General features: G+C 34.9%; 9 protein-coding genes, 1 non-coding gene and 1 pseudogene across 12 annotated transcripts; 5 read left to right on the top strand and 6 right to left on the bottom strand.

Moving 5' to 3' along the window:
- The first annotated feature begins 7,116 nt into the window (after positions 1-7,116).
- Positions 7,117-18,534, top strand: LOC129244338 (calbindin-32). Its single transcript, XM_054881958.1, has 4 exons — positions 7,117-7,125; positions 9,464-9,520; positions 18,052-18,123; positions 18,279-18,534. Exons 1-4 carry the CDS (start codon positions 7,117-7,119, stop codon positions 18,423-18,425), a joined length of 285 nt encoding a protein of 94 aa, XP_054737933.1. The 3' UTR covers positions 18,426-18,534.
- Positions 18,535-31,614: 13,080 nt separating this feature from the next.
- Positions 31,615-34,183, top strand: LOC129246112 (protein C1orf43 homolog). The gene is made up of 4 exons (XM_054884660.1): positions 31,615-31,970; positions 32,040-32,199; positions 32,270-32,492; positions 32,561-34,183. Exons 1-4 carry the CDS (start codon positions 31,815-31,817, stop codon positions 33,006-33,008), a joined length of 987 nt encoding a protein of 328 aa, XP_054740635.1. The 5' UTR covers positions 31,615-31,814; the 3' UTR covers positions 33,009-34,183.
- A 518-nt stretch (positions 34,184-34,701) lies between these two features.
- Positions 34,702-42,365, top strand: LOC129244337 (uncharacterized). Its single transcript, XM_054881957.1, has 4 exons — positions 34,702-34,783; positions 34,843-35,518; positions 41,101-41,269; positions 41,385-42,365. Exons 1-4 carry the CDS (start codon positions 34,702-34,704, stop codon positions 42,210-42,212), a joined length of 1,755 nt encoding a protein of 584 aa, XP_054737932.1. The 3' UTR covers positions 42,213-42,365.
- LOC129246529 (U2 spliceosomal RNA) lies at positions 39,510-39,703 on the bottom strand. The gene has a single exon (XR_008582473.1). It is a non-coding gene; the product is annotated as a U2 spliceosomal RNA (small nuclear RNA).
- LOC129246544 (U2 spliceosomal RNA) lies at positions 40,284-40,467 on the bottom strand (annotated as a pseudogene).
- Positions 42,366-43,336: 971 nt separating the features above from the next.
- On the bottom strand, positions 43,337-45,491 carry LOC129246111 (CAAX prenyl protease 1 homolog). The gene is made up of 3 exons (XM_054884659.1): positions 45,406-45,491; positions 45,166-45,278; positions 43,337-44,882 (listed from the first exon to the last, which is right to left on the bottom strand). Exons 2-3 carry the CDS (start codon positions 45,256-45,258, stop codon positions 43,608-43,610), a joined length of 1,368 nt encoding a protein of 455 aa, XP_054740634.1. The 5' UTR covers positions 45,259-45,278; positions 45,406-45,491; the 3' UTR covers positions 43,337-43,607.
- A 1,375-nt stretch (positions 45,492-46,866) lies between these two features.
- On the top strand, positions 46,867-55,015 carry LOC129245766 (uncharacterized). The gene is made up of 15 exons (XM_054884145.1): positions 46,867-47,122; positions 47,203-47,356; positions 47,427-47,711; positions 47,785-48,121; positions 48,183-48,254; positions 48,324-49,449; positions 49,508-49,534; positions 49,617-49,962; positions 50,020-50,148; positions 51,421-52,498; positions 52,555-52,688; positions 52,772-53,100; positions 53,173-53,332; positions 53,398-53,653; positions 53,718-55,015. Exons 1-15 carry the CDS (start codon positions 47,004-47,006, stop codon positions 54,938-54,940), a joined length of 5,775 nt encoding a protein of 1,924 aa, XP_054740120.1. The 5' UTR covers positions 46,867-47,003; the 3' UTR covers positions 54,941-55,015.
- Positions 50,297-50,996, bottom strand: LOC129245769 (ubiquitin-fold modifier 1). The gene has a single exon (XM_054884149.1). The coding sequence runs from the start codon at positions 50,683-50,685 to the stop codon at positions 50,422-50,424; it is 264 nt and encodes an 87-aa protein (XP_054740124.1). The 5' UTR covers positions 50,686-50,996; the 3' UTR covers positions 50,297-50,421.
- A 270-nt stretch (positions 55,016-55,285) lies between the features above and the next one.
- On the top strand, positions 55,286-56,681 carry LOC129245767 (glyceraldehyde-3-phosphate dehydrogenase 2). The gene has a single exon (XM_054884146.1). It carries the CDS (start codon positions 55,447-55,449, stop codon positions 56,488-56,490), a length of 1,044 nt encoding a protein of 347 aa, XP_054740121.1. The 5' UTR covers positions 55,286-55,446; the 3' UTR covers positions 56,491-56,681.
- Positions 56,682-57,354: 673 nt separating this feature from the next.
- On the bottom strand, positions 57,355-58,069 carry LOC129245768 (39S ribosomal protein L36, mitochondrial). The gene is made up of 2 exons (XM_054884147.1): positions 57,977-58,069; positions 57,355-57,917 (listed from the first exon to the last, which is right to left on the bottom strand). The coding sequence occupies exon 2, from the start codon at positions 57,915-57,917 to the stop codon at positions 57,471-57,473; it is 447 nt and encodes a 148-aa protein (XP_054740122.1). The 5' UTR covers positions 57,977-58,069; the 3' UTR covers positions 57,355-57,470.
- A 14,026-nt stretch (positions 58,070-72,095) lies between these two features.
- LOC129243956 (protein kinase C, brain isozyme) lies at positions 72,096-175,922 on the bottom strand. Of its 3 annotated transcripts, none has more exons than XM_054881448.1 (14): positions 175,901-175,922; positions 154,865-154,896; positions 154,329-154,408; positions 142,689-142,803; positions 89,355-89,483; positions 87,356-87,512; positions 86,669-86,786; positions 83,288-83,398; positions 83,059-83,187; positions 82,473-82,738; positions 82,000-82,201; positions 77,915-78,103; positions 73,461-73,601; positions 72,096-73,244 (listed from the first exon to the last, which is right to left on the bottom strand). In XM_054881448.1, coding segments are annotated over exons 1-14 (1,824 nt in total). In that variant the 5' UTR covers positions 175,903-175,922; the 3' UTR covers positions 72,096-73,091. The 3 variants fall into 3 exon arrangements, with proteins under 3 accessions (XP_054737423.1, XP_054737425.1, XP_054737424.1); XM_054881450.1 differs by lacking the exon at positions 142,689-142,803 and adding an exon at positions 101,572-101,702; XM_054881449.1 differs by lacking the exon at positions 142,689-142,803 and adding an exon at positions 101,572-101,683.
- Positions 175,923-250,228: the final 74,306 nt, after the last annotated feature.

The following is a 250,228-nucleotide window of genomic DNA, read 5'->3' as shown; positions in this document are numbered from 1 at the left end:
ACTCCTCTTAATTAATCACCCTATATAAAAATCACAGTTTTTTTTTTAAATGCTGAGGAAAATTTTTAAAATTTGATGAAAATTTGCCCAAATTTACATGTCTTTTTAGAACAGAATAAACTACCAATACAAAATTGCATTATAAATTTGGCGTCACCCTGTAAGCAAAAAATGTGCATTCGCTGTGCGGAAAAAATGTGTAACGCTGCTTAGGAAAAGTAATATTAAAAACCAGTGAGAATTTTGTGTCGCTTCAAAACTTGCACTTTAAAATTTAATTTCGTATAAAACTGCGAAAAGATAAAATTATCAAAAAATCAGCGAAGATTTTAAGCCACTTAGAACTTAAAATTTATTGTACTAAAGTATAATGCGCAATAAAACTGCGTACCTATTTTTTTCCTTTTTTTTAGTTTTGATTTGGATGAAAATTTGACGAAGTTTTATAAATTTTGCACAAAGTTCTAATGAATTGTGTTTTATAAAAAAATTATTACTCAAATTTAAAAATAAATAAATAATTAGTCAAATTATGTCAAAATCTGTTGCTTTCATAATTTCGCTTTTATTTTTACACCCTTAAAAGTGCTTTTTTCTATTCTTCTCGATCTGAGATTTCATAAATTTTTATACATTAATTTGTTTCACCTTCTGTCTTTAAATTTTATTTAACATTTTTCTCATTCTCTCACCAGTCATAAATTTAATACGCACTATAACATTTAATCCGCAGCAACAACAATAACAATTATTCTTCATTCACAAAGCCCAAATTCTCAAATTCAGTCACCTACATTTTTTCATACCCGAACATATTTTATTTATTTATATAATTTTTTTCTTTTCTCCACCTCCTGCTCTCACTCTCTTCGCTGACACTCACTTTCGTCCTTTCTTTTAATTAAAAGCAATTATTATTCGCCTCTTGTTTCACTGCGGACTTTCCTACGACTCAAGTCCAAGCATGTGACACACGATTATTTAGCGATTATCTATTTATGTGTGTGGTTGTGCCTGTGTGGGTACGTCTGTACAGCTGTGAAAATTTACAAATTCGCACACAAACAGCGGGGCAGCGGGTGAGAGCGGTTGACCGCCGCGACAGACCACAGCGATTTCATGTTGCGGCACAGCAGGACAAAGCAGAGATAACGGTCGACGTAAGGCCACCAAGGCTTACACACCGCACCAGAGTGATGTGAAAGGAAAAACCATCTAAAATACCAAAATAAGTAAGAGAAGTTGCGTTGGCCGCGCCAGCAGTGAGAATATAATGTAGGACACAAAATTGTTATCAAATTTCCAATTACAAGACCGACCATAGCGGCGCTGCAACAATTCAGAGCAAGCAACTATTTCCCCAGTTTTAATCTCCAGCACCGTCGCAGCCGCAAAGGGACCCATGTAACATACATTCATTTATTCGTAGTGGTTGGAAAGCGTGATGGTGAGATGTGGGCGTCACAGACAATAATGAAGAACATTAATTGTGGAGACATGCTGGTAGCGTTGCCCGGCCGCTTATCGATGCCTAACTCGCAGCTCTGCGTGCGTTCTTTCATTCTTACTTTGTTTGCTGTCACGAAAAACAATTGTTATTGCGTTTCAAAGCAGCAACCAAGCACGGAGGTGAACCTGTGTGGTCAAATGTGAAGTAAATTGATGCAAGTCGTATTTCTAAGTTCAGCCGACACCCTCCATTACCTCCTTCAAGATTTCTTTGCTGAAAAACTTCGTATCTCTATATTGCGCAGTAGGCACGGATGCAAGAGAAGTTTTCTACTGATTCGTATTGCCCACAGTAGCACCGTCAAATCAATGGAAATTTTCAGCAATGCATTCTGTGAAAGCCAGCAAAACAGCTTTGCAGCTTTGCTCTGCTGCCCGGTGGAGAGATAATCATAACTCAGTGCGAGCCAAATCAAGCTTAATCATATTCTTCTCTAGTCAAGATACCGCAACCCATTTTCCTCGATTTTTTTTCTTCTTGACGCTTCAACTAGGACCGTCTCATTCTCCTTACGAGCAAAGCCATGCCGATATTTGCTTTACTGAAAAAGTTTGGAAGTAGCTGATTGGGTTGAGATGGCCACTGATAATTTTACCAACCCACAAAAGACTGCAATTGAATATTTTGTGGTACCAAAAGAACCCAAAATTCTTACACTCCTTCAGTTAGTCTGAGCACTATTGTAAGGTTTAAAGCAAAAACGAGAAATCATGCCACCTTGTGGAATTGTTTCGCCAATCCAAGAAAAACTTTTCGTCTACTGATGTAATCCGTAGGTGCAGATTGCAGATCTGTGAGCATAATCGAGTCAATCTCCTTCAAAACGAAAAATATCGAGCATTCGCTGTTAGAAGTGACCTCTATAAAGCCATGCTCAACCATTTTTGGTTTCCCATTTGAGTGTGAATAAGGTTTGAGCTTGGTTCTTGGGTTCTTGGTATCAGAGAAATAATGGATTTATTAAGGGAAGTGTTCATTGGTAAAATTAACTGCAAGAATGGAACTGTATTCTTTATTTCTAGATCGTATGAGTTGACGTCTTTTGACTGTTTTCAAGAACTTAATAAAGTCGTTGGTATACCTGAACCAATCAGCCTTTATACAGCCTTGGAAATAAATAATGAGTGCCTTATTCGTAATACCTGGCGTCAAATGCGCGCCCAAGTATTCGAGAGTTGGTGCTGTATGATGATGACGCTTTCAGTGTTTTAAAATGTTTATCGTTTTCACATCAAAAATGACATAAAACTAATCAGCGGTTACAGGTGGCAGATATTTGAGAAATATATTGATTAAAAACCGGTAATACTGGTAAACTAATGGAGACTAACCACCAGTTACAGGTGGCAGTTATTGAGAAATATATTGATTAAAAACAGTGGAGATTTATCAACTACACAGGAGTGTTCAAGAGGAAGTAGTTAGAGAAATAATGGTGAACTAGCCACAGGTAGTGGATATTGAAAAATATATTGATAAAAATACTGATGAGATTTATCAGCCCCTCCAGTTGAAGACGTTGAAGTAGTTAGAGAAATAATGTTATCAAAACGTTCCTCCATTTTTGGCTTAAAGGGCCGCTTGTGTTAACGACAGCCACTTCAACGTAACCTAACCCTAACCACCGGTTAAAAAGCATCTCATCTCCTCAATATTTTTAGTTTTGTATTTTTCGTTTCAATTTATAATCCTGCAATTCATAAAAAATACCTTTCTTATCGGTGCATGTATTCACACATTTCTCTAGCCTTCCTGGAAATTTAATTAATTGCAGTAGCACACATTACAAGCTCTCCTATTTGAAGATTTCATAGATTGTATATGCAGCAAGTAGCTTTTTTGTGTAAAAAGGATTTATAAATTTGTCTAATAAGTTGAGTTTAATGATCCTAATTTGTATCGCCACAATCAACCCTCCCCTCCTAAGGCGTAAGCTCTATTAATAGTAACTCTATCTTTAAGGGCATATTTCTTGTCATTTTCAAGCAATACAGCTAACAGAGTTTCGTTACAATAACAATTTATTTTGCTGCAATAATTACATTAAATTAAACCGTATGGTCAAAAGTTCGTTCACACATACATATAGGCTCTCATATATACATACAACATACAAATGTAGCCACATACTTTCCAAAATATCGACTTATGTGCCGTTTTTGTTGTTACAAACTAGAAATCGTTTTTGGTAGTTTTGTTAGAGACTTTGCTGTCCCATTTATTTAATTGGCTGTAGAATTTATTACTTGGCCGCGGCTGAATTTCTGTCTTTGTTTTTTGATACGCAGTATCTTAAAATTTAATTTGTTGAAAGCTACAAGTGATAATATCACTTTGAGAAAGCTAAATAGAGGAGGTGTAAAATGGATAGAATTGATAGGCGAGATCTGGTTTAACAATGTCAAAGACACAAAAGATTAATTAGAGAATTTGCAAAGTGATTGAATGGGGGTATTCGTCTTCTGATGATGGGATTGATCTGAGATGTCTGATGGGATTGGGGAAAAGTTCAATATTGAATGATTTACTTTAACCCCTTGCCTTCGTATGTCTACTCTCAGTCACCATATCAAGGAACAATACTAATTTTATGCTGTATTTATTTATAGAATTAATAAATCTTGTTTATGCTTCATCATCTCACGTGTTATGTATCGCTGCTCTTTCAACGGAGGTTAATTCCGAACAGTACGGCAATCATTTCCAAATTTAATACGACCGCAAAGGGTTAAAATATAAATTCGTATAATTTGAAATAAGTTGATTTATTATTTTGTTTTACATTTTCGTATTTTCGCTAATAAATACTTGACAATTAAACTGTGTGACAAAAAACAAATTTTTAAATATACATACTTTTTCGAGGTGTGCACGTTTAAGCTTAGTCAAGTAGAAGAAAACTCATAAGACCTCATCCCACATCTCGACCAATTTGTTGATGCCTCTCTGCCAAAAATCGCCTACCCAGGAGTCAAAAAAGTTGTTGTGCCAGTTTTTAAGAACCTCTTTGCTATCGAAGGTAACACCCTTCATGTGGTTTGACAGGGAGCGGAAAAGATGGTAATCGGTCGGTGCAAGGTCCCGAAAATACGGCGGTTGTTTAAGGACCACCTAATCGAGCTCTTGGAGAGTGGCTTTGACGACTTGTGCGTTGGCGTGAAGCAGTATGGCTTAACCATGTCGATCAAGTATTTTCAGTCGAATAGCCTCTTTCACGCGGTGTAGCTGGGCAATGTAGAGCTCTTTGTTGACCGTGGCATTCGATTCGAGCATTTAGCTCGCATCAAACACATATCATCATCTTCTTTAGATGAAGATCCCGCTTTACTCTCGGCTTTTGCGTATCTCCTGGAGCCACCCACTTCTTTCTTTGCTTCATATAGACATAGGTATAGGCATCATTTCTCATCTCCCTTGACAATTCGGTAGAAAAAGCGCTGTTTATGACCGCGTGTTGCGCGATGGTGGGCGAAATGCTGCGAAGGGATTTGAAGGCGACTTTATTTGTTTTTTTCGTTGAGCTCATGAGGCACCCAGGCTCCCAATTTTTCAGTAAATCTCATTGAATGATGGTAATTGAGAATCGTTTTATGATCGCACTTCATTTTTTCCGCCAATTCTTGACCGATTTGGCGACCGTTCTCATTCAAAAGTGATTTGAGAATTTCTTCATCGAATTCAGAATTCTTTTCGCTGTGGGACATGTCATCGACGTCAAAGTCGTCATTTTTGAAACCATTTCCACTGCAAATCATTTCCGTGCTGTAGACTCACTTATGATACCTTCTCCATACACGTCGCAAATGTTCCGGGCTGCTTCGGCAGCTTTTTGACCTCGCAAAGAGAGCAGGTGTCAAGAGTGTTGATTTTAAGCTCCTAGATACTCCATTTCTAAGCTTCAAAACTAATAAAAATTAAATAACTCAAAAATTCAGTTAACATCGTTTTGGAGAGCAGAATGAGTTCTTACCCTTTGCCAAACAGCAAAGAAATCGTTGTTAAATAAAAGAAAATATAAAAACACTATGAATTTATTCCTCAAGCCAATATTCTGTTAGTACTGAGATGTTAAAAATTGGCCAAATCTTTTTTTTTTTGTTTTTTTTGTTTTTTTTTTTTTTGTTTTTTGTCCTTATTCACTCCACTCCGGAGCATATGGCCTCGACAAGACTCAGTCTTGCGTTGGTTTCGTTAATCTATTTTGCTTTCTGACAGGGTAGGTGATTAGCCTGCCGCTACCAGAGCTAAATCTTAGCGTTTCATAAATAGTTATTGCATAAATTTTTAGTTATTTAGTTATTTTATTTAGTATTTTCTCGAACAATTACTGTGTTTTCGACATGGAAATATCTCGAATAAGAGCCACCTACAGCTAGAACGTGGGTCACCAAAAATAAAAAAAGGAGTTCAAACGTAGATATTCCCAATTGAAAGCGCCACATAGTTATTATTACTTGAATACTAAACGATTGTCATCCTTTGAAATCGCTATACAATAAATAATATTTTCCAGGATTTCTACATAGTATAAAATTTAAATGACGGAAATTCTGCTATCGCATCAAATTAATTTCTCAATGCCATTAAGCAAAAAACCAATCTGCATTTCACTACATCAAACAATAATTCCATTAAAACTAATCCCGCATTCGCTCTGTTATTCCAAGTACAGCACTCTGGCAGTTAATCCACCACTATTAATTACGTATACGCCACGCATGACAAATTTAAATATGCATAGGGGACATGTAATTAAAAGCATAAGAAGAAAAAGAGCATCACTAAATGAGTATGATTTAGTTGTCATGAAATGCGGTAACGAATGAAAGCAATCGGGGTGGTTTGCTGGTTTTAATTTTTATGTGTAATTTTCGCCGCAACTTGACATGTTTTTGATTTAAAATGTAAATTTTTGTGTTTTCGAAGCAGCGAATTACAAGCACAAATGCATGCAAAGAGTGTGTAAATATGGAATCCACGCACACCCTTAGAAAGATTATGCATGGAAATTATAATAGCCTATGTATATGTATAAGTATATGTATTGCATTGTATATGTATGTATTTGAATGTGTAGCACAGAAACTAAAAAAATGAAATTATTTGTGAAAATGCGCAAAGTTTGTGGCTTATCTGTTGCTTACCCATAAACTTTGTGCCATGTTTTTGTGCATTTTCTTTATAAAATAAATATGTATTTTTAAATAAGTTATGCGACTTACATAATATTCGCATGTTAAACTAAGTTTTATGTGTTTGCTTTTATTAAATTCTTTTCAACATTTTATTCAAATAAAATACATAAAAGCTTAAAACCTTCATTGTTAATAAAAATAAATTTAAATAGAAATGTATGTGCCGTAAAAATGTCAGCAAAAAAAAAATATTTTCAACCGCTAAAGTTAAGGCAGATACGGCTACTCAAAGAAATCTTTTCATATTATTTCATATTTGTATTGTGCGCATTTATAGAGACATATATAAGAGTACAGTTAGATACAGCAAGTGAAATGAATCCTCTTTTGTCATTTCACCAGACAGTCACTAGATAGCAGATTTGTGAAAATGAATACAAAAAATACATACCTACACGAACATACCGTTACATGCTTAGGGTAATTTATGTACGTAGGGAATTTCCATATGTTGATAAATTTTAGATAACAAGAATTCAAATGATGAGGTTTATAAATTTAAAACATCCTAAGTTGAAAAAAGCTGCAAATTTTCATTTTCATCAGTGCGAACGTGCATAAATTCATAAAAGAATATAAAGTTCAGCACACGAAATTACAATAATGTAAATTTATAATTCAATAAAATCATAGTAAGTGACATTTTTCAAGGTACTTCGAATCAAACTGAATTTCTCAAACTTATTTTTATATTCAATATTTCAAATATCAGGTCAGTCCATAAGTTTGTGTGTTTTTTAAAGGTGGTTTTAAAATTAGTAAAAAATATATTTAAAGTATTTATTAATCAATAATATGTTTTGTACTTCATTATTTACAATGTCTTCTCAACGTTTAGGCAAATTTTTATTTCCCTTTATTTTTTGTCCCTGGAGCCAAAATACGCTTCGATATCCCTTTTCATAGCTTCTTTTGAGGAGTAGTTCTTGTTACTCATATGGGATTGAAGTCCACGGAAAAGGTGATAATCACAAGGTGCTATATCCGGAGAGTATGGTGCATGCGGCATTAGCTCCCATGCGAGCTCGTGCTCAGCTTGCCTAATGTTTGCTTTTGTGGTATGAGGTCTTGCGTTGTCGTGGTGAAACAAAACTTTGCGTCTATTCACTAAAGACGTTCGATTTTTGTTAAGTGCCTCATTCAGGTTTGATAGCTGATGGGAATAATAATCAGCAGTTATCATCTGGTTTGGTTCCAGAAGTTCATAATAAACAATACCGGCCATATCCCACCAAATAGACAGGAGAATCTTCTTGGGGTGAAGGCCATCTCTAGGGGTCGGTTCTGGTGTTTCATCTTTATCCAACCATTGGCGTTTGCGAACACGATTATTGTAAAGGACCCATTTTTCATCACCAGTAACGATACGGTTCAAAAAACTTTCATTTTCAAGCCGTTGCAGCAGCTGAAAACACACATTCACTCTCTGCTGAAGGTTGGCGACGGAAAGTCTATGCGGAACCCATTTTCCCAGGCTTGAAACCTTTCTCAACTGAACCAGGTGCCTGTGAACTGTTTCATGCGATGAATTTAACCTCTGAGCTATCATATCGACTGTCAAATTTGGCTCAGCTTCCACGAGTTCGAGCAAGGCGTCGGAGTTAAAGACTTATGGACCGCCAGCGCGCGGGGCATCCTCCACGTCGCAGTTACCACTTCGGAATTTTTAAAACCACTTTTGCGCAGTCCTTATACTCACGGTATTCTCTCCGTGAACAGTGTTTATTTCTGCAGCAGCAGTTGTTGCATTTTTACCACTTTTATAAAAAAAATACAAAATATGCCTTTTATACGCGTTCGACGATTCCATTTTATTTTTTAACAACACGTGCTTCTACTCGCGATTAAAATCACTTGTTGAATGCACAATTTACCAAAGAAAATATAAATAGTTCCGTTATATACAGCGAATAATTTTTTGTACGCAAAAATCGTACAAAAGTGAAATTATGGGTAAAATACACAGGAACCCGCGATTAAAATCACTTGTTGAATGCACAATTTACCAAAGAAAATATAAATAGTTCCGTTATATACAGCGAATAATTTTTTGTACGCAAAAATCGTACAAAAGTGAAATTATGGGTAAAATACACAGGAACTTATGGACTGACCTGATACTTCTTTGCCAGTTGATAACTTGATTTCTGCGCAGCTGTTTTTGACAAATGCAAGGTGGCGCAAAATTAAACACCCATAGCAAGATTTATAATTTTTGCAAATGGCGTCGTACATCAATCATATTTGATTGGTTTGTACACAAGACAGCTGCATTACATGAACAGACTAGCACTGAAGCGCTTTAAATAAAGATTTTCATCACTCAAAAGCATTTTTTTAATTAAAAAAAATTTACTAAAAAAATGTGGATGATTAATTTTGCGCCACCTTATACAAACATTCTTAGTTAGTAATAAGATTATATTTCACCTTTTTTCAATTTTTTAAATTTCTTAAATTTTTTTAAATTTTTGCTACATTTCCTCTCGTTAAAAATTTAAGCATTTCAACAATTCATAAAATAACAATTATAAATATAAAAATATAAATATAAATTTGAAACAAATACTTATTGCATACGTAACATCTTTCTTTTTATATGCCAACTCTCTGATGCGTTACTCTGTTGCGTCACCTGCTCTTTACTTCAACTTTACGCCGTTTTGGCCTTCACTCATTTTGCCCTGATACTCAACTCTATGCAAATTTCGACGCTGCCGCGCTTATGTTACCATCCCCGTACAATTGCACATAATAGGGCGCCGCCAAGCTAACAAAAGAGGACATCGAAAAAGTTTTCTCACTGTACGATCGGGTAAGTTGCATTGCATAACTTTGACGCAAAGTTTTGAAAGAAGAATTATGTACAAATAATATTTATTTAGCGTTAAGTTGGCAGCATTTCAAGTTGGTTGATGTTATTTTTTTTTTTCTTTTTAATTCTTTTTAATTCTGTTTATTTTGTTTTGCTTTTTATGCCACTTCATGTCTAACATTTTTTTTTTTTTTTGTTTTGTAGTTTCATTTCTAATGATTTGGTTTATTTCTCCCTCGAAGTTATTTTCTTTGTGCGTCGTCGTATTTATTTTTTATGCTTCACAGATCCAATTTGCTGTCCATATTCCAACTTCTGAACTATTGTTGAATGCAAGCAAATCCCTTTTGTCTACAAAACAATGTGGAATGCCCACGCTAACTTTCGCAAGTCTTGGGAGTATAACGCATGTGCTGAATCCCTTTTGTCCTTTCTCGTCGAGCGCCGACTGAAAGAGAAAAATATTTTTTATATCTTACAAATATTTGATATATATTTTGCCTGGTTCCCACTTACTTACACTCAATATGTACATTATTTCTGTGCCTTGCACAATTTCTGTTGCCAAGTCAAGCATGAAATGCATACTTAAATATTTGAGTCGTTCAATGGAGCCATTGCATTAGCCAACTTGTTGATACTGCAAAACAAAATTAAAAATTAATGAAAAATCGTTGAATTAATGATAATTAGAAGTGCAAATATTTATTTTAATTTTTTAACTGCGGTCAAATGAAACATTTTTGACAAATTTTTGTTGGAAGCTGCATTAATATTCCATTAGCGTTCCACACCACAGCTGATGAATTAGTGAATTAACGATTATAGAAAATAAGTTCACTAACTCGATAAATTCATTTGGTTAGTGGTGAATTTATTCGAATTAAGTAGGCAGACTTTTAACAACCGAAATAAAACAAAAATTTAGTGCTCATCTTCCCTTTATCCCGCAATATCTCCCGTATCCATTATCATTCTGCACGACTCAATGCGCCCATACTTGGATTGGCATACAAACAAGCTTTACTGCCAGCTGTATAACTTAATCGATTTGACATTTTCCAGCATATTATTTTTTAGCGCCCATTTGAATTGTAAATGAAATGAATTTTATGTGTAGCATAAATTTTTAAAAAAGAAAACACACTTTTCTAACACTCTCACTCACACTCTCGCACTCTGCCTACTACGGATTATTTTACATTTTCTCTACTAAATTCTTGTTATTGCATCTGCGCCGTCTAAACAATCACAGCACATTAATGAAATTTTGCACTTCACTGCAGCTTATTTCAGTAAGAGTCTCAAAAACCATAAATAAAATGAACTAAATGAATAAATAATGAATCGCATGAATAAAATCAAAGCCACAAGACCATTGTGGCAAGGACATAAATGTGCGGTTGTCAGCAGTTGTCGATAAATTTATAAAGCGTACATTTTCCGCTCTAGAAAAAATTGAGATGACTGAAAAAAAAAACAAAGAAATGCTGTCAATGACAGTTCAAATACTTATCTCTTCCTTCTGGTAGGCTTTTAATGGAAACGTCCATCGAAACAGGCAAGAATTCCAAATACACTTAGACGCAAAAATAAGATGAAGTAATGCTTCAGTGAAATACCAGCTGCGATTTCAAAATAGCGAACACTTGAAATATTCGCACAAATCAAAACATTCACTCCTAAAATTATATGAAAATATGGAAAAGTTTGAGTAGCAAGAAGTTAAAGCATTGACCAACCCAATGAACCAAACTAAAGACGACGACGACAAGCATGGCGGCGAGCAGCTAGTCAGCTTCATGCATGAGTTCCCATGCAAAATATAGTCTTATGCATGCCTGGCGATTGAAATTAAAAGGTGCTCTGTCCATTCCATAAGAAGAGTGTTCCAGCAATCTATGTCAGCTACCGCGAAATTGGTATTCTAAGTATCGGCTGCAAGGTTCCTTCGAGCGTATTGTGGGGAAAAATGAAGCTCACCATCCACGAACTCTTTACACCTTATCAGTGTGGCTTTCTTCTTCTTATTGATTAGCGCGATAACCTCTTACGGAATTTTGGTCGAGTTTAACAAAGCGCGCCAGTCGTTTCTTTCTCGTGCTGCTCGGCGCCAATTGGAAATACCACCTAATCTTTCCAACGTAGAGGAGGCCTTCCTCTTCCTCTGCTACCACCAGCATCGAATATTTCCAGAGCCGGAGCGTTTGGACGACATGACCCAGTCAACGTAGCCGCTGGATGTTTATTCGCTGCGGTATGTCTATGTCGTCGTAGAGCTCATATAGCTTCGTTCCATCGCCTGCCCTATTCGCCATTGCCAATGTGCAAAGGTTCAAAAATCTTGCGCAAAATCTTTCTCTCAAACGCTCCAAGCGTCGCTTCATCAGATATTGTCATCGTCCACGTTTATGTGCCATACGTTAGGACGGGCATGATGAGAGCCTTATAGAGTATTAGTTTTGTTCGTCGGGAAAAGACTTTACTGCTGAATTGCCTACTTAGTCCAAAGTATTACTTGTTTGCGAGAGAGATTCTCGGCTGGATTCCAATTAAGGCTGGTTCCTAAATAAACAAAGTTTGGCTTAAAACCTGAAAAAAACGGAATTGACCAGATTCTCACAGTACGTCAAGACTAGGAAAGGACACATGAAAAGATAATCGACGCACTCTATATTTTCCTTCATTTTAAGGTTGCATAACGTGACTTGGAAATATTGATTTTATCCGCAACTATTTCATAAACGCATATAAAACTGTGTGCTTATTGCTTTATACAATTTCTAATAAAACTTTGCACGGAATAAGGGCACATATTAAATACAGGGTGTATACGGTATTTGAGGACAACTAGAGAGTTAAACTAATTAGCTTTTATTTTGAACGAAATTTATTGAAAATTCGCGAATTTTTTGCACAACATTAAATTCTTTTATATCGATGAAGTTATTTAATAAAAAATTTCTATTAGTTGCAATACCTTCCTCAATCTGGGTCCGGAAACGATTGCATCCCCGAATCATAGGCTCCTTATTTACATATATTGACCATAACGGTATAAATGGCAGCCTTCAGCGAAGAAAAGGTATTATAAGATTGCTTATTGATTTCACGCTCAAGGAGCGCACCTTACGTGCTAATCCACGGAATTAAGGTCTGTGGAGTTAGATGACCATAAGTTCGGTGGTCCTTGATCTTTTTAGCCATCTAATCTTGTGTCACCATCACTTTGAGTGAAGAAGCAGAGTCTTGCTGAAAGATATATGGGCTTTCACCGCAGACACTATAAGTCCAGGGTTTCACCACGGTTTCTAGAATCTCGATATATGCAGCAGAATTCACTCAAAATTCTTGAGTAAAGAAGAGTGGTGTTATGACTTGCTCTTTTATTGCTCACAACACTTAAAACCATAACGCTGGCTGGAAACTTCATGTACATGACAACAGGAACCTCTCTAGAATTGGAATATAGCTATCTGTCATTTCGAAGGTTGGCCTTTTGGCTTTGGTCATATATATTTGTTCGTCATAAAAACATAACTTTTCCGTGCTTCAGGGGTTAAATTATATTTAGAAGGTCTTTTGATCCCATAAACTTCTGTCCTCGTGTTTGCTACGCCTTAAACTTTTTTTGTACGAATAACGTAGGATTTATACCGGAAATCTCAGAAACATAAGACTCTCTCGCAAGGGCTCTCAATGCTTTTGAAGGGTCCTCGTCATTCCTCGTCATTGATCACTTGTTGAATAAATTGTTGAATAATAAACGTTCCTCGTGTTTTTTGTGTTTTTCAACGGATTCTTCATCGCCATCTGGTGCCTTCAAATCACGGCAAACCTTATGAGCGAATGATCGAGCGCACTTAAGAATATTAGAGATTTCTAAATTGATATGATTTGGACAATATGGTGACGATAACTGTCTCTTCATTACTTGAGTTAAATAGTAATCCTTCATGTCGTAGGTATCTGAAACAGAGCAAAAAAGAAAAATAATGGTTTCGGGAAATTATAGCCACATACATGCATGTCCCCAACCAACTTCATACACCCGTTCACTTCATCGCTCCCAAAACTATCCTATAATATGACATTAGATTTACAACTCAGCGGGTATGTCACGACTTTTCAAAGTATACATAAATATGCTGAAAAGTTTTGGTATGATGAAAATGGTTGAACATAGCACTGGGCTTCCACGTTGCCACATTTTGTGGAATTCTTATCTGAGTTGTGTTTTCTAAAGTTTCTGATACAAAAATTTGACATTTGATGAACATTTGTTGAACTTTTTAAATTGGTGAAATTTGAATTTTTTTAATAAGTGTGAAACTAGAAATTATACAGTTTTTCTGTTGTATAAACTATATTTTTATAAAAAAATAAAAAAGAAATTAAATAAAAAATTAATAAATAGTTGAAACATTGGAATAAGTCGTGCTACTGTTAGTACAGATCCACGTAGCAGTCGATGCTGTAAATCTATCCGAAAAACTTAGAATTTTTTAATTCTTACAAATCGATTCATAGCCATTCACTTATTCTCAGTGCAACTTTTAACAATAATTTCGCTATTATTTCTTAATTTTTGTATATATTTTCCATTAGAAAAAACGTATTACAGGGTCCAGCTTTAAAAAGGTCACATTAAAACCAATTAAAAGGGTCATAAATTTAGTTTGGAAAATTACTTTTATTTAATTCAAAATAAAATATGTTTGAAAATAATACAAAATTAAGAATCAATTTACTTTTCCTCGATATGACCACCTTTTGCCTTGACTATGGCCTTGAGGCGGTCCAGAAATTAATCTAATTCGGACCTATCTCTCTAAAAGAGAAAATAATCCATCGGACTCGCGTCTGGTGAATTTGAGAGCCATTGTGTGGACGTTATGAAGTTCGGAACGTTGTTTTTTAGCCATTCTTGGTTCACTCGAGCTTTGTGAGGCACTCGGCACTTGTTGAAACGTCCATGGTCTGCCACCGAAATTTTTGTCTGCCACTGCTTCAAGGCAACCTCCAGAATACTTTTCCAACAATATTTCGCATTTCGCCCATCTGTGGTTACAGCAGCCCAAACCATTACCTATAGTGTGTGCTGCCTCCTAGTGGCCAATCGATGACTCAAATTCTCGTATGAACGGTCGGTCAAATTAAACCCTTTTTTCGTCAGAAAACACAATGTTCGGAAATTTACCGCTTTCGGCTAAGCGAAACCACTCCTTTACACTCTCATGTCTGACTTATTGCTGCTTTGGTGTGAGATCATGCACCTTTGGTTCTTGTAAGGCTTGACTTTGAGATCACTTTTCAGTATGCAGCGGATGCTACGGTCAGATATTTTCAGTTCTTTCGCCATCTGATTGACACTTCGTCGCTTCTTAACTTTTTGAAGCATTTCACGTGACGTTCTAGTCTTTTGATGACCACCTCCATGACATTTCGCGATGCTACCAATATCATTTTAACGAGTAATGGTGCGATGAACAAAAACTTTATTTACTTTAAGGTGCTCGAGCTCACGAACAATCGCTGCTTGTGATTTTCCAGCCAAAAATAATGCAAACACACTATTACGTTTGAAAGGTATTACTGATTTTCTTTTTCCGCGTTTACCCCCGGCAAAATGCTTCCGTGCGCTTGTAAACCATACTCAGGACTGTCGTTTAGCCAACTAACAGACCGCGCGAGCGGTCTGAAGTTGGTTACACTTCGAGTGCCAGACCCTGTACAGCTTACCTTTGCTATTAGAGATTAAGCATTTTGATACGATTTCCAAGTCTCACAAAAAATAATTTGTTTTTATGTATAAACTTTCCCCCAGAAAAATTACAATTAATGCCGTTTCTCTTGATACAACAGGCACTTTCCATAATACATAGCACAGCTGATTCAGTGGTGCATTCAGCAGCAAAGCAGCAAATGCTTTATGCTTTTGAAATTTGTACTACAAACTTTTGTCTTCATGTACAATGGCATTTTAATTTCCTATTTCGTAATTTCAATTTAAAATTTAAAACCACAGACTGCCACACTTCGCACTCAGGGTTAACTTCGCATACATATCTACATATATATGCACACACAAAAACACATCAAAATTTTTATTTTACGATTACACAAACACTTTGAAAAATAAAGTGCGAAAAAATAACAGCATTTTCGCAATTTGTGAACTAGTAGCACAAAACTTTTACACTACGCCCACAAACAATGGAAATTCTTCGCACATACATAAGTACATACATGACTCCCTACATAGAATTGTGTATTGTATGTGCTATGCCATGCTTTATTGTGTGATTTGGTTGTTGCTCCTGTTGCTGTGTTGTGTTGCTTTGTGTTGAGTTGAGTGCGGTCAATTGTTTTGCCATTCAAACAATCTGAGTGGTGCATTGAGCACCAGAGTCATCGCCACAACCACAGCAGGATTTAGTTGGTGTCGAAAGCTTTGCTGTATTGCCAAGAACGAAATAACTCCACACCCACACTCACTTTTATTGGATTAGGTAGTTGTTTTTTCCTTGAAATCTACTAGGCCACAACCCAGGCAATCACACTATCATTGCACTCACACTTGTACACACATAGCGAAATGCTCAACTTAGGGATTCTATTTGAAATCTATGCAGCGCTATAGAAAATTTGTTCTTTTTTGCTGTTGGTTTTATGGGCTTGCTACGAGGGTTGCCTATTATATTTGGCAACCAATAATGAAAACACAGTAAACTTAATATATAATGAAAAATGTTTTATTGCTTTTCAAAATATTATCCTTGGAAGTCAATACACTTCTGCATGCGGTTGAATCAATTTTCAAAACACTTTCGTCGCTCAGAAGTAGATACCTCCAAAATTAGCTGTTTAAAGGCTTCGATAGTTTCTTCAGGTGTTGAAAAGCGTTGATCTCGCATTTTATTTTTAATGTTCGGGAACAAAAAGAAATCATTAAGTAGCGGTGCAGTTGGAAAATTACCAGATTTTCCGAAACAACAAGAGGTGCTTTTTCCGCGAACAACTTTTGCTGGGCACGTCTTGCTGGTTGTTGTTTCCGTTTCAGGCTCATATACACAGATCCCAGATTCGTCACCTGTTACAAAGTCATAGACGTGCTTTGAACCACCGCAGCAAAGTTTTTTCAACATGTCTTTACAACAATTCTAAAATTATGCGGTATCCAACGTAACAAATCTTCTTGGCGACCTAAAATTTCCAAGTTCTAAGGATGTCTCTATCTCATACTATTCACATGACGATCTTGCATTATTAATTGACGCACTGCAACGAGTGTTTCTAGCACAGCAAACGTTTTTATAGAGCCCTCACGAAAGTCATCCTGTAAAGATCGATGGTCACATTGGAACTCGTTGTGCCAGCGTTTCACAATAGTCAAAGTTGAAGTAAGTTGCTCAATGCACTCCGGTCTCGATAGGCCACGTCTTTTGACCGAGATGAATTTTTCAACTCACTGTAAAAATAACAAAACAAATAAGCGCATAAGTGAAAATATTCTATGTAAATTTATACTAAAACATAACAAATTTTTTAATAAAAATATCGAATTGTAGGTCATCACACGTAGTATTGCAATGACGCAAAATATGAAAGACAACCCTCGTATAAGCAATCTTATTTACATTCTATCCAATCACTGCAATATCAATCAAACCACAGCAGTAACTTGGCTTATTGCAAAATATTTACATAGCGGAGGCGGTCTTGCGAAATGGTTGTTTTGAGTATTAAAAAATACTTGCAATAAAAAATCTAATTTTGTTTTTGTTCTATATATTCTTAACTAACCATGTTTTAGTGAATTTGTAGATGGACCTTTGCAAAGTTTAACTTTTGCCGATTTTCTTCAATACACAAGGGCCAGGTTTTTAGAAGGCACAGAAAAAAAATAGAGGAAAATAAGAAGAAGAATAAGCTAAATTAAGAAAAAAGTGGCTCTATTATCATTCCTGCTTGCTCAATTTAGCACTTCATTTTTTTTATTATTTTTTTATTTAAAAAAATATTAAATAAAATAAAACTAAACTCCGCTAGCTTCGGAGGATTTCGGCTGTATACTTCCTTTTTATTATTTTGTTTAATTTAATAGGTCAAAATAATCACTAATTAATTAACTAACACGCAAGCAACTTGCACATAAAGGTTTGTTCACTTTCTGTGCTTTCAAAGCTGTCAAATTCGCCAAGCACAAAGTAGCGCCACTGGTATGGCGCCACTTTTGTCTCTCTACACACTGCTAATTCAAACAAATTTCCAGTTTTCAAATAAACCAATAACAAATTTATTGTAAGCGTATCCATCTTTACTGGAGCTTACGTTGACATAAGCATCAGATTTCATTATGTTTACTCGCTTTATCTTTTTGTGCAATTTGGCATGCACTGTGTATCACATTTCATTTGTTGCAAAATTGTTGGGCAAGATTTATACGTGTCACAACATGTCGGCGCCATATAAATATGTATACAAAAACTTATATTTATACCGCTTTTTATCTTTTTCGATACTTGCAGGATAATAGTGGCTCAATAGAAAACGAAGAGCTTAAAGGATTTCTGAAGGATCTGCTTGAGTTGGTGAAGAAGGTATGTACGAGTATGTATGAATGCGAGAGCAAGCAAGTGAAAAAGTTGAAACTAGCGGGGAGGGGAGAGCGGGACTTTTCTCTTAGCTGTCAAAACCAATTGTTGCTTTAATGATAAGTTAATTTTATACTCTTTTTCTTTTCGCACAAACACAGGATGACTATGATGCTCAAGATTTGAAGGCCTTCGAGGAGACCATATTGCGTGGCGTAGGTTACGATAAAGATGGTAAAATCTCACGCAAAGAACTGACAATGATTCTGCTGACTTTAGCCAAAATGCCACCAGAGGATGAACAATAAATTTTTAGCGCACACAACACTAACAGCAACAACAACAACATAACAAATAAAAAGAATTTGTCAAATAAAAAAATTTGAATGTAGTGTGAAAATAAAATATAAAACTTAACTGATGTTAAAGTATTGAAGTCTTAGCAGTTGAAATGAAGGGAATAAAAGAAAGAATAGTAAAATCCATGAAGTATTAGGGAAAACGGTGAAGAATGAGCAGAAAGGGATAGAAGTCGGAAAATTGCGAAAAATCACACGCAGCCACATTTTTTGATAGCTTGTGGCATGCGATAAGGAAAAAATGGCTAAAAAACAATTATAATAAATTGAAAAAATATATATATATTTAATTGTATGAAAATGCAATTGTTGTATTGTTGTATTCAAACAAATGATTATTTGCAAAAACAAAAAAAAAAACAAAACCATTGAACAACTAAATTAATTAATTTAGAAAACAAATAAAATCATAACCTTTAGGTATGAAATTGAGAATTAATTGCACGTCGAGACGCAAAAATATTGAACGAAATCAAAATAAATTTCGTGCGACAAAGCAACACACACAAGAATACAACAATAAAACATTCATCGAGGGAAATTAATTACTTTAAAATGCTGCCGATGCAAAGCAGTCAATGGAATATATTTAGAATATTAAAAGCAAGTGATGCAAAAGAAATATGAAATAATAACATAAAGTGAATGTGTAATTTAAAGGCATTAAAATTTTAAACAATATCAAGTGTCAAATTTGGAGGCTAAGCGATAACATTGAAAAATATAAAAGCAAATAAATAAATGTATAAAATAGCAAACAAAATTTGAGTACATTGATTTGAAGCATTTTTCCGTCGTTTTAAACAGGGACTCAACCAGTCACCAATTTAGTAGTAGTAATGGATATTTCCGAGTTCGAATGGTGAATGGCAATTTTTTTGCAAATTATAAAATTATTAATTTTATTTATAAAGCAGCATTGACACACATTGAGAAGGTTACATTTTTATTAAATATATTTTTAATTAGTTCAAAATAATTAAAATTGTTTCTAAAATTCGATTTTAGTATGCCTATAAACCCAATTTTAAAACCATCCACATGCACTACATTTATAATTGCCAGGAACCTGCAAATGTGTGGCGCGCAGATAAAAAAAACAGCAAAAGAAATTTTGAATAAAATAACCAAACAAAAAACCAGCCAATAAATGTGTATGTCCTAGCGAAAAAATAAATAAACATCGATTTTATTAATTGTATTAAACAAATTAAAAACTTATATTGTATTTGCAACAATTTATATGTATGTACTTTAATGTGTATTAGTTTATACATAAATATTTTATAATTCATACAAATGATATTTATGAGTATTATAGCATGACATGTGGCATATGTATGAGTAACGAAATTTTTTAGATATGTATGTTAGTTTGTTGAAAGAAATAAAAATGGAAATAAAAATAAAAATAAAAATAAAAATAAAAATAAAAATAAAAGAAAATAATACAAAAAGTCAAAAATATATTTAAACAAAATTTTATTAATGTACCAACTTATCCTTATTTACTCTGCTAATGACATCCGACTTCGTAAAACGCAAAATGCGAAAAACTAAAATGAATTTAAAAACAAAATCTCATACACACACACACACACTACTTTCAGATTCAGCATAGTTGAAAAGCATTTGAAAATATTTTTTTTTTTTCATAAAAGTTTAAGTATTTTGATGTTCTATTGTGTACCTGTCATTGTAAGATACACTTGGCTAAAAAATGGATGCGAATATTCACACTTGAGTATCGCAAGCAGGCAAAAACGCTGACCGAAAGTGCGATCAGCATGAATTCTATAGAAAAATAAATTGGCAATGTTTCGAAACACAATTAGTAGATGATTTGAAATTGACTATATAAAAGAGAATATATTTGAATAAAATTGGAATGGAGCGTTAATATTTTTCCAAACATTTTCTGCTTTCCTGTAAACCATTGCCAGTTTGCAATCCACACAAGTGAGAAAAAACAAATGAGCTGATTGTGAAATTCAGCCACAACTGAGGTTAATTGATTTCTGAAGGCCGGTTTTCACGTGGCACAGTATTAAACATCAATAAAATTTAACAGAGTGGAAAATTCCAAAATTCGTAAGACACGAGATATTTGCAAGTCTTTGAAACCCATATTAATGTGAGCATGATTTAGTAACTGTCGCATTTACATGCCCAAGAGGAAAGTGGTAGAAGTTGAGTTACTTATAGACCTATACATGGATATGATATTTCAAATAAGTAACTAAAAATATGAAGTAATTTCCATAAAAACTACTACTTCTAATTGAGCTGGAATTTGAACACTTCACTTGCCCTTCAACACTACTTCAATGCAACAATTACGAGCTAAGGCATTCCAGTTAACGGTATTTACATTTTTCCTAAAATGCCTTGAGCTTGTTTAAAAGGTATTTTTCTTCGATTCAACATCTCTAAATATTTTTTAAACCTTTTTTGATTCAGAATGCGGGGTGCTCTTTATTGGGTAAGGGCATTTCAATTCTTCTCAGAATGCTTTGAGCTTGATTCTCTCTCTCTCTTAGCTTCACAGTCTGTGGTGGACCATAGCATCATCAACAATCCTAATCCAATTCAATCTCTATCTTGCCTCATTTCTCCAATTACGAACGTGCATCGCTTCTACGTCATCAAGCCATCTCTTTCCTGATCGGACTCTCTTTCTTCTTCCAATTGGACGCAAAGTAAACACCCTTTGTGGATTCTTTCGTTGAGCTTGATTAGAAAGTATTTTTCTACTATTCAACATATTTAAGTATTTTTTAATGCTTTTTGATTCACAATGGGAGTTATTCTTTATTTCAAAGATGATATTTCATGGCAAATGAAGCTGCAGCTTACTAGTTTAATGGTTGTGGATTGGTGCATAGAAAGGAAGGTATAATTAGTGCGGCATCTAAATTGCAAGCAAACAAATTTGTTTTTTAAATATATTAAAATTTTACAAATTCCTCAAAAGTTTTCTTCGAACACGCATAAAACAACAAATGTTCAAGCAATTAACTGACCCTTTTGCATTCAGCTTCAGTTAGTAGCAACTCAAACACTAAGTAAACTTCTTCAATTAAACTTTTGACTTGCAAAATTTAACAAAAGTAATTTTCCAAGCATCTTCAAATCCACTAAACAACAATATTGGCTAAGTTTTTGATGTCGCTCATCAAACTGAACCAATTTGTTAGACTCCCATCAAAAAATCTAACCCACAAAATGTAACAATTTGATTGAAGTTGATTTGCTTTTCGACATCCGGCACATGCTCGTATCCACTTAACAATAACTTTTAACATAAAAAAGTACCCAACTAGTAGACTGCGACACTGATTTGCCTCGTTACAAAGTGCCCGACAAGGAGATGAGATTGAGCAGAGAGCGCATGAACGAAAACAAGAAAGCGGTGATGAGTAGAGTACTTACGTACACTCAAGCAAACGAGCTAACGGCACTGATGTGATATTTCATTTAAGTGATGATGTTGCAATGATGAAGCTGATGATGTTGATGATGATGACATGAGCCATAAATGCAAATCAATACTAGAAGAAATTTAAAAACGATGTCAAAATCGACAACAAGGTTGGATAAATAGATTTTTAATGAGTCAGACAAAAGGATTGCGGATGCAGACAAAAAAACACAAACTCAAACAATAGAGCGACAAACGTAGATGCCAATAACGAAATGCATGCCATTTGTTGTTGTGGCAGATGGTGTACTTGCCGGTGACCTCATTACCGGACAAGTGTGCTGGCGGAGGAGAGCGTTACCGATACCGTTACAGGTGTGGTGTATTAACAGGCAATAACCAGCGCACTGCTGCCGGTGGCCACTCAATCATCATCAGCGCGCACACATTTTGTAGGAGCAAAAAAAAATTGAGTAAGTGGAGAATTTATGCAAATGCTGCCGGTTGGCTAAACAGTTAACTAGGTGCTTGATTGACATACGCCGCCGCTGATGCTATTGGCACGATAACCATGGCAACCTGAAAGCATAAATGCAATTGATGCGATATTGAAGAGTCCGTTATGCAGCCAACTGTTGTTGTGTAATGGTGTACTAACAGCGTTTAATTTCACTTCAAGTTTTATGGTATGGTAATGTGCGCGCAGCACTTGAGTCTGTAAGAATCATGCCTAAGTTGTTTTAGAGCTAAACACTTGAGAAAGGTAGAAAAATGTATAGTTATGAGTTAGAAAAATGTAAACGTAGAATGACAATTCAAAGTGAAGATCAACGCAGGTAATGCTAAGTACTTAATATTAATGCAATGCTTCCCTACACACAAATCACATTAATAACAAATACATAAGATTAATGCATAGTGACTTTAAATGACTCCAGCTGCTGGTTCTAGAAGACAACATAGCCATTTTATTACTACAAAAACTGGCACTCACATTTTATGCTACCATTTGCTAAGTAAAACTATTGAGCGAGAGAAAGCTACCTTAAAGTAATTTAAAACAAACAATACAATTTACAAAATTAGCGAAATTTAGCTATAGTTAAAACCAAAAAACGAAAAAACTAAAAACAAAACTCTTTGAATTTTTGTGCAAGTCTATACATGTTGATAGGTATACATTCATATATAAAAGATAAAAACAAAAAGGAATTCGAAAAACACTTAACTATAACTAAAATGTTGTTTAGTATTAAACAAAAACTAGTTAAATCTATGAAAATGGGCACTTTAAATAAAAATGTTTACAATATGAATTGCGTGACAAAAACAACAAGTACATATTCACAAAATAAATAGATAATGTTGAAAACAAACAACAACTTTCCAAAACTAAACTAATGCCCCCAAAATACAAAAATATAGAAAACTTGTAAAACGTATAAATGTTAATGCTAAACAAAACATGCTATTTTATCTAAAAAAACAGCTAATAATGACGCTATAAAATTAAAGAGTAAGATATAATATTTACATACTTATATATAACTATGAAAATAATTTGAACTAGGGCACTTAAGTAAAATTAACTGAAATAAGCAGCCATTTAAAAAGTTATCACTTCGTATTAAAAAAATTTAAATAATCTATAATTCCTCAGTTGTTATTTTTGTTCATAAAAAAAACCATAAAAATCACAATTAACAAGTTTTTACGCTACAGCTGTCAACAAGCTAATGAATAACAAAACTAACCTAACTTATATGTAAACTTAAATTGTAAAAGTAAATTGGAACTGTATCTCTAACGGTGCTATCTATCATCTTAACAGCAAAGATATGTTTCAAGCTATTAAACTCACACCGACATACGTCTGATTTCGCCTTAGCTTACTAACGCAAATGCAATAACTAAAATGACGGCATGCCGATGTCATGTCATGCAGCCTCATTGCATGTGCTGCCCCCACCCAGTGTGCGTTGAGCACTGCATGCGAACTTTGAAAGAGCTTGCGCATATTTTTAATTGATCCGAAACTAGTTTAAACTACAACAAATTGCAGCTAACCGCAATTGAAATTGTTCACAAACGATAGGAAGCGGAAATTAGGCGCAGCTTGCACTTAACTTTCTACAGCAGGCCGGCAGACAGGCAAATAGGGATGGCACGATGCGCGCGCAATCGATAATTTAGCTTTACGCTAAGTCAAATGAGAGCACAAAAACATGTATGCATGTCGTTATGCATTTGAAATTCGTAGTAGATATTTTATTTAACATTTTTTTATGTACTCTTCTAAGTCACACCATCAAATGCCACATTTTGCTAAACTTTACAAATAGATATTTCTTCATACTTTAAAAATATACTATCCGCTATTGAACTTTTTAATTGACGTAGTAAAACACCTTAGACTAAATTTTATTACAATTAAAAACAATTAACTTTGCACCGCTAAAATATAATATGCATATATACATTCAATTAATCTAAACGAAATCTCAAAAATTTTACCTGACATTGAAATGTTCTGAAATTGGTAAAAAATATGCCCTGATAAACTAATAAATTAAAATTATAACACGTGTGCATTGGAAAAACCACAAAAAGCCAAATAAGCGCTGCTAAAAAATATAAAATTCTGAAGTAAGAAAAAGTATGATTATATAAATAAATAAATGTATGTGCTACAAATAATAAATAACAAAACAAATGCTGAATTCGCTGATATGTTGTGAATGTACGAAAACACAATTATGCCACAACTAATAAATATATAAAACTAAATTTATGTAAACAATAAAACATAAAATTTAAATTTAAATAAACGAAACCAAAACTAAACAGTGAGTCGTATTATTTCACAGTTGATTTTTTACTGTACAGCTCGGACTTGGCGTAGTGTAGTATTAGAAAAGCAACACATGAAAAATATTCTAAATAAATAAAAAAGCACAAAAATTTCCACATAGCAAATACAAGATGAAGTGCAAAATAAACAAAACTGAGCTCAAATAGAAACGACAGAAGCTGTATTCTGATAACTTCGAATTTATTTATTCAAAGAAAGTCCCCTCTGGCCTCGATACCCTTTTTTGCGCGATCTAAAAGCTTTTCAAAAGAGTATTTCAGGTTATTGACCGGAATATCCTTCAGGATGTCGGTATAAGCCTCTTGGTTGGCCTCTATGGAGGCAAAACGTTTTTCTTCCATGGCCAAATGCAATTTGCCGAATAAGTAGACGTCACAGGGAGCCATATTAGGCGAATACGGTGAGTGATTGATGGTTAAAATGCGATTTCTAGTCAAAAATGGTGAGATGGTCCATTATCATGCAATATGCGCCAGCTTCCTTCTTCGCGGTATTCTGGTATTCAAAATGCCAAGATAGAAAACTGCATTGACGGTTTGGCCCGTTGGCACGAACTCTTTGTGGACAATTCCCTTGGAATCGTAAAAACAATTTTTTTTTTATTCCCCATTGATTTTATACATCTGTCCTTTGACATTAAGTATGTTGTTTAACAATTTGGTCAGGATTTATATACATCGCTTAATGGCCAGTGTCAAAAAGCGATAAAATTAAAATAAACGTAATAATAGCAATTAAATAATATCCAATAATACAATACAAGTTTCACTTTACATGATTACATTTTACAACTATTTTTAATAATTTTTTTTTTTTACATATTTATGGTTTTTTAGCATTTATCATACTAGGTCGCTTGGTCGGGTTCTCTTTAAACGCCTTTTCCCGTTTCTTTCCCTTTCAAGAAGTTTGTTGATTTCTGCATTACTGTGTGTGTGTATTTTTTCAAAGTGCCTTGTTGTTATCTTTTTGATTTCTTTGTCTACTCTTGCTATATTAAAAGTCCTGTGGATGTCATCATTTTTTGTGTACCTGTCAGACATGGTCAAAATTCGAAGAATCTTTGATTGCTGTCGTTGGATTTTTTGTATATGAGTTTTTTTAGCCGTTCCCCACACCTGTAATCCATATAGCCAGATTGGTTTAATCATAGTTTTGTAATATACACTAACAGCTTGTTCTGTATAGTGAGTCTGGATTTGGAGCAGACTAACCAATGAAGTTGTCGAAGTTTTTCTTTTATTTGTTTGACCTTTTGCTTTATGTGGTGACTCCAATTTAGTTTGGAGTCCAAGTGAATTCCCAGATAATTAAGCTTTTGTCTGATGCTAATAGTATTGTATCGTCTGCGAACGTAGCAATTGAAGAATTAGTTTCGTCAGGAGGTGGTATATCTGGGGTGAATAAAACATATAGTAGAGGGCCAAGAACGCTTCCTTGCGGAACTCCAGCAGTTATTTGATGAATATCTGAACATTGATTGTCATATTTAATGTAGAAGCTTCGGTCGGTTAGATAGCTTTTTATGATGAAATAGTAGTCAAAAGGTAGCATTCTTTTTATTTTGTGGAGTAAGCCTTCATGCCATACTTTGTCAAACGCTTTAGCTAGGTCCAAAAATACTGCGGCACAGTATCGATTGTTTTCAAGGTCTGATTGGATTTTATTTGTAATTCTATGGATCTGTTGAATAGTCGAATGTTTTTTTCTAAATCCAAATTGATGATCCAGTATTATACGTTTTTGGTCTAGAAGTAGGCTTATCCGATCATGCAATAATTTTTTACGAATTTTAGATATTGTCGGTAATAAGCTTATTGGTCTATATGATGACACGGTTGTTGGATCTTTACCCGGTTTTGGCAATGCAATAATCTCTGCCACTTTCCAGAGCTTCGGAAAATATTGCAAGCGAAACATGGCATTGAAAACGTTTCGCAAGTATACATATGCTTTGGTTGGTAGCTCCGCTAATGCTTTTCCTGTTATCATGTCATATCCGGGAGCTTTTTTATGTTTTATTCCTTTTTTGATGCAAGTTATTATTTCGTGTGTATTCGTCCTTTTTATTTTTGTAAAATCATAGTGGAAGTTGTTTTGGTTGTTGATTTTCTTTTCTTCGTCATTTGATAGAACTTTTTCGAAGTAATTTGCCAATGTTTTCGCTTTTTCCTCTTTTGTAACAACCCATGAATTGTCATCTTTTTTTAGTGGTGGTTGATGTTTTATTTGAGTTTTTAATTTTTTAGTACATTTCCATTTCCATAGGGAGTCAGATTCTTCAAATAGTTTTCGATTTCTTTGTTATTTCTCTTATTTAAGGTATCCTTAAGAATTTTTGTAGCTAAGTTTAGTTTTCTTTTGTCGTCAGGTAATCTAGTTTTTTGCCATCTTTTTCTTAACTTTCTTTTTTCTATAATTTGCTTTTTAATAGTAATGTCAGTTGTTGGTGTATTTGTTCTATTTGCTTGCTTTGGTGCCGATCTGATCCCTGCTTCTAGTACTACGTCATTAAAATGGATAATGGCATGTTCAATGTCAAGTTGCGTTTTTAATATCACATTTGGTATAAGTTGATCGTCAATATGGTGGCGGAATTTTTCCCAGTTGGTTCTGTCATTAAGTATGCGAAAAAATGTATCTATAGATTTTATATGACTTACATATTCAAGTAATATCGGCGAGTGGTCAGAAGAAAGTTCATAGCACGACTGAATTGTCAATTGGTTATGGCTTATGTTTTTGGTTATCCAGAAATCGATCAAGTCTGGAATTTTCTTTACTTCAGTTGGCCAATAGGTAGGTTCTCCGGTACTTATAAATCTGCAATTGTTTTTGTTAATTGCGTTAATAAGAATACGCCCCTTTTTGTTGGTGAGTCTTGAGCCCCAATCAATGTGTTTTGCATTGAGATCTCCAGCTGCAATAAATCTATTGTTAAGCGTCTTTATGTATTTGTCATATTGATCCGAGTTTATTATGTGTCTAGGTGGACAGTATATGGAGGAGATAGATACTGGTCCATTTTTGTCATAGATTTGTACTGTCGTGGATTGAAGATAAGGCGTCGAATATTGAAGTTGTTCATTGTGCGTTATGCTTGATTTAATAATTATAGCAGTCCCTCCGTGGGCTCTTCCATCAGGATGGTTTGTCACATACACTTTGTATTTAGGAAATTTCAGAAGACTTTTATCAGTGAAGTGTGTTTCTGCAATCAATGCTATGTCAATATAAAAACAAATGAGCATTGACTTCATTTTTGACTTGCCCAAATACGATTTTTTGGATGGTGGCTCGTCTGAGGCCTTCCATTCGGCACTTTGACGCTTAGTTTTAGGTTCATGTTGCAAACACCTCGTTTCATCACCAGTTCCAATTTTGTAAAGGAAGTTCTCGTGTTTTCTCGCCTCTTTAATGAAGTCTTTCGAATTGAATTGAATTCAGAGCAATTTTTGGTCCTCAGTTAAGGGGGTCTTCTACCGTCGCGCCTTAATCTCGGGCCTATTTTTGGGAATTAATTACAAAGCAACCACTTGAGATAATGAAATCAGATTTTTTTTATTTAATTTGCACAAGTTTGCACTATTTAAAAATATATTTTTCAAATCGAATTCTTTGGCCCTGTGTCCTTGAACCGTCCTCGAGGTTGCCCTTGTAAAAATGTCCTAGGCGACTTTGTGGCACGCGATCGACCATTTTACTTATCTGAAATCAAAAAAAATTTTTTTTTTATCATAAAGTGTAGCGTTGGCTATGTTTTCCCAGTGGCGATTTTAAATATTTTGAAATTTGTAAAAAATGCGTGATTTTAAAAAAAAAGTTTGAAAATTTCCTCTTTTTTTTACACTTTAGAGGCCCGCAAAATTAAACTAATCAAAAATTGAAAAAAGTGGTCTGGGAAAACATAGCGAGATGTTCACTGAATAACTGGAAAAGAGATGGAATGAATTCGACAAATATTTATAGTAGATGTGTGACCAGAAAGTTGAAAAAAGTCAACTTTCGGGAAAAGGCGTTTAAAGATAAAGTCACGCCACAGAAACGCTCGAAAATGCCACGCGCATGCATGTATTCTCCCCGAAATGCTCATGAAGGAACATGTTTTTCATAAAACCCTCTTTATAGCATACTCTTAACATTAGTAGCTTTTAAAAAATCTAAAAAAAAAAAACGAAAGTGTGTGGTAGTTCACGGAACCCGCACGATTGAAGTGAAACTTCTTTTATCAACAAATCAATAATTTAACTATTATTTCAATATAATGCATGCAGAAGTCATGGAAAGCATGGAATGGAATTTTATTAAACAGAATTATTTATTTATTTTAATATAAAAAGAAATGAATTTATTGTACTCAATTACATTTGGTTCTCGGCATTGTCATTATCATTATTGGATTCGTTTTACAAAATGAAACAAGGGCTTTATGGTAACTGAAATACGTAAAAAATGATCTACATTCTAATCTATCAAGGTATCGATGAAATACTGCATCAATGGTAGTTCCGCATCTTGTTGTTGGTACTACAAATTATCACTTATCGTACAACCGGAGGATTCACTGTCACGGTGTTCAACAGTAGCTCTTAATTTTTTACGCTCCAAATACTCACGTTGCCGTTCAGCACCTGTTTTCGGTTTCCGTTTTTGTTGATTTGATGCCATATTTAACAGAAATCAATCAACAAAACAAAATATGTTTGTAAGATTTGCTCAAAACTACACACACACTCTATGACGCGTCTCGCGTTACTAATATAATATTGTGTTTGGGATAACTGTCAACTGTTTCCACCGAAATGCGTTCGCAAAGTGTATGGTCTTTGGTATGGTAAACAGATTTATGATACATTATTTTGCGGCGACAGCACAGCGCGATAGCCCAGCGGCTAGCAATGTGGGCTTCCGATCCGAAATCCTTGGTTCGAATCACAAGAAAATTTTTTTTTTTTTTTTTTTTATGCATTTATTTCATTTTGTTTTATGATATGTTTATGAGCAGATTTTTTTCATGGCAGAAATACACTCGGAGGTTTGCCATTGCCTGCCGAGGGGCGACCGCTATTAGAAAAATGTTTTCATTAATTTTGCTTTCACCGAGATTCGAACCAACGACCTCTCTGTGAATTCCGAATGGTGATCACGCACCAACCCACTCGGCTACGGCGGCCGTCAATCAAATGTCATATTTACAAATTACATTCGATAAGAATGCAATAATAAACGACCGCATTACATTCACGACGACACGCCACGCCAGTCTTTTAACAGATGGCGCTGGCATAGCGTGAGTTTTACGTAGTTTAGCGTAGTTTTACTCCTCACAGCGTTTCATCCACGCCACGCTTTTAACAGATGGCGCTGGCGTAGCGTCACATATCGATGAAACGCTATGGTTTTACTCCTCACAGCGTTTCATCCTTCGAGACAAAAGAAGTTTCACTTCAAAAATCGATTTTTTCAAACCGTGACGGTAGAAGACCCCCTTAACTTGTGTGGGACTGAAACGTGCACAAGCCTTTCGTAAGCCCAAATGATCAGTTAAAATGCGATAAATCGATATTTTGGAGATATTCAACTCCGATTCCATGAATTTCAACAATGATTTCTGTTCATTTTTGATAAATTGACGAACCATTTCGATGGAGTTTTCGGTGTCCTCACAATCATCTCTGAAACGTATAAACCACTCATGAACTCTGGCACGAGATAGACAATCATCGTCATAAACTTTTTTCATCAATTCAAATGTTTCGGTAAACGTGTTACCGATTTAAAAAAAAAAATTATATTTGCTCGTGGTTCGAAACTCATACTGACACTTTAGACCAAGCTTTCACTGGAAGTCAGCTAGGGATGAACTTCCAACGCACTAACTCAAAAGATGGCGCCATCAAACACATTTTTATGGGGCTAGTTTTGTTTATTTTGGACTTCACCTTGTATAATGAATTTAGTCATGAAAGAAGTATTTACTTACTTCTTCATTGGACTTTATGGAATGTGCCCAGAGAGCATTTTCTTTAATTTTCCAATTTTTCTTATTGAATATTTAATTTTTAATGCAAAAAAACTACGCGAAACTTCCAAGTTTTACTGCCTTTCTGTTCGTTTACTATTTTCAATATTTTTTCTTTGGGGTGCTGGATGATATTTACTGGAAACTCCACTGAACAAGCTACAATAGTTTTCAAATAAATTTTATTTACAATTTTTCCATCATGTCTCATATTTCGAATTTCGAAATTTCATTTGAATCGAATAAGATACTTTACCAATATATAATACAAGCCTCCATTAGGTCTGAAATTGGATTGGACACCGGATAACGGGTTAACAGCTGATCCATTTATGTCGGAAAATTCAATCGGTTAAACACAATTGCGGTGGGGACGGAAAACACGATTGTCGGCTGTCATCTTGTAGTTATGATAAAATTAATTTTGTAGTGAAATCTTTTCGTTTGGTATATTTATGAAGCATTCGTTGAAGCTTATTGCTACAAAATCACAACTTTCTAATTACGGAAATTTTTTTTTTTTGTATAAATTAAATACTATTTGCTTGTTATTTCCCTGTTGTTGCTTAGAAACAAACAAATTGTCAGCAAGTGATCAGAAAAGCAACCCTGCATCTTGAACTCGGCGCAGAAAGTAAAATGAGTCTAAATAAATAATAATAAAAATAACCTCCGCAATTCTATGCAATTTCATGCTTTAGATGTGTTCTAATTTTGACAGCGGATACCCATCAACCCGTTACCTGCTGTCTGCTGCAATTCTGTTCAGGGTGTTAGTCAATTTCCATTCACAATAGACTCCATCTTCATTTGTTTGGTAATTAACAGCTGATTCACCGAAAACAAATCAATTGCTGATTAGAGAAAAGTATTGTACGATTGATTTTGAGTAAAGTAAACATAGTTGGCACTTAATTATTAAAATAAGAAGTTACTTAAACACAAACTAAACTCCAAATAACGTGGAACATACAGAAGGTCCTTATACGCCGTTTGCATTTCCGCATAGGTGCACGAAGCAAAATGGAGCAACTATCTGGTGTTATGATTATCATCATAATTGGTGGGGGTGTGCTGACTTTTGTGATGCTATTTATTTTTGCAAAACGCCAAATAATGCGATTTACCTTGCGAAGTCGACGCGGACCACATGTACCAATAGGCAATGATGCGAAGAAGGTTGGTATACATTCGGCAGGTTATTGGAAAAGAATGTGTGCTATGTTATCTACTTCTTGTACTTTATAGACGCTGCGAAGGGAGATCGAACGCCGTCTTGATTGTATACAAAAAATAACGCAAGAACCCAGACTGCTTTGGAATGATGACAAGTATATTTTGCGCACGGATCAACTTCTCCCACCCTACTATTATCGCATGAAAGCTGTTGATGATGTGAAAATATTAGGTATACGAGTACATAATGTAATTGCTATTTCTAAAAGATATTCACAAAAAACTTCTTTATTTTCATGCAGAAACCGAGATTATGCGCAGCGATGGTAGTATGCGGCATCCGTATGACAGTTTGCGTGCTTTTCTACTCACCACACTGGCCGCTACCACACTGAATGGCTCCGGACAGCAACGCATGATACATCAATTTTGCGATATGTACGAACATGCACGTCACGACCCTAATGAATTCGGTAGTGAGGAATATGAATCCTATCATCGTTTGTTACTAAAACTGATTGAAGCGTGAGTAATAAAAGACTTGGATGTCTGTTAACTTATAAATGAATAACGTGTGAATTTTCCATCACTAGCGCTAAGCAACTGAAGTCCTTGATCAGCTCGCGCAAAACTTCACCAGCACGAACGCCCAAAAAACAAACTAAAATGCATTCACTACTAGATCCGGCACGATTACGGCCACCTGCTACCACACCTAAGCTACCCACAAATGCTGGTTTACCTGTAGGACAACAATCTAAAGTGAATTTGACACTAGGACTACAGGGACGGGACATGGATGCTGTAGATATAGCCCCAAATCCTTTACATTTGCAACCAGCGGCCGAGCGGGATATCATAATTCGCAATCGCATTAAAACACCTACATTAGATGACGAGGAGGATGAGGAAATTGATAATTTAGGTAACAGCGAAAGCCGTGCTAGAGACTCTGTACGCATCGAAGATATTGACGGTGAAGACAATGAAGTAATGAGTATTTCATCGGTACAATTTCAAAGTAATTCAAATGTTGTTTGATTGCTTGAGTATGCGGCGCGTGCGCGTCACCTCACTAGCGCATTAAGGCGCCTGCTACCAAAATGAAAGGATGCGAGAAGGCAAAGTTGACACTTGAATGCATTAAAGAAGAAATACTCTGCAGAAGTATGATGAGAAACAAACGAAATATTATATGACATTCCTTATCAGCGCCAATCTCTTATTCCCGCTCAATGCCAAAATTATCAATCGTAGGAATTTAGGTATTAAATGGGAATTTAATACTTTTAAGACTAAGGTTTGCATTAAAAAATGTGCATAATGCAAGTATGCCAGTTTAATTTCAGAAATTAGTTGATAAACTAACGTTAGTTCTAGTAATATGCATATGTATATACATAAATACTGTTTAAATTAAGGGGTTATATACAGTTAGAATTTTCAAAAAATAGTTAATGTACATATATTTAAGAATACACACAGAAAATTTAAAATCGTTCCGGTGAATATTTTCGAAGTTACACGCAAATTAGAAAAGGCGCTTCAGAGTGCTTGAAAGTATAAGGCCGGCTTACTTGGAACTTTAAACGCGTTTTTCTCAAAATGGTATTTTGAAAGTCGGTGACCAACATTACTCGAAAACGGCTAAACCGATTAGTCTCAAATTTTAACACGAGCTTCTTAAATACATGTTTTAGTAGTTAATCGAAGATTTTTTTTCAGCAGTAAATATTTTTTTTATAAACAATGTAAGGCCAAATTTTTTTCAAAAATCGATTGTTTTTTTTTGAGAAACCGTCATTTTGTCAAAAAAAATTATTTTGCTTATTTGATCGATTAATTACTAAATTTAACATTACTATAACGAAATCTGTTTGGTTTTTTAATTTCAGATAATTCAGTTCAGAGATATAGTGATCACCGCAAAACGTCTTTTTTGAGAGGAGCTCCCAGAGATCAGCTGTAGCTCCTTTCCAAATAAATATTTTTACTAATACTGAGTCTTAAAATACAGTTAAAAGATAACATAATATGTGTACAAATTTTTAGATCAATAAATTTAAAAGTTTTCTCAGAAAAAATTCACTTTTTTTCGGCCTTCTAACTGTATAGGTATAACCCCTTAAATATATTGTCATTAGGTTACCGCTAAGCCACGCGAATATTAGCACTACTGCATACTGATATTAATTTAGTAAGAATAAATAAAATAATCAGCAATAAATGTTAATATTAAACAACCAAAAAAGCGTAACTTTTTTAAGTTTCAATATTTAAATGTCATGTGCATACAATTTGAATGCCAATATATTTGTTGTTGTTATTGCAGCAGCATAAACATTACTCTCCCATATATATTGGAAAGGCTACTGAAGTGACAGTCCTTGGTCGAATATAAATCCGGGTTGCTTCGGTTACGTAGAACCGACTGTCGTAGGAAAGCCAATATATTTGTAATTTCTCATGTTTGGCGTATACATACATAATTAGCTACTTAATGGTATGCTATCTCAACTAGAACGCGAAAACTATGCAAATAAAATTAATTGGAATAGTAGAACCGTCAACAAAATTTTCGCAGCATACTCACAGGCACATCGACCATCGGCCAACTACACTTATAACTTGTCATTATAATCAAATTAGCATATCAATAGGCGCTCGCCAGGTGCTCTACAAACCTTCTTATCTGCCAACCATATCAAGCAGATAACAGTACTACTCGAAAGTGATGGACATTCTCACTCATCGTCAACGCATTGGAAATCAGTTGATTGACAGAGCGCCCATAGTGTGCGAACGCGATACGGAAAGTAAATAAACAAATAGTGAAGATCGCCAAAATTAAATATACACACAATCACACATACAGCTTCGCCAAGGGTTGGAAAAGTGCTACCATATTGCACGGCACCGCAAAGTATGCAATGCATTGCGGGAATCGTCAATACCACCATATATGCAGAAGCAGTTATTTCGCTAGATTCCACTAAGCACACCATCCATGAGATATACATTTCGCCCGAAAATTGCGTTTGGAAACGCCTTAGACCGACAACTACATCGTATGTGATTTACACATTTATCGTGCCTGTGCTTTCGTGCTTCGGTTTATGTGCCAACTTTATCAACGCTATAGTGTTTATGCGTCCTAAAATGACACCATCTGCCTTCTCTTACCTTGCGGCACTTTCTTGCCTTGACTGCTTTTCCTGCTTACTCATCTTGTTCACCGCGCTGTCGCGTAGCATTTTCTTCTACAGCCCGTTCTGGACGAAGTATGATTTCCAGTGGCAGACACCGCTATTTGGCATTAGCACTGGTGCGGCGAACCTCCTGCTAGCCAGCGTCAGCTGTGACCGTTGGATTTACTTGAGGCATGGCATTGCAAATGGTAATGGCCCACCACGGTTTTGTCGACGCAAAGTGGCACGTCGTGTGATTGTAATGATCATTTCTGTTGCGGTGCTGCTGAATATTCCATATTTTTTTATTTTCGTCGTCAACGACGATGGCACAATTGTGGCACATGAACTGTACTACAGCACGTAAGTAACTTGAAAATTTGAACTAACTTTGGCGGGTCATCACATTTTTTGACAGCTGCTCATGTTTTTAGCGTTTCAATTGCAAATCCGCCTATTATTTTTAGGCCAGTCTTGATCCCTGTCATTCTGCACAGGCAATTATGGGATTAGGGGTAGTCAGAGGCCTGAAAAAAATGATGATTTTCAATAATTTTTTTTTGCTTTATTTTACAAAAAACAACTGCATCATGTTTCGACTTGACTTTAGAAAAATTCCAAAAAAAAAATGTATAATTGTAAAAGTTAATGCTGTTTGAGTGGAGCCCGTTTCTCCAGAAGCCCCTTGCGGTGATCATTACAAGTCCTTGAAGATTCATCTAAAATCAATCGGACAATACAGATTAGTTTTATTAATAGATAATCTTGTGCCTGATCCAAGATTTTTTGTTTTTTTAAGATTAACAATATGGCGGCCTCAGGAAATATTTTTCAGATTTTTGAGAAAAATTGTCGATTTTTTTATTTAATATTTAAAAAAAAATCGAAATTTTGAAAAAAAAAAAAATCTTTCGATCGGGCACGAGTTTTTTATGTTTTTCAAAAGCAATATGAATTATATTGAAATCTACCAAGCAGTTTTTAAGTTACAGTGATCTTCTTCTTCTTAATTGGCGCTATAACCGCTTACGCGATTTTGGCCGAGTTTAACAAAGCGCGCCAGTCCTTTCTTTCTCGTGCTAACCGGCGCCAGTTGGACACACCAAGTGAAGCCAAGTCCTTCTCCACCTGATCTTTCCAACGCAGAGGAGGCCGCCCTCTTCCTCTGCTACCACCAGCTGGTACCGCATCGAATACTTTCAGTTCCGGAGCGTTTGTATCCATTCGGACGATATGACCCAGCCAACGTAGCCGCTGGATCTTTATTCGCTGCGTTATGTCTATGTCATCGTAAAGCTAATACAGCTCATCGTTCCATCGCCTGCGATATTCGCCATTGCCAACCCGCAGAGGTCCAAAAATCTTACGCAGAATGTTTTTCTGAAGTACTCCAGGTGTCACTTCATCGTCCACGCTTCTGCGCCATACGTTAGGACGGGCATGATGAGAGCCTTGTAGAGTCTTAGTTTTGTTCGTCGAGAGAGGACTTTACTGCTCAGTGATCACCAGTTCAAAAAGAGGTTGTCTGTAAAGTCGGTTTACTGACGATAGTTTAACGTGATAACGTCATAAGAAAATACTGATTGAATGGTTGCATTTTTCAAAAGAAAATTTTAATTTTATTTGTTTGATAGATATTTTGTATGGATTTAGAGAATGAGTTAACATTAACATAACATAACATAATATAACATAACATAACATAACATAACATAACATAACATAACATAATATAACATAACATAACATAACATAACATAAGGTAACGACACATGAGCAAGATAACGACGCATTTTTTGGTGCGTGCAGCCGGCTACATAGAATTATAAGACGTTATCACGTCAAAAAATAATAATAACATTAAAACAACAGGTATTATTAACAAACTTGGTTTTATTTTAAATTCTTCAAGTAAATCAAATTCATAATAATCAATAAGAAGGCATATGCAAATACAAATACGTGAATTTATATGTGTACATATGCGCATATACATACACATATACGCTCACTTAAGTAGGAGAGAGCAAGATGTCGAACATTGCCGTTCGTTTGCTTTGTCGTTCGCTCCGCGCTTTCGCTTGCAATTCATTCAAGGTAACGGCAATGAGCAAGGTAACGACAAATGAGCAAGGTAACGGCAATGAGCAAGGTAACACTAATGAGCAAGGTAACGACACATTTTTTCGTGCGTGCAGCCTGTTAAATCGAATTATAAGACGTTATCAGGTCAAAAACATAGTTTTGAGAAAAACGCATTCAAAATTTTGCTACTTGCTCTCGAACACTCCGAGGCGCCCAAGTGCCCTTTGTTTATTGTTGAATAACTCGAAAAGTAGGTATTTGTAGAATTCACTTCAAATTTTCACACAACATCCAATTTTTTTAAATTCTGACTCCATAACCCCTTAAGGTATTATTTAATAGATGTTGATTTTGTTGTTTGGATTAAAGTTGAGTTATCATAAACTGTAATTAAATTAGACTCCTACAACAACAACCGGTTTTAAAAATATATATTTATATTTATAAATAATTACGATATGGCTACATTTTTCAAATAACAGCAGCTAATCACATCCAAATATTAAATATTAAAAACAAAGAGTTACTCGATGGCAAAAATACCGATTCGCAGGAATTAATGTTGCTTCATCTACGTAACGTTTGTTTAACGTTCTTTTTTTCTTTTTAAAAAAAGCATTCTTTAAAATTTTATATTATTACTAGCATTTCCCAGTGGGCTTCGCACCACCATACATAAAATGTTTTTTTTATATCGCAAGAAATTTTTCATATTAAGTTTTCTTTATAGAACTCGTAAAATGTTTAAACAGTTGAATTAGTTGATTTTTTTCATTCAACATACTTTCTAAAGATGTCACTTAGGTTAGGTTAGGTTATGGTGGTAGTCGGTCTGCACGACCAACTCACTTAGATGTCACTTACTTTTTTAAAATTTGATTGTGGTGGTCACCTATATACAGGTAAGGTGAAAGAGCCGATAAAAACTTGTAATTAAACTTTGATTCTTTAATTTCCATTTCAATTTTTTACGTTAAATAAATTATGCTAAAATAAATAGAGTTAAAAATGTTTTTCCAGTTCCTTGAATGATCCAGTTTTTATTATATTTTCGTCCAAAATTAATATTAACATAATACACTTACAACCACAACAGTACAACAGAAACGCTCATAAGCGGCTGTGTATTTGTTGTTGTTTTTCCCATACAGGCATTTCGTATGAGAGGAAACCATTACTCACATAAAATGTCATAACTCAGGAACGGCTGCACCGATTTCAATCAAACTTCACACAAACCACCTCCTCAAAGATAGAAAAGAACTCTAAAATTTTTGTGTCAATCGGTTTGGCGGTTCTTGAGTTATAAGATTACCAAGGAAATGTAACTTATTTTTATATATATAGATTACATTTTTTTATAATATTACAACAACACAGAAAAACTAATAATAATTTTAAAACGTTCAATGCAACTGGTAGCGTAGCCAAATCGATTAAGGGCCTTGCCTAGTTTTTACTCTACCCACACTCCCCAAGTTGTGAATAAAATAGTCGTTAATTTTTTATGGGGGAGCGGTTAACGACTATAAGCTGCAAGTAATAAAGACGTGAGAATATTGGGAGAGATAACCATTTACATTTTAACAAAAATTATTAATGTAATTGCCCTTATCGAACTTTAATCAACATGTGAGATTAATATGACTAATTCTAGTGCAGTGATGTCCAAAACATAGTTCGCGGACGGAAACACAGCCAAGGCAAAGACTTCCACTAATAGAGAGGTTTGCGCGTGTGATGCTACTAAGGGGCACACGAATCTCTAAATCAATTGATCCACAAAAATTAGATGTACTCAGTGTTTGGTATTTTGAATATTGATGAATTTGCCAGAATTCAAAATCTTTAACACCTTCTAGTAGGGGGAAGATTTTCTATTAAAAAAAAAAAAATACCAGTCTAACGGTTAGACTTGATAGAAGTGAAACCTTCCGTAAAACAAACTGAGAGAGAATAAGACGAAAGCAGCATTAGGAGCAAGATAATTATAGGTTCATTATAATATTGCTATAAAGTTCATATTTTATTTTCTTCATTTTATCATTATTCATCCTCAATGTTTTCAATTTCAACAAATGATACGAGTGGCTTATGATAGATAAAATATGATACAAATGCTTTGGTTTCGATGTTGTCAAAAAAAATACCCAAACGGACCGAAGAAACAGACTTACAAATTTCTTCCATTTTCGTCTACTTGTATTCATATAAAAATTTATGTCTCTTCCCACCAAAGCTAAATGTATTAGTATATTTCTTCTTGTATTTATTCAAGGCTGAAATCCCGGCGGTACTGCAATACCGGGCCAACCCGTGGCAGAGGTGGAGAGCAAGCCCCTAAAACACTCCGCCCATTTCCAAAAATTAGTTTAACATTTGTTGTCCTCCGATGGAGGATCTATCAGATGTTAAGCTGATAACCACACTACCTAGTCAATACATTTTAAATAACAAACCTAATAAACCTTTTGAGAATTACACGCTCACAAAAAAAAAATTAATGTACGAAATATTTATACCGATTCACTTAAACTGACTTTCAGTATCTAAACCAAAAATAGAAAAGCCAAAAAACTGTTTTCAATAAATAATCAGAAATGTCCTACAATGCAAATTTCAAAAAAAAAAAAAATTTTATTTCTTGTGATTCGAACCAAGAATTTTGGATCGGAAGCTCACATTGCTAGCCGCTCGGCTATCGCGCCATACTGTCGGTGCTGGCCTAAAAGTTATTTAGTTCTTCGCTACGTTTATATGTTGTAATTCGTTTCACTTTTTCCCAAATCACTCCCAACGATTCTAAAGAAGTTTTCACTTCAAAAATTAATGTACGAAATATTTATACCGATTCACTTAAACTGACTTTCAGTATCTAAACCAAAAATAGAAAAGCCAAAAAACTGTTTTCAATAAATAATCAGAAATGTCCTACAATGCAAATTTCAAAAAAAAAAATTCCATTTTCGTCTACATGTATTCATATAAAAATTTATGGCTCTTCCCACCAAAGCTAAATGTATTAGTATATTTTTTCTTGTATTTATTCAAAGCCGAAATCCCGGCGGTACTGCAATACCGGGTCAACCCGTGGCAGAGAAGGAGCAAGCCCCTAACACACTCCGCCCATTTCCAAAAATCAGTTTAACATTTGTTGTCCTCCGATGGAGGATCTATCAGATGTTAAGCTGATAACCACACTACCTAGTCAATACATTTTAAATAATAAACCTAATAAAACTTTTGAGAATTACACGCTCACAAAAATTATTTATATCAACATATAATATAACGCTTCGTAACTAAATAACTTTTAGGCCAGCGACGACAACATGGCGCGGTAGCCGAGCGACTAGCAATGTGAGCTTCCGATCCAAAATCCTTGGTTCGAATCACAAGAAAAAATGAAAGTTATTTTTATTTAGTTCGTCGCTACTTTTATATCAACATATAATATAACGCTTCGTAGCCAAGAAGGTCGCTTTTTCGTTTCACTTTTCCTCAAATCACTCCCAACGATTCTAAAGAAGTTTTCACTTCAAAAACTTTGTTTAAATTTGTTCTACATTCGAAGTTTTTTTTGTTTGCAGAATAGTGTAACTATAAACATAGTTAAAAAAAATTATATCGACTGACGTGATCGATTTTCAGTAGTTGTAATATCTGCCTTTTAATTAGTTTTCGGGAAGATGAATAGCAAAGGCACATGCATACATAACACATACATGCGTGCATATCAAAAATGTATACACATACATGTGTACATTTGTTACTTTTGCTGAACATGGCTTGTACGAAAATTATTGAAATATTTTCCCAAAAGCTTACTTTTGTCATCAGCATAATTTTTATATTTTCAGCTATTACAAAATCCATAATTGGGTCTCCTTCATATTGTTAACACTTCTGCCGGCTATATTTCTCGTAATCGGCAACATCGCTATAATTATAGCTTTTCGTCGTTGGACCAAGCAAAGCAAGAAATGCCATGGGAATGGCAACCCAAAAATAACGCAGAAACGTTATCATGTAAGTACAGAGTGATCCGAATTTAAATATTTTAAAACCATCGTCTTTATTATTAATCGATATTTCCGTTTCCCCTTACATTTTACATTTCAAACACTTCTGTTCTGGCGCACAGCACCAAATGAAGTTAACTGTCACCATCATCATTTTAATCATGCTTTATTTGATCGGCGAATTGCCGGCAGCGATGACTTCACGTAAAAGTGCCGTTAATCTACTTTTCGGCGGCGATATATCCCGTGTGGATTTCATTGTGATGGCGCGACTGGAAATGATATGCTTAATACTAAATTCACTTCAGCTTAGCATGAATATACTTGTGTATGCGTTCATAAATCCATCTTTTATGCCCGAACTCTTCGATTGCCTACGCGGTGCCTCCCATGCTTGCTGCAATATACTTTGCCTGGCGCCGTTAATTCGATGTATGCGCAGAAATTGCTGCAGCTCGGAACATGTTAACAAGCAAAGTGCGAATGATGAAGTGGATTGCCGGTGCGAACCAACACACTCGCGTAAGGAATGCGAGTGTGAATCACAACCGAGAGAATCGAGAAAGAGTGTACGCAAAAGGGTTGAACAATGCAGTGAATCCCCCAGCGATAGCGGTAATGGCAACTGGGATACTGAACCAGACGAAGCCGCCGGCGTGCTAAGCTTTAGCTTGTGTCGCTACTGGCAGAATAGTGTAACAACGCAACATATGCCGAATCATTCTGATTTTGGAAGTGAGCGTGGTTCGCATGAACAGTGCGAAGTGTGGACTACAGATGTGACCTGGAAGCGTTCCAGCTCGTTTGGGGAGTATGCATTTGATAACCTAGCACTGCAAGTTAGCGTTACAAGTGAAAGAAGAAAGGAAATCGGAGAGGAGGATGATAAGCATGGCGATGAAAGTACAGCAGCGCCACATCAAGCTAAGAGACATTCGTTGGCTATTTGAAACGATTTGCATGGGTAGCGTAAAGAGTAAAAAGAGCTATTAAATATGTAAACATGTAGGTGTTGCAGGTAGACCACTTTTAATATGCTACAAAAGTTAGAAAACTAAAAAACAATATATGTTTAAACATACATACATATGCATGTGTTTTTATAATTGAGATTGTTAAAGCAATGTCTTATTTTAGCCCACTATGTTGTTGTGCATCCTGATCATGCTCTAGTTTCGCCGCCACTGGTCGGCTCATTAGCTTTCCGGGAACATCTGTCACTGCAGTATTTATGTCGTTAGCCAAATTGTTTTCTTTGTCAGTTTTCGGTGATTTTGTCACGACTTCTGTTACTCCATCCTGCACCGGCACTGTTACAGTTACGACCTTAATATCAAGATCAAATGCAGGTATATACTCGCTGAACAACTTCCGCCACTGCTTGTAGGCAAATTCCCTTGCCAAATCCATGTCGTAATCGAAAATTTGCATGACTGGATCTTGACGTGTGAATTTAGCTATCTTTATGCCAATTACATCTTTGGGAATTTCTATTGCACCTACGTCATCCCCAAATTCTGCGCCTTCGACTTGTGCCGATAGTAGTTGAGTTTGCAGAGGAAGTAAATCCTCATTGACATTGTACTTCTCCATGGGTATAACCCAAGCATTACAATTGATTTTTAATAAAATAATTAAGTTGGAAATTAGTAAGAAAAATCGACGCGCACGCATTTTTAATTATTTCGGTGACACTACTTGAACGAACGACTGACCTAACTAAAACGTTTTCTGAACTTTACTCTGAATTTTTCTTCACTATGCTTAGCGTTAATGGGACAACTATGTTGACACACCAAAATTGATAGAAAAGCTAACACAAGTGTTTCTATGTAATAAATGTTTTCTGAATGTATGTATGTTTGTACGTATATGCATTTCTGTGTGCATGTGGTAAAATGTGTGTATCTCTTAAAAATTAAAATACATCTGTTATGCATTACACTTGCGCATCCAAATATTTTTAACACGAATATATCCAGGTCTACGACACATAAAAACGCTACATCAAAGCTGGTTCCACAGTCCAAACACTACTATTCCGCCTTCAAACTTTTATAAAAATATTTTGGAATACCTTTTTTTTACATATTTAAAAGCGTGTGCCTTTTCTGATTTATTTCTTATATGAAATAAAATTTGGCAAAATACAAATATACAATAAAAAAACGATATAAAGGATGCTTAATGATTATGTAATTGAAATCGGCGTGAGACTAGTTCAGCATAGATACTGTAACTGTTGATTGCAGCATTTTCTACCGAGTATAATGACGACAGCGTCTGCTCTTAAATCAAACGTCTTTATTTCGAAAAAAAACTCAGCTCGAATGCCATCTTCACGTTTACTTCTCCTTCTTTTCCTTTTTATCTTCTGTATCCAACTGTTTGAGACGATCCATACGTTGCAAGAGTGTTGGATGTGAATGGTTGCAGGCCGAGTATAACCAATCATAGACCGGGAAGCCCAAATTGTCCAAATTCAATTTGATTAAAGCACGACCCAATTGCTTCGAGAATCCTAGTCCATGTGCGAACTCATCGGCTTGGTATTCAAAGTAACGCGAAAGTGTGGTCATGGCGAAATTTACAATAGCATTATATGGTGCCATGACATATGTGAATACGACTAGCAAGCCGACAATGATGGGACGCGTGCCAGGTTGGAAGCCGACGGCTTCATAGAAGGGTCCATAAGTGAAACAATATCCAAAGACGACGAATAATAGCAGTAAATGTACTTGTGCAATGATTATATTCTTGGTTACGTGACCACACTTCCAATGGCCCAATTCATGGCCCAGAACGGCAAGTACTTCTTCATTAGTGCAGCCCTTGCCCTTGTCCTCCTCTTTCAGTTCAGAATCATCTGGTTTACCTTTGTTGAGTAGTAAGGTATCAAAGAGAACTATGCGTTTGGAATTCCATAGACCATAAAAGTAAGCGTTGCTGTGCGATGATCGCTTTGAACCCTCTACAACGTAGAGTTTGGTCAGTGGGAACTTTAGCGTAGCGGCTAGATCCTCAATTGATTTGCGTAGTGTACCTTGCTCGAGAGGAGTGTATTTATCGAAAAGTGGCGCAATAAATATTGGGTATATTGTGAGCAAAACCAATGATGTAACGCCTGTGAAGAGCCAAAGCCAGATAAAGAATTGATCGCCACCATTCTGTACAATCCAAACGGTCGCCGAGATAATAGGAACCATCAATACTTGGGTCACAATAAATCCCTTTATTTGATCCCAGACGAAAAAACCACCGGTTTGCTTATTAAAGCCGTGTTTTTCCTCCAGCACAAATGTAGAGTAAATTTTAAATGGCAAATCTTTAAAAGTCCCTATTACACTGGTGACCAATCCAAACAAGCAACTGATAATTATTTCATTTTCGCTGTTTAAATGCATAAGTTTCGCTAAGTCTATTGCCCAGGCCCATTGTACGGCAATAAAACCAGTATAGAGTTCGAAGCACATTAGGATTACATCTTTTATAATGGCACTAAAGACACCGAAATTGGCTCTATCCAGACCATATAGTCGCGCTTTTTGGAATGTTTCATCGCTCATGCAGTCTTTCAACTCCCTGGGTACTTTTAGAGCAGTTTTATAAACTTGTATCTGTAATTAAAAGAATACAACACGATATGAATCTTAATTGCGCACCAAATCTAACTCCAGTGAACCAGTTCGTCACGAGGCGAAAACAACGCTCACTAAATAATTATGGCATTTGGTTACAAATAATAGATCTAGTAAAGTAGTGTTAACTTATACAATAATTTATATGCATGTTGTTAGAAAAGTCACTAGTGACGCATCACCGAAATATTGTCACCCCCAGCCGAGCTTAGCTTTCGTTCTGATTAATGCGGAAACGTTTCTTGCAAATAAGTGTTATTACCTGACGAAAAGTGATGTATATATCAAATATATTTTCTAACAAGATCACTCCAAGTACGCTATATAACACCACGTCTGCCGCTGGTAAGTCCATTGTCAAACTTTTAACGTTTTCTGCAAATAAACGAAAGCGGGTAAAATTCTATTGATTTCTGAAAACTGACAAGATATTCGAATTTTATTAATATCTATTTACATATGTATACACATACTTAATGTAATAATAGTGATAAAAACTTACAAATTTTCGGCAATTACCAAATATAAAAGATAAGCGACGCCGCAAATGTGAGCAGCTGCTGGCAGCTGTCAACAGAAATCTGAGATGCCACGTTTTGAATCATGGCAAAAATTAATTATAAAATTAATGCTTATTGAAGGGAAAGAGCGATTTATACAACTTTTCGTTGTAGTTGTTGTTGTAGCAGTAGTGTTAGATAAGTGTGTTCGAAGGCGCTCGTGAAAAGGGTGTTGGTAGTGCGGGCCGCCTTCACATTGTGGGCATATGTTTGGTATGTCGGGGTCAATTCTGGATAGGTAGGAGTTTAACCTGCTACAATATCTAGAACGTAATTGTGCTAAGGTTACGCGGGTATCTCGGGGCAGCTGGAGCTCTTTATCTGCTGTGGGTGGTGGTTATACTCCGACTTAGGAAGGTGGTAAGTGTCTCCTGATGAATGTCGTTTATTACCTGTCTAAACCTGTCCGGTCCAGTAGATGTCGATTTGTTGTGGTAGTCGTAGACTGTGGTCATTTCTTTTTATAAAAAATATAATGGTGCATTTGAATTGACTCACTTAATTTTAATTCCATTTATTTCCTGCATTTAATTTGGTATAATAAAAAACACTACCCATAAAAATTTTCGCTATATAAAATTATTCTTCTTTAAACAGCTGCTGTTGTTGTAGGAGCATAAAAATTCCTCATACATCTACGGGGAATGCTGCTGAAGTGGCAGTCCTTGGCCGTGTATAAATCCGCGTCGTTTCGGTTACGTAATACCGACAGTCGTGGGAACAGTTGACATACGGCAAAAGTACACAATTGCCAGCTTTTGTGCATTCCGGCATGGCTCCCGGCACGTAAGTTGCGCTTTTAACTCAAATACACATGTTGTTGTTGTTGTAGCAGCATAATCATTTCCTATGCATATATGAGGAATGCTGCTGAAGTGACAGTCCTTGGCCGGATATAAATCCGGGTCGTTCCGGTAACGTAGAACCGACTGTCGTGGGAACGCTCAAATACACATAATATATTTTGCTGTCAGTCAAATTCGTTACCGCAACAGACGGAACGGACCCATTGTGACGGACCTATACATAAGAGATTACGCCTTCCGAATTCGCTATGACGCAAGGCTCCTTTTCATTAGTTCGTTTAGTTTAAATGAATTTTCACAAACATTTGATTTCTTCTCCTTTTGTATGTAATGTATTAATAATGTACCTGACGTCACACTTGTCAAAATCAAAAAAAAAAAATTAAGTAACTGCTTTTCGAAGACCCCACATACTGTATTACATTCGTCTGGGTTAAATATAACCAAATTTAATAACAAATTTTTAATCTACATAACACTTAGTTTTTCCAACAAATAGATGTCGATAAACAAAGCATTTACTAAATAATAATTAAAGTTCATTTTGTGAATGATCCCTTTGATTGCTGTGCGATACATTGTTTACTACTGGTTTATTTATTTTATTGTGAACTGTTGCCGCTAAGAGAATTTGTTGCGCATAGATAGACAGTTCGTCGCATTTCTTATTCGAAAATAATATGTTTTAAGAAGTTTTTGTGTAATAAAAAGTTGTTTTAGTTTAGAAAAGAAATATGCCAGGTGGGAGTGTAAAAAAACAAAGTGGAGGCATCGATTTAGCGCAGAAGAATAGCAGTAATAATTCTGGGCGAAGTATAAGCAATTCATCGGGGAGTAGCAGGGCGCGCAAAAGGTTTGTTTGGAACTCAAAATCAAACAGGGTGATCTGTTATGTTTATACTAAAACTCAATTCATATTCATAATTTGAAAAGAAAGCGTTGTGAAATCAGGAGGTTTAGCGGGAGTGATTTAGAGTCGGAATTAGAGGACTGCAATTTTGAAGATGCTATTGCTCTTGAAAAGAAACTACGTAAAGTGGCAAAAGATAATGATTTAAATGATGAGGAGATGCGACGTTTGTTGCAGGTAAATTTGTAGCTATACTAAAAATTACATATAAATTAATTGTTTCATTATACCTAATATACATTCTTAGAAATTTGTAAAAAACGAACACATTTTGGCGTTGGTCACTCTTCAAGCTGAAGACGAAGTAGCACGTGAACGAGAAGAGACTGAACAGCCAGCCATTATAATCACCGATACACCATCTGTACCAAAGTTGACGCGCGCAAAAGCCCGGGAGCTAAATAAAACTCCTGGAATTACATTGTCCACGTCACACGAAAGTAAAGAGCCGGAGATCTCAGCGCTTATACAAGATGAGCTGCATTCTGACGAAGATGATGAGGAGTATGTATTTAAGGAAGAGGATTTCGTTGTAAGCAAACATTAATTTCATATATTTCATTGAAATTATTGAAGTATGTTACTTATATGTTTCCAATTTACAGTCCGATGACGATCCAAACACTACTGCCTCAGATCTAGATTCCAATCCACGCACACCACAAACACCGCTATCGCAGGCAGAGGCTGAGGATTCACCCGTAAAGCTTACAGCTGATGGCTGTTTTAAAATACCTTTAGAAAAACCTAAAGATACGCGTGAGGATGTACGTATCGCGGCACGCACACGCTCCAAGTTATGCCTGGAACAAAAGGCAATCGAAGATATCGAATCGGAGTTCGTGCCGCCCGATGTGGAACAGATCGACTTAAAAGATCTAGATATGACCGGGAATGATGAAGATTGGATGCAGTTTTTGAACGATTTTACAAAGCCACTAAGTAAAGATTTTTAAACAAAGATTATAAAATAAAAGGTAAAACAAGCACACATCATTTGCAGATTCAAGTTTCATAACAGACGACGACGACCCCATCAATGACCCCGAATATGTAGCAGCGGAGAAAATACCAGGTGTGTTAACTTAAATAATAAAAAGGGGTTCCTATAGATATATTTTATAAAACGTGTGCATATTTGCAGAGGATGCGGAAGAGCTACGCGACATTGATATACCCAGAAAGGAGCTTACTGAGTTGGTTGCGGAACTCTTCGAAGGTCTAATGAATGAAGGTGTATCGCTTGAAAGTGTCGAATTGGATACTCCACAAAAGTTTTTGCAAACTAACTTGCAGGAGCCAACCATTACTGATGGAAAAGATCGTAGCGCTGATGTTGACAAATTACCTCCGTCGACCGTTGGTAACGCTGAATGTGAAGAGCGCAGTCAGGTAACGCGACAACTCAATTTTGACATGCCAATACAGCAGGTCGATTACAATCCGCTGCAACTGCAGCAAGGATACCCATCCGACGTACCTCCCTTAGATACATTAAGTAACGTAGTAAATGTGACTCAAAATGATTGCACCTTTCATCCGGAAGTTATGTCCACTCCATGCCCCGCCAACCGCATAGACAACAGATCAACACAGCTACAAGTACCAGTGGCGTACAAAGATACTCCCAATGAAGGTGCAAGTCATGTTGTAACGCTGCCCCTTTCTAACTTAAATTTGAATCCTGAATGGATAGCTGTTAAAATTCCAGGCCAAAATAATTCCTATCAATTGGCACGAGTTGTACCATCTGCCAACATGCTTGAACCAGCGCCGCTAGTTAAAATACAGCCACAAATAGCACCAGAACCTCTCCAGCAGCAACCGCCAACTCCACCGCCTCCTGCGGATACACGTTACAGTGTGCCTTATGACACAAATTTCACGGTGGAATATATTTCTATAAGGAAGCATGTCTATACTGAATATATATCGAAATTTGAGAATCTTCGTAATTTGCCCAGCAAGCCAACCCAAGTAGAGGAGCTGCCAAGCAACGCAGTGGGCTTCACAAAATTCCAACATAATATATTGCAGCAGCAGTTGCGCATACATGTACAAATGCTAACGCAAACATTCATACAAAGCTACTCCCATCCGAACTATTGGAAGCTTGCACCGAAAGCGAGAGGAATGTTGGAGGAGATGGAACAAAAAGCACTAGATGATGCATCGTTCCGAGCGTGGAATCTTAAACCCGCCTTGAAACTTATAAGACAGTGGGAGGAGGAATTAAATAAAGATACTTTGGAAAATAAAGAGATGATGGAGTAAGTCTTTGCTTATTTTAGAATCGATGTAATACTACTGGATTGTACTTCATTTCAGATTTATACACACCGAAATCGACCACACGTAAGTGCCGCTTAAGCATTTTACAAATATAGAACTTTTCTTTTGCCCTTTGACTCACGAAAATCTTACTTTACCGTTGCAGCAAGAGCAATTGCCGCCAAATTCCACGTTTTCCGCCTCGTATTATGGATCTAATACTAAATAGCAAGGTCTTCATGTATCCACAATACTTGCCCCGAATACCTTTCACAACTAGTCATTGTTCCTATGAAGTTTTTTCACCTGCTGAAATGCAACTTATTGCTATGGGACTGGAAAAGCACATACGACGTATACGCGAAACGGGTGAGCGTGTATCGAAGAAAACCACAGAACTAAAGACTGCTGTGTTGCGTTTAGCTAAGGACACAGTGTTTGGTAAATCAGCAAGACGTATATGGTCTCGTGTAAAAGCTTTGAGAAACACCGATTATTATAATCCCGTAAAGGTAAGTTGCCTTAGATTAGAAAGAGAGGGAGCGTCCTAATTTTGTTTAATATTTTAGTATTACTTTGATCACAAACGTGCTCCGCCCGTGGAACACAAGCTTATTACTTTTGAAAACAATAAAGTGCTGCCGCCTAAGAATCGATACGAAGAGCTGCCGTTGGCCTGGCAAACGCACTTGGATGAAGTAAGTAGATATTAATTTTTATTTCGCATTTCAATACTTTGGGCGTAGTTTATTTGCATGACATCCCTTGGTCGAATATATAAAAACCAATCAGTGCGGATTTAATGCCAATAGTCATTACCTTCCTCCATAAAATAACTATCAAACGAAACCTTTTGAAGAAGTTCTATTTTATACATTTTCAAAGATTCAAGACTTTTTCTGAAACATATTTTAAATTGCTTAGTATCATATAAGTTATAAAAAAAAATCTATTGCTCTAGCCAATAACATTCAGTATCTGCTTCCCACACGATCCCTGGGTATCAATCTCAACTCAGATCCATGCTTCAAGAAGACATTGCCTGCCGTCTGTTGTGGGCTAATACCAATGCCATCGTCTGTTATAATAGCACTAGTTGCAGCTGGCACTTTAAATTCCTCAGCGGCAAATTTTAGTACAGCTGTAAATGGCGTGCCTTCTGGTACGCTGAGTACTTTAAATGGTAGCTTGGGATCCGATGTTAATGTAATTTTGAAGGTTACTTTCGAACTCATGGCTTATGATGGTAGTTTTACAGGTTTCACTACTATGCAGCTGCTGATTAACGTTCAATGCGGTGGCACGCCTCCGTTTAGGCGTTGTGACGTGGTCAGTTTTTATAACTTGATATCACAGCTAATAATACGCAGTATCTGAGAACGACCCTTATTATGGGAGACTTGTTTAATCAAAACATTAGATAGCGGAATGTTCTAAATAAGTTTGACGCCTATTTTTGCTTACAAAAACTTTCGTATTTACTTTGTTGAGTTCCGTCTGCTTAGAAATTCGCTTTCTACTTGACTAGTTTGAACTCTGCAAACACTTCATGGTACTATCGATAATTCAAAATTACACATACCATCGATAGTTTGGGGTTTGTAAATATTTTTAATATATAAAAATTTCATCTGCTAGCTAATCCGTATATCTCAGAATATTCCTATTAATACTAGGATTAATGGCATTATTTAACCAAAGTTTATTGAAATTCACTAAATCATATATATCAAAATATATCCAATAAGAATTGGTCTTTTATCGATAGTAAATTTACACTTTGCATTCGACAACTCGCGTATCATTCACAATAGCGAAGTAGTTTCCAATTCGTGTGGTTTATTCACAAAAGATTTGTTGTTAATTTTTGACAGCTGTGTAGGTAATTAGAATACGACTAAAAATACTTCAATTTTTTGTTTATTTGTGTAAATATTGTTTCATCACTTGCAATAATTTTTATTTAATAGAAACGCACTAAAAATAGAAAGAAAGGAGTAAAAGCATCCGCAGCAGCTGGCGCTTCATATTTGCAGTTCGTACGCGAGGCTTTAGGTGAAGATATAGAGCTACCTGGTAGCGCAGCTCCGGCTGCAACACCAGACGACAAGGTAGCGAACCCTTCGTTGTTTGCGCCAAAAGAAACTAATATCTTATATAAAAGGCGTTCGAAAAGAAATTTTGCCAATAGTGTGACGATAAATGTGAATTACCACTTCAGTGGCGTCATATCGCCTAATACTACATCTACACCTGCACTACCGGGAACTTCTCCTACCAATCAAAACACATTAAATACCACTGAGTTAGGTTGCACGGCATTGGCAAGTACGCCTCCCGCAGCAAATTCAACTTCAATATCATTTAATTACGACTGGAATACGAAAACTTTGGAACCTATAATTGAACCGAAAAGAAATGCCAAATTTGAAAATCCTGCAAATCTCCAAATTATACCAGAGCAGCGAGAAATAAAGGACGTACGATTGCGGCGCAAATTACGTTTTCCTGGTCTATACTCACGAAGCCACTTGAGCACCTATCGTTACTGTTCAAGAAGACGGAAAACTAGCACGTATCATAGACGCAGAAGTAGAAGGCACCTGCAGAAACGTTGTATCAATCTATTGAGCACGTATAGTGCTAATTTAAAACAAAAAGAACTTTTCTACAAACGTGCGCCAGTTGTGCTACAAGTTTATCGATATTTTAGGGCTTTAGAATTATATACCGATTTATTAGATCAACTTAAAATGGCTTGTCGTAATGCTCCGACAGACGGTGCTGGCTGTGGTCCTACTGCCAATGAGCAAGCAGTAGCAAACAGTGCTGGCAATTCATTGCACCATTCACCAACGTCGAAACAACTTGTGCATTGTCCTCAGCATTATTTTGGAAAACGCACTCGCGCTCAGCTCGCGCAGCAGCAAGCACTCGAAGATGAGTCGAGTGTGTGCTCACGCAGCAAAAAAGCCAGTCGACAAGAGGAAAACTTTAAGCACATGCTTTTGCCGGATAGCGCTGAGGATGCAAATCGTAAAGATGCTAGTGAGTATGATTTGGTGAAACAGTTGAAAAAAGTATTTATTGTTCTTTGTACGCAGTCTACGCTTTTAACTTTTACGAGAAAGTGGAAGAAACATTCAAGGCTTCTAACCGTCCGGAAGATTGTAAAAAATTCAACTACATTCTTAAAACGTTCGATCCGCGAAGAGACAAGGTTTCGGATTTGTATTATGTGAGTGCGTGACGATTTCAAAAGCTTAATTCTGAGTAGAAGTTGTATTATATTCTATTTAAATTATTTTAATTTTCGCACAGAAATTAGAAGGTCTCTTTCTACCTGAGTACCCTGAACTAGCACAGGTATTTCTCACATTTTTGCTACCGTCTGAAGCAGCGGATATCGGAAAATTCTTCGAGCATTTCATGATTAACAACATGACAACATTCATCAATAAATTGAATATATATTTCAATAAACAACCTGCGCAAATACGAAAAATCTATAATTGTCTTACGGAACTGGCGGAGGATCCGGAGGTTACTATAAAAAAGGTGGAATCGAAAATATTACCACTACTCAAAGGTAACCAATTTCTCATCGATTGGTTTTTGCAACAGTTTTCTGAAGCTCAACCGCCAGAGAGGTAAGGAGAAGATAAGTGTATTTCCTTTAAAAATTACAGATATATATAATTTTTTGTTTTTGTTTTGAATAGAATATTCTCCCCACCAGAACAAATAAATTTGAAAGAAATTGAAATCAGACCTAATTTGTATGAGTCTCTAAACGATCCTCCTGATGCTGCAACGCCGTGCTGTGAACTGCAACAGCAGCACCAACAACAACAAAATCAAGCACAAAACTGCCAGCTGAGGGTGAGTACTTAAACAGCTTGCGTGTAAAAACAACAACAAATGAATTTATATATTTCGGTTCATAGTACATAAACGGTCGTATCTTCTACGGCAATAAAATGACACTGCCGGCTAAACTCTCCTTTATGGCCAGCAATTATCAGCAGGATAGTATTAATGAATGTGATGCCGAAGAGATGGCCGACCAACCAATGCCTGAGTGCGTGCATGGCATACGTGAGCATGGCGAGAAGCGACTGGCAGCAGCTGTGGACAAAGCTGCCGCAGCAGATGCTAACAGTGATGACAATGAGAAATCTGAAGAAGAAGAGGTTTCTAAAGGTACATCCTATTTTTTTTTTGTTTTTCTAACATTTTTCAAATTGTTTTGCGCATTCTTTTATAGCACTTATCATAGATACTGCCAATGAGGAGGACAGCAGTTCATCCGTGGAAACCTGCGACGACGCCGCGTTACGCGCGCATGCTATGCGCCTCAATCCCTCCTATTATAGCAGCACATGCTTTACATCCATTACCAGCACACCCAACGCCAACAGCTATCATGCACCCCACCATCCCAACGCAAAGAAATCAATGTTGAATTTCACCGACGATGGCAAAGTGATATCACCGCGCAAGCATCCAACACCGGGTGCTACATGTGTCGCCGCCGCAAACCCCGCCAGTTTGACACCCACACAATGTCTTTCGCCTAATACTGTTGCAGGATTTAGCAGCGCGTTAACAGCTCCATCCGCTGATAATGCGACGGGTGGTATCGAGGGCAATGCGAATTCACAAATATTAACATTACAGCAATTACGCGATCGGCGCAAATCACCTACCAAAAAGAGCAGATCGCCTGTGGGCGTAACGCGTGCGCGCGCAAGCGGCCAAATGCAACCAATGGTTGTTGTGTACGAACAAAATTCAGCAATCGCTTGCGCCAAGAAACTGCAATCATTGATTGATGAGAGTGAAATTGATAATAAAGATCGCCTTTCAATAGTTGCTTGCTCCAAGAACGCCAGCAATGCTAGCATGGAGTTACAGAATGCGGATGGGAGCATTGTAATGCAAGCACTCGAGCAGAGGTCAGCATCGCCGCATACGCCACCATTGCTCACAGTTACTAAAGTTGAGCATGCTGATAATTCAGATGATATGGAATTTATACCAGAAAATTCAGAAGTAACGCATACGTTTTCGCAAACTTGTTTCGATGCGCTGGAACAACCAGAAGTTGTTGAAGATGCAAATAGGAGTAATACTACAGCTGCTACGACAACAATAATAACGCCGACGCCTAGTGTGTCGGATAAAGCCACTCCAAGTGAACCCTATACTGAGGACTGTAAGTTGGATGTTGTTGCTACACTTTCCGCCTCAACGACGGACACTACTGCCTCAACGTCCAATATAACTCATACGCCGCGGCAAACGTCTATCCCTTGGCGGCGCGAAGAGGATAAACTCATACTAATCGAAATGAAATTGAGTGCGGGCACAGCGCAGGAGCGGCTCTTCGAATGTATACGCGCCAAACTGCCGGAGCGTTCTGTGAACGAAATAGAAGAGCGTTTTCACTTTCTAATGGACTTTTTGTCAAAATTGCAAGGCAAATAAACTATCGGCATTTTACTTTACTCAATATTTCCTTTTTCAATAAAATTTCAATATTGTTTTGAATCCTAAATGAAACGCGCTACTTTGGACTGATATTGATTGTTGTTCTTGTGACAGTATAGAATGTTGCCCAGTCATTTTTGGGTCAAGTCGATGAAGCGATGGTCGTTAACTCGATAGAAATCCGAGTTGTTCTGTAATAAACGACGCGGATAAAATTTGCGGATAGAGGCGGCTTTCTTTCGCATCCATGCAAAGGTATTGGCATTGCGCTTGTTTGGAATTACTTAGCGTTATTATTATCAGACGGTTTTGTCCAGGCTGTGAGTTTGTCCACTTTACTTTATTCCTGCCATATCTTTCTCGAACGCAATGAAATGCTTTTCAAAATAAATTGTCAATAAATATACATTTTTTTCGTTGGGAAAGCGCTTCGAAATTTGCAGCATTTAAGTCGTTTGGTTAGTTAAAAATTCGTAGTGCAAAAAAATTTAAAAGCATTTCCTATGACAGAACTTGGCATTAATGGTTTTGGCCGCATTGGCCGTTTAGTATTGCGCGAGGCAATACGTCGGAAGGCCCAGGTCGTGGCAATCAATGAACCTTTTATCGACATCAAACACATGGCCTACATGCTCAAGTACGATTCAACACATGGCCGTTTCAAAGGCAAAATTGGCATGGACGGTAAAAAATTGCAGATTAATGATCAAAGTATCCAAGTTATGGCTGAAATGGATCCCTCCAAAATCAAGTGGGGCGATGCGGGCGTCAAATATGTGCTTGAATGCACTGGAAAATTTAATTCGACGGAGAAAGCAAGTGCACATTTAAAAGGTGGCGCCAAGAAGGTGATAGTTTCAGCACCCGTTGATGATGCGCCCATGTTTGTTGTGGGCGTCAATTTGGATTGTTACAAACCCGATATGAAAGTTATTTCGAACGCATCCTGTACGACAAATTGCTTGGCACCTTTGGCTAAAGTTATACATGATAATTTTGAGATATGCAGCGGTCTGATGACCACTGTACATGCGGTAACTTCGTCGCAGAAATGTGTTGACGCACCGTCGAAGAAGTGGCGTAGCGGTCGTGGTGCACTGCAAAACATTATACCTGCATCTACAGGTGCTGCTAAAGCTGTGGGTAAAGTGATACCCGCCTTGAATGGCAAATTGACGGGTATGGCATTTCGTGTGCCAACTCCAGATGTTTCAGTGGTCGATCTAACGGTCAGCTTAGGCAATCCAACTTCGCTTGATTGTATCAAAGAGAAAATTAAAGCTGCTGCTGAAAAAGGACCGATGAAGGGCGTACTAGGCTATACAGAAGATGAGATTGTTTCCTCTGACCTTACCACCGACACGCGCTCCTCCGTTTTCGATGCGAAGGCTAGCATAGCATTGACAGAAAAATTTTACAAGTTGATCTCTTGGTATGACAATGAGTATGCCTATTCATCGCGCATGATTTGCTTGGTGAAGCATGTGCAAAAGGCGGACAAGAAGGCAGAAGAAAAGAAAGGAGATAAAGGAGGAAAAAAATGCTAAGAAAAAATAAAATGAAAATATAAACATAAAAGCGCTTATAACTAGGCAATATTTTAAAATTTTGGTGAACATTTTGTAGATATTTGGTATTCTCTGAGAAATAATAAATTTTTTTTTAACCAGTGAAAGAAAAAAAAGCTGGCTATGTAACTACTTTAGCGACGTTGTAAATAATTGCATTTTCATTCAAACACTCGTATTTATTTAATATCACCCTAAATATACCACCTTGATATATACAGGCTGTGGGATCGATCGAAATAGGCACCAACTCGCGATCGAGCGAAGCTATAAATTGGGCAATAAAGATTCGTCGCAAGTGGGAAAGTTGTGCTGCAAATCGTGATATTGTTGTTGTAGCAGTAACTGCTGGTCGGATATATAGTCCGTGTTGTTCCGGTAACGTAGAACCCATTGTCGTGTGATCGCAATTGTTCGCTTGCAAACCTATAAGGTTCGATGAGAATCTCCGATTGTTCGCAACAGTGCTGGACGCACTCGTATGCCAGTCCCTTCAGGACGTGTGCCACCTTCTTTCACTTTGACGACTTAAAATTTGCTCCGCTCAAGGCAGAATTTAGCTTAGGAACAGACATATATACATATCTATTTTATCATTCTTGGCACTTAACCTCTGCACATATTTTACGCGAAATAAAAAAAACGAGATAAACGAAGTGATTTGCTTGCGGGAGCAATAAAGAGAAGGCTTCCCGCTGAATAGCAAACGGTACCTGCTGTTATGCGCATATGCACCTCCCTCATAGCAGCATCAGTTTCGTTATTTAATAGCCACACCTTGCATAGTGGGAGTGACCACTTTTTGTTGCGGCTGTTATATTGTTTAATCAACAATTGTCGGCATAGTATTGCTAAAAATTATGTTTTTATTATTGATTTTTCGTTTTTGCACAACATTATAACAATCCACCTTAATGCACATTCTTCAGGAAATCGCTTCTGTAACTCCACCATCTTAGTTAGTATGGCCTAATCTTCGACTGTGTGGCATGCGTTAGCAGCCATGTATTCTTTTCACGCTTCTTCATGGCCATTTGTTTATGACGTGGATGCGTTGGACAAATCACATAGGCACGCTGTTGTCGTATAACAAAATAGCAATCTTGGCAACGACGCTTCAAACGGCCCTTAACCTTAAAACCAGCCACTTGCGTTACGAGTGAAGTTAATGGTGTGAGCAGACGCTGCATGCCGCCTTCAATTATTGCGGGTGCTGCAACAGAGTTTGTACCACTGCTGATGGTATTAAGTGGCCCACTTGCTCCGAGCGGAGTACAGCAGTTGGTCATTATGTGATATGTGCGATTGCTTGCAATGGCCGCTGGTGTTTGCACGGTGCGTGCGGCGTTCAACAAGCCCAAGCTGCTTTTGTATACATGAGCACCGAATTTCGTGATAAACGACATCTGAGAGAAGGAATTTAGTTTAACTTTTTATTGAAATTTGGAATTTTTATTTGCAATACCTTTGAGATAACGTCTTCGAAGTTTTTGCTTACTAATTTTGCAGCTGGTAGCGAAATGGACGATCAGCTGTTTTGTTAGGCGATATGAAATGTTTACAGCGCCATCCTATGGCTTGCTTTTATACAAAAGCTTCCGCAGTTGAAAGTTAGATTTAAAATTTCAACTTTTATTCTGGTTGCGTGTGTTCTCATTAAAAGTTTCGTATTTGAGCCACTGATTTTGAGGTGGTGCGTGGCATTTAAAACCCGCCCCATTACAAAGTGGATAGTTCGAACTTTAAGAAAAGCCCCCCTTCACATTTAATTCCTCTACAGACCCGTGGGGAGTCATTTTAAAATGGTGTGGGATACATTTTGACCAAATAAAATGTGTAGTTACTTAGTGCAAGAAACCCAACGCTTATTGGGTTTTTACTCTTTTTTGTTTTATATCTTATTCTCCGTATATACATATTTCTTTTGTTTACTTAATATTTCAAAAGTTGGATGAAAACTGGGAAATAAATATTTTATTCGCTGTAATAAAATGTCGATGAATAAAATTTCCCTTTTCAAAGGAACAAAGAAATAAACACTCACAGCTCTCAATTTGTCCCGCTATGGAGATGAGTGTGTAGACATCGCACCCGCTCGACTTCATTTTTGACAGTTCCCGCTATTCGTAGGCCATGAGACTTCTCTATAGTCTCTTACAAGACTGCCACCCTGAGTTCTCAAAGATTATTTAATAGATCTTGAGAAAAACAAAGCGAATAGAAGGAAATAAAATTATTGTAATTATATGTATGTATATAAACACAAAAAAAAAAATGTTTACAAAAATCTATAATTACGGCAGTTCAACAGTTGATTCTGCCAAATTCACTGACAGATGAGTAGCGGTACTGCGATATGCGCAGAATTACCCTTGAGATTGCAATTTGAATAGGTCGAGCCAAGGAGCACCAAGAGATTTGGTGGCTCCTAAACACTCAGACTAAAAAGCCCGTTGCATTTAGAGCTCTGGGAAAAGGGTAGATAGTCAAGGAGGAAAGGAGAAAAGTATCAGAGAAAGAGATAGGAAAGAATAGAGACAGAGGCAAAGGTAGTTAGTCCTGTGAGAATTTTCCATATTTTGGCAAACCTGTTAATATCTTCCAGTTTTAGAGAACGAATATTACTCATTCTCTCACGTGGAAACCCAAAATTCGTAGCCTTGCACTAGTAAAGGCAGGTCACTCACAACAGAGAAAATGCTCAGTGCTATCCGTCTCCTCCAAGCAAGGCAGGCACATTGGGTCCTCAATGATTCCAATGGTGGTCATATGCTGAACCCATGGGTTGTGTTCTGTAATAATACCGACCATCAACCGAACGTCTTTCCTTCGAAATTTTAGTAGAAAGTTTGACAGTTTTCTGTTCGGATTGTCACAAAACACTTTACCGTTCTGCAGCATTCTAGACTGGGCCATCGCTCTTTATGCATGTAAATTGCATACATAATCGCTGACCCAATTCATGATTCCTGCGGAACTTATTCCGATTATTGGCTCTGGCCCTTGTGGGGGAACCGTTGATTCACGGTTGGCCAATTCATCGGCAATTTCGTTTCCTCGAACACCAGAGTGCCCTGGAATCCATATAAGTATAAACCTGTTCTGTCTTGCGACAGAATTAAGCTTCTTCTTACATTCTTGAACAATCTTTGAAGTTTGCTTCGTGTTCTCCAGGGCCTTCAGTGCAGCTTGACTGTCACTGAAAACTGCAATTTGTTTAATTACCCTTTAAGTTCTGTTTAATTACGCTTAATCACTTCTTTTTGAAGTGAAAACTTCTTTAGAATCGTTGGGAGTGATTTGAGAAAAAGTGAAACGAAAAAGCGACACCAAAAAGAAGAAGAAAAAGATATACGTATATGTATATATATATATATATATATGTATGTATAGAAAATACTTCATTACCAAGCACACAGAAGGATGGCATAAGCAAATTTAAATTTGTGAATTTATATATGTATGTGTATATGCGGATATATGTATATATGTTGTGTGTATGTACATACATATGTGCCTCGCCACAGCAAAACATACGGTAAAATTTCTCAAGAAATCCAGCGCGCATTCATAGGCACAGCATTGCATGTACAGTAGGGCGGGTCGATTTAAAAATCGCTCATTGCTCTATGAAAATCGTATTCTAGGGATCAAAATAAGAAACTTTGCCGAAGGAACCATACCTCTAAAACGAATTCTGATGTCCCTAATTCCAAAATATCACCATTTTTGGCCTTTACATGAAAAAATCAGCTAAATGGCTATGTTTTTTCTTTATTTTTATTTATTTATAATATTATCTATTTTTTTTCTTAAGAAATTTATTTAGTCAGAACATATGTAAATGAATGAATGTGAGTTATAGAAAAGAAACTAAAAAGTTCGACCCATATTGGGGGACATCAGGAATCGTTTTAGAGGTATGGTTCCTTCGTCAAAATTTCTTATTCTGATCCCTAGAATATGATTTTCACAGAGCAATGGGCGATTTTTTTGCCTTCCCACAAATCGACCCGGCCTAATGTACAGTAACCTTGAACAGGCAGCTGCGATTGTCGAGCATTTAGAAACATATATTTACATACATATATGGGTGCAAACATATTTACGGAGCCGCGGGCACTCGACTTGACAAAAATTGAATATTGGCAAATAATTCTACGCGAAATATTCCAATATTGACTATTTTCGAATTGTCGAGAAAATTAGCATATGGGCGGCTCGTTTTATGAATGAAAGTACTTGCTCTTAGAACTATGAGCTCGAGTTTATAAATCAATTTTTTGATGATGAGTTTTTGTTGCACAGTACAATAGTTGAAACTGTTCGGCGCCGCCGCGACTGTTCAGCGCTATGGCAACTAGGATGATGGCCGCTACGCCTGCGCCTATTAATGCATTTTGTTCTTGTAGTCGCTAGGCATAGAATTTTAGCTTTGGACGACATACGCATTTACAGGAATAAAGTGAGTGGCCTGTGTGTGCGGTTGCATATGTGTATATTAATAAGCAATGTTTTGCTGGAAGTTCAGAACACAAATATGTATGTACGTACATAGGCTAGGCCATAGTATAGCATACATACATATGTATAAAAAATTCAAACCAAGCGTCCTACGAATGTTTGTGTGTATGTTAGTACGTCTGTGTATTATACGCGTTACGACGCTCATAATAGCAACCGCGTGTGCTGTATTGCGTCCGTATTTTTATATTCGTAAATATTTTCATTTTTAAATGTTTACCGCAATTATGCCGAAAAATAATGCAGAAAAGTGTCGTGAATATCGACAGAAAAAAACAACAATGAGACGGTATTTCAAAAATATGTTGACAACATCGAAACCAAAGCATTTGTATCATATTTTAGCTATCATAAGCCACTCATATCATTTGTTGAAATTGAAAACATTGAGGATGAATAAAATATGAACTTTATAGCAATATTATAATGAACCTATAATTATCCCGCTCCTAATGCTGCCTTCGTCTCATTCTCTCTCAGTTTGTTTTACGGAAGGTTTCACTTCTATCGCGTCTAACCGTTAGACTGGTATTTTTTTTTTATTTATTTTTATTCAACCCTCCTACCTCATTAATGGCTACCTAGGAATTGTACAGCTTTATTGCTTTCACCCTCTTAGAATTCATTAAAACCACTTGTCAATATTTTTTTTGTAGAGTTCATTTTATTATTACTGGAATAAATTTTGTTCTTAGTTTGAGTTTTATTCTATTAAATTTCTTATAATGAAAAATGTATGCGTGTATAAAGTATTCTGAGATATACATACATCAGCTTAACTTAATTTGCAGAAACAAAACACTGCTAGTTCTTTTTTATACTTTAATTTCTTAGTATGAATGTTGTATGTATGTGTGCATAAGAGTTTTTTCTTTAATATGGGATCAATAACTTTTGAGATTTTGAGTTTTTTATTTATTTGAAGCCAATGCGTTTTATTTTTCACACATTTTATGGGATCTCATGAGAGCTTTTTCATGAAAGAGCTATTTTTTAATGAATTCGAGGTTTAGTCGTAAAACGATAGTTTTAGTTGTGAGACTCACTACTGTAGTTGATTTCGATTTTATCGAGAACCAAAGTGTATATTGATGATATACGATATTAAGTTTTTTGCTTTTGTAGAATTTGTAGAGATTTATTTACGTTTACACTCACTGCGATTTGATCATTACTATACTATATTTATATTTTCGAGCATATGATAGTTATTTTAAATGTTAATATGTTGCACACTGATTAAGTTAAATTTCTGTTGTTACTATGTTTTAATTCTCTATTTGGACCGTTTACATTTTGTATATTTTTTTAATATTTCAAATACTGTATTTCAATAGTGGATTTTTTACACAATTCGGTATAGTTGTTTAGCTCAAAATTTAGTTTAAACTTTTTTTCTGATTTTTTGTTTTGAAATATGTTTTGTTTTAAATGTATAAACTAATAAATCTTTGTTTTTACGTTTTTATTTGACATATTTTTATGTATACAAAAAATTCTCTAATATGTAAAGTAAATATTTCTATAAACCTTATTATCAATACAATGAAGTTATGACATTTTCTTTTTAATGAAAAATTCTATAATTCAAAATGTCCATACTAAAACCATGTCTTAATATTAAATGTATGCTTCTTCGCTTTTAATTTGAATAAGAAAGGAACTCGTCTAAGCTATTTTTATTTAAATAAATACATAATGGTTTACTTATTTATAGCAAATACCGTTAGTGGTTCAGAGCTTACCATATAACTTTGTTTAATTACTTTAAAGTAGTTTCTTTTCTTAAATATTTTATATTTAATATTTTTTTCTAGATGCACATATGTATGTCAAGTTTTCGAGACAGTTTTACTTAGATTTTTGTTTTTGATTTCTTTTAAATTTGTTTGCAATTATATTATTTTTAGATTTTCACATGATTTTCTAAACATAATATTCTTCCGTTACTCGTATATAGAGACTTCAATGAAAGTAATAACATCCAATGGTGCATTTACGCTATCTTTAATTTTTATTGGGCAACCAAACCTCAGCGTTCTATAAACATCAACTCAATAGCGCTTAAGCAAGTAAGTTTTTAGCCTCAACTGTTTTCTCTTTTTATATATAACGGTAATATTTAAAAAAACAATTTATATCAATAGTGTTGTCTTAGTATTCACAGGGCTGCAGTACTGTTTTTGAAACAATATTGCGATTCTGCATAAAATACGACGGCCTACCACAATTTGCAACCCTGTGTGTTTTTATGCGACAAACGCTTGAAAATGTATGTTTTTATTTTTCTTGTTTTAAAGTAATAGTAGCACATTTGTTTACCTTTTTTATATTTTTTAACTCTTTTTAATTTATATATTTTTTAAACGCCATTTTCATTTTGAGTTTCAAGTAAATGCTTCAAATGCTTTCTGTGAAATATGTTTTATTCAACTGTTTAGGTACTAATTCTCTGCTCAGATATAGTTATACATACATATATATATATATATTATTTAATATTCATTTATATATATTTGTAGTTATCGTTTTTTATTTCTGCTACGCTTAATTTAAATTTTAGCTTTGCTACAGCCTATAGAAAAAATATTTAAATAGAGTTTGTTTATGTTTAAGAAATATGCACGAATATACTTATATGTAAAGAATTGTATATGCATATGAATTTATGTTTTTTTTTGTTAATTTCTAAGTGTATATTTCTTTTAACTGTTATCTTTTTTAACTTTAGTTCAGTAAAGTATTTTTGAAATTTAGTTTTTAGACTAAAAACTGGAAGGCTAACTACATATTTTTGCGGTAGTCTTTTACATTAAGTAGATATTTGGAAATGCGATAATAATAAATATATTTTTATGACAAATTTTTACTTGGTATATAAGTACCATTCATAAATAAAAAAATAAGCTTTAGAAATGCAAAAAGTGTAGTGTAAACTAATTATCATGAATGCATCTTTTTGTAATATTAAAAAAAAAACAAAATTTTTTTATTTAAATAAAATTTCGTAGAAAAAATTATAATTTTAATGATTTAAAAGTATGATCATCTGCTTGATATTTTGAAACAAAATAATCACTTTACGAAAATAGTAGTATAAAAATACTACCAATTCATGAGCTTGGCAAAAAATGTGCTGAACTAAAAATTAAAACAAACAAAAAAAATGGTTTGGCTAATCAACACTTAACCTTGAGAAGAAAAATTCCGTAGAAACAATTTTTTCATGAATTCATTTTTAATTAATAATAACATTGCTATGAAATGTTTCCAAGTAATTTTAGTTAGCAAAAAAAGTGCAAAATCCAAACCAAATTCCAAATTTTCAAAATGACATCTCCATCTAAAGCAAATACCCAACTCTTTATGTAAGTACTTTTGCTCATCTCTAACAAGTTAGCACTACATACTTAAGGTCCAGTTACACTGTCGTGCTACTTACACTGCAATGAATTTTTTAGCTAATCTTAATCCCACAAATTTCAGCTTTTAAACTTGCTTTAGCTAGAAAGAAGAGTTTTTGAATTGTAGTTTTTTAGTAGTGAATTTGTTGTGGAAATACATTTTTAGATTTCATAGTTGGAAAAAGTATGTAGTGCTAAGATGATATTGATAGTTCCCCGACGTAAATAGAAATACGAAAATACATACTAAAGCGGTATTAATTCTAATTTTTTATCCAGAAATTAATGAGAGAAAAAGTCTTTTTATTAAAAAAAAAACAAAAAAAAAAAAACAAACGGCAAGCACCACAGAATGGACTGACACTACCTATACACTATACACTGCAAAGAATCGCTTCCAAGGGCCAGAAGAAGAATCGCTCCTATGTACCTGTTCGTGGCGAGGTGAGTGCCTTGTTGAACCTTTTTATGGTATTGATGCCGACAAGGTTATATCACATCGTGGCTAAATGTAGAGGCAAGATCTGTAAAAGATGTATCAGTAGAGATAAACCGTCATGTGTTGTTCTCACTCGACTATAGCTGATCATTTTTTGGTTAATTTTTAGTGCTCTTACTTGGAAGCACTGCGTGGCGTATAGAGACTGGAGCTACCGCCAGTTAAGTTATTTGCTGATGATGAGTGGTAGCAAGAAGGAAAATTTCGATGAGGAAAAATCCCTCGCCAACTTTCTGTAAGTTACAAATTTAGCGCTCTTGACCAATGTAATGCTTTCAGCCAGAGAATGCATCCAGGTCAAGGATGATAGATCACCAGGTTTGGTGACAATCGGTTACCCACAACAGTCGGTTCTAAGTTATCGTATCGACCCGGATGTAACTATGGCCAAAGAATGCCAGCCAGAGAATGCATCCAGGTCAAGGATGATAGATCACCAGGTTTGGTGACAATCGGTTACCAACAACAGTCGGTTCTAAGTTACCGGATCGACTCGGTGGCCAAAGAATGTCGCTTCAGCAGCATTCCTCGTGAATTTATGTATGAGGAATACACAATTTGTGCTGCTACAACAACAATTACAACCAGGTTTGTCCTTCAGCTATGGTCAAAAACGAAATCGAGCGAGTAATTTCGGCTTACACGTCACCCAGAATTTTTTCCGCTCATTTCACACCTATTCAAGCATGCACCCAAGCAGTCGCTTTTCCAACGGCAACGAAGCAAGTCGAGTCTTCACTTATTGTATTGATTTTTTTTGTATACCACCTACCCAATCTCAAGTTTTTCCTAACCAATCAAACAGCTGATTCTTTCAAATTCGCTGAGAGCCGACTAAGAGTCTGCTTTTGGCTAGGTCTCTAAAATTTTTTCACCTTGCATCCCGGCGATGAGTACTTCAGCATTGTGAGTTCCCTAATCTGGCATTCAAGCAGCGATAAATGTGTTTCTGAGTGTTTGTCATTCTTTGTTGGTTACTCTATTTTGGAATACTTTTGTGTCAAAGTGCCTTGGCTTCCAGTGCTGAGAAGTTCCCGGAAATTATTTCTTAAAAAAGTACCTTGTAAAGTAAGTAAAAAAGTAGTGCTAATAAAGGTACTTCATAAATTTAGGTTCGTAATTTTTAAGTACAAATTTTTGTTGACAGTAAATTCTAAATTCACATATGATTTCCTTAAAATGTTTCGCCTCACTAACTACAACATAAATGTGGCATAATAGTTCTGCTTGAGGCTTTAATGTGATAAAAAGATTGTCATTATTATTTTTTGTTGTTGTTTTTTTGGGTTTTCTAGTTTTTTATCTGTTATTCGAGTATTTTTTTTTTTTTGGAATTTCAATACGTATGACACCTATACTTTCGTATGATATTTGTTTATAATATTTATAGTTTGTGTATTTTGTTCTATATTTATTTTTCTTTAATAATTTTAATATACACACATTTTAATACTTTTAAATGATTTCAATTCTATTAATGCGTTGGTTTTTTCATATCACATAAAACTGAAATTATATCTATCGACAAAAGTAATCTTCTTTCATATATTTGTATTTTTCATCGCAAAATATGACACTTAGATTTGTATCTTAAATAAAATACAAATACAATTAAATGTAGCTCACTTATTACATGTGTGCACAGTGTGAACCCACCATAAGATATGAAGAGCGGCAGAGAAGACTTACGAGTGACCGGGAGAGAGCAAAATCCACATATAATAAAGAAACAAAAAGTTGGAGTGATAGAAGAGGAATTAAGGCGAGTGCCTGACAATTTTAATCCTGTTCTTTAACATTATTTTTGAACTTTATTTCAAACCTTTAAAACGTGAAGAAATGCCAAGAAATTTAAGAAGTCAGTCACGTTACAGATGGTTTTGATAAATTTGTTAAGGCCTTTAGACTGGTTATCAGACTTTGGTGAGCACGCCGATTAATGGTTTTATTTAGAAATGAAATCGCTGCAATTTATTATTCAACGTTACATTGTAAGATTACTACATTTACATCTACTAATCGAATATCTTCGTGCGTATTTACGAATTATCAAAATATTGTTATAATTTTGAAGTAACCTTCTGACGATTTTGTTAACTTATTTGCTTACGCAAAAAAAATTAGGTGTATAATGTGATTGTATGAAAAAAATATGCTCTATGAATATATTTTAGGATAACTTTCGTTTTTTACATTTATATAATATTCATTTATTTTTAAATTTTTTCTCTTAAGGAAATAATTTTTACTTTCATGCAATTTTTATTTAGTTTTTCTAATTTTTTTTTTAAACTTCTGTGTTTTTTAAACCCAATCTGAAACTATTATCATCGCTACTGCTCATCGACTAATCGATACACTTTAAAACGTTTGCACCGATTGTTTAATGCAGGGGCAAACATTACAATCGTCAAACGTTTATAGACACATTTCTTAAAGTACTTGGTTAGAAATTCTGCTTTGATGTTTTATGTGAAAATCTTTCTTTTAAAATATTTTCCTGTCTTTCAAGTGGTTTCATGTTGCTATATTTACTACTTACACTTACTTCTGCTCTCACAAATTTATAATTTTTAATTTTATAATTATTATTCAATATTGGAACGTGATATATTTACCTTTATTTTATTTTATTTTTTTTGTAATTTTTTTTTTATTTTTTATGCTACATTTTCTAGTATATATGTTTTTTTTTTGCTTCGAGAAAATTCGGAGATGATCACAATAATATTCGAAATGTAGTGCAGGAAAAAGTGAGCAGGAGGGAGGAAATCGGTAGCTTGAGGAAGACCAAAATAGTTAATATAGATGGAACAATGAAGAAAAAAGTTTGTTTTCTATGCAGCAAAAAATATTTAAGTCCTGGGTAAGACTCCGTCAGAAAATATGAGATTTGCAAGTGGTCTTTCGATTTCTTTGAAACTTTGGGAAATATTAGTTCTAGGTAAGATACATTCAAGCCTAAAAGGATTTTGAAAAATTTTCAAAATTGAGTCATCTACGCCATGTTGAATATCGGGACCGTGTTTTTTCAAAAATCAATATTTCTTGAACCGGTGGATGGATTTCAATGCAATTTACAGACAATATAGAAACAAATAAGTAGTTTAAATTAGTATTATGTAAAAAAAAAATTTCGAAATTTTGACCAAAAAAAAGTCAAAAAATTTTTTTGAATCAATTTTTAGTTGATTTGGCCACTTTTTTAGATTTTCTGTTATACACGTAACGATTCCTTATGATTTAACCTTTATTTTGAAAAAAAAAATTTTATGGTGTCTATAATAGTTCTCGAGATATTGCGATTTTAGTGGAAGCGCGCACGCACTTTCGCGTACGCACGCACGGTTCGCGCTGCGTTATGTGTTCCTGTATGAAGTGACTGGAGCAGACTGCTGCAGGTCTGTGCGCGTTTTTCTACTCCTGCGCTGCGTAACCGCGAAATTCACGGTGTTCGCTTCCACTAAAATCGCAATATCTCGAGAACTATTATAGACACCATAAAATTTTTTTTTTCAAAATAAAGGTTAAATCATAAGGAATCGTTACGTGTATAACAGAAAATCTAAAAAAGTGGCCAAATCAACTAAAAATTGATTCAAAAAAATTTTTTGACTTTTTTTTGGTCAAAATTTCGAAATTTTTTTTTTACATAATACTAATTTAAACTACTTATTTGTTTCTATATTGTCTGTAAATTGCATTGAAATCCATCCACCGGTTCAAGAAATATTGATTTTTGAAAAAACACGGTCCCGATATTCAACATGGCGTAGATGACTCAATTTTGAAAATTTTTCAAAATCCTTTTAGGCTTGAATGTATCTTACCTAGAACTAATATTTCCCAAAGTTTCAAAGAAATCGAAAGACCACTTGCAAATCTCATATTTTCTGACGGAGTCTTACCCTCCTATAAACAAAATTACTACTAGAAGTAGATCCACTTATTGCTGCTTTAACAGATGTTATTGCTTTTGAATTAAAAAACAAGTTTACAAAAATATTTTCGAAAATAATAAAAACCCATATAAATTTTAAAGCATGAATCATAGAAGGAGTAAGGTCACGTTTACACGTAGAGGCATGATCAGTTTAAATCTTATGTTGTTATTGCTTTCAATGCAAAGTGACAAATTTGAGAGCGAGAGTGGAATTGGGTTTTTAGTGAATGTCCAAGTCAAAAATTATTTCTGTTATTAAAGTAAGAAAAATGCAACTCTTCACCAAAAATTGTTTAACCGTTGCTTTAAATAGTTATGCTCAAAGAGCGACAGTGAGATGAGCATAAAAAGTTTAATATAAAAGTGAGCGGATATCATAATGAGGCTTCTGTAAACCCGTACAACATTCGATTTAATTACAATTGATAAAAAGTAATAGTGTGAACTAATAAGCACTGAAGAGTTATTAAGAGTGTCACTTAAACTGACTGAACGAGTTGATTAATTTGACCAAGAAAAAAATCTTAAGTCAAGTAGTAACTGGTCACAATTCTCTTTAAAGACATAACAACAGATTTCTTCACCTAGAATATATTTTGAAGATATGTAAATTGAGCAATGCTTTAGCTTAAAATGTATTGCTTTATAGTACTTTTTTTTCAGAAAAAATTTCCATGCCTATCAATTGAATTTTTGTTGAAAATTTAAGAAACATTCACATCACTATGTAGTTTCCGAAGGTATTTCCGTTAACGACCAAAAATTTAATGAGAAATTGTAATGGCAATTCGATAACTCGATAACTTGATTTTCGATAAGTGTTATTTCGAAACTCCAAACCATTATTCCTGCTAATTAGCTGTGAGTGCCGAGAATAAGTCTTCAAATTATAGTTTATCGCTACAAAAAAGCATGCAGTTCTAAAAGTTTTATAGTAAAGCAGCATAGATTTCGACATTTGAATATTTAAAGTATAGTTTGTAAAATTTGTCAGTGCACTCATAAATAAATTTAAAAACATAAAAAGATTTGTTTCAAAATATTAAGAAATCCATGTTTTAGTACGATAGTTTTGGATTATCGATCAACGATAATGAAATTTGTTTGTATGTTTTCTTTAATTTTCGATGAAAATATGCTGAAAATTTAAAATTTGAGTTTCCAATCTTTCTTCTTCATAAATAGACAAATGTTTTGAAAATGCTTAAAAATTAGCGGTCTGATACATTGAAATTGTAATGATAAATATTAATATTATTGAAAAACGTTTTTTTGAGCTTTTAAAAAAATTGTTATCTAATAAAAATTTATTGCATATCATTTTTTTATTTATTTTTTTTATCTAGTGTCTTTTCTCTGGAAATACATTTTTTTAAATTATTTTTGTATCAAAAAATATAATTATGTTGTACAAAATTTTTCATAAAAACAAACAAATTTATATTTCAATGAAAAAAATGTATTTGAAAAATTAAAATTTGTACTCTGAGCATTTCAAAAATATTAAAGGTCCACTATAAATTTAAAAACTCCATCTTAATTCATGTAATTATATTCATGTTAGTATTGAAAAACATTTTTTGAGCTTTTAAAAAAATTATTATCTAATAAAAATTTATTGCATCTATTTTTTATTTATTTAGTGCCTTTTCTTTAGAAATAATTTTTTAAAATTATTTTTGCGTTAAAAAAACTATTTATGTTGTAAAAAAATTTTTCATGAAAACAAAATTTATATATCAATAAAAAAAATTTTTTGAAAATAACATTATTATTTTAAATGAATATATAATATTCTGTGTATTTGTAAAAATATTAAATGTACATTAAAAATTTAGAAATTCCGTATAAATTCTTGACATTGTATTAGATTTCTGAAAACCGAGCAAGTAAGAGCCCGCATTTGTCTAAAGAATCAAATAGTAGACGCCCCAGTAGGGCGTGCATAAAAAACTGCCTGCTCCAGAATAAGTAACGTAAATCAGCAATTCTACATTTTTATTATGAGATGGATACTGAAGCTATTAAATTTAGTTCTTTACTTTGTTCCATAACTTTAGGCTGCTAAAATACCACTTCAAAGTATTAGCAATAAATGTTTGCAAAGTAATGCAGATAATTTTTTGGAGAAGTCAGGAAATTTGAATTCGTGATTAACGACTTAATGTGGAATTATCTGAGGATAATTAGCTTAATTCACTTAATTTAAGCGGATTAGGGATATTTTCGATGGCAACGTTGTCGAAAAATGACTATTAATGTCTATGGTGAATGAAACATAATGCGAAGAGAGAAGAAAGAAAGACTGGATGCAATGCTAGTTTGCCCTGACACGTTCGAAATTACTTTAATTGTTTTTATATTTCGGAGTAGTTTGAGAAATTGAAATTAAATTTTTTTAAATATAATAAATAATTATTTTTCAGTATCAGGGCAATTAATACCCGTATTTGTTACCTGCGGTTCATCACTCACTGATAAAAGTATGCAATAAACAAATCAGCTGTTCCCTAATCCGCGTAGCAACCGTCTGTCACACTACAATTTTAATCAGATTTAACTGCGCCGGTAAACCCGATTAACCCGGCCGTCTTCCTGGGCTAAATATAAGGCTATTAATTCAGTTTTATGTGGCGTCCTAGAAGTATGCAGTATGTTATGTTTAGTTTAATTCAGGCGCATACTTTTAGGGCTTTCAGGAAAAGTTTAGTATCGTCATGGTTTTGTTCCTTTTAATATTTTTTTTTTCTTTTGAGCACACTGTAGTATGCACCAGTAGTACAACAGGTCCAGCGAAAAGCTTTTTATGGCTTAAAACTCTTTTATAATTTTTTTTTTCTACTTAGTATGGGTGTGAGCACCTTCAAAGTTATCTTCCTAGGTGTTATAAAAAAATAGTTTAAAATAAAAAAAAACAAAAAAAAAAACTAAAAAAATTTAATGTATAGCAAAAATTATATAATTTTTTTCGGAAAAAATAAATAAAAAATTAAAAGCAAAAATTTTTTAATTTTTTCTTTTGAATTAAAAACAAAAAATTCTTAATTTTTTCTTTTGAATTAAAAACAAAAATTTCTTAATTTTTTCTTTATATTAAAAACAAAAATTTCTCAATTTTTTCTTTTGAATTGTTTTGAACTTTTTTTTATTTTATTAATTATTATTTTTTTGAACTCATACGAAAGAAAACAAATTATTTTTACATGCTGTGTCTTAAATAATATTTTTATTGCATAATTTCCATTATTTAAAAGTGGTTTAGTCAATTATTTAAATAGCCTAGCATAAAACACCTTTGTTATTGTACTAAAACAAATACACTCGATTTTCTTAATACAAATATTACGACTAAGCGAATGTACGCAATTTTACTTATAAGCAAAGTGGAATTTTTTAAAATTTATTTAATAACTATTTTCGGTTTTTTTAATAATAGATTACTAAACTTAACTACAACGAATACAAGTCAACAACAAATAATAATAATAATATTACGCAGGTATAATACATTTACTTTCAAAACGACAGTATTGCTTTCCATAAAGTTTTTCTTTGAATGATAAATTAAAAAACAGTAAGTTTTGTAAACGCACAATAACTTTCAATAAAAAATAGTTAATAGAGTTTGAACAAAACGATTTTTAAAGTATATATATTTTACTTGTCTTTCTTTCAATCTTTCTATGTAGCATTTTTTTCAACCTTAAAGCAGAAAAACAGAAAAAAATGACTAAAAACGTTTGAAAAAAATTTGCATTTCACATTTTTTTCTCAAATTTTCCATTTGCAGTATGGATTTCCAAATTTCCTGCAATGACGCTTTAAATTGCGCAAAAATTTATAAACTACTCAATATTCACACAAACGCACACACACGCCTGCAAGTATGCGTCTCTCCTGAGAGTATGTGCGCGTGTGTGTGGTTCTTCGCTTTTTTTGGGAAATTCTTCTGAAAATGTTTATAATGGCACGCTGTTCACACGTTCGCACAGTGCGGTTGAAAAAAAAACCATCTATACCAACACTCACACATCCAACAACATCGCAGCAAGTAGACGCTTCATTTCCTGCTTCCCTTTTTTGCTTCTTTCTTGCGGCGTTCCGTACCTCTCTTTCTCTCTTGTACCCTTCATCTATCAGTTCCTGTGCCACTCCCACGCTGCTGCGCTTACCAAATGCTGGCATGTATGTTTGTTTATTTTAACTGTACTTAAACAGGCACTGCATAGTCCGGATTCACGTAGGAGAAGCCAACAAATTCCGTTTGATCCAAATTCATCATGAATACTTTATCCGTTGGTGTCAGATCCGTTTTCTCCGACGTGAATTGCTTATCGAAGTTCGAGACATCCTTACGATGTTTCTGTACGCATGTAAGTGTATGTGTTCATGTGCGTGAGAATTTTAATTACGCATACATTAAAAGTATTTGCATATTAATTTGACACAAGTGTGCAGCAGCAGTTGATGAGAGTATATGAAAGAAAAAAGTTGAGGGAAATAAATAAAAAATCATAATAATAAAATATGTATATTTTAAAAAAATTTCATTTATATGCTTTTGGTTGAGTTTACTCACAATCTTCGGCTTAAATGGTGGCTGCACTTCACGATTCTCAATTTTCTCCCAATCGATTCGTCGGAAGAATGGATGAATGCGCACATCCGCTTCACCGGTGGGCCCACAGCCAAGCCGTTTGGTAGGCTGTTTGGTGAGGAACTGCAAGGAGAAAATGGTAAAAAAGTGAATTATTGAATATATAAAAAGGCATAAAGCGCAGCTAGGTAGGTGTAGTTGCCAGCACTTTTTGAGGCGCATAAAGTAATAAGGAATCAGGTATAAGCTGAGTATAATGCAAGTCCCTGCAGATTAGAGGTTTGACCGCAACAAACACGCAGGTAATATGGGCCTTCAGATGTGGCCCCAGAGTCTGCATAGTTTTGCCTAGTAATATGAGTTTCATATGTCTTTCAGAGTTTCTATCTGGAAACCTAGTAGAGTTTCAAGTACCGATTAGTATCAGAAGCTCTCTTCGAAATGTTGCGGTGGCATCAGGGTATGAAAAAACCTTTATATAACCACAGGAAATACTTAGAGGAAGGAGCTAGTAAGAAATTTGAAAGTATCCTATAAACCGTCTATCATAAGGTAATATGATTTGGTAAAGTAATACGAAATAAGGATCCTCTGAAATTAAAAAACCGACAAATTTCGTTAAAGTAATGTTAAATATAGTAATTAATCGAAGGAATAAGCAAAATACATTTTTTTGACAAAATGGCGGTTTCTCAAAAAAAAAAAAAAATCGATTTTTGGTCAAAATTTCGGCCTTAAATTGTTTGCAAAAAAAAATATTTATCGGTGAGAAAAATCTTCGATTGATTACTAAAAAATATATTTAAGAAGTTCGAGTTAAAATCTTAGACTAATCGGTTAAGCCGTTTTCGAGAAATGTTGGTCACCGACTTTCAAAATACCATTTTGAGAAAAATGCGTTTAAAGTTCCAAGTAAGCGCTGCCCCTCGGGCCTTGTACTTGCAAGCACTCTGAAACGCCTTTTCAAATTTGCGTGTAACTTAGAAAATATTCACCGGAAAAATATTCAATTTTCTGTGTGTATTCTTAAATGTATGGGCATTAAAAAAAAATTGATTTTTTGAAAATTCTAACCCCTTAGTATAACCCCTTAATCAGAATTTGCGAAAATTTTCAAGTGTGCAGTTTAACAGTTTTGGTATACTAGAGAGTGCCAGTTGACAGTTTAAAGTGGCTCAAAATTTGCGTTGATTTTTGATACTTTTTGTTTATAAAAGCATTTTCATCTAACTCAAATTCATTGCGAGCCTTAATAATCTTTCATCGTTTATTATAACAAAATATCTTTCAATATCTCGAAAACTAAACTTTTTATTAGGCCTTCAGACATTAGATATTCATAAATTGCATTCGATTTGATCCGTGGTGCTGTTGACTGCCCCGTACTTTTTGAGAGTATTTTATTTAATATTTCAGGAAAAACTCTTCCTAGTTCAGAGCTTTTCTATGTTGGTCTCTCAAAATCTCTTTATGCTCGAAATGCTCCTAGTACTAGAGTCCGTATTGAGTTTAATAAAATTATAGATTTTACTGCTTAATTGCTTTCACAAACCATCAGCACGCATGTTTTAGCGCGATTTAAAGTAAGGGATATGTGCACCGTTTCTGGGCACCTTGCTTCCATTTGTATGATTTAGGAATTCCCAAATGAACACCACGGTGGATATTTAGCACACTAAGCAAGCATGGATTGAAATTTACAACCACTTAATTTTGCTCATCGCATTTGAAATAATAAAGGATTGTGATGGATAAATAAATGCCGGTAAAATATTTAACTTTTACTCGAATTTTTATCCAGTGATTTTGCGATTTCGGTACAAAGCGGATATAATTTTTTTTTTTCACTTACGTGCGGCGTTTTAGTTATTAACATTTTAGCGAACATCTGCTTTTGTGTGACTATACATATGAGATTTACAACTCATAGGGAGACTCAGAAGCTCAATATTTTTTAAAGATATTTTTATGAACTTACGATTGTATGACACCTTGTGAACTATTTAAATATTTTATTTTATTTATATTATTGTAATATACTATTTTATTATTTTTTATTTTATTTTTTCTTAGTTTTTAGAACCATTCACTAAAATATAAACCAAGGTAAAAAGTATACCCAAAGTGTGTTTGTGTTTTATATAATATCCATATAAAGGGTAAAATTCAGAAAAATTCATGAAATTTTTATTTAAATCGATAGTACAGTCCATATAATTTAATGTTTGAAGAATATTTCATGCAAATGTTGACCGCGACTGCGCTTCAAATGGTCCATCCGCTTAGTCCAATTTTGGCATACTCTTTCCAATGTTTCGGCCGGCTATAAATGCTTTAATGTTGTCTTCCAATGCGTTAATTGAAGCAGGCTTGTCTGAATAGACATGAGCTTTAACATAGCCCCACAAAAAATAATCTAAAGGCGTTATATCGCACGATCTGAGTGGCCAATTGACAGGTCCCGAACGTGAAATAAAATGTGCACCGAACTCGCCTCTCAACAATTCCACCGTTACGCGTGCTGTGTGGCATGTGGCACCGTCCTGCTGAAACCATATGTCATGCAAGTCAAGCTCTTGCATTTTGGGCAAAAAAAAGTTGGATATCATTTCACGGTAGCGCTCACCATTCACAGTTACTTTACGATTCGCAGCATCTTTGAAGAAGTACGGTCCAATGATAACTCCAGCCCATAAACCGCACTGTGACCAAACTGTGACCTTTTCTGGATACATTGGTAGCTCTTGCAATTCTTCTGGCTGATCTTCACTCCAAACTCGACGATTCTGCTTATTTACGTACCCATTGATCCAAAAATGAGCTTCGTCGCTGAACACAATTTTTCAAAAAAAAAGCGGATCTTCCGGCCAACTTTCCAAGAGCCCATTCACCAAAAATTCTGCGTTGCGGTAGGTCGTTCGGCTTCAATTCTTGCACCAGCTGTATTTTGAAAGGCTTCACATCTAAATCCTTTCGCAAAATTTTCCACGTTGTTGAGTAATATAGGCCCAATTGCTGCGAACGACGACGAATCGATAATTGATGGTCATCATTAACACTGGCCGATACAGCTGCGATATTTTCTTCAGTTCGCACTCTACGTAAGCGTGTTGGTGGTTTGATGTCCAATAATGTAAATTTGGTTCTAAATTTAGTCACAATAGTTCGATTAGTCGCTTCAGTGGGTCGATTAAACTGACCATAAAATGGAAGAAGCGCGCGATAAACTTTCTTAACATAACACGCATTTTTATAATAAAATTCAATGATTTGCAAGCGTTGTTCGTTTGTAAGACGATTCATGGTTAAATTGTTAATCAAACTGAAGATGTTTGATAGTGAAACAAAACACGAAACGTGCGTCAACTGATTAAACCAACTGTTTAAAAAGATAATAGCTAAAAAATCACCCGTTATATATGTGTGCTAGAGCCTTCACAGGGTTAAGCTATCTACTCTCTAAACTTTGTGTTTATAATTATGGAATTTTAGGAGTTATTAAGCCTATTTATTTTAAAATATTTAGTGTTTTTCAAAAAAATTTGCTATTTAAAAATATTATTTCTTTCACTGCAAACAAAATTATTTGCAAATAAATAAATGACCGCGATTAGTATACATTTTACTATTTTGCATTTTTCTCGAGTGAGTTATTATTATCGTAATGCCGAAGAAATGCTTTTTGTTTTCAAATTGCGGCCGCAAAATTTTATTAAAATTAATGTAATTTGATTGTTTAAATTTTCAGTTTCGTTCTGAAAAAAAATTGTATACAAAAAAACTAATACAGTTAGAAATTCTCTGGATTATGGTCATTCTCTTTTCATACAGTAAGCCGCTTAATCTATGACCAAGCGACGCGTGAATTATTTCGAAACTAAATTTTGCATTAGCATTAAATTTGTGGCCAATAATTTCTTAATCTACATACATACTCTTATAACGAAAAAAAAACAAAAACAAAAACAAAAAAACACACACACAAATACTATACTTAACAACTAGTAAACCTACGCTTAACCTTGCAAATTCTCTATATCCATAACAAGCAAATTTGGGACTTAAATTTTAGTGAACTGAAAAGTATACAAAGAGTATATAAAAAAAAAGAGCAATGAATATCTGGTACACACTTCCCATGTGTAAATTTTATATTGTGTCTGTATAATGCATTATTTATTTACGCCTGTGTGTGTGCGTAACTTTGCAGGACATTTAAAATTAATTTATGCCCAACAACACATGTGTGCATAATTAAGGATGCCCAGCTTCAGCAACATACTTCAGAACAAAAAAATGAATGCAAAAAAAAAAAAAATGCATAGAAGAGCATTTGACAGCTTAAGGCCGTACATTTGCGTGTGCCAGTTTCTTCTTGCACAAAATAAAGGCTGGTGTTAATTCAGAAAATTTAATTTTAAATAAATTCAACTCACCCCTTTGCACGCCTCCTTTGCCTCCTTGCTCAGACTCTTCGGATAGGAGACATTGTGATCGGTGATGGCAGCAAACAATTCCTCTTCATCTTCACCATCGAAAGGCGGCTGACCGACGAGCATTTCGTAAAGTAAAACGCCATAGGCCCACCAATCAACCGATTTACCATAGGGCTGATACAGGATGATCTGTTGAGGGGCGATGAAAATATACAAATTATTATATTAAAGAGAGTAAGTAAAGAAAAACGAGTAAACTTTTGTATTGAATTTTAGTCACGAAGAAGGGAGTAGAAATTTAGAAAAATATGTATGAGTGAGTGGTGTTAAATAAGCAGCAATTCGGGCTTGCTCAAACACTTGCAATTTCATTTGGCGAGCACAAGTCTGGACTTCTCAAAAGGCTTATGAAACGGTAAATTGCAAGCGTAAACTGCGTACGCACGCCATTTTGTCTTGTATGAATTTGAGAATTGGAATCGAGGGACCTACAATTCTATGATTTTTCAGGATATATATATATATATAATATACTAGGAGGTTTGCTATTGCATTCTTAGACCGCTGCTAGAAAAAACTTTTCGAATCACTTCGTGTTTCATGCCTACAGTGGGCCTCGAACCGGAACGCTACCGAATGGTAGCCACTCGCTAATCTCTCGGCTATGGCGGCCGCCAGTGAGTCCAATATTCAGCTGCAGATCTTGGTGAGAAAAAATATCGCTATTCGAATATTTCTTGCCATTCCTAAAACTCTTTATGTCTAACCGTCAGCTGAACTTTTCCTTGAAGCAGAGTCAAAAAAGTTCTAAATTTCACTTCTTTTAAATATCCGAGACTAGCTCTGCGACAAACTAATCTAATACTGAAACAGAAAGTAATCTAGGTTTTCCTATTGTTATCCAGAGGCTAGCTTATACTGGCCGGCTTGAAGCCACAAATAGACTTTTTGACACCAAGTGGCATACATGGATTAGTAGTTATTTTTATTTGTTAGTTAGGAGTTTTGTATAACTCGCTCTTATCTGTTTGGTTAACTACTTTCAGCTCGCAACAAATGACAGCACATCAATATTTTGCTACATTTTCACAATTTTTCTTTTTTTAACCTTCATTACTTTTGCAACTTTAAAATATATTTCTTTATTTCACAGAAATATATGAGAAAACAACCCTCGATTGTTTGTTTTTTAGTTTTTTTTAAAAAGGTATTAATTTTTTTATATAGAAAGGATGCACAACGTAGCCTAGAAAAAAAATATATAAAAAATCAACGGGAATTTTTATCAACTACAAGCTTGCGCTTTATTGTATTAAAATTTAATAAGCTTTAAAGTTGCTTACCAAAAAACATATCTAGAAATTTTAATTAAAAATGATTTTTATATGGAGAAAATGCGCAACATCGCAAAACGGAGAAATTATAAAAAAAAAGAAAGTGTGTGGTAGTTCACGGAACCCGCACGATTGAAGTGAAACTTCTTTTATCAACAAATCAATAATTTAACTATTATTTCAATATAATGCATGCAGAAGTCATGGAAAGCATGGAATGGAATTTTATTAAACAGAATTATTTATTTATTTTAATATAAAAAGAAATGAATTTATTGTACTCAATTACATTTGGTTCTCGGCATTGTCATTATCATTATTGGATTCGTTTTCCAAAAATGAAACAAGGGCTTTATGGTAACTGAAATACGTAAAAAATGATCTACATTCTAATCTATCAAGGTATCGATGAAATACTGCATCAATGGTAGTTCCGCATCTTGTTGTTGGTACTACAAATTATCACTTATCGTACAACCGGAGGATTCACTGTCACGGTGTTCAACAGTAGCTCTTAATTTTTTACGCTCCAAATACTCACGTTGCCGTTCAGCACCTGTTTTCGGTTTCCGTTTTTGTTGATTTGATGCCATATTTAACAGAAATCAATCAACAAAACAAAATATGTTTGTAAGATTTGCTCAAAACTACACACACACTCTATGACGCGTCTCGCGTTACTAATATAATATTGTGTTTGGGATAACTGTCAACTGTTTCCACCGAAATGCGTTCGCAAAGTGTATGGTCTTTGGTATGGTAAACAGATTTATGATACATTATTTTGCGGCGACAGCACAGCGCGATAGCCCAGCGGCTAGCAATGTGGGCTTCCGATCCGAAATCCTTGGTTCGAATCACAAGAAAATTTTTTTTTTTTTTTTTTTATGCATTTATTTCATTTTGTTTTATGATATGTTTATGAGCAGATTTTTTTCATGGCAGAAATACACTCGGAGGTTTGCCATTGCCTGCCGAGGGGCGACCGCTATTAGAAAAATGTTTTCATTAATTTTGCTTTCACCGAGATTCGAACCAACGACCTCTCTGTGAATTCCGAATGGTGATCACGCACCAACCCACTCGGCTACGGCGGCCGTCAATCAAATGTCATATTTACAAATTACATTCGATAAAAATGCAATAATAAACGACCGCATTACATTCACGACGACACGCCACGCCAGTCTTTTAACAGATGGCGCTGGCATAGCGTGAGTTTTACGTAGTTTAGCGTAGTTTTACTCCTCACAGCGTTTCATCCACGCCACGCTTTTAACAGATGGCGCTGGCGTAGCGTCACATATCGATGAAACGCTATGGTTTTACTCCTCACAGCGTTTCATCCTTCGAGACAAAAGAAGTTTCACTTCAAAAAAAATATCAGTAAATTTTAAGGGGTTGGGGTAGTCAGAATTTTCAAAAAATTGATTTTTTTTTTAATTTTCTTAAAGTATAATACCCTAAAAAAATTGTGAGAAAATTTAAAGTGAATCCGACAAATACTTTTCGAGTTATTCAACAATTAACAAAGGGCGCTCGGGCTCTACATAAATCGTTAGCAAAACTTTAAAGGCGTCTTTCTCAAATCTATGTTTTTTGAACTGGTGATCACTGTAACTTAAAAACCGCTTGGTAGATTTCAATAAAATTTATACTGCTTCTGGAAAACATAAAAAACTCGTGCCTGATCGAAGGGTTTTTTTCAAAAATTTTGATTTTTTTTAACAATTAATTATCGGTTTTTTCTTGAAATTCTGAAAAATATTTCCTGAGATCGCCATATTGTTAATTAAAAACAAAACATCGATCAGGCACAAAGTTATCTATTAATAAAACTGATTTCCCTTGTCCGATTGATTTTAGATGAATCTCCAAGGACTTGTAATGATCACTGTAAGTGGCTGCTGGAGAAACGGGCTCCACCTAAAAAGCGATAACTTTTACTATTGTTTTTTTTAATTTAAATTTTGCTAAAGTCATGTTTTATTCTTATTTTATTCTGTGCAGACAACCACTTGGAGACGGTGAAAGGAAAAAATAAGGCAGCTGATTTGCCGATAGCACCTTTAATAGATTCACCTTGGCTTTTATTATACAAAAATATAATAATTCAAAAAAGAAGAAGAAAAGTGGTGAAAACTGTTGAATATATTGACGTTCTATCGTTTTGTCGCCGGGGGTACATCAAATCTATAATAAACCGGTTAAGAATTACAGGCAAACTCTGAATGATGAATGAAATCAAGTTCTTGTGAAGCAGTTTATTTTGAAACACGTGGCATATTCTACCCTAAAAGTAATAACAGAATACTCTAACCCTTACCAAATTGGAATTTAGATAAGAATTTTACTTAATCACAAAATCCTTTGCAAACCTACTATCATTTTAAATTATACTTCCACACAAATGGCCCTAGTATCACCCACCTTGTGTGCATTTAGGTCACATTTTTCAACTAAATTGTTTTGCAGATTAAATACAAATACGGCCTGCCTTTAGTCATTCACTCGCACCTCGCACAAATCCACATATTGCCAACCATGGGTCGGTCGGAACTAATTAGTGTCACCAGAGCAACACACTCTGATATTTTCTTTCAAGCACACTTAGGGTAAATTTTGTTTATCTTTGAATTGAAATCGAAATTTGCTACCCATTTCGGTAGCTGCAAGTCACAATACAACAAACGCCTATAAACTTTCGTTCTGCACGCTAAGTATTTATACGAGTATATCGAGTTTACTCACCTCGGGTGCTATGTAGTCGGGTGTGCCGCAAAATGTCTTTGTTGTCTTATCGCCAATAATATTCTCCTTGCACATGCCAAAGTCGGCAATTTTAACATGACCATCCGCATCCAATAGGACATTGTCCAATTTCAAATCACGATACAAAATGCCTTTGCTGTGTAGAAAAAAGAGGCCGGCGGCAATTTCAGCGGCGTAGAAGCTAATAGGAAAGTAGATAAGAAAAAGTAAATATAAATTCGAGAAAAAAAACTGGTTAAATTAAAAGTATGTGAGTACCAAAAAATGAGTGTAAATAATAGACTGCTGAGATTGGCCACTTCAAAAAAGCTAATTCATACGCACAAAAGTCGCTTAACAGAGGTCAGTAAATACACAGAAATGGTCAGCTGTGATTGTATGTGAGTGTTTGCGTGTGCGTGTGCTTGGAAAATTAAGTATTTCCTTTTGCTATTTGCTTTCTCAATACTTACACAGCGACTGGCTCCTTGAATTTTCCGAATTGTTGTATTTGAAACATCAAATCACCACCATTGACGTACTCCATGACAAAGAAGAGGCGGTCTAACGTTTGGAAGCACGAGTGCAACTGCACTAGGAATGGTGGCTTCTCGCCCAACGCCAGCACGCGCTTCTCAATCATTGTACACTCGACATCATCATCCTGTATGATGACATCCTTTTTGAGTATTTTGATGGCGTAGAGATCTTCGGTGCCTTTGCGTTCGGCCAACATGACCTGAGGGTAGAAATAAAAAAAAAACCCAAAAAAAAAACGAAAAAGGTAGTATTGTTGCAAAAAACTAGATTGAATTATATACTTGTATGTGTTTACATACATACATACACACATACATATATGAATTAAAAAAAATTGATTTAAAATTAAGGAATTGTTGATAGAAAATAAATAATAAATATATACTATAGAGTATATATGAGCCCTCCACACATGCACATACAGCATTTCGACACCGACATTTCCTTTTATATCCAACAATAACAATATCAAGAAATGTATTCCATTCTACTATTATCCCCATTCTTCTCTCCTCCTACCTTTCCAAATGAACCTTTGCCCAGCACTTTGATAAAATTAAAATCTGTAGCACGTATCATATCCTTTTTGGATTGTGTCTGTGTATTTGTATCGCTGCGCATCACCAGCGGTTTCTTCTGCGATGATTTCTATGAAATGCGATATAATACAAAAAATATAAATGTAAGCAATAATATATCAATTTTTCTTCTTCGAATTGGCTGCTTGTTTATTTTTCTTGCAATTTACCCGCATTTGACTTTTGAGTTTAAGCAGATCCTGCGTGGCATCAGCGCATGGCACGTTGTAGTATTCACCCTCCTCTTGTGTGAGTAATTTGAACCAACCATTGGCGGGATTCTGGAAAGATTTTAAGTGTTGTTTGAGAAAGTAAAAGAAAAAAAAAACGAAAATTCTATACAGCAAGAAGGGACTAAAGCTAAATATTGTATTCGACTTAGTTGTAGGCTTAGAACACCGCACGGAAATATGGGTTGGGTACGTAATGCTGTATGATACAATATTCTGTTTACAAAATGCTGTTTACGAAATTCTGTATTTCAAAATTGTGTAAAAAATATTCTGTATTGACGTAACGCTGTAAATAAATGATAAGAAATTCAACAAATTTTAGAAAAAAAGTGCGCTATTTTTTTCTTCAGTTTCGATAGAATCCACCGTATTTTTGCGTAGAACTCTTTTTGGCGTGGGCGGCCTTCGGCCGCGCTTCGAAAAAATAACCCTCATCAGTCCGACTCCGGCTACGCAATCCACCGTATTTTTGCGTATAACTCCTTTTCGCGTGGGCGGCCTTCGCCCGCGCTTCGAAAAAATAACCCTCATCAGTCCGACTCCGGCTACGCAATCTACCGTATTTTTGCGTAGAACTCCTTTTCGCGTGGGCGGCCTTCGCCCGCGCTTCGAAAAAATAACCCTCATCAGTCCGACTCGGGCTACGCAATCTACCGTATTTTTGCGTAGAACTCCTTTTTTCGTTGACTTTTGTCAACACACAATTTTTTCAATACAGAATTCTGTTAATACAGAATTTCGTCAGTACAGAATTTCGTCAGTACAGAATTTCATCAATACAAAATTTTGTCAATACAGAATTTTTTTAAGACAGTACAGAATTTTGTTTTTACAGAATTTTGTAAATACAGAATTCTGTAAATACAGAATTTTGTCACTGCAGAATTTTGTTACGTTAATTTACAGTATTTCGTACGAAAAGAATTTTGATATACAGCATTTTGTAGGGATCCCCGGAAATATCTATTAGCCGATTCTGCTTTCCAATTTGGGTTGAAAAGCTTGCTCCTTACCAAGTTCGAATGGATTTACTTTATTCCGGTGATTTAAGGCAATTATTTTGAACCCAAAAAGTGTATTCAGTACCTACTTAATCAAAACCGAAATAGTACTTTTTACGAGGAAGAATAAGCTTGCTACTTTCCAGTCACTCTCTTCAAATGTAGTTCAGCTCAAACGTGACATTACGAAGCAAAATAGAAAGGCGAAACGGGGTGCCCCTGGGTGCCCCTGGTTTGACAAGCCACAGGGTAACTGCAACGTAACTAGGTTAGGTTAGTCAGGCTGCTTGTCTAAGACCACTGCATATCATTTCCATCCGCTAACTAACCTTAACCACTAACTAAGCTTAAGCCATTTATATCTTTTTAAAAAGGTAGCTGCTATTCCTTTCAGTGAGGCGTTTTTGAATTATTAAGAAAAAAAAAAAAAATAAACGCCAAGATATTAGGCACGGTTTCTTTGAAGTACAGGACATTCCCAAAGGAAGCGTTGTACCGATTCAATTTCTTCTTCATCTCCATAGCTCCTGCAGAAGTCATTGTGAAGTACACCCATTCTACTGGCACTGGCTCGTTATAACACCTGTGAGGACGCTGGTAGTTAATGCAATCAGCCAGTTTGTCCTTTTCAGATTCAGTTTTGGCCAGAGCGCTTTGGAGACCCTGCAGTTAGTAGTCATAGACTACCTTCTTTTGGTTTCCGCGATTACGCTTGTGTAATCGCAAACGCAGTGTATAGTTCGTTTAAGGGAATGCTTATGTCCTCTACCACTCGCTAAAGGTCAAGCTGAGAGCCTTTTCTTTTACACTCATCCGTTCTTCCATTTCAAACGCAACCAGATTGAACGCAACTTCCGAGTGGAGGGAGTTTTTTTACGTTTTTATACGTCAAAGCTCGTAAGCATATACGCTATGCCGCTTGACTTAGGTGAGCTGGCCTATCGAAATTTTTTCTCGAATATGTTCTCCACAAGAATTTCTGAATTAAAGGTTTCTACCACAATCTACACTTGTCGCGAAGGCAGACAAAATGGTTGGAAGAGGAATTTAGTCAAAAGAGCTCTCTCTGAGCTGCAGCCTACGGATCCCCGATCATTGTAGACTCCTTTAGGCTGAGCAGGGAGAAAGTTCTCATAATTTAATTTAACAACCGGACTGAAATTAAATCTATGCTTTGCCATACTATTTTAAGATAACTTTTGAGTGCAAGAGGGTCCTTAAGTGCGCTTCCTGTGAATTATGCTACGAATGTGGCACAGGCCGGGAATTATGACGCGGACGCAGGTGTAAGGAATGGAATCAAACAAATAAGTAGTAAGAAACTCTGCTTATAATTCGGCCGTTCTTTTTTTCGTGTAAGCTCCTGCTTGGGCCAGCTTCCTAGGCCATTCAAACACAGGCAAATAGCAGACATGCTGTGGAATTCATGGGCTGGGTAATAAGATTTATCTAATCTAGGTTCGATGGCAGATGACCAAAAGTGGAAATCTCCCTTGATCGTTCCTCAATCCATGCTGTGTTCACTACTAATACTGGACAAACCATTTGAAACCCACATCAAGCGAATGGGCTTCCCCACAAATGAATTTTGTCGCAGCAATAGCAATTAGAGGAAAGTGGAAAGCATTGGAAACTATCTTTCCCACTGTCTTACTCTAGCAAAAATATGTAATTTCCATATTAGCAGGTATTTCTTTGAATGCTTATCAGACTTGTATCAAAGAGACATTCGGAGTCTCCAAAATGTTTGAAAAGAAACTCAGCGGTTACATAACAAGGGAAATTAAAGGATTTTAATTAAAAACCGCTTGCCTGTTAGCACGTTTCCACACAGAAATGGTTGGTCTAAGTGTGCTTATCTGCATTCTGAGGAAAGTGCCAGCCAAAAAGGCCAAACCTAGCCCTACTAAAGAACTGGCATAGAGAACAAAAAATAAAGCGGAAACATAGCGCGAAGCAGACGTTCATTATTTTCAGCTCAGTTTTAAAGCTACATCATCATTTTTATCTGAACCTGCCTATAAATTATTACTAATCAAGCCGAAAATAAGTTAAAAGAGTTTTGGATAAAAATTTAAAGAATGAAAGCAATAAAAATTCTATAAAATCTCATTTAAAGCTATAGGCCACTGTAAACGTAAGCAACAATGCAAAAGTTTGAGGTCGAACAAACATCAGAACCTTGAGAAAATTTCGCAATAAATTCATAAAGATTCCATATCATCTCAAGCAAAACTACTAACTCCAACTCGAAAAAAAAGAAAATATTGCAATAAAAGACCCAATAAAGAAATTCCTGCCTTATTTGTTTACTCACCTTAATAATTTCGGATATGCCAAAGGATAACGCGCCCATAAAATCATTGCGCGATGTACGATCCCAATCCCACACCTCGATCAGTACACGACGATCTTTGTCTTCTGGTTTGAGATCACTAAAATTACAAAAATAAAAAATGTATATTGTAAAAAAAATATGAATAGAAAAGAACAAGTAGTACGAGAGCAAAGTAGAGATAAAAATAAACTAAGAAAGCCCCACAGCAGCTGAGAAAGCTTTTATTTTAAAACAAACTAAATATTAATTTAACTTTTTCTCTTAGATTGCGTATGAAGACTTCTTTTAGAAATCGTATGTAAATCGCATAACTTCTTAAAAGTCTCATTTCACTTGAACTTTTGAAAGATGGAGTTTAAACAGGTAGTGTTTATATACTTTCATTTGCTCTCAAAGCATTAATAAACGTAATTTTCAGCAAAATTTTTAAACTTCAAATAATAGAGTTATAAATGAGAGTTTTACATTATTGTCCTACCAAAAAGCTTGTTTTCATTTTCAAAAGTTTTCGCTTCAAGAAAAACAGCTTTCTCATTGGCAGCGTAAGCTTTCAGGGTTTCAAATAATTATTTGATAATAATTTATAACATAATTCAAAGGTAGTGCATAATTTTAAAAAAATTTCCATATTTAAAAAATAGTTATTATTATTAAATAATTACTCACTATTTGATGGTCTCGTTCCACACAGGATTCAGACATGCCTTAATGGTGCGCGTCTTTTTCTTTGACTTTTCGTGCTCATCTGGAATTAGTTTGACTTTGACATATGGATCGCTGAGACCATTTGGATCCATTGGAATGAGATTGCGGCCTTCTTTGACTGAAGTTAAAAAAAATAATATTTTTTTTTGTGCAAAAATATATTTTATGCGATGAATAATTGAAATTAGACTACGATTAGAAAGAGAAATAAAATTTAATTCTCCCAAAATTAATTAAAATATATTTTTTGATTGAAAAACCATATAATAAATTGAGGTGAATCAATATTGGTATACAAAAAATTTTTGAACAAATAGTTTCAGTAACTTCCATAGATTCCAAATTTATTGTAAACATTTATTTGACATTTAAAATGGTAACATTTGCAGAATGAAAATTAAAAAATTTTTCAATTAGAATTTATATATATATATAATTGGTACGTACACCCTTTTTGGGTGTTTGGCCGAGCTCCTCCTCCTTTTTGTGGTGTGCGTCTTGATGTTGTTCCACAAATGGAGGGAAAATATTTTTATGAGGAGATTTTTCATGGCAGAAATACACTCGGAGGCTTGCCATTGCCTGCCGAGGGGCGACCGCTATTAGACATTTTTTTTCTTATTTTTGGTCTTTCACCGTGATTCGATCCTACGTTCTCTCTGTGAATTCCGAATGGTAGTCAAACACCAACCCATTCGGGTATGGCGGCCGAAATTAGAAATTACGCGGTATTTAAAAGAAATTCAGATAATTGTAGTCTGGGTTTTTAAGAAAACTTAAAAATATTTTTTTTTAATAAAACATTTTAGTAATTTAAAAAGCTACTGATTTTTGCAGTCTGAGCTTTTTACAAAACTTGAATTTGATAATTTTTTATATGAATAAATTTAGTAATGCCAAAGAAACCTAAGCAAATAGTAATGAAACTGAGCATTTTAAAATTAAAATTTTTATTCAGAAATGCCAAACAAAATGAAACGGAATTCTTTTTCGATAAACAAGAATAGAATAGAATAGAAAAATAAACTTTTTTTTCCCAGAAAAAGCCTGAAGCTTAGAAGCGCAAAGCTTAAAGCTTTAAGGTGCTTGTGAGCAAGGGAAAATATTTGCGGAGGAAATTTTAATAAAACTTGTAAAAGGAATATTTTATTCACTACAAAATTTAGAGCTTGCAAAAATTGTCAATTGCATTGATAGGAAGTGCTTTAAAGGCTGAAAAGAAAGCCTCAACTCAAGAAAATTAAAAGCTCATTCAAATATTTACAAAAGGGGGCTATTTGAAGTTTTTAGCTTTTGTACAAAAGTTGAATTAAATAATAATAAACCAATTTTTTTTTCAAAATTTCGAAAACTAAAAATTAAATTTGTATACACATTTGAAAAAACAAAAAAAAAAAATAATGAAATTAAAATGAAAATACTTTATTTTTAGAAGTTTTGAAAATTAAAAGCGAAATTTGTATTCTCATTTAAACAAATTCAGAAACACCTAAAAATGTGTACCGCATTTAAATAATTAAACTAGCGCACTTTTGAAGCGTTTTATATATATTTATTTTTTCTTACTTAATTATTTATTATTTCATTTAAATTTTTATCCACTTTTGAAGCGTTTTAATTTTTATTTTTATTTAATTGAAACATTAAAACGCTTCAAAAGTGGGATCAAATTTAAATAAATTTAATTAAAAAATTGTTGTAATTTAACTGAAAATTAAAACTAAATTTTTTTAAAAGACTGAAATGAATTAGCTCTATTTTTTCAAATAAAAAATTTTCAGACAATCCAACAAAACCAAAATGAACCAATAACCAGTGTGGTAACCAATACCCAATTCCGCTGAGGAACATAATTTTTGCTAATATTTTGCACAAAACTTCAACACACTTCTGCCATTATCCGAGCAGAAATAGTAACATATTTTCTAGCATACTATAAGTTTTTATGTAATTTACTTACTTTGCACCGTCAACAAATTCTCCTTCACATTCAACTCCAAATTGATGCGCCCTCGTCGTTCGGTATGATCGCAACCGCATAAGCTCGGCACATTCTCCTTGCACCGGGCATGAACATTCATGTCGCATGCTGCAGCATAGATGCGTAGGTGTGTAAAAGTTGTAAAAAAAATTATTGAAAAAAATAGTAATTAAAAATACTATAATATTACTGTGCTTGACATGGAGACTACAAACTTTTTTGTTTGCAACTTGTAGCTGCAATGAAATTAAACTTCATTCGGACAAAGCAGAGCGCCAAGAAAAGTGTAAAAGTATTACCAGAAAAGAACATAGAAACAAACATCCGCACGCACACAATAACGCAAGTACACAATATGTACACAATAAAGAAAAAGACGCACACCTACACGAACAGAGAAAATGCAATACTTGGAAACATTGCAATTCTAGGGTGATTCTTGAACACTCACGCGTAGGTTGAATAATAAAATGTTTTGATGCAAAGGTCTTAAGTTTTATTAGTCTTACCTGTGAATTTTCATTCAAGCTGCTGGGAGTTCGTTGTTTCTTTTGGGAAAACAATATGAACTATAGTTACTCGTACAGTTATTTACTGAAATATGGATTCAAAAGTTCATACTACCTTCCAAGTGAATTTTAAAGTGACACCTTTAACACCTTTTCGTCAATTTTTTTAATCACGTTAACTTTTTTAACGCTCTAGTCAGCGCACTAAACGTTCCTCATTCTGAGAAAGGAGCAAACAGGTCACAGCTTTATAGTTTTTTAAGATAGTCAATTCACTTTAAGGTAAGATTTCTGCGAATATCTTTTTTGTTTCTTGTGTTTTTTTTTGTCAAATAGCTTAGCTTGCTCGTATAATCTAGATTCATAGGTATAGGTACAGCAGATGATTTGGTATAGCATGCAGTGCTGTTTTCTTTAGTTTGATGGGTTTTTTGAAAGCGTTTTCCTAGTGAAACTCTGGTGGCTTCAGAATTCTCGAAAAAATAGCGAAAATACTTCTCTCAACCACAGATTCTGCTCTTTATTAGAGGCAGAAAGGTAGAAAAGACATTAATTGCAAAAAAACCTGAGTTTAAGGTCATTTAATTTCCCCTGATAATTTTTCCATGTCGAATTCCCAGCTTGACATGATTACCAATCAATTTTCAATCGGCAAACTCTCCAATAATTTTCACTCAACGCGGAAATTAAACCGAAATGCAGTAAATTAGGCTGACGATTGCACCGCGCTTCTGTATTTAACACTCAACCAGCTGGTTTATGCCATCATAAATATATTATAAATCAATAGCAAATAAACTCCATTAAATGCTCAGCAGAGGAATTTCATTTAAATGGCAAACGGAAATTATAATTCTAGTCAAGTTGGTTGGTTGGTGAGGAAATGCCGATACTATAAGTGAAATTTGTTTGCTGCAAAGATATTGCTGTTATTGTGCTATGTATTTGTGGCATTATTGCAATAGTATTTATTTCAGTCCACAAGTGGGGTTGTTGCTATCGTTGCAACCGACATGAGCAGCAACAATTCTTTGGACATGCAACACGCTTTTGCCATCCGCTAAGGCAAGCCAAACAAAGCCAAACCGAAACGAGCTTTTGCTCAGGCTCGTTGCCTTGCAATTCAATTGTCTTCATTGCGATTTGATTAGTTGCCGTGCAATGAATTGGAATTTCGTGCGGAAATTGAAAACTCAATGAAAGCACACGCTATGCGTACTAAGCGAACATGAATGTGTTAGTAGTAGCTCTGCTTGGCAAAGTCATATGTGTGCGGAGGATTTGCAACAGGTCGCGCACGTATTCAGACTACATAAAAATCAGTTTTACCTTGTTTTAAATGCCTTGCACTACAGCTGTGCATTCATGTATTGTCATCCGACTTTTTATTATCAACCAAACAGAAGAAAAGAAATAAAATTAAATGTATAGAAAAATATATTTTCTTTCAGTAGCTTTTAGCTGAAGTTATTAGAGCGTGTCTAATGCGCATTCAATGCCGCTCGAGCCACATCACTGGCAACTATGAAAAACACTTTGTGTATAGTTATTATCAGAATGCAAACTTTCCAGAATGACCGCTATTGCGTTGAGAGGAAGAGTGCAAGAGAAAATTCTGTCACAAAAGGCACAAAGTAGTGGCAGCATAAATAGTTGCTAAATAGCGTGCACATAATGGACTGCGTTGAGATGCTACGTAAAGTCCATCAAACGAATGGCTTTTCACGCGACTAAGCAGAATACCGTCGGACGCATAATGCAAGGAAGTAGTCATAAAAAAATGTGGTATAATAAGAGTAAATAGTAATACAAAATTAGTTGTTGGAGAGTGGATCAAAGACGTGTATAGTGCGAAATTTAAGCAAAGTGTTAGACTGTTGGGTTTAATAGAGGCACGAGTTTAAAAGAAATAATAATAAATTTTCAAACTGAGAAATTCCTATTCTTATTATGTATGCATAAATAATTGGCAGGTACACCCTTAGCTAGGTGTTAGCTAGAGCTCATCCTACAATTAGTGGTGCTGGTCTGAATGCTGTTCCTTAAACTAAAGAATCTGCTGTTGTATCCCTACCAAATGCTGGTTACTCACAAACTCATTCAGCTACGGCGACCGCCAAAGATAATTATATATATTTGATTCCATTGTTTTTTGAATGCAATAGTTGAAAGCTCAACAACGATTATTGAATTTATACTCTTTTAACGTACACCACAAAAAGAAGGAGGCGCTCGGCCAAATTTCTAACAGAAGTGTACGCGCCAATTATTTATTCATTTTTATTCAATTTCACAAAAAACAAAAAAAAAAAGAACGTAGTTCTGCATTATTCTAATTTACTTCATACTCCTTTAAAAAATTATGAAAAATTGAGTAATAAATTGTTTAATTCATTTTTATACCAGTTTTCCTGCAAAATTTATACCAGTTTTATATCAGTGCAAGCGCGGAAATTTAGTTCAACATTTTTGGTTGAACTATTATGATTTATTAAAAATTATACCGATTTTATACCAGTTTATTTTTTTAAATTTCTGATAAAATTTTGATGAAAAAAACGCACTATTTATTAAGCTCACACCAGTTTTCCATAACTTTGCATACAGCTTTGGCACTTGTAATATACATATTTAATTACATAATTAGGTATATTCATGTAAAAACACCGACTAGTTTTTACACAATTTAAGAGATTTAAAAAAAGACTTTTATTCAATGCTTACTATCTTATATCTTTGGTGTTTTGCAGTAAATAAAATTATAAGTTTTAGACTAGTTTTCTGAAAGATTTTTGATTACAAAATTTCAATTATTTACCCATTTAGGAAATAATTCAGTGACTTGAGGAAAGACGCATTTCTGGGTAATTAAAGAGAGGGTTTACTTTAGGTGCAGGCATATTTATATATCAGATTTTACAATCGTTATTAAAATTATAAAGTTACAAACGCAGGTGCATAATTGGTTTATACCAAATTTTGATTTTTATACCAGTTTCAAAAAACACATACACCAGCCTTCATGCTGCATTTACATACTTTTTAAATACAATTACATATTTTCTGCTGATGCTCGATATTTTATACCAGTTTTAAGACAAAACTATCAGTTTTAGTGTCGGTTTGAAGTAAATTAAATAATTTCCAAGTCAAATTGCTTTCTCCAGATTTGTAATTTTATACCAATGTACCGGTTTTAAAATAAAAAATATCAGTTTTAGTACCGGTTTTAAGTAAATGAAATCATCAAGTTGCTGTATACCAGATTTGTAATTTTATACCAATCCCAAATCTGTATATCAAATCACAAATAACATAGTTTTCAAGTACAGTTACATTTTTTCTATGATGTTTGATATTTATACCAGTTCTAAAATGAAACATTTACCAGCGTTTATGCCATTTTAAAATAAATTAAATAATTTTCAAGTCAAGCTGCTTTACACCGGATTCTGAATTTTATTCCAGCTGACAAATCAAACTTATACCACTTTTCACGCTGATTAAAACTACATTACATAATTTTTAAGTGAAGTTGGATATATTTTTATACCAAATTTTCACGTTCGTGCCAGTTTAAAATTAAATATATACCAGTTTTAAAGTCACCCAAAAACTAATTAAACTTTGAAGTAAAGTTGCTAAATTCCCTTATACCAGTTGCGGATTAAAGCCTATTCAAGTTTTATACCAGTTTGAATGCGGGTTTTATGCCAATATCAAAAATACAACATTTACAAGTTTTCATGGTGGCTTATATACTTTTTTCCCCCTTCCATCCATTAGAATTTCTAAAAAATTTTGCATAACATTTTATGGTTTTTATATCAGTTTTTTATATTTTTAAGTAAAAAAACGAATACTACATATATATAGGCAACAAGCATTACATTATGGTTTCATACATTCTAAATGCGCGTTCTGAGAAAAACTCCTCCTAAATTATAAATAGAAGAAGCCCTAACCACTGAACTTGAAATTGTTGCGAATCTGAAGAGTTTAGTAAAGATTTACAACGGCTGAATATTACATACATATAATTTGAATTTACTCGTACTTCAAACCACATCTCTTGGCCTTTATTACCATAAACTTAATATTAAATATTTATGAGTATATAAATATTTATAAATAAAACCAATACTTAAGTAAATATTCACTTATGCCTGTATCAACATACCTATGACCAGCATGCAAATCGAAGGACCCCACTTTGATATTGACTTAACTCAATAGAAAAACCAATCAAATCAACGTACCATCATCGCCCCTACTCTCTTACTTTCCCACTGAACCTACTTATGTATCATACAACTGTATATCTATTTTTGCCCAAACTCACATCATTGCTCTATGGGTTTTTATGACTTTACTAAGTCTTTGTTGCCTTTTAGCCTGCTGGCTATATTTAAAATGAATCGTTACACACCCACACATCGACGTATGCGCATATTTGTTGGCATATAGGTCATATTAGCGAAATTTTCTAGCCATGCGCAAAATTAGGCTCGTCATATAATGCCACGACTTGTAACGATGATGAGGTTGTTTGTGAGTGAAGGGAAAGATCAGAATGAGCAACAGTGTTTCTTTATTTAACCCTGCTTTGTGTGAGGCAAACTGAAGCACCCGATGAACCATATATGTACACATGTAGTTAGGTAGGCAGGAGTTTGAGTGGCAAAGTGCAAAAATGAGCAGATCCCCTTGACCAAAATGCTTGGGGCAACTTACTAACCAACCAAACCAAGAGATGCCACCCGACGGGCATGCCACACAAACAAAGCAGCTAAATTGAAAGACTCTACCAACAAATAAACCCCTTAACTAACCGCCAACAACACAACATCGCTATGCTAACGGGTATGTCACCAAACCGAAATTTCAAACAACAAAGCACAGCGCCTGCTGTTGCTCGCCAACTAAACGAGGCTCATCAGTCGCTTGCATGTTTCGAAATCACCTCACCCTACAATGAAAGCAAATAGGCAATGCAAATATTAGTGCTGAGAAAGGACACGCAAGGAAGACAGGTTGGGTATTGTGGTTATCAGCGTGACAACTCACCAGTCAGCTAGGGGGAACTTGCCAGTGCAAGAAATTCCTCTTGTTTGTTGCCAGTTTTGCCTGGCATTCATGCCATTTGAAGCATTTCGCCATTTGTTGAGCTCTTAAGATTGTTGTGCGCAGTTTATAAATGTGTTGACAAAAGGCTTGAATTGTAAAAAGACGCTACTGTCAAGGTATCTATCAATACATACAAAATATCATACCTTGAACCAGTAGAATAGTTGGAAAAGAATAGTAAAAGGTTGGTGTACCAGTAAAAAGAAATTTGTATAACAATGGGAGCAAATCAGAAGTATTTTGCTGAAAAAATAATATAATAACTAAGGCGAAATTAGGTACATAACTATTTTTCGAACTGGTATAAACTCGTGCAAATCTAGTCTAAATTAGAGTAAGTATTTTTACCTGTGAATTGACCTTCAAGGAAAGAAATTTAGAAATAATAGGAGCTAATCAGATTGTATTTTGCTAAAAAAAATATAAAAACTAAGATGAAATTAGGTACATCATTATTTTTCAAACTGGTAGAAACTCGTATAAATCTGGTCTAAATTAGAGTAATTACTTTTACCTGTGAATTGTACTTCCAGGAAAGAAGTTTTTAACCATAGATGGTGGGTTTAGTAAAAAGTGATTGAGAATAAATAAAATTGGTATAAATGAATAAAAAACCTGGTCTAAATATGCATAATAATATAAGTGACACTGAAGCTTTGTAAAAATTAGACATCAGAAATTGTCGGTTTAAAGTAACTTTAAACTCTTTTAAGAACACAATAAAACTGGTATAAAAGCAGAGAAAGTAAAATTTGTAAAAACCGGTTTACTAATAGGAGCGATATTATACCATGAATTAGTGTTTCAGTTAATTATAAAATATTTTATATACTTATATGAATACTGGTATAAAATTGAAAATCGTATAAAATTGGCATAAAAAGTTATAATAACATAAACTTTCTAAAAGCTCAGTAAAAGGGAGAATTGTCATAACTTAACACAAAATTATATTAAATATTGAATTAAGCTGATATAAAATCTGGTATAAAAATTGGTAAATGGTGACTAATAAAAAAATTTGAAATTATTCCACTAAAATAAATGAAATTCATGAGACATTTGCAAATCTTTTCGTTAAAACTAAAAAAAAAGAATTGCCTAAAGCGCGACTAAATCCGATTGTTACATTCTTGTACTTGAGAATTTTCTCGCACTCATTTTCCTTCATATTTTCTTATTAATATTTCAACACATGCTACGGGTTTTTTGCTGGGTTCAGCAACGGAATTTGTATTGTCCTCAAAAGCGGAGAACAGCGAATGCCTGGAGGGTTCCAAATGTATTCCCATGCGTTTGAATCGAACCCCAATGAATACTCATACGTGACGGTATCTACTTGTACCTACAACTATAAGCCAATACAAATGCAAATGTATGCTTCCCTTTGTTTCTTCTTTCTGTACACACATTGACATACCTTTCAGTACTTGCTTAACGCATTACAGCTGTAAAATATACGTTTTTGTTATTCCCCTAGCCAACTTTCAGGACGGTGCTCAAATGTGCAGGCAAATTCTGAACGAACCCCTGTGCCTATTTTCAGCGTTTTTGTCATTACAAAAATATATTTAATATAGTTGTATAAAAATAAATAAAAAAATTATGCGAGTATGTATTTTTAGTGTCAGTTTTGCGCAATTTCTTCCTTGTAACGTTGACGATTTTCTCTCATGTTTGCCGATTTTTCTTTGCATTTACATGAAATATTATTTGCATGCAAAATTTGTAAGCAAATTGTGGTTATTCCACAAAAATTGAATGTGTGCTTGCTCACTTGGGTCAGCTGTTTCTAGTTTTCTTGCTTTTGTTTTTTGATTAATTTTGCAGTAATATGTGTTGAAAACGTTTTTTCAACTAACAAAAAAAGCTAAAAATGGCTTAGAATTGCCCTTGAGTAATCGATATATGGCAAGCAGTCCACATTTTTTGCATTTTTTCATTTCAATTGCTTCGTATGCTAAAATTGGTGATTTATCATACGCCGTGTGGCACCAGTTGGTTTCTATGTTTCGGGCAAATTGCAAGTTATTGCCTTTCAGTGTAGAATAAAATACATGTAATTTATTAAAAACAGCTCTAAGCTATTTTCTTAGTGAATTGGCGAATATTCGGTGACATGAAAAATTTATTTGATATACTTTCAGAAAGTTTGGAATAAATTCTTTTATAAAATTAATATTGCTACTCAATTGCGAGGAAAAGGAATTGATGGCGGCACATAATATTATATAAACAACTTGTTGGCGCAGGTTTGGCATAAACATAGAATTCTCTTCGTTACGTTTCTAAAGTTATTTGAAGGGTAAAATGTCACGTATACGCCCCCGGCTTGATAGGAGTACATACGGAGAAGTTCTTTAATGTAAACGCTTGCTGGCCTGTTGCACTGTTTTTTTTTTTTGAAGTTATAAAAGTGCGCACAAATTAAAATATTCCTAAGGGTGTGTTCGTGCGTACATATAATCAGAGGGAGCTGTGTAATAAATGAAAACGAAGGCTTTAAGGTGAAGGTTGTGAAAAACTACGTGCTAAGCTGCGTTTTTCTTTCTTTCAAAATACCTTTATTGCAATAATTTTAATAGAAGCACTATTACAGAGACTATTTCGTGAATATATCGTTATTGTTATTCAAATATTTTTTTCTTATTTAGGGATTTCCTTATATTTTTTGTACCGCGATTTCCTTTAGAGAACTTTATTTCAGCAAATATTAAAAGGACTTTATTTATTACTCGAAAAAAAGACTATACAATGCTTATAATATTACAACAAAATTCAATATAAAAAAAAAATAAAGAAATACGCCTCTGATTCACGGAATATGGTTAAGTGAAGCCAAGGAGAAAATCTGTCACACATCGTTTTTAAAGTTTACATGTGAGGTGCTTTTTAGTCAAGTCAGAATTTACTTCTTCTTGCGGTGAATCGGCATACACAATTAGAGGATTAGTGCAAAAATAGGAGAAGTACAAAATATATTGAAGAATTTTATGTGGAATAAAAAAAAATTATTAATTGGCGCGAACACTTCTGTTAGGTGTTTGGTTCAGCTCCTCTTCCTATTTGTGGCGCGCCTTTTGATGTTATTCCACAAATACGGGATTTACAATTTTAAGCCGACTTCGAATGGCAGATATTTTTGATGAGAAGCTTTTTCATAACAGAAATACACTTTGCAATTGCCGGCCGTTAAATATTAGAAAACAACTTTTTCATTTAGTTTCACGCACGGAGATTCGAAACTACGTTATCCGATTGGTAGTCACGCACCAACCCACATTGCGAGGATAATTTGTTGTTGACAAATAGTGGTAGCATAAGACATTTCTTTAAGATTTTGGAGGCAGGTCGTTCCGGTATCTTAGAACCGACAGTGGGACTTATTTGTTTCTCAAAAATCAAAAACTGCATAAAACTTTAAAATATGATAAAAAATGGTTAGGTGTGCAATTTAAGCACATAATTCTAACTCCACTCGACTACTCAAAGTGTGACTGAATCTGAAGTGAACAGTCAATTGAAATAAATATCTAAGCCAGTCGTACAGATTAAAATTTACTGAAAAAAGTTCTGAAAAGTACATACTATTTCACGCCGATAAGTGTAGGATTAATCAATTGCTTCAAATTATGAGTAGATTTTTCTGCAGAAAGCCTTTAAAAAGAATAGAGAGCTTTTAAAAAAAGAGTTGGAATTTTTTTGTTATATTTCTACTTTTATTTTCCACAAAAGTTTCTCTTCGCTTCTTTTGAAATGCTGCAATTTTATCAGTTAGTCGTAATGTATGACTTGGTTTTAGGAAATGATTTGTAGCAAAAATTATATTTCTAAGGAAATGTTTTTCTTAGCAGCTGCTAAAAACATTTTGGCTGTTGTAGGACTTTTTTGTACAATAACAAGTTTTGAATTTTCCTCTAAGCAGCTTTAGCAAATTTTTCACTTTCTAAATGGCAACACAATGCCTTTAGATACACATCATCATCATCATAGCATCCCAGTCTGGCGTAAACCATTGCTTCCATTACAATTCACCTCCACGTCACTCGATCGTTAGCTTTGTGTTTGATATCAGATATGTCTTGTATGCCATCTCTCCATCGTTTTCTCAGCAGGCCTCTTCATCTGTCGCCTTGTGGATTCGTTTCGAATATCTTTTTTAGAGTTCCATCGTTGCTCATTCCATTTGTGGAACAACATCGAGACGCACGCCACAAATAGGAGGAGGAGCAACGGCCATATATATACCCTATATATATAGCGTTGCTCATTCATAAAATGTGACCATACCCGTAAAATGTGATCATACCATCGAATCCTTTGCGCTTTGATGTATCTCATTACATTTGGACCCCTGAGAAATCTGTCTAACTCGTCCTTTTACCGAATGCGGTAAGTACCGTCTTCATCGTACAGGTCCATATATTTTTCTTAGAATCTTTCTTTCTTAGGTCTTATGACAGGTTTGAAAATTCGGAGTTTCTCAGTTCTAGAAAATAATCTCGACTTCATCAACTTTGTCTGCGCGAAGTAAGACTTATTTGTCGTTTGTATCCTGTCTTGTATGGCAATAGATGTATCTTTCTGTCCAAAATACTTAAAGTCATTGACCATTTCAAAGCTATAGCGGCCGATTTCTGAGTTATGTGTTACGTTGCGGTCTACACCTTCCATATATAGTACATATATAGTTTTTCCTTTTGCTGTTAAGTCCTTTAGATGCACAGTTCTAGAAAATTTTTTACACCAAAAACATTTTCTTTTATATAAATTTCGAAATTTTCTTATAACAACGGACGCAAATTTTCCGCTAATATATTTCTTCTTTTAGAACTGATTTCTATTATTCTTGATGAACGTGAAAACTGCTTAATATTTGCCAAACCGCATCACTCGTTTCTTTCTCGCTCTAACTTCGCTAGTTTTATTAATCATTCCCCTCTTCCTTTACTACCACCAGCTGACGAGGCGTTGATACTTTCAGAGCTGGAGCGCTTGTAACACTTTGGTCGACATAACCCAGCCAGCGGAGCTCATACAGTTCACGCAACTCACTATTCCAACATCCGCGATATTCCTTGTTGCCAACGAGCAAATTTCCAAAGAGATTTCCTTGCGCGTCGTAAATCTTTTCACTGTTCAAGTAGTCATACAAAAGGCGACCATGATAAGAGGCTTATAGAGTATTAGTTTTGTTCGTCGAGAGAGGATTTTACTACCACTATTAGAAAATATAGTTTTCCATTTATAATAAATCAAATTGTAAATATTAGCTTGGGGAAAAAGCAATCCATTATATTCACGTAAAGTTTTTGCGCAAATGATTTAAAATTATTTCATGGTCGTTTCTTAATTCCTGGGCGATGCTATGACTACTAACATGCCACTCAGCTTCGATGATTTCTGTGTTTTCATCGAAATTTTCGAAATTTTCTCTAACATCAAAAAAGTCTGAACGGAATCAAAATTTCACGCTATTAGCTGTTGCAGTATGGGTACCATAGCTCTGGGCTCCGAATAGCACTGAAAAAATTAGAGTTTCCACATATTTTGTCCTCAGCGCCACCTAGCGTATACATTTGCTGCAAATATTTTTCTTCTTCTGTAATAACTAACAAATATTCTCAGACCTGTTTTTGTGTTTTTTTTAAGTGTGCACTAAATTGGATCATAAATATGGGGATTTCGACACATCTTAACTCCAGCACCACCTAGCGGGTGTACTCTCCGCAAAAGCATTTCTTCATAACGAAACATTTCTAGTGAGAAGTAAGTCGGACTATAAATACGTTTTTTACAAACATTTCTACTACAGCACCACCTGACGGCGATTATTTGGTATCTTAAAGGGGTATGTGGCAAAAATAAAGTCCATCTGTTAATCCAATCAACCGTTTATTATTTATTTAGCGAAACTCAAATATTTGATTATCCGTCAGCTACAAACTAAATGCTTACCTGATCTGGAAATTACCAGCGCATCATTCCTAAAATAATGAAAATATAAATCGCTTAAACTAAGCTGTGAGCCGCTGTCAGTCTCACTAATTCATTGCATTGTGTTACTTTGAAAATTTCTTTAATTTTAAATGGACTTAACGACGATCGAATAATGTCTTGAGTACAAACGAAATGTGTGAATTACAATGCGTAAAAGTTTTAAGTAGAAACGGTGGCAGTGTGGGAAAGAGGAAAAAGTAGTAGACAAGACAGTAGTAAGTAGTTAAGTAGTCAATATAAGAACAGCAACCAAATAGAAAGTGATTGTGCGTAGGGAAAAATAAGTACATAGTAAAGAGTAATAGGAATAGTTTAAGTAGAGTAAGAAGAAGAAAGTTTTAACAAGAAATCATGAAATTGAAGAACAAGACAGCTATAAGAACAAAGTGCACGCAGAAAAGCATTACAAATGAATGGAAAAGAAGTTAAAATTAAGTAACTACCAAACGAAAGAAAACACAAAACAGTAAGTATTGTAGTAGGAAAAAAGCAGCGCCCGCCAGCTGCACACAAGTAATTCTATACATCGTGCATATTTGGCTGGGGCAGCCACACTTTACCTCGACACTTGAGCCCTTTGTGGGTGATGCCATGCAACAGCGAGCCGCAATGATCGCAAAACATCGGTGACAGGAAGGAGATGTGCTGCCATTTGTGCGGCATCTGATGGGCCTGGGAATAGGTGAGAAAACTGATGGAAAATTAACATAAAGCTTAGCGGAAGAAAACGAACAAAAAAATGTATTGGAAGGTACTTAATAGTCAGAAGGCAGGTGTTGTACTATAAGTAAATGGGGGAAAAGCAAAAAAAAAGTAATAATAATAGTAATAATAATAATTAAATGTATTTAGTTGGTATGGCATATAAAACAGGTGGAGGTGGAGGTGAAGGTTCAATGAGCGCTAAGAGAGCATGAATGAGAAAGTGAAGAAGGCACTACTTGAATGTGTAAAAATATATAAAAAATATTTCTTTGTAATTTTTAAGTTCAGGTATTCTTGAACCATATTTTTTTTTTTTGCTCATGACTACATATTTTTGCAGTTGTATTTTCTTAGTGTTTGCTTATCATCATCTAACGTGAAAACTAAGTGTGCCCTTTCACTAGTTTATGTTAACATTTAAGCTTTTTCCTGCCACGTTTTTTCAGCTCTTATTTTCTTTACATTTTTTCTTTGCATTTCCTTACTAAGCACTTAACTTCGAAAATACTAGAGTTTTTGGCACTTTTTTTACCTACAAGTAAGAAAAATTAAAAAAATTGAAAAAAATACATGCAGTTCGCATATTTTGCATGCATTCTTCTTATTTTTTACTTGCCTTTTACTTCTACCGTATTTTTCTACTTTTTTTCACTTCTTTTCTACGTTATTTTATGCCTTGGAAAACATGACAGCTGGTTGAATGGTTTTTATGTTTTAATGTAAACGTTTACTTTAACATTTAAAACACAGATGTAACGAATACTACGCGAAAATTAACGCCATTCACGCGCTTTGCACTAAGAGAAGCGAGCCAATGCGCACATATAGCTGCCAATACAGTTGCCCATATACATACAAATAGACATATATACAAACATATACATTCAGACATACGAATGGATGTTTGAAAAATGGCTGAATTGATGAAAATCTACAATGGTATTTGTTTTAATGGCGGGAAAAATGTAAGATTACATTTGTTCTAATGTTGCGTATACGCCACGGTGCCCACTGAGAGTTGATCTTGATGGAAATGGTAATTTGTGTGAAATACACTTAAAGTCGATTGTATTTGACTATTTTGATAAACATTTTTTTTGTATAAAAAATACTTCACTGTCAAGGCGGAAAATGAAGATTTTCTCAATTACTCCAACTTATTTTTTGAATAAATATTTTTAGAATAAAAGCTTTCACCCATATGCAGACGCTCCTGCAATTTTAGTGAAAAATAACGAGAAACATTTTTGTGAAACATTCCAATCCTCTAACTCTTCAATAGATAGGTTTTTTTTGTCTCTTTTGTAGTAAAGGGCAAAAAATACTTATAACTGAGGAATATAGCGGGTTAAAATATACAAGAAAAATATTTTCCATACAATATTGTTATAGGCCTCTTAACGCGCAAAAGTTCAAAATTCAACTTAAATACTAGAAATAAGTCAACACTTTTTTCCATTCCGAATCCAAAAATTTTGTTATTTTAAAAAGGATTGCTTTTGTCGTACAATGTAATAAATTACAGTTGGATCACTAAAAGTAAAACAAAAAAAAAATAAAAAACACACTAACTGAATTCCGTCAAGGGAGGAGTGGATGTTTACGTATGGCTCGAATTGGGACGGAAGAGTTGGTAGGAGAGTATTCTGTGAGCAGCTCCCCATCAAGCTGAAATTTAGGCTTCCGGACCACTATAGTGTTTTCCAAACCTAGGTAGCCGCAATTAATGAAGCAGTGGATTGGTTGCTCACTTCTGTAATTATTGTAAGGAATGTAAATATCTACTCCGACAGTCAAGTGGCAATTAGAGCTTTGGGCTCATTGTTTGTGCATTCGAAATTAATCGGGCCCCAGTCATAGCGGCATAGAGGAATGCTGGGATGATGAGCTCCCTAGACAGAGGGCCCTGGAGATAGTTTTATCGCAAAATGAGGAGATTAGATTAGACCTGTGGTCTGCTTCTGGAAAGGTGGACCTCGCGTTAACTCAGCGAGGGGCTAGTGCGTAAACGTGCAAAGTCGTGAGATCCTTCTGGCCACGGGTAGATCGGAGGTGTTTCTAAGGGAACTTCTAAGAGTAAAAAAGCTGCGTCTATCGAATTTGGTAAGCATCCCTACCAGTCATTGTTCGTTAGGTGTCCACGCGGTGAGACTTAGGATTGCTTTAAGTCCTTTCTACCGAAGCTGTTTGGAGGACGAAGTGGAATCATCTCAGCATCTTCTTCTCAGCTGCCTTGCTTTCATCGGGAAAGGTTTCAGACATCTGGGGTCACACTTGCGGATATTCCTGCTTTAAATTTTACACATCTGAGGAAATTCCTCAGTAGCTTGAAGCGGCTAATACGAACGTAAATAGCCCCTGTTGGTCGTCATCCTCTAATTCCAAAGCCCCTTCTTCTTTTTTTCGCCTGTCATTTCTTTCTCATTTTCCTTTAGAACGGATGAATTTTGAATATTTGTCCAAGGGCCTCTTGCAAGGGCCTCATCCTAATCCATATTTAGTGGTTTAATATCGTAAAATGACGAATTCGTTATTTCCAAGGAATTGTAATTTTAGTTTCAATAAGTTTACCAAAGATTGTACGATTTGATGTAGTCTAGTGTACATCATAAAAAAAAAACAGAGAAACAAAATTTATATTCACCAACTCTTAAAAAGCAAGAAGAATACGTTGCTACGAAACTTAAATGCCTTTTATAAAAAAGCGAAAGTGGAAGCACATTTTTCCCCTAAGAAGGCTTACATTGAAAAGTAAGGAAAGTAAAGAAAATGAATAACCACCTTCAGAACGAAAAAATACGAATTCACGCATTAATAATTAAAGCCAGACGTTTGTGGCATACACACACACATAAAGAGATTCCTGAAATCGTAAATACTATGCTTAGTGGAAGAATGATTGCAAAAATACTGAGCGAGCTGGTATGAAAATATGTAGTTAGCCGTCTGCCTGGCCGACGACACAAGCCTTAAGTACTATAAATAGTTTGTGTCGCCGGAAAACCAAAAAAAAAAATATCATAATAGGACTATGAATAAGTTCGTGCGGTTTTTTTTCGAAATTTGAAACTTTATTGACGTAAAATGGTTACAAATTTAATATTCAAAGTATTGTCCATCGCTTACTACTACTTTTTCCCATCTTTCTGACAATTCACGGATTCCCTTTGTGAAAAATTCGGTCGGTTTTGCCGCAATCCACGAATCGATCCATTTTTTGACTTCATCGTAATTACGGAAGTGCTGGTCAGCCAGGCCATGTTGCATCGATCGGAAGAGATAGTAATCGGATGGCGCAAGGTCTGGACTATACGGCGGGTGGGGTAGGACATCCCATTTGAGCGTTTCTAAGTATGTTTTGACCACTTGTGCAACATGTGGCCGAGCATTGTCATGTTGCAAAATAACTTTGTCGTGTCTATCGGCGTATTGCGGCCGTTTTTCTCGCAGTGCTCGGCTCAAACGCATCAATTGTCGTCGGTAGACATCCCCCGTAATCGTTTCATTCGGTTTCAGTAGCTCATAATACACAACACCCAGCTGGTCCCACCAGATACACAGCATAACCTTCAGGCCATGAATATTCTGCGCCGACGTCGATGTTGAAGCATGGCCAGGGTATCCATACGTTGCCCGACGTTTTGGATTGTCGTAATGGACCCACTTTTCATCGCCAGTCACAATTCGATGCAAAAAACCCTTTCTTTTGTGCCGTTGAAGCAATTGTTCGCATGCCATAAAACGGCGTTCAACGTCTCTTGGCTTCAATTCATACGGCACCCAATGGCCTACCTTTCGGATCATTCCCATGGCTTTTAAACGTTTGGAAATGGTTGATTGATCAACTCCCAAAGTTTTTGCAACCTCTTCTTGCGTTTGAGCCGGATCTTGATCGAGCAATTCCTCCAATTCGGTATCCATGAACTTTGGCGGCGCACCCTCGCGTTCTTCGTCTTCCAAGCCAAAATCACCACTTTTAAAGCGTGCAAACCACTTCTGGCACGTTCGCTCAGCTAGAGCATGCTCACCATAAACTTCCACCAAGATACGATGACTTTCGGCTGCTTTTTTCTTCATATTAAAATAATGAAGAAGAATTCCCCGCAAAAACACATTATTTGGCACGAAATTCGACATTTTCAAGTGTGGTAAAAATATTGTTGTTTACGCTTCAAATAAAAAACTTATACTGACGTTTGTGCCCTACGACAGTAGCTCTCCAATGAATGTTTGGAAATGTGGATCGATGGAATAATAATCAAGTTACGCCATCTGTTGTAAAACCGCACGAACTAATTAATAGACCTATTATAAATACAAAAATTCACATTCATAACATGCGCGCATACTGGCACATACCTACATAAATTAATGTGTGTTTGTGTATTAAAAATCGCGAACTATATGTTGCATGCACACACTCATGTACATATTCTGATATTTTGTCTGCCTGCCTGCGCTTTGACCTCATCGATATTGACATTGCCACACCGTTTCCAACGTTTTCAACGTCTGATGAGCTGACTTTCGCTAGTACGCCTACAATAACCGCTTCATTGCCTACTAATCTTCATATTGCAAATGTCCTCGCCGTCGAGGCGAAGGTAAAAGAAAAGGCACGGACAAAACGAAAGGAATAATAAATCCAAATGCTTACTTTCTTACAGACTTGCATGTGTGTGGGTGTGCCCGTTGAAGTGTTTGTCTGCCGCATTAGGCGCCATTGGAAGCATTTATGAATGAGCACTGACCCTTCAACTTAGTATAGGCCGAATATACTTCATATATTATTTTATTAATGTAGTACAGAATTACTTATGTAACAATGTGTTCAGTGCAATGAATGTGTATGGGTGTATACTTATGTATAATATATTAAATATATCAGTTGAAAGAAGTAGATGTAAATATTATATATAAGGTTGTCAAAAAAGTCTTGCGGTATTTTTATTGAATTTTCAATTGTTCATAAAATTGGTTATAATAATGCGATTTAAGTCAAATATGCGCCGTTTTGTTCCATAACGAGTTCCCAACGAGATGCCAACTTCATAATGCCCCTCTTATAGAAGCTCGCTTCCCTATTGTCAAAAATCTCGGAGAGCCAATTTTCACAGGACTCTCTTATGGACAACTTCCGACTACCAAGCCCGTTCGCCATGGACAGAAGTAGGTGGTAATCACTTGGTGCGAGATCCGGACTATACGGTGGATGCAAAAGAACCTCCCATCCGAGCTCCCTGAGCTTCTAGCGCGTCACCAAAGATGTGTGTGGCCTGGCGTTGTCCTGATGGAAGACAATTCGGCCTCTGTTGATCAAAGATGGCCTCTTCTGCGTGAGTACTGCATTCAGTTGTTGGCAGTACAGGTCCGAATTGAGCGTTTGACCATAGGGGAGCAGCTCATAGTGGATGATTCCCTGCCAATCCCACCAAACACACAGAAGAACCTTCCTGGCCGTCAATCCAGGCTTGGCCACCGTCTGGGCAGCTTCACCGCTTTTCGACCACGACCGTTTGCGCTTCACGTTGTCGTAAGTGACCCACTTTTCATCGTCAGTCACCATCCGCTTCAAAAACGGGTCGATTTTGTTGCGATTCAGAAGCGATTCGCATGCATCCATACGGGCAAAAATGTTTTTTTGCGTCAAGTCGTGTGGCACCCATACATCGAGCTTCTTCTTGAATCCAAGCTGCTTCAAATGGTTTATAACGGTTTGATGACTCATGCCCAGCTCTTGGCCGATGCTACGGCTGCTACTATGCCGGTCTCTTTCGATCAATTCAGCGATTTTATCGCAATTTTCGACGACAGGCCTTCCGGACCGTGGCGCATCTTCGATCACCTCTGCACCAGAACGAAAACGTTTAAACCATCGTTGTGCGCTGGAAATGGAAACTGTATCGGGTCCATAAACTGCACAAATTTTATTGGCAGCATGAGATGCATTTTTGCCTTTATCGTAGTAGTACTGTAAAATATGCCATATTTTCTCTTTATTTTGCTCCCTGTTTGGGACGTTATAACTCACGAACGACCAAAAGCAAACAACAATTAATCAAACACGTGTTAGCACGTGAAAAGAGCTTTCCAAAAAGCTCTAGCGTGAACCGATGCGACGAATACAACTAGAACTACGCGTTTGCAAAGACAAGCTTGCGGAAATACCAGTAACAGAAAGGCAACTTAAATGCCAACTGGAATTTGTACTTTTGCTGTACTTTGTCTGCGTAAATATATGTTTAGCGATATTTGAATTTAATAGGTAATCGAATTTTTGTTTGTTTGTTGTTTTTTGTCGGGACAACAAGCAGGTACAACTCTCAGACAACATTAAGTCCATTGTACTGCACCCGGGTTCCCTTCTCCCTATCTTTAAATCTACCCGGCCTCCGAAGAAATCTGAGTAGATATTTTGGTGTCAAGGACCCAAGATGGCCAGTGCCACAGACTTCAAGCCTGATTTGAGCGAAGGCCGAGTAGACGCAAAGAAAGTGGTCTGCCGTCTTAACCTCCTCCACACGTGCTGGGCAGAGTGCCTTGTCAGAGATGTCATCAGTTTAAATATGCTGTCGCTGCAGACATCCATACAGATCTGCCTCTCCACCTATTTTCTACAACAAAGTTCATTGAATAATAGATAATCTTGTTTTTGAATGACTTTTTAATAAATCAACAAAAAAAAAAGATTTTGAGTGATGCAATTTTTTTTATTAATTTTGAGCTCTATGTACTCCTTTGCTTTGTCTGTTTGAATACTGTAGCTTTCTGGTTCACAAGCGTCAAATATTATTGCAAAAATCATGAATCTTCCAGTTCGGTGATTAATTTTGCGCCATATCAGATTTGTAATCAGTGTTGCGGATTCCTTGTATTTTTATAGTAGATAATAATATTGAGAGAAGCATGTTGTTCCTATAATTGGCATGAATCAAGCTTTTTGAATAATGTCTTGAACTTACAAAAAATTTTTTTTTTTTTGTTTTTTTTTTTAAATTTCCAAAAAATTCCAAAGGATTTTTAATTTAAAATTTTTTGCTTTTTCGAAGAGTTTAAAACACTTTTAAAAAAATTCAAATGATTTTTAATTTACAATGTTTTTTCTTTAAAAAATAAAAAAAAATTTCCAAAAATTCAAAAGGATCTTTTTTTACAATAATTTGTGTTTTTTTTTCAAAAAGTTTAATAATAATTGCCAAAAAATTCAAAATGATCTTTACTTTACAAATTTTTTTTTTCAAAAAATTTAAAAAAAATTTCCAAAAATTCAAAATGATCTTTATTTACAATAATTTGTTTTTTTCAAAAAGTTTAAAATAATTTTCAAAAAATTCAAAATGATCTTTACTTTACAAACATTTTCTTTACAAAAAGTTAAAAAAAAAAATTCCAAAAAAATCAAAATGATTTTTAATTAAAATAATTTGTGTTTTCGAAAAGTTTAAAACAATTTCCAAAAAATTCAAAATGATCTTTACTTTACAAATATTTTTTTTCAAAAAATTAAAAAAAACTTTCCAAAAATTCAAAATGAACTTTATTTACAATAATTTATTTTTTTTTCGAAAAGTTTACAACAATTTTCAAAAAATTCAATTCATTTTGTTTACAAAAAATTTAACAAATTTTTTTTTAAATTCAAAATGGTCTATAATTTACAAAAATCGTTTTTTTCAAAAGTTTCAAACAATTTCCAAAAAGTTCAAAAACATCTTTAATTTAGAAAAACATTTTTTTTGTTTTCAAAAAGTTTAAAACAATTTCCCAAAGACTCAAAATGATCTTTAATTTACAAACTTTTTTTGAAAATATTTCCAAAAAATTCGAAATGATCCCTAATTTATTATAATTTTTTGTTTGGAAAAAGTTAAAAACAATTTCCAGAAAATTCAAAAATTCCTTAATTTACAAATCTTTTTTTTTTAATTTAGAAAAATTTTGAAAAAATTCAAGTGATGTTTAATTTACAATAAATTTTTTTTTAAAAGGTTAAAACAATTTCCAGGAAATTCAAAATGACCTTTTATTTACAACTTTGTTTTGCAAAAATTAAAAAAAAAATGCCAAAAAATTTAAATTTTGTATTTAATTTATAACACATACATTTTTTTTCAAAAAATTTTAAATTTCTTTTTTTAATTCAAGAAAACTTTGCGAAAAAATTTAAAAAAATATACTCGTTAAGTAGTCTTTAAAAAATTAAAAAAAATACGCTCTTAGCGTAGACATTTGCCTGAAGGTAATATTGTAGCGCACTTGGCAATGCCCATTTCTTTTATCTCAGTTAAAGCCTCTGCCTAAACTGCAGCAAAATTGCGTTTCATGAGCTTAGATCAATACCTGAAAAACTAGTCTTCCAACAAACAAAAGAACAAGAAAAATTTGATTGTAATAAATGCTCAGAAGTTAAGCTAAGAGCATCGAATAATCTTGATTTAAAGCTTCACAACAAACTCTGGCTGGTTAGCTGGAATCCGCACCGAGGGCATGAGGAATAGCCTACACTTTTCTTTTAGGGCATATGTAACGGTCATCCAAGTAGATAAGTATTCCGCAAACGCAAAAAGATTAAAAAAGCGACCATAAAATTAAAAAGTATATCAGTTAAAATATTCCACAAAATTCTTGTGAAATTCTTCGAATTTCAAAATAATAATTTTTTTTCTCTCCTCTTGCGCCTAAGTGGGATGAAAAAAGACAAGCAAAACAAATATAAAAAAGGACGACCTGTAAAATAATGGACTTCTCGCCGTTTTGTTCCTAGGTGTCACAATTTTTCGGCAGTGCATTGAAGTTATCCAAAATTGGTCTTGATTGGTCTGGTTGATTTAACTCATGTAAAAAAACGAGTATAAAATTTCATTCGTCATGGATATTGACTTAAAACGTCAATGATAAAATTTAATGGCGCATGTTTTTATGGAACTTTTTAACCCAATATCTCTTGCAAGTAAGTGTCATTTCGACCTTTATTTTTTAAAATCTGAAAAATATTAAGTGCTTTGGGTCGATGGAGGATTAAAATGTTCCATATAAATATTCCTTGGACAATTTTCATAGGGCTGTTCTCAGACGAACAAAAGAATACTAGTACGGGTTGGAGTTGTTCACTAGGGATATCACTTTGTTGACTTCTTCGCTGGTTAGTCAGCTCTATTTCTCGATCTGGTTGGGCGACCACTTTTGAGAATATCTAACGAGCTTGTCGTAGGTCCAAAATACGCCCATACGCACAATTTCACAACTACGCGCACATAACCTAATGAAATATCGCACAATGTGCAAAGCGAGCTAATAGTAATGATCCTGCCAAGTTGAGTACTTCTAACACGGGTAACTACTTCCTATACCTCCCTGCTATACAAGAAGAAAAAGAAAACAAAAATGGCTTATACTTCGAATTTTCCTTTACCAGACACTTGCCAACCACTTTTGTTGCGCTCCAACTCCACATAAATCATTGCGTTAACACATTAATAAAATATACAGTACGAATTTCAAGTTGCTCAGCACAGCTGCACCGAAATCCTTGAAACATTAGCCCCAGGCCAGTGGCTTTCAAACTTGAACAATACAATGACAGTATACAGGCAAATAAATATTTTGAAATATGTTCTAAAAGTAGTGAACAGACAGATTTTGACCGTGCTTTTATGCCTGTGTATACATACATATGTACGTGTATATGAATATTCTTGTTGCCAAAATTGCGACTTCAACGCACTTGTGGTCTTTGGTGGCTTTGTTGCTGCCTTTGCTTGTTGTACTACCTTTGCTGCTCCACTAAGGCTTGGTTGTTTGAAATACTTGGTTGGCATTGTGCCACCGGCATGTTGCACGAAACGGAAGCGCTCATGCTACCGCCAGTGGTACGCTTTTGTGTCTTATTTGAATGTTCGTTTTGTCACTGTTGTTTGGCCGCTTTGTTATTGAGTGCAAATTCAGTAGCGCAGAGTCGTTGTTGCTGCCTCCATTGTGTGGTTTGAAGTTACTCTTTCGAAGTTTTGTACTAAGTTTTATTGTTTGAATTTTATGTACATACATACACACAATACTTGCTGCTTTAATTTTTGTTGCGCGCATGGCTTTTACTTCCATGTGGATTTGGCATTTAATTGAGCGATTTTACTGTTGCTTTGTTTCAACATTTTGTTGCTGTTGCTGTTTCAGTTAACGCTCATACTCTTCTTCTGCTACACTTTTGAGTTAATATTGGAAAAGTTTTGTGCTGCATGTGCGATTTCAATGTACTTTGCTTTCTTCTTCTTTTTTCCATTTCAATATTTTTCTTCACCTTTTCCTTGCTTTTATTGCTATTTTGTTAAAGTTTCCTTTTTATTTGTTGTTATTGCCTTTCGTGCTCTTCCAATTTCCCCATTAACTCTGGCACATTTTTCTTTCGAAATTACAATCACAGTTCTTGTTATGTTTTTTTCACTTTTCGTTGTTCCTGCTGCTGCTCGCGGCTTTTCTATAAGCGTGAAAATTTCAATAACCATTAACTCAATTGAAATTTGATTTTTCATTCATACTTTTTCAATTGGCATTATGCTGCTTTTTGCTTCGATAATTTCTTTTCAAGTTTATTTGGACGAAATTGTTTGCAATTCGTTTGCAGTCTGATAAATTTCTGGTGGCGAATATTCGTCTTGAAAATTCAATAAATTCAGAGTAATCAAAAAAAAGAAAAAATCATATAATGTACAAATATTTTTTATAAACTTTTAATTTAATAACTTAGCGCAATTTACTCAGCTCACCAATGCACAGTGGGCGATTAGGCTGATCTAGCGTAACGAAATTAATTACTCAAAAAATAAAAACAATTTTGCAATAATGGTAATGTTTATATTATTTAGACCCTTCAAGGCACAATATTTAATAACCTTTTGCAACTTAAAAATTTTTGTTATGCTTTTTTTTTATTTTTATTTACATGTTTTTAACATTTTTATTGTCTGCATTTTTAACTATTATTAACTATTATTAACTATTATTTTAACTATTATTATTATTAATAATATTAGTTATACGATTCCGAATCGGAATTTTCTGAATCTGAAGGGTAATTTAATAGCAGACTTCGAACTTCCTTATCAAACACTATTTCTTTACTAGATTTATTTCGTTTGTTTTTGCACAAACTTGTTATAAGTGGGTCTGAAGCAACTAATAATGAATTCATTAAATCCTCCATTGTATTTACACGCGAGTTTTTTCGTGTATGCTTGAGCCGAAAATTTCGTAAATTTTTGTTATTTGCTTCCAAAGCTTCTTCCGACATCATGCCAATCGGAAGTGGTACACATTCGATAATTTCGGCTCCGTGAATTAATATTTTGTGCAATGAGCTGGGCATGTAAAACCAAGAATATTCTTGCACAAATATCTTCGCAGTTTCTATCGTATATTTTCTAAAGCTATCGGCATTTATTGCACAACCTGAAGACATGGAACGCAAAATAACACCAAGTCTTTTTATCAGGTCATGGTTTACTCCAGTAATTTGAGCGGACAGTTCTGACTTTTCAAAAAACCTTCGAGCTGTATTTCCACTATTCGTGTTGCCAGACCCTTGCATTGGAATATCTACCAATAAAGACATTTCGATTCTGAATCTTTCTTGGATGACTGTTTTTTGTTTATCGACTATGCTCTTGTCCGAAGCACGAACTTGCCACTTTTTAATTGGTAGACGATAGCCGATATGTAGCATACATTCAAAGCAGCGAATCCAACAATGCAAAGTCGATAATCCAAACTTCAGCAAGTCCTCATTTCTTGCCAAGTTGTTAATTGCATTTAAATCGTTCATAGCCTTGGGCGTTGCTTTACAAATACCACATGTTTGCGATCATGTTTCGGCAATCACGCTAAAAACTTTGCCATCGATCATGGTAAGTTGCAATTTGTGGTAAACTTGAAAGCTACTTAAGCGCGTAGGCACAATTTTCAATATCTGTGAATTCATTTTTTCAATTTCCGCTCTAACCAATTCTGTAGACTCTTTGGCAAACATTATTTTTAATGGTCTACAATACCGAGTCGATGCCGGGCGAGGATTTTGCCAAAGTACGCTGGTTTCCAATTGTAATTGTAGCGGCACTATGCATATGAAAAATATGTGCTCATCTGCCATCTTAAGCTCCGAATTGCTGAAGCGCTGCCGATATGTCGCGTGTCCCGAACTCCCATCGCAACCCCATTTAGAAATGAGGCTCAAAGACTTATATTTATCGCCATTATCCGAGAGTTGGCTAAAAACTTCGGGATGCGCACCAACAATTCTCGTAATGGTGTGGCCCAGCATTTCTTGTAAAGGAACTTCAGCCCAACTTTCTTCCGTTCTGATGCAATCCGGATAGCACATTTTTTTCGCCGATCGCAAAACATCATATGTTGGAAAAATATTAGCTTTTCGCGCTTTTGTGCCTGCTTGCAATAGCTTGTATGAGTTTTTCGTGTAATCGCCATCAATATAAAGCGCCAATGCTTCTTCTGGAGAATATTTAATGGGAAATTGTTGTTCTGCACCCAAACTTTTTTTTATTTTTTTAGATGCGTCGGGATCTGCTTGTACCATTGAAACAATGTCCGATGCACTCCGTTTACCACATTTATATAGGCTTATACGTGTTGCTCTCATAAGGTCATTGCAAGAATTGTTTTTCACAAGATGTGAGAATTTTGTGCACTGACGGTTGGGGTGGCAATTTTCAATATCTTTTGGTTTTCGCCCTGGAGCCAATTTTTCTGTTGTTGCTCTCCAATCGTTTCTTATCTCTGTTGCTTTTTTTCCACTTTTCAGACAATTTTTTGTGGAAAATTTTGAGTTTATCCATAATTGAATGGTAGTCCTGCTCACTACAGTCCGATTTCTTGAAAACATTAGAAAAAATGTAGTCGACAAGTGCGGAATACTTATTTAAAGCGCATTTTTCCTCATGCCATACTATAAAAAGTTGCCGCTTGCAGACCGACATGGTTTCTAAAAAAAGGTACTTTGTTAGAATGGGCAGCTCAGGGCAGCTAATGTTGGACAATTCACATAGTGGACGAACAATATAATATCACAAAAATAAAATTTTTACGGGCCAATACCGGCCTCTTAATTTTTTATTCTACAGAAGATGAAATTGGTTAACAATAGGGTATTAGAGAGACAGATGGTTAAAAGTACAATTAAACAACACAACATATATTCACAGGTCACAAAACATTTAGATTCTTAAAATACATACCTTCACTTTGTGAAATACAAAAAAACTGGATAAAAAATGAATAAAACAACGTTTTTTTCAACAATCTAAGATCTGTGTAAACACGTGGGTAAAGTTCAACGAACAGCTGTGTTTCGATATTTTGTGTTTGTGAGCTCAGGTCTGATTAACGATATACATATTATCGATATAAATGCTATCGATTTGCTAAATGAACATATTACTATCGGAGGGAAATCAAATGGCGCATAATTTTAAATGTTGAAAATTGGTATTTCGTTACGCTAGATCAGCCAAATCGCCCTCTGTGCAATGTAGTGGGCTCCACTAATCAAGTCGTTAAAGTATTTTTAACTTAAAGTGCGCCTTACGTCTGTTCGTTTTCTAATTTCCCTGCTTGCTGGCTCTAGAACTACAGCAGGTGTGTAAATTTTTGGTTTGTAATGCCGATTGCTGGAATTAGCGGTCTTTGGGTATTGAAATTAGCTGTCAAAGAGGTTTAAGTACTTAAATTTAATTTGACTCAAATTTACATTTCTTGTCGTGGAAAGATGCGTGTTAAATCGCTCCAGCGGCCGAATAAAGGCCGAACTTTATCGATTTTTTGGATTTCCCCTGAGTTTTTAAGTAATACAAATGCATCGTGAATAACTTTTTAGTTTTCGCAATACGGCGCTGTAATTAAATTTAGAATTAAACCTGTTGAAAATATTTTTCCACTATACTAAAATATAAAAAAAATTATTTTTTCACTTCATTGAAATATAAAAAAAAAATATATTTTTCCCTTTCAGTCCAGTTGGTCTTGGTTTTAATTATATTATTGCTTACTTTTGTTTAATTTTTTGATATTTAATTCTTAATTTGTAATGCCAAATTAATATTTTTGAAACATTTTTACAATTAATATGAATTCAAAATAATTTTTTAGTTCATAAGAGACAGTTTTTGTTTAATTTTAATCCAATTTCCAAGTAATGCTGAGTTGAGTAAATTCCTTTTATATGTATTGGGTAAGAAAAATATAAATCAGAAATTCATTATTTAAATTTTAATAATTTTTTTTAATTTTTAAATAAATTTCATAAGATAACTTTAATGTATTTTTAATTTTTAACTGTCCAACCTTCAAGTCATGGGTTTGATTGATTGGTTTTAGTGGGGATTCTTCCAGAACCCAAAAAGCGCTTCCGCACCACATCCTCGTGACCAGCTTGTTTACCAGTTATTTACAGAATGACTATATCCAGTCTGTGCGGTTCAGGAACCTTATCAGGCTGTTGACATCTAAACCAGACATCTGTTCAAGACTCTCGAACAGCGGTTTGCCCAGGGTTAACATTCTGTCCCTCCATAGAGCAGGACATTCGCAGAGAGAATATTGTTTCCTTTTTCTCGGGTTGTTTACAACTGTGACAGTATGTGTCGTGAGGGGCCCCATTTCTCAAGACATATTTCAAGTCATACTGCGTGAACAAAACTTTTTGTTTTTATGTCCTTTTTGTATGTATTTTAGATGACAAGAAGTGATGATTTTGATTTTCAAGTCAAACTGAGTCAAGCAAAAAATTGTTTTTGAGTTAAGTCCTTTTTGTGTGTATTTTTGATGGCAAGAAGTATATCAATAAGAAATATAAAAAAGATTTAAATATATATATATATATATATATATATTAATAGATATACATAATTTTATTTTAAAATTTCTTATTTTATATCTTTAACTCTCCAAACTTAGAGTCGTACTGAGCCAATTTTTTTTTTAGAGTTAAGTTCTTTCTAGACGTACTTCAGATGTCATAAATTATAAATATAATATAATCTATAATTTAAATACCAGCTATTTTTTTTTAAGTTTTACTGTTAAAAAAATTCTTTTTACTTGTGCATTTGATGACAGAAAGTAAATAAGCAAGATATTTAAAACTTTTTTTAATAAATTAATAAAAACAAATAAATAATTTTTTAAGCTCTCACCACCTGTTGGGCACAGTAAAAATTAAAGATTAATTTGTAATGCAGATGCCTTGGACATCTGCCGGTCATTGGCAACTCCTTAATTGTTGTTAAAGGGTATTGCACAACTTATTTCTCAGCAAAGCGCAGGAAAGATGAAGCTATTTTGAAAACTCAGCGGCCTCGGTAGACGAGACAATAGACGGATGACTCAGACGGTAAATCCACGCCGTTCAATTTGCATTCCATTCTCTGTGATTACCCGCAACTGCATGCTCGGCATACACGCGGAAAAGCCAGGTTTAGCATTTAACGCCCATTGCAGAAGCTGTGGTGACCTTTCAGAGAAGGAGACTATTGTGCACTTTCTCTGTAAATGTCCGGGTCTGGCAGTTAGACAATTCAGGTCACTGGGTGCTCCTTTCTTCGAAAGAAATCCCATCAATCTGCTCCATGGCATCAACAGCTCTGGCTGGCTGCAGATTTCTTCCCGTATTGTTTAAAATGGCACTTGAGGGAGTGCCAGAGTGGTACTTCAACTATTTCACCTACTTGACAAATTTAAAAATATTTTTTTTAATGTATAAAAATTTTGAAATTCAAATCAAAAAGTTAATTTGTGGTTTTTAATTTTTAATTAATAAATTTTATTTCTTAATGTATAAATAATTTTTTTTTAAATTGTGTAATATTAACATTTTTTTAATCTAAATCATTTTCAGATACAAATATCAATTTTAATTTTTTATTTTTAATTTTTAATTGCAAAATTATAAACTTGTATGATATTAAGTTTATTATATTAAGTTTATTAAAATTAATTTATTTTCATTTTTTTGTTTTTTTTTTTCAAATGTACATAATTCCAAATTTCATAATTTTATTTCAAATTTGGGAATTAATTTTATCATGCTGGCTATTGCTTTAGACATTAATTTAAAAACACAATTTTCAGTTTTAATGTTTACAAATTTTTAAATTAGAAGATTAATGTCATCTTTTTTTTTAATTTTAAAATTTTTTTAGTTCCAAGCTAAAAAGTTAAATATTTTTTTATTTATAAAAATTTAAAATACATAACCGTAATGCTTAAGTTTCTTAATTTTTAATATTTAATTTGCAAAGTTATGCCTGGAAATTTGTGCAATATTTTCAATTTTAAAATAATTCTTTTCTTAGAATTTTAAAATTTTGAAGTACTAATTTTTGATGCTCAACTTCTTTTGATTTTTAGTATTTAATTTGCATGATTGAAAATCTGTGTAATTTTTTAAAATTTTACATAAATTTTTTCGTAATTTTTTTCTACTTTAAAAAATAATGCTCATTTTTTTATTTTGGATATTTAACTTCAAAATTACAAAAAATTTAGTTTTCAGGCTCACAAAAAAATTTTTGATTTTTTAATAATAATAAAATAATAATCAAAACAAATATTCTTTCACCATAGACGGAGTTATAATACCGCTGAAATGTTCAAATTGAAACTGAGAAATTATTTTCCAAATTTTAAATATTTTCCTTTAAAAAAACCATTTGATATGAATCCATTATTAAATTATTAGGGCGATTCAGAATAAACTGAATATTCATTCAGAATAAACAAATTATCAACACCATCGGTTTCTGTTCCCCCCACTGGAGCATAGGCCACAGTAAAACACCTCTATCTGATTCTTGTTTTTGCAAGAATTCATTCCAAGTTTTTTCTGACGTTTCAATTTCCTTCTGGACAGTTCTCCTCCAAGATATTTTTGGACGGCCAACCGTGCGAGCACCTTGTAGATTCCAATCCAGTGCTTGACGACAGATTTCCTTTGCGTCGTTGCGAAGGGTATGCCTAATCCACCTCTACTTTCGCAGTGTTATCATGTGAGGTACGGACTGGATTTCACATCTCTCGAATAGAGCAAAATTATGATGGTCTTTTTTGCTCTGTTACCATCGTAATTTACAGGGTGAACGATATGAAGTGCTACCAACATCACACTGCTTGTATCTGTAAAACAGCTCCTGACATCAACGTCAAAATTGTTCTAATGACAGATCAATATATTGTTTATAAGCCATCAAAATCATTTGCGTCTCAGTTTTGTTGAATTTTTTTTTCTGTGATGGAATTCAAACGTAATAGTGTGATTGCGTTATATTTGGCTGGAAAATCACAACCAGCCATTGTTCGTGAGCTCAGTCACCTCAAAGTGAATAAAATGTTTGTGTATCGCACTATAAAACGTCACAATGATATTGGTAGCATTGCAAAACGCTATGGAGGTGGACCAAAAAAAACCGCAACATCGCCAGAATTGGTTCGGAAAGGGAAGGCTCGACTTGAACGAAATCTACGTCGAAGTGAAGACAGCACTCGACGCATATTAAAAAACGAGCTCAAGGTCAAGGCTTACAAGTTCCAAAAAGCACACGATCTTTCACCCCGGCAAAAAAAAGTTCCTGAGAATTTCCTAACATTGTGTTTTCTGATGAAAAAAATTTCAGAATTGAGCAGTTCATAAGCACTCAAAACGATCGTGTTTACTTGACCGAACACTCATACGAGACTTTGAGCCTACGTATGGCCACTCGAAGCAATTTCCCATCGCAAGTAATGGTTTGGGCCGCAGTGACCGCTGATGGACGCTCTCTAATCGTTTTTATCGAGCCTGGTGTCAAAGTGAATGCGTCTTACTATCGGGAAAATGTTTTAGAAGCTGCTTTAGAGACGTGGACACGCAAATATTTCGGTCGTAGACCATGGACGTTCCAACAGAACTCGGCACCGTCACATAAAGCTCGTGCGAACCAAGAATGGTTACAAAAACATGTTCCGCACTTTATTTTCTCCACACAACGGCTTTAGAATTCGCCAGATGCAAATCCGATGGACTATTCCATTTGGTCCATTTTGGGGAGCAAGGTGAGGACTAAAAAATATGCCAGTATGGATGCGCTGAAAAAGGCGATTATACGAGAATGGGCCAAAATACCTCAAGATCACATTCGTGCAGCATGCAACTCATTTTTTGACCGTTTGAAGGCTCTAGTCAAGGCAAAAGGTGGTCATATCGAGCTAAAGTGAATAAATGTTAAAATTGTAATCATTTTTGAACAATTTTGTCTTTGAAATCAATAAAAACTAATTTTACACAAAAGAGTTATGATGTTTTGAATAGGCAACACTTGATATCGTTCACCCTGTATATCTGCCAATATGCCAGGCTTTTTGCACTTAATGGTGAACTGCCCTATTGAAAATTTAGAATTCACATTTTTGGAGCATTACCATCTATTTATTTTCAATATTCTAAGCTTACATCTTTTTTAACACTCCAAATGTAAATTTCTAGAATTCTTCCCTCGCCACTCATTCTGTGTCTTTTGAGCGGCGTCTTTTCACATTTTCTTAAATGCCGCTTTATATCTTATCGATTGATTGCCATAATTTCATCTTCACCTCTGTTTTGATTACACTGGTTTACAGCCAAAATGCACCAGAGACGCCGTTATGAAATTCCTATGTAAAATCACCGTCTGATTCCGAAAATCAAGGTTATTTTTTATTCTATGGTAACGTTTTTGAGATATTTACGAATTACCGTTATTTCAAAAAAACAAAAAAATGGGCCCACTTAACCCTCCGATGATCATATGGGTCTGGCCAGACCCATTCGATCTTTAAATGTATGTAGATCTTTTATTTTTAATATCTGAGGCTTCTTAGTCCATGACTTCCTTAAATGTAGTGTGCTAAACACAATGAAGTAGCAAAATTAAGATTTTTGCTATATTTGTTGTAAAAATAATAACTTTAAACTAATTTCGTTAATAAAGCTCACATGGGTCTGTGCAGACCCATATAAGCTTCTCATGTAAATTGGTTAACCGTTAGGTGTAAACAACTAAACTGTTAGCGGAGGCAGCGGCAGAGATAATTTTTTAGTTGACATTTGAAAATTAAAGTGAATACGTGTTTTTTAATTAGTGGGACGTGTTTTTTTTAATAAAATGGAACAAGTAAATATGGATGAAGTTGATGTGATGACGCATTTGCTTCGTAAGCTAAGTGCAGCAAATATGAGTCCGGAAGAACGTCAGCGACTTTAGGCACAAATTGAAGAAATTATGGGACAGGAGTCCGATCCATTTGAAACAAGTGGCGACGTAGAAGATGATGAATATTTTCCAGATGAAGATGACTTCGGTGAAGCATCAGATATAGAACAGGAAATCGAGTTAGAGGCTGTTCTGGATGAAAACCATGATGGTATTGAGGATTTGTATAGAGAAGCTATCGCCCTTCAGGCTTCAACCACAATGCAATCATGCAGCACATCTATTACCCAGGGCCTTATATACAGGTCGAAAGATGGTAAGATGTGGAATTCAAATCCTCCACCACCTGGAAGGCCTCGTTGTCACAATGTTACAACTTTTACTCGTAAAGGGCCACTACGAGGAGCGTCACCGCGTCATAAAGCTCTTTTCAAGCTATTGCTGTCTCCTGAAATCGTAAGTATCATTGTGCGGGAAACCAACAGAAAAGCCGTTGAAGCGTTTCGTCTATGGAATGAAAATCATCCCAGTAATAACCAGCGTTCTTGGGTAATGGCTAACGAAGACGAAATGTATGCTTTTTTTGGGATGCTACTTATTGCTGGTGTATTCCACTCGAATTCTCAGCCAGCGAAAGAATTGTGGGCCAGTTACAATATGCCAATTTATAAGGCCACTATGTCATTGAATCGGTTCAAGAGCTTAACTACTTTCATCCGTTTCGATTACAGTGGCACTCGTGCTGAGAGGTTGAAGCAAAGCAAATCTGCTGCCCTGGACGATGTATGGCTCATGCTGATGGCCAATTTAGAGAAAGCATACACTCCGGATTGTCATGTAACCGTCGATGAACAGTTGTTTCCATATCGTGGGCGCACTCGATTCAGCCAATATATTCCGAGTAAGCCGGCAAAATATGGCATGAAGTGTGGTGGATTTGTGACTCTGTTTCAAACTACCCTTTGAAAGGTATAATTTATATCGGAAAACCACCAGGTGGCCAGCGAGAAACGAATCAAGGTGAACGGGTCGTCATGAAATTGATGGAAAATTATATGGGCAGCGGTAGGACTGTTTATGCTGACAATTTTTTTTCAACATACAACTTGGCAGAAATGTTGATGGATCGTAGAGTGACTTTCGTCGGTACCGTAAGAAAAAATAAGACCTTCATTCCGCATGAATTGCTTAACCCGAAGCGTGATGTTAAAAGCACTTTATTTTGTTATCACAATAATAATATCGCTCTGTGCTCGTATATGGCAAAGCCGAAAAAGCCAGTAATTATGTTATCCACTGCCCATTATCGTCAAAGCACCGATCCATTGAAAGGATTCAAGCCAGATCAAATTTAAAGCGGGGGTAGATACAATGGATCAAATGTTGACTGGCTATTCATGCAAACGCTCGACAAACCGTTGGCCACTGGGAATGTTTTATAATATGATATTGCCGGTTTGGCCTCATTCATCATCTATGACGAGCTGAATCCGGCAAAGCAGAGTGATAAGAGGCGCTCATTTATCATTGAATTGGCACGGCAGCTAGTTATCCCACATATGACGAAACGGGCGACTAACCCATTAGTAGGAGGTTTGCTCATATAAGACAAGCAATGAATCTTTTCAATATCAAGGTGAGTATGAATTATATACACACCTACATATATCTCCACGTATAAAGATATGTGTATGCATGTATTCATATTTACTAATTTAAAATAAATTATTTCGCTACTTTTAGGTACCGGAATCTTGTCCATCGACATCAGATGCAGCACAGCAACAATCATATGCTCAAGTTGCTTCAACACGGTCATCGTGCTACCATCGTGCTGCTTCTTCTTCTAAAAAGCGACGTAAAACTCGTTATAACTGCAGCAAATGTAATCGTCCCATATGTCTTAATGAACATTCCATGCAACTATATAGTTGTAAACCCAATTGCCCTTCGTAATTAATACTAATCCGTTCAAATAAATAAATAAAATTATTTTTAAAACCGTATTGCTTACATTATTTGTATGGGTCTGGCCAGACCCTTATGATGCACTTACCGCATCATAAGGCACCGAACATCGGAGGGTTAATCATATATATCTCGAAAACGAATTGAGCGATTCCAAAACCGTTTAAAGCTTTTAAAAGGTAATAAAATTTGCTATAAACTGTGTGTAAAACACTTTCTGCTAGGTCCTGCAGATTTAAAGATAACGAACTATCATAACGGATTTTTTAAATTTTTTTTGTAAAAATATAAAAAAATTTGTACTTTGAGAGAAAGGATCTCGAAAACTGTTTACTTTTTCGTGTATTTTTTGTTTTCACTCTAAGCTCTGTTTTATTACAAAAAAAATAAACTTTGATTAAACAAAATCGATGAACTAATACAAAAGTTACAAGCATTCAAGTAAATATATCCATATAGTAAAACTTAAGTACCCTACAAATAATAGCATATGTACATATGACTCTGTCTTAACTCTATGATCTTATTTTATAATTGAAAAAGTTATGTGTCTTGTTTTGACGCTTATTTATATAAGGATCGGTTTCTCTTATGAGAAACCAACAGTAGTCACCCATCATAGCGACATCCCAGAATCCTTGATACCGACTTTCAATCATTTTCATTTGCTGGTGAAACCTTTCGCCATGCTCGTCGCTTTCGTCGCTAAGATTTTTCGGGAAAAAATTTAAATGGGAGTGCAGAAAATGAATTTTGAAAGACATATTTACTCCTGAAAGAAAATTAAAAAGGGAATTAGATATATACATAAGTGACACATTAGCATATAATTTTCTTAAGCTGGGTTAATCTTCCAATTCAGAACAAATTTTGGTCGTTCTTGTTTGTTCGGAGCAGGGCAATAAATTCAGATTAAGGGCTATATATTCTCATGTAAATTTAAAAATTTGCTTTGAAGTTTTTTGTTTGGTTTTAAAGTTAACTGGGAAAACGGTCTTATATGTGTTTTTATTTACCCATTTCCGCATAGTTTTTGATTAAATCGTTCAGTATCAGCTCGAAGTTAGGACTTTTGTGTTTGCCTAAAAAAGAAGTAACGACCTTTTCAAAAGAGTCCCACGCTGCTGCCTCCGCTGGTGACAATAGTTCTTTGAAATGGGTATTGGCCATTATTTTCCTTATTCGCGGCCCCACAAAAATCCCTTCCTATATTTTTGCTTCTGAAATCTGTGGAAAGATTGTTTTCAAATAATGAAAAGCTTCGCCTTCTTTGTCCAAAGCCTTGACAAAGTTTTTGATAAGGCTGAGCTTGATGTGGAGTGGAGGTAGAATTATTTTTTCCTTTTTTATAAGTGGTGAGTATTTTATGTTATCCACCCCAACTTGAAACTCGATTCGTTCTGGCCAATCCTTTATGATGTAGTGGTCTTGACGTGCTCGGCTATCCCATTTGCATAGAAAGCAACAGTATTTTGTGTATCCAGATTGTAGACCACATAGCTTTCCAATCATGTTCTTCGTATTTAATTAATTTAAGCAATTTTTGCATTGTCTCATATGTTTCCTTCGTATTTACTGCATGCGCGATCGGGATAGATGGCTTTTGGTTGCCAATATGCAATAATACAGCCTTAATTGCCGTCTATGAACAATCGCCACTCTTTTGAATCATATGGTTTACCAAACTGTTTAAATAGACCAGCAATGTTTTTGCAATAACAAACACTGTCCTTCTTCGTATAGTGCTGGGAGAATTGTTCGTGACGAGTCCTATAATATGTTACCTTAACATCGGATGAAACAAATTTAAATTGTTGCATACGAGGGGCATGTAGTTCGGCCTTTTCTTTTGACAATTCCAAATCCCTTATCCAATCAGTGAGTTGTGCTTGTGACAAAGGGTTTCTTTCGTTTTCCGTTTGCAATTCAGTACAACATGATGCCGCGTAATCAGATACTGCTGTTGACAATGAAACTGGAGCCGAAACTAAAGTTAAATTTGATTCTGGCAATGTAGCTTCCGTTGAATTTAGTTCTGGTAATGACACTGTAGATATGCTCGCATAGGTTACTTTTCTAGACTTTCCTACCCCAAATACTTTTGTAGTACAAATATAGCAGTCCGTTGAATGGCAAGTTGGTTCCCTCCACTTCATTGGTGTAATAAATTTCATATGTCGCCTAAATAGATAGTTTAAGAATCATATGTACACATGCTATTATTTGTAGGGTACTTAAGTTTTACTATATGGATATATTTACTTGAATGCTTGTAACTTTTGTATTAGTTCATCGATTTTGTTTAATCAAAGTTTATTTTTTTTGTAATAAAACAGAGCTTAGAGTGAAAACAAAAAATACACGAAAAAGTAAACAGTTTTCGAGATCCTTTCTCTCAAAGTACAAATTTTTTTATATTTTTACAAAAAAAATTTAAAAAATCCGTTATGATAGTTCGTTATCTTTAAATCTGCAGGACCTAGCAGAAAGTGTTTTACACACAGTTTATAGCAAATTTTATTACCTTTTAAAAGCTTTAAACGGTTTTGGAATCGCTCAATTCGTTTTCGAGATATATATGATTAAGTGGGCCCAATTTTTTGTTTTTTTGAAATAACGGTAATTCATAAATATCTCAAAAACGTTACCATAGAATAAAAAATAACCTTGATTTTCGGAATCAGACGGTGATTTTACATAGGAATTTCATAACGGCGTCTCTGGTGCAGAAAAAAAGTTGAAATTTGTGATCCAGTGTTATTTGACAGTAATTGTACAATATTTGATTTCATTTATTCCATCAGCTTTTGTGCTCATGAACGAATGAATGCCTACTGCAGCCAGTCACTGAGAGTTTTTCGTCTGTTTGTTAAATTGATTCAAATTGTTGTTGATTTGCGTAGTAAAAATAACAGATTCAGATCAAATTTATGTGATTCGTCTGTCGTATTTCACTTTTGAACTTTTTAGGTGTAAGCAGTTGTAAAAAGTTACTATGGCAATCTGTTTAAATTGGAAAATGGCACAAAGAAAAACAACAACAATATTTATGTGGAGAAATTTAATACGGGAGTCAGCGCCCATCATCATTAAATTACCATCAAATGCAGACTACTTGGATGTGGGAGTGCATATAAATTCTGCTGAGAACATAAGAGGGCTTAACTGCAGTCAGGGGGCTTATCTGCAGTTATAGTGAGTTAATGAACTTAAAAAGTAAAATTGCATGCCATTTGCTGAAATTGTTGAGAAAAATATCTTTACAGCGGTCTGAAAAGCGAGATTCTCGAATTGATTTTTGAATTATAAAGTATTTTGAAAAAAAATGTAATAAAAAAATAATAATAAGGAAGTATATGGCTTGCAAAAACATTGGCAAAAAAAAAGTTTATTTATCCGGACGACATGCAAGCGGACAAGTCCGCAGTCGTCATTGCAAAATCTCAAAAAGGGTAGTCATTCAGCATTTGCTTAGATGTGGCAACAGCGGCATTTTTTCCATATTAAAGGCAGGCGTTCAGCGGTAGAAGATTTGGGTTAAATGAAGGTGCTGTGCATGAAGCAATTGTCTGTTTTGAAAAGCTTGAAGAAAGTTTGTTACTTGAAAATCATAAAAAATTTGGTTAATCGTTGAATAAAGTACAAAGTAAATATTTACTTCGGCAGCCAAACGGCAATAAGGGCCCTCAGGTCAGTGACGGTGCATTCGAAACTGGTCAGGGAAAGCCTGGCCTCACTTTCGACTGCTTCCGAATTCTTTGACATAAGCCTCATCTGGGTTCCTGGTCGTAGCGACATTGCGGGAAACTGTGAGGCGGTTGAGCTGGCCAGACAAGGGACATGTGAGGTGATTTCCCCGCAAAGGGAGAGAATTGGAGTCCCCCTGACTACCTGCGGTCTGCTCCTGGAAAGATGGACTTCGCACCAACTCAGCGAGCGTTGGGCAAGTACACAAACTTGTAAGGTTGCAAAATCCTTCTAGCCAAGCTCGCGTGAGCTTCTTAGGGTGACAAAATATCAGCTCTCGAATCTCGTGGGTTTTCTCACAGAACACTATGCTCGAGGAATGTATTCTGGGAGACTTGGAATTACCTCAAGTCTTTTTTGCATCGGTCGTATGGAGGATGAGGTGCAATCATCTCAGCACTTTCCCTTAGCTGTCCTGCTCTGGCGGGGTTAAGATGTAGGCATCTTGGCTCTTACTTCTTTGCTACGCCTGCTGATATAGCGTCGATAATAAAAATCTGGTGAATTTCATCAGCAGCACAAAGCGGTTGACGCAAACGCAGCACATTTATCATTCATAATCCTCACACTCTAAACCCATCCTCCCAACAATCCCACCACCACTTCTCCGCGCCCTCTCCTTTCATTCCATCGGTTTCCTCGTTCTCTCCACCTCCTTCACAATGGTATCACAAAGGAGGAATCTAACCTAACCTAACCTGGATTAACCTGGTCAAAAATTTAACTACTTTTTTTCTGCATAAAGTAGTACCTACTTCCAGTTGAATGACCCAGCCTCTTGTAAGGATTCTATTGCTCTTCTGTTTGAATTTGAGTCTTGCTCATCTTGCAGAAAATCTGAAGATTTCTAGCTCTGGCACCTGCTATGACTCGTTTTTTTTTTAATATAAGCCAAAGAAACTATAGTCGAGGTTTACTTTATAAAAGTCAGTAGTTTATTAATGTGTTTTACAGTTAACAGTGGTGCGGTCATTGAAATAAAAACAGCCCCCTTATTTTAATGCTTCTACATGGTAAATATTAAAAAAGAAAAAAAAAATATCTTATTTTATTTTACCAACCATTTCTTGCATTGATGTTAATTATCTCGGAAGGTGAGACTGCTGGTGCTATTGATTTGCTGGCCTTGAAAGTCAATGGCAACTCGACTAAAACTGCTAATACCAGAATTTAAGGATAAGTTCGACTGGTGGTTAATGAAAAAATACTTAACCTTGGATAGGCTGACTTAAATGCTTCGAAAATCTAGCGATGTTAATTAGTACTTCAGCATCTACAAGTGGGGTATGAACCCGAGAGAGATATCCATTTGATGCCCTGAACTGGTTTATTGAGCTCTAAGATACTTTTCTAATTTTTTGGGAATCGTAAACAAAAACACCAAAAAAATAAAAATTGTATATAAATACGTAAATAAAAATTGTGAAAGCATGACATGGAAAACCAAATGGAAATCAATGTATAAATATAAATAGGATTCCTTGTTTTTTCTGCTAAAATTTTCTTCCACTTGTTTCATTCCATTTATTGCAGTTGTATGCCACAAAAATGATTGCCAACTCAGCTTACAATAATTACATGGCAATTTTGAGTTTTGACATGTTCATTTGCCAATAAGCACCAGAAAAAAATACCAAATAATAAATAAGTTAACAGAAAAAGCAAAAAAAAGAAGCAAATTGCCATATTAACGTCGGTATAGTCAGTGAGTTTTACAATTTCGCTGTTGGTTACTCATACGCCACGTATGCGCATTTACTTGCCCTGTAGGTAAACCCGGAAGTCGTGAAAGGAGCTCCTGGTTCAGAACTGGTGCAATTTTTTCAAAAAACAATATTTATAAGACAAACATTTTTACATTTTCAATATTTTAAATATTAAATATAAATAATTATTTTTCAATATAAAATATTTAACATTAATATTTTTAAATATTAAATATTAAACATTAAATTTTTTTTTAATATTAAAACTAATATATGTTAATTTTAAAGACTAACATTTTTAAACATTAAAACCAGTTTTTTATATATATTGATTAAACAAAATTATATATTTTTTTGTGCTCCATGAATCGAGCGTTGGCACTGTTGCATGGTACGCCAGTACCCCACCGAGTGATTTATATTGATTTATGTATATATTCTTTCCTATTTTTAACTAATTGAGATGCTTCGCATAGTGTTGTTGCTCTTATCTGTCCTGTTTGGCACTAGTTTCGTACTAATGAAAAAGGGTGCATGAAGTGGAGCACAATTTTCACTCCAAAAATCACTCTCTCTCACATGGCGATGCAAAACTTAAGAGCTGCTTTAAGGAATATATAAGTTCTGCGAACCCAGCTCATGGTTTTAAATTCACCTGAATCGCACCAGTTTGGTACTAGCGCACTTTCCTGTACGGTTTGCACTATTTTACCAGCACACAAATACGTTGAATGTATACCTTTACATACATATATTCGTAAATTGAGCTTAATAAAGCGCACTCAACAATACAGTTTCATAAAAAATGCAAAACGCCAAAGGCAACTAGAAAAGCTAACTTTGAGTGGCAAACACACAGACAGTTAGTTGGTCGGCCCGACATCTTGTTTGCCTAGAAGGCTAATAGACAAGTCTTTATACGCTTTTTGCTTTTCTACCTGACTTCAATTGTTGCTTTTGGGTTTGTGATTTTGTGTTTTGCTGTTTAGTTTTATGTGCAACCAGTTGGAGAGCTGAGGACTTTGTTGACTGTCATTTTGTTATATTTCTTTTCCACACTTATATGCTTTTTTCTTATACTTGCATATACTTCTATAAAATTTTCATGCACTTAACAACAAAAATTTACATCCATAAATATTTGATGAGCATTTTGTACGCCATTTAGCTTTTGTCCATTTACTAGTTGTCGGTCTCACTGACATACCTAAGTATAAGTAAATTGAGTGGCCTATGGTAAAGGCAGCGAAGTTGGCTAAGTCGTTAAACTTGACAATTATTGTAAGTTAGCCAAACAGTTATGTGAGCTGATTACTGCCATTAAATGCATATATTTACTGGTTATTAAATATCGTCTGCTAAGTTGGTGAAAATATCTTCATGGGTATTAGAAATTTATTAAAAAAATCCATGATCCTCCAGTTGAATTATTTTTCCGTTTTTTTATTTGCGTTTACTTATCTGCTTTGCATATGCCTTAAATAAGGGCAAGACATTTAGTTATAAATAAATTTACTGATTTTTATCGAAGCTTGAGCTTATCTACTTAGGATTTAGTTAGCAACTTCATCAAATCATTAAAAAATTATGTTCTACTGCAATTGCCACGATTTGTGTCATCGTCTCTTAACTATCAAGGAATTTTGAATACAAATTATGTTTTATGGTAAACATAAGAAAATTATTCAACAGTCAGTTGAGCGTAACAAGAAAATTATATTAGAAATTTAATTAAATTTCACCTTAAGATTTGTGTTTTTTCTATATGATACGTTTTATTCAAGTGATGCAGATGTTTTTATTGAACCATAAATCACGATGGTGATGTAACCTTAGGTTATACCATATGCCAATTTAAAGGTGAAATTATGCCTCCGAAATGGTTCTTGGTATGCTTTGTATTTGGGGAAGTCAATTCTATATTATATCGCTTCTATTTGAAAATGTTATAAACTTTTTTAAAATTCTGCATTTCATACTTGAAAAATTTAATAAATTTTTGAAGTTAAAACTTCTTTAAAATTGTCGCAAATTTTTGCAGATTGTAAATCTATATGATCGTTGATAACAGACTGCTTTTATTAGCAGAGCATGTAACAGTAACTGTAGCTCTAGTAGTATAACAATGAGTAGAACGATTAGAACGAACAGAACCGACGACTAGGCAGCAACAACTGTGTTATTCACAGAATGCAATTTTTGTTAGTAGAGAATGTAACAGTAACAGTAATATCTCTGTTCATTAACAATGAATAGAACGTACAGAACCGCCAAGTATGTTACGCTCAGAGAACTTATAAAAATTGTATAGTTAACAGCATGACGTTGCAGAGCATGTAAAGTAACAGTAGCTGTACTGGTAAAACAATGAATATAACGAATGGAACGAACAGAATCGACGACTATTCAGAGAACTTAGAAAAATTGTGTTACTAACAGTATGCAATTTTTGTTAGTAGAAAATGTAATATTAACAGTAGCTTCTCTATTCGGCAACTATAACATAAATAATCGTAAAACGAAAAGAACCGATAAGTGTAGTATATCCAGAGTACTTATAAAAATTGTATTTGTATTCTGATTTACCGAAGTTGTGAGTGCGTGGCCATGTTAAATGTGTAAAAAGCGCAAGTGCGTAGGCATATCGGATATCTGCGACTGCGCTGACGAATAAAATTTGCTTCTGTAGGGAAATGAGTAAGCAAAGTGATTGGGAATTAGTTTGTTTTATGTGCTGTGATTTGGTTGTTACAAATATTTTATCTTTGTACATACATATATGTATGTACATATAAGTGCATGGCTTTGTATAGAGCTGCATGTCCAGTGTTGTTGATTACTCGTACATGCCTTAATTGTTAAAATTAAAAAAAAAAATAATTTAATTTTAAATTAATTTAATTAAAAAAATTGAAATTTTAAAACTATGATTTCAATCTTATTAAATTAATTGTTTTATATTTTATTTATTCAATTAAAAGTCTGAAAAATGCAATATTTCTTACAGACTAATGCTAAATAATTTAATCAAAGTAAAATGAATCTCATAACTAAATAGTTTAAATTGTAATGAGTTAAAGAAAAAAATAACATTTATTATAAGTTACAGAGAGAGATTATTAGATAATACTAAGGATTTAGTTGAACAATTCATTTAGTACCAGTTTGAAGTGGTTCTTTGTTGAAGAGACATCTAGGTCAGTATGATTTGAAAGCGAATTCAATTCTTCACACTTCTAGAAATCTGTGCATTGAAAGCATAATTAGTTCATACCATCCCTAACCAGAAAAAATCATGATTCCATAAGCTTCGCTGAGGAATATTGAAATTGATTTTCTCGAGTAGCAATGGGGAACCAATGACCCCACTTATCTATACGAAAAGGAAAGTGATGCAGAGAATAGTCCTACTAATATCTAGTGTTTTTAGCAAGCACCGACTTTTATAGGATCGAATTGGATCAGTGAGGTTTAAAGAACATACATCATAACGCACAATAGATTACTGGACACGTTCCAGCCTACTAATATGACAAGCATTTTAGAAAGTATTGTCTCATAAAAGTTAAAATTTGTTCAGATGTGTTTTAAATGCATAGAATTTATTGCTTTTGCTTACTTTATCTGTCTTTCTTCATATAACTCTGAAAATCTTACGAAATTCATTAAATGCAAGCGTGGCTTGAGCGCTTTCTGGTGCCACATGCACTTTTTTCTAATTTTTTATCATAAAATTAAAATTTTTTCTATGAAAATTAATACATAATTTAAGTTTTCAGCGTAGGTAAAGTTTTAATGGTATTTTAAGTTTTCCCTTCCAAACTCATGTCTCAGCATTCACTAATGTGTCCAATAAAGTTGTTGAGAAAGAGTTTTCTTACAATTTTTATCACGAAATAATATAAACATTTTCTTCTCATCTTCTTAGTGCATCTGTCGTCACCTGCAAAAATATATGCTCATAAATATTCATTAGGACTGACGAATGTCAGAATTTCAAAAGCAGCGTCAAATTAGGCAAAAACACGCAAATCGTTTGGTAAAAGGGTTGGCTGAAGTGACTGATAACCAAAGAGGAAAGGCAATTTCCATATAAAAAATTGTTGCTTTTCTGAAAAGAAGAGCATGAGTCAGCAAGCAATGTATGAATATCGTCAATCATATATGCACACATACGAACACTCATGCACACACGTTCACGTCGGCGAAGTGAAGAAGGAATACAAAAGAATTTTTTTTAATAGATAAAATATATGCACGGCTACCAAGCTATATCCAAGGTATACTTGCATATATATGTATATACATACACGTCTAATGCTTTGCGTACTACAATCTTCGCTCGCTGGATAAGTATTTGGCTCGTTTGTTAGCGCACATATCTCGCGCATTAAAATGCCAACAAGCGCCAAAAAGTGCTGACACGTGTACGTGTACAGCTATGTGCAGATATGTATCTGCAGCTGCAGGAGGAACATATGCGTATTTGCTTTTGTATGACAATATTTATGGCATAGCAATTTAGCATTTCAAAAGCCGCCTCAGCAGATAAGGTATGTTTTTTTTGTATAAGCGTTGAGAATTTAAAAGAAAGAAAAAATTCAAACGAAGAAAAAGGAACAACTGGAAGTCTAATGAAAAGTAGCAAATTTGGTTATGGAGAAAATTTGTGTGGCATACATTAAGGCTGCGCCTGCGGTGAGAATTCAATGAAGAGTTTTTAAGGTGTACTGGACGGCTTTAGTGAAATGTTTTACGGAATTGAGATTCAGGAAATATTTTTTTATAATTTTTGTTGAAATTAATTGAAAAATAAATTATACTTATTTCCTTTAGAATAAACAATAATTGGTAGAATGAAAATAAATAATAAAACGTAATGGCCAATTACTGAAATCACATTTGGCTTGAAATTGTGTTATATTTAAAATACAAAAAAAGTATGTCGCAAACAATAACAAAATTGTTTGTTTGTTCAGATGCTAGGCCACTATATGGACGAAAAATACGAGCATATTTTAGAACTTTTTTGTAAAACGTGACATTAAAATAAGTCAGACTTCTGAAAAAGGTCCTCTATTGAACTTTTTTTAAGCTGCATAAATGAATTTCGCCAGGTAATATCGGATGTTTCTTTAAGAGCCTGAGAACTTATCTAAAATGATAATATAAAACAGAAATATTGAAGACAGAATGGTTTTTTTTATTACAATCTGGTAGATAATTTCATGATATTTATTTTGCGAAAATGATTCTCGGCATATATCCGCCGTGGCTACGAACTATATGATTCAATCGATCAATCCAATTTTTACGTAACCGCATAAAAAGTTATACAGAGGCTTCTTTTTCTGGAAAGAAAGTTGTCACCAAACTGATTTTGCAATAAATGGATTGTTAAAAGGGATGTCTGACAAGTTGCGCCGTGTTGTTGGAGCCAAATGCCGTCGATGCTAAGCTTATTAATTTTTGGAAACAAAAATTCAGTCAGTCCTCATTTCGAAAGAAATCAGAACCGATGATTTCACCAGGTCTCTATGAACTTCGAGAACAGATTTCAAAGTAAATTTCCACAATTTGAAAGCAAGTAGTTGTTGTTCTGGCGGTAAACGATTCATGATGACTTGTAAAACCTTATTGAACAGAAAAGTCAATGCAGTTTGCCATTTTCAGCTATGAAGTGATGGTTATTGATATCGATATTTTTTATGCAGTTAAAAGAACACCCGATATCAAAGAAACTATCGGCAGTACGACTATTCTACAGACTTGTTTTGCAGGAACGGTTACAGGCCATTTTTGCAATTCTTAATTTACGATGCACAAAAAAAATTTTTCAAGCATAAATGCGAATACCTATAGAGTAAAGAAAACACCTTTAATTCATGGATTTTTGCGAAAACGATGCTTTTTTTCAAAAAAAAAAGGTCAAAAATTGTTAAAAAATTAAGGCAGAATATAAATAAATAGTTGTTTTTATAAAGTTAAGCTTTCGAATCAATAATTTTCAAACTTTTTTTAATTTTTCTCTTAAGGTTTTTAGAAAAACAAATTGTTTTTTAAGATTAAGATTTTTGAAATTTTTTTTTAATATTTTGTTTAAAAAGTTTTTTAAGATTTTTGAATAAAAAAGTATTTTTGTAAATATTTTCTTTAAGATTTTGATTTTTCGAGTTACTAATCCCGCCGACTAGAAAAATAGTTCAAAGTTTATGGCATGGCACACAGCAAACTGAGAGGGTCCGGGCAAAAATTCCAAATAGAAATATGTCGAACTGTTTCTCTTTTTAGTTATCTCAGTATGAAATTTTTCTAATATTAAGCATTTTTTGAGTTGTTGACTCTTACAATTTCTGCTACATCATTCAGTTCAAAAATTCACCCTGCAAAAAGCTCGTTAAACCTATGTAAACCTGCCTTTCAGTGGGTTAAATAATTATTTTTGTCCAGCCCAAAAACTTAGCATGCCACTAAAGGTATTAAACCAATTTCTGCTAAGCCCTTAAATTTCTACGCTTTAGTAGTCATAAAGTAACAAATGCACCATGCATTTAATTCCATTCTTGCTCTTTCACACCAACTTTTTCCACATATCCTATCCATGTATGTGTGTACATATGTTTGCATGTAACATGCCTAGTAAAAATTTTTCATTGCGGAATTTTCGCAGTCATTTGCATTCACAGCCGCAATTAAACTCAAATTAAATATGTAAAAAAATGTTGCCAAAGCAAAAGTAGCCGCGAATCATAGGTATTTAAGCGAGTAGGTAAGTAAGTAAAAGCCTCACTTCATGCACCTCTCTCTATGTAAATGCATGTGTAAGCAAGCGATTTCAATGTAGTCGTAAAATGTTGTTTCTGCTTTTATAGCACTGTGCGACAATTTTGGGGTCATCAAAATCAAATCGCACCGGCCTTTTTTTTGCTGAAAATATACCTATTCAATAGCAAAACCCTCGCTGGGTTTTTAAAAGTTAGCTCGACTTTTTTTTTTATTGCGTTTTGAAGTTTTCTATTTTCATGAGATTTTGGAGTTTTACCTGTACGCTAAATTTGACTTATAAATCAACCTTTGTTTGATTTAATCGATTTATTTTGTCATAGCTTGATGCAGAAATTTCGTACATGTACAAATAAACTTATTTTGAGAAGAACCTATATCTCAATACGCAATTTTGAATACCAAGGTACATTCAAAATAACTTCACGATCAAAATAAAGTCTGTATGCCACAGTAAAATCATCACTGATTGATCCATGCTTTTCACTCGCTGGTGTGAAACGTCCACAACAATAGCAGAAAACGTTAATATTTGCAGGACAATTGTACATTTTTTATTTTCTTAATTCATAAAAAATTAACGTAAATGAAATTAATAAATTCAAATATATATTTATTATTTTTACTGATTGTATAAAATATTTAAAAGAATTTAACTATGGAAAATATTTAGCGCGTCAAATGTGTTTTACGAGTTGTTATGCACGAACCTGATCTCCAAAGACTGCTGCGATCTTAGAACAGGTAAAAAAAATTATTTTCATAATTACAGTAAAAAATGGTAAAAACATACAATTTTTCGAAATTTTGGTATTCAAAATTGCGTATTGAGATATAGGTTCTTCTCAAAATAAGTTTATTTGTACATGTACGAAATTTCTGCATCAAGCTATGACAAAATAAATCGATTAAATCAAACAAAGGTCGATTTATAAGTCAAATTTAGCGTACAGGTAAAACTCCAAAATCTCATGAAAATAGAAAACTTCAAAACGCAATAAAAAAAAAGTCGAGCTAACTTTTAAAAACCCAGCGAGGGTTTTGCTATTGAATAGGTATATTTTCAGAAAAAAAAGGTCCGGTGCGGTTTGATTTTTGATGTCGCACTGTGTAGTACTTGTGTACGCATAAATTTGGCTTTAATTAACTGTGGATACCCTCCGGTGGTGGTACTGGCTGAGTGGATGGTTGGTAGTTTGGATGACTGCTTCAGTGGTTGGCTAACTGGCTGCATGGTCGACTGTTGCTTTTCATGTTTGTTGTTACTTACATATCTCTATGCATATGTATGTATGTACATGTCTTTACAAGAGTTGGTATGTTATTCATTTGCGCATAGATGCTCGACGCCGTTTTGTAGACCAAGCAGCTGGCGGCGTTCAGTAGGTAAGAAATAAAAAATGGAGAGGAAGTGGAGCGAGCGGCTATGTATACAAGCCAGACATTGTTTTAGCATTTATTGTATGCATATTTATGTCAGTCGTAGCATATCCTTGCGCAGACACAATGCCATGTGTCTAAACAAAGTCTCTCTTTCTCTCTCGCTCGCATTGCTTGTTTGCCTCGTTGCTGCTGACAATTTACAATTGTGAAACAAATGATTTTATTTGCCGTTTGCTGTTTGCTGTTTTTATTGCCTTATCTTCCAGTTGCTGTCTTGTGTACGCAACTGTTTAATCATGGGCTTTTATGCGAAAGTAAATATAATATAATAAAGAAAACGCAAAAAAACAAAAAAAAAGAGAAAAAAAGAAAAACAAAGCAAGGAAACATGAAAAGCATAAAATGGTTTAATCTTAAGATGCTAGGTTCCATCATTCACCAGAAATAATCGACATTAATACAATAAATATTATTTATTATTATTAGAAGGCCATTACGCACTGCGACCAGAGCTGATCTATTGTGAAAGGCCTATTTTGTAACCCTAGAGTTTTAGGTTTTTTTTTAATTTTAGCACAACTTTGGGTTTGTTGTTCCAAAGATTGCATGGATATACTACGATACCACCAAGGTGATGAAGTCGCTGTCTGCCCAACGCAGGACATTCACAAAGCACATGCTCTGAGCTTTCTATATCCATTTCGCAAAAGTGGCAGACATTGGTCTCAGATAGATCAATATTATTTAGATGATACCTCAGGCTGCAGTGACCTGTAAGATATCCTGTTAGAAGACGCAGATCTACTCTGTTTAGTGAGAGAAGTTTGTCAGATATTCCTTTGTTGGGACTTAGGAATAGTTTGGCTTGACGCTGACCGGCAGGACCAGTAAGTTGCATATTTGCTCCTTGTTTTGCTAGATCATCAGCCAATTTATTTCCCTCATGTCCTTCATGTCCTGGAATCCAGCATAGTGTTACTATGTCGAGGTTCCCTAACGTGTTGAGAAGGTTTAGGCAATCATTTACCAATTTAGAGGTGATAGTGGTTGATAGAAGGGCTTTTAAAGCCGCTTGGCTATCTGAAAGTATGTAGATGTGAGTACCTCTCATTTTCCTGCTCAGGCATTCTCTCACACATATTTCAATGACATGTATTTCTGCGTGGAATATTGTTGGGTAGAATCCCAACGGAATCGATTTTTGGAATTTAGGCCCATTGATTCCTGCCCCTGTTCTACCATTTTCCAATTTGGACCCATCAGTAAACCATAGCTGGGAGCCAGGTTTGAAAGTGATAGAGTTAGTTCTCCAGTCTGTTCGTTTATTGATTATAACTTGGAAGTTCCCGAAGAGTATTGGCTTGGGTGATAGTATATCATCCCTATGAAGAATGGGACTATGTAGGAAGTTTTCCAAGATCTTTAAATGTTTTTTCATATCCCCACTTTTAGGTTCAGATATACCTTTTATTCTTAAGGCACTCGAGCGAGCTTCCCTTTCAATTAGAATTGGAAGCGGTGGTATGTTCAGGAGCACACCCAATGCATCCGTGGGACATGTTTTCACAATACAATAAATAAATAACACTGTGCAACAAAATTCAACTTTTTAAAATTAACAAAATTTTCTCAACGGAATACATATGTTAGTAGGGTTTTAAGAAATAATCTAAATTTTTAAAATAAATTAATAACACTGTTCAACAAAACTCAACTTTGTTTTAAAAACAACAAAATTCTCAACGACTCATATTACAAGGGGTTTAAGCAATAATACAAATTAGTAAAATAATCTAATAACACTGTGCAACAAAACTCAACTTTTTTTAAAATAACAAAATTCTCAACGGCTTATGTTAAGAAAAGTTTGAGAAATAATATAAATTAGTTAACTAAATTAATAACACTGTGCAACAAAACTCAACTTTTTTTAAACAACAAAATTCTCAACGGCATATGTGTGCTAGAAGGGGCTAAACTTTCATCTTTTTATGTAATTTCTATATGTATGCTCTGAATATGAAGACAAATAATCAAAATACGATTTTTCGGAATATTTTAATCTCAGCGCCATCGAGAGGATACTTTTGCTTCCCAACTATTGTTTAGGTGGGTAAAACATATTCACAGCAAAACAATTGTGCAATAAATACGCCGGCAAATAGCAGCTCAATTTTCTGCAAACATATTTTTTATTACGCAATTAATATACATATATTCGGCCCAATCGGGTCAGAACTTTTCGCAACATTTTGCTCCACTGCCATCTAGTGAGCCTGACTGGGCCAAAAACATTTCCACTGGACCATGTCGTATTATAAATACGATATTTTTAGCATTTCGCACTCAGCGCCAACTATGGTTGAAAAGTGCATGTGCATGTGTATTCTGAAACCATAGACGTATACGATTTTTTTTGAACATTTCGAGATTAGCGTCAGCCTTCTAGCATTAGGATTATAAAAACATTGTTTTTTAAATAGTTAAGATAAATTATAGTCATGAGGCAGGTAAGGACTATAAACATAGTTTTTCTATAGCTTGACTCAAACTTAATAAGCAAAAAGATATCCAGGTGACTCTACAGTACCAAAAAAAAATCATCAAAATGGGGCAAACCTACGAATTCGCGAACACTGAGCTCAGCCCTACTTTGCGCACCTGGCTATCGCCGATAGGTGTATCCAAGTACAGACGAGTACGTGCGCACATACAAGCTGCCCTTTTTGTCTGTAATTTAATTTAAATGCTCCCCTTTCTGTCGCATAAAAAAGGAATTGTGCATAAAATCCTGCTAGCGCTAATATGCGTATGTGCGCGCGAATATGCATGTATGTGGGCGTAAGTCTAAGGTCACACGTGTTGTTAAGCGGCATTAAGGCACTTGGTGCAATTTTCACGCTTCGCTTTCCACTTCGTCGCCTTCACGCATTCTGCATTCGACAATGGAACACCTCTCAGCCATTGATGTTATACATACCAATCTTGTATATGAGATGCTTTCCATTTCAATTCAACCGGGCTATTCGGGTCATGTTCTTCGATTTCGATGAAACTTAAATATGTTGCTCTCTGGTCAAAATAATGAGACACGTATTTTTTTGTTCACCCGAAAAAAATTTTTTTCAAAAGTTATGGGCAATTTTGTTTTTCGGCTCAAACTCGATTTTTTTTAATTATATAAGAAAAAAATTTTTTTAAACGCCCATAACTTAGTCAAATATGAACCGATTTTAATAATTCTGGGTTCAAAATGATCGTAATTACTTACACAAGCGACTTCATGGAGAAACAATTGCAAAAAAGTAGTTGAAAATTTTTTATTTAGCAAAAAAGAAAAAAATTGATATTTTTTCGAAATTCGATATTTCAAAAAGTGTATTTTTGTTTTTTTTATAACTTTTTCCAAATCAAGAGAACACCTCAAACTTCAATTAAGCTGAATGCCCAGTAGCTAAAATGAGTTGTTATTGAGTAATGAATTTTTGAGTAAAAAACCTGTTTCGCACTTTTTGTTTTTTGCAAAATAAAAAAATTTCAAATACTTTTTTGCAACTGTTTCTACATGAAATCGCTCGTGTAAGTAATGATGATTATTTTGAACCCAAAATTATTAAAATCGGTTCATTTTTGACTAAGTTATGAGCATTTAAAAACAAAATTTTCTTATATTATTAAAAAAAAATCGATTTTAAGCCAAAAACAAAATTGCCGATAAAGCTTGAAAAAAATTTTTTTCGGGCGAACAAAAAAATACGTGTCTCATTATTTTGACCAGAGAGCAACATATAAGGTTGTCAAAAAAGTCTTGCGGTATTTTTATTGAATTTTCAATTGTTCATAAAATTGGTTATAATAATGCGATTTAAGTCAAATATGCGCCGTTTTGTTCGATGACGAGTTCCCAACGAGATGCCAACTTCATAATGCCTCTCTTATAGAAGCTCGCTTCTATATTGTCAAAAAACTTGGAGAGCCAATTTTCACAGGACTCTCTTGTGCACAACTTCCGACTACCAAGCTCGTTCGCCATGGACAGAAATAGGTGGTAATCACTTGGTGCGAGATCCGGACTATACGGTGGTTGCAAAAGAACCTCCCATCCGAGCTCCCGGATCTTCTGGCGCGTCACCAAAGATGTGTGTGGCCTGGCGTTGTCCTGATGGAAGACAATTCGGCCTCTGTTGATCAAAGATGGCCTCTTCTGCATGAGTGCTGCATTCAAGCGGTCCAGTTGTTGGCAGTACAGGTCCGAATTGAGCGTTTGGTCATAGGGGAGCAGCTCATAGTGGATGATTCCCTGCCAATCCCACCAAACACACAGAAGAACCTTCCTGGCCGTCAATCCAGACTTGGCCACCGTCTGGGCAGCTTCACCGCTTTTCGAACACGACCGTTTGCGCTTCACGTTGTCGTAAGTGACCCACTTTTCATCGCCAGTCACCATCCGCTTCAAAAACGGGTCGATTTTGTTGCGATTCAGAAGCGATTCGCATGCATCCATACGGGCAAAAATGTTTTTTTGCGTCAAGTCGTGTGGCACCCATACATCGAGCTTCTTTTTGAATCCAAGCTTCTTCAAATGGTTTATAACGGTTTGATGACTCATGCCCAGCTCTTGGCCGATGCTACGGCTGCTACTATGCCGGTCTCTTTCGATCAATTCAGCGATTTTATCGCAATTTTTGACGACAGGCCTTCTGGACCGTGGCGAATCTTCGATCACCTCTGCACCAGAACGAAAACGTTGAAACCATCGTTGTGCGGTGGAAATGGAAACTGTGTCGGGTCCATAAACTGCACAAATTTTATTGGCGGAATGAGATGAATTTTTGCCTTTATCGTAGTAGTACTGTAAAATATGCCGTATTTTCTCTTTATTTTGCTCCATGTTTGCGACGCTATAACTCACGAACGACTAAAAGCTAACAACAATTAATCAAATACGTGTAAGCACGTGAAAAGAGCTTTCCAAAAAGCTCTAGCGTGAACCGATGCGACGAATACAACTAGAATTACGCGCTTGCAAAGCCAAGCTTGCGGAAATACCGCAAGACTTTTTGGCCAACCTTATATTTAAGTTTCATCGAAATCGAAGAACATGACCCGAATAGCCCGGTTGAATTGAAATGGAAAGCATCATGAGTATGTAAAAAGTGCGGTTATCAAAACCATATTGGCACTTATTTGGTATGCTTGGTGGTAAACTAATTAATTGTGGTACTTAATTAAGCATAAGCATAATTAATCTACAGAAAAAGCGTAAGGTGTGAAAATATTATGGATTTATTTTTTCACCAACCTAATTTAATGATGCTTCTAGAAATATTGAGAAAAATGTTTCAAATTGAGAATAAGATATGTAATGTAGCTGTGCTCATTTCCATTTGGCATGTATGCAGGATTTTTTGCTCAAATTGTATGGTAGAATAATTTTGCATAGTAGGAATAGTTTTCGGTACACCATGTCGTATGAGTGATACGCGATATAACTTTGCTTTGCAACTATAGCACTAAGATATATTAAATTATATATATTTGACCTTTAGGATAACGGTAATATAACGCATACATAGTGGCAGTCACATTGAGGGCATTTCGACCTCGATGAATGAGCCCAGTTGAGCTCAAGTGGAAGTTTTCCGTTTCGTTATGTGAAGAAAATTTTTGTTACAGAAAAAATATTATCTGCTTTCAACGTAAATCTGTAAGTATTTTTTTGTTGTTTTGAAAAAAATTTTAAAATTCACAAAAGCTTATGCTAAAACATAAACGCTAATGCATTTGACGGCATACATTTGAATGGTTGCGGAAAAAATTGAGAAGAGTTCTTTTACACACTCCTCCTATGGTTTCCTATATATTTCTAGCCCCAGAAAAGTTGTTATTTGTAAAATTTAAATAGGTATATCACACAACGAGTATGCAATTTAACAGTTCAATGTATGAATATTTAGAGTTCTGCTGGGACTCTTGTATCTAAACGCCGATTAGAATATGCAAGCTGCCCTCTAAATTATGTCATTCATGCCCAAAATATTACCAAATATTTCCTATTTTTTAAATTAAATACTTCAACATTTTTTCCACTCTCGCTTGGCGCTCCTTAAATTTATTTTTTTTTCCTCATTCACACATTTCCAATTCGCGTGCGTTTACCTGAGCATTTGAGACCCTGATGATAGATGCCGTAGAGTAGCGAGCCACAGTGGTCGCAAAAAGTTGGCCCACCAAATGTGAATGGTTCGAAATGATGCACTGTTTGTGGTGAATCCTGTGATGTGCAAGTGAAAATCATAGTTTTTTTGTTTCATATTGAAATTTGACAATTGGATTTTGATTTTTTTTGTTTTTGTTTTTGAATGTGATGAATTTCATTTGAATTATTTTAAATAGATTGGAGATTTATTTTTGTGTAATTTTGTTTTGTTTAGAGTTTTAGTAAATCACAAGAATATTTTTGAATAATTTTTTTAAATTTTTTATAAATTTTTTTTGGAAATATAATTTTAAAAATGTTGTATATAAAGCGTTGTCATGAATTTTTTGTTTTGTTATTACACGAAGTGCAAATTAAGTAAAAATTTTTGAAATTTTTTTTTAAATAATAATTTAAAAAATTTTTTTAAATATTTATATTTTTTTTTTGCGGGTTTGCGTTTCGAAAATATTATTTGCAAATTTTTTATATAAAGCGTCATCATACATTTTTTTGGTTTTGGTGGTATTTCACGCAGTGCAAATTAAGTAAACATTTTCAAAAAATGTTAAAAATGTTTAAATATAAATTTTTCAAATTTTCAAAATTTTTTTTAAATAATAATTTTTTTAAATTATTAAAATATTTTTGTTTTTTTATATCAATTAAATTGAATTAAATTTTTTTTATTATGTTATCATGAAATGTTATCGTTGTTAATATGAAACATTGCATTTGTTGTAGTTTTTGTTGTGAAGATGGTGCATTGTTTGCAATTGCGTGGAGGTGGTTTCGACGTTGATTGTATTTTTATGCGCATGAATGATGACGAAATTTTTTTGAATGCCAAATATTTAGATTTGGGAGATTTTTTGGTGAATCGTAATTTAAGTTTCGTTTTTTGTAATATTTTTTAAATATTTTTTGGCGATCATTTGCGTATTAAATTTTACAATTTGAAGTTTGTTTTATAAATTTGAAATTCATTTTATTCATTCATTTTTATTTTTGAAATTCATTTTAGTTGATTGAAGTGACGTTTTTGCGCGGAGTTGTTGTAAATTAAATTGGCAATGCAATTTTGTTCATTTTTCGAGGCGATGTTGATGTTTGTGTTGATTTGAAATTTTTTGATGTTATCGTTGGTGAGTTGGTTGATGATTGGTGGTGATGTTGGACGCACAAGACGACACAAGACACGTAAGATATGTTGCAAGTTGCATGCAGCATGTTGTAGTTGATGATTTTGATGTTGAATTGTTGTTGTGAAAAAGTATGGAAAACGAATACAAAAAGAAGAAGAAGAAAAAACACATGAGTTTAAGAATTTCTTTTGAAATAATAAATACTTATAATTATAATAACAGAGACATTAAAAGCTAAAGATGAATGAGTGAGCGGCCAAGTATGAAATATTTTTGCTTTATATATCGGAGATATTCTTCAGTTTAATTCTAAAATTTCCGCTAGCGTATATAATTGTATGTTTGAAAAAAAACTATTAGAGGCTTATTCTATACCAGTTTTCAATTTTTAATGTGAACCTTTAAAATAAATTTTCAATGCTAATTGAGCGCTTGAGTGCTCTTTTGATTTTCTTTATTTCTGATAACATTTTTAAACTTTTCTAATACTTCACCAGTGCATTTTCATATGAAGGAGTGATCTTTCAAATGATATAAAATTATCATGAAAAAGAATTAAAAATTTATGTATTTCGATTTTTTTTATTTTTTTAATTTTTAAATTTTATTTTCATACATTTTTATTAGACTATTATTTTTCTTTACACCTATATTTCTCACTTATTAACCATTTATTATTACTATTATTATTTTACAAAGAAAATGCATACTAGAACATAAATTTAATTGAGTGCCACGTAATGCGACAAGTCAACTAAAAAGTTTAATTCCCCTTTGCATAGAAATAATGTTTAGGGTTTACCGGTAGCAGTGGATTAATATGGAATAAAACAAGCTGCGAGAGAGCTTTAAAAAAACTGTTTGTCAATGCCCATACAAGGGCATGCTCTTATAACGAATGGACGATGCCTTTTTTATATGGAAGAAAAGGCGCAGCAGCTCGCTAAAAAAATTTTGAAAAATCAACCCAAATTTTGATTGACTTTAAACTTCTACTTTATTATACTAAAATTAATTGGGCTATAAAACTGCATATTCAGAAATTCCCATAAAAAATTCGAAATATCTTAAATACGCTGGCTAAAAAATTCGAAATGGTGACTAAAATTTGCCGAATTTTCATAAAATAAGTGTTGTACAAACTTCAAGACTTTAAGCTATATGGTTTTTGTTGTAGTGTAGGTAGTAAACTTTCCACTTTTCAAGTCATCACTGTGCGCTCAAAGTAGAAAAAAGTGGGTGCTTGAGCTTAAAAGAAAAAAAAAATATGGGATTCCCTAAAATTTAATAATTCCAAAACATTTCTGCAATTGTGCAATAATTACTTAAATTTTATAGCATTATATATTAGCTGAAGTATTTACAATCAATAATCTTCTGAAAAACGAAAAAAAAGAAATTAAAGACGTTTAACTGACCACAAGCTCCTCTCATTTCTTGTTTATTTTGTCTGATGTGGCAGTTTGTAGGTTAGGTTAGGTTAACCCAGCTGGCATTAAGCCGCGCATCAACCTTTTGATTTCTAGCAAACCAAATATAAACTAAGTTGCGAGCTTTGTATAAAATTTCTGAAAATTCGGTAATTTTTCATCAAAATTTCAAACTTTTACTAAGACCTTCCGGCAAAATTTGGTAAATTTTAGTCAAAACTTATAGGAAAATTTCACCTATCCAGATTTATAGTTTAGTAGAATAAAGTACAAGTTGCAAGTAAAACGAAAATCACAGTGATTTTTGAGAGTTTTTTCGGTTGCGTTTTGTCCATTTTTTCCATTTGACGCCTACTCTGCATTTTTTTATAAGGAAGAAAACACCTAACACCGTCAATAAAAATTTTTTCAAAAATAAACGCGAATTTTGAGTCACTTGCACTTTATTGTTCCAAAATTCAATGGTCTATAAAATTGCATGCCCGAATATTTTCTTATAGTTCTTAATAAAATTCTGAGCAAAAAGTTTGAAGTTTTGATGAAAATAAGCCGAATTTTTTACAAAGCTCGAAGCTTTGCTGTATATGGTTTTTGTTGTATTATTTCCTATATTTTTATAACAGAAATAAACAGAAATTACAAAATAAATAAATAAATAGTCAAAACTTATCAGTATGTGATGCCCGCTTTCTTTTGACGCTCACAGTATGTAGAGTCTATATGGAAATTCATTTTTATTTCCAAAAAACTATTTCAATACTCAGTTAGCTGTTTAAATTAAGTGAGCTGTCTTGGATGTATTTACTTTAATTTAAAAGCGTATTTAAAATTCCTAAGCCTTAGCAAGTTCCAAATGAAACATAAAACGCTTTTAAAGGCTGCGAAAATACTTATGAGGGAGGTGTAAAATGCTTCGTTTTTTTCTCGCACATTTATGTATTCGAGTGTATATCAGTTAATGTATTCTTGCGCAAAAGTAGAAAGTTATGTATAGAAAATGTGCCACCAGTATTGTTAGTGAGCCACATACGAGTACACACAAATATATGTATTCCCTCAGGTAGTCCTCTGGTTAAATTTTTAGCGCAGAATTTGAGAGAAGACAAAAAGAGGCAACAAACTGCTGATGACAGGCGAATATCTTACTCTGTGCAAGTCACTTTATCCTTGATGTCGCCTTAAAAAAGCTTAAGTACAGAGTAAAATGACTTGCTCTATAGTTTTCTCTAAAATGGAAATAAAAATAAAAATTAAATAAAAGAAGTTACGTCAACCGTTCTTGACTCAACTTCCGCCTGCTTGCTTGCCGCTTCACATTTGACTTTGTTCGGCAACTGTTTGTGTCATGCAATTGAAAATTGCACGTGCGCGCCGCAGCGCCATCCAACACATCACTTGTGCATATGTATGTATGTGTCGGTGTCGGTGTGTGCATCACACATGCTAGACTGAACGCTGGCGCAACTTTTGTGGAAACAAAAGTCGTAAAAATAAAATTTAAAACAAAACAAAAAAAACCAAATGTGAACGAAATTTTCAACTTCTGTGTGGCATGCAACACGTTTTTGCACTGCACCTGCGTGTTTGGGTATGTGTGCGTGTGTGCGAATATATTTCACTACACATGCGCATTTTCCAAGCGACTGCGCGTTCAAGTAAGAAATAAAAAAAATAAATAAAAAAAGATTATGAACGAATTGAGGCGAAAGTGCGGCATTGAAAAGATAAAGTTGTACCTGGCAAGGTAAATATGGTTTTGTTTTTGCTATCATTTGCTTCCTAAAATAAAGCCATGCCATTTCCATTTTATAACTTCATTGCGTTTTGTTTTCTCTAGAAAGTTTGTGTCTTCTCCCTGCATCTTTTCGCGTCGACTCACATGCCGTTGCGCCTGTGGGTAGGCTATAAGCGTGCAAGAAACTTTCGCAATTCATGATGATGATTTAAATAAGTACTGCGTGGAAAAAGCAATACGGTTTAGAACAAAGTAAAACTTTTGCAAAAACAAAATCTCGTTTAAATATCGACATAAACACCAACAGTTATTGCGAATGTATAAGTGTGTATCATATTGACATATTTACACCCATAATCGAAATAATAGGCGCAATATTTTTAACAGTTTTGACTTCCTCTTTTTTGCTTTTGTAATTTTCAATAATGTTTTATAAAAATATAGTTCATTCTACAACAATTATAATGTAAAGATTTGTAAAAATTCGAAAAGGTTTCATAAAATTTTGAATTTTTTAATCAAAATTAAGGGGTTCCATAGGTCCAGAGTTTTCAAAAAATCGATTTTTTACAGATTACTATTATTTATAGTTTTAGGCGTATTTTTTTGCAAGTCGATTGCAAAAAGTGTAGACACAAAGTTATGGCAGAAAATGTAACTGCCCGACGAGAGCTTGATGCGCACAGGTACCTGTCCTTCGTCTGAGGCAGGTGGCCGTTTAAACTCGTTTTTCTCGAAACTACTTTTTCCGGCACGGTCTGCATGATAACTCATACAGGTTTTAATATTTTTTGATGCGGTTCTGAATACTCGTAAGCGTTTTTTCTATAATCTGTCAAGCCCGATTTTTGATATTTTTATAAAAAAAAATGTATACCTACACATAATTAAAGTGTGACATTTATGACGTAAAAGGCATATATTTATTAAAATACCGTAAATTGCAAAATTTTTTGAAATTCAAAAATCCGGCTCGTCAAACTAGAACTAAAACCTTATTTTACAAGAATTTTTTTACTTTTTACAGATCCATCAACATTTCAAAGAGAAATGATGCAGCCCGCGTAGCAACATTTTTTCCATTGTACTTTGGGCCACGAGATTTTTTATATACTCATTTTTGTAAAGATAAATTAAAATAAATTTTTTTGAAAAGTTTGAGTATTAATAAACAAGTGTATACATTTTTTTTATTTATTTCTATTGTTATCGTTTTTAAAAATAGCTTTTTAGCGCTTTTTTGAACGTATGTAACCCCTTAAAAAAATTTACTACCCAGTTCTATGGCTCGAAATTCCGGTTGATTTTTGATAATTTTTTCCCTTGACGGTGTTCCGCATTTTCTGCATATAACGAACACTCGCCATTTTTTAACTGGCCAAAATATTGGGTATATATTATTTTGATCAAAAATGCATTTGTGTACCCATGTGCGGTAAAGAAAAAAATGCACTGGCGAAGTTTTGCGTTTCCATTATCTATACTTTGCACGCAGCTGACGCTTTCTCATGCGCTGCACTCGACGAATTACTACATTTGTGTGTGTTGGTATTTATATTGTCTGCTGCATTCGTGCGTGTGTGTATTCTTACTTGTTGGTAGAGTGTAGTAGGCATTCAAGTGTCATTCTGTTTTTAAGGACTGCAAATGGAAAACTACAAAAATGCTATTTGTACAGGGTGAGTCAAATGCAGATATTGGTTTTGAGTGATGAATTCAATTTGAGAATGAGAACTTTTGCAGACTAAAAATCCTTATTGACAGCCAGTACTATGCCTCTGTGGACGAAATGAGTCACCCCAAATTTAAATTTCGACGAGAAAGAAATTTTCATCGAATGTCAGCTGTTGATTCATCAAGAGTATCACGAATAGTGTTCACAAATTCGTGGAAATTATTTACATCGATAAAAATGTGCTTTTGTGGTCACTACTGTACCCGCAGTCTAAGAATAGGGCTCAACCTTATTGATTCAGCATTTGATGAAAATCTTCCGCAAAGTTCTCGAATAATACATAAAAATAGTCCAACTGACTTAGAAATTGCGGGAAGTAAACCTTCATTTCGTTTTAGCCTGCGATTTTGTGTGTTAGAGCCGCTCAAAATGAACGTTAAATTTCGTCCGAAAAAAAAATTTCTGCCCGTTGTAATTTCTCTCACCATTCCTCTGGGTGGTTGTTCTAAATGATCTGTTGGAGGAGCTGGTGAAGGGAGGCTGCAGGGTAATTGCCTACGCAGATGACGTGGCACTAATTGTTAGAGGAAAATTTTTGGATACTCTGTACAACTTGATGCAGGGATATCTGAATGCAGTTGTTAGATGGGCAACGGATTGTGGCCTGTCGGTGAATCCTCTTAAGACGGAGCTCGTCCTATTTACGAGGAAATATAAAATACCCAGAGCTCAACTTCCCTCACTAGGGGGCGCTCCTCTGATGCTTTCTGACAAGGTGAAGTACCTAGGTATTATCCTTTACAGCAAGCTTACATGGAAGCCCAATATTGAGGAAAGGGTGAGGAAGGCAACAATCGCCTTGTATGGGTGCAAGGGCGTAATTGGCAAAAGATGGGGCCTCTCGCCTCGAGTTGTTTTCTGGCTGTATAATACTATTGTAAAGCCTATCTTGGTATATGGAGTCATAGTCTGGTGGAACTCACTAGAGAAGACGACATTGGTGAAGAAGCTGGAAAGAGTTCAGAGGTCGGCACTCATTGGAATCAGTGGGGCGCTTCGAACGACTCCTACTCTGGTGCTCAACGTAATGTTAAATGTGGTACCCGTAGATATCGCAGGCAGAACTGCCGCAACACGTACCGCAATCAGACTGAGGGGCTGGAGCTATAAGCTCAATCTCCCTTATGGGCATTCAAGCATCCTCAGAAACTTTGAGTTCATCCCTCTGTCAACAGACCAGTGTATACCCTCATTTAGTCCGACCGGAACATTCACCACTCACATCCCGTCAAGGGAAGAGTGGACGGGGGGCTACACTTGGGGGCAGGGCCTGGTGAACTTGTTCACGGATGGATCGAAGTTGGAAGGAAAGGTTGGCGGAGGAGTCTTTTGCGAAGGGCTCCCCATCAGACTTAAATTCAGGCTACCGGACCACTGCAGTGTGTTCCAGGCAGAGGCAGCCGCAATCAAGGAGGCAGCTGATTGGCTGCTCAAATGTGTACTAACAGTCAAGAAGGTAAATATTTACTCCGATAGCCAAGCGGCAATAAGGGCCCTCGGGTCTATCACGGTGCATTCGGAATTGGTCAAGGAATGCTTGACCTCACTTTCGACTGCGTCCGAATTCTTTGACATCAGCCTCATCTGGGTTCCCGGTCACAGCGACATTGCGGGAAACTGTGAGGCGGATGAGCTGGCTAGACAAGGGACATGTGAGGTGATTTCCCCGCGGAGGGAGAAAATTGGAATCCCCCTGACTACTTGCGGTCTGCTCCTGGAAAGATGGGCATCGCGTAAACTCAGCGAGCGCTGGGAAAATGCACAAACGTGCAAAGTTGCGAAATCCTTCTGGCCACGTGTGGACCGAAGGCGCTCGGGTGAGCTTCTGAGGCTGACAAAATATCAGCTCTCCAATCTAGTGGGTTCTCTCACAGGACACAATGCGCGAGGAATGCATGCTGTGAGACTTGGAATCATCTCGAGTCCTTTCTATGCTGGATGTATGGAGGATGAGGTGGAATCATCTCAGCACCTTCTCCTTAGCTGCCCTGCCCTGGCGGGGCTAAGATTCAGGCATCTTGGCTCTTACTTCTTTGCCACGCCTGCTGAGATAGCTGGCGCTGACATTAAAAATCTGATGAATTTCATCAGCAGCATTAAGCGGTTGACGCAAACATAGTCATCGTTCATAATCCGCACGCTCCTAACCTTCCCATCACCACCTCTCCCCGCCCTCTCCCTGCACCTCATCGGTCCTTCCCCTCTCCTCACTTCCTTGACAATGGTATCACAAAGGACGAATTTCTCTTCGTCCAAGTGTGCCCACTCCCTGGGCAACCATACTAACCTAACCTAACCTAATTTCTCTACAATAGCTCAACATCTATGCTAAAAACCTAAAGAGTGACAGGTTTGATTTTCGTCGTCTTTGTCGAAATACCATTTTGGGGAGTGGTGAAAAGATTAAGATACGAGTTCAAAAACGTTGAAAGAGGAAGAGGAATATGGTGTTACTTAGCAGAACTTTGCTCCCCTCAGAACTACAAACACTCGGTTACAGTAAAATCGATTGAATACCTTAGTTATGGAGCTGCATAAATAAGTCAATTAGGGAAACTATTTTAATTATGAAGAAATTTACTTATGCACCGTATTTAAATTTGTCACTCACACAAAAAGAGAAACCCCACAGATGCTTACGAAAGTAGTATATTTTGTTACTATGTACTTTTGGTCGGGAAATACAGTAATGTTTAAGTGCTGTAGTCTATTTTTTTTATTTTGCAAAGTTTTTTTAGTCTATTCAGTCAAAATACAGAGTTAGTGAAGACGCTCAGCGCTCAGGTCTGCTATTAAAAAAGTGTTCTCAAACATTGTCGTAGAAGGAAAAGGTTGTTGTGTGAAAGAAAGAAACGACAGAATTGGTTTAGACATCATTTATCGCCTTTTTGATTATCCCACTTGCCTTTATTGAGACTGAAAGAGATTTAGTAGAAGCCCTAAACATTGGGCAGTGTAAGCAATATTTTGATTGGATTTGGTTTTATTGGGTTTCAGAAAGCTGTGTGCACAATGGATGCCGCATTCGCTAATAAGGGAATAAAAGACCATTCGAAGGCTACTTTCTCAGCTACATTTTGTCCATCGATTCTATGATCCTAAGCCCAAACAAGAGGCTAAAGAGTGGTGTGAACCTGATACATCAGCTCCGAAACGCGTTCGTGTCCAGAAATCGGCCCAGAAGGTGTTGGCGTAAGTTTTTTGAGATGTGAAAGGAATTTTGTTTCGGGATTACTTGCAAACTGGTAACACAATAAATTCTGAATATTATTGCAACATTTAGTTCAACTGAAAGAAAAAATTTCTGAGAAAAAATAATCAGTTTGCAAAGGAAAAAAATTCAAAATTTTTTAATGCATCATCCCACAAGAGCATTTTGACAATGGCCATGAATTAAAGTTCGAATTGTTAAAGCATCCACTGTATTCACCAGACTTCGCGTTTAGTGACTTTCATATGTTTCCTGACTATTCCATAAATTAAAAACACAACTACCTAATGACTTTTACCTTTTGCTTAAGAGTTACATCCAAGACAGGAAATTCTATGTTAAATAGGACCAACATTGTATCTATTGTACACGGCTGATCTACCGGAACCGAAGTCAGAAAACAGCATGATTGCAACGTTTGCGGATGACACAGTCCTCATGGTATCTCATAAAGATACAAAAGTCGCAAAACAAAATTTACAAACCGAATTAAATGTGACATTAAACTGGTTCAAAAAATGGAACATCGAAATTAACGCTGACAAAACAATACAAGTAAACTACACAAACCGAAGGACAACCATTGAACCAGTTAGCGTTGGTAATTCTGCCGTGCATATTGACACCAAAGCGAAATACCTGGAGCATATAAAGAAAAAGCGAAATGAAGTTAAAAATCGTTTTTAAAAAATTGTACTGGCTACTTGGACCTCAGTCCAATCTATCATTGCAAAATAAAGTACTTATTTATCGAACGATAATTGCTCCGATCTGGAAATATGGAATTGAGATTTGGGGCACTGCTGCAAAAAGTTATATAAGTATACTTCAACGAGTCCAGTCTGAAATACTTAGGACCTTAACTAATGCACCTTGGTACATACCTAACGCAGATATTCATCGCGACCTTGATATTGATACTATTGATGAAACAATACAAAGCGCTAGCAGAAGACACATAAATAGATTATTAACGCACACAAATCCTATGATGAGAGGACTACCAAATAAAGAAAAATCTACCCAAAGTCGGCTTAACCGTCAAACACCAACAGATCTTGCAAAATCCATGTAATCAATTGTCAACTAATCGTATATATCATTGTCATTGTTTGTTAACCACTTGTTTTTAAATAATATGTATATTTCTTCTATATGAGCTTGGGGGCATTGGCCTTCAATATCACTCTCATTCCATCTTTTTGTAAATCAAATTACTTATTGTCTAACGACAGGTGTAATATTTTATGGAAGAAATAAAAAAAAAACTAAAAAAATCTATGCGTGGACAACATTTGTCAACAAATGCTGAGGTCATAACAGCTGCGGAAGCATATTTTGCAGTCCTTCTCAGGGATGGATTTGATAAATTGGAATCACATTGGAACAAGTCTATTGATGTTCAGGGAGACAATACTGAATAATAAAGTGCATTTCAAACCATAAGTTTGAGTTTTTCTTATCGAACCGCAAAATTTATTGAGCAGCCTAGTGTGTAATTCTGTCATAAATTTAATGGACTATACAATTGCATACCCAGGAAAATTAAAAAACAAAAATTCCCGAAATTCTTATTAAAAAGGTAAAATTTTTTATGGAAATTTGCCAAATATTTTTAAATTTTGTATAAAATTTGAACCTTTTTCATTATATTGCTTTTGTTGTGGTATGAAATATATTTCTATGTAAAAAAAGTGATAATAAAAAAATATGTAAATAAATTGTCAAAACTTGTTAATAAAGTATGTGGTGTACACTTTATTTTGACACTGGCGGTATGCATGTATTTATGTACATATGTTTGTGCTATGTATAAGTACTACAAGTATATGTTGTGAAGTTGCATGTATGCGTGCAAGTGTATAAATGTGTGTGTGGGACTTTCAAAAGCGGCGTGTGCTCGGCAGCACAAGAAGAGATTTTATTTTATATATGCCAACTTTTTTTTACAACTAATGCTGCTATATCAAATGACTACCTACAATATTTTTGCTCACAAAATGATTGCATAAATGGCGCTAAATCTTTAGTTATTACTTTTCCTCATAAAACTACAGCTTTTTAGTTAATGACTCTAAATGACTCTAAAAAATGCCTCTAATGAAATACGCATAAAATAAAATTGATTCTAAGTGATTAAAAATGCGCTCATGATTGCGAAAATATTTGCTTAATATTAAAAGAAATTATTATTAATAAAAGGTATGTATAGTAATAAAATTAGTATATTTAGTAATTTTTTAAATGCTTCTCAAAAAAAGTTAGAATAAATAAATTATATATATTTCAGTTTCTTCGTTTTCGTACTTTTCAATTTCTTTTCTTATTTTTTAGAAAAACTTACGGAATCGATTCCTTTATCCTTGCCCGGGCATATGAATGTGACGTACTCATGACAGCGCTTGTGCACAACATACGAGCAAACTGCAAAAATAGAAGAAGAAGAGGGAGAAACGACACAAAAAGTTAGTGATACATAAAAAGTTGAAAACGCTGCAGTGCCTGCTGTCCTTCGTCAATATTAAACTGTGGACAAAAGTTTTGCCGCAGGCGTTTCTAAAGTAAAGTCAGTTTGCTGTGACATGTCCTAAACTGTTGCGAGCAACTACTACATACAAATTTACACTATATATATATATCAGTCTAAGTAAGTTTGTGTGTAAATGCGTTTCGGATAGATCTCAATTCATAAGTCCATTATGGGCTATACTGTGCGTGTATTGCATTAGACTGTCAGCGATAGTTGGGTAAAAGTTTAAGTGATAGCTGCACATGCCTCTGCAAGGAAACTATTTCAATTGTGTGACTTTTTCGTTTGTTCGTAATCGCTTGTGTCTGTCATTCAAGTAGAACATTTTGCAATAAAGGTTTTGAACTCACCTTGACATTGAAATCCTTGTTTGCCAAAGCCCCTGAAAGTTTAAGAGCGAACGAGAAAGAGAGAAAGGCACAGAGAGATAGAAAAGAAATTATTAGTGAATTTATATTTTTATTCACAATTTAAATTTTGATTTTAATAACTATGACGTAAATATGCAAAAAAAAAGATTTTTATTTCAGTTTTTGAAAAATATTTGGAATATAAAGTTGGCAACGCAATTGTTGGTAATTTGTCGCAGTACGATATAACTTGAAATAAAATACTTATGCAATGAAGGCATTTTAGTTTTATATATAAAAATTGATAATACATAGTATGTAAAAAAGAAATCGATTATTTTTTCGGGAGATGGCTGTAGTAATGCCATCTAAAAACATGGAAATGCTAAGGCTGCAGCTCCCACTCATCCAGATACTCACCCAGAGATGATATCACTAAGGTGATCAAATTCGAAATTAAGTTCAGAATTGAATTGAACAATAAGTTAAGCTGAAGTAGATCTGCATTTGAAAAGAAACTCAAGCATCGTCGGCGATGTATGCCATTTGTCTATGTGCAGAGATAAACTTAGACAGAAATGTCCGAAATGAGCGAACTGCCATTCTGAGTGAAAGTCAGTCAAATGGTATTCATTCTCACTGGTACTTGAGTGTACCGAGAAACTTAATCTACTAAGAATGCACAATTGCAACCGGCTTATTTGAGTTCCATGACACAGGGAACTGACATAACTGGGAACGTAATAACAGACGCAATGGCAAGAGTGGCTACGGCCTCGCCTTTAATAGAACCCGAGCCCTTCCTTGTTATGGAACAACACACCATCAAGGAGAAGCTCAGAAGTGAAGAGCTAAGAGAGGTTTGCTGACACCAAACTATGGGGCTACGCTAGGCGAAATCCTTACTGGGAGGGTACAACCAAAAGAGAGTTCTCTCTTTTAGGTCCATACTTCCAGTGTAGCTCGTGAGCTTTTTAAAGTGACTTTTTATATTTCTTACGCCCAATTTTTCTCTCAAACACTCCAAGCGTCGCTTCATCGGATGTTGTCATCGTCCAAGCTTCTGCGCCATACGTTAGGACGGGCATGATGAGAGTCTTGTAGAGTCTTTGTTTCTCGAGAGAGGACTTTAGATAAACGAAGTTTTTTACAACCTCGAAATTATAACTGCCAACAGTGACGTGGGTGCCGATACGTGAGTGCGCCGACTGTTTGTTTGATGACAGGAAGTACTTCGTTTTGTCCTCGTTCACCACCAAACCCATTCGCTTTGCCTCTTTATCCAGTTTGAAGAAGGCAGAACTAACAGCGCGATTGTTAAGACCGCTGATATCGATATCATCGGCATACGCCAACAATTGTACGCTCTTATAAAATAGTGTGCCTGAGTGATTAAGTTCTGCGGCTCGTACGATGCTCCCCAACATCAGGTTAAAAAAGTCACGCGACAGCAGGTCATCCTGTCTGAAACCTCGTTTGGTGTCAAACGGCTCGGAGAGGTCCTTCCAAATTCTGACGGCGCTGCTGGTGTTCAGCAACATCATCTTGCAAAGCCGTATTAGTTTTGTGGGGTTACCAAATTCAGACATCGCGGCATACAAGTAACTTCGTGTGTGTCGATTCTCCTTTCATGGGTCTTTTCCAAAATTTGGTGTATTGTAAATATTTGGTCGATGGTAGACTTTCCAAGTCTAAAGCCACACTGATAAGGTCCAAACAGTTGGTTGACGGTGGGCTTCAGCCTTTCACACAATACGCTCGCTAGAACCTTATAGGCGGTAATTGGCACAGATTGCAGGATCCCCCTTCTTATGGATTGGGCAGAGCACACTTAAACTCCAATCGGCAGGCATGTTTTCATCCGACCATATTTTGCGTAGGAGCTGATGCATGCACTTTACCCTTTGAATAGCTCAGCCGGCAGTCCGTCGGCGCCTGCGGCTTTGTTGTTCTTTAGCCGCGTTATCGCTATTCTCACCTCGTCATGGTCGGGTAGCGGAACGACAATCCCGTCGTCAATGATTGGGGCATCGGGATCTTCACATTCTCTGTGACATGCGCAGCTGTCACTGTTTAACAGATTCGTTCCCTCCATAATTTAAGATTGCTCTGTACGTCAGTCACCAGTTCGCCGTCTTCTGTAAGCCGCCGAACTTTCTGGTACAATTTTCGGGCGTTGTTCCTGTTGGCCAGCATCTCAAGCTCTTCGCATTTCGGCCCCTCGTTTCTCCTTTCGGACAATACGCCTCTCTTCCTTTTTTAGCTCTCTGTAGCGATCCCACATTGCTCGCGTTGCGCCCGATCGCAGCGTGGCTCCTTTCTTTCAGCGGCAGCATGACATTCCTCGTCGTATGAACTGTTTTTTCGGGCTCGCCGGTATCCGATTTCTTCTTCGGCGGCGGTACGTAGGGAACGAGAAATGTTGCTCCATTACTCGTGCATGCCGGTTTGTTGGGCAGTGGTCTCTGAGAGCAGGAGTGAGAGTCGAGTGGCGAATCTTCTGGGTGTCTGTTATGATTGCAGCATTTCGAGGTTGAACATTTTTTGCGTAGGTAGATGTACGTTTTTTTGCTGCACAGAGGCGTGTGCGCAGTTTGGCTGCAACAAGGTAATGATCCGAGTCGATGTTGGGTCCTCGAATCGACGTACATCTAATACACTAGAAGCGTGTCTTCCATCTATCACAACATGATCGATCTGGCTTCACGTTTTTCGATCAGGAGACAGCCAGGTAAGTTGGTGTATCTTTTTATGCTGGAATCTTGGCGACGAAGTCTCTCTCCCACAACAAATCCGACACCGAATTTGCGCTCCTTTACATGGCAGCTTTAGTAGACGTCGCAAGGTCCTATGGTTTTCTTACCTTGCCCCGTCCATCGCATCTCTTGGAGGGCAGTGATGTCAGCCTTTACTCTCACGAGGACATCAACAAGCCGGGCAGAGGCACCTTCCCCATTAAGGGACCGGACATTCCAGGTGCATGCCCTCAAATTATATTCCTTATTTCTTTGCAGGGGTCGTCATCAGTAAAGGCAGTTCTCATCCGATGCTTTGCAGTTCTTTTCATTGGGAGGGATTTTTAAGTGGCGGGTCCCAAACCCAGCGCACAACCAACTATCCTGGAATGCTTCGCCTTCTCACGTTAGCTCACTCCCGAACGGGTGTTCCGAAGCTACCCAGAGGATACGTGGGCTAATCTCGGACGTTGTGACCTGCTTGAACCATATGTAGAAGAATCGTCCTCGCCACTCCCAAGTGAATGGCGATCAGTAACTTTCCCCACTTGCGTGGACTTCTACACATGGAACCATCCTCCTCCTGAAGTTTAGTTGGTCTGCAAAAAAAGCGAAACAAGGTTATTTTTCTACAGAACACCAGGCTTTTCTCGCATACCTCATTATCCACATCGCTCGCTCTTAGACCCGGCAGGCGTGGCGTTCTCCTTAAGGCCGTCGCCTCATTTGAAAAACAAAAATTTTCGAGGCAAAACAAAGCATGAATTGAGCTTTGAATCAAAATCTTTTAACGCGAAATCATGTTTTGCGTGTTGGCGCCACAGATATAGCCGGTTCTATGAAATTCGATGAAATAAAATTTAAATGGCGTATAATTGATGTCGGTATCGTGTGAACTACGACCATTTGGAAACAGAATGTTTTAGTATTTTTTTTAACCTTTAACCTTTTTAAAAAAAAGGATAAAAAAACGAGGTTTCATCTTTGAACGTCCGCCATTTTGTCAAAGTTTTTTTTAACATCGTAGTTCACAGGATAACGACATTCATACCGAATAAGAATCTTGTTGTTTTTTGATTTCAGACACCTTTGAATGCCAGAATCCGTGTCGCCAGCTACATACCATTTTTTAAAAGACAATTTTTTGAAGACAGAAAATTTTTTAAACAAACCTCGTATGACCACAAAATGTTTTTTATTTATAATGTTTATTAATAGATCAAGAAAAAAGAAGTAAGAAATACTCAAAACAAAAATAAAAATATATTTGCGTTTTCGTTTTACACGCTTTTAAAGAAACACCCAAAAAACACCATTTCAAATTAGTCGAGGACCTTAAATGATATTAACGTGGGCATCAGGTAGATACAACTTATCATATATTGCATCAAAACCATAGCCGACGTTGAGTTTAATACTCGAACCGTCTTCCGACGAAATATGTACTTGACGGTGCTAGGCTTTCGATGCTGCTTTCTCGTAAAAAAAGAAAAACCTGGGCCGCTCTGAAAATCTATTTCTAAAACCATTCTTATGTACTCCGTGCTCATATCTGAACTCGACTTGTGTGACATATCACATGATTTAGAGCTCAAGTAGTGCAAATAAAGCTAAAATATTAAGCGGACCATAAAAAAAGCGGGAGTCATTGAGCCTTCCCGACTCTGGTTGGAGTAATCTGGACTCTGACATTAGATAACCACCTATTCTCAAGAAAATCAGTATCATATTTGAAAAGTTTCGCAAGATCTGAAAGGCCGATCTCGTCAATCAATTCTGTAATACTCAATGCAGAATGACAGTTGATAATTTGCAGAGTCACAAGCAAAGCAAACTCAGGCCACCAACGCTTGTCGTACCTTAAAATTATCAACTGCATAAAATATTGCATTAATTTTACTGCCGATATATAGTAAGAGAGAATTGCGTAAGTAAAATTACATTTCTCAACCGCAAAGAACTACATCCACACTTAGTAGAAAATTCACAAAGCAAACAACGATAAGTGCCTCTCTGAAAGCCAAATAATAAGCATAATAATGACAGGATCAAGAAGGTGGCAAGGACGCAGCCAAGCAAGACTAAATGTGACCATTTATCTGACTCGCCTCATAATAAGAGAGCTACTAGGTGCTAGATGGCTAATAAATATAAATATTCTCAACTGAATGACCAAAAACTTTGTAGCCGTCACAGCGATGTTAAGCCAGCCATGCAGCAAAAGCGAATTCAAGGTCATAAGGCGAAATGATGGTTACCTAAAAGAATATTAAGCAAGAAAATTGCAAAGTGAAATATGCCAGAAAACTTGTTTCATGGCAACACTTTAAAGCCAAGTAATAGTTGCGTAAAGCTACACTTTAACGGTCATTGGCACTAAAAATTTAGTGCGTTAATTAACTTTGTGACTAGCCCAGCATATAAATGCGTTTTGCGGCAACAAAGTTTGTGCGCCTAATGCTTGTGCTTGATGTTCAATGAGGCGAAGCGGAAAAGAGAGGCAAATTGTCAGTGGAGACAAATTGTTGGTAGTTAGTTTGTTCGTCTTCGTGGTGGTGAGGTTGTGAACTTGGAGTAGGCAGGTCAAGTTCACGCGCCAAATTGGCGCCAAATCGGCAATGACCTTGATTCATGAACTCGCTGACGCGGAGTTGACTGCTAAAAATGTGCATAAAGTTTATTGGAACGCAAAATAAATATGTTTTTACTATGCAAATTTTTCGCATGCGCGTGAGTCAAGCGTTAGCGTTGAGCGATGAAATGTTAGCTGCTACTGAAATGGTAATTTATTTAATAATATTTCATAAAACTTTGTGCTACTTTGAATTTAGTTGGTATCATCCAATGCTGGAAATCGAGGTGGTATTGAAGATGGTAGTGGTAAATTGATGTGAGTGGTTCTAATCGAAATATTACATATAATTCCTTAAGATTAATGTGCGCGTACATTCTGTTATTACGGATTGGCTGTTTGTGCACTGCGACCTGAAGAGATCTATTGTGCAGATGAACAGATTTTATGAGACAATCTTGTTCAAAGTAAGATGGCTTCCCAAGACTTCTAACCTAACTCATTTCACTTATGCTTATACTTATACTTATACTTATACTTATACTTATACTTATACTTATACTTATACTTATACTTATACTTATACTTATACTTATACTTATACTTATACTTATACTTATACTTATACTTATACTTATACTTATACTTATACTTATACTTATACTTATACTTATACTTATACTTATACTTATACTTATACTTATACTTATACTTATACTTATACTTATACTTATACTTATACTTATACTTATACTTATACTTATACTTATACTTATACTTATACTTATACTTATACTTATACTTATACTTATACTTATACTTATACTTATACTTATACTTATACTTATACTTATACTTATACTTATACTTATACTTATACTTATACTTATACTTATACTTATACTTATACTTATACTTATACTTATACTTATACTTATACTTATACTTATACTTATACTTATACTTATACTTATACTTATACTTATACTTATACTTATACTTATACTTATACTTATACTTATACTTATACTTATACTTATACTTATACTTATACTTATACTTATACTTATACTTATACTTATACTTATACTTATACTTATACTTATACTTATACTTATACTTATACTTATACTTATACTTATACTTATACTTATACTTATACTTATACTTATACTTATACTTATACTTTCGGACAGAGAGCCGCTACACAAATTTTTAAAAATTTTAATATATAGAAATTTTTCACCTTAGTCCTCTAAGTGTGTCATGTTTAGAGTATCAGCGCATGTCTTAAGCAAAAAGCAGAAAAATCGATCTTTGAGCCCCTTAAGGGGCTCGCTTTATGTCTCAACCATTTCGATAAAATGTATATTTAGCTCAACAATACAATTTAATTTTAATTCAATTTTGTACTGTTTTTAAATTATTTTGTAATTTTTTTAGCTTAATTTGTGAGAATTTTATTTTTAATTTGCATTTCATTACTTCATTTCATTAATTCGTTTCTTATTTCATTTTATCCTATTTTTTGGCTATTTTTCTATTTTATATTTTATGTTTTATTTTCTTAAATTCTTATTTCCTTATTATTTTATTTTATTTCTATTTTTATATATTTTTTTTTCTACTTTTTTAATTTTTTTCTCTTTAACTAATTTCTGTGCGCTTTAGTAGTGTAGTGGCCTATGTCTGTGTATTAAGTTTTTTGCATCTCTTCCAAGTATGGCACTTAAAATCTTATCATTTGGCTTTTTATCACCACCAACAAAAGCGAGCGACACCTGCATTGTGTGCGCCCTCATTTCATTTCCGTTCTTTCTACATTAAATGCTGTCCGCCACGTGTACCTGAGTTACTTACGGATGCAGCAACAATGTCAGGCCCGTGAACATGGCACGCTCATTCATACGTGTAGAAGTACAAGTGCTGACATTTTCTCTCTTTAATTGCACCCTACAGTGTTTATGTTTATGATGTGTACACTCACATGCACATTGTTTTATTTTCTCATACGTATTGAGCTCACAGAAGCACCTTTTTGGTTTTACAAAAATTGTGTGTTTTTGTTGTTTTCCTGGCCGATGGCTCAGTTCTTAAATGAGCGCACCACTATAGGTAATCATGTAGGGCGTACACCGTGAAATAACAAGTTATATGTATATAGAAACTTGTGTAATGTCTACCATCGCTGAAGTGGCTGGGTATGCTTGTGCAGGATAAACTAGTAGTATTTTCAGAGTTTTATCCCCACTGTGAATATAAAATATCAAAAAGTTTTTCTTAACAGCCTAAACGTTTCTTAAAAAACAAACACCCAGCTGAAGTCTAAATACGCGGATGTAGATTAGCCAATGATTTTGAAAAATGATAGTTGTCTTCTTTAAATATTTGTGCTCTGAAATGTGATGTAATATTTTTCGTTAAGGCACTTTTTATTGCTAAAAACAAATAAAAAGAAAATATAAAAATTTGAAGAAACTTAAAAAATGTTGCCGTATTTCAGAGCACTCATCGGCGACACTTGACCGGAAAAAAACTGTAAGAAAAATTAAATTATTTCACATCTCGGCTTCAAGGAATATAATTTTTAGCCAATTCAAATTCGGTGGCTGATACTGACTTAAAGCCAGTGACTGGATTTGTCAGGGCCGCTGGATGATTTAAGGAAAATACCTGTCGAAATGTTTTTAAAATCGCATTTAAGGTCCGATTAAGCTCATATTCAGAATGGTTATTGGGTATATGAGAAGAATCAAAATACCCGCTAGGTGGCGCTGTGACGCAAATAATTTTAAAAATCGTAGTAAAAGATGGATTTAAATCACTATAAAGAGATACAGGTACTAGTTGCATGAGAAGTAAAAATATACTCGCTAGATGGCGCTGAGGCCCAAATAGTAGATTTAGCTCATACTCCATTTATTGCCAAATACATTTGGAAATAATAAAAAATCATAGAAATTGGCGGAAAGTAATTGGATTGAGTACCATATGGGCTGAAAAGTTCCGGACCTAACACAGAGATGTCACTAATTTTACTAGTTTTACTTTTTCAGTTAGTACTGAACTTAAAAAGACCGCTGTTAAAATTTCATGATATTCTTCTCAATAGTTCGTGAGTTATTGTGCTAAGAGTGACGCTACTTTTGTTATTTTGAAAACAATGGATCAAAAATAGTTTCGTGTTTTAATTTTACGTTGCTTCTTGATGAGAAAAAATACCGTTTAAGTGAAGCAATGGCTTAAAAAGTATTATACGAACTCCGCTGCATCAGAAACAGTACTAAAATGATGGTTTGCTGACTTCAAACGTGGTCGTAGAAACATCGATGATGAATAACGCAGTGGACGTCAAAATGAGGCGGTGCGCAAAAAAAAAAAAATCAAAATAACCCACAAAATCGTTTTGAGTGATCAAAAAGTGAAGTTGCGTGAGTTAGCTGACGTCGCAAATAGAACAAAAAGAACATCAACATGCTTTATATTGTATGAGCATTTGACTATGGGAAAGTTCTGTTCAAAGTGGGTGGCGCATTTGTTCACTGTTGACCAAAAACAAGTCAGTCAGAAGTCAATCAAAATAATGGCAAAACTATATGAATTGTACTTCAAATTGGTCCCTTAATCCACCGTATTCGCCAGTTTAGGCTCCCAGCGGCTACCAGAGATTTTCGCAGTCCTAACAAAAGCTCGAATGAAGAGGTTGTCGCTGAGTCCTATCTTGGGGTAAAAAATAAATCGTTCTACACAAGTGGTATTGAAATGTAAGAGCGACGGTGGAATGATTGCGTTGTTACGTTGATGAATAAAGCTAATTTTGAACAAAAAAGATAAGGAGGCTGGTTTTACCCTGCCATAAGGTTGGGTAATATCGAGGAACGCTGCTGTACAGTATTTTTTTTTTTTTCGAATGCATTGTGATTGTATTCAACAATTCGATGAACTTGTTGTATTGTGCTGTGTTCTCTGTGAAAACAAAACTGATGATTGGGTATTATTTTTCGTTCTTCGTTGATCGCAAACAGTCTCTTAAGAATAAGACATTCCATAAGTTTGGAAGTGATCGGTAGAAAGCTGATTGGACGTTACGATTCAACTGAATCTGGTTTTTTGCCAGGTTTGAGGACTATTTTAATTTGAGCCACTTTCCATTGAGCAGGAACATTTCCAGTTAATATATAATAATTGCATTAAATAAATACGTTAACAGAGTAACTCCTATTTGTGGGACCTCTTTGAGTACTTTGGCTGTAATAAGATCGTAACCGGGAGATTTATTTGTGTTTAGATTTTTAGTGCAGATTTCATTTCAAATTTAGAGCATTTATGTATGGGTGGGTGCATTCGATAGGTTTGTGTTAGTAAAGAATTTACGTCTTCTAACGTAACGGATGAAGAGGCCATTGTGTGTGGGGTAAATAATCTTTTTAAGCGCTGGCCAAATGTCGCTGCTCTTTCGGAGTCGCTTTTAGCACATTCATTATTTTCCATTCGAAGGGCAGGTAGCTGGGGTATAGGTCTTTTTATATTTCTAGCAGCCTTCCAGAGTGAATACTCGGAATCTGCTGTAGCGTTAAGACTACTGAGACAACAATTAAGTTGTGTGCTTCGTTCATCAACAAAAACTTCTTTGAGATGCCTTGTGAGTGTATATAAGTTTTTTTTATCTGCCGGATGTCTAGTTTACTGCCACTGTTTTCGTGCAATCCGTTTTTCTCGTAGTTACTTTTAATACTGAGGGAAATTTGTAGTGCCTTTTTTGGCAACGAGAAAGGCGGGTCGAATTCCGCGCTGCAGTTTAAATGTTCAACAGCTTCAGCAATATCATTTCCATTTTTAGTGGGAGTTTTAAATTTATCGTTGAAGATACTAAATATCGAAAGTGATTCCAGTCAGTTTTGCTATTATGGAGGTAACATTGAAAAAAATAACGATCAAATTCTAATCTACGAAATCAACAAATGGCTGCTTCTAATGGACGATAAGCCACTTTGCGGTCGCCATAATATTTATTAATGTGGAGATAATATTTTTCCAATGCACTTATTTTTGATGCTCATTCTTTTTACGCTAAGTCTAACACAGCACTGAATCGCATTAGATATTTACACATCTCAACTAAATAATAAAAAATAAAAGAATAGAATAAATAGAAAACAAAAATAACAGAAAAAAATAAAAAAATACAAAAGTATACCATTGACCTATTTACTCACCACCGACTCGTTTTTCCATTCACCCATAATCTCTCACTATACCTCCACAATGTATATAACTCATATAAAATATAAATTTTGCTCTCTTTTGTGCGCATTTAATTTATTAATCTCCTCTGTTACCACTTAAGCATGCCCACAAGTAGTCAAGCAAGAGCCATCAAGGGTCGTAAAAATGTCTTGAGACTGTGAACTGCAAAAGCAACGAAGCAAAAGTAGGCAATCGAAAGAAGAGAAAGCCATAACAAGCAGACATTTGCCACACATTCTTGGCCACACACGTGCCCAACATGCATACTTGGGTATTTACTTGCACTCAGGCAACTTCAAGAGAAGTTGGAGTTTGTCCGTTAGCCAGTTAGTTGTTCCAAACGCCAACGCAGCTCCTCTACCTACTACTCCAACTCCTACTACTACCACTACCACTCCGCCGTCTACCAATTCAATTCAATCCGTTTAAGCAGTTACGGGTTACCAACTTTAATAATGCTCGTAAAGGTTGCATACTTTGTGGCGTATAAGCACATATATTCACACACACATACGCATGCACATATAACAGCTATAAAAATCATTTTTAGTTTGATCCACATATTTTTTTTATGCTTACATGCGAATGTGTGTGCGGGTGCCTCCGCTTGTTTGCTGGCATTTGTGAGTGGTCGCCGCGGATTTGCCGCTTGCCGGTGGCTATTCGCCTGTAAATGTGCTTTTATTTTTATCGATACCTACACTCATTCGTTGGTGCGCCGATGTAGCTGGATGGCTGGTGCGGGGGCTGAACGGTAATGCGATAATAGCATTATGAAATGAAAGGTATAATGCATTGTAATGCCTGGAAGTATGCAACGTTGTGCAATTTTTTTTTAGTCTAAAGCGAATATTTCCGATGGAGCGTTTGTTGTCTGTTGTAGTTTTCCGCTGCGCTTGGAGACTGTGGAAATCAGTTTTTTGCAAAGAAAAATGTTTGCACTAAGCGTCATTTTTTATTTTTGTAATTAATTTGAATAGAAGTATGCGTTGGATCGCCGTGGCCGAATGGGTTGGTGCGTGACTACCATTTGGAATTCAAAGAGAGAACGTCGGTTCGAATCTCGGTGAAAGATGAAAAAATTAAGAAAAAAATGCAGCACAGCACTGATGAATGAGGACCTAAGGCTCTCGCCTCATTTTAAATTTTGTATTTTGGGTGTTTCTTTAAAAGTGTCTTAAAGGTGCACGAAAAAAGTTTTTTATTTTGGTTTTACACATTTTATTTTTTCATCTCTTGTTAAAAATAAAATTTTGTTTTTGGCCATACAAGGTTCGTTCAAAAGGTTGTTAGCCTTAAAAATGGTCTTATAAAAAATGGTATGCCGCTGGCGTCACGGATTCCGGCACTCACAGGTGTCTGAAATCAAAAATACAAAATAGTTCTTGTTCAGGTTGTTGTTGAGTGAACTTCGATCTTAAAAGCAAAGGAGAAATGGACAACGAATTGGGACTCAGCAACTCAGGAAATGTATACATGGAGTAATTTTTGAAATTTTTACGCTGAATATTCTTGATTTCTCCTTGAAAAAATTTAGTTTTTAAGTTTTTGGGTAGTTAGGGAATGATTTTACTTCTTAATGGAGCCTGGAAATTTGCGTACTTGCCGGAATGTATTACCGTTGAATAAATAACATTTTTTATTCATAAAGTTTTTCTGAATTTAGCACAAATATACTTCTATTCAAGTAATGTTTTGATATTATAAAAAAAATGAAAAAAATTGAGCGTAGACAATCTCTTCAAAAATCATTTACGAGCATTTTAAAAGAAACATTATTAAAACCGGTCAATAATTGCCTTATTGAGGATTTATGAATGAAATTAGTCGAAAGATCTCCATTATGTTTTGTATTATAGAATATTAGAATTTTACTCCAAAACATCAAAATTTGCCGAAAAATCTGCATTGTGTGATGTAGAATATTAGAATTCTATTCCAAAACTTGACAGTTCTTTGCAGTGCATTGAAATTTTCCTAATTTCGAACTTTTTGGAATTTTGTCTTTTATCGCACACTGCTTTCGGCTGAGAAACCACGTATTGAAATATTTCGAGAAAAGTTTTTGTCAAACATTTTAACCCTCCATCCACCATATAAATTTAATATTTTTCAATTAATATTTGAATAAATACAAAAATTATATAAATAAAAAGAAATAGAGGTTAGGTTAGGTTGACCTGGCTGGTTGAAAGCCATCACATAGACCTGTAGGTCCTTAGTGGTACCAGATGGAGCTTGACTCTTACTAGTAGGTTTCTTGTAAGTAAGCTCTGGAGCTCTAACCCCGAGAGACATTCTGACTTCTCATATTGTATTGTAGAGTTCCTAAACATTTCATTCGGGTTCTAGCTAATCCAGGGCTGGAACATAGAAGGTGTTCAAGAGTTTCCCTCTCTTCTAGTTCATTACAAAATCTGCTGCAATCATTGTTTGTAATTCCCAAAAAAAAAATATATATATTTATATAATTTTGAAATAAGCGTTAAAATGAGCCACACGTATCAGAAATATTGGTTTGAAATTTTCCACAAAAATATGCGCCATTCAATTTTATTTTATACTCTTTAAGACAATAACAATCACAAATGTAGTTTCGTATAATTTTTTGCAAATAATTCAGATCAACTTGCGCTCAAATTAGGAAAACTTCTTTACACTGTAAAATGAATATGAATATTCAGGTAAAAATCGGTAGGTGGCTCAATAGCCTGCAGCTCTTCCTCTTTCATAGTTATGATAGGGCATTCTTGTCTTTTTTTCGTCCCATTATGACGTACAGCTTTATTGTCTAGCTTCCCTTCTCCGTATGCGGCATTTTGCAAGCCAAGACCAGCATTAAATAAATTGCAAAGTAGGGAAGGGCTATTAATAATTTCGTAGATTTATATTTGCGCAGCATGTGACTCATAGTTATGACAGTTCTTATTAAAAATAAAAAATAAATTCCCAAATGTTTCCAATTTTTGCTGCTCAATAAAACACGTTCAAAATAAAAAAAAGGAAGAACATCGTTTAGCTTCAAATTTATGCACAATTTGTGCCATTCATTTCAAACACGTTCTTTTTAAATATTTCACAAGTAAATTACTGAGAAAACAGTTAAAATAATGCCAGAAGTTGCCAATACAGGCAGAGAAAGCAAAGAAATTCCGCAAATTTGCAAAAAAAAAAGAAAAACAAAGTGAAAAAAATTAAGGTACACTCAAATATGCCACACAATATTATTTCCCTTCGAAATTCTTGGAAATGAGAGAACATTTTATAACAGTAAAACAGAAAAAAAGCACGAAAGACATCACCGCCAAATGACAACGTGAGTAATTACCGTTAACAAGTAAATGAGCTTATTTTTTGCAGCAAATGCGCTAAACGTGACAAGCGCATCGAACACGAACATACACCTACAAGATACACCCACACACCTATTCACTCGCACACATGTGTGAACAGTACATATTAGCATAATCACTGAAAAGTACTCTACGTAAAGCAGCAGCGTCAAGCCGCAAGAGGTGTTAAAGAAGTTAGACGGATTTCACTGAGCACCGACAGGGGTAGCTGTGTCTGGAGTACAGGTGTAAATGTGGCTGAGGAGAAATTCTGAGAATTCATTGTAGCACGTATGAGTTGGACAAAATGCGGATTTTTAGTGAGAAGTAAAATGTATGAAGTTTTGAAAGGAAAATCTACAGCTGGAAGTAAAATTTAGGTACATTTGCGCCAAAGTTATTTAAGAAATATTTTTTTACTTTACTTTTGAGGTAAACTAGTTACAAGTTTGCTTTTATTTAATTTATTTTTTACGTTTTTTTTTATTTTGTGTACTCAAGACTGGTTTAAGGATAAATTAAAAATATTATTATTGCTTTATTCATTTGCGTGTATTTTTGTATTTCGATTTCACTGAGAAGTCAACTTCAAAAACTTTGGACTGTGCGTGATCGACTGGTTACAAAAACGAGGTATTTTGTAGCTATTCTAGCAGTTCAAATCATATTTATTTAATTTAATTTTACTTTTAAATTATTGTTTAAACATATTTTAAAATTAAGGCTGTCTTAAAGATATTTCTGTAAATTACATAGTTTATATAAAATTTAAACCACCCTAGGTTTCGAAAAATTCCTAAAACTTTAAATATTAAAAAAGAAAACGCTTCCTCACTCTTTCTTTTTTAGACGCTCTCTGAGTATTACAAACACGAGCGCTTCAAAGTAAACATTTTTTTCATCGACCATCTCTTCGCTTTACTTAAGGTCTTCGCCTCATTTGTGATGGTGTTTTTTGGGTGTTTCTTTAAATGCATATGCAACAGAAACGAAAGAAGAATTTAATTTTTATTTTCAGTATTTTATTTTCTGATCTATTCTTAAAAAATAAAAATAGTTTGATGGCTATCCGAGTTCGTTCAAAAAGTTGGCAGCCTTCACATGGACAATGGATACAATTTTTTTTAATATTTTGTTTGAACTTTTAAAGTCAAAAAAGGCCTAAAAGGGAATTTCCGCCATTTTGTCAATGTTTTTAAGGGGTTAAGGGTGGTCAGAGTTTTCAAAAAATAGGATTTTTTGTTTACATTTTCTTAAAGTATAATATTTGTAAAGGCGCAGCGTATGCGGTGGCTAGGTCACGTGCTCCGTATGCCTGCTGAATCCGCTGTAAGGAAAGCCATGACTGGAAAGATAATTGGTGCGAAGACGAAGGGAAGACCGAGAAACCGATGGATAGACGCAGTAGGAAGCGATCTCACAGCAATTCGCAACTACAAAGGAAAAGCAAGCGATAGAACACTTTTGAGGAGTTTTGTGAAGGAAGCTTTGACGCACCCCGCGTTGTAATGCTGTGAATGATGATGTTTATAATATCTTAAAAGTGTTGTGTGAAAATTTGAAGTGAATCCGACAAATAGTTTTCGAGTTATTCAACAATTAACAAAGGGCGCTTGGGCTCTACATAAATCGATAGCAAAACTTTAAATGCATTTTCCTCAAAACTATGTTTTTTGACCTGGTGATAACTGTAGCCTAAAAACCGTTTGGTGGATTTCAATAAAATCGAAGGATTTTTTTTCAAAAAATTTCGTTTTTTTTAAACAATCGAAAATGTGAAAAATATTTCCTGAGACCGCCATATTGTTAATTAAAAAGAAAATTAAAAAAAGCCTCGATCAGGCACACGATTATCTTTTAATAAAACTAATTTCTCTCGTCCGATTGATTTTAGATGAATCTCCAAGGACTTGTGATGATTACCGCAAGGGACTTCTGGAGAAACGGGCTCCTCACAAACAGCGATAAATTTTACAATTATTAACTTTTTTGTTAAAATTTTGCTAAAGTCAAGTGAAAACATAATGTATTAATGCCATGTTTTTATTTTTGTAAAATAAAGCAATTGACTAGCAAAAAAAATTATTGAACATCATCATTTTTTTAAGCATCTGACTACCCGTAACCCCATAAAGATCATAGTTCACACGATAAAGAAATTCATACTGGATAAGAACCTTTTTGTGTTTTTGATTTCAGACACCGGTGAGTCTCGGAGTCCGTGTCGCTAGCGACACACCTTTTTTCGGAAGATAATTTTTTGAAGGCTGACAACTTTTTGAACGAACCTTGTATGATCAAACACAAAATTTCATTTTTTATCAATGGATCAAGAAGCAAAATATTGAAAACAGAAATAAACATTTTTCTTTGTTTCCGTTTTACACGCTTTTAGAGAAACTCCCAAAAAACACCATTTGAAATGAGGAGAGAGTCTTAAATCTACGGAAAAAAACTAAAAAATTGTCGCAAAAGGTAGAGGGAGGGAGTAAATTTTAATCTTATTCAAGCAATATTGCCATTGCTACTGAAAATTTATTGCATAGGAGGGAGACAAAATAAAGCTCATTGAAGGAAACTGTTTCATTGTAACTGTCATTGAACTCCATTATTTAAAAGTTGCGAACTATAGCGAAAAAGAATCATTTTCAACTCTGTGTTAACTTTGCATAACTTAGTCTATTATAGCAGAGGTATATTGAACATTTCACGAAGAAATTATTTCGAAAAATTCCACATTTCTTTGATCTTATCAGGCGTTTGACCTGAGTGCACCGCATTTTTTATGGTGTGACTATTTGGAACAGACGGTTAAGAAGATTATAAGAAACGGAGTTTGAATAGCAAAATTTATTGGCCATTCTGTGGTACTGAGTATGAAACTGTAATATTCACTTTACCTAATCTAAGGCTTGACTGAATCTAAGAGGGTTTTGCGATCTTATCCAAAGTCGAAGCTTAATTTAGGTTTGCTGGCCTTACTCCCTTTCCACAAGCTCAAAATGCAGAACTGGTCTTTTTAAGGCGCTTTATATATTTTTACCACAGTATTATTAGTGTATACGCAAGCGCTTTAGCATAATTATTTTTAAGTACACGCAAACTTTCTTCCTTCTGCTCTGACTTAGTTCCGCCTGAGTATCTGCCTAACTTCCACATTTCCCTTCTTTGCTTTCATTGCTGTGCTTCCACAGTCTTATCCTTTACTTACTTATCTGCCACTAATTTTGTATGTTTGCACATAACTCAGTGACTTTGCATTTACTTAAGCAAACAATGGAAGCACAACTGCCGTTGTTTTAAGACCTCAATTAACTTTTGCTTGCCTGTGTATTAAATTATTGAGTCGTGGTTGAATGGCTTTTGGTAGGCAGCCACTTGTATGTCTCATATAAAGCTAGCTGTGTTGCCATGCTTTTACTAATATTTGTATATGTTGTTGAAAATAAAGGAATGCCAGCAAACTGACAACAATTTGTCATTCAATGCATGGGAGAGTGTGAAATATAAAGGTTGGTAAGTATAAAGAAATGAATTAATGCCTTCGCTGAAAGGAAGATTATTTTTATGAGAAACTTTTTCGATGTCAGAAATGTATTTGAAAATTGGTCTTCGCTTATTGAGAATTAGGGAAAAATCTATTACAAAAATCTGTTTATCATTTTGTTCCGTCATACTTGATGAGTTGGTGTGGAACTCTTCACCAAAGATATGAAAGTGGGCATAGAAATCAGTGATCTAAAATATGCTCAGGGTAGGGGGTGCGTTTCTAACAATTTATAAAAAATGAAACATACAAATTCTATGGTACTTAGATTTCTCTGATCTTATTTCGTATTGTGTTTTAATTCTTTTGACGTTGCTGGATTTTTCGAAAAAATTAAAAAAATATTTTACCGAGCTGTAGAATGCGTCGGACTGGCCAATAATTTTATAAAATTTTTATTAAATTTTTATTTATTTAAATTTATTAAATTATTATTTTTTGTTATTATAGTTGGTCTCAATCGACAGAAATTCAGTTTTCACTGCTGTGATCTCACTGTTTTGCAGCATAAAGCTGATCTTTTCTAAAGGGTGGAAGCCAATTGAAACCTATTTGTTTATGAATATATAATTTTGAGATGAAGAGTAGAAGTAAAATGAAAAAAAAAAAATTATATTATATATTAGGCATTGGGATGCGGATTCGACCAAAATCACTTAAAGTATTTTCCGAAATTCTGAAGTATTTTGGAAAATTTACGTGAAATTTTACTAAAGGGTGGGAGCGATCTTTTTGACTGAGATTATCCTTCGCTGTTGGGAGGGAGACATTAATATTTTTCCGATAGTCAAGCTGCGATCAAGGCACTGTCATCGTCGTATTGCAGCTCTCTTCTGGTGAACTCCTGTAAGGAGAAACTCAAACATCTCGATCGAGCAGGAAACATCTCCCTTATTTGGGTTTCTGGGCACAGGAATATAGAGGAAAATGAAGTTGCCGTTGAGCTTGCCAGGAAGGGGTCGACAGACCAGCTGTTGCTCTCGCCGGCACCGGTGTCCCTTTGTCCGTTGTTAAAGGGAAACTACACAATTTCTTTCTAAAAAAAGCGCAAGACAGATGGAGGTCTGTCTCATCGTGCGCTATTTCGAAAACACTATGGCCGCAATACGATAGAAACAGAACGCTTAAGGTGATGGGAATTCCCCGCCATTCAATTTCCGAACTCATTGCGGTGTTCACTGGTCACTGGGTGATTGGTACTCATGCGGAAAAGCTTGGTTTACATTATGGTATCAAAACGGCACGTAAGTGCTACTTGAAGTGTACCTGTGGCACTCTTGCCATTTTACGTACCTACCTTCGTTAAAAAACTAAAAAAATAAATAATTGGCGCGTACACTTCTATTAAGCATTTAACCGAGCTCCTCCTCCTATTTGTGGTGTGTGTCTTGATGTTGTTCCACAAATGGGGTGGCCTACAGTCTTAAGCTAACTCCGAACAGCAAATGTTTTCTATGAGGAGCTTTTTGATGGCAGGAATACATTTGGAGGTTCGCTATTGCCTGCGGAGGGCCGACCACTATTAGAAACACTTTTTTCCATCATTTGGGTGTTTAAAGTACGGAGATTCGAACCTACTTACTCCCGAATGGTAGTCACGCCTCAACCCATTCGGCTACGGTGGCCGGCACAACATGAAATATCTTTATCTAACAATGCCATAGATGGGGTTTTAAGCTCTTGTAGGCATTTCACGTTTACTCTTTTGAGCGACAGCTAAAAGTGCCCTCAGGCATAAGTTGAGGCAAACTATGTTTGCATCTTAAACAGTAGTGACACAAAAAGAGGAGCTGTGACCTTTAGATCAGAGTGATTGACTTTTATTACTACTTATGCATTCACTCTTGCGACAGATGTGACGGAGATTATTATATAATTCGAAAGCATGGAGACAAACTTTCTGAAGGATTAGATGGTTCAAAAATGAATAATGGAAGAGGATTTGGCGTTTTCCATAAGCAACTCTCATTGAGAGACGATTTCAAATTTCGAATCTGTATATTTCTGCAAATTTCTGATGTATATTCAAACCGAGCTTTAATGGTAGCTCAATCATATAGAGACTCGCGCTTTCAATACAAGGTTTCTTTCTAAACAGTCAGGCTGTGATTAAAATGCGTGGCAAAAGTCTGCGAAGAAAATGTCTAAGCCAAGACTTGGTGACTCAAGTCGCAGCAAACACGATTTTCTTGGAATTGTGTTGTCTCAAAGTAAAGAGAACTTTATAATAGCTACGTCAGGGTAAGCTTATCTTAATGTCTGCAGCGTGTTCACTTTGACCAACATTTTATGACTAGAACTGAGGCTTCCAAAAGCAGCATGCGGCTTTTTGCAATAATCTTAGGGGACCTTATGACTATCGAGTTTGGAGGGTTGGAGGTGAGTATATTACATTTTGAAGAAGCTACTGGAATGACAAAAAGCTAAAGTCCTTTCAGAACTTCCTCTGCAGAGGTCCTGCACTTTAAAGCACGCGTTTTAAATAACTGAGAGACTACTTCTTCGAGATCTAGACAGTTTAGGCACCTTATCGTTAGAAGAGCTGATTGGTCATAAAACCATACTGGAATATAATTAGGGATATCTCTCCATTGGGTGTATTCTTTTACTTCCATATAAACTTTTTCTGAATATCCTTGTCTAAATATATCCTTGCGAAAATTTTGCATTTGCATGACTTGACATGTAATTATGGATATCAAAGCATGCCTCTACTACTGCTGCTTTTTTATATTTGTATAAATTGTTAATATATTAATTTAATAATAAATACACTAACATCACTGACTAAGTTGGAGAGAAATCGCCTACACTTTAGTCTGCATAATATGTGAATTTACCTTTAATTCGATTTTCAATTACTCCATAATTTACTTAAAACTGAATTCCTTAGTTGACATTATGCGTATACAGCCTCTAGCCGGCATGCCTGACATGCTCATATGCACTGGGGCGTATACGCAACAAATCATCACTTGTCATTATGCCTATAAATTTATGCTAAAATGGGAAATTCCGGCGTGAACGCTTGATTAATTACAAATATTTATATACCTGCATGTTTAACGCAAAATTGGAGGTGTGCTTGGGTGTTGCTACTAAAAATGTTTACTGAAGCTTAGTTTGAAAATTTCAATAATTATTTGATATTACATATATAAATAGTTAAGTTTACAGTGTGCAGCAAATGTGGGTCAGCCCAGAGCTCAGGGACTTTAAACCCAAGTTAATTTAAGCCAATTTTCACAAAGTTTTTGGTGCAAAAAAAATCCGAAATATATTTTTTGAAAAAAAGCTTAAAAATTTGAAAAATAGTTTTAAAATTTATTAATTGCAAACTAAGAAGAAAAACCACAACATTAAAAAATGTTTTTATTTATCACTTATATTTTAATATCAGTTGCGCATACTTTTTCTTTTTGTTTTTATATAATTATATTTTTTATCAAAAGCAAGTAATTATAATTTATTTTAACTAAATAATAAAAATTAAAACAATTTAAACAAATAAAAAAAAAAAAAAAATAATTCTCGAAATAAGTATTGCTCATATTTATAGTATATAATATATAACATATATATATCTATAACACAAATACCTACATCCATCGATAGCCCACTTGATAACCACTGAAAATAAAAAAATTAAAAATAATTTTGTGAATACAAAATTTTGAAATTTAGTCCAAAAATTGTCCAAACTACAAACCATAGCTCTACCACCAAAAATTAGAGATGAGCGCTGAATACTACGTGGTATCTACTAGATGAAATTACAGAATTTTTTGAAAAGTTACTAAATGTGGACAAACTTTGGAGATGCAATGTGGCAATGTGGTAGCCGAGTGAGTTTGCGCATAAGCATCAGTAGCTAAAGCATGAAATAATCGAGGTGAGAAAGCTTTGCGTGAGAGCCGCCATTTTTTCAGTGATGGCATAAAATTCTGAAGCCAAAAAGATGCAAACCTCACATTGGAGTGAAACTTGATTGAAATATTTAAGAAAATTATGTAGGCCAATTGTGGGTATACAATTGGAATATTTTTACCCACTAGCGATCCGCTGATCAAAGTTCGTTAAGGTATTTTGGGCCATATATGAGTGAAGATTAAATCTTAGCTTTACTTTCAAATGTAGTCTAAATTTTTTTGGAAAAGACATGATGCTATAACAGTATTGTCGATGGAAGTTAACGATATCAAACTAAGCGAATAGTTTTATCAAGTATACGATTAACTTAGCTCATCGTACGATGGCGGTAAAAGCAGTAATCTCGTGTGGTTCCACACTAGAAGAATAATTTATGGTGAATCCGATAGATAACGCTCTAATACGTAACTCCGCTGAATAAACTAAGCTGAATTCGCTCCGATTAGCTGGTACTCCCATCAGAGAAATTTTTCTATCGCAAAGGGTTAAACATCTTTTAGAAAAATTCAGCCGAAGTAAGCTGAATGCAACATCGCTGATATGATTTTTTAGACGTTGTTTGGGAGCTATGAGCCCTTTATGAACAATTAAAAAAAAAAATGTTACTTCTGTTGTCACGTCAAAATAGTTATCTCTTTGTTGGTATACAAGCAGAATATTCATATTGGTATACAAGCAGAAAATTCATTCTATTAATCAGCGCTTTTTTCCTTTTTTATTTTTTCAGGTAAATAATTATTTATTAAAAATGAATGAAAATACTGAGCGAGCCCCAAGTATTGTCTGAGTTGTAGCTGCGTTTGTAAGAAATTTGATTTAACAGTGCGCAATTTGGCTAAAAATCTATACTTGTTTTTAACAAATCTTACTTATTTCATTTTCAAAGCACTAATTTGTTTGAAATTGTTATTCTATTAACATTTATAAGTTCTCTCTCGGAAAAGAAGTAACTGAATATTGTTGGTCTAACAGAAAATGTTATGTTAACAGCCACACCAGCGTTGGAAGTGTTAACATTTTTACAAGTTGCTTTCAGGCGCTGCCTGCCATACCAACAAAAGAGAAGTTTTTATTATAGGAAAAAATATGTTTTGTAATAAAGAGAGGAAGTATTTCTACAATTTAGAAATAGGAGGTCATAAAAAGAAAACGAAAAATATCGCACCTGCGAATTATGCTCTTTACATAAAAATGTAAACTGCTTACATCGCAATGTAAACTCTTTGCTTGACAATGTAAATCATTTACATGAATATGTAAAGAGCTCCGCTAGCCATCTGTAGTTAATAAACCTGAAATGTAAATAAAAATGCACTGTTGTAGTGAACTGTGAACGCTTGATGTTTATGAAATTTAACACTGCTCTTCATTATGGTTGAGTTGTTGGTAGAAAGAGGATATTATCGAAAAAAATACAAATATATGTGGAGCAAGTTTATAGGCATTTAATTAAAATAAGTAAAAGTAAATAAATAAATGGATAATTAAATAAATAAAAAATAAATAAATGAATAAATAAGAAAAAAATATATAAATAAGCTAATTAATAAATAAGTAAATAAATAAATATAAATTTAATAAATAAATAAATAAAAAGGAAGTAAATAAGTAAACAAATCAATAAATAAATGAATAAGTATAATAATTAAATAAATAAATAAATTAATAAATTAATACATAAATAAATTAATAAACTAATAAATAAAATAAATAGATAGATAAATAAATAAATAAACAAATAAATAAATGAGTAAATTAATAAATTAATTAATAAATAAATACACAAACCAGTTATCTTCACAAGCTTCTTTACATTAATACTACATAGAAACGTATTATCATATAAAGAAACAGTGCAGCATAAGCACCATTTTTTTTACTGAATTTTTCTGACCGCTACTCTTGTATGTAAGCTTAGAGTTCAAATTTTGTATAAAAAATTCGCTTTTATTCCACACTAAAACCAAAAATCACTTTCTCATCAACCAATATTAATATTTTCATTACAAAAATTGTTTTATTAAGATTGAGTAGCATGTAATGAAAACAGGAATTAATGTTTTGTAATACCAGTTATTTATTTATGAACTCTGCTTAAATATCGCGCCGTGGATTATGAAATATTTATATTGGTAAGTGGGATGATTTATGAAGTGTAAAATAAAAATGAAGCGTCAGTACATAATTGTAGTTGTAATCTATGCGGTTTTTATTACAGCTACACATATTAGAGGACACAAACAATGAACCGTATTTTTTCCCTTCCAGGAATTTTAGTTAGTAAATTAACTATTTAAATAAAGTTGCACGCATATTTACCCATAGTAGTAAAGCATCATTAATTTATTTATCAGCCATAATATTTGAATTTCCATAATTTTTTCATAATCATTTTCCATACATAATAAATGATCGTTAATAGTTAAACAAACACACACATTCACATGCATGCATATATTTATTAAGTACTTTGCAATTCATTCATTACAATAAAAATTCCAGTTAACTTTCTCTATAATTAAATTTCTCGCTGTCAATGTGAATGAAAATGATTTATGATTATTATACGTAGATTATATGCATACGCGGTTAAGTACACGTATACATGCCTGCACACATATGCATACACACACACTCATATGTCCCTAACACATGTAATCTCATTGCTAACTATTCTTCCCATTTCGTTCAGTCATTGTTATCTTTCTCCTCCACCATCAGCAGCACCACAGCTGTGCATGTAAAAATTAATAACGCAATTATCGATGAGCTTTTTGAACGCGCTTAAGCGTTGACATACGGTTTCATTGAAAGTGATAATGTAAATAATATTCATTCCCACACTTGCTCCGTACCACACTTACCCTCTTCTGATCAACGTATTTCGCCACTAGCAGAAGCTTTTATATGCCAAACAGTTATAGGCTCGTTTATCATTTATTGGTTTGCTGGTTAGTTTGATTGCTTTGTTGGAGGGTAAGTGCGTGCACTTGGTGCGCTGCTGTCAGAGAGAGAGCGTTAAATCGCATGTCACCAGAAAGTGTCAAATGTGATTAAGAATTCGCTCATACAGCTTGGTAAACAGATGAGCGTTCATACAAGCACACATACTCGTACATAGAGAAGTATAAATACATATGTATGTGTAAAGCTTACGTGCTAGAGAGGAAATGAGTTAATCTAATGTATTCTGAGTTGGAATATGATTTTAGTGGCGGTTATTCGTGATAAGTAGAAGGGGTATAGGAAATAGAGATAAGTCTATCTGTGCTTGGGTATCACAGGTGCCATGAGTAAGACATATGGTGATGCCCTTCATGCCATTCTGAACTTGCAACCTCTAGATCTTCAAATTGGAAAAGAAGCAATGAAGGCGGCGCACAGGCTCAAGTTAAACGGAGTCTGGGGAAATGAAGTAAGCACTGGTCACTGTCAGATATACCACCAGTTGTCGGAGCGGTGCACACTGTTCTCGATGGTAGTGGACAATCGGGTGCCTGTCGTTAGCTTCGGTAGGAAGTATGATGTTTTGATCGCAAATAGAGATCAATGGTTAAGTCCAGAGAACCCATTAACGGGATAACAGCACACTTTCTGCACCGACGGATCCAAAACCAGTGATGATAGTGGATCTGCAAGATACTTAGAGGAAGAAATTAAGTACTCCTATGCCACGGAAGTCTATGCCATCTTGAATTAGCCAGTACTAATTGAGAAAAAGTGGCGGGGTAGCAGTGTTGGAATTTGTAGTAACAGTCAAGCTGCTCTGAAAGCCCTTGCTAACCCATGCTGCTCTTCGAAGTTAGTCGGTGAATGTAAGACAAAACTGAACAGTGTTGGAAAACACAACAAAATAAGTCTTATTTGCGTGGCTGGACATTGTGGTACTACATGGAACGAGTTAGCTGATAAATTGGTAAATGAAGGCTCTTCAAGTATGCGAATAGTCCCTGAACCCTTTCTAGGTGTCAATTCCGCATCGATTTAACTATGGATTGACGACTTCGTGAGGTCTACCTATAGAGGACGTTGGTCTGGGCTGAACTCGTACAGAGTATCCAAGTGCTTTGTGAAAGAACCAAACAGGAAAACAGCGACCTTTCTCCTAAAACTCAGCAGAAAGGACCTGAGAGTGCTGGTGGGTGTAAGCACAGGGCACAGGGCCTGTGGTCAGCCTATGGCTGCAACGGGAGTCGTAGACAGCCCGATATGTCTATCCTGTATTGAGGTTGACGACACTGCACATATTTTCTCTGTAGCTGTCCGGCGTTTTCCAGAATCAGACTTAGGATAATGGGTTGCGATATACTGAGTATGGATAAAGTTCATACTCTTCCTCTTCATCATCAATGAATCCAAGAGATGTGTGGAAGAGTGACGTCAAACTAATTTATCCGTCTTATCATCCACTTTTTATCTTTCTTATCACTATTCTTTCTACTGAAATCCATCCGGGTGTAGTATTATGGTCTCCTGACTGAGTGCTGGACTAATACTACTTTATATGTATCTAAAATATTTCTTTATGGTTAATTAATGATGATTCATCATTTTTTTTTTTTTGGTTTTTGTGTTTTAGATAAATAGAAGAGCCTAATGGACAACACCGGCCATTTTTCAAAGTATTAAAATTAAAATTTTTTTTTTTCATTTTTGTATGTAAAAGATGTTTAAAAAAAGCCTAAAAAATTTAAATATCGTTTTTAATTTTTTTATTGTATATTAGAAAAAAATTCCTGATTTTAGAGCTCTAGACCATCCTATAGGGAAAATTTTTGTAACATCCATTCAGAATTAAAAAAACAAATAACTAAATACGCAGTTTTACAGCAATTTGAATTTTGCACATGAGGCTTAAATTTTAAGAGTCCAAAACTCTTCTTGATTTTTGACACTTTTTTATATGTACCAATGTGCGCACTTTCTATGATGCTCTATATCGACCCACAAAACCTAATATTTTTCGGATTTTTAAATTAAGCGTAAAAATTACCCATATGGATAAAAAATATTCGTCTAAGAAAACCAATGTCAGTGAGCAGAAAATATCCCGAGCGATGTACTCTTGTCCATTATTCCAAAATATTTTCATCTGAGAACTCCCCCTAAGAAATTTTTCGGGCAATATTTTCAGTCAACATTTTAATCCTCCATCGACCCCAAAAACTTAACATTTTTCAGATTTTAAAAAATAAGTGTGGGTCATTACACCGGAATAGTGGGTTAAAATGTTCTGACTGCCAAAGGAAAAATGATCGGAAAATCTAGTTTTACACGAATTTAGTTTAAATTGATTTAATCAAGTTGAGACTATTTAAGCTGCCAATTACTTTGAAAAAAATCAGAACGAAAAATAAAAAAACTTTTATGCAAATGTCTAACTAATTTTCTTATTACAGCATATTTTTGGGTTAAAGATATTAATTTTTGGTTAAATTTTTCTGCTGAAAATTTAGCAACAGCATAGGCTAGGTTAGGTTGGATGAAGCGGTTGCCCAAACTCAGGCTAAGAATCCCATCGTGATGTCACGCAGGGAACTCTTCCTAATATCTTTGAAAATCAGTGCGATTGCTGATTTTCACAGTATTGAGATCTTTCAACTTATTAAAAAGTTGTCTTCCTAAAAAGGTGAATCTAAGTTTTAATTGAGCAGGATAATATCACAAAAGGTGCGATATCGTCTCTTCCTCATTTTCTTCCTCATTCTCTTCCTCATTCTCTTCCTCACTTCGCTAGCTTCAGCAAAAGCCATGTGCTGACACACCCATCTCCGTTATAATGGAGCTCAGTGTGCTAAGACTGTGCTTATTTTGGCTTAGCAGAGCTTTTGTGAGTTAAGCATTGAGAGTCGGCAACAAATTTTATTACGTCGTCTTTCATTCCCTGCCCTTACAATTTCTTCAAAAACCAGTAGCTTACAATTCTTTAAGGGTATGCCTATGCCATTAGTCAACTTGCTGTTAAGTGTTCAGGCTTCAGTGGCCCTACCTGTCAGCCCATCGATGTCACAATGGCCAGAAGTCCATATTACCCTTAGGTGAAATGACTTATCTCGTCGTCTTAAAAGTCATACCTTTACGACCACCGCCTACTTCTTTGCGAGGGATTTTATCGCAGCCCTCATTTTAGTAAAAATGTAGATTCCATCTTCAGGTATCAAATCACACTGTACCAGTGTCACGGCTTTTATTATTGCCATCAGTATAGCCTGAAAGACATTGCAGTAGTCGAGAAGCCGAAAACTAAAGGAGTTTTTCAACTGTTCGGAACATACACCTCCGTTCACCTTGACTTCGAGCTTAGAGCCATCACCAGCAACAGCATAATTAAATGCATAGTTTAAAACAAGCGCGTGTTATTATTATTAGCTGTTCTTAATAGGTATAAAAAAAATCTGATTTAGGCACAAGAATCTTTTTGCCTTTATTTTCCTGCTATTCCTATACAGCGATCAAGTGTTGTTCACTATCCTATTAACTGCCAAAGTGCCCACACAAGCTGGCATTTGCCAAACGAACACCTCCCACACTTCCCCGTAGTTTGGCTAATGAAACCCTTAGAAGAAATTATTATTGCAACACACAAACTTTAATAAATTCGAGATTTAATGGTATTAAATTCTAATTTAGCAACGCGCAGCGTAAAATTAAATGAAAATTTCGTAGGAAACACACAAAATGTAGTTAGTAAGGACAACTGCAAAAACAGAAAAAAGAACAAAAAGATTAGCAAGAATGAGCAAGCGTGGGTGTAGCTCTGAAACGCAAGTAAAGGCCACGCAAAGCTACAACTAAACACACAAACAAACATACGAACAAAGTTTAAAGGACCAAGCAAACATGCGCTGCCACTTCAAAATTAATTAAAAACTAAAATCCTTAGCAGCCAACAGCTAACAGTGGCTAACAAGCTGGAAATATGTATGATTCGTGTGCTTGCAGGCATAGTGTAGCTAGGACTGTGCGTAATGACTACTGTTGACTACTGTGAAGTGTCGTTGACAAGCTCCACTCAAGTGGCATTGAAGTTACCAAAAGCATCGAAAAACGAAAAAGGGATTAGATGAATGAGTGCGAAACGAAATAAAACAATACGAATTTAATTGTACTGCCCACAGTAGATTTTATTTGCTTTCATTGGCATTGTGGGTGTTTGGTGTGATTGTTGTTGTACAATAGTTCTGCTGACCGTGCGACTGATTGATTGACTATTTGCATGAGCGCTTGATGGACACATTGGGCGCATTGGGCGCATTGAGCGCATTGTGCGTTACAAAACCTACTCGAATTCATTCAATGTTTGAAAGCCTAAGTTGCTGATTGATCGATTTGTTGATGCGTGAACGTGTGGGTGTTCGGATTTTAGTGATTTATAGAGGAAAGAAATCACAGGCGAATCGCTAACGTACACTGTATCGCACCAATATTTTAAATACACATAACTAGCGCACCAGCGGCTGTCACACGCCTTTGACAGCCGCAATTTTTGAATGATATGTCAAAGTTTATGAGCCGTAACCCGAAATATTTGTGTCAATGGATAATAGGTATAGGGTAGGAGAATGGAGTTTAAAAGGGTGGAGTTACAGGAGTATAGGGCGAATGGAGAATAAATATTGAAAGATTATTTGTGGCGTTCGATAAATGTATCCGAGTTCGCGTTTCATTGTTGCATGCATTCAAAATCGGCTTTATTAGGTGTTTAGGAGATGAGTCTCAAATTCCACTAATCAGGCCGATTCACTGCACAATTCACAGAAAATGTTTCGTTACAAAATATTTGAAATATAAAATTTGATTATATTTGAAAACAGTAAATCCCATTCGCGCCAATGTAAAATATCATCGGGAAATCAAAAATTTCCTTGAAGAATTAAAGTTGGAGGAACTTTCAAATGAACTTTTTGTTTTTGGTCCAATCTTAAAGAAGAAAAAGTCAACGATTATATAAAACACCTATTAGCGGATATTCAATACTTGAAATATTTTAAATCGTCTCTTGATTTTTTTCTAAATCCATTTGAAATTAACATAATTCATGGTCAGTTTTTCATTTCCCATTTTATTATAACCCAAAAAGCATTTGGTGTATTAGAATTAATAGATATGCGTCGATTATTGAATTTGGGAAATTTGTATCGGAATTGAAGTATTATGAATTAAGGGGGGAAGTCCATGTAATATTTTCAAAAAATCAATTTTTTTTTATTTCGATATTTCCAAAGTATAGTATATTACGAATACACTGTAAAATTTTCTTGGAAATTCCTAATATTATAGCTTCTATAGCCCATTAACTATGTAGAGAGCGGTCCGCGCGCTCCTGCACCTCAAACTTTAAACTCATTTATCTCGAAACTGTATTTTTAAAAACTGCTCGTGTTGTAACTCAAAAGGTTATCTACCGATTTGTTTGAAGCCTTTTTGTAGATTACTATCGGAAGGATAAACCTAAAATTTTAGATATTTTGAGTGGATAAATTACTTTTTGGGCGTTAAAAATGTCAATAAAATACCCCTAAACTATGACTTTTTATTTTAATTTTTTTAATTTTATACTTGTTTTTAATTTTATAGGTTCATGCTTTCCGTTAATATGCTATAAAAAACCAAATTTTATTAATTTTTTTTGTTTCAAATCGATAGATTAAGAGTAATAAATAGAGCACGAGGTCCCACGTGCCGTAGGCAGCCGAAAAGAAATGCGCCGCCATTTTGAAAAAAAAAAATAAAAAAAATTTTTTTTGTACTTTCGAAAAGTTAAACAAAGTTGTGTTAAAGCCTAAAAATAATATAATTATTTTATCACCTTTAAAAATATGTTTAAAAATTACCGAATTTGAGGCTTCTACGTGGACTTCCCCCCTTAAAAAAGACTTCTTGTAGAATTACTTGAATATTCGGAACAACGTAAAAGAACAATTCAAATAATTACTGCACATAAATAAGTGCTTCCAAATTAACTGTTCGAAGTACGTCAATGTCATTGACATCTCGGTTTACTTGACTTGGGTATAATATTTGATTCGACCCTTACTTTTGCTGACCTAATAAATTGTATTATTACCAAATCTTACGACATGCTTTTATTAGGCGTATTAGCTCCGTATGCCTCTTATCCATATACGCCGAAGCTTTTTTATGCGCTGTTTGCATGCTTCTAACTTGAATATGCACCTTTCATTTGGTTTCCGTATTATATGAATAAGTCTCAGAATCCAGAAAATATTTTTACATTTTGCGTTGCGTAAATTATGTTGGACTCGGCAGTTTTGCGTAAGTGCACTAGCCTGCCATCCGAGAGGTTGTGAGTTTGAATCCCACGTAAGGCACGGTCCTCGCACTTTTCTAAATGTACATACATTCCCCTTTACCTCTTTTTAAAAAACAAAACCAAAAAAAAACAAATTCTTTCCTCAAACCCAAACCCTTATCCATTCCATCCTTACTCCCGCGCAATAGTCAGCGCATTCTTTGTGGCTGTTAAAACAAGCAAAAATAAACAGCTATACATTGCATTAGTGGCGCCAGCAAGAGGAAGCGGGCAACCACGGTAATAGCGCAGATATGTCAACTTTAGCGAAAACCAAACCTCAACCATCTGTGCGATCCTTCTGCCAGAAAAAAATAAACAAAGTCAGGTGAACATTTCCACCACTTAGGACTGATAGCGGCAGGCTAATCACCTACCCCATCAAAAATCATATAGATTGACGAATCCAACGCAAGACAAATGTCTTGTCGAGGCCCTATGCTCCCGATAAGAGTGAACAAGAAAAAAAGTTACGTTTCTCGGATCCTATCCCTTGCTATGTAGGGCGATACTTATTTAGTAGCTTATAATCATTGGAGAACAGAATAATAATCATATCTTTGCCTTTCATTTAAGATTTGATTCGCGGCACTGTTGGCTGTTCGGTACTTCTTGAGAGTATTTTTTTCATATTCCGGCCAGAGCTGTTCGTAGTTTAGAATTTTTCTACCTTCGTCTCTCAAAATCTCTTTATGCGCGAAATAGTCCTATTACTAGAGTCCCTATTGAGTTTAGTAAAATCTGTAAATCTCAATAAGACAGATTTTTGATGTTCAAAGGATCGTCTATTGAATTCTTTGAATATTTATTGTAAACAGTTTGTACTTTCTTGTTTTATGACTATTAATCTTAAAATATGTCTACTTAGTCTATAAGAATTTATTATATTCATTCGCTTAATAAATAAATAAATAAATGGTAGCTGGTGTGTGCTAACAAGCCAATCGAGGTACCTAGCTGAAATAGCTAACTTCAACCCAAGAGTTTAGTAACTTAAACACTATCCTTTCCCTCTCTCTCTCTCTCTTTCTTTTAACTCTTCACTCTTTCCTGCCGCGGCCTTCTACTCTATCAAAGTTAAGCATCGTTCAAACTTACCAGCAGACAATTTCTTGCTATATCGTATGCTTAGATCACCGGAAACGAAAATCCTATGCAACTTTCTATTCGCTTGCCTGGTTCCCAAATGGAATTAAAGTTCTCAACTTTATGTATTTACATATAAACATACATACGTGTATGAAATCTGTAGAACACAAGCCTTTCAGTTAACCATAGAAGTTAACACTGAAATGAATCTAAAGTTTTCAAAAGCTTTATCGGCGGTCGTTGTTGTGACACTTTGCGCAACAAGTAAAAATTCACACACATCCGGCAAGCCCGCAAGAAAATTGCGTAAATCACTGCAATACTAACTGCCTTTCGCAGGTCACATTCAAATTCGTCAAGAAAGATGGTCGATTGAATGAGGGATACGCAGGAAAGAAATATTTGCACTAGGAATGATAATACCGAAAAATTCGGGATTGCTTGATGTGAGTGTCGGGTTAATTTATTAAGTATTTCTTCACTTTCAGGCATGATTTTTGGAGTAGATATGTCAATCCCGAAAATTTTGGGCTTATTTTATTTGGCTTATTTTTATGTTTTTCTTCTACGTTAAGGGAAATTAATGTTGTGCCGTAAAATACAAAATTAATGCAACCTTAATTTTCCATTTTCACTGTTCACGAGAGCATAGGGCCTCGACAAGACATTTGTCTTGCGTTGTTTACGTTAATTTATTTGATTTTTGACATGGTAGGTGATTAGCTTGCCGCTACCAGTCCGAAACTTAGAAAAAACGCATTCCTACTGCTTGAGGCGCCATCTGTGTTCCATATTTTTCTGCCAGAAGAATCACTCAGATGGTTGAGGACTTCGCTAAGTTTGACATATCTGCGCTATTACCGCGATTGCCCACTTCGTCTTGCTGGCGTCACTGATGCAATGTGTAACTGTGTATTTTTCTTTGTTTTTGCTTATTTTACCAGCCACAATGCAAATAAGGCTCTGACTATTATGCGGGAGTTGGCATGGAAAAGATAAGTTTGGGTTTGAGGAGTGAGTTTGAAAATGAAGTAATACAAATTACAAAATTTTCCATTTTTGCCGTGCGCCATGACCAATTTGAGAACATACACAAATCTTACTTACTTTCGACGATAGATTTTTTCATGGTGTTTGATCACAGTTCGAATACTAAATTTTAAATGCTTTACGAGATGAACTTTTAAAGCCACTGTAAACAATAACAGTCAGTAAGTCATCAGACATCAACACTTTCTGGGTGCATTTATGGTAAAATGTGGTAGGCCGAACTTCTCAGTGGAAATGCCAGAAGGCGCTTGACAACACCAGAAGTACCCAAGCCCAGGTATATAAATAGTGTCCCTCCTATTATTAGAGTTTTTCTCATATTAAATGTAAAATCCTATAAGTTTTCTAATTGTGAGGATGCGAAATTTAAAGAAATTAGGAGAGACTTTTTTGTTTATTGAAATTATTTTTGTCTTGGCCGGAATAGAATTTTTGTTTTTGCAGCTTTATGCGTATATTTTATTATTTTATTTATAAATTTTTATTTTATTATTTTAATTATGATATTTAAGGAATATAATTTTAATAATTTCTTTCTTTGAAAGTGCCTGGTTGGTGTGTCTAATCCTTATATATTAGTTTGGTGAAACAAAATCCATTATTTTTGAGTAAAGGTTTTGTGCAAATGACTTTTTATGGTTGATCTTTAGCTAATGGGAGATGCAGAACTACTAAGTTGCCGATCAACTTTGATTATTTCTGTGATTTTAGCGACATTTTCGACATTATCGATATTTTCTCTAACTTCCAAAATGCCTATACGAACACGGAATCGACAAAACCAAACTGCACGTAATTATCTGTTAGGGTATCGGCCCCTTAAACACCATTCACCATTTCAGCGGCCTGGCTTGCATTTTCTCCTTTATCAAAGAAAAACTGTAAAATGTACCGAATTTTGTTTTTGTTGACACCCAGTAACTCATAGCTGAATGGAACAAACAAAAAACCGGGAACTAGTTTTTTAGTGTGAAGTGTCATCTTGACAACGAGCATAAACCTTAAAGTGTTTGATCGATACTTTACGATATATCGATCACTGCAGCCATCTACCTAGAAAATAAAGGATATTTTTCTCCGTAAATCAAATTGGCGCTTACACACTTTTTTGGGTATTTGGCCGTGCTCTTATTTGTGGCATGCGTCTTGATGTTATTCCACAAGTTGAGGGACCTACAGTTTCAAGCCGACTCCGAATGGCAGGTGATACACGCAGAACTTCGCTACTTGTCTGTCGAGGGGCGACCGCTATTAGATAAAACGTCTTCTATCATTTGGTGTTTCATGCGCGAAGATTTGCACCTATGCACTGCCCACGGCTACGGTGGCCGTCGTAATTCTTAGCTTAGGAAAATATGATAAAAGAAAATTTGCAATCTATGACCTTAATTTCTGCTTTATTAATTATTTGTTATATGGTTTTGAATTGAATAAATATATAAATAAAAATATATACTTAAAAAAATTTGTATATTTACTAAAAATTGAATTTAGTTTAATATTTTACCGCTAAGTATGCCTGTTAAATTGAAACACTTTCATATATTGACGTGATAACGTCTTATAATTCGATTTAACAGGCTGCACGCACGAAAAAATGTGTCGTTACCTTGCTCATTACTGTTCATATGTAGTTACCTTGCTCATATTAGTGTTACCTTGCTCATTACTGTTCATATGTAGTTACCTTGCTCATATGTAGTTACCTTGCTCATATTAGTGTTACCTTGCTCATATGTAGTTACCTTGCTCATATGTAGTTACCTTGCTCATATGTAGTTACCTTGCTCATATGTAGTTACCTTGCTCATATGTAGTTACCTTGCTCATATTAGTGTTACCTTGCTCATATGTAGTTACCTTGCTTATATGTAGTTACCTTGCTCATATGTAGTTACCTTGCTCATATGTAGTTACGTGAGCGTATATATGTATGTATGTATATGCGCAAATGTACATATATAAATTCACGTATTTGTATTTGCATATGCCTTCTTATTGATTATTATTAATTTGATTCACTTGAAGAATTTAAAATAAAACCAAGTTTGTTAATAATACCTGTTGTTTTAATGTTATTATTATTATTTTTTTATTATATCTGAAGGAAAAAATGTATGGTAATATTTACCATATCTATACTAATATTATAAAGAGGAAAACTTTGTTTGTTTGGTTGTAATGAATAGGCTCAAAAACTACTGGACCGATTTTAAAAATTCTTTCACCATTCGAAAGCTACATCACGAGTAACATGGATTATATTTTATTTTGGAAATAGGGCTCGAGATATAGGTCAAAACGTGGACCCGGGTAACCTTCGGATGTGTATGTACAATATGGGTATCAAATGAAAGCTGTTGATAAGTGCTTTAATACGGGGTAATTTTCATACCTATTGATGACTAGGGTCTGGAAATATATGCCAAAACGTGGACCCGCCGTGTCTTTGCACCGAATTAAACCAAACTTACACACATTGTTAAGTAGGTATTGAAGATGATTTCCGTATAGTTTGAATACCTATTGGTAGATAGGGTCTCGAGATATAGGTCAAAACGTTGACCCGGGTAACCTTCGGATGTGTATGTACAATATGGGTATCAAATGGAAGCTGTTGGTGAATGCTTTAGTTCAGAGTATTTCCATCCGCTCCGTGACTAGGGTCTCGAGATAGAGACCAAAACGTGGACCCTAGAATGTGTTTGTACAATATGGATATCAAATGAAAGCTGTTGATAAGTGCTTTAATAGGGGGTAATTTTCTTACCTATTGATGACTAGGGTCTGGAAATATATGCCAAAACGTGGACCCGCCGTGTCTTTGCACCGAATTAAACCAAACTTACACACATTGTTAAGGAGGTATTGAAGATGATTTCCGTATAGTTTGAATACCTATTGGTAGATAGGGTCTCGAGATATAGGTCAAAACGTTGACCCGGGTAACCTTCGGATGTGTATGTACAATATGGGTATCAAATGGAAGCTGTTGGTGAATGCTTTAGTTCAGACTATTTCTATCTGCTCCGTGACTGGGGTCTCGAGATATAGGTCAAAACGTTGACCCGGGTAACCTTCGGATGTGTATGTACAATATGGGTATCAAATGAAAGCTGTTGATAAGTGCTTTAATACGGGGTAATTTTCATACCTATTGATGACTAGGGTCTGGAAATATATGCCAAAACGTGGACCCGCCGTGTCTTTGCACCGAATTAAACCAAACTTACACACATTGTTAAGTAGGTATTGAAGATGATTTCCGTATTGTTTGGGTACATATTGGTAGATATGGTCTCGAGATATAGGTCAAAACGTGGACCCGGGTAACCTTCGGATGTGTATGTACAATATGGGTATCAAATGGAAGCTGTTGGTGAAAGCTTTAGTTCAGAGTATTTCTATCCGTTCCGTGACTAGGGTCTCGAGATAGAGACCAAAACGTGGACCCTAGAATGTGTTTGTACAATATGGATATCAAATGAAAGCTGTTGATAAGTGTTTTAATACGGGGTAATTTTCATACCTATTGATGACTAGGGTCTCGAAATATATGCCAAAACGTGGACCCGCCGTGTCTTTGAACCGAATTAAACCAAACTTACACACATTGTTAAGTAGGTATTGAAGATGATTTCCGTATAGTTTGAATACCTATTGGTAGATAGGGTCTCGAGATATAGGTCAAAACGTTGACCCGGGTAACCTTCGGATGTGTATGTACAATATGGGTATCAAATGGAAGCTGTTGGTGAATGCTTTAGTTCAGACTATTTCTATCTGCTCCGTGACTGGGGTCTCGAGATATAGGTCAAAACGTGGACCCGGGTAACCTTTGGTTGTGTATGTACAATATGGGTATCAAATGAAAGCTGTTGATAAGTGCTTTAATACGGGGTAATTTGTTATGTTATGTTATGTTATGTTATGTTATGTTATGTTATGTTATGTTATGTTATGTTATGTTATGTTATGTTATGTTATGTTATGTTATGTTATGTTATGTTATGTTATGTTATGTTATGTTATGTTATGTTATGTTATGTTATGTTATGTTATGTTATGTTATGTTATGTTATGTTATGTTATGTTATGTTATGTTATGTTATGTTATGTTATGTTATGTTATGTTATGTTATGTTATGTTATATTATGTTATGTTATGTTATGTTATGTTATGTTATGTTATGTTATGTTATGTTGTGTTGTGTTGTGTTGTGTTGTGTTGTGTTGTGTTGTGTTGTGTTATGTCATGTTATGTTATGTTATGTTATGTTGTGTTATGTTATGTTATGTTATGTTATGTTAAAGTATATGTTATGTTAATGTTAACTCATTCTCTATATCCATACAAAATATGTATCAAACAAATAAAATTAAAATTTTCTTTTGAAAAATGCAACCATTCAATCAGTATTTTCTTATGACGTTATCACGTTAAACTATCGTCAGTAAACCGACTTTGCAGACAACCTCTTTTTTTCTGTAAAAAATATTAGTATACAGAAATTTTATTAAGTTTAAGAAATATATATTTCGTGACAATTATCGGTATTCCGAAATTTCGGGATCAACACTTACTCATATTGGCACCTCTGCTATGCACGTACCCGCATGCATAAGCCCGCATTGATGTATGCAATGCACTAACGCACTTTGCTGCAGTAAACGTAATTTTTTTCAGCTGTTCAGCGTCAATGCTGACATTGTCAGAAAGATTTGTAGTTGTGCACTCACCCAAACGCATACGTTCTGCTTTTGCTATGTTTGTGTGCTTATGTGCCGCAAAAGTTTCTACTTATCCAATACTCTGCATTCACCCAGGCATATTTTAATGCCCATTTTGATGCTTTGAAATACACTTGCGGAAGAAGCTTTGTTAGAGAAACTTTATATCTCTGCCTTGTGCGAGTATACTTATATTTTCCAAGGTGTTTTCGAGTAGCAAATTTCCACAAACCAAGCTACCCACCGCAAGGAGCATATGTTGGCTGTGCGATTGCATAAGCAGGGGAAGAAGAAAAAAAACTCATTTAAAAGGCTACCAGGCACTTAGTGCGCTGCGAAATGTATGCGTTGGAGAGATAAAACGCTTAGCTAAATGATCTTGTGGCGCGTGGCGCACAGTAAGACATGAAGAAATTGATTCAATGGAAGTATTGGTTTTTTCGATTTTTTTTTTTTGTGTGCATTTTCTTTTCGCCTCGTGGCTTTTGCGAACTCTGCTGGAAGATTCTTTTTGTTGCTGGTGTGAGATAGCTTATGTTTTTATAAATCCATTTCTGTTATTATTTGCGTTGCTGAATTGATTTTCTGCGAATATGAAATGTAGCCGCTGTGCTGGATTTTGCAGTAGTTGGTTGGTTGCTCTATACAGTGAAGTAAGCTGAGCTGCTATCAAAGTTATCAAACTCAATGGGTATAAGAAAAGATATTTCAGTGAGCTGCTGACTTCAGTTGCAGTAGTAAATTATGTTTTCGGAGAAGTGTATGGTTATTGGGTTGAATTGAAATAAAAACTGGAAGAAAATGAGAATTGTTCTTTTAATCAGCGGATATTTTGATGACATTAATGAAACAAATTATTTCAGGCGCAGGGAGATATTGCGACATTACTTTGAAAATCATGGTAATGTTGCAGAATGCGTACGAAAATTACGTACGGCAATGGGAAGAAGAAAAGCACCGAATGAAGCGTATGTGCGATGAAGCTCATTTCCATCTCGGCGGGTATGTTAACAAGCAAAATTGCCGCATTTGGGGCTCAGAAAACCCGCACGCACTCGAAGAAAAGCCGATGCATTCATAACGAGTCACTGTTTGGTGCGGATTTTGGTCGAGAGGCATCATTGGTCTATATTTCTTCGAAAATAAGCGAGGAGTGGCCGTAACCGTCAATGGAGAGCGTTACCGGGCCATGTTGAACGAATTTTTGTTCCGAGAAATTGAAGAGGAGGATATTGGTGGCATTTGGTTCCAACAAGATGGCGCTACTTGCCCCACAGCGAATGCTACGATCAATCTTTTGCGCACTGTCTTCGAAGATCGCATTATCAGCCGGAATTCTGATATCGTTTGGCCGCCTCGGAGCTGCGATTTGACGCCGTTGGATTATTATCTTTGGGGTGCCGTCAAAGACCAGTGTTATGCCAACAAACCAGCAACAATTGATGCACTGAAGACCAACATACGCGATGTCATAGCTGAAATACAGCCGCATACAATCGAAAATGTGTAATTGTAAATAAAATGTATTCGGCTACGGCGGCCGCTACGTCGATTACTTCTTTCAAATAATTCATGAAATGTACATCCTATGCTAGTTTAATGGTCACAAGCATTAATTATTTAAAAGGATTCGTGCCAAAATCGTAAGTCATTTGTGGAACAACATCAAGACGCACACCACAAATAGGAGGAGGAGCTCGGCCAAACACATATAAGTCAAATAAAAAGTTCTGCCCATTTTCCGCCAGAGACCTTGCCGTGAGGCATATCTCAGAATAAATACATTGCATTTGGTTCTATTATATGGCAAGTTAAAGATACCCCTGTGCTCCTAAAGAGCGCTTTAATGGCTTGTTTTTTTTTGGCGAAGCCCATCCTGTGTTGCAGCGCTTCTAAATAAACGTAAGAAACTGAAAATTCAACTCAAGTCCATTTGGCTCACTAGAACACCAACGAATAGTCGAAGCAAGTTGCTACAAAAATTTCTTTTATATATAAATCCTATACAGTTTCGAATGAAATAACAAAGCCCTGATTCCAAAGATTATCTTTTGATATATAGACTTTGGTACACCAACCATCCAGAATGTAGATAATATAGGCACTTCTTCCATTGCCAGAGGGCTGAAGATTAGCTAGACAATCCTTTGAAATAATTTTTATAAGGCAGGTCTTCAGAAGAAACAAGAAGAGAGGTGTATGGCTGCCACGAATTGACTCAAAACGGCTTTTGGAAACAATCGATGCCGGTAATGTTTTATTGAGACCAAGTAAACATTTTTGACGCGAACAAGTGCTAGAAAATGTATCACGTATGATGACATGTAAGAGCGTACGAGAGCAGTTATTAAAGGGCGTGGTCAAATCACGGTGAGTCGAACAAATACAACGCCAAGGTCTGAGTAACGACGAAGAAAGCTTTGTTGTGGGTTTAGGGAAGGAGTAATTTTTGCTGTTGCTGGAACCTTTGCGCACCCAAAGCGATTGCTAGCTAATGAAGCGTTTGAAAATGTTTCTGATAGAATAAAACATCTTAATAGAATATTTTATCCAAAAAATTAAATTTTTTTTATAAAAATGTTAAAAAGGGTCCATGATATTTCATTAAAAGAAAAAAAAACTATACCAACACTTTCCACTTTAAATAAATTTCAAAATTATAAAATTTTCTGAAAACTTTTTTAAGGTTACTTTTCATTATACTCAAGCCTACAAATAAACTAATTTCTTTTTAAACTTGCGACAATGTAAAAAATACACGGCTCACTTGATATAGAATCTCATTAACGTACTGGATCCTTTTGCATGCCCTGGTTTGTTGTTTAAATTGAATTTTGAACTTTGCTGCATTCGGTGGTTTATAATATAATTTTGTGACAAATACTGTTATGGTACATTTCAACTGATTATTGACTCTGCTAATCAAAGCTGCTTAATAACTACAAAAATTACGATGCATAAATCTGTAGTCCGATCAGTTTTATGCTCCGGATTAAAGTAGCGGACATGAATTGAAATGTAGAGAACCAAACTCGCAGTATTTAAAAAAAATTTAGAGACAAATCGTTGGAGCAGTCATCATGGAGCATGGAACTATGAACGTGAGCTGCACCAAATAAAAACACAGAATGGTGTGGGCTTCATCAAGAACCTAAAAATCGGATGACGAGAATGGACCTAACGAGAACTCAACGAAATATAATTGACCCGAAAACGTTTACGATGAAAGCAAAAGGTAGACCAAGATTAAGATGGATTGACGAACTGGAGGATGACATGAGGAAACTCAAAGCAAACAACTGGAAATACCCAAAGACCAGGTAAAATGGAGACATTTTGTGCGGCAGGCCAAAGCTCACACCAAGTTGTAGCGCCAAGCGATAATGATGATAATCCTCTGCTATGAGTATTGCGTTGCTCATTTTCGAAGAAAAGAGAAATGTACCATCAACTGAAGAGTTAGTGGGTTAGATTGTTCCATAAAAATGTTCCCCATTGTTTTCTATATAAATTTGCTGAATATATCGTCTATCTTAAATTTAAGTTCCTTGTGCCGATGTTCCATAAGAGTCTAACCTTAAGAATTTGAACTCCCAAAAAGAAGATTCAGACGTAAATTTCCAAATCGCTGATGCACACTGATTCTTTTTTCCACTTTTTAACTGAAATCGTTGCCCAGCCGCGTGACAAACCCAAAACAATTATTTAGGAGTAAACTTTCAAATTGCCGATACAAGTCTATTTTGCTCCTCTCCATTGGCGGAACCTTTTTATTTAAAAAATAATAATACAATGATACTTGTTTAACTCCACCTGCGATTATTCTTGTCCGAGGGGAGTATGCTATGGATAACTATCGGACTCATAAAATCAAGCCTAAAAATAACAGAAGCCTCTACTACTTAGGAATTGCCAAATAGTCTGAAAAAGACACGCTTATTACATGAATTAAGTAGCTAAAATAAAAGTAAAATGTCTACTTAACATTCCTCGCTTGAATTTCTTTCTTATAAATTTCATTTAATTACTTTCCATAGCCTCCTTTCGATTAGTCTGCGCCATGGCGTATGAGTGACCTCAAACCAAGTCCTTGCAATTCACGCGAAAAACCGCTAACACACAATTCTAATTAAAAGGCAATTTCAGCAAAAGCGAAAAAGGAAAAGACATACACGAATTCGCCGGAAAATTCGAAAGTGTGTCACTTTGCCAAACTCCTAGCAGCTTTTAGTCAGCCACATAGAAAATTGCAGCTGCGGTTTCACGCAACCAAAAACAAAATAATGACTACTACACTAAAACTCCAAAAGTCACGTGTTAAATGCAGTCAACGCCAACTGACAGCTGCCACTAGCTATGCGAGATGTCAGGTGGCGGCTGGCTGATTGAGCGTGCGCGCAGAGTCATAATTGTATGTGCATGTGTTAGTGAATTTGTTTGGCACCCGGGGCGTTGCTGGCACTGTTATAGTCGGCGGCTTAAAAATCAAAGCGTTGCTGCGGCGATAATAAGAAACACAAAAACAATACGGAAGAAATGCCACTAACAGGCACACCGCATGTGGTAATTAAGTTGCTTGTTGGCTGATTTTGTGTTTGAGTGTAATGAAATTGGCCGATGGCAATGTAGATATAAAGAAAAATGCGCTATAGCTTTTGATTGCTTGAAAAATATGTGAAATATGGTTTTTGCTGCATTGCAAATAGTTCAGAATGAGAATGGGATTGCAATTTTAGGTACATTTTTAACTGAAGTAGCTTGCGCTGTCCGTTCGTAGTGAGGTTCACCGACCTAAATATGGTGCAAACGCTGATGTTCCATGTATGCTACCGGCTCATACCCAGACCTGCTATAGGATAAAAAGTATTGTTACTTAGAAGAGAGGAGAAAAGAGCTCAGCGATTTTTCATTGGCAAAAGTCTATTGTGTCATGAAATTTTTCATCAAAATTGTATATTTTTAAACAGAAATTTTTGAAATATTCCAAGTATGAAGTTTTATAGCTCATTGAATTTTAGCGTAGAAAAAGATAAGTATGAGGATTTCTGAGACTGTTTTTTTATTGGCGGCGTTGGGTGTTTTCTTCCATGTAAATTTACGTGCTCGAGTTCGTTCATATGGAAGAAAAGAAAAGAATAACTTGCCAAAAATCAGAAGAATTTTGTAGTAAAACGTGACTTAATCAATTTCGTAGAACAATTTCATTCTCCAGCATATTTCAGAGTTTTTTTTACAGGTTCAAAATTTTAAGACTTGATAATAGACAGTTATTTTTTGTAAGAAGCGCTATAAATCGATTTTTGCCATGAAATTTATTGCCTCTCTTCTATAGCAGAGTTTCACACGAATCATTTTGTGTAATCTTTTGACCTGCTAACTTTCCCTTTTGCGGGTTAATTAATTCCCTTTTAACCCTCCGATGTTCGGTGCCTTATGATGCGGTAAGTGCATCATAAGGGTCTGCCCAGACCCATACAAATAATGTAAGAAATACGGTTTTAAAAATAATTTTATTTATTTATTTGAACGGATTAGTATTAATTACGAAGAGCAATTGGGTTTACAACTATATAGTTGCATGAAATGTTCATTGAGACACATGGAACTATTACATTTGCTGCAGTTATAACGAGTTTTACGTCGCTTTTTCGAAGAAGAAGCAGCACAATGGTAGCACGATGACCGTGTTGAAGCAACTTGAGCATATGGTTGTTGCTGTACTGCATCTGATGTCGATGGACAAGATTCCGGTACCTAAAAGTAGCGAAATAATTTATTTTAAATTAGTAAATATGAATACATGCATACACATATCTTTATACGCGGAGATATATGTAGTTGTGTATATAATTCATACTCACCTTGATATTGAAAAGATTCATTGCTTGTCTTATATGAGCAAACCTCCATACTAATGGGTTAGGCGCCCGTTTCGTCTTTTGTGGGATAACTAGCTGCCGTGCCAATTCAATGATAAATGAGCGCCTCTTATCACTCTGCTTTGCCGGATTCAGCTCGTCATAGATGATGGCCACTGTCAATGGTTTGTCGAGCGTTTGCACGAATAGCCAGTCAACATTTGATCCATTGTATCTACCCCCGCTTTAAATTTATTGTAGTCCAAAATTTGATCTGGCTTGAATCCTTTCAATGGATCGGTGCTTTGACGATAATGGGCAGTGGATAACATAATTACTGGCTTTATCGGCTTTGCCATATACATACGAGCACAGAGTGATATTATATTGTGATAACAAAATAAAGTGCTTTTAACATCACGCTTCGGTTAAGCAATTCATGCGGAATGAAGGTCTTATTTTTTCTTATGGTACCGACGAAAGCCACTCTACGATGCATGAACATTTCTGCCAAGTTGTATGTTGAAAAAAAATTGTCAGCATAAATAGTCCTACCGCTGTCCATATAATTTTCATTAATTTCATGACGACCCGTTCACCTTGATTCGTTTCTCGCTGACCACTTGGTGGTTTTCCGGTATAAATTATACCTTTCAAAGGGTAGTTTGAAACAGAGTCACAAATCCACCACACTTTCATGCCATATTTTGCCGGCTTATTCGGAATATATTGGGTGAATCGAGTGCGCCCACGATATGGAAATAACTGTTCACCGACGGTTACATGACAATCCGGAGTGTATGCTTTCTCTAAATTGGCCATCAGCATGAGCCATACATCATCCAGGGCAGCAGATTTGCTTCGCTTCAACCTCTCAGCACGAGCACCACTGGTATCGAAACGGATGAAAGTAGTTAAGCTCTTGAACCGATTCAATGACATAGTGGCCTTATAAATTGGCATATTGTAACTGGCCCACAATTCTTTCGCTGGCTGAGAATTCGAGTGGAATACACCAGCAATAAGTAGCATTCTAAAAAAAGCATACATTTCGTCTTCGTTAGTCATTACCCAAGAACGCTGTTTATTACTGGGATGCTTTTCATTCCATAGAGGAAACGCTTCAACGGTTTTTCTGTTGGTTTCCCACACAATGATACTTACGATTTCAGGAGACAGCAATAGCTTGAAAAGAGCTTTATGACTCGGTGACGCTCCTCGTAGTGGCCCTTTACGAGTAAAAGTTGTAACATTGTGACAACGAGGCCTTCCAGGTGGTGGAGGATTTGAATTCTACATCTTACCATCTTTCGACCTGTATATAAGGCCCTGGGTAATAAATGTGCTGCATGATTCCATTGTGGTTGAAGCCTGAAGGGCGATAGCTTCTCTATACAAATCCTCAATATCATCATGGTTTTCATACAGAACAGCCTCTAACTCGATTTCTTGTTCTATATCTGATGCTTCACCGAAGTTATCTTCATCTGGAAAATAATCATCATCTTCTACGTCGCCACTTGTTTCAAATGGATCGGAGTCCTGTCCCATAATTTCTTCAATTTGTGCCTGAAGTCGCTGACGTTCTTCCGGACTCACATTTGCTACACTTAGCTTACGAAGCAAACAACTTCATCCATATTTACTTGTTCCATTTTATTTAAAAAAAACACTTCCGTGTTCACTTTAATTTTCAAATGTCAACTAAAAAATTATCTCTGCCGCTGCCTCCGCTAACAGTTTAGTTGTTTACACCTGACGGTTAACCAATTTACATGAGAAGCTTATATGGGTCTGCACAGACCCATGTGAGCTTAATTAACGAAATTAGTTTAAAATTATTATTTTTACAACAAATATAGCAAAAATCTTAATTTTGCTACTTCATTGTGTTTAGCACACTACATTTTAGGAAGTCATGGACTAAGAAGCCTCAGATATTCAAAATAAAAGATCTACATACATTTAAAGATCGAATGGGTCTGGCCAGACCCATATGAACATCGGAGGGTTAATATAAGTACGAGAAGTCCTTTTAAACAGGACGTTTATGGACTAAAATGTTCTGCACAAATTTTTGTCAGGTCAGTGCTTAGTAAGAACCAGGCATGCGCTTAGCTAAGACTGCACTCAGCCCATATGAGTTTCGTAATTCTGCACTTTGACGTATGTTTGGGGTCTTTTAGTTGCTGATGGTAAATAGATATCAAACCTATTGATGCTGGAAATTAAACCTTGCTTAACAGCTTCAATAAACCCCTCTCTGACTAACTCAGACATCTTTTCGGATATGTTTATTGATTCGAAATTTTAATGTTGTGAGGACTGATCGCTGGTATAATTCGAAAATATTTGCTTTATTTAGTCAGTCTCGATTTTGTTGTGAAAAATGGCAGAGTAAAAATAGCAGCCAAAATACTTGAACAAATGGATCAGCGCTTATTTCGAAGGTGACGACAAGAGCAAGAACATCTGCCTAGAGGATACTAGCAAGGCTAAACAGATAAATATTGTATAATGATTTTCTGATTTCCAAGCAGTCAGTGTAAATTTCTAAACCATCTCCAAGCTGCTGGTACATAAGAAATGGTTGCGGATATAGAAATATTTTATAGAAGCGATAGTTTCCACACGGACTTATCAAAAACCAGTTTCAGAGAGACAATGATAACTGAACCTTCTAAATACTTATATATCGACGAAACATGTCTACTAAAAAAGCCATCAAACTTGCACGTTCGAACCTCCACTTATATATTGAACTTGTTGTTTCAGTCAGATCCCGGCAGAAAATGAACTTTAAGAAATACAACTGTAAAAGTTTGGTTTGAAAAGGCGGTATATCATTAGTCCGTGGCTTTTTAGAGGTGGCTAAAAGAGAAAACATGGTAGCAAGGCCCTTCACTATCATAAATCCCATTCTTGGAGCCTCAAAACAGCCACAGACTTATTGCAGTGTGTGCAATAGAAAGATGAATAAAAAAGAGTGTGACGTGCCCCTAAGTCTCGTTATGTGCTTTATTTCGCGTTAAATTTGAATCTCATTTCTTTACTGTAAATTCGTTACAATTGAAGGACTTGCAATTTTTTAATATATTCCCCAACTGAATAAATTCATTTGCTCATTCACATTTTATACATTTAAAACTTTGAATGCCAATTATATTATCACAATTATATTGCGCAGTGGCAACCGTCCTTCGCAGACTTAACTCAATTTATTAATTTTCGCGCAGCATCAAAAACTTTATAACTTCGTGTATTCAACTTTCACAGCGTGCAATGCTTACATTTACGCTCAAAGGTAAAACAAAGAATCTGAGCGCAATGGTAGAAATGTATTTTCTTATTTTTCAGGTTTTTATTCTATTTTTTTTTTGCACAGATATATATGTTTTGTATACGTACCCTTATACCTTTATTATTATTATTTATTTACTTATTTTTATTTCCATTTTTATTTTTATTTCTTTCATTAGCGAATAATGGAGTAAGCGCGCAAATTTTGTGAGTGGCCATTGCTCAGTACTGGCGGAGGAAAATTTCCCTAAAAGGCAAATATAAATGACAGTTAAGTGAAACGAAAACTTCAATGTGTGTATGTGAGTGGGTGTAAAAGTGGACTAATTAATTCGAGCACATGCTGAAAGTGTGTTTCGTTGGCACGTTTTTATCGCTACATTTCGGTTTTTTTATTTTAACTACTTTTCGTTCGCAACATGTCGCTTAATGGAACGATGAGGATGATGAGAAAAGCTAACTGACGTAAAAACTATGTGGAGAAATGTGGACATGCAATAGAAATATGTGGGAAAAAATACGGGTAAGGTGCAAAGAAATAAATATCAAGCAAATTGAGCTAAAAATTTAAATAAATAAAAATAAATAAAAAAATTAAATAAAAGTCAAACAATTAAAAAACAAAAAAAAACAAATACGCAAGAAAAATATGGTAATTAAAATAAAGAAATCTGTTGAGTGAAAAGTAAAATGTGACAGAAAATGTATAAATAACATGAAATAAACAAAATAGTATTTTGTGCAACATATAAAACGTTAAAAATACCCACATCTGACGCTAATTGGCTTATAACTCTTTTTAAAAAGAATTTGCTTCGTTGGCGACGTGAACTATACTAACCTGCGCTGTTTTTTTTAGTTAAATAGCGTACGGTAATTTGAATGTGTGCTGTGCAAGCAGCTTAACAAGTATTTAAAAATATATCGGCAGCATTTTTTTATATCTATTTCAGAGAATTTTTGTGGGCACCCAGGCGTATGAGTAATATGTAGATATCGAGAATTCTTAGCAGTTGGTGAGCGATTCATATCAAGTGACTCAAGTATTTTGGAAATTAATGTCAATGCTTCTAAAAATTGGAATATTTGTAGCAGTTTTTTATATTTCATAGAATTTTTCTGGGCACCTAGGCGTATGAGTAATATCGAGAATTCACAGCGGTTGGTGAGCGATTCATGTCAAGTGACCCAAATACTTTGGGAATTATTGTCAATGCTTCTAAAAACTGGGATATTTGTAGGCTTGAGTTTAAATAGAGGTAACCTGAAGTTTTTTTTTGAAAATAAATTAACAAAATGAAAGAATAAAAAAAATTATAAAATTAAATATTTTTTGGAAAAAATGTAATAATTTTCAAATCTATTTCATGTGCAAAATTTGGTACAGTTTTTTTAAATAGAATAATAAATAATAAGACTGTATTATAAAATATTTAAATGTACATTTTTATACTGAATTCATTGTCTATATTAACAGTTATGAACTGACGGCCCTTGGGTAGCAATTATTTATAATTGTTTCTCTTTTATATAAATAAATAAATAAATAAATAAAAAAAGATTTAGAATTATTTTAACAATTTTTATATATTTTACATATTTTTATATTTTTATTTTTATTTATATATTTTATAATTTTTATATAATATTTTTATTTTTATTTATATATTTTATATATTTTTATATTTCAAAATTTTTTTTATTTTTTATAAGTATTTCTCTTTTATATAAACAATTAAACAAATAATAAAAAAACTATAAAATAATGTTAAAAATTTTTATATATAATATAGTTTGTAATATTTTAGGATAAAAAGTACTTGAAAAGTTTTGCTTAAAAAAATGTTTGTTTTGTTTAAAGAAAAACTAAAAATAATTTGTTTGCAAAACTTTGAATAAAAATGTTCGGTTTTGTCATTTTTGAAAAACGATCATCTGAGAGAAAATGTTAACATATTGTTGTTAAAAAAAATTTGTGTTTTTTTTTAATTTTTTGTTAAAAAAAAACATTTTTTTTTTAATTTTTTGTTCAAAAAAATCAAAAAAAGTGTTTCGTTAAGATTTTTGTAAGAAAATTTTTGTTAAAGTTGTTTATTAAATTTTTTTTTTTAAATTTCTCGTTGAAAAATTGTTTTTTTTTTGTTTCAAGCAATTTTGTAAAAGTTTTGGTAAAAATTTTTGTTTTTGTCATTTTTGAAACAAAAATAGTAGAAACATCTGAGTGGATCATTTTTCAAAAATGAGAAAAACAATGTTTTCCCCATAAACTTTGAACGAAGTGTTACCATATTGTGTTACAGAAAAAAACGAAACTGGAGTATATTTCATCCTTAACAATTAAAAAAAAAATGATAAAAAAGTTAAAAAAACTGATGATTACAATTTAAAAACTCGTTTTCAAAATTTTCAACATTTAATATTACAAAGTATTTTTACATATGCTTTCACAGTTTAATTCTTATTCAAGCCCACAAATAAAGTCGCTTTTAGGAGAGTCGGCTAACATATCTAAAGTACTTGGATGACTTTCCTCTAGATGGAATTGCTTTTCATGCGTCGTAAATACAAGACGCTTTTTGAAAATTTGCTTAACCGAGCGATTCCAACGATTATATATATATATATAATTGGCGTGTATACCCTGTTTGGGTGTTTGGCCGAGCTCCTCCTCCTATTTGTGGCGTGCGTCTTGATGTTGTTCCACAAGCGGAGGGACCTACAGTTTCAAGCCGACTCCGACCGGCAGATATGGCGTCCGCGGTGTCATCGATTACATTTATCAAATAACGATTTAGTGCACTTGCAGCCATGATTTGGCGGATTTGCCTCTATTGGGACGCAAAGCATATTATTCCTTGAGTGCCACTTCAAGAACACAAAAAGTATTTTGCAGGTTTTTAAAAATAAGTTCAAAATGACGCACGCGGGTAGAAAATATTGGGTTAAAATGCTCCACAAGAATACCTCATTCAATTTAAATAAATACTCTTGAAAACAATATTAATGGCAAATAAGTTTTATACGAAACCGATGTCAGTGAACAGAACTAGTACAGATTCTGCACTATTGCCCGTTATGGCACATTATTTTTATCTGAGATGACTCCCATGAAGGTTTCTGAGCAATAATTTTGTTGAGGTGCTTAATACTCCATCGACCATCAAAGCTTACTATTCTTCAAATTCTTTAAAATAAATGTCAAAATTACCCCCACGACTAAGAAATATTGTGTTAAAATATTTCACGGAATTAAATTTTATTTTATTTAGTTTATCAGAGACAATATTAATGCGAATTGTAGTTTCAAACCAAATTTTTCAAATAATTCACATCAGCTAAAGAACAAACTCGGAAACTAAAATGCACTTTATAAATAAGTATTAAGCTTTAGAAATAAATTGACAGGGGGTCCAATATCCGACAGCTCATCCTCTTTCGTAACTGCTATATCGCATTCTTGTCTTTGTTTTAGCTGCTGCATATTGCTATGAAGCCGAAAAGAAGCAAGCTGTATAAGATTCGAGCGCAAAATACCATCTGAAGTATATTTTCTTTCAATATTTTCATCAAGCGTAGCATTTATGACATGACGTGGAAGTTGAAAAGTTTATTATTTGAAGTTTTCATTTATTGGTTATAATAGAAATGAGAAATTGTAAAAATAAACGTTTTTAGATTTTTATAATAACATCAGACCATGTCGTGTACATGATATTAATTCATTTGAATTCGTCCTTTTAAACGACTTTTCCTTTCTAATATTTTTTAAAGAAAATTAAAGCTCAATGTTTTCAGTGCCAAACATTAAGCCGATTCACATGCACGCACACATAACACATTTCTTCTCATCCAATGAATTATTCAATATTAACCATTCACGGCAGTCACATACTGATTCACACATATACATATACATACTTACATATCTGCTTATTAATGACAACACTCATACGCCTGAGTGGGCAAACTACTTGAAGTTATACACACGCACCTACAAACACACACAGATTAAAAGAAAACAGCATGTGTCATTTTCATATTAAGTGGGCGAAGATAACAAAGAGAGCACAAAAAGTGGATATAAAATATGTAACAGCTTGTAGCATCTTGGAAAGTTTATGTAGTAAGAGAAGAAGAATAAAAAAAAATAAAAAGCTATGAAACAGAAATCGAAAGAAAAACAGTCTACTGAGACAGGCATTGAAGTAATCAAAAAAAAAAAATCAAAAAAATAGAAACAAAGTAATTGATTAGTTTTTCTGTCTCGGTATGTATGTATGCGTGTAGCTGCTCTGATTAGTATAATCTATAAGCACTTGAGTGCACATGAGTGGCGGTCATTTATGTGAAAGTAAGTGTGATATATTTCGAAGCTATTCAGTAGCATACTCCAGAGGCCAAAGAATTTCAAGACTTATTTTGGCAGCTTGCGAAACAATACAACTTTTTTTCCAGCGAGTCTTTCGCTGCATTGGCAAACATGAAAAGATAACTTTTTCTTATTATTCTGCGTCAAGGTGTCGGTGTTGATATTTATACACTTTTTCAGCTCCTCTATGAAGAAAGGGATATCTCTGAAAGTATCGAATGTAAGGGACCGAAAAAACAATCAGTCAATTTATACAGCACTTACATGATGGCACAAAATTAACCATCCTATCGGAAAAAGTAGACAGCATCATACGACGCTCATATTTGACACTTGGGAAGTACACAGCTCTAGTATACAAATAGTAAGCACTGAAGCGTGTAAAGGTCAAAACGGAGGGATGAAAATACTTAAAATCTGTTTGTTATTTAGCAAAAAAGTTATTAAAACACAAAATGGGATGATTAATTTTGTGCCAGCTTGTATAGGGTTTTTCAGTAAGAGCGCTTCAACTTTTGAACTTTTTTGAATAAAACACAAAACACATACATTTAAGTTTGAAATTCGATTTCTTTTGCATGACCACCGCGTGCACGTTTTACGAAGTCCAATCGTTGAACTCAATTTTCGACCACTCTTTTGCATAAATCGACCGAAATTTCAGCAATTTCGCGTTCAATATTGGCTCTGAGCTTACAACTCGTCGCCGCCTTGTTACTGTAGACCAATAACTTCACATAACCCCAAAACGGGACGGCTTGTTAAATGGACCGTAAAATGGCCGTAATGCTCTTAAAGTAGCAAAGTTTCATAAAAAATTTGCTCGATTTGCAATCGTTGCTCAAGTGTGTAGCGTTCCATGATGAAATGTATACTAATGAAGTTTGCAAATGAAAAGCGAAAAATAAAAAATATTGCGTCGTTCGCCCTCCCTATCGGAAAAAAGTTGAAGCGCACCTATTAAAAAACCCTATATATGCTTCTGCTTCTGGAAACAAATCTAGAGTAGGTAGGTGAAATTGTTGAAGTGCCGGTCTGGCACTCCTCAAGTAGCACTAAAGCGCCGTTTTAAGACTTCCATCAGGCAGATATCTACAGCCAGTCAGAGCTGTTGATATAATGGAGGTGATTGATTGGATTAGGTTGGCGCACTGCCCCAGGCTGTTGAAGAAAGGAGCGCCCAGTGATCTTAATCGTCTAGCTGCCAAACCCGGACATTTACAGAGAAAATGCTCTACAGTCTCCTTCTCTGAAAGGGCCCCACAGGTTTTGCAATGGGGATTAAATGGTAACCCTAGCTTTTCCGCGTGTGTGCCGATCGTCCAGTGACCGGTAAATACAGCTACGAGTTTGAAAATTGAATGGCGAGGAGTCCAAAGAACTTTCTGGGTCCTTTGTATATCGTATTGGGGCCAAAGGGCTTTCGAAATAGCACTTGAAGAAATGGATCTTTTTTGCTTTTGTGCAGTTCTACTAGTTCCGTTCTGCACCATGGTTTTGTCAAAGCGTTGATTGCGGCTTGACCGTCGGATAAAATGTTAATATCTCCCTCGCTCCCGCGTTCCTTAAGCATTTTGTATGTCTGCAGAATCGTAAAGACTTCTGCTTGAAAAACACTAGCAGTATTCGGCAGTTTAAAGAATATAGATAAATTGTCCGATTTAGAGAAAACCCCTGCTCCGACTCCCGATTCCATCTTTGAACCGTCAGTGAAGACAGAGGTGCAAGCTTCGGTGCAGATTTTCTCCTCGATCCAATTCTGCCTATTTGGAAAGATTGCCCTAGCACGACCCTCAAACTTTAGTCCGGAAGTTCGCAGAAATACGGTGTTAGCTGCACGAAAATGCGACCATGGCCCTTGAGAGATTGCCTCCAGAGGCTAATCTCCTTTAGCGTGATTGCACTTTGAGCTGCGATGAAAATGACGGAAAAGTCGATGGGAAGTAAACCCAAAAGGACATTCAGGGCAGCACTGGGGTAATTTCTACATGCTCCGGTGATGCGAATGCATGCAGTCCTTTGCACCCTCCCCAGTTTAGTGTTATTATAGCCCTGCCGAAGAGCTTTCCACCAAACTAGGCATCCTTACGTTAAAATTAGCAAAACCACTGCGTTGTATGTACATCCCCCGCACGACCTTTGGCGTGAGTCCCCATTTTTTACCGAACATAGATTTGCAAGAGTAGAAGGCAATACTGGCCTTCTTTACCTGATTTTCAATTGGTAGCTGCCAGTGGAGTTTGAAGTCAAGTATCACAGATACGTAACTTCCGATGAGAGCAGGAGAACGTGGCTGTTTATTTTGGGAAGTCGAAAGGGTGGAGGTTTATATTTTCTGGTAAAGGGAGAGTGCTTATTAATCATCTCATCATCTATCTGAATCTTTGTTTCTCATTTCATGCCAGTAAGTAGTACAGAGTAAAACTTATACAAGTCTACTGCTGAAGATTTTGTGGTCTATTAGCTCCACGGAAGTGCATGGGTTTTAAATTTGTATAAAGTAGCTTTTTTTGGTTTCATCAGATTTTTGCCAGAAAAACCTAAATATGTCACACGGAAGTGGAAATAGTTCCATCATCATAGAGCTCCGTTGCGGCACATAGGGCCAAAGCAAAATGTTTCCACTCCGTTCTGCTCCCTGCTTTTGCTTTTACATGCTGCCACATTCGGGTTTTTTCACAATTTTTTCTTCACTTTCGATGAACCCTTAGGTCTGCCTTGGTTTTGCTGACCCTGGGCATTCCAGTATAGTGCTTGCATGTTGATCTCCGTGTCTCCCTTGCGTAGTGTATGACCGAGCCACTTCCTCGCGCGCTCTCTGATATCTTGCGCGAATGGTTTTTGTTGGCATCGTCAGTGTTAGCTGGCGTTCGATATCCAATTGTCTGACCACCAAATACGCAGGATGTTCCACCATGTTTCACAAGCATACAGAAGGACAAATTTAACATTTGAATGAACGATTCGAAGTTTGGATTGCACGCTGATTTGCTTGGACAGCCACACAGCCTTGTGAAAACATCATATTTGCATTCCCCATGCAAGCCATGAATTGGCTTCCAAGACATTCAAAGGCATTCAGTTTTGTCAATGCTGTTCTCACCAATATTGACGGACGGGTCATTTGTATTTATTGCCAAAAATTTTGTTCTCTTTACATTGACTTTGAGTCCAGCAACTTTAGAGTGCCTTACAAGGTCGTTGAGTTTACTTTGCATGTCTAACCTGCGCTGAGAAATCAGAACTATTAAAATAGAAATAGAACCTTCTGCAATATTTTAAATCAACCACTTTTTGGGTAAAAGTGGATTAATTTGTAAAAGCGCGAACCAACTGCACTTAATTTTACCTCTCAAAAAATTAAAAAATTACAAAACAAAATACCATTAATATCTTTAATAGTAAACTTTTGATTTCACGTCCATAAATACACCATTTCGCCAACGTAATCGAATGGGCTGGTGCGAGATTGCCATTCGACAGAGCTCAAGCTCGAGACTCCGGCCATAAAAAAAACAAATGTCAGAAACATTCTTTCAGCAAACAATGACAAGATTCCCAGTATATTTCTGCTATAAAAAAGTTCTTCATCTAACAGGTGGCGCTAAAGTAATCCTCCTATCAGAAAATGCTATACATTTTGCGATTGTCCCCTAATGTCAGTTCTGTTTTGACATTTGAAACACTGCGACGTTTAGCCGCTCGCCTCGAAGAGACTGGCACAACACGAGATGCTGCCAGGCGTGGCAGACCCCGGAGTAGCCGTTCTGTAGAGAATATTGCTGCTGTAGCTGAGGATGCCATGGAGGCGCCGTCGACATCGACCAGACGACGTGCCACGCAAATGGGCATCAGTCGACGGTCTTTACAGCGAATTTTGGTACAAGATTTGAAAATATTTCCGTACAAAGTCCAGACGGTGCATCAGCTGTTAGCTGCTTACCGCCAATCGCTTCTAACATACGCTCAAGCCATCCTTAATCACCACCAAGAGGAAGATGATTTTTCATCAAAAATAATCATGAGTGATGAGGCCCATTTCCATCTTAGCGGGTACGTAAATAAGCAAAATTTACGCTTCTGGGGCACTGAAAATCCGCGTGTAACCTACGAAGAGACATTACACCCGCTCAAAGTCTCTGTATGGTATGCTGTTTTCGCTGGAGGAGTCATCGGACCTTTTTTCTTCGAAGACGTCGCGGGCCAAACGGTAACTGTGAATGGTGAGCGCTACAGAGCAATGATCAAGGAGTTCTTTTTGCCGCAGCTTGATGAATTGGGATTGGAAAACATGTGGTTCGAATAAGACGGTTCAACGGCACACACTGCACGTGCCACAACAGATATGCTGAAGGATGCATTTCCGGGCGCCTAATCTCCCGTTTTGGCGATTTGCACTGGCCTGCAAGATCGCGCTTTTTGTGGGGCTTTTTGAAGTCGCGGGTTCATGTCAACAAGCCTTAGACTCTTGCAGCTCTTAAAGACAATATCCATGAAGAATGTGAGGACCTATCGCCGGAAGTTTTGGCCAAAGTGATGGAAAATGCCATAAAAAGGGTTCAAATGGCAATCAACTGTGGCGGCGGCCATTTACATGACATCATATTCGACTTGATGTAAAAAAAATTAAAAGACCAAATAAAAATAATCCATAAGAAGAATCAAAGTTTTTCTTTTTTTTTTTAAATTACAGCCAAAAAACATGGCGAGGTTACTTTTGCGCCACCTAAGCCACGAAGCTATACAATTGTAGGTTCCTCCATTTGTGGAGGAGCAGCTTGATCAAAAATTGAATAAAGGGTTTATATATATAAAAGAAAAATTCAACTGCTAATCGTAGATAAATTTTCTACATGATTTCCCAAGTAAGAAAATTAAGAAAAAGTATTCAAATTTATCAGGTTTTGATAATCTCATAATAAATATTGTATATGTTTTCTAAAGGGTTTTCCAATAACAGGAGTTATCTATCGTTATCGCGAGATGATTAACGATTTTTTATGCTTGGAATTGGATGGTATTGATCTGGACCACAAGACGCCACTACGTGCCACACAAGCAACGAAACCATTGATATTTTACGGAAAAAGTTTCCGGACCGTGTTATCTCTCGAAGAGGTGGAATTCGTGAAGCCGTCGAGGACATAGGCAGCCACTTCGCAATTTGGTTATAGAAAATTTTATGAAAAGGCATACCTCTTTATAATGAAATCAACATCCGATCATTTATGTTCAAAAAATAGCATTTTTCTTTGAATATCAAATAACATCTCTTATTGGAAAACTCTTTATAACTGCTCCATTAAACTCTTACTACATTAGCCCTTTCATTATTTAAAAGAGTTAATTTGTAAAAATCGATTTTTGGGCACTCGTTTATATGTGCGCTGCGAACCTTCAAAAAACGTTTTTCTACTATTGAACTTGTTAGAGAGAAGCGCAATCAAATATATAATATAAACACGACCGTTTCGTTTGAAGAACTTTATTGGAGTGAATTGATTCACAGTAAGCATTAATACAAGAAGAAGAAGTAAAGAAGTTAGAAACAAGGTTGATATTTTTTCGTACTTTAACTATACATGGTTGAATTGCAACTTGGCTCCAACAGAACTTACCAGGTACAATATTATTTTCAGACCCTAAACTATTTTTCAAACCATAAAAAATTACATTGTTTTTTCACTCTTACCAGCACCTGAAATTTCATAGCCAAAATTAAATTCATATTTTTTTAATATCCAGTTGGAAAATAACTTTGACTTCTGTGCCTTATTGAATACTTTCTTGTTCTGAATTTGTTTTGTTTTCTATATTTTTGTGTATTTTATAAGTGTATTTTTACTCGACGAATGCACTTCACTTTCCATAGGAAATCTTCACATCTTAATACTCGCACCTATGTAAACTTCTCAATCATAGGAGTACGCAGATAGAATATAAATCAGTAAATTTTCTTCTTTACACTTTTCGTCGACCTATGAACCACTGTTTGCCTATAAATTATAGAGTACTTGGGAGCAGATATCATTGAGTCAATTCATTAGGGAATAAAACAAGACAAACTGCGGCACTTAGTAACCAGTTTCTAATGATTTATTAATTTTTCTCGAACAGATTTCTCTCGAAGTATACCAAACTTCTTGATTCCAGCAGTCATTATCAATAGCCTCACACTGATTTGTGGATATATGAATTTAATTAATAGTAAACGTTCTTGTATGCGTGTAAGTGCGCGCAACAGTGATTGAATATATGCATCTATATATGTGTGTGTTAGCAAGAAAGTTCCTTAATCGGGCAAATTCTTAATGTCAATTACATTTCCGAATACTACTCATAATAATTTATTGGTAGATTAGTGTCAGCGTAGTAGGCATTGATTGAGTGAGTGCCTGTTTTGCTTTTGACAGTTCAGATGATTTAAGCTGTAATTGCTTAATAACTAGTTAATAGTTGTTGTTGTTGTAAGAGCAAATACAGATGGAAAGCTTATGAGGAGCTTATAGAAAATAAACGCTTGGTGATTACGAAGAGAAGCATGAACCGACTGCAAACTATTAGTGGGGTGTGATGAACTATGGAAAATTTAATTGCCAAAACTGCAATGCTAGAACATCAAAAGGAGGCGTACTATGCTGCGTTGCCCATTCTTGTTGTTTCCTGGTCCTCATGCTTCATTTTAATTAACTCAATGTGAATTTCTTAGGGACAAGCTCCTTCGCTATGATACCTGGTGCGAAGAAGTAATAAGCAGCCATCAACAAGTAAACCAAGAAATACGTTTAATTTGAAAACTTGGAATTTACTTTTGTAAATGCGCCGGAAATTTGCACTCAAATTAGACTACAAGACTCATCATACAATTTCATTATAAAGCCAATATGGAGACCAGGTATACAGCTCTCGAGCTTTACCTGCTCCACATTATACAAGGGGTTCAATCTAAGATACTTAAAACAATAACACCAGCGCAGTGGAAGGTAAAATACTCGAACATATGTAAAGATATTCAAATGAGCAAAATGCGCAAATATTTGCTGAGCATCTTGAGAAAATCTTTAACCGAAATGGCAACTACGACGTAATCAAAGCAACAAAAAGTTTGCATGAATGCGATGTTCACATTTCTCCAGCTTTAGCGAAAGAAGTTGGCAAAGAAATCAATAAAAGAAGTTGAAAGGTCTGCTGGTTTTGATTTTATATCCGCTTCAGATATGCGCCGAAATACTGGAAATTCGCGGGAGTTATAATGATACCCGCGCCTGAAAAATCTCCTAATGAAGGCACGTCACATAGGCCAATATCGCTGCTGGCAGTAACGTGAAAATTATTTAAAAAAATACTATTGGCGCGTCTACTGCTACTTATCGAAAACAACCAGTTGATTCCCTTTCACCATTTTGATTTCAGAAAAAACCTCTTAACAATCGACCAAATTCTAAGAAAATCAGTAATTGATTTCAAACGTGAATGTGATTGCATTATATTTGGCTGGAAAATCACAACCAGCGATTGTTCGTGAGCTCGAGCACCGTAAGGTAAATAAAGGTAAATGGTACCGGTAGCATCGGAAAATTCATGGAGATGGTTATCAAAAGACTGCAACGTCACGTGAATCAAAAAGTGACTTGAGCGAAATCCCCGATGAAGTGCCAATCAAATGACGAAAGAACTGAAAGTATCTGACCTTAGCATCCGCCGCATACTGAAAAATGATCTCAAAGTCAAGCCTTACAAGAACCAAAAGACGCATGATCTCACATCAAAGCAGCAATAAGTCCGACATGAGAGAGTAAAGGAGTGGCTTCGCCCGGCCGAAAGTGGTCAATTTCCGAACATTGTGTTGTCTGACGAGAGAATATTTCAAACTAAGCAATTCGTAAACTCCCAAAACGATAGCGCTTATTTGACCCACCGTTCATACGAGAATTTGAACCGCCACAGGTAATGCTTTGGGCCGTTGTAAGCGCAGATGAGCGCTCTCCAATCGTTTTCATCGAGCCTGGCGTCAAGGTAAATGCGAAATACAATATTATCGGGAAAGTATTCTGTAGGTTGCTTTGAAGCCGTGAGCAGACAAACATTTCGATGGCAGACCATGGACGTTTCAACAGGACTCGGCACAAAGCTCGAGTGAACCAAGAATGGCTAAAAAACAACGTTCCGAACTTCATAACGTCCACACAACGGCTCTCAAATTCGTCAGACGCGAGTCCGATGGATTATTCTCTTTGGGTCATTTTGGAGAGTAAGGTCCGAATTAGTAGAGACTTCATCAGTCTCGAGGTGCTGAAAATCATTGACCACGAGGGGGTCAAAATATTTAGAAGTCCCATTCGGGCAGCTTGCGATTCGTTTCTGGACCGTCTGAAGGTCATAGTTAAGGCAAAATGTGGTCATATCGAGCAAAAGTAAATTGATTCTTAAATTTGTATTATTTTCTCACATTTTTTACTTTGAATTGAATAAAAGTACAAGGCATAAGTCTGCGAGGTAATTTGGTCACATCTCGAGGGCAGGTACTTAAGCGTTAGATACGAAAAGGGAGGGGAACGGGTACCTTTTCCCCCGGGCCCGCAGTTTTCAGAGGGGCCCGGACTCGAGATTATACGTATTTATATGAATTAGACATCATTGGAAAGGGCCCGCATTTGCAATTTTCCCCCGGGGCCCGGATATGCTCTCTACGGCCCGGCTCTGAGAAATAGAAAATGAGAATATAAGCCAATCCTTATGGATGAATCGACAATCCCACTCATCAATGAAGCCAAATATCCACTTAGGTGTTACACTCGATGCAAAGCTGCGCTGGAAAGTGTAAAATGAAAGAAAAAAAACAATAAATAAATAAAAAAAACAAAATAAAAAACAATATAAAAACTTGTTTGTATTAGTTTTTTATTTTATTTCATAGCGTAAAAACACGTGACGAGTTCGATTTGAAACTCGAAAACTACATATTGGGCGGCGCTATAAATGATCAACTTTCAACAAATTTCTTATCTACAAACAAATTTTAAAGCCTGTCTGGATCTATGACATCCAATTCTGGGGATGTGCAAGCAAAAAGTACATAACTTCCATTCCACGCCTGCAGAAAGAGGTTCTTCGAAATATAGTAAATGCGCCATACTACAAACGAAACAGCGAGCTTCACCGTTATCTTGGCATGTTAAGTGTCACTGAACCGACGAAACAATTTGCCACAGCTCACAAGCAACGGACTAGGCACTAACGCGCTAGGACTTATTGAAAATTTTTGGACATTTTTTTTAACTGTTATTTTATTTGAATAATTTATTTATGAAAGTATAGTTCATTCTTCTATAAAAACCACATAAATCCAAGTTTCAAAATTTGTGAAAACTAAAAAAAAACCTTAAATTTTCAGCAAATTTTCACACTACTTTATCAGAATATTTAGAAAAATGTTGGGTATGCAGTTATATAGTACATTGAGTTTGGTATAATAAAATGCAAGTTTCAAGTTTCTAAATTTTTTTTTTGCCGGCGGTCTGCTGCGTTTTCACAATATCATGAATTCTCGGCATTTTTTATGTGGAAACGAATACTGACACACAATAGGCATATTGCGTTTAGAATGAAGAAATCGTCTTAAGTTAGACGGAAGGGGTTAAGGCTAAATGGATGGTACCTCAAAAAGAGCCCAGACAATAAACTAAAAAGTAGATACATTTATTTAAGAAATAAAAACTTACTTCAAGCTAAATTTGATTTTTCACAAAATCTTGAAATCCGGAATCCTCATACTTTTTACTATTAAACTCAGCACAGTGTTGAATGGTGGTGGTTAGAATGATTCTAAAATCTGCCAACTTCACTCGCTGTTTACCAACTTCAAACTTTTACCAACACCAGTTCCCACTATAGACACACACAAACGCACGCACCTGAACATTATCAATAAATTTATTCGTAAACACCAGTGGGAATAGAAAATTTGCAAGCTTTCAATCCCCCATACGCGCTTCTACTTTGCAGGGATTTTACTATACACATACATTCATCTAAATGTGCACACACAATCCAAAATATGCACCCACACTTATGCACGTACGTACATTAGTTCTAGCTGTTGATTTTTGATGAATTTTCCAATGCTATATATTTGAACGAAAATGTGAAAAACGAAACAAATGAGAACTCACGTGTGCAAATAAACAACGCACACCCACATATGTTTAAGTATGCGTGCATATTTTATGTGCATACATAGAAAAACACGCATTGCTGAGTGCCACAAAAATACCAGCCGTAAAATGCACACGGGAACAGCAGAGAAGTAAAAATTATGTGAAATGCATAACACCTAGAAACAACAACAATCTCTATATTAGCTATGACAATAGAAGCGAATACGTAACATTTTTGTATGTGCATATATGTGGGAGTATGTGCACATTTAGAGCGCCAAGCGAACACAGTTTGAAAGTTTTGAAATGAAATGTGATTTTTAAATTTGATATATAATACATTTTTTACTCTCCAATGACTGGGAATTTCAAAAGTGGCTTGTATTCTGTATTGGAATTTCTTGAATTTAAAAAGCAAAAAATATTTAATATCTATTACGGAACGGGTATCGTACTTCAGAAAATCAAATCTTGTTTTTTAACTACTTTGAAAGTCAAATATACCTTGGAAATATTAGTTATATATATTTAAGAAGTACTGATACTTCCTTAGTTAGTTAATCGGTATGTTAATACAAAACTTTTTCCCCGTTTTTCTCGAAACCACTTTTCTTAGTAGTGCAATACGCGCCCCCAAAATTCTATCCATCCGAATGGGCTCTCAGTTTTACACACTCCAAAATTACATTTAACGCTCCAACCTTGAGTCGAATCTTTTGAATACCTTAATAATTTCCCATGTTTTAAACAATTTATAATAAAAAAAATTATTTATATTACAAAAAAAAATTTTTAAATTTTTTCAAAAAAATTGTTTTTTAATTTTTTCTACAAAATTTTTTTTAGTTTTTTCTAAATTTGGTTTTTTAATTTTACTACAAACATTTATTTATTTTTTTATTTTTAGAAAAAAATTTTGAAAAAAATTTATTTTTTTTATTTACAGAAAAAACTAACTTTTTTATTTTTAGAAAAAGAAATTGAGAAAAAATTAAAAAAATTTTTTTTTTTAAATTAAAAAAAAAATTTCAGAAAGAATTAAATAAAAAAACTTTTTTATTTTCGTAATTTAAATTAATTTGTATTTTTAGAAATTTATAATTTTTTATTTTTAGAAAAAAAAAATTGTGGAAAATATTAAAAAAAAAACGTTTTTAGATAAAAAGTAAAAAAAAAATTTGTTTAGAAAAAATAAAAAAAAAATAAAAAATATAATATATATAAGATCCAAATTTACGTATATAATATATATTATATATTTGTATATGTATATACATATAATTGGCTCGTACACCCTTTTTGGGTGTTTGGCCGAGCCCCTCCTCTTATTTGTCGACTCCGAACGACAGATATTTTATGAGGAGCTTTTTCATGGCAGAAATACACTCGGAGGTCTGCCATTGCCTGCCGAGGAGCGACCGCTGTTAGAAAAAACTTTTTCTTAATTTTGGTTTTTCACTGAGTGTCGAACCAATGCTCTCTCTTGATTCCGAATGGTAGTCACGCACCAACCCATTCGGTTGCGGCGCCCTAAAACAATCAAGTTTGAATACTGAAATAATTGTCTATGTTTTATTCAATTTATAATAAAAAAAATTTATTTATTTATATTATGCAAAAAAAAAAAAAAAAATAGAAGCGAATTGTTTTTAGACAACAACTTTTTCAGAATTTTTTTTTTCTTTTTAATAAAAGAAACAAGTTTACGTAATAGGATGAGTCCACCAAACAATCCAGTTTTTGAAATTTTAATCTCAGTTCATTTCAGTGGTTTTTAGGCGTACGCCACGACATTTCAGTTTTTCAAATATAAAAAAAATTTCTGACTAAAAAATTATCTTACTAAAAAATTGTGAAAAAAAAACAATTAAATGAAAGTAAATTTGAGAGTGTTGGTTAGCTGCATTACTTGAAAATAAAGTTTTTTATGCAAAATTGTGCCTGTATTTGAATCACACATCGGTGAGAATATGGCTTTATCTAAAGCATCCCCCTTCATCCTAGCCATCACTGTAGTCGAATGGGTTGATGCGTGACTGTTATTCTGAAGTACACGGGCTCGAAACCCCGGGAACGGAGCACCAAATAATAAAGAAAGTTCGTTCGCCTTTCAGCAGGGAAAGGAAAATCTTTGTGAGTATTTCTGTCACGAAAAAACACCTCATGGAAAACCGTCTGCACCATAAACTGTAAAATCAAAAACATGACTAGAAAAATATCGCGCGCCCCCCAAATAGGAGGAAAAGATCGGCCGAATACCCAATAAAGGGTGGAAGCGCCAATTATCGGAATCTATAATCTTTCCCATCTCTCTTATTATTTGTGGATATCGTGAAAAAGGAAAACTTACACTTTTCAAGGCTAAGATGGAATCAAGCACATTTTTTGCAATCTCAATTAAGACAATTCATGAAAGAACATTCTTAGTTGGTTGGGATACGAGATGCCGGTGTATCAACACGAAACCGGGCATTATCATGATGGAGAATGACTCATGTCTTTAAATATATTCTGGTTGCCAAAGCTCATTTCAAAGAGACATTATGCTTCCATAAACCACACAATACCTTGAATATTTCCATCAATAACACTCGGCTTGAGAGCCAATGTGCCCTGATGGACTTCTCATATAACTTTCTGGGCCATGATTTTTCATAGGGCGTCTACTTTTTGGTTACCATTTGCCGTTCGATACAGAAAAGTTTCTGTTTTTTGGATTCAAGAGTCAGTTTTGAAAGTTAAATCAGGCTTCAACTCACATGACACCGATTTTTCTGTCTTTTGCGTGAGTCCAACTTTGGTCAGATTCTTGGAAACAGCTGGTTGTACCACTCCAAAAGATCCCTTCAAACTCTTCTGGCATTCTGCATGAGTATTCGTTGTGTAATGCTTCCAAAATTGCTTTTACCCCCACAGCTGCTTCTTAAAAGTTCTCGCTGTAGTTCTTTCTCAAGTCAATATCAAAATATTTGCAAATGCTTGCCACTTCCTAAAAAGTGATTTGAAGGCAGGCCATTCTTAAATGTACCTTTACTTGAAGTCTTATTGTCTACTGGGTATAATAACTTCACGCACACATTCACACCAGTGCACTTGTCAAACTATGTGAGAGCAAATAAGCTACAACAGAAGCATGAAAATAAACAAACATTGGCTAACAGTACCCACGCACACACGTGCCAATATTTGCATGAGCACGTGATATTGTGTGTTTTTTGTTCCTTCCGAGTTTTCTCTTGTGAATTATTAGAGATTTTTGATGTTTGCTGTTTGTTTATAAATTTTCTCTGCTTTTCAATTTTTGAATAAATTTGTTGGCTTTATTTGCTATTCGGATTGTTGATTAGTAAAGAATAATGGTAGCTCATATCTTTTATTTCGTTCTATGTATCAGACTTAATATTTTAATGGCTTCGCAAACTCTAAAAAATGTTGGACAAGATGTTAAATATTAATTAAATGAAATTTTATGATTTGCTGCACTGAAATGTTTGATCAATATGACGATACTGTTTCAAAAAATCGTGAAGTTTTGCTGAAAATTTTCAGTTTGTAGTTTTTGCTGATTAAGAACCGGGTTTTTAGAAATCCATAATGGCGGTAGTAATTGGATTCAAATAAATTATAAGGTTCTTTCAGGGTCATTATTTGCTATTAGAAGACTGTATTTGCATTCAGGGCTGTAATGGAAAATTTATTCCAAGCAATTTCCAATTTCTGAAATTTGTGTTTTTGGTATAATACAAATTTATTATATTATAAATTTATTATTATAAATTTTAGTGGTCTCCAAAATTAAAGATTTAAAACCACCTGGGTACCGGTGATATACATTTTTAATCATGAGGACCTCAACCGGTTGAGCAGAGACAATTTTCCCATTAAACGTCCGGAAATGCTAGTGGTAGACTTTAAGTAGTCCCGGTGGCCTAGAATTTTCAAAAAAAAATTTTTTTTTTATTTTGAAAGTATAGGCTTTTAAGAGTATACTGTAAAATTTTTGGAAGGATGTGCCCAGTATTTTTGATTCTACAGCCGTTTTAGCAAGTAGAGTCAGATTCGTCACGTGGCGGCACCAATGGTCGCATTTAAATGGCCAAAACTTTAAACTCAATTATCTCAATACTACGTTTCTCGGCCTGGTGTTGTCAAAAAAAGAAAACCAACTATTCAACAGAATTGTCTGAAATTCTAATATGTTGTTCACAACATCAGTGGCTATCGCCCGTTCTAGAATCATATTATTATTTCAATTATTTCGTATTTTTTTGATTAAACAACTGAAGAAAAAACCAGATTTTCAGAGTGTAAAATTTAAAACGGTGTCAGTTGGTTAATTTTTTTTAGTATAGTACGGAACATAACTACAGTCATACTGTTTAATATTTTTTTTGGTTTTTGTGTTTTAGATAAATAGAAGAGCCAAAATGGATAACACCGTCCAGGCCCGAACCGAAAAAAGAAGTTGATATGACAAGAAATGAATTTACCAAAAGGCGTGGATTTCATGGAGGCGGAGCGGGAAGCTGAAAAGTCAAAAAGTCGAATAGCTGAGGTTATATTCCGGTGCACGCACAAATTTTGGATTTCTAGATAATAACTAATCGTTTTCAAGTTACTTTAACTTGAATTATAAAACATAAATATTTTAAAAAGCAAAAACTTGTATTAAAATTAAAATATAATTTTCATTGCCCTCTCCATCCTGTATTCAACTACATAGCCCAAGAAAATACCTGTATGTTTGAAAATTTAATTGAAAATTGATGTTATGTACTTGCTATGTAATTAAGTACCACCATGAATAAGTACAAGCCCCACTACATATGCCATCGAGCTTACCACGCAATTATAAAAATGTATTCTGATTCAATTTTAAAATTTTTACTTTACGGTTGAACTGAATTGCAGACTTACCTGAAAAGAGAAACAGAAAAAATGAAGTATTAGTGAATGGAACAGATATGTAAGTATACAAATATATATAAGTATATGTAAATGTGCACGTGTTTTTAATATGATATACTCAGGGTACAGATAAAATGTATAAATGACTTATTCGTTTGCTTTTCAGATGTTCCATTTGTAGTTTCTTCTACCGCTTGCCCTGCACCGCGTCTTAACCGTCAATCAAATGCCAATTAAAGAAAAACTCTTGCTGAGGGAAGATATATTTGAAAAACTATATGCCTGCAGTTTTAGAGGTAAAATTGTATAATACAAAAATTCATACTTTTTTATAGATTGTGGACTGGCGTAGATGCATCATCTGACTGTAATCAGCGTTGAATTTAACTGAAAATTGGTGAGCTGAAATGGGATTGTAGATAAAACTATTACAGGGCCCCATTGCCTAAATTGAAAAAGATGAAGAAAGTTTCCTTGTTTCAAATACATTTAGAGAGAAACCAAATTTTAGTTCTGACAAAAGGAATTCCTAGGTCCTAGATAAAAAATTAAACCAGAGCACACAATGACTATCAACAAAGCCACACATTCTTTCAACAGATTCTTGAAAATTTTCTAGGAATATTACATAGGCACAATTGGACATGAAAGTCATTTATTATGGGGATAAAGTCATTACTGTTCTGGTATCCAAACACTAAGCAAGTAAGCTTCGTTGTTGTTTTCGGTGAACTCCGCCCATCGGAGTAGCTTTGTGTACTTGCCCAACTGCTGCTCGTGACATCAAGATAGGTATTTCGACCCCTCGATTTGAATTTAAAAGCGGTTTTTGGGATCTCTGCACCGGTTTTATACACGTAGCCCGACAATTGTTGACTTGGTAGTCTCAACAGGATTCTCAAACTATTCTCGTAAAATGCCGGGATATTATTTCACAAAAATTGGTAGCAGCTCATAGTTCTTGAAAGGGACCACTATGGAGCAATTGCTGCAGCTATTGATTGTTATAATATTAGATCGAGGCTAGAGGAAGTAATATAGAACCGATGCTCCACAAAAGCCTGCCGCCAGTGTATACTTATCCAGTCATATTCTAAGCAGAGATTTTCGAAATAGAATAGAAATCTGTTTCCGAAAATCCCTTTATTGAATTACAAATACGATTAGTGTCATATAGTTAAGTTGCTATAAAGGCCCTAAATGAATATAGTTCTTTGGAGCTTGTTGGCGTCTGCAAAATTCTCTTCAACTTTTGGGCCGCTATAAAAAAGCAGCATTTGTGATCTGTTGAGAAGCATGAGAGAGTTGAAAGTAACGAAACAGCTGATTGCCTGGTGAAACTCGTGGTCCAGATCCCTCCTGCGGAGCATTCAAAGGTCAAAATGCAGAATCGCTGGGGGGATCAATGTTTTCCGCCCAGTAGCGTAGTCGAATAGATCTCATAGCAGGTAGCATAGTTCTAAGTACGAAGAGAAAAGAAATGAACAGTCTATGAAGTTCTCTGCTCGTTTTCAGAGTATCGCAATTTTCTCAAATTTTATATAATTTCAAAATTTATATTTTTGGTAATGTAATATTTTTTAAATTCCCAGTCAACACGAAACAAAAACAGTCAGAGAGATGCATGACTCTTTCTTATAGGGTTTGTGAATGAATTCTATGATGAAAGTCAAAAGAAAAGGACACTTAAAACAAAAATTAGAACGTGAGACTCTCCAAACTTTAGCTCTCCCTAAATTATTGGAAACTTAAACCTGCATATGGGTTTGCGTGAACCTTTTGATGGTTCTTTTTAAATGTTACAAAAAATGTTTTTTTAATTGTTTTGGGAAAAACAAAATATTTAAAAAATTTTTTGTTGAAAAAAAAACTTTTTTTTTGTTAAAAATTTAAACAAAACCTTTATTTTTGCCATTTTTGAAAAAAACTCCTTTCCTCCTTTTTTTATCTTATTTTTTCAACAAATAATTGGAGGCTCAAAAGTGTATATATACATACATACATATGTCTGCTAGTCCAAGGTTCTGAGTGAACTTTTATGAGGGTTCTTGTTACGATTTATATAATTTTTATTTCATTTTTTGGGTTACGTTTTAAGAAACTTTTTGTTGCAGAGGAATTTTTTTTTTTTGGTGTTGAAAATTTAAGCAAAACTTTCATTTTTGCCTTTCGATGTTTCTCTTTTTTTCTTGTTATTGTATTTTCAATATTTTAAAATGCCCTTATACTAATTTTCAAAAATTACAAAAAAAGTTTTTAACAAAAAAATTAAATTTTTCTTTTTTAATATGTTCTGTGCCCCAAAAAATTAAACAAATGTATAAAAATGCTCAAAAGAAGTGAAGATATTTCGTTTCGAAAAGCACTACACAAAATTTTTCAATATTGCATAAATCGTAAAATTTCAAATAATTACCAAAAATTCAAAGTAAAATTTAAAATTTTTTCAGCTTACTTTAATATATATATAATTTTTTATACTCATACCTACAAATAAACCAATTTTTCCAAACTTTTACGGCAATTTCTTCAATACCTGCATCACATGACATAGAATCACTCTTAAGTTTCAATAAAATTATTTTTGATACAGTTTTTATAAAAATTTTCAACGTTTATATATTCTTTTTGAAACCTCTTTTCATTTCCAGCCATTTGAAATTTTTTTAATAAAAAACAAAATACTCTACCTCTAAAATTTTTCGCATTACATTAACGATTAGTGCTGTGACTTACTTAAAATAGCCTACTTACAGGCGCTCCTTCAGCCGTGCTTTGCACTAATTGTTTTTTTGTTTTTTTTTGCTTTAAATTCAATGCATGTTTGCATATCTCTAAACTCATTACACGCTACCTCATTCACCCCGACCCACTCTGGTCTCAGTCTGCCTCACCTAGCACTTCCGGTTTTGTTTTTAATAAATTATGCGCAATCGCCGTTAATTAATGACATGAATTGCGAATTTTTTTAGGAAAGCAAACACACACCCCCTATGGCATATGCTAACGAAAAAATATATGACTGCTGGCAATTATTTTAATTGTTATTTTTGTGATAAGCAAAATATGTGCTTTTACTTGCTGGCACGCAAAGTCAGCATTGAACAAATTTATGGCGAGGCAATAAAAATGTATAAGTACATACGTACAGACAGAGTAAATTTTCATGTTATTGCAAAAACCATTATATACACATATATGTAAGTATGCGGATTCTACAAATAAAAGCATTTTAATGTTTTGAAGGCTGCAAGGTGAATAAAGAAATTTATAAATATAGTAAAAGCATTTTTCATAGAAAAATTCATTTATTAGTAAAAATATCTTTCATTTTCACAATCTTCTCCACCTTCATGCTCTATTGCTATATGTGACCCACAGCAGAAGTCCTTTTGTTGGGGTTCTTTGTTTTTTGTTTCTTATATATTTTATCTCTACTTTTCTATTCATTTATTTATCAGTTCATTGCATTCCATTCTTCATATCCGCATAGCTTATTAATATTTAAAATGATTTACGCTGCGATCACACCCAAACGAATTCAATGAAAAATTATGCGCCTAAATGATTGCTACAAAATTTGCAATGCAAAAAGGCAGCACGCATTGCTACAAGTCTCAATTCTTTGATACAATACAAATCTGTTAAAAAGGTTAAAGGAATTTTTGGGTTTGGCTTTAATAATATTTCCAAAAATGCGAACCAGTTACTTTGCGACTAGTTCGTCACTAGTTCAAAATAAATCCAAATAAAACACGGAACTAGAATTTGTTTCCAGTTTTATGAAAAACTAATATAAAATTTAAAAATTAATGCAATAAATGCATTTATAATTTTGTGTAAAAGAAGATTGTAGAAACGTTTGTAAAAAAAATGTCGTAGTTTGACAGCACAGGAGTGACTATGATTGCATCTCCAGTAAATGCGAATACGCAGCAGTAGCCGCGCTGTACACAATAAAGTGCTCCATAGTGAATTATTACGTGCGCAACTAAGTTTCCCACTGTTCCCATCTTTACAGCAATCCAAAGAAAAGAAAGTCATGTGGACTGCCGCGTTATGCTTCTACGTCGTCGCCTCGGCCAAATATTCACGCTGCGAAGATTATGCTATATATTTGGTGGAACCAAGTTGGTGTTATCTATTATAAACTATTAAAACCAAGCGAAACCATCACTGGGGATCGGTATCGACTTCAATTGATGCGATTGAGCCAAGTACTATGCGAGAAGCTTCGGTAATACGCGAAGAGGTATGAAAAAGATAAGAAAAAGTAGTAGCCAACGATAGGCAATACTTTCAATAATTTACTTGTAATCATTTTTTTCAGAAATAAAGTTGTATTTTCATCAAAAAATGTTGGAAAAACTTATACGTGAAGCTATGAAATAACTTTGGTTCTTCTACTAACTAAAAAAAATTTAAAGTTATAAGAATATAGATTTTTTTAAAAAATAATTTTTTTTACGTTTATGTTATCTCAAAATTACCTTTTTTTTCAAAATTCATATTTTTTTGAAAATATTAGATCTTTTCAAAATTTGTATTTTTTCAGAATTTTATATTAGTTCAAAACTCTTGATATTTTTTCAAAATTATATATTCTTTAATTTTATATTTTTTCGAAATTTTTATTTCTTTTCAATTTTATATTTTTTCAAAACTCTTTATTATTTTTAAAGACTCTATATATTTTCATAATTTATATTTTTCCAAAATTATATATTTTTGTAAATTTTATATTTTTCAATTTCATATTTCTTCAACATTTTTAGAAATTTTTTAAATTTTATATTTATTCAAAACTCTTTATATTCTTTCAAAATTTTATATTTTTTCAAAATTATATATATTTTAAAAATTTGTATTTTTTTAATTTCATATTTTTTCAAAATTATATGTGTTTCAAAAATGTAAGTTGTTTTAAAATTTTATATATTTACATTTATTTTTATGTATTTGTTTAAAACTTTAAAATTATTCAAAATATTCAATATTTTAATAAAATTTTACATTTTTTCGAAATGTGTTTTTTGTTCAAACTTTATATTTATTCAAAACTCTTTATATCCTTTCAAAATTTTATATTTTTTAATATTTTTTTTAATTTTATAAATATATTTTGCAAAATTATATATATTTTTAAATTTAATATTTTTTCAAAATTTATATTTATTTAAAACCCTTTTTGTTTAAAAATTTTATATTTTTACCGAATTATATAATTTTGTAAATTTTATATTTTTGCAAAGCCTTACATTTCTTTTTAATTTTATTCTTTTTCAAAAGCTTAGAATTTTTCAAAGGTTATATGTTTTTCAAAATTTTATAATATATATATTCAAAATTTTATATTTTTTCAACATTTTATACTTATTGAAAACCCTACTCTGCTCTAAATTGTATATATTTTTTTAATGTTACATTTTTAAAATTTTTGATATTTTTGAATTTATAATTTTTAGAATTTTTAGGTTTATTCAAAACTCTGTGTTTTTCAAAAGTGTATATTTTTTTATTTAATTTTTTTTTTTTTATTCAAAATTATTGTGAAACTTTACTCAGCACCTCGCTAGAGCGGTATTTTGAACTGATTTTCTGCACATTTTTGAATATAACTTGAAAGACCGAGACCCAATTATGAAACTGGGAAAGATTACTCAGCAAAGTCTAAGATATTAAAAATTGTCAACAAAAAAATACATATTTTTTTTCTCGAAAAAGTTGTAAAGTATATTTTATCCTAAAATCAATAATTCATAGAAATGTTCAAAGAAACTGAAAATAAATAAGAAATTTTCAAATTATTTAGTCTTTTCAAATTTTTTTAAATATACTTCTATTAATAAAATTATAAATATTAATAAATTTTCAAAATACTTGACATGGACTCGCTCTTTTCAATTGTTCAAGAATACAAATAAAAACTTTCTTCTTTTACCTATGTTTCCTATTCCTGACAGGCACCATTGGTGTGAGTTTGATATGCAGCCAAGTGTGCGATGGTGTAAGTGCTTGGTCTTTTTGCTTGAGCGTATTGCCGGGATTGCCATGCCATATAAGAATTGGTATGGCAACATTAAAAATAATAGAAAAAAATGCAAAATAATGCCTTTCACTTGAAAAATTTACATTAACAAATATTTTTAATATATTTCTTAGCTATGCTTTTCATTGAGAAATATCAGAAGTTGTAATATTTCTTAGACATTTTGATATGATTTTCTATGAAATGTATTCATTCTTAATGCAACCCTGTTATATTAAAGAGAAGATGATCTCAGCCGTGATCCAATCCCATGTGATGGTATAATAGGCATGGATTTCATGAAAAAATTCAATTGTGTATTAGACTTTACTCAAAATTACGATGCTCTAATTCTGAGACCAGACAATTTAACACAAATTATAGAAATACCAATAACAACAACATGTAACGACGAAATAATTATTCCCGCAAGGTCAGAAGTTATACGAAAAATAAACTTACCTAATACCTTGGATGAAGCACTGATTCCAAATCAAGAACCACACCCTGGAATATTTATAGCCAATACTTTAGTAAAATCTGACAACGCCTATATCCGCATTTTAAATACAAATTATAATACAGTATCTTTAAAGCAAAGCAACATTTTAACTGAAAATGTTTCTGATTACGACATAATAAGCAATGACACAGGAAATGCACAAAGAAAAACGGATATTCTCAACAAATTGAGAAAAAATTTTCCTAAAACATATGAAAAACAATTGACAAACCTATGTTCCGAATACAGTGACATATTTGGGTTAGAAACAGAAACAATAACAACAAATAATTTTTATAAGCAAAAGTTAATGGTTAAAGACAAACAGCCGGTATACATAAAGAACTACCGTATACACCACACACATAAGGATGAAATTGAGAGACAAGTAAACAAACTTATAGAAGACAAAATAGTCGAACCATCATTTTCAGAATACAATAGTCCAATACTATTGGTACCAAAAAAGTCTCTACCGAACTCAGTTGAAAAAAGATGGAGATTAGTAATCGACTACAGACAAATCAACAAAAAATTAATTGCAGATAAATTCCCGTTACCGAGAATAGATTACATTTTAGACCAACTCGGAAGGGCAAAGTATTTTTCATGTCTCGATCTAATGACTGGATTTCATCAAAAAGAACTTGATAAAAATTCAAGAAATTTAACATCTTTTTCAACCAACAACGGTTCATACAGATTTACTAGACCCTGATATGGCTTAAAGGTAGCACCTAATTCATTCCAAAGAATGATGACAATTGCTTTCAGTGGTTTAAAACCAGAGCAAGCTTTCTTATATATGGATGACTTAGTAGTCCTTGGTTGCTCTGAAAAACATATGCTTTCAAACTTGAAAAATGTTTTCGATTTATGTAGAACACATAATCTAAAATTACACCCTGAAAAATGTTCATTTTTTATGCATGAAGTAACCTACCTCGGGCATAAATGTACAAACAAGGGGATACTTCCAGACGACAATAAGTACTCGGTAATAAAAAATTATCCTACACCCACAGACGGAGATAGTGCAAAAAGGTTCGTCGCCTTTTGTAACTACTACCGAAGGTTTATTAAAAACTTCGCTGAATATTCAAGACACCTAACAAGGTTATCAAAAAAGGGAGTTGCTTTCGAATGGACAAAAGAATGCAATGATGCATTTGCGTACCTCAAAAGGGCATTAATGAGTCCTACATAGTTACAATATCCCGACTTTAAGAAACCATTTTGCTTAACAACAGACGCAAGCAAATACGCGTGTGGTGCAGTACTCACTCAGGAATATGAAGGAAAACATTTACCAGTAGCATATGCCTCCAAAAGTTTCACAAAAGGAGAAAGCAACAAGTCGACAATTGAACAAGAGTTAGCTGCCATACACTGGGCAATAACTCATTTCAGACCTTATATCTATGGTACAAAGTTTTTAGTTAGAACCGATCACAGACCCCTGTCTTACCTGTTCTCAATGAAGAATCCAAGTTCAAAACTAACACGAATGAGACTTGATTTAGAAGAGTATGATTTCGTAGTAGAATATCTTAGAGGAAAAGATAATCACGTTGCGGACGCTTTGTCTCGCATTACAATCAATGACTTAAAAGGAATAAATGAAAATAATCAAAATATATTATATACAAAATAGTGACTAGATTAATGTCGAAAAATAACAGCAGTCCAACTACACAGCAGCACATTAAAACATATGATAAGCCCAAAATATATGTCCCAATTAATAACACTGACGTCAGGAAATACAATAAATTGAAGATTACACCCACGCGATGTTACGTCAAACGAGGAAAATCTATAATGTCATATATAAAAATTGATGACTTATTTGTTAATGGGAAAATTGACTTAGGACAATTCTTCTCTAGGCTCGACGAAGTGGCCGACAAATATGGCATTAATAATTTACAAGTGGCACCTAGCGAGAAAATTTTCGAATTTGTCTCGATTAATGATTTTAAAAATAAGGGCAATATGATATTAAATAAAGTAAAAGTAGCGCTACTGAATGAGGTGACCCACATTAATGCTGCTAAAACTGTAATGGACATTCTAAAAAGATACCACGATGACCCTATAGAAGGCGGTCATTGCGGAATTTTCAGAACACTTATGAAAATTAAAAGACATTACTTCTGGAATAAAATGTCAAAAGATGTTGCTAAGTACGTAAAAACTTGCGAAAAATGCCAAAAAACCAAAATAACAAAGCACTTAAAAAGCCCAATGACTATAACACCAACACCTACAGGTACATATGATACAGTTATTGTAGACACAATAGGTCCACTACCTACAACAATTAATGGCAATACTTATGCAGTCACAATAATATGCGACATGACAAAATATTTAGTCACGATACCCATCCAAGACAAAAACGCCAAGACAGTGGCGAAAGCAATATTTGAAAAGTTTATTCTTACCTACGGTCCAATGAAGACGTTCATTTCGGACATGGGTACAGAATACAAAAATTCAATACTAACAGAGCTATGTGAATTGCTAAAAATAGAGAAAATTAATTCAACTGCTTACCACCACCAAACACTAGGAGTAATAGAAAGATCACATAAAACTTTCAATCAATACGTAAGATCTTACATATCGATTGACAAAAACGACTGGGATGAGTGGCTACAATACTTCACATACTGTTTTAACACCACTCCTTCTACAGTACATGACTATTGTCCGTATGAATTAGTTTTTGGAAAAACACCAAACATGTTTCAACAGTTCAAAAATGTAGACCAAATTACTCTATTATATAACATAGATAACTACGCTAAAGAAGTAAGATTTAGGCTAAAAGTAGCACATAAAAGAGCTCGCAATATGATAGACATAGCTAAAATTAAGCAAAAAACATTTTATGATAAAAATAGTTTAGATCACAATTTTAGCATAGGCAATTTAGTTTTACTTAGGAATGAAGTGGCCCATAAACTGGAACCCCAATATTGTGGGCCTTATACCATTAAAGCAATAGATAATAAAAATAATGTTACTATAGTCGATAAGTTATCTTTAAAAGAACAAATAGTTCACAAAAATAGGCTTAAGATTTATCAAAGTCGCGTCTAAGCTTAGAAAATTAATACAATATATACATATATATAAAATTAAGATTACTCTTATGTACATATTTTTATTTTAACAATTCAATGTAAAAGAATGTTCCTACAAAAAAAAGTTGTATGAGCATTCTTCCGAAGAAGGGAGGTGTAGTATGATTATAAGTCGGATATGCCTTTATATTAATATTCATAAACATTTTGTTTTGGTTTTTATTTTATTGTCCACTTATGCATTCACTTTGCTGTGCCGTTTAAATAGTATCATATTTCTTAAAAGGTTCATTACACTTGAAACTAAATGCAAACATAGCTAACGTAATTCTTTTATGTGCGGCGCGTGAATGCTAGAATCATATTACATAAGTAAACACCGAAAAATTGTTATTGGTTTGCATTGACTAAAATTCCTATAAAAACGCTTGTACGTAGTATGTAAGAGACAAGAAATAAAACAATTGCTTTACATGCTGGATGCCCAGCTTGAAGTAATAAAATTCAATAAATGAAATAAAAATTACTTTAATAATCATTTCATTACACATTTTTTTGACACCCAGCTGAGAGTGTTTTTACTTATGGGTCTGTACAATGAATACTGTTCTTGCTGTAGCAGCATAAACATTCCCCATGCATATACGAGGAGTACCCTTGGCCGGATATAAATTAGGGTCGTTCCGGTTACGCAGCACCGACTGTCGCAGAATCATACAGTGAACGCTCTCATCACTTGCTTTTCCTTCCAGAAGAAGTTCCATGATATTCTCAAGAGGGCACCAGAATCAGTAACGGCATTGCCGGCAAATTTCCAGGCAAATATATGCGCCACTTCGTTTCATTATTATCGCTCCTTCCAACAGGCTATTTGTATGATAAGTATGTTTACTCTGCTCCACTTGCTCGATTCTCCCACATTCCATCTTATCTGCTTATTTTATATCCCTCCATTTTTAGTCGCTTCAGTATCCTTGTAGCCACAGTTACGTTTTCCATTTGGCCCTGAATTATATTAATGCCTCCAATAACTGCACAAAAGCGCTTCATTTGTGCAACTTAATGTTACTGGCACGTACTTGAAATCATTGAAATGCGGGTGTTGGATGTATTTGCACTGTCAGCCAGATCCATTAGCATGAAGTGAGAGAGGGAGAAGTGAGTGAAAGAAAACAAGCATTCGCACTCTTTCTCTCTATGCACTGTTACCTTCCCATTCCAAGCTCATAAACTACTTTTGCTAATGATAATTCAATGCTGGGGCAGGAGAAAAGCTCCAGGGGGAAGTAGTTGAAGAAAGTTAAGGAAAAAAGCAGAAGAAATAATTGCAGCGCATAATGAGCTGCACAATGAGTGAACAAGTGATTGGTCGCCACTTAGCTCTGTTGTATGGATAGAACATAGAAGTATGTCTACTATGCAAGGAATGTTGGAGAATAGTGTCTTTAGATAAGGCGTCTGGCAGTGAAGCCGCAAAATATGTCTTAGCACTCTCGCCAGTTACTGGACAGGCACTATGAAAGTGATAGGCAAAATGTGGGGTAAGGCAAATAATCATATGGTCTAACACAGAAGAATAGATGTACATATGGAGGTGTTTGTGTGTATATGTTGTATATAAGTATATCTAAGTATTTATATGTACTTGTGTAGCATTCAGTTGAGTCCAAAATATTTCTATGCTCAGCTCTCTCTAGCAATTTTAGTTTCTAAGTTCGTATTCTGTGTAAAATACATAACAATTATGTGCATCTGTATTAGTTATCATTGCCGCTTGCTGAAACGTGTGCACAAATTTACATTCCTCTCGCTCAGCATTGGCGTCCGTAAATATTTGTGGCGGCAGTTATACAATGGTAACCGCAACAAAAATGGCAAGCATTTCACTGGATAATTTGGTCAGTGACAATTGTGAAACGTGATCCAAAGGAGCATACTCACACGTTTTCTATACAGTAATAGGGAAAGTCCTTCCACACATAGTGAAGCCAGAAAAAAATTATGTGAGACAAAATTATTGGTGTTGTAAAGAAGCTAAGCGCAAAGTAAAAAAATGCATTGGTCTTTGAAAAAAAATAAATAAAATGGTGAGTCACTGAGAATCGTTTCATTAACCATTTTTGGTTTGTGGCATATTGTCGTACGTCTGCGTTTTATGGAGAAAACGCGCAATAAGTTAGCAGTAAACCTAATTTCTTCTAGACTGTTGCAACAGTCACTTCACAATTGTGCCATATGATATTAGAATTTAGTGAAAGACAAAATTGTGTAAGCCCAAAAATTGTGGAAAATATAAAAATCTTAATTTTCTAAATTTTTATGAAAGTTTAGCGGTTTTTCACATGTTTTGTTAAAAGGTTGGATCTTTAATTTATTCTGCTATTATTAGATGATCCTACGTGAACTCTTTCATGTTGGAATAGCCTTTGATCAGCTGGTTTAGTATGAAAAACTGGACTTAGAAACAGAAAAAAAAATTATTAAAATTATGAATAAATTCTTAAATAAAATTTTTTTGGATAAAACACTATGCCATAAAATTTTGATTGAAATAAAAATTACTTTATAAATAAAAGTTTGATTTAAATTTTTAATAACTTCGTATTTTTTAAATAAAACACACTGAAAAAAAAATACTTTTAGAAAAATAATTTATTAACATTTGTAATGAATTTAAAATTTTATGAATTGAAATTAGTTATAATTTGTGACAGTTATTTTACTTAAAACTCTATACCGTAAAATTTTGTTTGCGAAAAGTGTCTAAAAAAATGATACAATTTTTAATAACTTCTCAATTAAAATTATATCTCATTAATTATATACTTCAGTTAAAATACTCTGCCATGCTATTTTTATTGAGAAAAATACTTTTAACAAAATAAATTTCACAAAAATTTTGAATCAAAATTTCTTTACATAAAATAATCTACCATAAAATTTATATAAAACAAAACTGCCATCTTTCATATGCAGTTTTTTTTTATTGAAAAAAAAAAAATGTTAATACAAAAAAAATTTATTAAAATTATTTATAAATTAATAATTAAAATCTTTTTATATAAAATACTAAGCCATAAGATTTGGTATGAAATAAAAATTGCTTTTAAAAGTAATTTTTTTTTTATTTAAAAAAAAAATACACTGAGGTTTTTATTAAAAAAAATTACTTTTATTAAAAAACGTTTTATGAAAAATTTTAATAACTTCTTTCATAAAATACTCTGCCATAAAATTTTGATCAAAAAAAATCTTGCATATGCAGTTTTTTTATTGAGAAAAAATGTTTTTACAAAAAAAAATATTAAAATTATTTATAAATTCTTAATTAAAATATTTTTATATAAAATACTAAGCCATGAAATTTGTATGAAATAAAAATTGCTTTTATTAATAAAAATTTTTATTTAGAAAAAATGACACTGAAGTTTTTATTAAAAAAGTCACTTTTATAAAAAAAAGTTTTATGAAAATGTTTAATTAGATCTTAAATTAAATTGGTTATCATTTGTTGCAGTTACTTTGTAATAAAATACTCTGCCATACAGTTTTTATTGAAAAAAATCTTTTATAAAAAAAAATTTTACTAAATTTTTTTGTAAATTCATAATTAAAATTTCTTTACATAAATATCATTTTATGTATGCTATGTAATTTTTTATGAAAAAGTTAATTTTGTATAAATAAATTTTAGTTGCATTTTTACAAACTTCTTAAAAAATAATAATAAGGAAATACTATGCCATACAATTTTTATTTAAAAAAATAACTTTGTAAAAATAAATTTAATTTAAAAAAAAAAAAAAGTTATATATATATATATAATTGGCGCGTACACCCTTTTTGGGTGTTTGGCCGAGCTCCTCCTCCTATTTGTGGTGTGCGTCTTGATGTTGTTCCACAAATGGAGGGACCTTCAGTTTAAAGCCGACTCCGAACGGCAAATATTTTTATGAGGAGCTTTTTCATGGCAGAAATACACTCGGAGGTTTGCCATTGACTGCCGAGGGGCGACCGCTATTAGAAAAATGTTTTTCTTAATTTTGGAGTTTCACCGAGATTCGAACCAACGTTCTCTCTGTGAATTCCGAATGGTAGTCGCGCACCAACCCATTCGGCTATGGCGGCCGCCAAGAATTAAAATGTTCCATACAAATATTGCTTGGAGAATTTTCATAGGGGTCTTCTCAGACGAATAAAAGAACACTAGTACGGGTTGGAGTTGTTCACTAGGGATATCGCTTTGTTGACTTCTCCGCTTGTTAATCAACTGTGTTTCTCGATCTGGTTGTGCGACCAATTTTGTAAATGTCTAACTGCAAATTAAATTTCTGATACAGTTTCAAGCCGACTCCGAGATAGATATTTTTTTTATTTTATGTAAAAAAAAAACTTTTATAGGAAGAAAGTTTATTTACACTTTTGGCGACTTTTTTTTTAATTATGGTGTTATAATTGCTTGCAGTTGCGTTACATAAAATAATATACCATGGAATTTTTTGTAAAAAAAAAAAATTTCAAAGTGTGGGATTTTTTATTTCCAATTTGTTACAAATAAAAGCAAATTAAGCACATCAGCGATTTTTTAATTTTATTTTATTTCTTTGCATTTTATTAAACATGCATTTTTTATGTAATAAAAAAAATGTTTTATCACATATCATTATATTATTGTATTATGAATTTATCAAATTCCCTTTTGTAATAGTTTTAAATTTTTTGTACATAAGTAATCGTTCATATACAGTTCTTTCTTATGCTCCGGTTTAGTTACCAATAGCCAGGACATTTTTCACTATTTAAAATTTTTTTCTTTGAAATTTTTGTTAATATTTCTAGCGCTTTCTCTATTTAATTTTATTTCTAATATATATGCCTTTATATTAATGCCTCTGTAATTGAAAAAATTACATTTTACTCATAAAATTATTTTAAAAAGCTGAAAGTTGTGTAATCAAAATTATAAAAAAGGTTGTGCCAATAAGACATGCCAAAAACTTTATTTTTAATCTGTTAAGTTTTTAAATTAATTTTTTATGTTAAGTTTTAAATGCATCATTACGTAACATTTATTCATCATTTCAGTAATTAAATAAGAAAAAAGAGACAAAAAGAAAATTTGCATGATTTTCAAAATTGCATTTGCATTCAACGATAGTTGATACCATTTAAATTTGTTTGAGTACCTGAATTTTCACAAGAAATTGAATTTCATTCAGTTAATTAACCAACTCGTACGGATATTCATTTAACGCCATCATTGCCGCTCAATTAGCTACTTAAAATGAGGCCAGCGCGCTTGTATGTGTATTGGTGGAGGTATAAGTCTGTGTGATTGGAGGTGTAAGTTTACGTTGCAAAAATATTAATGAAATATTTATGTAAAAATGTAAAAGTGGATACGTGGATATAAATACAAAGTGACAGCTGAAGGCTTTTTAAACATACACATACGCATACATACACACGCAAAAGTAAGTATGTATGAATATAAATGCTTACTTAGGTTTGCTTGAGTGCGCTTTTGTATAAAAAATTGAAAATTAAATAAAACACAAACGCGTAAAATGCATACTTTTCTGTGTAATTGAACATGCCAAATCGCCAAGTGCACTTAAATGGCGTACAAATACGCTCATACATATGAACATTCGATGTATGTATGTATTTATGTGTGTGCATGGTATAAAAACAAACACAAAATTGTAATTGGCAGTTGAACAAGCAGATACACTTAAGTGGGTACTTATCTAAGTATGTACGCACATGCATATGTTTGTATGTATTAATGGATATATATGTATTTATACAATGAAAGTAGCATACCTCACACACACAATGATAAACAGTGTAGGTGCATGTGGGTATGTGTGCATGTCACGCACTTGAGCTAATACTCGAATCGATAAATTTTCATCCTGTTAACAGAGCAGTTAGGGGATAATACCGAAATTCAATTGTGCACACAAATACATGTCAGCTAATATTACAGCATAGACTTGATTTCACATATATACTGATATTTGTATGTATAATATGTGCGAACAAATGCGGTATTCCTCGAAAAATAGTGGACAGCAAAATTTATTGATTACGAAATCAACAAAATGTGGAGAGACCGAAAAGCTGACAGTTCAATGACAAAATAAGAAAAATTTAGTTCTGTTGGTGGATTTTACTATAGGAAAATACAATTTTTTAAATACCAGGAAAGGCCATTCTCTACTAGGAACCTAGGTAAGGCTCTCATTGTTATTAAAACACAACTCTTTAAGAAATCGCCGAGAGAGGCTTTGCAGTATATGAGACTGTATGAAGAAGTCTTTCGGTTATTATGAAAGTCCTTTGCGATATCCAGCAATTAATAGTTTTCTCTCTTATTCAAAATATCCTTTCACACTGTTGTCAAGTTCTGCCAATCCATTCAACTAGATGGCACTTAGCCTATTAAAGTCTGCGGGAAAGTATTCAGCTCTGGAATTTTGTTGGTGGCCCCTTGGTATCCATGCAAATCTAAGGTTAATTCTTCAGGCCCTTAATCTCTCGTATGACATAGGGCATCAACCACGCCTGTGCGCTATCTTGTGCGATTTTCGGCAAAGCTGCAGCTCTCTTCGATGTTTCCAGCTTCCCTTTCAACTGTTTGTTTCCAAGTTTTCCTTGGTCTACCAGGCTTGCGACCAGCATTCGTGAGAGGGTCCCACTCCAATGCCTTTCGTGCAATACATGCATCATTTTTGCGTAGAGTGTGCCCAATCCATCTCCATTTTTGGCGTTGTATGAACATTTGGATTGGCACCCTTTGCGCCTTTTTCAGTATATCTGAGTTCGAAATTGTTTTGGGCAAAAAAATGCTGAAGATGTTCCTCAGGCAGCGATTTATAAAAGCCTGAAAGTTCATACTGGCGGATTTGGTCACTTTCCATGTACAGCTAGCATAAAGTAGAACCGATATTACGTTGGATTTTAAAATTTTCATTTTTGTGTGAACGCTGATGTTGTTATTGCGCCACACAGAAGACAGCATACCAAATGCGGATCTACCTTTGCAATGCGAGATTTGTCATCGATAAGGATAATTAATAACCATCAATCAAGAATAATAAGAAAACTCAACGCGTTGTTCTCAATTGCTCTACTTTAGCGGAGCTAAAGTTTAGGCATCCTGATTCTAACTTCTTCTTTAGACTTGCGGATATAGTAGGTTTAGATATAACCTACCTGATGAATTTCATCAGCAGTACGTAGTGGTTAACACAACCTTAATTAGTCATCGTTCGGGCTTTTTCTCATACCACTTTAATTCAATCCCCATCTCTTTGCTTTCATTTCTTGCGTCCTCTCTTTTTTCCTACTTGCAATAGTATCACAAACAACGTTCTTTGATTTATCGCCCAAGCGGGTCTTCTCATAGTCAACACATAACTTAGCCTAACCCAATCCAGACCCATAGAAAATTGAAATGTTTTTTCTAGCAATGCTGCATTGGCCCAAAATGTGTGCCTCTATAGACTTTACTTCTTCTTCATCTTTGCTTCATTAAAATGTGATTTAGTAGTAGTTTAGCCAAGCCTGTTCTTCTTTTAAGTAGCTTCTTATTCCAGTAAATCCTACACTTCTTTATTTTTCGATAGTTGAGAGCTGCTCAAATTATCTGTAACAATCTATATGCGTCCAGATTTTTTAGGGGTCCTGCCATTAACTGTTATCACATGACTTGAGTATGGGAAACTCAAATAATGAGTTTCATTAGGACCCAACCTTTCGAACTATAATATTTTCTCTTTTTCTTCAGTTTTTGCTTTCAGCACACTTTGCTATACCCAGAAATACGCTCTGTTGTAGAAGGGAACAAATGGATCCTTTATATTTTCTCACTCAATTTGGGTAGAACTGAGTTGAACTGACCTTCGGTTTGCAGCTCCGACTAAGACACCTTTGAAGTGAAATAGTCTATCGAGACAAGCTTTCAATCTAGATTTCAGCCTCAGAAGACCATTGCTTATACACACAGAACATCACAAGTATCTGAGCATAAAGCTTTATAGAGAACTCAGTTTGTTTTACCAACTCCATATTATTATTATTTCCTGTGGTTCCAGGGAGGAATAAAGCTCTATAAAACTATAAATAAAGCTCCACAGAATATGCGTCAGAAGATGACTTTTTCGTACGAAATGGGGACAGAACTGAAAGCTTGTGTGGAGGCTTTACGATACGGTCATGGAAGTAACTTTCAAAGACGAGCTTGTATCTTGACGGCAGAGTCGATGTGGTATTTGCTCAACTGCAGAAAGGATGCCTTTCTAATATTGACTGCTCTTCATATACATACTAGAAGTAGCAAAAGCTTCATGGGAGCTACTTATAGGAATAGCTGATGAGACATTACTAGAACCAAGAGGTAATTTTAAGGGATTTTATGGATTGCAAGAATGCCGGATTTTTTATTTAAATGCCACATGAATTTTCTTTTTTTAGCAAGCTTCTAATCTCCCCAACTTTTAGTCCTAGATATGCACATTGAAGTATAGATGACACAAAAAGCCTGCCTATTTTTGTACAGTTTCAGCAAGGGAAACCATCTTAAAACTGTGTAGGCTACCAGCCGAATTTCAAGAAACGAGGTCGCCAATGACTGATAAGTTCGCCTTATATCCCGGAACTATTTTGAGGCCTTCGCAAATTATCTTTTTATATAATACTCGTATACATATAGGAAGTATATAAAGGGTTAGCCAATATAAGGTGTTTTTTTGATATTCAAAGAAAAATGCTATTAATTAATTAATATAAATGATCGGATTTTTATTTCACTATAAAGAGGAAGGTATACAGTTAATAGGGGAAAATAATATCAGGCAAATGACCCCCACGATCACGCTTACAGGACAATATCCTTTTCATGAAATTTCCTTTAACCGAATTACAAAGTGGCTGCCCTATATCCTCTCGAATTCCATCTTTGAGATCTTGAATCGACCCGGGCTGTTGGCGTGATTACGATTCTGATAATTTCTTCGTCTGTAAGTTTGGCGGCTCCACCCCATTCCTCGGTGGACTGAAGAATTTCTAAGCATTCTTGCTTTCTCTTCACGTTGGGTTAGGTTAGGTTAAATGGCTGCCCTAGCTAAGGGCTAACTTGGACAAATATTAAGAAATTCGTCCGTTGTGGTGCCATACATGGGAGAGGAGAAAGGGGATGGGAAGGAAGAAGGAGCCTTGGGATTAGACACGATGATGACCATACATTTTACGACGACGCCGACGGTGGCTGATTTGCGTTCTTAGTTAGCCGTAACAAGCTACTGATGAACTACACCAAATGTATGATAGTTACACCGGCTATATCCGCAGCCGTAGCGAAAAAGTGAGAGCCCAGATGTCTAAGTCTTTGCCAGACGAGAGCAGGGCAGCTGAGAAGAAGGTGTTGAGATGATTGCACCTCGTCCTCCAGACAGTTTCTGCAGAACGGACTTGAGGTAATCCCAAGTCTCACGGCGAGAACACCTGACGGACAATGTCCGGTAAGGATGCCCACCAAATTCGAGAGCTGGGGCTTTGTTAGCCTTAGGAGTTTCCTTGAGCGTCCCCGATCTACCCGTGGCCAGAAGGATCTCGCGACCTTGCACGTTTGCGCACTAGCCCAGCGCTCGTTGAGTTGACTCGAGACCCATCTTTCCAGAAGCAGACCACAGGTTCTCAGGGGAGCCCCAATTCTCTTATTTCGCGACGAAACCGTCTCCAAAGTTCCCTGTCTAGCCAGCTCATCAGCCCAGCAGTTTCTCTCTATGCCGCTGTGCCCGGGAACCCAAATGAGCCTGATGACGAAGTATTCGGATGCAATCGAGAGAGAAGCCAGACATTCCCCGACCAATGTCGAACGCACAAACTGCGAGCCCAAGGCCCTATTTGCCGATAGGCTATCGGAGTAAATATTTACTTCCTTAACGGTAATTACCGAATTAAGCAAACAGTCCACCGCTTCCTTAATTGCGGATACCTCCGCTTGGAAAACACTACAGTGGTCCGGGAGCCTAAATTTAAGTTTGATGGGAGGCTCCTTACAGAATTCTCCCCCACCAACCTTTCCGTCCAATTTCGAGCCATCCGTGAAAATGTTTGCCATGCCTTGCCACCAAATGTTGCACCCCGCCCACTCATCCCTTGAGGGAATGTGAGTAGAAAAGGTCCGTTCGGACCTAGCGTGGGTGTACAGTGGTCCAGCACCATAGGGATGAACTCAAAGTTTTTAAGAATGCTAGAGTGTCCGTAACTTAAGTCTAGCCTATGGCCCGAATACCTTAATCTTATTAAGCGCTAGAGTAGGAGTGGTACGGAGCACCCCACTGATTCCAATGAGGGCACCTTTGTACTCTCTCCAGCTTCTTAACTGATACCATCCTTTCTAGCGAGTTCCACCAGACAAGGACTCCGTATAGCAAGATTGGTTTTATAATCGTGCTATAAAGCCAAAAAGTGACTTTAGGCGAGAGGCCTCATCTTTTGCCGATAGCGCCCCTGCAACCATACAAGGCGACTGTTGTCTTTCTGATTCTCTCCTCAATGTTTGGCTTCCACGTAAGACCTCTGTCAAGGATGAGTCCCAGGTACTTCACCTTGTCAGAGAGCACCAACGGAGCGCCCACTATTGAGGGGTATTTTGTATTTCCTTGTAAATAAGACGAGCTCCGTCTTTAGAGGATTTATCGATAGGCCGCAATTTGCGTCCAATTTATAACTGGATTCAGATAACCCTGTATCAGTTCCATCAGAGTATTTAGAAACTTGCCTCTGATAATAAGTGCTACGTCATACGCGTAGGCAATCACCTTACAGCCTCTCCCCTCCAGCTCCTCCAGCAGACCCTTAATCACGTGGTCGCAAAGAAAAAAGTCACAAGGTGTTAAATCACAAGATCTCGGTGGCCAATTGTGATCACTGATCACCACTTCGAGAGATAATACGGTTCGGAAACTTTTCCCGTAAAAGATCAATGGATTCGTTGCTTGTGTGGCACGTTGCGCCGTCTTGTTGAAAATAAACGTTGTCCTGATCAATACCATCCAATTCCGGCCATAAAAAACCGTTAATCATCTCTCCCGTTTAACACCTAACACCCTTTATAGCTAGCGAAGCAAAGCAAAATAAGCCAAACCAGCAGACCATATAAATACTCACACTAATGCAAGTACAAGCAGTTAGTATTACCCTAACTATCGTCTCTGATTTACGTTGAATTAAACTTCTGCAAGCAAGTACGCTTGTTCGAATGAACTATGTATCTATGTGTGTGCGCGTGTCCAGCTGTATTTACTTATCACCACAAAAGCCAACTTGACAGCTAAATAATCAGATACAGAGAAGCCCAAATAGCAGTCGGACAGGTCGCCACCCTTTGTCTACTCGGCGGCTAAACGGCTTCGAGTTTAAGACATGAATTACAGCATCACAGCCCAAGCGACAGATAATCAGATAAGCAATGCGTAGGGCAAGAACGTAGAACTAAATGAAAAAGGAAGATATGAAGAGAGAATTAGAAGTCAAGGAAACGAGGTAGCATGCAAGAGTGGTAAGAAACCAAGCACCAGAAACAAATAGAAAAAAAAATATTGTTGAATAGCCAATTGTCGGTCCAGATACAAAATGATTGTCAAGTAAATTTATAGTTAATTCAAACTGCAAATAGACAGTACATTAGTAAATGCTGACAGTAAATGCTGAAGTGTATCTATGAGGGTGTATGTGTACCGCATGCAGAGACAAGTAGTGGGTTTTGAGGTCAACTCTTACTATTTAACACTATTTCAGGCTGCAAGACAAGGAGTGGTGCAAGGTGACGCATACGTGGCTTGTAATGAAGGCAGTGCTAAGGAGAAAACCTGTAGGGTCTGATTTGTTGCTGCTCAACTGTGTTGGTCTTGCTTTTGTCGCCATTAAGTGCTAGTGCAGATCGGCGGATAAGAAATTTACTGGAACATGCGGAAGATGCATTATTAACAGAATTTGATCATACAATCTCTTGGTAATGCTAGGACTAATGCTAGGGCGGGTGTGAAAAGCTAATTTAACAGAGTTTTTATGCATATAAGGTGGCACAAAATTAATCACCTTAAGTGTGAGTGGCGTTGTACGTCACTTATACGTGGCATTTGTTTATTAGACAGCTGCAGTATACAAACCGACAAGCAATGGAGCTTGTAAAGGTTAAAATAAAGATTTTTATCACTCAGAATAATTGCTTTTATTTAGTAAAAAAGGTATTCAAGACAAAATTGGATGGTGAATTTTGCGCCACTTCATATTATTTGTAGGAATCAGATATTGAGGAGGTTTTATTAGCAAATCCGTAGGGCTCTGTTGGTCTGTTAGTTAGTTACGAAAATAAAGTTCAACTAGATGAGATGGATCTTCGCTGCGTGAATATGAAGGTATTAGTTTGGTCAAATAAAACTGACAAACTTTTGAAAAAACGTCCACCATTTTGGTATTGTTCAAAAAAATTTTCCCATGGTAGCACCTGCCAGAGTGACAAGCCTATAGAATAATAATCAGTTTAACTTTTTCGTTTCAGATGCCCTGTTGACAAGCCACCTATCTTTTTTAAAGGCGTCTACTTTGGTGCTAAAAAAAAATATGTAAAAAAAAAATTGTTTTTGTATACTATTTGATGTCAATACTCGTAATAACATACTATAAAAATAAAAACGATCACATTTTATTTGCTCAAAAAAAAATTGCTAAAAAATATCTATAAAAAATGAGTATTTGACCAGACTACTACCTGAATAGAGGATAGGTGGGTGAAATGGTTGAAGTACTAGCTTGGTCCTTCCAAAGTAGTCCTTCCAAAGCGCCGTTTTGATATGAAGGGAGGACAGTAGAGATCAATTCGTTTAAGAGATGAATCTTTCACAATACCACTTTGGTGCAATTGGAGAGTTTCCAAGCTAGCACAACGAGAAGGTTGGAAAATGTTGGAAACATAAGTTAGGAAAAAGAAACTGCCCTTAGCATGTTCAAGAATTCAGATAAATTCTACCATTTATCTCATATGAAATACAAACACAAATCTTCAGACTTAAGTCAAAGAAAAGCTAGGATATGACTTAGTAAAAGGGGGTGCTCTTTTAGCTAATTGTGTATGCTATTGTGGTCTAGAGGACTCCAAAGACACTGACTTCAATAAGGCATTTGAGAAAGTGTCGGACGAGGTTTTAGTAAACAAGTTGGCTGGCTTGGGCTTTCACTCAACCAGTCTGCAAAGGCTTAAGTCATATTTGACGAACAGAGAGTGTGTGTTAAAAATTGAATTTGTTTGAACCACTTTATGGTGTCTCCCAAAGAAGCATCTAAGGGTCACTTCTTTTTGCCACTTTTATCAATGACATAATCAATTTTTTTACTTTTCCCTTGCTCTTCGGAGATGATTTAAAAATTTTCTTATCTATTAAGGACTCAGCGGATGCTTAGAAGCTTCATCGTTGGTGCAAAAGGTCTCGTCTGTCTTTAAATATTAAAAAATATTTTCATTTAACATTTCATTTCATTTTCGAGGCGTCAGTACATTTTTAGCACCTCCTTCAATATCTGAATTTTCCGATCCCTATACCTACAAACTGCTGCTCACGGCGCTTTCTAAAATTTTTTCTTAAGCAGACCGGTTCCCTACGATTTCAGTCGCCTGCCCCATCCTTCAGTTCTCGGCTAAACCTACTTAATTTAAAACCTCTTGAAATATAAGGTCAATTCTTCCACCTTCATTCATTTTCAGTGTTGTTAATGTCATCGTCGACTATCCAGATCTACTTGAGCGGATAAGCTTTAATATTCCCGAAATAAGTCTTCGCACTGTTTACCCTTTTTATGCCGAAAACTTCAGGACTAAATTTGCGAGTAATGCACCTGTCGCTCATGCATTTCAAAACTATAATTCATTACCTAATACTAGTCTGCTTGATTTTGCTTTATCCAGATTTAATTTGGTAAAAAATTTAAATTGAGTTACTTAATATTGTATTTATCTTGATTCTTAATGTTATAGTTGCCAAATTTGGCTTGTTTTTCTTTACATTTGTGTCTAGTCTGTAAGGTAATTTATACTGTAGAGTATTAGAATAAATAAATAAATAAAAATTAACTAAAATAATTCAGTAACCAAGCCAATAACGTCCATATATCTATGCATGTATCAGCCACTAGAAAACTTGCTAAACTGTAATCACTTCAAGCCAAAAAAATTATACGTTGTTCCCAACAAAGGATGACCATTTAAAAAATTATTAAAACCTTCCTCTCAACTTGGGTTTAGAGAAAATATTTGATCACCAAATATGGAAAATCATCCATACCTGTGGGCAAAAAGAAAGGTGAATTTGGTTGTAAAATGAAAAATCCTTATTTATTCTTGTAAATCAATTTCATCCCCTTCAAAATAATCCCCTCTCAAATGAAATACACTTATGCCAACGATTTTTCCAATCCCCGAAACATGCCAAATAGTCCATTTCCGGTATAGCCATCAGCACCTTCTTCGATTCAGCTTTTATCTGCTCAATCGACTCGAAACGCGTTCCCCGGAGTGGTCTCTTGAGTTTTGGGAATAGCCAGAAGTCACACGGAGCCAAATCAGGTGAATACGGTGGTTGTGGAACAAAATGCGTGGAATTTTTGGCGAAATGGGCACGAAGAACGAGTGCAGTGTGAGACGGTGCATTATCGTGATGCAAAAACCAAGAGTTGTTGGCCCATAATTCTGGTCTTTTTAGACGAATTGCTTCACGTAAACGACGCATAACGCTCAAATAATATTCCCTATTAACAGTTTGGCCAGATGGAAGGAATTCATAGTGCACCACACCACGAAAATCGAAAAAAACTGTCATCATGACCTTTATTTTTGAACGACTTTGACGTGCTCTTTTCGGTCTGGCCTCGCCTTTAGCACGATATTCGCTTGATTGGTCGGTTGTTTCAGGGTCGTAAGCATAAATCCAAGTCTCATCTCCCGTAATGATGCATTTGAGCTTGTCCTGGTAGTCTGAAAGCATTGTTTCACACAAATCAACGCGATGACTTTTTTCCAAGAAATTGAGAGTTTTCGATACCAAACGAGATTTGACTTTTCGTAGGCCCAAATGGTCTTTCAAAATGGTTTTCACGGATCCTTCTGATATTCCGATCATATCAGTAAGGTCTTTAACAGTCACCCAACGATTTGTGAGCACTAACTCCTTCACTTTATTGACGTGATGGTCATCTGTTGACGTCGATGGCCGTCCGGAGCCTCTTTGAAGTCTTTGTACCACTTATAAACATTTTTCTGCGACATGGTCGAATCACCAAATGCCTTCTGCAACATGCTAAACGTTTCCGCAGCCGAAATATCATTCCGCAAACAAAATTTGATGGCACTTCTCTGCTCAATCAAATCAGACATTGTAAAAATCGAAAAATGCACTCTTGGTCGTTTGGTAAACACAAGCGTAAATATATTACTAATAATGACATTCACATGAAAGTTGGCCCAGATGTTATTAATAGTGCTGCCAACTTATGAAAAAAATAACTAGAGCGAAATTTGAGTCCCGCGAAGTTTGACAAATAAATTCACCTTACTTTTTGCCCACAGAGTACGTCTGAAGAGCCAAGTCTTCGCTGCAAAAACCTCAGATACGTTTCCTACGTTTACCATTGCATTTTCTAGCAAGTTTTCGTGACCTTCTCATATCAAGTTTGAGTAGTTTTCACATAAACTGTTGTTTATTTCCTTACCTTTTGATCTACTCCTGAGTTTTTGGGACACTCTTTGAACTGAAGTTTTTGGCAGCTTAAGTAAAAATGCCTACTAAAATTACTAAACACACAGATGCTTGAAAAAGTTGGCACTATAAACTGGTTTACCAGCTCGAAACATTACTTACCTCCGACAAATTTCACCGATACAAAGTGAGTGACGGAATGTAAAGGTCACACAAATACCTAGGTTAGATTAAGTTAGGCTTAACGGTTGCAAAAGAAATAAGGAGGAGCCAATTAATAGGATAGAATGAGTTAAGGCTGTGTTAAGCGCTTCATACTGCTAATGAAGTTCATTAGGTGGTTAATATCAAGGTCTGATATATCAGCGGGCATAGCAAAGAAATGAGAACCAGCATAACTAAATATCAGTCCCGCGAGAGCAGAACAGCTTACGAGAATTTGCTGAGTTAATTCCATCTCATTCTCCATGCAGCTGTCGCAAATACTACTCGAAGTACAGTCCCACAGCTTGCATACGTTGCGGACAATGTCCTGTAAGCAGGGCCGTAGATAGCATATCCGGGCCCCTGGGGAAAATTGCAAATGCGGGCCCTTTCCAATTATGTCTAACTCATATAGTTCGAATTGTTCTCGAGTTCTGGCCTCTCTGGGAACTCCGGACCCGAGGTAAAAAGTCCCCCGTCCACCCTTCAAATTCATGACTTGGGATTTTGCTAACTTTAAAAGATCCTTCGAGTACCTCCGATCCACACGTGGCCTGAATGATTGCGCGACGGTACATATTTATGTACTTTCCCAGCCCTAGCTGAGTTGACGCAAAGAGCAGATTTCAGGAGCAAACCGCAGGTAGTTAGCGGGATCTCGACCTCCTCATTTTGCGGGAAACTACCTCACAGTTTCCATGTCTGGCTAGTTTATCCACTTCGCAGTTTCCTGCCATATCTCTGTGACTAGGTACCCACATAAGCCTTATAAAGGGTATTCCAAAGTGACGCCTAGATGTCAGTAATTAATAATTCATAGACGGTACCTTTTTTCCTGCCATCTTTAATATTTGACACTCCTCAAGTAGCACTAGAGCGCCGTTTTTTTCAAATAGACAGATGCACAATTTTAACCACGGATACTTACCTGATAGAACAACGCGTTAAAATTATTGAAGTTGTAATGTAATTTTTGAAAGTAAAAGCGGGATATTGAACTAAAGAATCAAGAGTGAAACCTCAGTGCTTGATATCTAAATGTATTTTATATGAGATAGTAAAATAGCCATTGCAAGACTTTATTGCCGTCCTGACCTAATGAAATTTCCTCTAGATGGTCCGTGGATTTGGGAGACGCGTTGATATATTTCAAGACGTTTTTCCTTATCGAAACTACATTAGTATGCACATATATGTAAGTATGGTAAGTATGCATATACAAAAAACACCCATCAAAGAATTTCCGTCTACTCGCCTGCTGTGTGTGCAAGAAGAAATGCTTTAGGCAAGTGTAAGTGAGAATAATAAATGGTGCAGAAAATATAAAGACAACAAAGAAATAACTATAAGCAGTGGCGACTAGCAAATTATTGATTTTCATTGCCCTTAAGCTATTGCAAGGCAAATCGCTATGTAAATAAGTAAGCTTATACCCTAGTAAGTGTGTAAGTTAGGAGGGAAGTGCTTGTCTAGTCAGTTTTCGTGTGAATACACTGGGCTACAAAAAGCGACGAAAGAAAAAGATATGAATGCGGTATTGCAGTGTTGAAAGAGGAGTAGCTGTATACTATTGAATCAGCTGGTGTTTTGTTCCTAAACGTCAACATTTTTCTTATATGTATATATAGGTATATAATTGGCGCGTACACCCTTTTTGGGTGTTTGGCCGAGCTCCTCCTCTTATTTGTGGTGTGCGTCTTGATGTTGTTTCACAAATGGAGGGACCTACAATTTCAAGCCGGCTCCGAACGACAGATATTTTCTTATTATAGGAGCTTTTCATGGCAGAAATACCCATCGCCGGCCGAGGGGCGCTATTAGAAAACCTTTTTCTTAATTTTTGATCTTACATTGAGATTCGAACCCACGTTCTCTCTCTAAATTCCGAATCACGCGCCAACCCATTCGGCCACGGCGGCCGCCATTTTTCTTATACCAACAGGGTATTTGTGATTTCTTCATTTGGTCACGAGTTGATCTAAAAAAATTGAACAATTTCGCATTAAACTACATTTGCTACGAATATTGTTTTTGAAAGTATATGATAAAATTTAATGGCGCATATTTTTGTCGAACATTTCAGCACAATATTTCTTACCTGTGTGGGTCATTCTGACCCTTATTTTTGAACACTTTAAAAATAGTAAATTTCTGTGGTCGATGGAGAGTTAAGATGTTCCACAAAAATATTTTTCCGAGATTTTCAGTAGGAGTCTTCTCAAGCGATAACAGTGTGCGTTGTACACAGCACTCCAAAAACAAGTGCCCATTGTCTAGCGACTACCTTAAATAAATGCCTCTTATCAGCACATACATGAATAACGTTTTGTATATATATATTTTTTCTTTTTTTTTACATTTGAAAATATTTATTGCCATCTCATCATTTTCGTTTAGCACCCTTGTATGATGGCAAAGTCTACAAATTAATGACCGTTACAGCTGTTCACTTGCAGTGATTAATGTGATTTTGCAAATGGCAAATGAAATAAGCAGATTTTGGCATGTATGTGTGTGCGTGTGTATGTATGTGTGGACAGTAATATTTTGTATACATGTATGTATATATTATGAGCTCATTATCGATTGGCATTTTCATTTTGCCTACATCATTTCTAAGCTATTTTCACATACTCGCTACATATCCAATACTCGCCAAGGGACTCTGCTGGGGATGATGATTTTGGCTGCGTCAAATATGCGGTAAGTGAGTGAAGCAAAATTAAACAGCTTTCCATAGTTTTCTTAGAAGTTTTATTAAACTAATAAGAGCTGCTTTAAGATTGCTGAGTGCAGACCTCAATAGACCCAATCGACAGAGTTTTCAATGCATTGGCTCGACCTGTATACCGAGACAGACTATCGATTTTATTTTGATTTTCATGAAACTTTTGAAGGTATTGTGCGTCAGTGTCTTACTCTAGCAATTAAAAGAGTGAAGTTGTCAAAATTTTGTATGGTGAGCTTTTTGAGAATAGTGAATTTTATAATCTTTTAGCTTTTTGTTAGCTTAGCAAAACTCCGCAATTTTCGCATCATTTATGAAATAGTTTATTGAAAGGCCACGCTGTTTATCCCTTGTTTCTGCTCTTAGCAACTGCCATCGGGAGAAGTTTACAGACTAAGCTAAGATCTATAGCACTAACATGTCGTTGAAGTCGATGGAGAGGAGGCATCACTTTGCTTAAAAAGGCGCCTCGCCTACTTTCAAGACAGTCAGACTGCAATCAAGCCAAGTTGGTCGATAAACACTAAGCAGAAGAGTTGCAAGGATCTCAAAATTACGTCGAGGGTACCAACAGCGTCAATCTGAATTGCCTTCCTGAAGAAATCGGTGTTTAGTGAAATAAGGAGGTGGATGAATGGACAAGAAGAAAACCTAAAGCAAGAATTCAGGTATCGAGTCAAAGCATGCAAGTTTCGTTGGGTTCTCTGTTTCTCAAAGTAGATAAGATGGTAGGGCGGCTTCTAACAGCAAATTATACAGCTGTTAGCCATCGCACTTACTTTGGGTACTCGATGATAAATTTTACTAAAAAAATAACTTTTAATAAACAATAACCGACTTCTCGCGGCGATACCAATGACTATTGGATACTTGGGCACGTGAATGGAAGCCCTAAATCAAAATTTCTGTCC

The sequence above is a fragment of the Anastrepha obliqua genome, chromosome 4 (assembly GCF_027943255.1).
Source record: "Anastrepha obliqua isolate idAnaObli1 chromosome 4, idAnaObli1_1.0, whole genome shotgun sequence".
Taxonomy (NCBI): Eukaryota; Metazoa; Arthropoda; class Insecta; order Diptera; family Tephritidae; genus Anastrepha; species Anastrepha obliqua.
This window is presented reverse-complemented; position numbering and strand designations above follow the sequence as displayed.

What these genes read in the sequence shown, in the direction of transcription:
- LOC129244338 (XM_054881958.1), top strand. An exon ending in TTTTCTCACTGTACGATCGG is followed by an intron (nt 9,521 to 18,051) that starts GTAAGTTGCATT and finishes CGATACTTGCAG; the next exon opens with GATAATAGTGGCTCAATAGA. An exon ending in TGCTTGAGTTGGTGAAGAAG is followed by an intron (nt 18,124 to 18,278) that starts GTATGTACGAGT and finishes GCACAAACACAG; the next exon opens with GATGACTATGATGCTCAAGA.
- LOC129246112 (XM_054884660.1), top strand. Translation starts at nt 31,815, where the DNA reads ATGGAGCAACTATCTGGTGTTATGATTATCATCATAATTGGTGGGGGT. An exon ending in TGATGATGTGAAAATATTAG is followed by an intron (nt 32,200 to 32,269) that starts GTATACGAGTAC and finishes ATTTTCATGCAG; the next exon opens with AAACCGAGATTATGCGCAGC. An exon ending in TTACTAAAACTGATTGAAGC is followed by an intron (nt 32,493 to 32,560) that starts GTGAGTAATAAA and finishes TTCCATCACTAG; the next exon opens with CGCTAAGCAACTGAAGTCCT.
- LOC129244337 (XM_054881957.1), top strand. Translation starts at nt 34,702, where the DNA reads ATGGACATTCTCACTCATCGTCAACGCATTGGAAATCAGTTGATTGAC. An exon ending in GTGCGAACGCGATACGGAAA is followed by an intron (nt 34,784 to 34,842) that starts GTAAATAAACAA and finishes TCACACATACAG; the next exon opens with CTTCGCCAAGGGTTGGAAAA. An exon ending in TAACGCAGAAACGTTATCAT is followed by an intron (nt 41,270 to 41,384) that starts GTAAGTACAGAG and finishes TCTGGCGCACAG; the next exon opens with CACCAAATGAAGTTAACTGT.
- LOC129246111 (XM_054884659.1), bottom strand. Translation starts at nt 45,258, where the DNA reads ATGGACTTACCAGCGGCAGACGTGGTGTTATATAGCGTACTTGGAGTG. An exon ending in TATACATCACTTTTCGTCAG is followed by an intron (nt 44,883 to 45,165) that starts GTAATAACACTT and finishes TTTTAATTACAG; the next exon opens with ATACAAGTTTATAAAACTGC.
- LOC129245766 (XM_054884145.1), top strand. Translation starts at nt 47,004, where the DNA reads ATGCCAGGTGGGAGTGTAAAAAAACAAAGTGGAGGCATCGATTTAGCG. An exon ending in ATTATTATAATCCCGTAAAG is followed by an intron (nt 49,963 to 50,019) that starts GTAAGTTGCCTT and finishes TTAATATTTTAG; the next exon opens with TATTACTTTGATCACAAACG. An exon ending in CACAAAACTGCCAGCTGAGG is followed by an intron (nt 53,333 to 53,397) that starts GTGAGTACTTAA and finishes TTCGGTTCATAG; the next exon opens with TACATAAACGGTCGTATCTT.
- LOC129245769 (XM_054884149.1), bottom strand. Translation starts at nt 50,685, where the DNA reads ATGAGTTCGAAAGTAACCTTCAAAATTACATTAACATCGGATCCCAAG.
- LOC129245767 (XM_054884146.1), top strand. Translation starts at nt 55,447, where the DNA reads ATGACAGAACTTGGCATTAATGGTTTTGGCCGCATTGGCCGTTTAGTA.
- LOC129245768 (XM_054884147.1), bottom strand. Translation starts at nt 57,917, where the DNA reads ATGTCGTTTATCACGAAATTCGGTGCTCATGTATACAAAAGCAGCTTG.
- LOC129243956 (XM_054881448.1), bottom strand. An exon ending in GCAAAGGTTCATTTGGAAAG is followed by an intron (nt 82,739 to 83,058) that starts GTAGGAGGAGAG and finishes TTCTACCCTCAG; the next exon opens with GTCATGTTGGCCGAACGCAA. An exon ending in CAAAGGAGGCGTGCAAAGGG is followed by an intron (nt 73,602 to 77,914) that starts GTGAGTTGAATT and finishes TTCTCCTTGCAG; the next exon opens with TTCCTCACCAAACAGCCTAC.